The sequence below is a fragment of the Pleurodeles waltl genome, chromosome 4_2, assembly GCF_031143425.1.
Source record: "Pleurodeles waltl isolate 20211129_DDA chromosome 4_2, aPleWal1.hap1.20221129, whole genome shotgun sequence".
NCBI classification, from domain to species: Eukaryota; Metazoa; Chordata; class Amphibia; order Caudata; family Salamandridae; genus Pleurodeles; species Pleurodeles waltl.
Window position 1 is genome coordinate 28392477 of NC_090443.1, and position 288358 is coordinate 28680834.

At 45.3% G+C, this 288358-nt stretch overlaps 1 protein-coding gene across 3 annotated transcripts; it reads left to right on the forward strand.

Moving 5' to 3' along the window:
- The first annotated feature begins 31649 nt into the window (after positions 1–31649).
- TRIP10 (thyroid hormone receptor interactor 10) lies at positions 31650–219319 on the forward strand. 3 transcript variants are annotated; one of them, XM_069230480.1, is made up of 15 exons: positions 31650–31849; positions 80810–80925; positions 82719–82775; positions 127241–127388; positions 128336–128398; positions 129532–129636; positions 130920–131048; positions 134284–134430; positions 134787–134990; positions 136701–136862; positions 138731–138840; positions 204414–204546; positions 212781–212902; positions 215077–215207; positions 216489–219319. In XM_069230480.1, the coding sequence occupies exons 1-15, from the start codon at positions 31826–31828 to the stop codon at positions 216635–216637; spliced, it is 1800 nt and encodes a 599-aa protein (XP_069086581.1). In that variant the 5' UTR covers positions 31650–31825; the 3' UTR covers positions 216638–219319. The 3 variants fall into 3 exon arrangements, with proteins under 3 accessions (XP_069086581.1, XP_069086583.1, XP_069086582.1); XM_069230481.1 differs by lacking the exon at positions 31650–31849 and adding an exon at positions 33370–33476; XM_069230482.1 differs by lacking the exon at positions 136701–136862.
- The last annotated feature ends 69039 nt before the right edge of the window (positions 219320–288358 follow it).

A 288358-nucleotide genomic window follows, 5' to 3' on the forward strand; every position in this document is an offset into this window, starting at 1 on the left:
ACATGGTGCTGATTTCTATTTACCTTGTCTTATCCCCTCTCGTTTTTCTGAACCTACCCCTTTTCTCCTTTTCTTTTGTCTTGGATTTGGAGCAGGCACCTTTCTCCCTTTGGCTCAAGGTTTTCCAACCACCAACTACCACTTGCAAAGATTGTAAGGATGATAAAGAATGAGAACACACGAGGGCAGAGTAGTCTGGGAACACCATACTGTTGTGGCAGAATGCTTTGGTAGGGTAAGTGCCAAGTGCTGTCTATCCACAGTATTTTTCTGATTTGCCTTTTCAGTCTATTATATGTCGGTCCACCAAACAAGAAAGGGCAAGAGACACACAAGGACCTTCTTGGAGGTGAACTGTGAAATGTCTGAGAGGTGCACTTCAACTATAATCCCCTAATACAGGCACAATCCATTTTATTTTGTAGGTGTACTGAACATGCCTCAGGCAGCACAGTATATCTGTTCAAATAGGGCTGTCAGTGTGCACCCAGTGCATCCCTGAAACCAATGAAAATCCACAAATTGCATGCAGCAGGGACAGGATCCCCAGTGCTATACCAGTTTTTTTATGCCTGTGCTTCCAGTCCTATCAACATGGCCCCTGAATAAATGAGATTGATCAGATGTGGAGTTTTTCGCTTAATTATTGTTTTGCCACATTTGCTACATAATCCATCATCTGCTGCATAATCTCCAGATTTTAACCAAAAATTAGTTTCTACCTCAAACAGTTCAAAAGCTACTAAAAATGCAGTGATGTGTTTCTGTGTAGCGGGAGTCCTTATGCAAAGGTTGACTGGTCACCTTTCTGCTGCTTATTGCTATATTTAGGTGCTAAATTCATACCAATGAGGTGCAAATTATGCCCAGAAAGTGTTATGTGTAAAAATGAGAAAATAATAAAATGCTAATACAAAATGTGTTCTATTATGCTGCATAATTTGTATTTTCTTGCTGCATAATTTGGTAAATCCTGCCACATAATTTAGCCCTCCCCTGATGCATAATTCCAGTGACCTTGCCTTTTAAGAAGCTAGTAGAGATATTTAGGTGGGTCTTCCCCTTTTCAATCTTGCCCTTCCTGCTCAAACGGACTCCTCGTTGGGAATAACGGCGTGTTGGTGCCTACACCCAGCACCAAATTCCTGCTTTGCTGCTGCCATAGAGACTCTGAGTTGCCAGCTAAGTAAACCAGCTAAGTAGAACAAAAGTGTTATTTCTCTATGTGTTTGTGTATGTATTTGTTAATGATTGAGAGTGAATATGATTGAGTGAAAATGTGTGTCTTTGAGAGTGTCAATGAGAGTGAAAGTGAGAATCAGAGTTTGGGAGCGTGAATGAATAAGTGAAAGTGAGTACAAGGAGTGAGTGAAGGAGTTTGAGTGTGTCAGGATGTGTTATTGATTGGAGGTTGTGAGAGAAAGTGGAAGCGAACTGTAGGTGCAGCAGGTGTGGTTGCACCAGGGTCCAGAGTTAGTGAGTGTGTTCAATGAGAATGAGTGTGTATGAGTATGCTTGTGCGTGAGTAACAGTGAGTGGGAGTATAAGTGAGAATGAGCAAGTGAGAGAATGTGCGTTAGAGTGAGTGATGGAAAAGCGACTAAGGGCCTCACTACGAGTTTGGGGGGGGCCGGACCACCAGACGGCCATGTTGGCGGTCCCGAAAAGACGGCCATGTTGGTGGTCTTTCAGACAGCCATATTCAGATTTATACAGACAGGACCGCCGACCGCCAATCAAAATGGCAGACCACCAGTGGCGCAGGGGCCTGGAAATAGGTGGTCTGATCTCCAGTGCCAACAGCACCGCGCCCTACCGCTGAGCATATTATAAGCACAGTTGCCGTGGAAGTCCCCCATGGCGTTCAGCCAATGGCAGTCCGAACCACGGCCGTTTGCAGTCAGCAAAGAAATAGACAACTGCACATTGGATGAATTTGAAAACAACACAGCTGACACACTTTGCCACAGTGGACACACCTGCAAAATACACTATAAAACACACCCCTTCACACACCACAATCATTTGCATTCCTAATGAAACACGCAGAATCCAGAGCTACTTTTTTTCACAAACACTCTATAGATTAGGTACACCTTTTATTTTTCATCACAACATAGAACGCCCTACACATACTTTTGTCCATTCACACCATTTTACACTTTCCCTCTTAAGTAAATCACTGTCACCTGTAGATTTTTTCCCCACCAGGTCATGTTCTAAAAATCCATGTTTTTCAGAAGCTAAATTAAGAGTCATGGTGGATGAAATCATAAGAGTGGAGCACAATTGCAGCATACTCCTCTCAGCAGGAAAATGGAAATGTGGGACAGGATTGTCAACCGAGTGAATGCTGTAGGCACCACCCTGTGCACAAAGGAGGACATCAAAAAGAGGTGGAACAACCTCAGGGGCAAACTCCGTTCCCTGGTCTCCAGGATCCAGCTGCAGGCCTAGAAGCCCTCTCAGTGCCCCATTACATCTCTTTCCCTGGGAGGAGAATGACTTAGCCATCCTGCATCCTGAGGGCTTGACAGGAATACCTGAGAGAGTGGAGTCTGGTAAGTCAAAACACTAAAGATGTCACCATAATGCAATGTTATGCATGCTCACAGCTCACCTTTTGCCACTTTTTACTGTTACTCAACTCACCATCCCAGTGTTCACTTGTCTAAAGAACCCTTATTTGGGAACTCCCGATTGAAGTGTACTCACCTGGGGAGATAACATTTGCATAGTGTGTGTAATACAGGGGCTGGCATGCTGGAACTGTTGCTATAACTTCAAACACTAGACCAGTGTTCTCTTCTCCAAATATTCCTGTTTATTATCTCTCAGTTGAAGTGCACTCACCTGGGGTGATACCATGTGTATAGTGTGTGTAATACAGGGACTGACATGACTACAACTCCCAGGAGGCCCTGTTTCTGTAACTCCAAACACCAGCACAGTGGCCTCTTGCCTAAATACACCTGTTTGGTAACTCTTAAATGAAGTGGACTCACCTGGGGAGATAGCATTTGTAAAGTGTGTGTAGTACAGGGAGTGACATACCTGCAAAGGCCAGGAGGCTCTTTTACTTTTACTCCACTCACCAGCCCTGTGTTCTCTTCTCCAAATACCATTGTTTGGTACACCACAAATGACATGCATTCACCTGGGAGCATACCATGTGTATAGTGTGTGTAGTACAGGGACTGATATGACTATAACTCCCAGGAGACCCTGTTCCTGTAACTCCAAGCATCATCACAGTGGTCACTAGCCCAAATACACCTATTTGGTAACTCTTAAATGAAGTGGACTCACTTGGGGAGATAACATTTGTATAGTGTGTGTAGTACAGGGACTGACATGACTACTAAGGCCAGGAGGCCTAGTGTCTGTAACTCAAAACACCAGAGCAGGGTTCACTTGTCTAAATCAAACTGTTAGTGAATGCGCAAGTGAAGTTTACTCATCTGGGAGGATACCATTTGTATAGTGTGTGTAGTGGAGGGAGTGACCTAAATGCAAAGTCCAATAAGCTTCTCTAACACCAACCGCCCGCACTATGTTCAATTTCCAAAATACATCTGTTAGTGAACTCTCCAACGAAGTTTGCTCACCTGGGAGGATACCATTTCTCAAGTGTATGTAGTATAGAGAGTGACCTGACTGCAACTACCGGGAGGCCTTGTGTCTGTAATTCCAACCACCAGGCCAGTGGTCACTTGCCCATATACCGTGTTTGTTAACTTTCAAATGAACTTTACTCACCTGGGACGATAACATTTGTCAAGTGTGTGTAGTATGGAGTGAGACATGACTGCAACTCCCAGGAGGCACTATTTCTCCGACTCCAACCACCAGCACAGTGGCCACATGCTACAATATATCTGTTTGTCAACACTTAAATGAAGTATACTCACCTGGGAGTGATCAAGCACAGATTATGCCCAAATCACAGACGTATCTGTCAATGTAGATCCATCTTGATTTGCTAATCCATGATGAAATATTTGAGGACAGAAATAACACCTTATCCAGCGTGCAGAACAATGATCCTTAAGGCCTCAAGATGCATACCCAGAATGGTATTGGCAGCATACACATTCACACTGAACTGACCACATGATAACTCCGGTCATAAATACAACAAATTCCTGGCCTGCATCACAATCAACCAGGCCTCAAAATAGCCAAAGCCATATCTTGCCTAGCCGTTGTTTTGCCTGCACTGTGGCAAGATTGCATTCCATTCTCAGGCAGATATCAGCAGCTGCTTGACTAAAGCTTGGCAAGCTTCACAAATGTCATAGCAATACAACCAATACCATGTGTACTTGCCAAATAGGATTAACTGCAAATTTGTACAAGGTCTCTGCTTACTGTAACACTAAACTGTTGGAGGCAGATGTCACAATACAACCAGCAACATTGTACGTTTCACATCAACAGGTCGAGCTACCACTGGGCACACGGAGGCCACAGAAGAGACTGCCACTACCCCCCTGGATGAAGCTCTCAGTGAAGAAGACACTACTGGACGTGGAGGACGGTTCTGGCCCATCTGGGCAACGTGGTCAGACACAAACAGTGAGTCTCACTGTAGCCACATCAACACCTTCCAGCCCGGTTGCCTCAACATCACAGGCAACCATTCGGACCCCAACCTGTGTACCTAGCACAGTGTCTATCATCTCGTGCTGCCCAGTCCTGGATTCTGAGTTGAAGTGCAACACTTCCAACAATGAGGTTTAGGAACAAGTTGGAAAGGGCACCTTCTTGCAAGGGCACAGGCCCGTGGGGGGAGGGCATGTGTGAGGGTTGCTGTGGGGCACAGGGTGAGGCCACTAGGGCTGTTCCTAGCCAGGGAACCAACAGCCACATCCTGGGGTCCATCGGGAATCCCAAGGTGTGATGAGCCAGGTCTTGACTGAACTCCAGAAAATTAAGCAGCTACAGAGGGACATGCAAAGAGACATGCGAGAACAGATGGAGACCCACAATACTAAAATGGCCTCCCTAACAGGGGTGTAGAGGGACATACACACCACCCTAAATAGGGCTTTTCAACAACAGTCTACCCCTTCCTTTGGCTCATCAACACTGGGCACATCTAAATTTGGTCCCAGCCACTAGATGGGAGTGTGAGAAAGTAGCCTCTTTCTAGCCGTTACCCCCACTTTGGCCTGTTTGTGAGTGTATGTCAGGGTGTTTTCACTGTCTCACTGGGATCCTGCTAGCCAGGGCCCAGTGTTCATAGTGAAAACCCTATGTTGTAAGTGTGGGTGTTATGTGTCACTGGGATCCTGCTAGCCAGGACCCCAGTGCTCATAAGTTTGTGGCCTATATGTATGTGTTCCCTGTGTGATGCCTAACTGTCTCACTGAGGCTCTGCTAACCAGAAACTCAGTGGTTATGCTCTCTCTGCTTTCCATATTTTTCACTAACAGGCTAGTGACTAAATTTACCAATTCACATTGGCATACTGGTACACCCATATAATTCCCTAGTATATGGTACTGAGGTACCCAGGGTATTGGGGTGCCGGGAGATCCCTATGGGCTGCAGCATTTCTTTTGCCACCCATAGGGAGCTCTGACAATTCTTACACAGGCCTGCCACTGCAGCCTGCGTGAAATAACGTCCACGTTATTTCACAGCCATGTACCACTGCACTTAAGTAACTTATAAGTCACCTATATGTCTAACCTTCACCTGGTGAAAGTTGGGTGCAAAGTTACTTAGTGTGTGGGCACCCTGGCACTAGCTAAGGTGCCCCCACATCGTTCAGGGCAATTTCCCCGGACTTTGTGATTGCGGGGACACCATTACACGCGTGCACTGTACATAGGTCACTACCTATGAACAGCGTCACAATGGTAACTCCGAACATGGCCATGTAACATGTCTAAGATCATGGAATTGTCCCCCCAATGCCATCCTGGCATTGGGGGGACAATTCCATGATCCCCCGGGTCTCTAGCACAGAACCTGGGTACTGCCAAACTGCCTTTTCAGGGTTTGCACTGCAGCTGCTGCTGCTGCTGCCAACCCCTCAGACAGGTTTCTGCCCCCCTGGGGTCCAGGCAGCCCTGGCCCAGGTAGGCAGAACAAAGGATTTCCTCTGAGAGAGGGTGTTACACCCTCTCCCTTTGGAAATAGGTGTGATGGGCTGGGGAGGAGTAGCCTCCCCCAGCCTCTGGAAATGGTTTGATGGGCACAGATGGTGCCCATCTCTGCATAAGCCAGTCTACACCGGTTCAGGGATCCTCCAGCCCTGCTCTGGCGCGAAACTGGACAAAGGAAAGGGGAGTGACCACTGCCCTGACCTGCACCTCCCAGGGGAGGTGCCCAGAGCTCCTCCAGTGTGTCCCAGACCTCTGCCATCTTGGAAACAGAGGTGTCTGTGGCACACTGGACTGCTCTGAGTGGCCAGTGCCAGCAGGTGACATCAGAGGCTCCTTCTGATAGGCTCTTACCTCTCTTGGTAGCCAATCCTCCTTCCTAGGTAGCCAAACCTCCTTTTCTGGCTATTTAGGGTCTCTGCTTTGGGGATCTCACCAGATAACGAATGCAAGAGCTCACCAGAGTTCCTCTGCATTTCCCTCTTCACCTTCTGCCAAAGGATCGACCGCTGACTGCTCAGGACGCCTGCAAAACCGCAACAAAGTAGCAAGCCGACTACTAGCAACCTTGTATCGCTTCATCCTGCTGGCTTTCTCGGCTGTTTCCAGGTGGTGCATGTTCTGGGGGTAGCCTGCCTCCTTTCTGCACCAGGAGCTCTGAAGAAATCTCCCGTGGGTCGACGGAATCTTCCCCCTGCAACTGCAGGCAACAAAAGACTGCATCACCGGTCCTCTGGGTCCTCTCTCAGCGCGACGAGCGTGGTCCCTGGAACTCAGCAACTCTGTCCAAGTGACTCTCACAGTCCAGTGACTCTTCAGTCCAAGTTTGGTGGAGGTAAGTCCTTGCCTCCCCACGCTAGAATGCATTGCTGGGTACCACGTGATTTGCAGCTGCTCAGGCTCCTGTGCACTCTTCCAGGATTTCCTTCATGCACAGCCAAGCCTGGGTCCCCGACACTCTAACCTGCAGTGCACAACCTTCTGAGTTGTCATCCGGCATTGTGGGACTCCTTTTTGTGACTTCGGGTGGACTCCAGTTCACCTTTCTTCTAAGTGCCTGTTCAGGTATTTCTGTGGGTGCTGCCTGCTTCTGTGAGGGCTCCCTATGTTGCTGGGCGCCCCCTCTGTCTCCTCATCCAAGTGGTGACATCCTGGTCCCTCCTGGGCCACAGCAGCATCCAAAAACCCTAACCGCAACCCTTGCAGCTAGCAAGGCTTGTTTGCGATCTTTCTGCGTGGGAACACCTCTGCAAGCTTCTTCACGACGTGGGACATCTATCCTCCAAAGGGGAAGTTCCTAGTCCTCTTCGTTCTTGCAGAACACCAAGCTTCTTCCAACAGGTGGCAGCTTCCTTGCACCCTCAGCTGGCATTTCTTGGGCTCCTGCCCACTCTCTACACTGTCGCGACTCTTGGATTTGGTCCCCTTGTCTTACAGGTACTCAGGTCCGGAAATCCACTGTTGTTGCATTGCTGGTGTTTGTTCTTCCTGCAGAATCCCCCTATCACGACTTCTGTGCTCTCTGGGGGTAGTAGGTGCACTTTACACCTACCTTTCAGGGTCTTGGGGTGGGCTATTTTTCTAACCCTCACTGTTTTCTTACAGTCCCAGTGACCCTCTACAAGCTCACATAGGTTTGGGGTCCATTCGTGGTTTGCATTCCACTTTTGGAGTATATGGTTTTTGTTGCCCCTATACCTATGTGCTCCTATTGTAATCTACTGTAACTTTACATTGCTTGCATTACTTCCTTTTGCTATTTCCTGCATAATTTTGGTTTGTGTACATATATCTTGTGTATATATCTTATCCTCATACTGAGGGTACTCACTGAGATACTTTTGGTATATTGTCATAAAAATAAAGTACCTGTATTTTTAGTATATATGTGTATTGTGTTTTCCTATGATATTGTGCATATGACACCAGTGGTATAGTAGGAGCTTTACATGTCTCCTAGTTCAGCCTAAGCTGCTTTGCCATAGCTACCTTCTATCAGCCTAAGCTGCTAGAAACACCTCTTCTACACTAATAAGGGATAACTGGACCTGGCACAAGGTGTAAGTACCTCTGGTACCCACTACAAGCCAGGCCAGCCTCCTACAGCCTCTGTAGCAGCTGACCCCCCCCCCCCCCAACAAGCAAGCGGGAATCCAGCGAAGAATCCAGGAGGTGTGGATGGCAAAACACCCACCACTGCCAGCAAGTGACCAATCCTAAAGGACCTCCTTTGTGTGTCACACATTCACTCTGGAGTGATCCTGAACCACCTACCAGTTCCAATGGGAGGAGTACTCTGGACTTTGGACTACCAATGGTGTGACATCTACTCCAATGATTTCATTCATCATAACTGACCCCTTCACTTTACTTTTTTTCATTTCCCAAATGTATTTTCTGCATTATCATTGTAATAAATTCACCCATCACAAACTAATTGTCTGTTTGCTTAATTTTCAACTTTTTGCTATGCTGAGATGTGAGACCATGTGAGCCATATGATGAAGACACAAGCTACTTGTACAAACAGGGATATGTTACAGGTACACAGTGTCCAGCTCAGGATTACAACCATTACAAACATATTGGTACAAGTATCTGGTCAAACAAAAAATTGAATTCCGGTGTACAGCACATAGGCTGTCGATATGTCTGGACTTTTAGAAACAAGAATGTGTGACTCATAGTGAGTCAAAGTACAAATTTCAAGGTACAGACCCCAGACCACGAAAGGAAGGGTTTTGTCAGACATTGTCCTGTAGAATAGGCAAACATTACAGGGGTTGATGTCAGCAGTTTGAGCCTTATCACATACCACACCAAAGTAATCCAACATCACAGAATCCAAGATACAGAGAGATGGCAGTCCAAAAGTCCCTGATCACAGGCCCACGATAATCCAGTTACCATGCATCTGGTGGTATGACACAAACACGTGTCAGTGTTGTGGTACAGGCACTGTGGCCTGCAATGATGACACACATCTACAGCTATAAACAGGTCAGAGAAAAGAAGAGTGTTTAGCCAACTTGAAGGTAAAATGACTTGGTCAAATGCTAGCCTATGAATCTTATGACCACATGATGACACAAATGATGCATTAAGCCAACCACAAAACAAGTCCAGTATGCACTTCTGTACCTCCACCCAAACACTGTGCCAAAAATCTCTTGATGCAGATCTCATACATCCAAACTCAGTGACCTACATTATCTCGAACAATCCTTGCCCACTTTGTATGTCAGAACAGCACCAGTTACCTGCCAGTTTCACAACTCTGAAATGCCCACATGAAGATAACATGGTGAAGGTACCTGCACGTATAACAAAACAAGGAGTAGAAGTTTGAAACCATACCTATGGCACAAGTCACATAGCAAGCAAATGGAAAACAAAGTACATTGCAAGGAAACGGGCACAAAGCAACATCATCAAGGAGGTGATGTGTCAAAAGCTATCGAATCAATCAGCCCTTGGATGAATATTGCAGAGTATCAATTCCCTAGCTGTCTTCAAAACACTCAGCTCCACACATTCTCACAATTACAGTTCAATGTACAATCACAGTCATGGCATAAGCTCATTAAAGGTAGCTGTTGATGAGATCTTACCGCTAGTCAGCTCCTTTCTCTTTACCACTGCCATCCTCAGTTGGCAATTCATGAGTCTCACCGAGTGGGACTGAAGGCTCCTTCTCCTCTGGGATGTACGGGACATTCCTTCGCAGGGCAATATAATGGAGCATGCAGCATGCCACAGTGATCTGACACACTTTCCCAGGTGAATAGAGGAGGGCTCCACCAGTCGAGTTAAGTCAGCGAAATCTGCCTTCAGGATCCAAAAAGCCCACTCCACTGGACTCCGTGTTCTTCCATGGGCCTCACTGAAGCGGACTTCCCCTGGTGTAGTTGGATTCCTCTGCGTCATCAACAACCAAGGACGCTTTGGATATGCTGAGTCTACTATTAAGGAATGGAACATAAGTGCAACAATGAGTCCCTCACTTTATGATTGTAGCACCTGACATTGCTCATACACAATCAGGACAGATGTGACTTACCAACTAGCCAGGCCCTCTCTGGGTGCAGTTGTGACATCAGCTGGGGTATGGTGCTGTTCTGCATAATGAAGGAATCATGGGATGAACCTGGATAACGGGCACAGGCGTTTGAAATGTAGATATCCGTCAAACAGGCAACTTGCATATTGATGGAATGGAAGTTCTTTCCACTGTCATAGACTTGTTCAGTGGCCTGCAGTAGCACCAATCCAACATGTGTGCAATCAATGGCCCCCACCACATGTGGGATGCGTCCCAAACCATAGAAGTCAGCCGTCACATTGGCCAAATCCTCACGTCAGGGGAACCTGATATAACTATCAATGTGTTTCACCATTGCTGAGACGAAATCCTTCAATACCAGGCTGAACATGGGTTGGGACATACCAGCAGATAGGGCCAATGTATGTTGGAAGGACCTTGTGGCTAGGAAGTGCAATACTGACATAACTCGTATGATGGGTGGTATGTTGGTTGGATAACTGGCATCTGATCTAGATGTAACTGACGACATGGGTCCACTATTGTTTGCCTATTCAGGCAGTAGTACATGATCATATGGCGTTCTTCCATGTACTGAAGGTCTCGCAGTGGACAGTAGATAAGACGTTTTTGCAACCTCCCTCTCCAAGAGTACCTATGTGTGACAAGACATGAGTTGTGACATTAGTCAGTGTTTCTACAGCAACACACATGATGCATGCCAATGATAGTGACAAAGCATTTCTGACTGGATAGACATGACACAAAGTGCACATCACAGCTGCCAACTACACAAGGGTCACATGTGACCCACATGTTTTTCAACACGTGTCTAAAACATGGATTTAGACAAAACCCATAGATGTGAAACACAATTGCCCCTCAAAATGTGACTGTCTATTCCGACTGCCAAAATGACTGTCGGCGCTGGTGGACCATGCACCGCTGTAAAATGACATCTATGCCCTGAAACATACTACAATGGTGGTTGAGTAGAAGGACCTACATGACAACACATGAGAAAGATGCTTGTGATGCAACACAACATGTAGTGTAAGTATGACGCAGTTTAGAAAGCCCAACACACATTTAAGGCTGCTAAAATGGCGGATGCCTGACATACTCCACTGGACATTAGGAACCGCCGCAACCATTGGTTTAAGTCGTCATGGCGGTAGGCGGTTGCAACTTCAGCAGACACAGCCATAGGCTAACGTTGTTTCCAGTGGCAGTTGCAGCCCAATGGCTGTGTCTGCCAGCAGTGATGACCGCGTACGTGGCAGACGTGACTGACGTATTGTGCAAATTCACTCACTTAACTCCTGACATTGCTGCCAGCAACACCTCCATGACCTCAGCTGCTGTGTGCCGCCTATGGGAGCAATCGTGCCACGTCCAGCTTGGGATAGCGCCACTGCCGTCTCTCCAGAGGAGTTGGAGAGGCTTGTCAAAAAGGTCCTCCTCTTGTATGGACAGATCTATGGCTCACCAGAGGAGCAGGTAAGTTCCTCATGTGCACATTTTTCTCTGTACTTCACCCTCCTTTCCCTCCTCACAGACTACAGTGTGCCCCTTTGTGCCTGTTAGACTTCTTGTTTGCCTGTTGTTGCAGTCTATGTGGCATCAATGGGATGTACGTGGTGCAGGTATTGGTGGCCAGTACCATATGTTAGGTTCAGTCACATTGTGTTGTGGTAGGTTTTTGGGGTCCTAGATCCTCCTTGTGTTGGATGCACATAACAAGGTAAGGAGACTTTACTGCATTTCACTGACTTATCTTTCTTCATAATTGCTGGAAATGTTGGACAACATGTATGTGCATGTATGTGCATGACAGCATGAGCTGTGTATGCATCTTGTATGAGTAATTTTAGGATCTTGTAAGCAATGTGCTTAGAACCACAGGTCTTTTAACCCACATCCGGCAAACTAGTCTGGAAGGCATATCCTGATTCACTCTGCCCTTCAGGTTGCCACACATACCACATGCCAAATTGCTGATGGCGACATGATGTACTGTCATGCATGGAAGTGATGTAAATTGAGTTTCATGTAGGTTCTGTATGCTGGGCTTGCAGAAATCAGGGCCTGTCAAATGTATCTCCCAGTATGGGACCTACTCTAGGCTGTGGGAGAGCAACTGTGGCTAGGCAGCTGTGGCATTGTGTCCACTCCCTGTACACCAGCAGATCCTGGTATGTGGACAACACAACACTCTAGTGGCAAAACTTGGCCTTACTGTCTCAGTCCATTGACTAGAATAGGCATGAGTACTGAGGTAAACCATTAAATTAGTCCATGTGTGTGTTATGCATCTTTGTCAATATGTGTCTTTGACTCACAATAGGTCCCTTACTCCCACAGTTCTGTTCTCACCTTCACACGAGTCACATTTGTCCTGTACTGGCTTATTGCACAAATTACAGTCCCACCGTGCAGGCAGTGTGTGGTTCATGGGAGGCCATGATATGTGAGTCAGTAGCTTGGTCACACAGCAGATATTGTACAATGCATGCCTTTGTATGATGGATGCCATCTCTGTATTTTGGACACATATGTCCAAAGGAGTGTTCTGTGGTACAGGTACATACCACAGAGCCCACACCCTGAAGTGGGATAAGTATGCATTTGTTAGACCACATGTCCACACATGGACAAGGAAGACACTTTTTGTACCCACCATGCCAGCCCCTTGATTGTCACTCAAGTGTAATAAGTACCCAGATCGATTCCAAACCCACCTGGAACTGAGGCAGTGGGGGGGCGGAGCGCGCAAACACCTGTGGGAGTTGTGGGCAGAGGCCGGCAGTGACGCCCGTGGTGAGAGGGAGGTGACACCTCTATGTGGGACCGATTCGGGGCCTGGATGAAGCCCATGCACTGGAGACCCACACAGGGTCCACCACAAACATGACAATGTCTGCTAGGACTCTCCTGCCCACCGCAAACACAAGGGATACCTCAAGCAGTTTTACCTGCACTGACATGCTACAAGGAGAGGGACACCTCAGACTTCTGTGACCAGTGGGGCCTGTCTTTGCCTGCCGTCACCAGCCTGGGGCCTCCCCCTTTCCACAGCTGTCTTAGGAGCGCACCTTGATCCCGCCTTGTTCTAGGCTGAGGTAAGCTCATTTTCTGACTATTTCTTTTTTACTTTGGCACCTAGCGGATGTTTGGAAGACTGGCTGATGGGATTTCATTTGGGCCCCCCTCATGAGCTTAACTAACTGTAAGTGAGTAACACTAAGACATGGGGAAACAAAAGTTAGTGGGCGCCAAAGACTCTGTTCCCAGAGCCTCGAACACCACTACCTTAGACTCTTTCCTGGCTCGAGCAGCCGCAGTGATCTCTAAAGAGATCGATTTGGCAAAGCATCGACTTTCTCTGGAGATAGAGAAAGGTCATGTACCCTTGCTGGTTCCACAATTGGCTTTACAAGGGGAGCCACACCGCTGGCTTATGATAATTTGGATGAGACAAGCACTTCCTGCTGGTTTGATTCCTCTGGGCCAGAATCAGCTACCTGATGGAAATTCACTTGTGGATCATAATGCCAGTTGTTGTCCACCCCAAGCCAAGAGAAAATGCCAACTAAAGCGAATGGGAACCAAAATGAGCCATTCACATTCTAGAAGTGAATTGGCATCTGGCAGTGGGGGCTTTGTTTTCCCAGAAAGGGATTGAGTCGCTGGAAAAATCAGAGACATTATGGCAGAAAGGTTGTCGCCATTGATAGGGAGACTGGTTAAAATAGAGGCTACCATCTCGGCATTATCAAATTCCATCTCCTCTATTTACCCAGGTAACATGGGAAATGGCACCCTTTCTACCATCCCAAATATGCACTGTATTGGATAATGGCCCGAGTACAAGCCAAAGGACCCTTTGTATAGACCATTCGGAGAAATCTGACCAGCAAGCTGAAGTTCCCTCTGGGTCTTGCTCCCAGAAACTGAAACCGTCAGTCACGCACTCTAATATATCAGCCGGGGGGACTCCACAGTTAGTAAACCGTCCCATTGTTCCAGCTGGGGGATCTTCTCATTTAGCAAACCATGCTGCGGCTTGCAAGAATGGAAGGCTGTGGGGTTCTCAGGAGGATCAGCTTCCAAAGAGATTTGGGGGGAGCAACGGGAAGTCGGAGGGGAGGGTAAGTAGCTTCCCGTCCTAAATCTGCCACCCAACTGTGGCCCCTATGTGACAACCTTGACGGGGCTGCCTCGCGGCCCTGATGATTGCTGGGAAATTACTGATCAGTTGGAGAAAAAGTTTTGCCACTGGCTGTGCCAACATACCGATTTCAACCGTGGGGAATATGGGGATGTCCTGTTTGTAAGGAGGGTAGGTTGGGCTGAATCAGCTGTGAAGTTCATAAGTGGAGATTTAATTTTTATAAATTGTAAGACAACCTCACTTGCTAGACAATTGGTTCACAGCTCCAGTGAGCTTCCTCGTAGTGGCTTGGGAGTTAGAATTTACCAGCTTGGCCATTTATATAGTCATTTGCGACTAAGGACTCAAGCCCGGGACTTAGGAAGGGTGTGGCCTATGGAATCCTCTCATTTGTCCTTATTCAAAGATTACTCCCCCTGTCAACTCTAGACTCCAGTGATTGACTACAGACCCTAGATACTGCGGCTGTTTCAGAGACAGGCCTTTATTCCCAAAGGTGACGAAGGAGGGGGGTTGTCCGACCTTCAGATTCAACACTGAAGATTCTTAGTTGGAATGTAGTGGGCATCAGGTTTAAGTCCCAGGACCCAGATTGGTTAGATATGGTTACAAAATATGATCTGGTGATGCTTTAAGAGACTTGGAGTCAGGAAAGGATTATATGGGAAGAATGTAAATGTTTTAATAGAACAGCGACACCCATCAATGGTGGTAAAGCTCGAAGGGGTTTGTCTACAATGGTCAGTATTGCCACAAATCTGCATATTATTTATTTTGCTCTCAATCATGCAGGGATCCAGATCCTTAGTGTGGTAGTAAGCAGGGAGTTTCATTATTTCTTAGTTAACGTTTATAACTCAGTAACGGACCCTACATGTTAGATTGAGGTCCTTTTCCGAGCCATATCAATCCTACAGGCCAGATCCCCTAGTTCACTTGAGTGTTTTAAAGTTAACGTGGGTGGAGATTTTAATGCTAAACTGGGGTTTAATCAAATTAACAGCAACACTTTGTTTGGGGGGGAGAGACGCCGTCTTGTATATTATCCTCAAATCATATGGGGAGAAGGTTACTTGGGCTCTGGGTGAAGCAGGATTACAAAATCTGGTCTCCACAAGGCTTGATTCATTATCTCACCACCCCACTTTTGTGGGAAGGGTTCCACCATAGATTATTTGTTTGCTTCTGGGTCTTTAGTAGATTTTGCTAGGTCGGGACAAGTCCTCCAGATGTGTTACAGTGACCACAATCCAATTGCCGTTAGTTTGGTCATTCTCATTTGTAATAGCCCAGAAGCGGTCCTGTGCCTTAGGGTTTTGTACCCCCAGGATAAGGGTCTGAGGATAAAGTGACGTAGCCTATTGATCCCAAGATTGACAGAAATAGTGGTGAAGTCTAATTCTGCCATTATTCTTGATATCTTACTCTCTATCACTCCATCACCCTTTTTAGTGTTGCAGGCATATTGAGAACTTAACATCCCAGCCAATTAATTTATGAGGGAGATGGCTGGGGAGGAGTCCAAAGCATGCCGGTTGGTTCAACAGAGCCTGCTTGGAGGCGAACAGGCAACTTTGGCAGGAATTAAATTGAAATCCTCGCAATCAGGGGGATATAAAGGTAGCAAGGAAGGACCTTATGGAAACTATCATGACAAGGAAATCAGAGTTAAAAGAAGCATCCTGGGAGCAATTAACAGCTGCCTGCAAACTGGGTGGTTTGTCAGGGTTTTGGCGAATTGTCAACGGGAAGCAGCTTTGTGGGACTGCACCTGGGGACATCGGCACTTCCATTTCTCCTGAGTTGTGGGTTGTTACTGGACATCAGCATTAGCGTGGCAAAAGTGAGTGCTGTCATCTTAGCTAGCCCTTCAAATAAAGCACCTTTTCCTGATGAGATACCTGTATAAAGGGGAGGTTTTCCTCTGGGCCCCTGCCTTAACAAATGTACTAAATGCAGCTGCCCAGGATACAATTCCTCCTTCATGGAAACCAGCGGTTACCGTTCCCGCCGTTAAAAGGGGGATAACATGATCCTACGTGCTACAGGGTTCCCTATATTTAGCTTTTATGGGCCTTCGTTGTACCTCTAACCAGATGGTTAGGTCTAAGCTTTGGCATAATCTTCTGCCTCTAGAGCTGCCTTCTTCCCTGGTTGACCGTTTAAGAGTTGTCCATTGGGAGCAAATGCATCAGTTGGCTATGGCACGGCTGCATATTGGCTCCCGTTCTTTTATATTATATGGTCTTAATCACCACTTGTTTGTAAATGGTAATGATCTGCCTAGAGTAAAATCTACCTTTGTCCCTTCCTTGTTATATGCGGATGACGCAGTTTTAATGCCCTCAAATTACTGGTTGAGTCATTTGTATATTTTATGGAGGAGGTGGGTCAAGACATAAACATCACAAAAACCCATTATGTAGTGTGCAGGAAACTGAATCCTAAAACTAGACCCATAACCATTAAGGGTAAGGCCATTAGTAAGGGTGCATCCTTCCCCTACCTTGGAGTTATATTTGATCAAGGCGGCCCTGTCTCCTAAATCAATGTGCCCGCTTTCGCCAGGCATGTGGCGATTTGTTCAAATTTGTGCTTACTGTGGGGAGCAAACCAGTTTTGCTGCTATTGCAGGTGTTTAAAATGAAGTGCCTACCTGTGCTGATGTATGGTGCTGCCATTTTGGGGTCAGTAACAGCAGAGCCATTCAAATGAAGGAGAACTGTTTTTGCAGAAAACTGCTGGAGCTTGGGTCTTTCCGGCTTGACTTCCTTTGTCCATGAAGAACTGGGCCTAGACAATGTAGAGGACCAGCTGAAATTAGCCCCGTAGTTATTGTGGATGTCGTGTGGAATAGTGACTCCACAGCCCTGAACAGGGAGATAACTGAGGATTGTCTAAGGTGTGTGCATGGGCTTAAGATCCCCTGGTTAAGGTACATCCATTCTGTTACCAAGGTGTTAGGCTGTCCGGAATTGTTTAATAAGCAGGGGATATCAAGAAGGGGGATAGGAAGAAAGTTATGGACATATTCCAGAGACATGCAAGGGAAAATGATGTGGTTGCAAAATCAGCTATTCTCCCTCTTCTGCTTTTGCAAATGACAGCAGGCCCAGAGCCTTATCTTAGTCAGGTTAGGCGTCCCTGGGATTGAACTATGTTTCGGTTGGGCTCAATCCGCACCTTCATATGTTTTCCCCTGGGGCAATATGACCCAAACTCAATTATGATGTGCCCCTCTGATGGCTGTTCACCACAGATCTTAGAACATTTTGTTTTTTTCTCTACCTATTGTAATCTTTTGGGATGCAGGAATTTGCTGCCAATTCTGAAGCCCAGGAGCTTTAGACAGCATAAGCCAGCTCTTTTGTTTTTACAGTTATTAATCACGGAGGTAATAGCAGTGCTTCCCTTCTTGAAGGGTGTGCTGGCCTAGAGTAAAGACACACATTTTTAATATATAGGGTTATTTATATACGTTTTAATCTCATAATTGATTGTTGTTATTTTAGGGAGTTTTATTGTGTGATGGGCTTTTACTGTGCTATTGTTCTCTTTTATGACTATTGTTATATAATCGGATAAAGATTTTTCATTAATTCATAATGGTGAAGTCTACACTATGTCAGTTGCCTGTGAGACTGTATGCAGTGAGTCAATCTCATAGAGTGTGAATGTTTTGGTCCATTCAGGCCCAAAGAGTTTACCATTCAGAAGCCAAATTGATGTGCAGTGTTTCATTGGGGCTCAAAGCATGGGCTACCTGATGTCAGTAAGCTTGCTTAATCATTGTAGGCCCTGAGCAGGGTAGTGTGTTAGTCTGCAGATGGAAATATATATGTCTGTAGTCCTGTCCCTGTATTTATTGGCTTGTCTTTTCACAACTGAAAAGTTCTAGCTTAGTGTTTCTAACATGTATGTGACTCAACCATTTGGGTAAAAACTTGTGATTGTAATCCCTTGATTTGTCTTTAGCATCCATGCAGATTAAAGCCCATGAGAAGGAGCTATGGAGAGCCATTGTCTGGAAGGTGCGGACTCTGGAGTTCCACAGCTGAGGGACCGTCCACTGGCAGAAGAGGTGGGAGGACCCAAGATGCAGGGTCCAGAAGATTGCAGAGGTCCAGCTGGGGCTGTCCTCCCAACGTGGACGGGGTGCATGTCAGACCATGACCCCCACAATGACTCGCAGTCTGGCAGTGGCCCACCCAGACCTTGATGGGCATTTCAGGACAGCACAGCAGCCACAATGAGATGAGTACAGGGAATATTCCTGCTTGTCACATTGCCAAGTGAATGTGTTAGGTCTGACAGCTCCCCTTGGCAATTAGGGATAAGCCACGTGTAACACAGTAGATGAGTGATTGTATGTGTAGACATGTCATGTGGTGCATACTGGTGTGCCTTGCCTATTGGCACAAAGACCTAGGATACAACTGTGTACAATCTATAAACAGTTTGCTCTCCAGGGACAACATATAGCTGTGTACATTGATCAATCAAGTACTGTTTGTTGTTGTAGTGGGTGTAAATCCAGACCACTACTCCTCAGTGTTACAGGCCAAAAGAAAGAAAGTGATGGCTCACTGTCCTCAGCCATGTGTCTGGTAAAATTAGTATATTGGTGTCTGACATCCACAGGCTACTTGGCTTCAGCATGTGACAGGTGCTGGTCCCTCAGTACTGTCTGTAATGTGAACATGTCTATCATACATGTGACAGTGCGGTAAGTGGGGAATCTCCATTGACATGATTTATGTGCCAAGACTGTTGCCAATATTCCTTGTGCCTACATGTCAGCATGGGTCCCCTTCTCTTTTGACAAAATGTGTACACTGCTGTTTCATGCATGGTCTACCTGTGTTGATGGGATGATTCCTGTATTCCCTCACATATATGTGCATGCCAACTTGTGTGTGGAATAGGACATTTTCAATGGGTCTACATTTCATGTGGTGCCACATACAGGAGTGTGTCGCCATTGATTATTGGCTGACACATACCTTCACCCATCATGGCATGTCATTTGGCATGTACAACTGCAGTAGCAATGAGGGACAAGATGTGTATGACTAGATATTGTAGTCACAATGTGCATTTCTATGCTACTGATGTGGCATCATGTTAAAAAGTACACTGCACATGTGTAATGTGGAAGGTCTGTAACCTGACTGTTGACATGCATCAGGGAGTGACTTGCAGTTATGTCGGAATCACATGTTTAGTTACAACCATTTAAATACAGACATCTTGGTTTGCATGACCAAAATGGAGACAGTGATGTATCTTCCCATTGGGCAACATGTTGAAGACTTTTTACAAGTACTTGCAAATCTCCGGGCCTTTCCAACATACAAAGGACTAATGCCGTCTACTGATGCAAACAGGATATGTCATAATAATGAGTGCCAGAAATTCGTGCTGATTTCCCTGAGACTTGTCGAATCATTGTGTTGTGAATTTTAGGGATATAGGGCCAGATGTACAAAAAAAGCAATTTGCGACTTGCAAATTGCGAGTCCCTGCGACTCGCAATTTCAAAGTCGCAAATTGCTATGCAGTACGGTGTCTGAGACACCGACTGCAACTCGCAATGGGGTCGCAATGACCCACCTCATGAATATTCATGAGGTGGGTCGCAAATTGCGGCCCCATTGCGAGTATAGGCACTCGCTAACATGGAGGCCTGCTGACGTCAGCAGGCCTCCATGTTAGCGACCTGCCTTTTAAATAAAGCATTTTTTTTTTTTTGAAGTGCAGCCCGTTTTCCTCACAGGAAAACGAGCTGCATTTCAAAAAAATCCGAAACCTTTAGTTTCGGATTTTTCAGGGCAGGGAGTGGTCCCTTGGACCACTCCCTGCCCTGAAAAATTAATATGGGGTCCAGTCACAAAGGGGAAGGGGTCCCATGGGGACCCCTTCCCGTTTGCGAGTGGGTTACCATCCACTTCAAGTGGATGGTAACTGCGACTCCATTTGCGACCACGTACGCGGTCGCAAATGGAGTTGCATACCACTCCGACTCGCAAATAGGAAGGGAACACCCCTTCCTATTTGCGAGTCGCAAATGCATATTGCGAGTCGGTAACGACTCGCAATATGCATTTGTGCATTGCAAACCCACGTTTGCGAGTCGCAAACGGCGATTTTCGCCGTTTGCGACTCGCAAAAGGGTTGCTACATCTGGCCCATATCTCCCTGACAATTTGCACGATGTCTACAGTGTACATTTCCATGCCAAATGTGTAGCATATCTGAGCAATATTAGTACTACCTTCATGAGTTCATTAGGACAAATTTCACTTGGTGAAGTGTGCAATGTTGATATGTTTCCTGTGAGACATGAGAAATTCCATGTCACGTTCTCCAGGCCATTGTACTGTCAGCAACATAGCATGTTCTGGGAGCATCTTTTCTTATTGTGTTACTGTGTATGTGACAAATAGATGTTTGCATGACCATGTGTGGGATTTGAGGGAATGCAGTTGGCATTGGCCTACTATTGTACGACAACAGGTGAAGTACCCCCCATGAGGCAAAGCATTGTGAAGGTGATGTAGTCTCCTACTTGGCCATGCAAAGTAGTTGTCGGAGATCCTGCTTTTCCTATGGGCAACTGTTGTCAGTTCAGATGGCGTGTATGCATATGGTATGGTACATGTAGGGGCCACTTAGGTGTAGTTTGTTTCTCTGGCCTACTTGACATCATGGCAATGTATGATAATCACAGCTGTTGTTCAAGTGACATCATGGATGTGATGACCCTATTTCTCTTTATATTTGCAGCATCAGCCCATGGAAGCAAAGGAGACAGGGCACAGTCGAGTGGGGAAGCACCTGGCCACAGGACCTCAGGTCAAGACAAGGAGGAGACGGGATCAACATCATTATTGTTAGAAATGGAGTCTCTAGTTGGCAGTCGGTTTGCACCCTGTCCAAGTAGGGACCCTCACTCTAGTCAGGATAGGGAAGATACCCACTCAGATAACCCCTGCCCCCCCCCCATGGTTGCTTGGCACGAGCAGTCAGGCTTATCTCAGATGCAGTGTGGAAAGCATTTGCACATAACACACAGTAATAAGTGAAAACACTATAAAAAGACACCACACCAGTTTTAGAAAAATAGCCAAATATTTATCTGTGCAGAACAAGACCAAAACAATAAAAATCCAACATACAGTGTTAAAAATATGAATTTTGTAAGATTTATCTTAAAAATATAGTTCCTCGAAGTCGATAGCTCCACCTGGGGCTAACACGGCATTTTGATCAACAAAACCAACAGTTCAGGCCGGCTGCGGTGTCGCGGACCAGCTACAGTTTCGGGAAGACCTGCAAACAGTACCTTGGATTTGCAGGGCGTCGTGATCCTCGCGGTGAGCTCCGGAGAGCGGTGTCAGTTCCAAGTCGGTGCGGGAGTCATCGGGCTCTTAAAGTGACAAGCGTGTGGATCAAACTCTGGGCTGATGAAGTCAGAAGCACTTGCGTGAATGGCATTGGGGCTGCAGTGTGAAGTTGGACGATGCGACGTGCGGTGCCCACAGGTAACGGTGCAGGCAGCGGCTCGGTGACGCCGTCCAGCGGTGTGGGTAAGACCAGGGCTGCCTTGTGAAGCGGGTGGTCTGACGTGCAGTGTCACCAGGTCACGGTGCAGGCAGCATTGTCGTCATTGCTAAAGCGCTGTTGTCAGTAGGCCCAAGCCAGTGGTGCGGGACACGACGGTGCTTCGTGACCCTCACAAGCGGTGTCCACAGGCCACGGTGCAGGCAGGATGTCTGGTGATGACACTGGAGTCGATGGACTGGGGCTGTGGTGTGGGACGGGACGGTGCTTAGTGTACCTCACGAGCGGTGTCAACAGGCGACGGTGCAGGCAGCGGCGGCGGTGTCAGCAGGAGCGGAAGCGTAGGGGATGCCCAGGCTGCAGTGTCAGCAGGAAATGTCGGAGTGCGGGGCCCACAGGTCACGGTGCTAGCAGCAGCTTGGTGAAGTCGTCCAATGATGGCGTCGGTAAGACCAGGTTCGCGGTGCAAAGCGGGGCAATGCAACTTCGTGCGGTGCTTGCAGGTTAGGGTGCAGGCCACTGACGACTTTGACGGCTTCGCAGTGGTTTCTCCTCTTGAGCACCTCAAAACACACAGTTCCCAGTGCTGGAGGTCGAGGAAACTGAAGTCGTTGGTGTCCCTGAGACTTCCAACAGGAGGCAAGCTCTACTCCAAGCCCTTGGAGAACTTGCTCAAGCAGGACACACAGCAAAGTTCACCCTTTGCACTCTTTTGAGGCAGAAGCAGCAACTGCAGGCCAGTCCAGCAAAGCAACACAGCAAAGGGACAGTACTCCTCCTCCAGCTCTTCTCCTTGGCAGAGGTTCCTCTTGATTCCAGAAAGATTCTAAAAGTCTGGGGTTTTGGGTCTTCTTATACCCTGTTCTGCCCTTAAAGTTGGCAAACTTCAAAGCAAATTCTCAAGTGTTTGCAAGATCCTTCCTTATCCAAGCCAGGCCCCAGACGCACACCAGGGGATCAGAGACTACATTGTGTGAGGGCAGGCACAGTCCTTTCAGGTGTGAATAACCACTCCTTCCTCCCCTCTAGCTCAGATGGCTCATCAAGATATGCAGGCTACACCCCGTCCCCTTTTGTGTCACTGTCTATAGAGGTGCAAAACAGCCTGTTGGAAATGGCCCTTTTTGCAGGGTTATCCCCAAACATTTTGCCTTCTTCCTCCTATTTTTTTAGGTCTGTTTTTGCTGGTTTATTGTCTCTGCGCACTTTACCACTGCTGATCAGTGCTAAAGTGCAAGTGCTCCCTATAGAAATGGTACTGTTGATAGGTTTATCCATGATTGGCATATTTGATTTACTAGTAAAGTGCACTAGAGGTGCCCAGGGCCTGTAAATCAAATGCTACTAGTGGGCCTGCGGCACTGGTTGTGCCTCTCACATTAGTAGCCCTGTAAACATGACTCAGATCTGCCATTGCAGTGTCTGTGTGTGCAGTTTTAAACTGCCAATTCGACTCGGCAAGTGTACCCACTTGCCAGGCCTCAACCTTCCCTTTTACTACATGTAAGGCACCCCTAAGTTAGGCCCTAGGTAGCCCTATGGGCAGGGTGCAGTGTATGTTTAAGGTAGGACATATACTAGTGTGTTTTATATGTCCTAACAGTGAAATACTGCCAAATTCGGTTTTCACTGTGCAAGGCCTATCTCTCTCATAGGTTACCATGGGGGCTACCTTTAAATATCCTTAAAGCGCAGATTCCCTTTGAGAGTAGATAAAAATGTGGAGTTTAGGGTCTCAAAATTGTCTTTTGAAAATACCACTTTTAGAAAGTATGCATTTACTTGCTTATACCATTATGTGACTCTGCCTGACAGAAATACAGGCTCCACTTGCCTGTTTGTGCTGCCTTGTGACCGCAGCAGTCTGTGCTGCCTGGCGTGGCCGGCAGGACCATGGTTATCTTTGCTCCATAGGCCTGTCTGACTTGTAATACAGTGACCCGACTGCCACAGCTGCCATGGCAGTGCACGGAACGCCAAACTTGTAACGAGGCCCTTAAGGCCAATGGTTACCTAAACTTTCACACAACGCTGCACAGCACCCAAAAGTGCTGTGTTGCATGAGAGGGAGAGAGCAGTAGTGCACCATATCTACAAAGATATGGCACCATCCTACTCTCTCCCTAACACTGGCACAGAATCATGTTGCCTAGCACCATGCAAAGGTGTCTGCATGAGTCTTGCATAGGTTTCGTACTGCAAGGGTGCCATCCTAGTAGAAAATACTATGTTTTGACTAACTTTAAAATGCTTCCTACTTCGGATTTGTGCTTTACAGTCCAGTACACAAGCAAAGTGGTGAACAGTTAGGAGAAATAAAAGCATTTCTCCTTTTTAACTCCTGCTTTCAAGTAGTATTTATTTTTTGACAAATAACACTGTCTACTGTTTTTAGTAGATAAGATTTTATGTCAAAAGCCATTGTTGCTTGCATGGGAACGCCTCTATATGACCCATGCAATGCCCCCTTAACGCAGAGTAATGCAAAGCAGCGATTTGCACTGCTCCGAATTACTTTCAGGCAACGTTCCAGTGCAAATCAGGTTTTAGACTGGAAAATACATTTTTTTTAAAACATTTTGCGCAGGTTTGCCTCACTTTTGTGACACAAACCCAGGTCAAAATTGTTGTTAATCTGGGTCTAAATGTGAGCAGGAATGCGTAGGAGTGAGGCAAATTCTGAAAAACGTGGGTTAAACTCCTGGGAAGTATTACGCTTCAATACTTTCAAAGATCACCAGCCATCACTGATGCCAATACTAACTGACGAGGTGTGGCCTAACGGCCTGAGCTGCAAACTTTTGGACTAGAGAACAAGGTCTGAGTCCCAGCATCAGGTCAACATCCTGTAATCCTGGGCAAATTACGTTAAAAAAAAATAACATTAAAAAAAATATCAGATTTTGTGTAATGAGATCTGGAGCTCCATATAAAACTGCACACATAAAAAAGGAAAGGCGCCAGGAACATTTTACCCAGAGGATTGAGACTGCTGCCCACTGGCTCTCTTTGCTGTCCATCCACCCTAGCCCTATTTTGCCATTTTCATTTTGCGTGTTCTTGTGTTTTAGTCAGTGTTGACACTTTTAGATCTAAACAACACAAATTCCCTCTTTGCTATTGACAGAAAAGTCTGGTCTGTCGGATGATCACTACATTTAAAAAATAATCAGCTCTTTCTGTCCTTTTTAACATTTATTTAGTGCTTATTACCCCTCATATTAGTAGTAAGCACTACATAAATTGAATTTGAAATCAAGACAATTTGGGATTTCTGCCTTGTTTTCTTGCAAGCACAGGAAGATGGCAGAGATTGCCTTTAAAGTGCAGATGTGGTATTACATACCAGTGTCAATAGGCAAGCAAAACAAAGGGTGATCAGTAAAGCACACTGCCTTGCATGATTAGAACCCCCATGTAGGGGTTTTGTCCTTGATACTGTGAATCACCTGTGACAACAATCCCCTCCCCTCTCCCCCCCCTTCTACTTTGGGGACTCTGCAATCAGCAAGATAAACTGTCTGTGAAAAAAAAAGAAAAATGTTTATTCCGACTCACTCCTCCAGGCATACTTCGCGCGGGCTTTCCCTGTGACAGACTCACACAGCTTCTGCCTGGGTTATGGAACATGAGAGGGGCGGGGGGATTTGAGGCTGTAGCCCTTTCAGCCTAATTGACGTTGCGCGCCTACTTTAAGGCTACCATTTCCTCCAGGTTTTGCTTGAATTAGGTTAAGGATGCATGTTTGTTCTTCTTCTGACACACTTTAAGTGAAAGTACGATTCAGTTCCCTTTCTACAATAACTATTCCAGATGTTGATATTACAATGGTGTGTGTATTGGACAAAAGTAGCAGTGATTCCATTTTGCATAGAAACTTGTCGGTTGTAAAGACAAACACATGTAAACCATAATGGACTACGTAGAAAAGATCCGTTGAAAGATAATGGACCGGGCCCAGACCTGCACACTCTGAGCTCAAAAGAATTGGCTTGAATTGCAGACTCGTGAAATGGACCTCCTCCTTTCTCGTGGCCAGATCAATAACCCAACCACATCCATCCCAGATAGCATTAAAGCAGGTGTTCCTCGAGGCGCCATCATCCCCCCACTGCTTTTCAACTTGTACGATCTTACCACTCACGGCACTAACAACTTCCATTCTATATTTAACCTGACACACTAACCTTCCTGTTTGAACAGTGCGAGGCACTGACTGCAACTACCAGCTTACCCTGCACTTGGGGTGGATCATCAAGCAGTGCGTAAGTCTTACGCCCTAAGAGTTTCTTAAGGAGCCCGCAACTAGGGTGACCACCTGGCACTAAGGCAAATTCTGGACAGGACTGTAAAAAATTCAGGACAAAGGGTCAAAATTCAGGACAAAAATTCAGGACAAATGGTCAAAATTCAAGACAAAAATTCAAGAGCAAACATCAGTTTTACAGACACACGCAAGAGAGGCCATGCCTCACTATGTTGTCAGTGCATTTATCTACTCTTTTTTAACTTGGCGCTATTTATTCATTGTGCTCTTTTTGTGACTGCCTTCTGGTATGCTACATTCAGGTGTCACATTACGTCTTTGTTCAGTAGTTCAGTAGTAAATGAATGCCCTTCAGTACTGCGGCAAGGCCATCACCCCTACTAACAGCAACATTTTGATTATGTTTCTGAACATTTTAAAACCCCTGGCAAACAGTTTGGGATACATTAAGGTAATTAACCTTATGCTAGTTTAAACAAATTGAACAAAAACATCTGGCTTACCCCAACCGCCCATGGACTTTCAACTTAAAAACAAAATTTAAGAGGGAGGGCAGATGGTGTGGGCGACAGTCTCACAACTAATGTCAGGATGTGAGGTACCCACAACTTGTCTGTAGTCTCACATCACTAGAGTGTATGTCTGGGATTCTACATTTATCTCAGAAATGGGAGCCCGGACTACCAATCAAAGATAATAAAAGAGGAGGATGAAATCAAGATCAAATGGGAGATCCACGGCAAGTGATTTAAAGGGTTGTTGCTAAGAACTGGATAAATAAGAAAGAGAAGAACAAGGTGGGACAATTCCTAAAATCAGACAAGATGGGTCCAACAAGACTATTGGAAGGTATTGGGTACCTGGGGAGTTGTCTCTGGACACAGGAGTGAAACAGAAGGGGCACTGTCAAGTGGTTGAACAAGCAACACCCATCCACCTTGGCAAACTCTTCTGGTGAATGGTCTGCTGTTCGTGCTTGTGAAGGGTGAGCAGGGGCCAGACCCCTTGCAAGGTTGTGCAAGGCAATTGCCCCCTTTGTCCATGTCTTTAAATGGTTTTGAAATTGAGCAAAAGCCAAACTAGTGATCTGTGTTATCCCTAAGTGTCAAGTATACATAGAATCTTCAAAATATTTGGATGTAAATTGCACAAACAAAATGTAAAAACTTTACAATGTAATCAGTGTTCCTTTAACATATGAATTAGATCTCAGATTGAACTGGGAACCAGTTACCTTTTGAGACCTAGTGATTAATATCTACCATTCTCCCACTGATTTGCAGGATGGAAATCTCAGCAGAGCGTCATGGTCCCTCCAAGCCCAGTTTTATTTTTGGTCTTCTCTTCTGCTTTCTGTAGTGGGCTACGTGGCACTAGTGAAGATGGTGTGCTACCCCAATGATAGTATTATTTTGCAAACCTTCCCCTGGTCGTCCTTCATTCCTTCTTCAGACATGCCACATATCTGATTTGGTCGCTGCGGCACCATCCGGTAGCTCTTTCCACTCTAAAGCTACCCGTGACTGCGGGTGGATTGGGTCTTCTGGACTTAGAATGCTATTATTCAGCTGCACAGGTCCAACGGGTGGCTCGCTGGCTTTCTGCCCACCTCCCTGCATGAAATGGGGTTTACCAGTAAAGACTTTTAAGGAAGGCTTAATGCACTGCTCATTGTTTCCTACTGACCATTCTACAGATCACTATCTGGGGATATCATGCACAGCTTTCTCTTGCCTTGCTAGAACCTGTAAACTCACTGACACGAAGAAACCCTATGCTCCTGCACTACCTTTGCTAAGCCTTCCCACTCGCACACGATGGCTGAGCTCAGAGCAACTCCATCAGTGGCATGCTGCAGGTATCTTAAAATTGGGGGATTTGTTCCTGGATGGCAAGCTACTAAATTTCCAAACCCTTGTGGCAGACTACCATCTTCACCCCGGTCAACTCCTTACTTACAACCACCTTAAATAATCATTAAATGCCCTATTTCATGTCTTTCCTGCAACATGGAAACCACTCCAGGTCTTCTTGTCCTACTACCAGGGTGGTTGATGTGGCCAAACCTCTGCAAAATGTGGACTGGACTGAAATACTGGACTTTCCCCACAAAGTATCCCATGGCTGTCACTTTAAGTACATTCATAGTGCATACTTGTGAATGCATTCCGCCCGTTGCTTGCCATTGGCCTTGTGGTTTGTAACTCACATTTTTTTGCTTTCATTTTGCTGGCTTTATTTGTTTTAGGCTATGCAGCTTGAGTTCATCGTTTCCCTTGCCAAAAACGTATTTACAGTATCCTTCCGAGTGCTACCTTTCTGTAAACAGGCCTGTAAATCTTGTTCTTATCTCATCACATTTGCTGTGCATTCAAAGAACAAAGTCAAATGTCAGGCTCTGTCTTCGGTGGGAACTTAGTGTTTACTTTTCTTTCTCTGACTTTAAAGTGAGAGGATTTATGCGACAATCTTGCTGGATAACAGGGTTAGGAAAGAGTTTTTTCTATCACTTGACAACATTTAAATAAACTTCAGAATATATCAGAATTAGGGGTACAAATGAAGCACATTTTTTTAAATTCTGAACTGTGCTGGAAACAAATACCTTTATATGATTAAAACAAATCATTGCATTAGGTGATGCAATTTCCACACATCATCATCTGTGCACAATGTAGTTTGATTTGAAAAACTGTATATCTGTGCAAATGTAATGGTCATTTCAATCAAAAATGTGTTGTCTGTAATGGCAGTGTGTTACCACACCATATATACTCCACTCCACACCACTGCAACCTACTCTGTATCACTACACTTTACGCCACTCCATGCCACTGCACTGCACTCCATTCTGAACCACTCCACATTATGCCACTGCACTCTATGCTACTTCACGCTATGCCTCTCTACTCTATACCAATGCACTTTATGCCTCTCTACACCACTGCACTCTGCTCCTCTGCAAGCTATACCGCTCCAGTCTAGGCAACACCAATCTAGTCCACACAACTCCACTCTATGCCATTCTGCAACAGTGCACTGTACGCCACTGCACTCTAAGCTAATACACTCTATGCTAGTGAACTTTACTCTGTAACACTCAACTCTATGCCCCTGCACTCTACATCAATACACTGTACGTCACTCTAATCTACTCTGCACTCTATGCCATGGCACTCTACACCACTTTACTCTATGCCATCACACTCTATGCAACTCCACTCTACCCTGCACCTCTCCACTCTAAGCCTCTTCACTCTACTGTGAAACAATCTACTTTATGCCACTGCACTCTGTGCCACTGCATTCTATGCCGCTGCACTCTACCCTGCACCTCTCCAATCTATGCAACTGCACTCTACTCTGAACAGTCTATTCTACGCCGCTGCACTCTATGCCACTCTGACCACTGCACTCTAGTTCAATGCACTCTACACCACTGCATTCTGGCACTCTACTCTGCAACACTGCACTGGCCACCACTATACCCTATATCACTCTACTCTGTACTACTACATTCTGCACCAATACACTCTATTCCACTGCACTCTATGTCACTGCACTCTACACCAGTGCACTCTAAACAACTGCACTGTATGCCACTGCACTTTACTCTGCACCACTGTACTCTACGCCACTGTTCTCTGTACCACTCTAGACCACTGCACTGACACTCTACTCTGCAACACTGCACTCTACACCACTCTACTCTGTACTACTGCATTCTATGCCTCTGCACTGTGCATCACTGCACTCTAGGCACTATACTCTACTCTGCACTGCACCACTCTACAATATTCCACTCTGCACCACTCTACGCCACTGCACTCTATGCCACATGAGTCTACTCTGCACTCTGACACTGCACCACTCTGCATTACTGCACTCTCTGCCACTCTATTGTATGCCACTCTACTCCACTGCACTCTATGCTACTCTACCCCATTCCACTCTATGCCACTGCACTTTGCGTCAATGCACTCTAAACAACTGCATTGTACACCACTGCCCTCTACTCTGCACCACTGTACTCTACGTCACTGCTCTCTGTGCCACTCTACTCCACTCTACCTCATTGCACTGACATTCTACTCTGCAACATTGCACTCTCCGCCACTGTACTGTACACCAATCTACTATGTACTACTGCACTCTATGCCACTCTACTCTGCATCACTCCACTCCACGAGGCTTCACTCTACAGTACTATACTCTACTCTTCACTGCACCACTATACACTATACCACTACACTCTCTGCCATGCGAGTCTACTCTGCACTCTATGCCACTGCACCACTCTACACTACTGCACTCTGTCACTCTATTGTATGCCACTCTACTCCACTGCACTCTATGCCACTCTACTCTGTCCCACGCCACTCCATGCCACTGCACTCTAACCCACTACATTATACGCCAATGCACTCTAAACAACTGCATTGTACCCCTCTGCGCTGTACTCTGCACCACTGGGCTCTACGCCACTGCTCCTATGCCACCCTACTCCACTCAACACCACTATACCACTAACTTTTAGTGATGCTAAACAGCAGCCACTCTGATGTATAACATGGCTAAAACACATTAGCAAAGCCAAAAACTCTTGTGAAGACGAGACCTATTGGCTTTGCCAATGTTTGTTAGTACTGTGAGGTACTGAGGCCCCTGAAAGAACTGTGAATGTGTAAGTCCTTATTTTAAACATGCATTAGACGCCTCGTCAGTGGTAGTAAGCGCTATATAAATACAATTACATCATAATATAGGCTGCTACAAAATGTGCAAATACATTTCAATAAAATTTTAAAAAGTGCTTCTCAAATACAGATTTGAATGATATACAGTTTATACCTAGTACTAACATTTTTTATAACACTCCATTAAAATCACACACTGTACAGCTCACCTTGGAACACCATTACAGTACCTATATAAAAGAAAATATCTTTACTATCAGAAAGCTTCTAGTGACTCATTTGGTTAAAGTCAATACATGTTTTCAAGCCCCTGTGCATTTGCAGATTTACCAGTTGCCCACATTTGCATTTCTTTAGGGAAAGAGACACCCTGCCAAGAAGGCCCTTTCTTATCTGTCTGCCCCTGCCTAGGAGCACAGGAGACTCCCTGCCTTTCCATTTAGCTGGGGAAACTAATCTGCCCTTAATTTCGTCCCTTGTCCTTTTGGTGAAAAGCTAAAATTATGGACAAATGCCTTCCGTTAAGCCGTTCATCACGGACAACGGGCGGCAGGGCGAAATTACGGGCAGTCCGCAACACGAAGGGTACCGGTACGCCTGTGCACAGAGGGTGCCCGTCTCCAGGCTAGGCCCAGCCCATTATCCTTCGTCGAGCGAGGCTAATGGCTGTAGGAGGTGCCTCGGCGGTGGGCGGGGCCCGGCTCTACGAAGCGGTGATTTGACGAATGGGCGAGGTCTGCTCGTCTCTTGTGGGCGTGGCTTGGGGCGGTGGGCCGGGCCTGCTCCTGCTGGCTCTGTGGCTCTTCCCTGGATTCACTTCCTGTCTCCGTGATTTTGTCTGCGATTGTGGTGAGCGGTGAGCTCCCCCCCCCCCACTTGTCACCCCCAGAAGGAGCCGACCCCACCAGAAACAGGCGGTCGGTTATTTTTGAAGCACCCACGCACCCCATTCCCGAGCCAGGAGCGACCATGGACTGGGGCAGCGAGCTGTGGGTGAGTGCGGGGGTGGGCTCTACTGAGGGGAGCGGGGTCACTTCGGGTTATGACACCGTGGGGTGTATGGGAAGTGATGCTGGAACCCTGAGGCTTTGACGGGAGCTGTAACTGTGCAAGTGAGAGTCTTGTTACCGGAGGAGGGGGGTAGGTGCGACTTTTGCGTCACTTGTCAAGGCCGGGAGGCAGACTTTGTGGTTACTTGAGGAATGTTAGTCTACGACCATTGAGGGTATGAGAAGGTAGTATCGGGAGTCAAGTTTTGAATTACTTAGCGATATATTTTGGTGTGTGTCTCGACGGTTGGGGGTGTCTCTAGACGCTGACGAATACTCAAATTCGCATGGAATGCTTTGGACTGTGGCCATACAGGTGTCACAGTGGTGTAAAATAAATCTGTCATTACTTTGGTGGATGAGATTACCACTGATGGTGGTAGACCACTGTCACTTGTCTGTGGGCGAAGGGTAGATACTTTTGTCAGTGGGTGTGAGACATGGTTATTAGAGACTTAGAACTACTAGGGAAAAGTAATGAAATGTGTTCACTGAGGGCTGGGTTTATTGAGTCGCTGCAGGAAGTGAACCAATAGCATCAATCGAGATGAAACTATAGGATCACTGATTGAGAAAATATGAAATATCGACTGGAGAGCAGAGGTGTACATACATCCGTTCTTATTAGCCTGTCACTGTGGGGTATGTGTGTGAGAGTAAGACTCAGCAGTCACTGAGAGTGTTACTTTCGTTACTGGGGAGTGAGACTCTAGTGTGCCAATCTGAGAGCTCAATGGGAGGGGTTACTCTGTGGTCGCTGAATGACAAAAAAGCTTGGCTGTGTTCGGGAAAATGTACTCTTGTCTAAACAGAGAAACTGCTATTTAGTTCGGCTCATGGCATTTTCAAGAAATATCAATAACGCTGTTTTAGCATTGATGGCAAAACAGTGGGCCTTCATCAGGACTGAAGAGACCTAGACCAGTTAAATAGTACAGAATCGCTAGTAATTGTGTCTGGAAGTCGCAGTGCCGAGTAGGGCTACAGATCGGTTACTTTGCATCTTTGTGGAGTTCCTTTGGCTCCCATCGCCATCCTGTTTCCCTCCACAGTACAAGGTCTTGATCAGTGTCATAACAGTTACTCCACTGCGGGGAGCATAAAGACAGGTATGTCTTTCTAGAATAAAAAATAACACACACCTTAAACTTAAGGTAGACAGAGAAATGTTTTCACATTACAATTTTAGAGGTGGTAGATAGAATATCTGGAGAGGTTATTATCAGTAGTTGGTTTATCAGAGAAAGTCCCGAAAGACTTATTCTTGTATTAGGCAACAAGCAAAAAAAAACGAGCGAAGTTGCTAATGCAAGTCTTTATTTATCGAGGGTCCCTTTATTACAAGATTGCCGAATCATACTAACACAAAGCGAATTGTTATTTCCTGAGCAAAAGCAGCTATTTCATGGTTTTAGCTGGAGTGAATTAACAGTTTGCGTTACTTTTTTTAGCTCCGCATGTTGTCTCCAGACCACCCCTCCCCAAATCCTTGAAGCTTACACTTAGTGATTACTTTGACGGTTGTGGCTGTGCACGACGAACGACACCAGTCATCCCAGCAATAGATTATGGTAAATGCAGTGCTTAATTTGTGCTCGTTGTTTTCGGTGCTGAGAGCCGGCACTTGTTTTTGAGGGCCGGGGCTTATTCTTCTGCCTGAAGCATTTGCTGCGAACAAAAGACACACATGGGACAGACGGAGGAAGGGAAAAATAAAAAAGCGTCACAAGGGGAGAAAGTAGAAAACTGCAAGAGTGAGCTGAAGGGGCAGGGAGTGTCTTTAAATAGATTGAAGAGGCCCGAGATGGCTTCAGGATTACGCTGCCTCAGTATTCCGTGTTCTCACATTTAATTGCTTCAGCCCCGTGTTTGAGAGGAGAGCATTGGGCACCGGCACGTTTTCATTTACAAATTAAGCATTGGGCAAATGCTGTGTTTTGTGGCATTTTCACTTGGAAGTTCTTGTGCTGTTTTTAGTTTCAGCGACTGCCCGCACAATTGATCAACCTCATTACATTCTGTTCCCTGGTCAGTGCCAAACATCAGAAGACAATGTTCTTTCAAAGTAGGAGATGTTAGGTTTTTGCTTCATAAGTAGCTGTGTTCTAATAGGTACCGCAGCATAGTGCAAGCTACTGTGTTTCAGTCTACCATCAACAAACATTTTACAAATGTGGCTGCACTTGACATGCAACACCAGTCATCCCAGCAACGCATTATGCTAGATTGCAGGCTTATTTTTATCATTTTCACTTACCCTGCACTTCCAGTACTGTTTTAAGTTTCAGCTGGTGCTTTCACAGTTCAGAAAGCTCCTTTCACATAGCTTCAAGACCATTCACAAACGTCAGTAGAGAATATTCTGTCAAAGTTGGTGGCAGTCTAACACGTTGCCTTCTCAAGTACATAAGGAGCAAAGAACTGTGCAGCGTGTCGCAGATCAACAAGTAAGCGAAAATGCTGCTGGGAATTCAGCCAAATAATTTAGACCCATAGGGCTTAAGCCTCGCTTTCCCTGGTTGTCACTACAAGATTGATTCTGACAACCAGACAGACGAAGAGAGCTTAGCTACCGCTTTTGAATTAACAGGCTTCGCTTTGTATGTAGTGCTCTCCTGTAGACCATTATAACTAGTCTCTGATGCGGTATACTCCAATGAGCCTCGAACGTAAGTCGTGAGAGAGGGGGGGTGAGAAAAGTGTGGCCCTTCAGAAGAAAAGGTGGAACTTGGACCAGAGAGATCTATCGTTGCAGCAGAAAGAGGATCACCACAAGTGTCTTTCAGACACTGCAGTTGGCGGTATGTGTGCCGAAGATCAGCACAGCCATTCATTCCGAACCTCTGCAGCAGTGATCCTGAAATTGAGGACCTGGGGATCTAAAAGTTCCCTCAACCCAGTCTCCACCAGGTTAACTTCCTCCGTAGCCCAGGAAAGACATGTGCGCGAGCTTTGGAAATACCTGTGCCGGTGTTCCAAACTCTGGAGAGCATGAGTCTCCTAATAAACATGGCATTTATATGGGTTATTTCATAGAACAAACCTACCCCAAAGAACACTTCTCGGAGATACAGATTGAGACTGCCGGCTTTGCATCAGCTAAGTAAGCTGATGTGGCTTGCATCTTAATATGCGAGGTGGGTCTCAGAAGGTATCTGTAAAAGGTAAGTGAACTGGGTGCTCACAAAGCCAGTCACCTTAAAGAGTTTCCACAGGCTCTTTCTGGGGTGGTACTGTGAGAATCACTGGATTGACAGGAAATCCTCCTGTTACGCAATGTTTCCATTTTGGATGTGGTTACAGACTGCTTTAGCTGTCCAGAAAACCTCATGTCATCAGTTCTTCAAATAAAGTACAATAAGAAGTACACAGAGGGTGTTGCGCCCCTCAGCCATTGGCATTCATGTGTTCTTCGGGTTTGCCAGTGCTTGGATGGGCTGTTTACCAAGGCCATAACATTTTATGAATGATTGCATTGCTCAATTTATGCTCTAATTAGGTTTTGGTGATGGTGCATTAAGTGGTCGTTTTGTTCAACTTCTGCCAGTGTGTGCTTCTGGATGTGTTTACTTTGGTGACGTGACAGCATTTTATTTGTTGTTTTTATGGCTTATTTGTTTAGGAAGTGCTTGCCAATTGGATACCTTTATGCTGTGGTAAAGATACAGTGCTGCTGTTCACTAAGTACTCTTGAGCATATATTTGTTTTACTTTGGTGCCATATTGACACGTTATTGAGGTTTGTTCTCACAGTACACAGCTTATCCTAAAGTGGCAACATAAATACTAAACCTTTGCCAAAAGGAACTCCTGTACAATATTTAGCTGTGTACGGTTTTTAAGCTCACACATAGGATGCATCTGCTGACTGCTTGCTATTCATAACACTTTTCCTTGAGTATACATCTTAAATCTGACAATGTAGTTGTGTTGATGAAATGGGCCACACTCCCATCTTCCATATTTTTGTCACCTACAATGTTGCTTCATTATGGGATTTCATTTGTAAGACTGCTAGGGGCAACACCGAGTCGCCCACTTCTCCAAACAAATCTACAGACCTAGTAACTTTACCCATGCTTATTATTTACCCCTCCCATTGGATCTCATATTGTCGATCTCAGAAGGATGAAAGACAGGTTCCTCTGATATGGCTGACACTCATGCTGCAGCACCGCACATACTTTCTTTTTGGACAGGGCATGTCCATTATGTGGGATTCTGCTTTTTTTCATTGTTTTACAAAGTTCTAATATTCCCCATTATTGCAGCTGCTGAACACCTTCAGGCATCTTAAGCACCCGGAAGCAGCAGCATGCTCACAGTGATAGATTATACAGTGATCAGTGTACAACACAGGGTGTGGGTTGTTGGGAGATCTAAAGCAGAGGCCTCTAACCTTTTCTGTAAGAAGAGCTACTTATGTTCAATGAAAACCCTCCAGCGCTACTTATGTTATTAGTGTTGGTATAATAACCATATACAACAAGATTACATTAGTGGCCACCTCAGGGCAAGGTTGCCAGCGATGATCAGTTCAGTGCATCAGGCATGGTTGCAAGAAGCAATTTAAACAAGCATTGGCAAAGTCAATAGGTCTTGCCTATGCAAGAGCTATCGACTTTGCCAATGTGTTTTAGCCATGTTGTACACCAGCATAGCTGCTGTTCAGCATGGCTAAAAATTAGTGGCGTAAAGGAGAGTTGCATGGCCTGTCATAGAGTGGAATGGAAAAGAGTAGAGTGTTGTAGACTGGAGTGGCAGAGTGTGTCATATATTGGAGTGGCCTGGTGTGGAGTCGCATAGAGTGGCATACACTGGGGTGGCGAAGAGAGTGGACATTTGTAGAGTGTATTGGTATAGAGTGTTGCAGAGGCATTTCATCCAGTGGAGCATGGTGGAGTGGCACATGGTAGTGTGGCATAGAGTGCATCATTTGTGTTCCTAGTTCTGATATATTCTGAAATACTTACACAGTTCATTTAAATGTGTACTAGGAAAAAGCTCTTTTCTACCCCCAGTATCCAGCAAGATTGTCACATAAATCCTCTCGCTTTGAAATCAAAGAAAGAAAGCTAAACTAGCACCCTCGGAAGACATTGCCTGACATTTGACCTCGGTCTTTGAATGTACAGCAAATGTGACAAGATAAGAACAAGATGTACGGACCTGTTTACAGAAATGGAGCACTGGATGGATACTGTAAATACGTTTGGGCAAGGGAAGGTGCAAACTTAACCTGGATATCCTAACACAAATAAAGCCAGTCAATGGAAAGCAAGAAAATGTGAGTTACAAACCACAAAGCCAATGGCAAGCAACAGACAGAATGCATTCCTAGGTCAGCTTTGACCTGAATGTCCCCAAGATGTCTTCAGCAAACCAGACAGCTGCACTGTGACCTAAAAAGGCTTTGTCAATTTGCAATGCTTTTACATGGGTAATACATACCAGACATAGCTGCAATGCCCTTGGTACCAAGTGAATACTATTAGCATTAATTGTTCTCTAATGTTACATGATTTATCACTTAAATATCAGCTTTAACTGTATTTTGGAAACTCAATTGTTTTGTTTCTCCAAACATCAGCTTATGAAGTCTGAAAACTACACACATGTTCTTCTCAGATGCAAACATTTCAATTTGGTACACATGTATTAATTCAGCAAAGCAAAAGCTTCAAATTGAGTAGACTAGGGTGACACAGGAGAGCTATTCACAGGTATCTGGAGAGCTACCAGCAGCTGATGAGCTGCTTGTGGGAGAGCCTAGGCTAAAGGAATGTATCCTGAGACACTAAAGAACACTTCACATGTGGGAGTTGGACATTCTTTCATGGGTCCCCACAGACTACAGTGCCATCAGCCTGATATCTTGGCACTTTTGAAGTGCTATTTGGAAAATGTTTTTGGAATTTTGTTGGGCACCAAGATTGATTTTCAGTTTGTCAGGTAGCAGTCTCCTGAGGGAAATGTGGACTAATCAGCCCTCTCCAGCCTTCCTTCCTGCGCTGGTATGCTTGCCATCTTGCTGCAAATACCTTATACTAAAAACAAACTTTTTACAATTGTAACTTGCTGAAGATAAACACTCTTAAAATGATCTGGAAACTGTATTTGTTCAAGTACGATCACACATGCAATATATGACTACTAATGTAATTTTTGCGTTTTGGGTTGAGGTAGTTTCTATGGTGTTATGTTAGCGTAGAATAGGGGCAACCAACAAAGGACCTGGATGGAACAGATTAGTGCTAACATTTCAAAATAACCAGTTGCTATGTAAAAGCGTTGTATAACTATCACGTGTTTTAAAATATTTCTTTCTTGAAAAAGAGAATGAAGCAGAAGTTTATGAATATTTATTGGTAGGGTGTGTTGTATTTATTTTATACTATTTGTGAGTGAGTGAATCCGTGAGCCTCGTGGGTAGTATCACTTCTTTCCTGACACCCCTTCTGGGCAGTGAAGGGTTTAGGGAAGATGTTTAAGCTATTCCGTTTGCACTCAAGGTGAGAAAAGCCAGCAAATATGTAGAAATTCTAGTTTGGTTCCTACAAATGCTATTGGATGGAATTCTAAGTGATTGAAGACTGTTTTCTTAGAGGTGTTTATACTACACAGACATGCGTGCAAGGAGCAAAGGCACCCTTCAGAGAGAATATCCCGACAGGCCTGTCTTGACATCGTGAATGGTGGCCCATGTCTCTTGACACATAATGAGGTGCAGTATGATTCTACAAAAGATGAATAGACCGGCCCCAGCTTCAGCAAGCCCGCGACATTATGCACAAGTGACTGCTGGAGATAGAGAGAGAACTGAAAATCAGTGGATGTTGAGGATACAGGACTTATATGAAACCGTCTCCTTTGTGACACAATTCAGCGGAACTCATTTAATTGATCTCAAAGGGACGAAAGGCTGAGTAAGGTGAGCTCTCTTGTGTGGACGATCTTAACTGTTCCCCATGGTAACTACTTCTCAGGTTCTCGATAAACATCCGGATTCCAGAGATATGGAAACACTCATAACTTTAGATACCTCAAAATGCAAAGTTATCAGAAAGTAATAGGTCTTCTATTTTGATCGTTTGATTCCATGAAAGGTGTTCCAAATTCAGGACCAGGTTGTTGCTGACATGTTCATCTGCTTCTGCATTGATACTTTATATTTATGACTGCTGGCAGCACTGTTTTTGCGTGGCCTAGCCGGGTTGTTGCTGTGGTAAATGGTGGGAAATCACTGGCAAAGTCAATAAGTCTCTCCTGACATTTATTTGCTTTGCCAACGCTTGTTTATTCCACCTCTAAGCTGGCTGCTGTGTGTGCGCATGGGTGGTTGCCATCTTGGAATATTTCTTTTGTTTTAAGAAAAATTGTTCAGAGATAGACCCCAACCGTCCACACACAGGGTCGACTGTGCATAATCCATTTAAAGATGTCCACCTGCTGGTGTAGCAGCTTTGATTGCACAAGGGGGCCGGGCGTTTTAATAATTTATAAAGAGAGCAGGGGCCCTCACAAGTGGTGGAGGAGAGAAATAATCCCTGATGCACTGCAACCTTCTGACATTAGCAGTGGAGGATACGTCCCATCCAATCAAAACACTGTGAACTAAACTCAAGAGCAAGGAATGGAGGCGGACAAAAAACTATTGAATCACGAGCAGTGGGCGGACACAAAGTCCACTCCAAGTCTATATTGGATACAATATAACTGTATGCCAGTAGACTGCTAAATCTGTCTGTAGGCGACCAACAAAAATAAAAGGTTGTTTTCAACTGAAGTAGATTCTAGATACAGGTACTGCAGTTGCGTTTCCAGAAACCTCCATTGGTATCTCTGTTGCTATGAAGAATACTGATGCAAAGAAATACTTTAATGGAGAATCCTGTATAAACCACATACAGCCCAGTGTTTAACTACAACAAATCCATTACAAGTAGATATGTGAGGGAAACTTGCATTTCACCCCTCCCTCACCTAAGCTAACCCTAACCCCGACTTAACTCTTAACCCCTACCACCCAAATACTTTCCCCAAACCCTTATCTAGATTTACTTCAACCTTAATTGCAACCCTCTCTCAAACAGTATTTCAACACACCCTTCGCCATTTAAGAATGTTTCCTTCCTCTTACCTGCCTTCTTGGAACATGCTGATTATATAGGAGGGTTTCACTGACCTTTCATTAACCCTTCTCCGTTGGAGTTTGGTGCCCTAAGTTTGGGTGTGCAGTGACCTTGAGGCACTATTTTCAGCATTATGAAGTTTGTTATAGTTTATAGTTGACCCGCTGCAACCCCATCTAAGCATTCTGCTAACCGTGTACACGAGAGACTGTAGAACTACAATTACCTCTGTTTTTCCTGTACTAGGCTTGCCTGTTTTCTTTGACATTTACCAAATCCTCACTTCATGGTAATTCTGGTGTACATACCAGTCAATTATAGAAGGTAGCTCCACGGTATGAAATATTTCCCATAAATGATATTTTTTAACCGTTGTAACACCAGCATTAATGCTCAAACCATGCCCATCATGTTTTACAATAGTTTTCGTTGAACACCTGCGTGCACACTCTGACCTGCTTATCTTTGCAGCACTTTCAGAGTTAATGACATGCTATTTCTCCTTTGAAATGTGACTGACATATCATCAGTGCGGCCATACCCCTAAAAATAAATATTCTGTATACTGACCTTCCATGCAACGTATGCTGCACATTGATTTTTCTTTACATTTTCTAATTATCAAACATAATTATGCAAATTTTATTGACTTTGGGGTGGGAGAATGTGTGTTGGGTTTGCACCATGTGATCTTCAGGTCACAGTTTATAACAAAAACCACACTGACCCCTAGTAACAATACTTTAGATGCAGAGAACCAAATGACAGATACAATGTATCCAAATGTGTGATCCTAAAATTGATCTATATTTCTGGTCCCTGTTAGAGTGCAAAAGGTGATGGATGGATGTGCCGAACTTAGTCATAACCTAGAGAATTTCTCTGGGGCTCATTCAGTTAAATTGTTTTTACTTTGTCACTGATGTCACAGAAGGTGTTGAACCATTTAGGATCATTAGTTGGTCCCCTTCCCCCAATAGTAGCTTTTGGGCTTATGTTGCTTTCAGTCTAAGTTGGAATGCATGGAGCCCCAAATAAAAGTAAGCCTTTTTGTACCTCGTTGGAGAGGTGCAGTTTTAGTTAGCTGTGTATCTTAAGCACATGATCATCTTTGGTCCTCCTATAATGACTGGCAATTTTTATCTTGCTGAATCCTCTCATCCACAATGTATTCTCAGAGCTCTAGAAGTTAAATAGTTCTACAAGGCATGCAGGCCTAGTGTGTCTGTTATTCTCTTATCCTGGCTTGAACTGATATAGAAAACTGTCCATGTGTATCCAAGGCCCACATTACTGTTCTGCTGCTGGATGCATTTACAGGGACAGAAAGAAAGTATGAGACTCTTGAAGACGCTTGCATATGCATCCATAATTCTAAAATCTTATACATCATCAGATCCCATTCTCTATAGATATGGACTTGTTACTCACTACTTTTGAATGTAGTGTCTTTTTGGATGCTTTTCACCCTAAAGCACATACATGAGTTGGCCTGTCCTTCCGATAACACTTTTCTTCCTTCTCCGTTCGGGGTATTTGAGAACTCTGTTGTTGCAGCAACATCAGACAGTTTGTGTGTTTATTCACCACCCAATACTAATACCACCCAAACTGAATGCTTCTTCGTTGATCTCCCGTACGGGGGATGCTGACGATGCCTTTGCCATAAAGTTGGGCTTTTCATTAAAATGACTCTTGAATCTGAATTTGTCCGTCTTAACAGTTTACAACAACTTTCCACGTTACTGACCAGTTTTCCCATAATATCAAGTCATCCCAGCCCCTGTTTCCTGAATTTTAAAGTCTCATTGATGATGCAAGAGCCAAGAAAGCATTCATGTGTGATTAAGGCAGGCTTTTATTCAAAAGGATTAAATATGCTACCCCCCGTGGCACTTGTTTTGGTCATTACAATTTTTATTGCCTCCTTTTTTGGAAATTCTGATTTGTTACCAGTGCCTTTTTCCTGCTTTCATTTTCTAGTTTCTACATCAATGTTCTCAACATCATTTGTGTTTTTCCCCTTTCTTGGAGCACAGTATTCTCTCTGACCTTTTGATGTTAATTGTTTGGTCTCTCTGTTAGTATGTGTTTGTGGCACTGAGTTAAAAACAGAAGACGTACATATTTTCTTTCTGGACTCATTTATGAAGCCAGAAATGTTTGTCCAAGCTCCAGGCAACTTGTTGGCACACGAGTCTAAGATTTGTTTTAACTTACTCTTCCCTTCAAAGAAGTACTTAACCTTATGTTTGTCTGCAAACTTCCGTGGTGTTTTTCACATATGGTCTAGTCTGTCTTCTGCCATACTTCAGTAAGTTTTATTTTAATGTTTTGGCCTATTTTTTTTATCCAGGTTTTAAATTACCTCACTGTGCACATGGCATTAAGTTGTATTTGTTGTTTAAAGGTACAAATGTGTCAAGTCATTTTACGCTGAGCATATCATACAAAAAGTGCATCCTCATTTAGGAGAGTCGTTACTTTGATTTTGATTCATCTTCTCCTTGAAATTTACATTTCATTCAGCATAGAGATAAATAAGGCATGTTTTCTTAATTTGTGTTCAACTACGGCTAGTACCTAAGCTGACTTTGGTGCTACTACTAGCACTATGACTACAACTTTACATACTAGCACCAATGTAAATCCTGCAACTTATACTATTTCTGGTAGTGGTCCTACTATTACTAGTGCAAACACTAATAATCTAGCTGGTACTAAGTCCGTCATGGCTACTGCTGCTGGTACTTCTACTCTGCTTCCTGCTACTGTGGTAGTATCGTAAGAAGAGGTCCTCCTACTGTGTATTCCTCGTGCTGAGTGTCACTGGTACATTAAGTCCTAGTGCATCATCCAGTATGTCTACAACTACCTCTCGGTGAGTAATCACCTTTCATAATTCCAGTCATACTTTATATTGTATGATACTCATTTTAGTCTGTAAACTTGTATGCAGGTGACTCGATGTATAGTGCACTCAGTGAAGTTTGTCCAATACAGTCAACTACTCAGATATAAAACTACAAAGCGTTCAGTTGTAGCGCCTTTCAATAATAATAATAAAAAACACATCACAAATAAATCAAAAGCTGCCACATTACGACTAGGTCCAAACCAAAAGTAATACTTTTTTTTTACCATTCATTTTTTCTTCATATGTCTTGGTACACTCCAAGGTGAGACTCAAACTCACTCTATGGATTTTGTCATAGTGGTGCTTTAGTGCAAACGAAGAAAACATTCAGTTATATTGTGAGATATAGATTGGGCTGTCGAAAGTCGATGTAATCGTCACGTATCTTTGCTTGCATTGCAGTATATACATAGCGAAATATTCATTCTGTGCCACTGTGGGCCGTGATTGCCTTTGTACAAACACGAGTGGTGCTTCAAAGGGGTATGTTGCCAGCCAAGGTTTCACAGCATCAGTAATATGCTTCTTTCACTTTGTTCACACAATGGATGGTACTCTTTACAAGTATTCACTATTTCTAAAATTCTACATTGAGGGTGAGCTTGCTAGTAAGAGTAAGGAGTTAATTGTAATCATAAAGATGAAACCTAACATGCAAAATACACCAATTTAATCATCGCTATCGTTAGTCTGGTACTTTATCTGAGCTCATTTACTCCTGTACCTGTCTAAAAAGCTGTATCAGGTGTGAAGATCACCTATGAACTCTATTGTTTGTTCCATTCAATCACACCAATCTGTTCGTTATTCTCCTTAAATATGAGCCAGTTATTCCGAGATGTGTCGTTAGGCATGGTGACACCCTGTTTGTTTTTGATGTTGTTTAATAGTTCCTGAGTTATACATCTCTTGCCAGTTGCTAAATAATCTCCTACTTGCCCAACAGTTCTCATTTGAGTAATTTTTTATCTTTCTTAGCGCAGACATTAGCTTTTTGTATGTGGATAGCTGTTCTTTCATATTTTGGATCTCTTTGTGGTACCCCAGAGAATATTTTGTTCCTATCTTAATTGCTTCTGCATGTTTTCCTTGGATTTGCTTTAAATAATGTGTGTGTATGTATATGTGTGTGTGTGTGTGTATGTATGTATATGTGTATATATATATATATATATATATATATACATATATATATCAGGGGTGTGGAATTTATTAAAATATCTACTTGCCCAGGGGACAGGTTGCTTCTCAAATCTACTTGTCCTGTAAAAAGATCTACTTGTCCCTCTGGTGCCATGTAGTGTGGCGACAAATTATGGCAGCAATCTCATTATGTAAGAGCTCTGATAATAGCCTCTCTGATTATGCCAGGGCTACTACCATAGTAGGGCTTGAATACTTGCAGTTTCAATCCCTACTGTAGCAATTTCCTTATTTTGCCACCTTTCTGCAGATCTGCATACTGGGGCTGGAGGAAGCAGTAAGCAATAGTTCCAGGGCTGGAATGCCTTTGAGTCTGCAAGCCTACTAACCTGCATGTTTTAAAGATGTTCACCAGCTTCTCTCTAATATTTTCCCATAATGAGAAAGGTTGGAAATTTACTCCTGACAATGGCAGAATTAGAACGTCTTTCAGGGTTGGGAAGAAAGTGGCTGGAGGGAAAATGAACTTGCAAATGCTCAATAGATTTTCACATGAGCAAATCTACACATGCGTATTTACCCATGCTAAAATACAGTTCAGAAATATTTTATAGGGGTACGATTTCCTGGTATACTTCTCTTGAAAGCCACTAATTCAAAGACATATACCATGGATGCACTTTTGTGACTTTCTTTAAGAATTTGGGGCCACATGTAGGTAGGTTCAGATTTGCGACTCGCAAATTGCGAGTCGCAAATCCAAATGTAGGATGGTGTCCGTGACACTATCTGCGATTTGCGAGGGGGTCGCAAATGCCAACCTCATGAACAATCATGAGGTGGGTTGCAATTTGCGACCCCCTTGCGAATGGTGGCCCTCACAGGGATGGTGGCCTGCTGGAGACAGCAGACCACCATGTCTGTGACTGCTTTTCAATAAAGCAGTTTTTTTTTTTGTAATGCAGCCCGTTTTCCTTAAAGGAAAACGAGATGCATTACAAAAACAAAAAATGAAATGTTTTTGTTTCATTTTTTCAGAGCAGGCAGTGGTCCACAGGACCACTGCCTGCTCTGAAAAAATGTTTACAGTGACATTCACAACGGGCCCTTTTGCGAATGGGTTAGCACCCATTTGAAATGGGTTTAAACTGCGATTGGTTTGCGCCCGCGGTCACAAAACAATCCTACATTGCACTGCGAGTCGCAATTAGGAAGGGAACACCCCTTCCTAATTGTGAGTCCCAAACCCGTTTTGCAATTCAGTAACCAGGTTACCGAATCGCAAAACTGGGTTTGTGCATAGCAATGTGCTTTTTGCATGTACCTACATGTGGGTCTTGATCCCTAATTAGGTCTGGTGTTAACAAAGACATTTTGTTTTTATTAAACTTCTATTTCTTTCTCTATCGGCTGGCTTTACTGTGAGTGATCGCATTCTGCTCTTCCATAAGGAGCATATTGGCACACAAAGTAGTTTTGTTCAGTGTCGGGAACTACAGTGGCAATCAGTGATGTAACGAAACTGGAGGGTGCCCCTTTGCAAAGAACATGGAGGAGCCCCCTCTTCAGACTCACTTAGGGCAGGTGCTGTGCTGAAGGGGTCCCCTGGAGGGCGCCTGCGGGGCCTTTGTTATGCCACTGGTGGCAACGTGTGCTTTTAAGGTTCAAAAACTTTTGGGTTTTTTTTGCCAGTGTTTGTTACAATGTTGAAGGCCTGGTAGCTCCCACAGCAACAAAGTGTTACAAAAGCCATGTCAAAACAAGACACGCATTGATGAAACTAAAAGACTTCTAAAAATATGTCGGATCAGTTGACTTTTTCAGTGTTTGTTTATTTTCATGCTTCCCATAATCGTGTTGAAAATGGTTACACTGATTTTCCATTAGAAATATTTTTGGGAAATACTAGCATGCATCAACACATTTTACTAAATGACACTTCAAAGAAATAGCACCTAAAATGTCATGGTAGCGAAACTTTTTCCCTACTTGCATTTCTTCTGAACATTTTATTTTAAAAGCAAAGACTCTTCTCTCTTGCTTACACGCTTCTGCAAACATTTGCATCTAATCAGAGAGCATTCTGGGAGCATTACAGTATACTTAGCCTCATAGCCTAAAGTTTTCAAACGTGTGTACACGGTTTTTGTTTTTTTTGTACTGGAACCAACGTCAGTAGTGAAGAGTGACATTAAAACATTTATTTACAGCACTCACCCTAATAATGAAGGCTTTCAAATAATGAACCATAAATACAAGTTCGAACCGCATTATCTTTTGGAAACACATTACCTCAACTGCAGAGAGTTCCACTCTCTGTAAACTGGCAGCCAAAGGGTTTGTGCTGCAGAGGGTTGGGCCTACTTGCAGGGGTGTGGAATTTATTAAAATATCTACTTGTCCAGGGGACAGGTTGCTTCTCAAATCTACTTGTCCTGTAAAAAGATCTACTTGTCCCTTTGGTGCCATGTAGTGTGGCGACAAATTATGGCAGCAATTAATAGCCTCTCTGATTATGCCAGGGCTACTACCATAGTAGGGCTTTAATACTTGGAGTTTCAATCCCTACTGTAGAAATGTCCTTATTTTGCCACCTTTCTGCAGATCTGCATACTGGGGCTGGAGGAAGCAGTAAGCAATAGTTCCAGGGCTGGAATGCCTTTGAGTCTGCAAACCTACTAACCTGCATGTTTTAAAGATTTTTACCAGCTTCTCTCTAATATTTTCCCATAATAAGAAAGGTTGGACATTTACTCCTGACAATGGCAGAATTAGAACTTCTTCCAGGGTTGGGAAGAAAGTGGCTGGAGGGAAAATGAACTTGCAAATGCTCAATAGATTTTCACATGAGCAAATCTACACATCGTATTTACCCACGCTAAAATACAGTTCACAAATATTTTATAGGGGTACGACATATACCATGGGTGCACTTTTGTGACTTTCTTTAAGAATTTGGGGCCACAAGTAGGTAGGTTCAGATTTGTGACCTGCAAATTGTGAGTCGCAAATCCGAATGTAGGATGGTGTCCTTGACACCATCTGTGATTCGCAAGGGCTTCGCAAATGCCCACATCATGAATAATCATGAGGTGGGTCGCAATTTGCGACCCCCTCACGAATGGTGGCCTGCTGGAGACAGCAGACCACCATGTCTGTGACTGCTTTTCAATAAAGCAGTTTTTTTTGTAATGCAGCCCGTTTTCCTTAAAGGAAAACGAGATGCATAACAAAAACGAAAAATTAAACGTTTTCGTTTCATTTTTTCAGAGCAGGCAGTGGTCCACAGGACACTGCTTGCTCTGAAATTTTTTTTACAGTGACATTCACAATGGGAAAGGGGTCCCATGGGGATCCCTTCCCTTTTGCGAAAGTGTTAGCACCCATTTGAAATGGGTGCAAACTGCGATTGGTTTGCGCCCGCGTTCGCGGTCACAAAACAATCCTACATTGCACTGCGAGTTGCAATTAGGAAGGGAACACCTCTTACTAATTGCGAGTCGCAAACCCGTTTTGTGATTCGGTAACCAGGTTACTGAATCGCAAAACTGGGTTTGTGCATCGCAATGTGCTTTTTGCACGTCGCAAACAGCGAAAGTCGCTGTTTGCGACATGCAAAAAGCTACCTACATGTGGGTCTTGGTCCCTAATTAGGTCTGGTGTTAACAAAGACATTTTGTTTTTATTAAACTTCTATTTCTCTCTCTTTTGGCTGGCTTTACTGTGAGTGATCGCATTCTGCTCTTCCACAAGGAGCATATTGCCACACAAAGTAGTTTTGTTCAGTGTCAGTAACTACAGTGGCAATCAGTGACGTAACGAAACTGGAGGGTGCCCCTTTGCAAAGAACATGGAGGAGCACCCTCTCCAGACTCACTCAGGGCAGGTACTGTGCTGACGGGGCCCCCTGGAGGGCGGCTGCGGGGCCTTTGTTATGCCGCTGGTGGCAACGTGTGCTTTAAGAGTTCAAAAACTTTTTGGGGGGGTTTTGCCAATGTTTGTTACAATGTTGAGGGCCTGGTAGCTGCCACAACAATAAAGTGTTACAAAAGCCATGTCAAAACAAGACACTCATTGATAAAACTAAAAGACTTATAAAAATATGTTAGATCAGTTGGCTTTGTCAGTGTTTGTTTATTTTCATGCTTCCCATAATAGTGTTGAAAATGGTTACACTGATTTTCCATTAGAAATATTTTTGGGAAATACTAGCATGCATCAACACATTTTACTAAATGACACTTCATTTGCATATAATCAGAGAGCATTCTGGGAGCATTATACTTAGCCTAAACTTTTCAAACATGTGTACACACGTTTTATTTTTTTGTACTGGAACCAACGTCAGTAGTGAAGTGTGACCTTAAAACATTTATTTACAGCACGCACCCTAATAATGAAGGCTTTCAAATAATGAACCATAAATACAAGTTCGAACAGCATTATCCTTTGGAAACACATTATCTCAACTGCAGAGAGTTCAACTCTCTGTAAACAGGCAGCCAAAGGGTTTGTGCTGCAGGGGGTTGGGCCTACTTGTCCCAAGGACAAAGTAAACATAAAAACTTGTTGCCCTTGACCCCAAACAAGATGTCCCGGGCGTCGGGCGATAGGAATTCCACATCCCATATATATATATATATATATAGGTATAGGCTTGCTACATCCGTGTTTCTTTGCATTTTAATGTGATTCCTTTTTAGGTTTCGCAGGCAGATAGCTTTTGTCTGTCTCTTGCTGACAGACTTACCCTATTAATATTAATACACAGGCAATTGGCGTTCTCACATCCTTTTCGGTGTCTCTTTATCTGCTATGACATGTATCACAGTTCGTGAGAGACTATTTTCTCTCTCTGTCTCCTTGATCTCCCGGTCACTGGTGCTTTGGCTTCTACCTCCTTCCCCCCGCTGTTTATTTGTGCACTTTCCTGTGCCTTCCTCCTCTCCCCACCCGTCCCTACTAGTGCTGTGGGAAGCCATTTTAAATGTTGATAAAGTATAATAAAAAACATTGAAAGATGGCTGCAATTGTGCATAGATATCTTAGTGTGCTTATTGCTATTAACAATTTAAAAAGCGTGTATTGGCAAAGCCTATAGTTCAGAGCCTTGAAAGCATTAGTGAAGTGAGTAAGCCTCACCTATGGGATACAGGCGAGAATTACTGACTGCCAATGCTCTTTTTAAATCTTATCTTCTCATGCCTACAGTTCTGAGAGCATTTTCTTTTAGATAAATCTTTCGTTTGCAATGGTGATTTTCCTTGTCCCCAGCGCTAATGTCAACTAATGATGTTCACACACCTCATTGAATATGGTTCAAGGCATTTTTGTTAGTCCCCAGTTTAAGAATATTTCTGCTTTTATTCTGATTGCCAAATAGGATATTTAATATTTGCTACTTTTTTTTTGGTTTTTGCCAACCCACTAAGCTAGGATGTATTAGTGATGGTGCATTCAGACAGACAGACATTTCCACAAAGGATACAACTGTTGCGTAAGGTTTTTTTGGTCTGCCTTTTGGTACACCACCTAGTAGTATCATTTTACGCAAGTCATGGGGGTAGCAGAAGTGACAGTACACTACCTCTGAACCCCTTCAGTGACATCAAATGAAGTGACATCACATGATCTTTGACCACTGCTATGGCCTAATGTATGTTTAGTTTTAAAGCACGTTCAAACTCACACTGCACTACGATAATTGACAAAGATTGAAAATGGGAACAAACATCCATGGATTAGCAAATTGAAAATTGTAAATATGTATTTGCTTTCAATAACTCCGTATGATTTATTAAATCACTACCGTTGTAAAGTAGCCCTTAGGGGTTGCAAGCAGCATTGCATGTGTATCGATTGTTAACCCAAATGAAGCTGACAATGCCTCAACTTGGTCTTTGCTCGATGCTGGTTACAGGAGTTAATTTAGAAACGCACCCTTCAAATGCATTGCTCGATCTAATCAGTTGTAATGTGTATCAGGGTTTCCTCCTATGTCTTTCAAAGTCATTTTATTACTTTTGACAGACACTGTTCCTTAAAGTATGTTTTCCACAACTAACTGCAAACCAGTTCACTAGGGACTATCTTAATGTGTTGATATATATGTACAATTTTTATTAATTGTATAATATGTATATCTCCTTAAAAGCCCTGAATCACGTATGCCAAAATGATGGCCCTGAATTGAAGAGACTTTTTTTTTTTAGATGTCATGAGATTATGAAGAGTTTCTTACTTTTTGAATCTCATTGGTAGCACTCCTTTTATTGCCGAGTGTTATGAAAGGAGGGATTCAAAATTGTGTGGGTGACTAACTTGGATAATTGAGCAGGATCATTGCCTAATAAGAAACTGCTTCCTTCTTAACTCATTTTGTGATGATTGGTAGCACTGCACCCTGTTATAATGGCAGCAGTAACACATTTTATTATGATGTTGATACCAGTTTCTTTAATTGTAGTTCTCACTATATAAAAATGTTAATTACGTAATTTCTGATGAGTTACTCTTACCTGCTTCCATTCTCAGAATTTTGCCCTCTTTCTAGTGATTTGAATATACTAAACACGCCAAGGTTGTAAATTTAATCTGATAAAAAGCTCCCTGAAAACTATGAGAAGGACTTTATATCATGAATATGCTATCAAAAAAATATTCTCCATTTATTTTGTGGCTATCCTTAGTGACCACAAAACAAATTTGTGAGTATGCTTATTAAATTATTCAGAGTGGCTTTCTAGCAGAAGACTGATGCAAAACATCTATCTCTTGAAACCAAATTCGCTGCCTCCTGGCATCAGAATTGTTGTAAGACTTCAGTCATGAGTGAGTTATTTGAACAGACTTCCTAAAGTCCAGCTCTGTGAGTTCTTCTGAATTCCAGTGGGCCAGGCACCTGTCTTGATGATCAGGCAAGGTTTTGAGAAATGCAAAAACAAATTGCAAGAAGCCTTGGAATACTTTAATGTATTAGAACTTTAGAGTTTTTGACAGTGTATGGGATATATTGGTTTTAAGACAAGGGCAAGATTATACAGCGTAATCATGTCAAGTCGAATATGTTTACAAAATAACTAATCAGAAGACTGTTAAAGATGCAGTAATGTCTGTCTTTGTCATTTTTGGGTCTGTTTGCTGTCTGAAATCCTTCAGTGCTTGTTGGAGTCCCACTGCAGTCCTCTCTTTATTTAAGAAGTTGACCTATCTTGGAGTTAAAACGTGACCTACTGGTGAATGTGTTTCTGTTCTTGCCCATCTTGTATACTGATGGTTCGGGTTTTGGGTTATTCTCATAAGCACTTTGAATATCGGTTTTGGTGTTTTATTATAGCCTTATAGCCCGCTACCTATACTGACAATTAAAAGCCTGCTCCAGCTTTGAGGGTCCGAGCAGGAGACAGGGGCCTTTATGAAGGGAGCGGGACTTTAATGCTGGTATAGCCCAGCTTTGGAGGGCTATAAGTCTGTTAGAACTTTTTCCCCTAGAGGGCCAAATGTTCTTATAAATAAAACAAAGGCCTCATGGAGCCCGAGGGGATTAAAATCCATTTAGGCTCTGTGAGGCCTTTGTTCATAGCAACAGCCATGAACGAAAACATTGGAATGTTGGAGCGCAGGGTTTTACCGGCCATTAGAAGCAGAGCACTCCATTGTTTTCTAAGGGAGCTCCCAGCATTCCAGTGTTCTAATTACAGCTAACATGTCGTCATTTGTACAGTGTAATTGGCTTGTTAGTCTTGGTGGCTATTTCATTGCTCCTTTTGCTGTCTCTTTTCCATTCTCTTCCTGTTTCCAATATTATGGAGGCACTATCTTTAGGGAGCATGGAGTTATTCAATCACAGTTTACTAGTTGGATTGCCTGTATAACCTGCATCGGTTTTGGGAACTTAATTAAAAATTAAGCACATCGTATAGTCCCTGGAAACATTGTAATAGTTCCAAAAGTTTTGGTGTCTTCAAAATGTCCTACATTACGCAATAGGTTCAGCGTAATCCTGTTATTTAGACTTGGTTGAGATGTTGTTGTTACCCCATTTGATGTATTCATCCCAAAATCGAGGTTGGTCAGCACTGCCTGTTGTGCTACGTTATCATCGCTTATGTAGCACACGTCTGTCAGTATTATGGCCTTGTAACACAATGATTGGTCTAAAATTTCCTTGAATAGGCACATGTTGTTGGGGATATTGTGTTCTGATCCATTCCCAAGTCTGTACTTTGTCTAGTCTATGATACAGTTGTTGAGTACCGTTGCAGAAGGACATCAGTGGTCTCTTTTAGAAGTTTAAATGGCTGTGTCTTGTTCATTGAGCTGGAGTATGGGATTTTAAAATGTATCAAGCGAAATTTACTATTAGCTGGGAGCTGGGTGTGAGGCTTTTAGATTGTTGACTGGCCTGGGAATTAGAGTTCAACAGTGCACAATGACGGCTTGTTTTTGGAAGGGGCTTCTCCATCTTGTGATGGATTTTGTGAGCATTCTAGCTAACGAGTTCTGCTGTATTTGTGTGTGGCTGATTCCAGTTCCCCCAGCTGATAGGATTGTTGTGGATGCCGGTTGTAAATCACACCTTATCTTAGTGAGATATAGATAAGCTGTTGTGGGTAATCTGTTCTGTTGCGTGTTAGTTCTGTCAGAGATTTTGTCTAATGAGTTGTGTATGATATCTACGTGGCTAGTGCAGTTAGCCCATTTACAACTTGCATCTCATGTCTGCACCATCAGTGAAGCGTTAAAGCTTTTACAGAGTTCCTGTTGTGTTGTTCTTTGCAGTCACATGACCATACACTAAGGGTTTTTAATAATCTGCTTCTGCCACTCAGACGTCAAAACAAAGCCCTTTCTAACTTTACAATGTGGCTGTGTCAATATTATATACATTTGTATAATGCGTTGTGTACATTTGCATAATGCCTTAACTCATCTTGTCCTACATGTTTTTATAATGTGGGTTGTTTCATTTACAGTTTTAGCATCCTCATTGGCTAGAGTCAAAGTGGTTTGTGAATCCTGTATTAGGTTGTGTTTCGGATTGGTTACAGGTAGGTCACACCGGAGAGTGATTAATAGGTTGAAGTGGACTGACATATTGTCTAGTTGTGGGTTACATTGGATAGTGGCTGGCTACATCCTGTTGTGCGTCTGCATACCACGTTATTCACATGTATACATGTGGCGATTTACATTGCTGTGTTTCATTTTGCTGGAGTGTGTGATTATCCATTTCTTAGCTTCAGTTGCTTGATATGTTTCATGGAGCTTTGCCACTTATGTGGCTTTGATGCCATTGATGTGTATTTTGGTATGAATTAAAATGCCAGAATAGCTTAAAGGCATGCATTGTTGAGGGAGTAAAGGCTTATTCATCTATACAGCTTTGCAACCACGTTATGTTGATAATGGTGCTAAAGGTAAAGTTTAATGTCTACTGTTGGTGTAGGATGAGCTGAGGGTTCCATATGGATATGATGGTTCCATTGAGGTGGTGTACTCCAAGTCCACTAGATGGCTTGGAGTCATGCTGTTCTCATGATGGTACTTGGAGTTGTGTAATGTTACTTTTGTTGTAGGATGATGTGGAGTTTAGCTTGATCTCGGTGTGCAGTGGAAGTGACATGCTCAAGACACAGATTATACTGAATAGACCAACGTCCTGGAATTGGCTGCTGCCTTCTCTTCTACTGGTCACCGCGCACCCAAGGAAAGAAAACCTTGACATGCTGAACCAACCTGCCTTGCAGGGATGCCCTACCGAAAGCTGATGGTGGGAAATGGACGAACAGCTTGTACCGAAAGCTGCACACCATGATTGAAAGGATCCAAGTCTATGGTTCCTCTACAGCCCCTCCAGAGGTGTGGAATTCCTACAGCCCAACACCTAGGGCATATTGTTTGCGGTCAAGGCCAACAAGTTTTCATTTTTATTTTGTCCTTGGGTCAGTAGGCCCAACCCCCTGCAGCACAAACCCTTTGGCTGCCAGCTTACAGGGAAGGGAACTGTCTGCTGTTGAGGTAATATCTGTGTCTATATGTTAATGCTGTTCTAACTTGTGTTTATGGTTCATAAATGCAAAGCCTTTATTATTTAGGGTGAGCAATCTAAATCGTTGTAAGGTCATACTGCACTACTGACAATGGGTTCTAGTGAAAAATATGTGTACACCAGTTTGAAATGTTTAACAATATAAGGCTACGCATAATGCTCCCAGAATGCTCTCTCAATAGATGCAAATGCTTGCAGAAGCTTGTAAGGAAGGTTGAAGATTCTTTGCTTTCAAAATAAAATGTTCAGAAAAAATGCAAGTAGGAAAAAAATGTGTGCTAAATTAATGTGAAATTTTAGGTACTAATTCTTTGAAGCATCATTTAGTAAACTGTGTTGATGCATCCTAGTATTACCCAAAAAATATTCATTATGGAAAATCAGTGTAATCATTTTCAACAAGATTATGGGAAACGTGAAAATAAACAAGCACTGGCAAAGCCAGCTGATCTGACATTGGTGATCAGTCTTTTGGTTTTGTCAATTTGTGTTTTGACTTGTCTTTTGTAACACTTGATTTTTGTGGGACCTATGTGGCCCTTACTATGGTAACAAACATTGGCAAAAAGCAAGGGAAATGTGGTCTCAAAAAGCACACATTGCCACAGTAGTTCCTAGCACTGGACAAAACTACTTTGTGTCCCAGTATGCATCTTGTGGAAGAGGCGAATGCTATCACTTGCAGTAAAGCCAGCCGATAGAGAAAGAAATTGAATTTTTATAAACACAAAATGTCTTGGTTAATGCCAGACCTAACTGGGGGCCCAATTCTTTAAGAAAGTCACAAAAGTGCACCCATGGTATATGTCTTTGCATTAGTGGCTTTCGTGAATTCACATGAATTTACAGAAGCAGACTAGGAAATCGTACTCCTAGAACATATTTGTGAACTCTGTTTTAGCACAAGCAAATATGGATGTGTGGATTTGCTCATGCAAAAATCTGTTGAGTGTTTACAAGTTCACTTCCCCTCCAGCCACCTTTCTCCCAACTCTAGAAGAACTTCTACTTCTGCCCTTGTCAGAAGTAAATTTCCAGCCTTTCTCAGTAAGGGGAAAAGATTAGAGAAGAGCAGGTGAAACTCTTTAAAACATGCATTTTAGTAGGGTTGCACGGACTCAAATGCATTCCAGCCCTGGGACTATTGGTTACTGCTTCCTGCAGCCCTACTATAGTATTAGCCCTGGCATAATCAGAGAGGATATTATCAGAGCTCTTACGTAATGAGATTGCTGCCATAATTAGTTCCCACACTACATGACACCAAAGGGAGAAGTATATTTTTTTACAGGACATGTAGATTTATGAAGCAACCTGTCCCATGGACAGGTAGATATTTTATTAAATTCCACACCCCTGCCCACTGAGTAGTCTGGGTTGAACAGGCCTCACATACTGGTATGTCAGCACTGCGGAATGGGTGAAGCCCGCTTTTCAAAAGAGTGAAGCAAGCAAGTTTTAAAGTTGGAAAAGTAAAGTCGGATAAACTTTGACTGAGAAAAGAGACAGAGGGCCAGGGTTTCAAGATTGGTATTGGGGTACAAGACTGGTATTGTCAGCCTTAGCATATGTTTATTAACATAAGCAGATAGCCCACGAAACGCAATATTTTAGCCTGTAGTGGTCCGAGTTCGGCTATTGTAGGCCCATATATTCTACCTGTGCTGAGTGCGTTCATTGACTGTATGTCTGTAACAGAATGTGGATGTCAAGGCATTCATGGGCAGTGCTTGCTTATCTGAAAGATTAGTTAGAGGCATATCTGTATTTTGGCAGCGTGCAGTTGGCAGGACTATTATGAAAACACGTGGAGAGGTGAGATATGCATAGCTACATAGCAAAAGTACTAAAGCAGAAATAGCAGAGGCGGTGACGCTCTGGTTTGAGAATGCAGATGGCCCTGGAGTAGGAATACCTGTTCGCCAAGTCATACGCTGCTTACGCTTGTGGCACCCCTGCTATGTGATGAAGTATGTTCCGCGAGCTGTGTGTAACTGTATACATTTGCAGCGCTAGTATTTGTACAGGGGGTTTACGTGCAACAAAATCGGTGGAAGAAGCAGGGCAATGATAATATGTAACATTCCCTTGACTCTGCCTTGCAAATGTCACTGATTTTCATATTGCACATTAACCAGTGTGAGCCAAAACCAGCTCTCGTTTACTTTTCCCACTTAATTTGGGACCGATTGAGACCTCTAGACTAAGTAGACTGCAGTCGTATTTATCTAATCATATTTTACATTTACAGTTGACATCATAGAAAGTGCGAAACGGAATCTCCTTTAAGACTGGCTGTAGCGGTTTGCAAGCCTCGTGTCATCCGAACAATTCATAAATAAAAAAAATTATGTATACCTACATGGGGATGTGGGTTAGCCCACTTCAACAATTTCAAAATGTTGTCAGGCCTTTCCATGCTTTATCCATCTATATTTTGGTAATTCTCTGCATGTTTAGCCAATGCCTATAGGTTTCAGAAATGTAAACCCAATAACATTTTTCGTTGCACAAATAAAAATGTTTTTCCTGTGATGTGCACTCAAAGGAAAAATGATTTATTTACCTATTCTAAGGAAACTTACCTTCCAGGAAGCATTTTCTTTTAAAATTGTACGTGATGATAAGTTTATTTCTAAATATAACTTTGTTATTGAAATATAGCTGCTGTGTATAGGTGATGCTGTGTTTACTTTTTTTATATATATTTTTTTTGTTTATGGAGCTTCTGCTTGCATTAAAATATAAAAAGGAATGTTAACTATTGCACCACATTGCCAAGGCTAGGCATATTTTCTTTGTCAATCTTTGTTTTTAGTCCTGATTCATAAACATTTTTCCAATGAATGTGTCGTACTGTCACCTATATTGACACATGTATTGTTGAGGATTACCTTAAGTGATGTAAGGACTTTCCTGTGACTCCTCCACGCTGGTCAGTCTTTGGGGTGGTGATTGATGGTGCACTTTTGATTGTTGTGGTCAAACACTTATCACATCCACATCTGGTAGTCTGGCTCCTTCCACCCTCGGTTTATATCACCTTGCCCAGTTCTATATTTATATATTCACAAAATGTTTTTAAAATAATAAAGTGACTGCTCAGTTCTCAGAAACAGTTTATACAGTTTATTAAATTTACTGGACAACTTATGTTTCACGATTTGATTGCTAATTCAGTGCCACGCACGTTCATGCCACAACCACAAATTAATATGGGTATACCTATTTCAGTATTATATTGTGTACATCAAACTCTTCTACAGTGCTTTCCAGTTACATAATTAAAATTATTTCTCCGTGACATAATGCGATTGTAAAACATCTTCGATCACTCTAGCATTTAATGCTGTTCTGTGTGTCTCCACATTATCTCTCGAGAGAATTTCTCCTTTCATAATCCCTCTTAGTGTTGAATTCAATAAAGCTGCATTTTGACTTTTAATAAAGATTATGAAACAATGCCGAGAACTGTGCCTTCCCCTTATTTTATTAATCAATTAGATTGTTACTTGGTGGCCAGTTTGTGTGCACTGTCAGTTTGTATAAATGGTTGACCTGAAATTGAGTTCGTTTTTTTAATTCATAGGAGTGTGCCTTAACTGTATAAAACATATATTTTGTTTCCTTAACACAGTTTGTCATATCACTACCTCCCCTTTAATAAGAAAATATAACACCATCTCCACTGTGATAAATTCTTGCTTTCAGTCTTGTTTTAACACCTGCTTTGAAAGGTATGTCACTTTACAGAAATACAGAGGTTGTATAAACGAATTAAGATGTTTCTGCTAGGAGCAAAGGTCCGTGTCTAGCACTCCGTCAGTGTTGCCCAAGTGAATTGCCATGACACAAAATCTGGGGTGCTTGATCATCCTAATCTAAGTAAGATCCCAGAATATATTCGAAGTCTTGAAAAAAGGTTGTGGGTGGTATCAAGCCCTACAGATTGGATTACATATTGTTAGAATAGATTGACAACTAAATAGTGATGGCTGAGCAATTAGAAATTAAGCATATGTATTTCTGTAGAGAAAATGTTTAAATTAATATTTTGCAATAGCGGTTTCTACGGGTAATATTTAACCACATGGTTTATAGTCCTACTACTCATTGGTACAAAACAAAGGAAAGCAATTTTTCGGGAACACAAGAAGTCTTACATGTACGAGTCTTTGGAAGCATCAATTGCTCACATATTGGTTCCTGGTGCAATTAGCAGAAGATAATATTTTCCAGAATATTGGATCTTGTTGGCTTAGTCTTAATCAAGGTCACACCCTGGACTGACCATGCCTCAGTCTGACCAAAAGAAGGTACCATCAAGACTAGCCCTGAGAATGAGTCCTTCCAAAACTAGCCAGAGTTGAGCTCTACCAAGCAAGCGCCCCTTACAGTGGCTGACCTAGCCTTCTCTTGAGCATCACAGGGTCCTCCTAACCAGCTGCTGATCCATTAAATGGAAACTCTGTGCCTGGCCAACACACATACCCTACAAAGACTGACTGACCATAATGGGCCCTGATCAAGCCAGAGTTCCCTCTAAATTCCACATCTGTTTTCAGTCCTCCCTGTCTTGACTGACCATGCCTCAGTTTGCTCAATATAGGATTGCCTCTAACTGGTCACCAGCGTTTTTTGTGGCTCAGCCCATGGCTGAGCAGGTCTTGGTCTCGCCATGTTCTTTTATGGAAGACTAAGCTTTGGTGTGGTTAATGTGGACTTCTGATCTAAAGCCTGGTCAACACAAAAATACACCGCACAGCTGTCTGAGGCCCACGCACCTTTCTAGAGAAGTGAGCTGTCACCCATGCAAGCATACCCTCTATTGTCATGCTCCCTGTGCTGCAAGTGCTTGAGTGGATTTGCCCATGTGGAGCTCTTTTACAGGCTTCTTGGCGCTTGATATCCCAGGGGCGAATGTTGTGTGTGTGCTTGGTGTTCTTGTGTCTCTCTGTGCGTGCAAGTGGAACTCCGAGAGCCTTGTGAGGCCCCGTGTGTTCAGTGACTGAACCTTTCAGGGCCTGTGAGTCTGCGGGCCCCGAACATGGGCTGCTGCCACGCTGACAGGCCATCGGCTGACCCGTCTGTCGGCCAGGAAGTGCAGCTCGGCCTCCCCTGCAAGCCTGGTGGGGGACGGTGGGAGTACAGAGGAAGGAGAAAGAGGGAGGGAGGGAGGGAGGGAATAGAGGAAGGATCTGTCTATTTTTTTCCTGAGAAAGGAGACTCCCTCCCCTTGCCCCCAGGGGGGCTGAGTCTGCCGTGAGAGGAAAACAAATTCCTAGTGCTGGGAGGAGGGCTGACTAAGCACAGTACTCCGAGGCCTCAAAAGGTCTCGAAGGGAGCCTGGCGGCTAGCCGCTAGGTCGTAGACGGGAACACGTACGTGGCCTCGTGCTATCTTGCACCTCGACCCTCCTCCACCCGACTTCTTCGCTTCCTCCCCGATACCCTTAAGAGCTCCCCTGACGTGTGTTTCCTCCATCCTTGTCCGAGCGCAGCCCAAAGCCCAATGTTCCCGCCTGCCAGCCTTAGAATCTTCCTCGCCTTTACCCGCGCAGGCTTTTATGCATCTTCTCTGCACTTCTCTGGTGCCTCCCTGGCGTCATGTTCCCGGTCTTGGGCCTTCATTTAATATTCTGTTGTGTTCTGGGAAATGCAGTCTTCTTTCCCTTCCCTTGATCCAGTGGCGCGTTGATCCAAACAGCCATGACTTGTGCATGCAATTGCCAGGTCTGGAAACCTGGTGGACTTCTGACCAGCGGTAAGGGGTCTACACCCCAGATACCCCTCGTGGGCCTCTCAATCCCCTCTGCTTCTGCACGTTCCCCCTTTTAGGTCTGTAAGACTCCCAGGACACCTTTCAGCCCGGTGAATCCATGTGTAGGTTGAGGTCTTGTCTTTCCAAGTTAGTCTTATTACATTACGTGGAGGTGAACATTTTTTGGGGAGTTTGACAGCAGTTTATGTTTTCACGGAGAGTGATCTAGTTGAAGTGCATAGAAACACTGTTCAGCAGACCCCTACATCTACACAGCGATTAGAATGATGAGGCAGAACCAAAGCTTTGATAAGCGACCGCCAGCAGACACGGGTCAGCTGGAGGGCCGAACGACCCGAATACTGCTCTGTGACCCTTCACTCGTCCTCCATCTCCCCCGTCTGTGTCCCCTTACAGTCCCTCCTGCTCCCAGCCTGCTGGGCCCTCAGGGACTTCTCTTCTCCCACTCCGGGCCATCCCAGTCCTCGCTGCCCCATTCTCTGCCTCCCCGCCGCCGTCTGTCCATGTCCTTCCCATGCCCCCTCCGCTCGCTGCTTCAGTAGCCGGGTCAGGGGCCCTCTCCCGTACAGGCATGACACCAGTGACAGTCAGCTGAGGTCCTGCTCCGATTACAAATGCCAAGCTGCTTCCAGGGTCTTGTGGATGTGGGATGCACCGGTGTTGAGCGTCTGTGAGAGCCCATTCGGTGTAAGGTTTGGCTCGTACCTTCCTCCCTAAGCAACCCTGATTCATTAGAAAAAGAGACCTATTCCTCCTGGAGCGATTCTTGCCATAGGTCAAGGGAACCCTGTCCCTCCTAATCAAAGAGAGCGAAAAAAAACTGCTGCCGTGTGAGAGAGAGGGAGGTCTCCATGTTCGGTCAGTAGTGTGGTATTCAGAAGAGAGGTTCCTGGAATCTTCGACTATTTCCCACTAAGTGTGGAAGATGAGAGTTGTAGGGTTTCTCAGTGTGTGGCCGATGCTGTTCGTGGAGGAATACAATGTGGCTCAGTGAATGTCCCTCGTGGTGTCTGGTTGACATATTCTGGCTGGGGCCTCTTCTATTTACATCCAGTGTGTGGTACTTTGTATAGAGATCCTACGCCGCCCCAGGGTTGGTTGCTTGGTTTTGCATAATTGCACAGTGCAGGTGCCATGTAGACAAGGGTAGGAAAGCACGGGGCACTTTCTGTAGAGTGGTCCAAGGGGAGGTTAATGCTGCGTTTGTATCGAGTCCCCGTAGCCTTGTAACATCAGTTTTGTCTATTCACTGTTTGGAGACCCTTCGGAGTTGTTTTATTGTTGCTATTGTTTGTTGAGAACTATCCTTCTCTGAGTAGTGGACCTGTGTTGGGTATTCCTGGGTATTTAGAGTTGGGTATTCACACTGAGACGGATTCTGGTAATGGTGTTTAGGTTTCTCTGGGTAGAGTCCGTCAGGGTAGATAAGTGTTGGACTGATCTTAGAGATCTATAACCTCAGGTAGACTTTTTTATTACATAATCATTTTATGATATGGTATATGCATTTGTATTGAACATACTAACGTTAGCATAGCATAATAGCACTTTCAGAATCTGGGCGTCTTTTATGGTTCTGGGTGGGTGCATACATGATTTCCTCCTATGCACCTGTCACAGCATTCCTGGAAGTGATTTAAATATTCAAATGTGTAAACACATCCCAGAGAGCAAACTAGCAGGAGGTCTGAAGATTGACTGCACCTCTTCTGAACACAGCGTTGAGACCCCAAAGCCTTGTTCAGGTGTGCACGTTCCCGGCCATCAGATCTTAAGCCTAAACCTTTTTCGTACGAGGGCTGTGCACAAGTCTTCCAGTTAGAGGAACATACAGAATAAACGTAAACGTAATACAGCTGAAAATACTGGAAAGGTAAACCAGGTGTGTACACTTAAAAAAAAAAAAAAAGTAAGATAAATGCAAAATGTATTTAGAAAAATGGACGGAAGGTATGTCATTTGAGAAGATTGGATAGATTTAACGAAAGAACAGTTTAAAGACGTACATTTATGACATACTCGCATAAACTAGTTTTAATTTAGGAAGCTGGCAGTATGTCTTAAGAGCCACCTCTAGAGATCAACAGAAAACCAAGATGCCAGGACATCAACCGACTGGAGATGAAGAAATGCAGGGTAGGAAAAACCCCCCTAAAACAAGTCTCTCCCCAAACCTGCAATTTAGGAAAGAGGCGAAGATGCAGCTCTTCAAGTTGAATCCAGTCCGCTGATAATGACCATCATGACCCACGTCCCCATTGCATTCAGGCCCCCCCCCCCCCCCAAAAAAAAAAGCTATGTACAGAACTTCAGTTTATGCACTACGGTGCCTCTATGCACAACATTCGGTCGCTCTCAGCCAGGTTCAGTATGTGTAAATAACATACATACATGGTGGTCCCTTGTGGTAGGTTCCTTATACCTGTATATGGCAGATGAGTGAATTTTGTTTACAGCTAGTGCTTTTCTGTCGGTTCCTCACTCCACATTGGGGGTTACAGACCCAGTGCACAAGAGCAGATGTCTAAATCTGTTTTTTTGGAGCACCGTGCCCTTTTGAGTCACTGGAAATGGTGACAAGTCTTGGTGTACAACAGGAAGTACCACAGAACGTGGGAGCGTGCACTAATCTTTTCATTTGTACCTTGGTGATTCTTACTATTATCTGTGTCAATGTTCCAAATGGTGGAAAGTTGTAGAAAGACCTCTGCACCCCCAGCAGTGACTAGGGTACGTCCATCGTTATTGATACTACTTGATGTAGCTTGAACCCAACAGAAATGAGCAGCTTTTTGCACAGAGTGTATTTTGGGAGAGTAGCACCTGAATCATGAGTTGATGTGCATTAGAATAGTATTGTGTGTGTCATGTTGAACAATTTAACAAAAAACAGGCCGTGATGAGGCGCATGCAACTGTACCATTACTAAATAAGGCACTTTTTAAATCTGGATTATTTACACGTTGCACCTATTTACATTACTATTTTAAGGCATACAGTGCTAGAGACTTGCCCAGATTCACATCGTTTTAGTCAGGTCCCCAAACATTGAAGGTGAGCACCACTTTTTTTTCTCGACCAAATCAGCTGCACCTTCTTCAAAGGAGGACCTGCTTGCGTCTTTTAGGAACCTCTTATAGGAATAATTGGCTATTGTGCTATAGAGTTACAGCACTGTGGCTAACGGTGGAGCTGTCCAGAATGATGAAATATTTCTATACGGGAACCTTTGAAGGTGCTTCCTTGGTATCTGAAAGTGAAATGAAAGTTAAGAAGTTGCCCTTGGGGCCTGGTACCAAATCTCCTTCCTAACATAACTACTTCATAGTTATTTTCAATGAAACAAGTCAAAATGGTTGAATCAGAGCCAACTCTAAGTTGAATAGAATACAACATACATAATAAAGTCTTACCAATCACAGTTGGCCCAGGGTGCCTGCTTTTTAGCACTGTTAGCCTACATTTATCAGTTGGGGTTGCCAACACTTACCACTCATCAGCTCAAGATTGTCTCGAGCTATTCACTCCATTAGACTTCGTATCCCAATTTTTTTTAGGGTTTACATTTTAATCCACCGAAAGTGGACAAGACAACTCAGTCTGAAGTTTCACATGGGGACCAGAGCAGAAAATGGTACAGGGGAGCATGCTGGCCAGACCACCGCCTCTTGCTCAGGGTGTCTCTCCACCTGACTGGCAAGCTCTCCTCTGCCTCTGGTGAAAGCTGTTGAATGGTTTTTTTTGGTACACTGGGTTGGCTCCTCTGAATAGTATTGGCCTGGGCTCTCCATTTAGCCAAGAAGCAGGAATATAGCTTGATTTTATCTCAACCACTGATATTCGCTGTAGCCTAGGCCAAACTCTGGTCCATTGTTGTTTTGCGTGTCTGTCATTATAAACAGTGACCGACAACATGGAAATTAGCCATGGAAGTACTCTAGGAAGACCAGTCAAGCCTGAACTTCTTGGCAAGATGGGCTAAAAATAGTTGTATGAATGACCCCTGCGTAATCACCTTTTGTTTAGATTAACTCAGTCATTTCCATTAATTACATTTTTGTGGTCTGGGCAAGTTGGCAGAATCAGTCAGTAGGGGCAGGTAGTAGTGACTGGTGTAGTCTTTAGTATGATTCCCAACCAGGTGTACACAAACAAATCTTGGTTCCAGATTTCTAGGAGGTCACCATGCAGGTCCACTAAGTCATGCCAAAGTGAAGGATTTAAATGAGTTGGCGGGCAGCTCTAGATATTATATACAGATGGTGCCTCTGCCAACCAGGTAACAGTGACACATTCAAGTGAAAGTTGTTACTACTCAGAATGGGGGTTAGATTTGAAGGCTGCTTTAATGCTATGTGGAGGAATGGGGGTTTGCCGGGCTGAGCAGGCTTGCCCTTCCTGCTTCCAGCTTATGTATTTATTGTGGAATGGGTACAGAGCAATAAGTGTTACATGATAATGTAGGCAGATTAAGGTAGTGTCGTAGGTTGGGTGGTGCTGTTGAGTGGTTGGATGCCACATTTTTGAAAGCAGCTTTACGATCGGCAGAATATGCTTCTGTTTATACTTGAAATACTACAAGCCAACAGACAGATATGGCTTTAGGGGTTACTGATTTGGCAGACATTTTTTATATTGTGGCTAGACAGCTTCCGTCACGACAATAAGAAAGAAGATAGGATATTTGGGCTTGGCATTTTTCCATCTGGGCTGACCCTTTTATTTTCATTTAGGCAGCATCTATCCTTTATTTTGCCTGAATAATTGCACAAATGTTGCCTAGGCCATCCAGAGGGATCAGCAAAGAGAGTCCCCTTGTTGTGCTTGGGATCATTACTTGACTCGCAGTCATCCCATGTTTGCAATCACTATCATACACTGAATATATATTGTAGGACATTCAGTGAATCAGTGATGGTGTATACCAATGGATGTGGCAGTTGGGAAGAAGGTAAAAAGACTAACTACGCCCAAATGTAAGGAGACAGGCCAGGACTGAATGTGAGGCTCCAGCTGACCATCTCAGTACCTGTGGCAAATGCACCAACCGAAGATTGCTACAAGCATCACCTGGGACCCGCCTAGCGCCTTTGCCTGTAACTGGTCCTCCAATGAGACATAGCTCTTTTAGGCCCAGTACCAGCGCTGTTTGAAAATATTCTCCAAGTCCGCCTTCTTTCCCTCTCTCTTTTTTCTCCTTCACTTTTGTATCACTCTCCTGCTCCCTCTTCCTTGTCTCCAATCTCTCTCTGTCCTATAATCTCCTGTTTTCACCTCTTTTATAGTTTTCTTATCTTTTTCTCTCCACACTCACCCTTTGCTGTCTTCTTGCACTCAGCTTTCCCTCTCTCTGCGCTTTCTACACTGCCATTCCCGATTTTGTGCATTTCCAAGTCACTCTTTGCTAACTTTTGTACATTTCTTACATTTTCTGTTGCCTTTTTCAGACTTTCTCTCACTTGTCCTTTAACTCCTCCTGAGTTCCTTGCAGTCATTCTTTGCTGCTTTCTCAGCAGTCTCTCATTTCTTCTTTTCCCTTTTCCGGGCCTGTTTTTTTTTGCTCTCTTTCCTCAGTGTTTCATTGGACTGGTTTCATTCATCTTTGGTCTCTAACCTCCTCTCCTCCTTCTCTAGCTCTTTTGGTCCCTTTTGTGCCTTCCACCCCTCTTGTGGTGGCATTTCCTGCCTTCTCTCTCATGCTATGCTCCTCTCCAGCTTCCTGACACCTGCTAAGCCCTCGAAGCCACCCCCATCACTGCTTTTTGACCAGCACAGCAGGAATTAGTGCTGCAGACTCAACACTGTTGTGCTGAAGGCAAGGCTGCCTGCACCTTTACACACCAGGACACATGGTTCTCCCCCCTTCCCCTCCCCCCCCGCCCCCAACCACTCAGTGCTACTACTCTTCTGCCTCCCTCCATGTCCCAATCATGGCCGCTTTGCTTCGCACTATAGACCACTTCAACGGAGAACACCATAGTGGCCTCCTCCTGTGCCTCTTGCACCTACTCTTGCACCTTCCCACCCCCTCTGCATGCACCACACACAACATACACAACACTCAAAGCAAACACCATTCACCCAACCACACTCATCCCACCACACCTCAGCCTCATCCCTCCATATCATGCATCATTCTCAACAACCGCTCGCTCCACAAGCATGTCACCGAAATCTGGGACCTGCTTCACAATCGCAAACTGGAGCTACTCTTCCTGACTGAAACCCGGCTGACCACCACGTCGGCCTTCGATATCGCTGTTGCGATCCCAGATATAGGACAATCAGACCTAGAGGTGGAATTGCCATCATCTTTAAGGAGCATATGCAGGGCACCACAACAGCAGCAGACACCAGTGGCATCGTGGAACACTGGTGTCTTAAGCTCCTTATCATCCCCAATTTCACCATGAGTGGCATTCTCACCTGCCAACCTCTAGGACCCCGAAACAACTTTAGAACTTACAAGCATGGATGTTGTTGCACTGCTAATACTCAACTCCAGCACCTTCATACTCCTTGGGGACCTCAACTACCACCCCGAGGTCCCCACCAACCCTAACTCATCTAGCCTTCTGAAGGGCCTGTTTAACCTTGTTCTCGCCCAGAGAGTGGAAGGCCCATCCCACTCCACCAGACACCTTCTGGACAACATCTTTACCCAGTTCAGAAACTTCACAGTGGACACGCCTACACCCATCACCTGGTCCAACCATGCCCTTGTCCACTTTGGCATACCCATCCCTCACCACCAGACAATGCCATCATCACTTCCATTTGTTGTGCCTAGTCAATGTCCTCAATGAATCCTGGCCTTTAGAGCTCCTACACTACCGATCACAACACCTCAACGGCCTCACTAGATCCATCTCCAAGTGCAGTGCCTAGATTCCCTTATGCACAGACATCTTGGCCGCTATCATGATCACCAAAGCTGCCAGAAGCCAAACTCAAGCAAGCTGGTACACAGAAGAGCTCAAACTCACCAAACGCATTGGAAGCGGTGAGAGGTCGTATGTCAACTGAGCCAAGATGACACCGACAAGAACACTTTCAATTCAGCACTCGGGTGATACCACCAACAGATCAGAGCCACCACTTGTACTGCACTCACCGAAAACATTGAGGACAGCACTAACAGAGCCAGGGCAAACTTAATCTTGAAGGACTTCACCTCTCCAGCAGTAAGCTCCATCAGCATCACTCCCTCAAAAGACATCTGCAATCGGCTGTCCCATTTTTTAGCAACAAAATCACCAGCATCTTAAACAACTTTGGGCCCCAACGGGACCCATCAACCCTTGCAGCTTTCCTACTCATCATCTCGGACAGCTAGAAGACCAATCTGATCACCTGACACACCATCACCATCAAAGAAACCACAGCTACCATGCAATCTATACACTCCAGAGCACCATTGGACCCATTTCTCCATGACTTCTTCAACAAAGGACTGGACCCCATTAGCACTACCCTAACCCCATCCGGAATGACTCAACCAACATGATTACCTTCTGGGATGCCTGGAAATATGCCACAGTTCTCCCCCTTCTTAAGAAGCCTTTAGCGAACCCTACTACGCTTGTCAACTACTGTCCCATCTCCCTGTTAACTGTCTCTGCTAAAGGCTTAGAGAAGATCATAAACAAACAACTAGCCGCCCACCTCAGTGGCAACCAGCTCCTCAACGTCACCCAATCTGGTTTCAGATCCAACCACAGCACTGAGATTGCCCTCATCACCTCTGTGGTTGACATCCGGCTGATTATGGACTGAGCTTTCTACTTGGTGGACCGCACCATTCTGTGGGACACGCTTGGCCATATGACTATCCCCCAGTAGCTTACTTGCAATCTTCCGGAATTGCATCGATAAAAATGGGGCCTGAGTAGAACTGGATTTGAACAGGTCTTTGTCCACAAGAATCCTGCTGGATAACAGTCTTAGACAGGGTTGCTTTTTTGGCTCACCTATTGATTTCTTTATTTTTTAGCTGATTTGCCTAATGCCCTGGATAACAGAAAATCCTTCTCACCCAAAATGGGGGGGTAAGCACTTATTGTACCTCCTCTATGCGGATGAGCAGGTAATTTTAGATATGACCCAATAGGGCCTTCAGAGGAAGCTGTAAAGTTTCAATTCATATTGTGTGGCCAATAAGTTAAAGGGTAACTTGGAGAAAACAAAAATAATAATTTTGGGGAAAACAACAAAAGCATACAAGTGGATGCTAGGCAATGACATGGTGGAGGTGGTAACTTCCTACAAATATCTAGGAATGTTGTTTTAATAATGAACTACTGCACCCCACATAAAGAATTGGTGGAGGCACGCGCATTATCTACTATAAAATGCTTAGTATTTTTTTTTTTAAAGTCCCACTTCTGTCCCCAATATTTGCTACTTACAAAGCTATAGTTCCAACTCAATGCCTAAATAGGGCAGAATTGCTGAATTGAATTAAGTACAGAGGCCAACTGAGAGAAATGGGAGGGTAAATACCTGAATAGATTGTTAGGCCTGCCCAAAAGCACAATGTGCCTGGTAATACGCTTGGAAGGTAACTTGCAGGCATGGAATTATTTTGCCTTTAAAACTTCCTTACGCCTCTGGGTAAAGCTCTGGACTTCGGAAGGTCAAAAAGTGTCACGACTTTGCGCTCAGGAAATCTCAAGAAGTGAATTAAAATGGGCTATGCTTGTTAGAAATAGATTAGTGAAAATTGCAGCGAGGTTGAAGGTGGGCATATTTAGAGTAGTAGAGGCATCACACTTATCAGAGGGGGAACTGAGAGAGGCCCGTAAAAGAGAATCTACGATAACAGACCTTAATTATGCTGCAGGGAAACCCTCTGCATATTACATGGTAGAGACTTGGGAGAACTCAAGGTAGTATCAACATTTCCAAAGATCGCCCCCACCCCCAGAACCACATGTTATAAAAAATGTGGGTTGTGTAGAATTCCCGGTATTTAAATGCATTTTTTGGTGCTGCGAATAATTGCTCCTGTAGGTTGCAGGTGATAAATTCAAATGTTAATTTTGTTTTCAGCTGCCTGCACTTTTATAAAATATGATGTCTGATTTTAAAGCCGCTCTTTTTAGAATATGGCATCCGTCATCGAAAAAAGGCATTGGCACTCCTCACAAACATGGAATTCTTTGACGAGGCCTGTGCACTAGCAAATTTTTTGAAAGCAAGCTTGTTGTACATTATAGTAGAGTCTAATATTGGTCAATACGGGTTGAATTTCATGAAGATTTATGGGAGGAGGGGGGCCATTCAGTGATTTTTGGTTGTATTTTTATGAGGGATTAAGTGTAGGGTGCAGGAGCTGGTTGCTTTAAATTATTTTAATGATTGAAAATTGAGATGGGGTGGTCAGGGTTTGGGAGATTTTAGTGTGTGAGTATACTGTTTTATAGACGTGTCTAAACAATAAAGATGTTTTTTTTCTTCTACCCCGAAACTGGTCCCAGGATGCTTGTTTCCCGTCTAGGTAGGACCTGGCCTGGCAGTGTGGGCTGGGCTGTTCCCATGGGGAGCAGGGTCAAGACTGATTTGCATATGGCTGGGTCCAAACTGGAGTGGAGTGATGAGCAACAAAACAATGGATTAACCCAGATCTGTGACTGAGGGGTGAATGTTTGCATTTTTTTGCATTCTGTCCATCATCAGTTCTTTTTTACTCTCCTGGGTGAGTTGTGTGCTTTACAAATAAACATGACAGGACAGGACCCGGCAGTAGACAGTCTGAGGTGAGGGTCCACTCTGGAAAGTTTGTTATGAAATTTATCAAAAACATTTTCAGAAAACAATAAAAACATGAAAAAAAACCACTTAAATTATTGGTGGCTGTGCAATGTAGGTGTTGACTATTGTAGTTTGGGTGAAGGGCATGGCCAGGGGCAAGTCGCTGGGGCCACCTCAACTGGTAGTTGGCCACCTGAACAGGTGGGACACAGAGCCTGGCCAGCGATAGGCTGCGGGGGCGCTTCCACTCCATGAGATTGACATTGATTGACATGAAAAAGACAATTAACTGCATTGAAACAAATCCAGAAACTGTTATGGTTCTGGCTCAAATGTGAAACCACTGAAATTCACCAGTCATGGTGTGCGACGTGCACACCATAACTCACACCATAACTCACAATGCTTGCTATGCACAAAACCACCCATATGCAAATGGCACTGGAAAAAAGTAGAAATTCAAGGATTCAGGGAGAGGAAGCAGGAGAGATTGTTCAGCTGCACTTTTTGATTTTAACTGTGGTCCTTTTATATGAATATATGCATGCATCATTTACGGTAAAAACTAACCGTATGCAGCGTGGTTGAAAGTTTTTCTTATTTTTTTTATTTTATTTAAAGAGAGAAACCCAAAAATGACATGGTCGGCATCATTTTTCTGCTGCTTTGTTATAGCCCCACAAATACATGGAAGCGCACCAGAGGTGTGTGACTCTGGAACACCGAAGTGCAGGGTTTTCGAGTATTGATTGCGGGCAGTGAAGGTGCCAGTAAGAGAACGCAAGCAGAAGAAAGGAAGGATTTCTCCTCCAGCAATTCGGTCTCCAAATAGACAGGAGGCAAACAGCTTGTGTGTTGTTTTTTTGTCGGTGGAACTGGGGTGAGGGTTGAAAGTAGCAATGCAGGATAGAGGAAAGATGAAAGCAGCAATGTGGGAGAGTTGGGGGGGGGGTGTTGTCAAGCAACAACTTTGGGAGGGTTGGATGGGATTTCAGTGGTGGCAAGCAACAATGCCGGACCAGGGGCATAGCTACCATTGGTGCAGCAGATGCAGTGGCACCGGGGCACACACCCGTGAAGGACCGATTGAACTAGCGAATTGCTTTATTTTACTACCCCAAAAGCATATAAAGGGGCCATTTCCCTTCTTGCACCAGGGCCCATGGCATCCTTTCAACGCTACTGTGCAGGACGGAGGGTAGTTAAGCAATGGGGGCAAGCAGCAATGCAGGACAGGGGTGTGAGGGCGAACAAGCAAAATAACGTAGGACTAGATGGTGGACGAGGGAGGCAACACCTCAGTGGTCTGCAAACACAGGCACTCTTATGGGGTGATGCACCTAAAAGTTAAACCAAAAAAGTATCTCCGAAAGCATTAGCAGTGGAAAGGCACTGGGCACATGAGGAGTACTTGTGCCATGCCCTGGAGTGGGACAGACCAAGTGCGAGCTGCCACGCCCTGAGCAAAAAGGAGTAAGGAAATGAGAGTGACGATGAAGCCAACCAGTGGTAAGCAATGGGCGGGCAGGAAGTCCCTTATAAGTAAACAAAATGTGTTGGATGCGGCAGTGTATGTGCTGTCCCAGGTTAAATTTTAAATTAACAGATTATGAGAGCGGATTAGGCCGCAGCTGTCTTCAATGTGATGCAGCATTTTTACGTCTGGTCCAAGCAGTCTCCTGCTGACTGCTGCTGTCTCACTCCTTTCAGGTGCGTTACTCGCTTCCTCACTGCCCAATTATGCTGCTCGTTATTTAACTCCGTCCAGGAGTGCCGCGTGCACCCTCTGCACAGCGCACTACCTCTCACTTTGTTAACCTGTCTGTATTATCGTAGAGCCCTACAGTCATCCCTTGACGGAGGGTGCACCTGCCTGCACGGTTACTTACGATATTCAGGTCTCCTCAGCAGTGTGCCTTCCGTATCTAGGCTGTTGTTGATGTCCGTGTTGTCTGTTTTGGCTGCTGATATTTTGGTGGCTGCTTTGCTGTTTGTGATAGGTCTCGTGGCATGAGGGATGGCTTTTCTTATCCCTGTTCTCGAACAATCCCTGCAATAAGTGGAACTCGACAGCCCCGGATGTCTGTGAGCGGGCGGGGACGCTTCAACACCTTGTGCGGGTCAGCAAGCGCTATATAAATGCAGTTGCAATATAAGTAAGTTTCGTTCAGACACGGGCAGCACTATCCGGGCTCTGGTCGGATCTCTTCCGGCCTGGCTCCGTTTAACTATCCACTCCATAACATATGAGCACCAGAATACCAGATTGTGTGGCTTGTCAGACACCTGTACCGCAGCGCCGCCCCACTTTCACCCACGGGAGTGAGTTACCCTCGTGTGTAAATGAGTGGCTTGCTGCATGCACCCAGCAGTGCCCCCGCCCGAATATGACAACACCAGGGCCTGCGTGGAAGCGCGAGGGCCTTGCCGCAACCTGTCTCCCACCCCAGCCGTACCAGCCCAGGGCCTGGTGTGATAGAGTAGCGGGGGAGGGTGGAGTGCTGCCAGCGTCCACCTTTGCATTGCCAGTGCGTGCAGGGAGCTGTGCGGCCAGCACGCGCCCTCGGGAGATCAGGCCCCGGAGCATGGGCCTGGCGGGGCTGAGCGCATCTTCCTCGGCCCGTGCTAAGGGAGACCGAGTTCAATGGTGGGCCTAGGAGTGGCAACAAGAACTTCCTAGCTCTTCCTCGAGGACTGGGAGAACCTGTCCTGGCACATTCTGCACATTCTGGGCACGAGGAAGCCAGAAATGATTAACTCTTACGAGTGCGAGTCCCTGGATCCGGGGGACTGGCAAACCAAGAGAATTAAGTCTTCGAGGCGCCAGGGCCTCAGGCGCCTCGGGTTTTTTAGCCTGTGAAGGTAGTACGCGAGTCTTCTAGAGATTCAGGACATGAGGCAAACTGGTCTGTGTTAATCACTCATGGTGCGTACCGCCCAGCGCCTGGGCAACTAGCGTTAACCCTTAGAAGCTCAAGCGCCCTTGAACCTAAAGCATAAAGCCACCACTAACTAGCATTAACCCTCGAAGCGCAAGTCCACTACGGCTGTGGCCACGAGACAACCAAGGGCATATCTTTATGGCTTGGTATTTGAAAGTCAAAAGGATACTGGTACATGTTAACCTTGAGCTACACTGACACGAGGCAACTAACCAAGTTCGTAATGACCATTTAGCATTGAATAACCCAGATGCCGAGTCACCCCAACCACATACATTTGTAGTGTGAGACCTCTAGTGTCCAAGGTATGTGGCAGCCTGGCATGCTATAAGGCGTTTTGTTCACCATCTGTTTTAGCCAGTGACCCAGTAACTCTGTTCAACAGGGAATATAACCCTAAGGTCACGAGTTTCCCAGAGTGTATGATGTGTGGCAAACAAGGCATAATAACCTATTGGGACACAAGTCCCACAAGGTCCAGGGCCTGAGGCATTTCTTTCTTAGCTAAGAGCATAAGATGTGGCTAGTGACAGTACCTCTGTTATTTAGCTGCAGTGGGGGCGTTGGCTCGGACTATAACAAAAGCTTAAGGATATTTTTGGATGTCCCCAAAGCCCCCAGCCCGTCTAATATATTCTATACTAAGTTTTCATTAAGAATGTCGACATTTTCTTTAGATTAAAGAGCTCCTTTTTCACACTGTGGTGAAAAGAAAGGTGGAAGGTGAAGGGGGGGCGTGGCTTTCAGCACACTGGATGGAGGTGACTGCTGTGTGCTCCGTGAGGCCACTTGATTGCTGGTCAACACTGAACGTGTGACCTGGAGGAGCAGATATAAATCGTGCCCTGAAGAAGGAAGCACTTCTACCCTCTACGAGGTAGGATTTTTGGTGTAAACCAGACAGGAAAGTTTTTTTAGATTGAACAGCATGGACAAGTCCCTTGTGTCGCAGTTGTGTGGCCGACCAGATGGTATGGTGCACTTCAGAGACTAGTGCTCTGGATGCATTGTAGGATGACTGTGGAGGGGGGCACAGCCCGGAGAAGGAGAGTGCACGAGGTATGATTGCTGCAGCTGGAAAGATCAGATGAAATGGTGCTCTTCAGCTAACAACCGAAGAGAGGTGCAATTCTTTGCCAAGGAAGGTGTGGTGCAAATCCAGGGAAAATAACTCAGCCACAAAAGTGTTGCACACAAAGGTGGAGGTGCTGTCCAGCGTTGAAACCAAAGTGGTAGACAATGGCCAATCAATTGTATAGATGAATGGGAAGAGGATGAGTTGAATGAGAGGGTAACAGTCCTGGAAGGAGGGGCATGTAAGCTGGAAAGATAAATAAGGATGATAGGAGGTCTGAAAGTGGTGGGCAAAAGTCAAGTCGCCAAATGAGGCCCTTTTGAAACTGAATAGATTAAAATATCGAATAGCCTACTGCCCTGCAAGACAGGACTGGTTCTGCTGGACCAGTCAGGATTCATACCGGACAGATCCACACTTGTGTATGTTCTTGTCTATACCTCATCAACGTAACCTTGAGATCAGGACAGATGCGATCTGTCTGATGTAGCTAAAGTATTTGACTTGAACAGATGGGCATACATGCTTGTGGTAGCGGGCAGGATGGGCCATAGGGCTGGGACTGCTTAGATGGAGCAAACTGATTTATGTGATCCCCGTACAAAAGTAGGGGTAAGTCTACTGCTCCAATAACTAAGGGCACTAAAGAAGGATGCACTCGTCACCCAGTTTTATTTGCTCAGTTGGCTGATGGAGTAACACTCTGTCAGCAGATTACGATCTGGAACACATCAAGAATTAGATTAATTACAGGCAACATCACGTTATATCTTAAAACAATTTGACCCTATACCCCCACCCGATCAGGAATTCATTAGCATGAGCAGATTACATGGGCTCACCAGCAGTTGGTCTAAATCTGTGCTGCTACCATTGAAGCCATGCATACAAAAATGTGGAACAGATTTTCCACCAAAGTGGCAGGGACACAGCAGTGCATTACTTTGGTATTCAGGTGCAAAGAGACATAACTCCAATGATGAGGCAATAACCATGGAGTGGTAATAGACTACATTACTAGCATGGTAAACAGATGGAGCTTCCCCGACTATCCATAGCAAGATCCACTGCACTTAGGAAAAAGGTTATTTTGTCCAGATTGCCATATCTGTTCCAGAAGAGGCCAGCTCCTCTTACCCATCTCAACAAAAACGGACAGTGAGAAGAAAAAGACCCCATTCCTCTCCCCCCTTTATGCATGTACCAAACAAAGAGAACAAGCATGCTACTGTCCAAACGTGCCATCAATAACGTCATCCACTCATTTCACCCCCCAAAAAACTTTTTGTTTTCCTAAAAGAACCCTCACCCACCAACCTAGTTGTTGGCATGCTTCATCATCGGGTTCCCACCTCAAATGCCTAATGCATGATTACAACGGACCTGGTATTGTGATAGAATTGTGAGTGAGTTAAAACTATCTCCAGGGAATCCGTCCCTTCGAAAATCTTTACTAATTGACCCGTTGGGCCGGATTAAAAACCAGTGCTAGTGGATGTGCAGTGAGAAACTACTAAACTCACATCCTGTTTGAATCAACAAGTTTCAGCCAAATATGCGTGTGGTATGAGTCACAGTGGCTTTCTTCAGGGCTAAAACCACTAGGGAAAAGCCCTAGATACTCGACACATACACAATAAGGCATGCATATGTGGAGTGCAATTACTTGTGACATGATTTTCTCCACACTTATTTCTGATTCTAAAATAGATAAGAGAGAGACATTATGCATATAATGATAGTAAAATCTTATCATTGACTGTAGTTGTGCAATGGCGGCCTGGGTGCTCATCATGCGTGGTCTTAGTGTTGTTCTCATTCCAGCATGTGTGTAATAATCAAGACGCATGCCATATCCAGTGGTTATTCCTTTCATTCATTCCTAAACACCACCAATATCTCTTATAACACTCATAGTGTGCTCTGTATAATCTTAGCCACGTGTACACACACAAGTGGCACTAACACACCTTTCCATTCCCATACTAGGGGTGGACTCTGCCTCCCATCTCCAACTCTCTTGTGACGGGGTTATATTGTGATACTAGTCGGTCAGAATCACTGCGACACATCCTTCCACCTACATCGCAAACCAAGGCTTAGCATCAATCAGTACATGTCCATATAAAGAGACACAGCCGTATCTAGAACAGCATCTGCTTTTATCGCACCAGATTAGAGCGACACAAATCCGGCGAGGGGGTCGGTGCCTATAGTCACACTCTATGGGGAAAACAACATACCATCATTCTGTATCCCCAGACATTCTGCCTTAAAGCCAGCTAATTACTTGCCTCCCCGATGTAATGTTAACCCTGGGAGAGATGGATAGTCTCTTAAGTGCGGCCCCTTCCTCCCATAAATGTACTTAGTCAAGGCCGCCTATTCTTGTACCCCCTTCAATACTCACCCGGATCTGAATGTTACTGACCCGGTAGCCCGCAAGATCTAAATAGTCATGCTCCCGTCTCTATGTTTAGTGTCCAAGCGTGTGGTCGTGAACCTCCATTGGAACAAGTGTCTCAGCCCTTCCCCAGCACCAGTCATGCCCTCTAAAGACTTAAACCCATAGAGGGCAGGCAAGGCCGTGGTCCTGGTCTGGATTAATGGTGGTACTTTTTTGTGCTGCCAGTTTACTGATCCCTTACTTTTGAATATTCGTTACACTCTGATTAATAATATTTGAACTTAAGGGGAACTGGTGGTTTTGTTTTTCCCAGTTTTCTAAATTTTCAACTTCTGCGCTTGTGGTTATTTAAGTCATAGGCTGATTATCACTGCATAAGTCTCACATTACATTATACACCATGTTGTGATATGTCTGTACAACGTGGGTAAAATGTCTTCCTTTCCCCAGTGTGCTACCTATAACACTCCTGTTTATTACTGGCTACTAATTAGTGCAGTAGGGACGTGGTTGTTTTTTTTCTTTTAAGAAAACCAAAAACTTTTTACTGAAATGAGTGGGTGGCATTACTGATGGCACGTTTGGGTGGTAGCGAGCTTGCCAACTCCCCTTAGCCAAACGTTTTTCGACCGGTTAAGGCTGATAATTACCTGCCTGCAGTGAGGTGTAAAACAGCCTAAAATTGGCTTCCAAGTACCGACATTGCCTTGTAGTGTGACTTGCAAGTACTGACATACTGCTTATAGAGTGGAGGGGGATTTTCCGCTCCTAATTTTGAAAGTACCTGGAGGCACTGGCACAACATGCTTATTATTGATACTACTCCGACCTATATGCCTCACACACACAGCAGTGGAAAAAAGATGTGGCAAAGTCAATACCCCGGGAGGCAACAATTGGGGTGCCTAAGAAGAGGTAAACAGTAGAGTTGGGCTCGGTTGCGTGCACCACCTTAGCTTGGGATAGGCTAGTGAAGCTCAGAAGCATGGATGAGATATATTCGCCTCTGGTGCTGCTGGTGGGACACGCCCCATCCAGCTCACAGCTGAACCAAAATTGACTAACCAGCAAAACAGACTGCAGATAAACACACTTGTGCATTTGTATGAAGAAGGGAAATTCATAACCATAAAGAGGTTTAGGACTAGTGGGAGCTGTTCGCCACCCAACGTACTTCTGTAGGTAGATTAAGCAGCTCACTTCCTAAAGTGAACTAGCGGTTCCCAGTGGAACCAGAGGTAATGCTGCTGCTCCCACAGATTGTGTTGTGGGTATATAACCAAATAATGGAAACTGCACACACTCCATATGGAGGGTGCACGATCAAAGGGAGAATTTTTGGTGTTAACATCACAGATGAACAGTGGTCCTACTGCAGCCTACAAACAATCCTGCTAAAAGGGAAGCACACATCAATACATTATAATTATATACAGACATGCTACTATACACCATAGTGACTAAAGGGCATGAGGTTGAACGTAGAGGCAAAATGCAGCAGTATAGACTCCTTGAGGAGGACTTCTTGTCTCTAGCATGGGATTGTCCATCCATAGAGAAATATCAGACTGATGTACATTGCGTTGTATCAGATATGAAAATGTTGTGCTTAGGCCAGCCCCCTTGGTGTCATGACTGGGTTATGTTAGGAACATTCCAAAGCCACATACATTTACAGCCTTAGGGATTCTTCTAGCTACAAGGAGGGTGGCCATGAGATGGAGATCAGGTTTTGTCCAAAGACAGAGGACTGGGTAAAAGCTTTATTGCAATGTAACAATAAAAAACAGAGATCTATGTGATTCTTCTTCTTGCAACATTCAGGCCCAGGGACATATGAAACCTGTTGCAAACATACCTATCACTACAGGGACAAAACTTCTGTCATCCATATTGATTCTTTTTGGACACCGTACTATGCTGCTGCTAGTGAGGCAAAGCCTAGTACTGTACATGGATGGGATCCCTGATAGACAGGGTGGCTTGGTGGGCGATCACTGTGGTAAGGCAGACCCCACCTCATTCATATTAAGCTAGCTACAGGAGCCCATGGATTCATACAAAGATGACTCTGCTGTTTGTAAAGAAGTGGTTTCACATTAAAGTTGTATGATTACCAAGTGGGAAGACATCACTGTTGGTACTCAGCTTATTTGTCATTGTGCTACTGTTACTTATCAGAGATTTGGTGGTCATCACATTTTATAAAAAATATTTGTATGTATCGAGTTCTGTTTCATACCACACTTCAGCCATTTTAAGTCTGGAATACATCGTTATTCTTACTCATTTTAATGTACTGAATTTACTGACTGTGAAAGTATGGAAAGATGAGGTTGCCTTGCAGAGATTCCAAATTGAGACCCACAGAGACAGCGATATTGATGACAAGTGCTTAATTCACTAAGCCATCGTTTGCTGTATCCTAATTTGGAGTCTGGATGATTTAGCTCTGTGGTATGCTAAGTGGATGAATGTGGTGCAGTCTCTGTAATTGAAAATAAAATAAAAGAAAAACACTCTCTGACCCGGTCACATTCCATTTCCATTGTGCTGCAGAACCTAGATCTCAAAGTTGCAGGGCAGCTACAATTGCATTCTCAAAATGTTTATTAAACATAATCATAATGTTTCAAATGTTTTACCAGGAGGAATCCTGCTGAAGAGTTTGGAACTAAATACTACTAGCCAAAACATGTCAACATTATAGCCGTCAATAGGGAGCAGATTGATGGGATTCTGCTGCAGTGTGTTTTTTTTTAATAACATCGGTGTAAATGCTTCATCTGTTAGATTTCCTTGATATATTGAACAAGCTGTATTGAAACAAGAAAATGTACAGGAATAATGATGTTTTTAGATTTATTTGTAATGAATTTGCCTTTTCATTGATAAAAATGTTTGTATTTGAAGATACAGATGTGAATGTCTTGGTAATTCGGTAACTGTCTTCTTTAGTATTCTTGGACTTGGTGTAGGAGGAGTTACTTTGGGGGGCATGTGACACAACGTTTAGGAAACACACTTTTGAATCAGGGAAATATTAAATTGACCCAGGTCCTGGATAAATTGCAGACTCCTGGGTTCGGCCTAACGGAGAGTCAGTGGGCACCATCTGTTGCTTGAACATTGTAACATTATCTGCTCCTTTTAGCTAATTGAACTTTCCCATGAATTCTTGTAGCCCGCACTGTAGCATGTTAATTCCAACAGGTTAAAGTGATGGACACTGGAAAAGAATGACAGAGCTGCCTCCCATTCTGCAGCACTATTTCTTCTTTGGTGTGCTGACTCGGTCTTGCCCATCTATCGATCTTTCTTCTACTCGTTTTTCCTTTTAAATATCCTTGATGACAAATGCAGGGGGTGATAAGGAGGATCTCCTCTCCAGAAGTTTGGGGTGTTTTATTCTCAACTTTTATCGAAGATAGATTGAAGGGGTTGTAAGACTATAGAACACTCCTCTGGTGAATTGATGCATTACTCCTCTTCTGGGGAGTTACACCAGGAGGGACATTGCCAGAAAAATCCTTAGAGGAAGAGTTTGTTTGCCTGACAACTCCGATGAGGAGAATAGGGTAATTCCCAATAAAATACCAGTACCTACTCTGGGTTACTGTATGAATGAGTGGTTGGTCAAAATGAGTCTTTGGCCCCATTAATGGTGAGAGATAGGGTACAAGTTGAAGGTGAAGGGCTGGAGGGTATCTAGGCACTTCAAGAGTGCTCTGTAGATTGTTTTTCACTGTACTGCAATAGCACTTCATTCTGGGTCCTTCCGAAGTGTCTCAGAAATACAGCAACCAAGCACCGTCTGTCGTGGATGTTTTGTTCCTCGCCAGAGGAAAATAGTATTTGTAATTACCAGACTTTTTATTTCCGGATCAGGAGGAAAGTGCAAATCTCCCGCCTTAAATGGCCTGCTAACAATGTTTTTTTTAAAGACAACTGAACTAAAGTAAACCCTCTTCTTTGCAGAACATATAGAACACTTAAGAATAATCATATGATTTTTTGCGGAATCTGAAAACACAGTTGGACGTTGGGACAGCACCCAATCTTGTCACTTAGACAACAACAATAAAAGGAGATTTTTTTTTTTAACAGAGAAATTATCTTAGGCAGAGGTCTCCCTCATCACCTACCCCATGTGCCCTGGTGTACTTTCTGAATGGCAGTGGAGTTCCACTTTTCTCTCTCGTGAAATCCCCAAACCCTTGTTCTGAAAAAGTAATTTTGAAAATGTCCCACGCTGTAAAGACAATTTCATAGTATTATTCAGCAGCATGTTCCTCTTAACAGAGAGGATTGTGAATCTATGGAAATGTCCATGTGGGAAAGCGAGACCACAGTGGTGGTAACGGCCACAATTAGAGACACCCCACACAGGCATTAAAGGGCCCTATGAAAAGGAAAAAAAGAGGACCATGAGGTTATGCAGGCTCTGCAGTGTGGCGGCTCCTGTTTGCTAGTAATTCCCACACCTAAGAGCAGAAGGTGCACTGTTTCAGATCTTGATGATTTTTTGTGAGGTGTATGAAAATGTTTTTTGGGTAGTGGGAGGGCCTGTTGTCATTTTACCTCTCTCTGATTATGTGAGGAGGGAAGATGTCATTCAGTGCTGTAGGATAAAGGAAAGTGGCTGTGGATTGTTTTGGACCCTTCGCTTGTGACCTCTAGCTGTCTTCCTCTGTTTCTCACAGGACCAGTTTGATGTGATCGAGCGACACACACAGTGGGGGCTGGAGCTCGTGGAGAGATATGTGAAGTTTGTGAGGGAGCGAACCGAGATCGAACAGCAGTATGCCAAGCACCTGAGGTATGAGGGCCCCATGTTGGGGAGGTGGGTGAAGGGGTGGTGGTGGTGGTGGCATGGACATCCTCTCCTGGGGAGTATGTGTTAGATATTGTGATGGCAACTAGTGGGGGAGTTGGTGCTTAGGGATACAAAAGATGAGAGCGCACGCTACTGGGCAGTGAAGTGAGTGGTGGTGAGAGTACTGCCTGGTGAGGGTGAAGATTGTAATGGAACGTTTCAAGAAAAAACTCTCCATGCTGATGAATGAGAAAGCAGGGATAGAGGTGGGAGCATCCTGTGGTGGCAGGAGTTAGGAAGATTAAGGAACCTATAGATGAGAACACACCCTCATGGAGGGAGGGTATTAAGAGGTACCATGGGTATTAGCGCTGCCTGCTGGGGGGGAGTCGTAAAACGCAAGGAGGGGATGGCAGTTGCTAATTGGGATTGAGGTGAAAGGGTTTGAAGGAACATAGTGTTTAATGAACTGCATACTGGGAAGCATAGGTGTGAATATCTTCCGTTGAAAGCGTAGAATGTAAGATGCATGTGAGAGAGTTCACTTCCAATTGGTGAATCATGAGTTGAAGGGGATGGAAGAACAAGCGCTGCTGCAGGGGAATGTGTTGAATGAAAAAAACAAAAAAAAACAGTAAACACACTTTCACTTAAGGAAAGGGGGAGCAGAGACAGTGGTGCTCCTTCGAGGGCCTAAATATTTGAGCTTCCTTTACCAGAAGGGAGGACGTGAGGTAAAGCAGGCATAAGAGTTCTGGTGGTGGGCGAAGGGTTGAAGTGGGGGATCAGAGTGGAAGTCCCTGATAGATGGGACAAAGTAGAGGAGAAGCAGATGTGATGCCCTCCTTTGCTGGTGGACAGCATTGAGCAAAGTGGGAGCTGAGCGTGCCCCTTGGTGGAAGCTCCCCATGCTGGTACGAAGACCGAGAGGAGAAGCAACGGTAACAGTACCACATTTTTTAGCAAAGTTGTTTGGGGAAGTGGAGGTGACAGTTCCTTTCTGATGGAGAGGATGGAACCTGATCTCCAGCATCTCCCTGGTAATTTGTCCTACATGAAGGGATTAGGCGCTTACAGCCCTCACATGGTGGTGCAGGACTCGAATATCAAAAAGTGGAGAGCCACCTGCATCCTGGTGAGGGTTCTTGGGTTCACAGAGTGGATGGAAGCTCAGATTCCAGACAGGGAGGGTGCAAGGGCTCCCAGCAGTAGTGGGGGCACCCAGGTAGCAAGGATATGGTGCGTTGGTCCCCAGCGGGCATGGAGACATCTTGGCATCAGCAGAGGAAATGGGACTCACTCTCAGCAGTGGGTGGGCTGCCTGGGTTCCCCATAGGGAGGAGGAAGAAGGATCCTCATAACCCCATCTCTGTATGGTTCCCCCCGGCCCAGCAGCAGCAGGACTGATCGGATCCCCACTGCGGTTGGGCTAGTTCTGTCTCCAGCAGGGTGTGGACTGCACTTGTTCTTCACAGTTCCAGCATGTGGTGAAGAACCTGGGTTCCAGGTGGATGGGGTATTGGTGGCACCAGCAGTGGGTTGATGGCCAGGCCCCCAGGCAATGATGTATGACTGCATCCTGAGATGGGGCATTAGAGCCAAAGTGGGGATCTGAGGAAGAGATGTTTATGGCTATAGGGGTGAAAGCAAGTTTGTAGCCTTATTGGATGTGGGATGGTCCTCCTTCAGCACTGGCTGGGTGGTTGCTTGGTCACGGTTGCTTCAGTTAATGCTTCTCTCTCTTTCCTTCATTTTGTGTACGACCCTTTCTCATGCACCCCTTCTTTGATATACAGGAATTTGGTTAAGAAGTACCTTCCGAAGCGGATTGCCAAGGATGACCCGGAATGCAAGTAAGAGCTTCTGGTTTCAATTGAAGTAGCACTGATGCCTGGGGTTTAGGGAGAGAGAAGTCGGTTGAACTTGAGGAGTTAAGTGGGTGACGTGTGCAATATAACAGATTAAGACAGATATATTGATGAGCACAGATCACATTAGTTTGATTGCGGAGAAGGCATTCACCCAAAACACCTGCAGTGTGAAACGCCCTACAAGCCACACAACCTGTCAAGATCTACCACAAGGCAAGTGAGGGGGACAATAAATCCCGTGGCCTGCAGTACTCTACAAAGAAAAAAGACAAATTGCCATACAGCACAAAACCAGTATCCTTTAGATGAGAACGGATCAAAGATAACCATAAGCAAGCTTTCTTTCAATAGACCCTAAGTCGTTCGTCACTGTTCAGTGATTGGATATCACTTGAATATACACAGCCCAACAACATATTAGCTGAAACCCACTAAAAGAGAATCCGCAGTAGCAACGAGTTCTTTCTCCATTTGTTTAGGCAGCCGTCTTGCTTTTGAATCCCTCCCATCATCACCCTCAAGATAACCACCATCTTGAATTCATAATCTGTGCATGCACAGTTTGTTTATTTGTTAATGGCTGAACACCCTGGCTTCTGTGTGATTCTCCAGACTAAGGTGTATTTACTTCCCGAAAACGCTGAGGCCATTGTCATACCCCCTTCAGTTATGCTGTAACTGTGGTTGTCGTGCTGGATCCAACGTGGATAATGAGAAACATTTACTAGAATGTGCAGTATCACAAGGACAGGTTTGAGAGTTTCTTCCTAACACGGAAGAATCAAGATGTGAAAAGAGGGTAATGCGTGTGAACTGTGTGAGAAATAAGATGGCGATGTGTGTGAGGCGAGCAGTGAGGTTTGGGAGCCGCGCGTGAAGATTTGGAGTTACCTATGTTGGGGTACAGACTCTGGGTCGGTGGAAGATCGGTGGAGGGCGCGCGGTGCTTCCCCTGAAGATGTTACATTGACGAGATGTCCTTGTCCGTGTGATGGGGACAACTGTGATGAGACCAGGTCGTGGTGGGAGCCCGGTATGGGGAAGGGGGTGCAGTGTTGTCTTTAAAGAAAATGATGCAGAGGTTTGTGTTTTCCCGTGAAATGGGTATAAAAGCTTTGTACTATAATTGAAACAATATAACAGGAGCAAATTGAGAACGGTATCTAGTTTCATTGTTTTCAAATGTATATGACTATTTACTTATTGCAGGTAAACTTATTTACATATTGCCGTTTGATTAGAGACTTGTTTTAACGGTTTGATGTCATATCACTGTTAGAATTATTTGTCTTTTTTTTTTTTTTTTAAATATATTCACATTTTCTTTATCCTCTTGCCACCTAGTGGCTGAATTCGGCATATAAATAAAGTTTTCTTTTGGTGGCCATGATCACAGGAACCAGCATGTCCTGTAGTTCTATGCCAGTAGAATAACGTAGTAACCTTTGCATTTGTTCCACGTATTAAAAGCGAGGAATCGTACCTGAAGGGCAACAGCTGAATAGAGTCCAGTCGAAGAGAACGTATAGAACTGTAGACGGGTAACAGTGAATAACGTGGATGTTTTTCACTGAGGGTTTGTGAGTGACTTCCGAATAGCGAGAGCGAAGCTAGAGTTGTCTGTTGTCTCTTAGAGCCCCGAGGTGAAAAACAGAGGTATCTTAAGCAATGACGCTAGGTAGATAAATAAATGTGTGTGACATGCTGTTTCTTTTATGTTGCTTCTTGGAACGTTCCAGAAGTGCGGTAGTCGGGCACATGGGGGTGGTGGCTCCAATAGAGCTAGGGAACAGGCCCCACCTGGCCCCCTATTTTGCGACACTACTAGTAACAAGCATTTTCAATGCAGTGGGTCTCGCATTTCCTCGAGTTAGAGCTATTAGCGTTGTAAATTCCTAACTGGACTTTTCTTGCCACATAAATTGAAAATGAAAAAGTAAAACAGTTGACAGAAGCAATTCAATTCAAAGCGCCACAGCTGCCGTGAGCGCGAGAGTTATTGAGTCCCAGCATGAATGTCTAGAAAGGATCGTGGCTGGGATGAAAGGCAAACCGAAACTGGAGGAGGGATCCTCATACTTTGTAACAGCAGGAAGCGATGGGCAACAAAAATGTTCACTTAGTGAAATCGCCTGGGAGGGAACTTGGCACACACAGGAGGGACATTTCACAAAATGAAGCATTTAAGACAGGCACAACAAAGAATGAACAGCAAGAGTAGGGGTGGTTAATAACCCACAGAGAGATTACAACAGACCAGAGCGCTTGCATGCTCAATCCTAAAAAAACAATCATGTTTTTCCCTGTTTTGCCTCTTTTATTTTAGGGTGTATACCCAGTGAAATCTTTAGCCGATGCTTTCAATTGCCACACAGCAGCAGAGGAGTAATGGGGGAACCATACATAACTTGGCCTTTGTGGACTGTCCTCCTGCCGCACACCCTCACCACCCTTTGTGTCTTCCTTTGTTCTCAGCACCCCTCTCTAAGCTGTGCTCTGTGCTCTTCATTGGAACAAAGAGCCACCTCTGCACTGACTGGCTCTCAGAGTGCCCTGACTGAGCATCCTGGAGTTGCTTTATGACATAGCAGTAGTGGGAAGCCCCTTTTGCTTCTAATTGTTTCTTGCAACAGCTGTGAATATTCGTAAACGAGATAGTTTTTTTAGGTTTTAATATCTCATGTAGTTAGAATGAGATATTTGTGTTCAATTAAAAAAAAATATTTATTGTTTTAAATAAAATATAAAAAAAAAAAAAAAAAAGAATGTAATGAGTCCAGCTGGACTAGAACCCCTAAACTCAGTGTGAAGGTCTAGCTGCTTTCACACTGTGCTATGGGGGGGGTTGTTTTGCTTTGTAATTTTTTTTTTTTTGCCTTTTATGTGTTTTCTGGGACCGCAAGAGAACCCTCAAGGGCTCCCCCACGGGCCCTCCTTATTTATGTATTTTTATTTTTTATTTTTACTAAAATGCCCTTTAATGGCTACCTGACACTGCAGGGGAAGCCTTATGGCTTCCCCTGCAGTGCCATTGCTTCGGCAAGCACAGAGCTACTTTGACAGCAGCTCCATGCTTGCTGAAGCATTTCATCTCTTTCCCCTGCACGCATGCAGGGGACAGAGATGAAAGCTCTGCTGTTTGACAGCGGGACCTGCTTTAGCAGAGTGTTTGCTGCGGCTTAGCTGCAATTCTTACACCAAGCCACAGCTAACAGCTATGTCCCGGGGACGGAACTCCAAGAACATAGCAGCAGCCGGATCTGTGGGTTTGGTGAGGGGCTGAAGCCGAGCCCCAAGATGGCTGACAAAACTTCTATTGTTGAAGTGTTATTAGCCGATCAGAGCTCTGCATGAGATCGGAAGGGGTCACAAATCCTTCGCGTCTTTTATATATACAAATTTGGATTTCCTTGAATTTCTCAAAAACTACTGAACTTATTTACACCAGATAACAAAAGGGCTCTTTCTGGACCAAGAGCTACCTTTCTTCCAAATTTGGTATAATTCCGTCTGGTGGTTTTTGCGCTATCGCCTTTCAATTTTTCCTACGGGAATTAACATTGGAAAAGCTCTAAACTTCACCTCCCTTTTATCTCTCCCCCCGCTTGATGGATCACCCCCAAATTTTTCCAGGCAGCAGCTCACGTGACACATTTTTTTGGAAAATTTAGTGAAGATTAGGCAAGAGGCGCCAAAGATATAGGCATGCAAAAAACAGCTTTTTCTATGGAAACTAGCTCCAAATATATCTGCGAATCGCAAGCACCAAAAAAACTTGCATTCCAAAGCTCAAACAGATGCAAAAAGTGATTTAATGACATTGTGTTTTGATCTTACAAAGATCTTCCTCAGAGCCTATAGGCATTCCATGAAATCTCTTTTTGAATCTGTTCAAGCTTTGGCGTGCAAGTTTTTTGGTGCTTGCGCGTCACAGCACCTTCCTGTGTTCATTTTAGCGGCTGCTGGCGTTCTTGACTCGCACCGACCTCGCAGTGGTGGATGTGGCCGGGAGATGCCGGAACTTGTGTTTTAGCATATTTACATCCACCCTCTGTGCCGTCTCTCTCCCTCCCTGCCTGAGGCTGTGTTCTCTGCTCTTCGTCACCCATAGAGCCTGCACTGTACTTATGGGCTCTTGATTTTCCACTGTTCTGTTATTGCAGTGAGTAACCCCATTTAGAAACCTGATATTCACGATAGTGGCTCCTAGGGAGAGCCATACATAACTATTTTGTTGATCGTAGCACAAGCATTTCCTCTGGTGGACTTTTCAGTGTTCCAAGACTGTGCAGTGGTTATTTCATTTTTGCCTAAAACACAGGTATGTGTTAAACGACAAGCTAACTTTCAGTGCAAGTTGTACTTCTTTTGCATTTGACAAGCATTGTTGCCCAGGGTGTGATGTTGTCTTGGCCAAATTTCTTGGAAGAGAAGCTAGGTCTGCAAGAAAAGCAAGGAATTGACTTGGAGGTACGTGGTGTCAGCCGGGAAGCTAGGCTCTTGGATCTTAAGAGTCGACGTAGTACTGCAGTGTTAGAGGCTTCTTTTAGAGAAAAAATTGCTTTGTGGTTTGTAAATTGGAAACTGCTATAGGAACGACTGATTCAGAAATGAAATCCTACCTTTCTATCTTCGAGGATCACATCTTACTATATATGAATCTTGACGAGGCTCCAGCCACTGCTACGGCTGACTTTCTTGTCCCCTATATGAACCTCGAAATTAGCAATAAATATTCTCTTGCACCATATAGTAGGTGAGAGGAAAGGAAGCAGCAGTCGTTCTGTTGGCATTCTCTTCCTGCACCTGAACCTTTGGTCCCCAGGTGTTGCAAGCCAAATCGTTTTTGCTAGCTTCCAGTTGGATGCCATTTTTTACCCTTTGGCCCTTGCGGCTAGCATATGAGACTGACACAAGTTAAAAACGGACATAGGTTATGGAGATCTCATTGAAATTCTGTGAGTTAAATCATGGAGGAATGGGTCGGTATTGAGACTGCTTTAAACTTGCCAGATCATCTTTAATGTTATTAATATGTGGGCTCTGCGTCCTGAGAAATCCAGGAGCTCGCCTCTAAATGTTTCCAAGTCTTTATCACACACCAAACTAGAGTACGGAGAAATGACAGACAAATGTGGAGTTAAACAAAGCACTGGCACAGGCGAGTATTTGAAATGTGAACTAAAACAATACAATAGTAAAAGCATGCACTGCGCTCAGTTTATTAGATAGAAATATGCCAATATCCTTTATACCGTTCCCCTGATTAGCCAGGAGGGTACAGTCCTCGTGTGGACAAGTTCTGGTTTAATGGAAAAGACACTTGTAAGTCTTTTAAAGTATTACCTGGCATCTGCTGTTCTTTGCCTGAGCTGTTACAGCCTGGGTTTTTCAATACACTGCTGCAGAGTGCAAAGCATTTTTCTGACTTTCATTTAACCCCTTAGCTGCTGGGCCGCTTCCCCCTCCGAGTGCTGAGCCCTTTTTTGGCTATTTGGGGTAGTTCGCGCTTAGACCTTCATAACTTTTTGTCCACATAAGCTATCCACGCCAAATTTGCGTCCTTTTTTTCCAACATCCTAGGGATTCTAATGGTACCCAGAGTTTGTGGTTTCCCCTGGAGGAGACCAAGAAAATAGCCAAAATACAGTGAAAATTTCGTTTTTTCCAAAAATATGGGAAAAAAGGGCTGCTGAAGAAGGCTTGTGGTTTTTTCCCTGAAAATGCCACCAACAAAGGGTTTCTGGTTCTGAAATCACTATCTTCCCACCTTTCAGGAACGGGCAGACTTGAATCAGAAAACCACATTTTCCAACTCAAATTTGGCATTTTACTGGGACATACCCCATTTTTACTATTTTTGGTGCTTTCAACCTCCTTCCAGTTAGTGACAGGAATGGGTGTGAAACCAATGCTGGATCCCGGAAAGCTAAACATTTTTGAAAACTAGACAAAATTCTGAATTCAGCAAGGGGTCATTTGTGTAGATCCTACAAGGTTTTCCTACAGAAAATAACAGCTGAAATAAAAAAATATTGAAATTGAGCTGAAAACAACAGCCATTTTTCTTTATGTTTTACTCTGTAACTTTTTCCTGCGATGTCAGATTTCTGAAAGCAATATACCGTTTTGTCTGCTGGACTCTTCTGGTTGCGGGGATATAAAGGGCTTGTAGGTTCATCAAGAACCCTAGGTACCCAGAGCCAATAAATGAGCTGCACCCTGCAGTTGGTTTTCATTCTATACTGGGTATACAGCAATTCATTTGCTGAAATATGAAGAGTGAAAAAGAGGTATCAAGAAAACCTTTGCATTTCCAAAATGGGATCAAGATAAGGTTTTGAGGAGCAGTGGTTATTTGCACATCTCTGAATTCCGAGGTGCCCATACTAGCATGTGAATTGCAGGGCATTTCTCAAATAGACGTCTTTTTTACACACTCTCTTATATTTGGAAGGAAAAAATGTAGAGAAAGATAAGGGGCAATAACACTTGTTTTGCTATTCTATGTTCCCCCAAGTCTCCCGATAAAAATGATACCTCACTTGTGTGGGTAGGCCTAGTGCCCGCAACAGGAAATGCCCCAAAACACAACATGGACACATCCCATTTTTTGATAGAAAACACAGCTGTTTTTTCCAAAGTGCCTACCTGTAGATTTTGGCCTCTAGCTCAGCCGGCACATAGTGAAACCTACCAAACCTGTGCATTTTTGAAAACTAGAGACCTAGGGGAATCCAAGATGGGGTGACTTGTGGGGCTCTGACCAGGTTCTGTTACCCAGAATCCTTTGCAAACCTCAAAATTTGGCTAAAAAAACAAGTTTTCCTCACATTTCGGTGACAGAAAGTTCTGGAATCTGAGAGGAGCCACAAATTTCCTTCCACCCAGCATTCCCCCAAGTCTCCCGATAAAAATGATACCTCACTTGTGTGGGTAGGCCTAGCGCCCGCGACAGGAAATGCCCCAAAACACAACGTGGACACATCAGATTTTTTCATAGAAAACAGTGCCTACCAGCGGATTTTGGCCTCTAGCTCAGCCGGCACCTGGGGAAACCTAGCAAACCAGCACATGTTTGAAAACTAGAAACCCAGGGGAATCCAAGATGAGGTGACTTGTGGGGCTCTGACCAGGTTTTGTTACCCAGAATCCTTTGCAAACCTCAAAATGTGGCTAAAATAACACATTTTCCTCACATTTCGGTGACAGAAAGTTCTGGAATCTGAGAGGAGCCACAAATTTCCTTACACCCAGCGTTCCCCCAAGTCTCCCGATAAATATGATACCTCACTTGTGTGGTTAGGCCTGGTGCCCGCGACAGGAATAGATCACACAACGGTCAATGTTGGTCCTTACGTGAGGCAGCTGTTGACCCTGGGGTGATCCATTCCTGACACAGGCACTAGGTGTAGGCACTCAAGTGGGGCAGTGTTTTTATCAGGACAGGTGAGGAGTCACTGGGTGGTAGGAATGTTGTGGATCCCAGCATATACCTGTAGTTTGTGTGACAGAAATGCGAGAAAAATTTAGTTTTTTTTCAACATTTCAGCTTTGCAGGGTAAGAAAACTTTGGGGAATCCACACAAGTCACACCTCTGTGGACTCCCCCGAATGTCTAGTTTCCAGAAATGTTTGGGTTTAGTGTGTTTCTCTATATGGCCGCCGAATCCAGGACCAAAAACACAGGTGCCTGCCTTACAAAACCAGTTTGTTTTGCCATAGATAATTTTGATGTCTCCACAATATGATTTGGGTGGTGGAATTTGGGGCTGAACTAAATTGGGGAGCTCCCAAGAGAGCACTCTCTCTTTCTCTCTCTCTCTCTTTCTCTCTCTCTCTCTCTCTCTCTCTCTGCTTGCCGCCGCATTCACCTGCTCTCTGGGTTGGCCTAACCCACTGTTACCCAGTTGCACGAACAGCTTGCGAAGGGACAGCAGGACTGTCCTCATCACCTCCCTCATAATGTACTGGAAGAGGAGTTATCGAATGGGACTCCTCTGACTGAAAAATCACTCCCAGAGTCTGCGCCATTGTCCTATCCCTCAGATGCTGTCTCAGTATCTGATGTCTCAGTCTCTGATCCTATGTCAGAGCGGTCCTCTATAACCCGAGTGCAGGCAGCAGTCATCCATCAAGATGCCATCTCTGCTATTGGCTAAACTGTTGCTCTGAAACACTAGCCTACGTAGACAGTCACAAAATCGATGGTGTGTGTGAGATACGTGCAACAGTAGAGGCCACCTTACCTGTGCTTCTTCCCTCAATCAGCACGTACTTTCAAGACACTCAAAAAACACCTTGTCACATACCATTCGTCACAGTCTTTAGCACCTCCTGCGCCCAGTCCAACAATCATTATTGGTGCTCCCACTCCCTCCTCCTCGGATTCCCTCATTACCACCCAGCAAAAGTGCCCTTCATCTCTCCATAGCCGCCCTCCACCCGCACATACATTTCATTGGTATTATAGCGCAGGTTATGGCTGACTTTACTAATGTACTCAGCTATTTACATAAAATACAGATTTGCTCTTTGCAGTAGGCATATAAACCTTCTGCGCTTCTTTATGGCACTAAAACTGCCACTAGACAAGTCGGACCCGTTTCCCCCCTCCCCCCCCTCTAAACCGTTGACAAAGGTGATATATATATGACAGCCAACCACCTGAAACTCAACTCAAGCAAAACCGAAATAATCCTCTTTGGCCCACACAAAAACACCTGGGACCCCTCATGGTGGCCCACCACGCTAGGCCCTGCACCCACCCCCGCCAACCACGCACGCAACCTCAGCATCATCCTAGACTCCTCCCTCTCGATGACCCAACAAATCAACGCTCTCACCTCCTCATGCTTCAACACACTCCGTATACTGAAAAACATTTAAGTGGATCCCCACAGAGACCAGAAAAACTGTCACTCACGCACTCATCAGCTGCAGGCTTGATTACGGAAACGCCCTCTACGCCGGCACCACTCTAAAACTCAAGCGCAAACTACACTCATCCAGAACTCAGCAGCACGACTCATCCTCGACCTCCCCCGACACAAACACATCTCTCCACACCTCAAATCCCTCCACTGGCTCCCCATTGACAAAAGGATCACCTTCAAGATCCTCATCCTCGCACACAAATCACTCCACAACACAGGCCCTGTCTACCTGAACGAGAGTCACCTTCCACACCCCCACGCGAAACGTCCGCTCAGCTGACCTCTCTTGCCTCTGTCCCCCGCATCAAACACACAACCACCGGGGGCAGATCCTTCTCCTACCTTGCACCCAAAACCTGGAATGCCCTCACAACCCACCTTCGCAAGACCCAAAACCTACTTCTTTTCAGGAAGGGCCTCAAAACCTGGCTTTTCGAACAGTGAACCTCCCAGCCCCTTTCCCTCCCCGCCCCCAGCGCCTTGAGACCCTCACGGGTGAGTAGCGCGCTTTATAAATCTCTTTGATTGATATATATAGATCTACCTCTATATATATAGATAGATCTATCTACATAGATATATATATATATATAGATCTATTTTTTTTAGTTGTATGGTTTCCTTGGGGGCCACAATGGCCCCCAGGGAAACCCTACAACATCTAAAAAAAAAAATATTGCCCCCACAGGGGGTCACCCTGCCCACGGGTGACCCCCTGTCATTTTTTTATTTTTTTATTTTATTTTTGTGGGGAAAAAAATAATTCCCCTGGGGGGGGGGGGGGGGGCACCTACCTTTTTTTTTTTTTAAATTAAAAAAATGCGGGGGGCGGCCCGTTTTCCGAGGGGGCCGCCCCCCCAAAGTGAAATCCCTGGCATCTAGTGGTGTTTCCTGGCCCCCGATCGCAGCTGTGCTGCAATCGGGGGCCAGGAAACACTTTCAGAAGGCCTCGTAAGAAAGGGGAGACTCTCCCCTTTCTTACGAGGCCTTCTGAAACTGTACAAGGCTGCTTCCTGCTTCGATGGGGAAAACAACTTTGTAACGTCGGCGCGCTGACGTCACAAAGGGGCGGGTGGGTGGCGGAGGGAGACACGGAAGCTTCCGTGTCTCCCGGGAAAAGTAAAAAAATAAATAAGTTGCACCCGAGGATTTATTAACACCCTCCCTGGTGTCGGCCACTGGTCGTGACCCGCACCAGGGAGAGAGTGTGGGCGTTGGCCAGTGGCCGACGCCCGCACCTAAAAGGTTAAGGGTTGCACATAGATAATATACACATACTGAGGTAGGTACATGTCATTGCTAAGCGAGTGTCTTGGCTATAACCACTCACTTGTGTAACTTCTACCAAAGCATAATGTGATCTCCAGAAATGGAGAAAGCGTTCCTACTTTAATAAAACGGTGACATAACACCATATCTTGTTATCCTATTTGAGAGCGAGGATCAAACTCATTGGTGAAAATAATGGATATTTGTGACACAAGACCCCCTTGGCACCAACGATATACTACTAATTGCCTAAGCCTTCAAAGTCGAATACAATTTCAAAGGTTACCAAAAAAAACATTTAACAGCACGATCAATTCCTTTGTTGTCAAAAGATTTTTGGATGATATGTGCCGGTCTGTGACTTTGCTGTGCCTATGTGTATGGTAGTGTCTCCTTGCTACCTTTTGAAGTAATTGACCCAAATAATGTGTACCACAATAGCAGGACAGACTTTCTCTCTGCCCTATCTGCTATCATTTTCAATATTTCAATGTACACATCTTAGATTTGTAGTAATCCATAGTATTGCTGTAACTCATGTCACAATGCCAAACTGTTTTCCAGTAGGGACTTAAGGGCCTGAAAGAATACGACCTCCACAACACCATGCTTGATTTTTTTCCCCTTTTTTTCTTTGTATAACCAGTAAAAGCATTATCTTTAACCAAGTAAGAGTTAAGCAACTGCCTCCAAATGTATATAAAATGTACCCCAGAATCTGCAACACTGTCATGCTAGCAGAAACACTAATGGTCTGATTTAGTGAGAACACTTTTTCCAGCCAGCAGTGACAAATGCATGCTGCATTAGTAAGTGTCTTAAAATCTGATGTGGCCATCTTCTTCCTCTCAGTTTTCTTGCATACCTTTGATGCCCCGGATTGCCTCAGTCTATTTGCCAGTTTGACATGATTATAATTGTCGCAAAGTATTCTAGTTTCTAATAGCCATTGGTGACTGGCATTATCTTTACCATTTGGGCTGTTTATTTGCACGTGTAAGCCATTAGCTTGTACTACTATATCCATTTTGTAACTTTACTTCTAACATTTCCTGTTGTTGGACTACATTGCTTGCAGTACTTCTAAGGTTCTCACTTTAGACATTTTGGCACACCTTTAATAAACACATTTTAAAACAAACATTGGCAAAGCCAATGGATCAGAACTACATTTTAAGTCTAAAAAAATATTGCAACAAAACAGAAACAAGTATATTCTCTACACAATTGATTTATGAGATGAAGAGTTTAACATACGTCAGTTTAGTTGTGTTTGGGTCTTCTTGATGGCATTTTGTTGAACACTGAACATAGCGTACATTCTTCCAAAACTGCCACCACGTTTTTATTTGCCTTAATTGATAAACACCCGGTGTTTGTTTTGTCTTTCAAAACGCCATTCTTCAGGGGACTGGCATCCTTGCCCCATTTTAAAGCTAAACACTTTCAAACAGAGATAAAATGATATGGACTCAATGGGCAGAGATCGAAACTTTGGGAGAGTCAGATCTTTCCAGCCAAAAGAAAGTGTTTTCAGAAGACTAGGATATAGAGGCATCAGAGTTGGCTTAGGGGGTATACTCATCTGATTTAGAGGTTGAGGCAGTATCCCCAGGCAGTGCTGAGCTGCAGGAATCTGTACTAAAAAAAAAATCTGCCAAGTAAACTAACGACTTTAAGGGCCATATGTATGAACACATTTTCTCATTGACACAGAATGGGCAAAACTCTTTGATACATATGGCTCTTAGTCTATAATGCCTTAAGAAAAGTTTGTTTTGGAGCCACAAAATGTGGCAACCATGTCCTTAAGGTTGATGCTCTCTGTGATCAAAGACAAGACAGAAAAACACTCAGTGTCAGTGGAGGATGATTTTGAAAAATCTCATCTTTCCTGGCCCTAACCAAAGGCCACCAGAATGGAGATGCTGAAAGATATCGACCCAACTTTCGAGGATGATCAAAAGGGAAAGGAGAGATTGTTGACCATTAAAGGAAACAATGCAATTTCATAACTACTGAACCAAATTTTTTATCAAGGGTTTAGGGAGACAGAACATAGGAAGAAGCCCCTCGCTGCATGTAGCGGTGAGTAAATTATTAAGAATTCATTTTTCAAGTATGGGATAGTCTCATATGAGAACGTATGTGAGAATCCCAGGGTCTGTCGACTTCTCAGTCTGTCATGTTGTTCTAGAACAGACAACAGATACTTATGGAATTTAATCATGGTTGATAATTAAAGCATTAAGATCAGCACAAAACAGGAGTCATTACCTTCTTATGTTACTGTAGGAAATTACCATCTCAGATTAAAATCCTAGTACTGTATCTTGGAAATGTGGCAAGCTAGAAAAACAATTAAACACACATTTTCAACAATTGTTAACATCTAATTAACTGGTCATATCAGATTTGGATTAAATATTTTAAAAAAAATATTTCAGAAAGTTACATTTTCTCTGCCTGAAGTTCACGAAGGCTAATTTGCCTTTGCTGTTCAACTTTTCCCACCCAGTAATCAGAATTTGAATATTGTAAAAAAAGGTGTGAAATGACCCACTGGAGCAAAAAATAGGCTGATCTGAATGGGCAGAGATGACTCATCTGAACCTCACAGAATATGCAGGGTAGGGGCTGTGGGCATCCTTTTTGACACTACAGTTTCAAACCCTGCTGGAGTGTCAATTCCTGCTTGATAGGTCTGCTGGGTTTACATATAACACGAGGGGCTCACGTAAAAGGACAGGAGGAGGATACAAAGGCGATTCTTGTCAATCCACGGTCTCGTTGCTGGAAAACACAACTTTTGTTCTACCAGACTTATGTTTCTAGATTTATTAGGGGAGCAATGGCTGCTTCCAATTGGATTTTGGTGTTAGATGTGGGAGCACACTAGGATTACTATAATACACTCCCCACACACTCCTAGAGCCCACATTTAGTGTGGCTGAAGACTTTCACCAACTTGACAATGCCCAAAATGGGCAGGGTTAGCCCCAGGAACTTTTACCCCCTTGGTTAGGGTGTGTCCAGGAGTCATTCCCACCCACTAATTTGTGCCCGGCATAAATGTGGCATTCCAGGCACACACTTTAGAATACCTCAGCCTAGTAGAGAAAAATACTACAGAATGAATGGTATTTTGGCATTCCTGACAGGAATTCCGCTTCAGCAGCCAATAGTATAACTTGTAAAAGTAATAGTAAAAATGTATTGGTGGACATCTAGGAGTCATTACCTTATTTTACTGTAGGAAATTACCATCTCAGATTAAAATCCTAGTACTGTATCTTGGAAATGTGGCAAGCTAGAAAAACAATTAAACACCTATTTTCAACAATTATTAAAATCAAATTAACTGGTGAAATCAGATTTTGATGAAATATTAAAAAAAACAATATTTTAGAAAGTTACATTTTCCCTGCCTGAAGTTCACGAAGACTAATTTGCCTTTGCTGTTCAACTTTTCCACAGTATTCACCTCTAAAGAAGATGTGACTGAACAGCTTCATAAAGTCACCTGTACCCGAGGATCTTATAATAATCTAGGTACGAAGGTTATACCACGCAGAACCACAGAGCGTAGAGCTAGTGGCATGGCTCCTGCAATCTTAAAATTTCAGTATCTAGTTTTGCCAGAAATATGTAAGAAATTGAATAAGGAGGCAAGAAGTCTTTCACAACACAATTTTATGGTGCAAAATGGTTGTGCAATCAAACACAATAAGCTATCTTATGTATGTTTAAAAACATGATCTTAGCTGTGCTTCCTTAAGAGTATTAATCCGCTATTGCAGCATACACAAAAGGTGTACAACAAAGAAAGATATTTACACTTCAAGTTATCAAAAGATTCGTGGAGGGTACAAAGGAATTATACCCTCCACCAAAATGGATTCTCAGTATGGTTAGATCAAGATCGATGGAAGTTACTTTTGAGTCTTACCATAAAATGTATAAAACATGTACTTTAGAAAAAAGCTTTCTTAGTTACTATAACCTTTTTGAGAAGGACAGGTGTGTTACAGGCTTTATCGACGAAGGAGCCTTACTTGCTAATGCATAAAGATAAACTGGTCTTGAAACCACATCCAAGGTTTATTTGAAAGATGGGTTCACCTTTCCATAACAAAAGGCACTACAGCTACTGGCTTTCTCCAGCAGGCAAATTCTGCTGGAAACAGAGCTTTACATACCTTAGACGTAAGAAAGGCTGTCATGCACCATACTCAGAAAACATTAGAAAACTGAGCTATTTTTGTGGCACCTCAAACGATAGAACTGCTGGTATTAAGGAAACCGCTGCTAGATAGATAGATCTAACAATTCAGATGTGGTGTTCACTTGAAAACAAAAGCCTCGAGGTAAAACCTAGGGCACATTCTACAACAAAGAAAGGAGCAGCACTGGAATTTAAGGGCAATGTATCTGTAAAAGATAAATGAACAGAAGCTATGTTGTCTTCACAAAACATGTTTCTGAAAACACTACTGTGTACGCACACGGTGTCAAAAGGAAGCTATTGTAGGTGAGACATTACAAAAACACTTATTTAGCACCACACTAATTTCAGGCCTCCTCCACATTGGGGAAATGCTGCTAACTAATTACTTTGCAGTGTGTGAATCTGGAAGAGGTTCACCCTGCATAAGAGACTAATTGCTCATCACAGTGAGTTATGCTTGTTGCATTTCTGGTAGACTTTCAGACTAAAAACATTTACCTTATAAGTAACCTGCCAGATCAGATTACTAGATACCCGGGTAGTGCACAGCATGCAAATCCTGAAGAGTTTCAAGCTTTAAAAAATTACTCTTTCCGGCAAGTAACTAGTTTTTTTTTAATGTTATTTTGGTGATTGTATTAGTGGTTATGCCACAACAGAGTTTGCATCATGACTCAGCTCCTCTGTAGCCTGGGCTTCATGGTTAACCTTATAAACAAACACCCATTTGACCCTCTCACAAAGTATCTATTTTCTAGAAGTGATTATTATAGATATAGAAGGATATTTTAGTTGTGTAGGTCCGGATGTCAGTGTGACTATGAGAACTTTCTAAAGTACTGCTCGGCTTTGTGCACCCAACTAGTGCCATGGGTCACATCAAGTTTTCCTTTTTATTTTGACATGGACCTCTTCCCATGGTTATGGTGCACTTCACCGAGAAGAACAGGTTCCATCAATAGAAATTAGAGCTACAAAACGTGCCAACACATAACAGGCAAACCCCAGAACAGGTACTAACTTTGAAAATGTAACGTAAACAGAAGGTGTTTCAGTTCCTTATCAAAGACCGCTTTAGTTAATTCCTTGCATTTTCCTTTGTAATTTCACTACCCAGGAGTGATGAAGGTATAGGCTCGATTAGCAGCTCTTCTCTACGTCGTTGATTGTACGTCCCGTATCAGGCTTAATTCGCAGGTTCATTTTTTTTTTTTTTTTTTTGCACTATCTACATGGTTATGTTAAACCATAAAAGTTAGTTCATGACCTTGATTACCACTTGGTCAAATATCAGTTTGCATTTAATTTTGACGAGTTATCAATAAAAACACAGTTTACTCTTTCGTGGCAGTCAAGTAAGAGATGAACATTGGTCACTTCTTACTTCAGATGTGACAAGGGCTAAGCAACATTTTGTCTTAGTCCTTCAGTTTATGCTTCTGTGTCACATTTTCATATGTAACTTCAACTTTAAGTGGCCAGGAAGCTTCCGTCTATAATTTACTTGCAATTACGTTTAGTTTTAGCCTGAAGGCACGAGGTTTAGTCTATAATCGGCTCCTAACACGGAGGTTGCTCAATATGGTTCTGCTTGTTTCTCTTTGAAGTTGTCATTCACAATTTATCTGTTTTATGTTTCGAGAGCTGCATGAGAAATGTTGTACTCACTTGTCATTCTGTTTCTGTAAGTGACAGTGGTGAATAAATGCAAATTCTTCCATGGAGCTCTCAAAATAGAAAGTAAAAAAATGTTGAACACATGAAACTAGATAAATTATATCAAACGATAATCTCTGGATTTCAAAAGCGAAAGAAGGTACAATATTAGGGGCCTTTATAGGGAATTCTATAAGCGCTGAATTAGCAAATAATTGTCCAAGCTGAATGAGAAAATGGAATAAGCATTTAGCACTCCAGAAAAGTGTAACCACTGTTGGATTAGCAAAAAGCTCTTCTTGCTTAGGCAACGTAAAATAAGCTGAACCACTCCAGGCAAAGTATATAACTGTTGCTAAAGTGCCAAAATATCATCCTTTTTTAAACATTAATTTCTATTGGCATTTAGTTCTAAATATATATCCCGTACATTGCAAATAGTATAGCTCTGTAGGAAAGTACCCCTTTTTGACATGGTCACCCCCCCCCCCCCCTTGCAGTTTTCACTGAAAGTGCTCCGAGTTCCTGCTAACCAGGTCTCCAGTGTTTGATCTCTTTCCCTGGAACTGTGCTATCGTTACCCAATTGGCTATATCTTTGGCACCCCTATAAGTGCTAATAAATGGAACCCCTGGTACCTAGGGCATGGGTATCAAGGAGGGCCTCCAATGACTGCAGCATGTATTGTGCCACCCTTTGGGACCCCTCACCTAGCACACGCAGATGGCCTTTGCAGGCTGCTTGTCTTGGTGCAGCTAAAAGTGAAATTACGACATGGTACACAACCTGTGTGCCATGTCTCCTAACACATCATGCAAAGAAGCTCACCACCCCTTGATATGTAGATCTGGCTTCCCTCAAAGCAGAGGATACTGACCCCCTTCCCCAGGGTCCATTTGGCACCTGGAGAGGTAGGAAAATGAGTAGTCCGAGAGGAGTGTCCACCTCTCAGGCCAGTCCCTCCCCAAAGGTGAGCAGCCTGATGTGGACACAACTTTCAAAATCTGCCATCTTGGTGATGGCAGAACTAGGGACTCTGGGAGGGGGTCATGCCTGCTTCCTGCAGTAAGTGGTCATGTAGGGGGTTTAGTGACCCCAGGGGTAGGTAGCTATTGGCTACTATCCTACATTCACCTAATGCCCCTAATTTCAGTATTTATGGGAGGCCCTGGCACCAGGAAATGAGATCCCTGCTGACCTGAAGAAGGAAGACACCCCAGAGACGCAAAAGGCAAGAATTGAAGATCAGTGACTGACTCGGCGCCAACCCTGCCAGCCTACCTGCCAACTGTGACACTTGCGAGAAAGACTCCTTGTCCTCCAGCTGCTGAAACTTCTGAAAGCCCAGAAGACTACCATCCTTCAACCCAGCACAAGAAACTCCAGTGGAGCAGCAGAGCTGCTTCCTTGCACCTTTGCAGGTACCCAAGAAACACTGAAGACAACTCTGGATTGGCAAAAACCCAACACCGGACAGCACCATGCACTGTGCCCCCCAGCCCAAATCAAAATGAGCCCACCATGTCTGTGTGGTCCCCAGCCTCTCCAGAGACAAAGTCCAACATAAGTTTCCCCACTGCGACCTTCACACTGACACCTGCAGCCTCTTTGTGCAGGCCCCTCCTCAACCGCGACTGCCTCCAGTGACAGCAGCCCGACTGTCCACTGTACCTCTGCACCTGGATGCCCTATGCGTCTCCCAGGCTCATGAGACTTAAGCCCACCTGCTGGTTTATCCGGACATGCCTGCATCCTGTTTCTGTATGCCCCCTCCACCACGACCCCCACTTGTGACGGACATCTGACGGTCAAGAACCTTCTGCACCTGGACGCCTCAGACCGAAGAGAAGACGACCACTGGTGTCTACGTCCCCGAGCATCGCAAGAATCTAGCCCACTTGGTGGCTCACCCTGACTGGACCCCCAGTTCTAACCTGCAGCCTCTTTGTAACCGGACCGATCCCCGTTGACTAACATTTGGCACCCGAGGCCGTACTACACCTTTGCACTCGGCTGGCTCAGTGACGCCCGGTGTGACCTGTTGGTGTGGCCCTGATGCTTTCCCAGTTCTTACTTTTTTTTTGTTGTGTAAATTGATGTTGATTTCATTGAGTCGTGTGTCTCGGTTTTTGATGTCTCACACTCCTCTCTGATAAGCCTAGGGCTGCCCGAACACACTACCCCTTAAGAGAGCACCTTGGGATTGCTAGAGCAAGCCTCTGTCCACTGGCAAGGAAACTGCTGAACTGTTAGCACGGTATACCTCATTTTGGTATAACATCTAAAGAGCCAGCTTCCTACAAGCACAATGTTCTGTTTACAGACAAGAATGTACAGAAAGTAGGAAATAAGGATAAAACAGCATTGTATAAATGGAGCAGACAATATAGGTAGGTTAACCATGCACAGGTAAAAAGAATAAAAGAAAAACATAATTACATCAGGAATTCGAGGTCAGCTTTGATTTGCAGGAAAAATATCCAACTGTAAATGCAGCTAAACAACAAGAATGCCAATAGGTAAAGAGGAAAAAACCTACTTTTAGAACAGCAAACAAAAGAAAAGCAATAGAAATCCAACGGTTTAGAGGGTGGGGAGGGGGAAAACTGCACTTGTTCCTGAAGGAGGATGTTGCACCACTAAAGTCTCCTAGCCAGGAGAGGGTCGATGGGGGCTGGTGCGGGTGTTACTCAATTAGATGGGGATGGGTGGGTGGTGAGGATAAGAGTTACTTCTGGCATGTTTGGTCCAGGAGAGAGCTGAGTGCTCGGTGCAGTCGCTTGGACCTTGTCTAGAAGGGTGTCCCAAAGGTCCGATATAAGGTATTTACGGAGACCTTTTTTTTTTTTTCCCTGCACAGCAGTGTGCTCTCAGCCTGAGCCCATGCCAGCATGAAGAGCGCTCGTGCAAAAGCCACCAGAGGATCCACCGCCTTCCATTTTCGAGTGATGAGCTGTTTTGCCAAGAGGAGGGTCAGGTCAGCGAACGTCATCACCGCCCTGTGCCTTTTGGTGCGTCTGTGAAGCCCCAGTATGGTTACTTCCCTGGTGTAAGGGAGGGTAGTGCCCATGCAGTGAGCTAAATGAGCTGTACCATACCTCCTATATATGGCCAGTGCAGGACAAGACCTGAGCATGTGTACTATCACCACATCCTAGATTAGGCAGCGAAGGCAGGCAGTGTCCGTAAAGTGAAAATAGTGGTTTATATTGCTGGGGGTTAAATTTGCCCAATGTAAAATGTAACATTGGATTAATTTAAGCATGCATTTCAGAACACTATGTAAGGCTGTCGGAACAGCCTGCCAATCACGGTCAGTACAGGAGCTGCCAAGATCCGTGTCACAGTGGCTCTGCAGTGATGTAAGAGGGAGTGCAGTGTGCATGCGCAAGGCACTGGCAAGCCATCAAGTTTGGTGATCTCCCTTGCCCAATGTCTTTACGTATTGAATGACCATATGCTGCATGGGCTTCTGCTGCATCTCACCCCAAGCCTGAGTCATTGTGGCAATTAAAGAGGCATATAATAGGAATTGACCAGGCGGGAGTTCAGTGCCCGGCGGAAGTTCCTCCAATGGAAGGAGAGAGCCCTCGGTGTACAGGTCCCTTACAATGTGCAAACCTGCCAAATGGCATGGCCTCAGTTCTCGTAGAGTGGTAGTGATGCACCGATGTGGCATACCAAGAAGCAGTAGTACTGGAGCATAGGGTGTAGTCGATCGAATGATAAATAATGTTCTACGAGAACACTGATACGCCACAAGTAAAAGGGGGATAGGCAGCAGTGGATCTTTAGCAAATGGATGGAAAAGGGCAAATGTATGCTCCATATCCCACAGGGGAGAAGTGACGCAGTATTTACAAGTTGCTGGACCTAAAACACCCACTGCAATTGTGATGCTAAGGAGTAATGTTCAAAGTTAGGGCCATTAAGCCCACTGTTCGTTGTACATGGACGGTTAGAGGCTTCGCATGGCCCCTGTGCAGCACCTGCTGTGCCAAAGGAGGGCACCCATCATACATTCTAGGGAACGGAAAAAGGGAACGTCAATAAAGAGTGGAACGTTGGTGAAATAATATGGCAGCCTCAGCAGGGCCACCATCTTTGTCAGGGCCACACGGCCTGCCACTTAGAGTGGTAATGTGTGCCAAAAGGACATCTGTGCACGTATCACTGAGATTGCTTGGGTCAGATTACCATGGAAGAGGTCCTCTGGCGTGTAATATATGCAGATCCCTAGGAATCAAAATGTGACAGTCTGCCTTTCAAGCTCTATGCCGTTTAAAGTGTGTGCGAAATTTAGAGTCTGAGTATTTAAAGGAAACAAGTAAGACTTGGACCAGCTAATCCCAAATCCAGAGATGGAAGCAAAGTCAGTGAGTAATGCTGCAATAGAGGATGGACTGGACATCTTTTAGGTAGAACAACATAACATCCTCATAAAGCAATACTGAATGTATACCATGCCCAGTAGGATTCCCCAGTTCCATCCCTGCACGCTCAGATGATGCGCTGATGGCTCAAGTGCCAGGGAGAATAATAGTGGGGATAGTGGACAATCCTGGCGAGTCCCCTGTTGAAATGTGACATCAGATTTGCACCCTCTGCTATGGGGTTATTGTATAGTAGTGTAATTAGTTGGAGAAAACTGAGTCCCAAGGCCATGGCGCCTCAGCACCTCATACAAGAAAGGCCATTCCAGTGAGTCAAATGCCTTATGGAGGTCTAGGACCATACATGCCGATTGAGGATAACGTTGCAGCGCGTATTTGAATACCCTGAATAAGTGGCAGATGTTTAAGGGGGTGCTTCTGGCAGGCACAAAGCCATTTAGATTGGAATGGACTAAGTGCGGATATCAGAGGGGCTAGGTGATCCGCCAGTATCTTTTAAAGTATTTTATAATGCCAGTGGAAGGTAGGATTCTATATCAAGAGAGCATTGACCTGGCTTGGGCAGTGAAATAAGGACCGCATCGCTGCATGTGGGTGGTAATGATGCAGCAGTAAGCATGGCATCATCTAACGTTTTTAGTCGAGGTGCCAGTTGTGGAGCATATACCTTATGAAATTCGTCTGGCAAGCTGTCTAGTCCTGGGATTTTACTAGTGACTAGCACACTCATTGCTTCCTGCACGTCAAAAAGAGTACTCTCGCCACTGAGCCCTAGAGTCCGGCGAGATCTGCGGGAGCTCACTGCCAGATAGGAAGGCAGCAATAGTGTCAGGATGGACTGCAGCCAAAGATGGGTATAAGTACGTATAATGGTGAGTCGGCGTGTGTGCGCCTAGTATATTTTGTATAATTTAGGCAGCAGAGGCGTTCCAGCAGGGCAGGGCAAGGCAGTCATGCTGAGATTGGAACAACTGTCTCTTAACAGTGGTAGAAGAGCGGGCTAGATCTTCAAGATTTAATAATTGACCCTCTAGGCAGGTGATATGTGATGAGGCAGCAGTGCATATCAAACATATTGCCCAAACAGTGACTCTGAATGGACACTTCAAAAGCGTCCCATTCTGCCAGGGTCTGAGCCTGCGTTAAAATCAAAATATTCCTCTATACTGGTAGCAATGGATGCGCAGAATGAAGGGTCCTCCAAAGCGGAGGCCTGTAGCCGGCAGCTATGTATAGGTGGTAGTAGTAGTTTCTCCCAGCGGAACTGCAACAGGAAAAGATTATGCTCTGAATGCGTGCGGCAAAGGTAGTCAGTGTTGTTGATGTGTGGGATGATGTCTTGGGTACAGACAAATATTTCAGTGCGGACATGGAGATCGTTTGCATGTGAATAGTGAGAGTAGACTTTGATAGAGGAGTTGCGGACGCACCAAGCGTTTAGGAGAGCCCAGTGGCTTAACCAGGTGGAAAGAGTGCATGCATTATGTATGGCCACTGTGCGGAGCAGGGGCGGGAAGGAGTGGTCAAGGTGCACACCCAAAACACTATTAAGGTCTCCGCCTAGAATCCAGGGGATACACGTCCAGTGGGCCAACAGTGTAGTCAGTGAATGTAAAAATGGAGCTTGGTCTACATTTGGGGCATAGATTGCTGGAGAAGCACCGAGTGACCTTCCAAACATCCCTCTACAAATACATACCTCCCCTCCAGGTCCACAATTGTGTGGGTGGTAGCAAAGGGGACTCCTGCCCGGACCGAGATTAGCACCCCACGGCATGCAAAGAATATTTGGTGGAAAATACTTGCCCCCACCATCTCCTCTGGCTCATGGAAGCTTCCAGGCATGCCATAAGGGACTCTTGAATGTATGATATGTGTGTGTGTGTCTGCGGATGCCCGAAGAGGAGTCAGCAATGGCTAATCTGTTGCACACTTTCCAGGCCCAGACTTCGCCGGGTCAGTAAAGAATGACGCCTTGTCATTATAGTGGACGCAAAAACAGGCTGGGGAAGAGGAGTGCTTACTGAATGTGGTGCTCCTACAGCTTGCGTTTCACCTCTAGGAATGTGTGATGCTGGCATTGAATGGCCAAGATGTAGTCTGGGAACCCCAGAATCCGAGCAGTGTCAGTCTTCACCTTTTCATTCCTCTATGCTTCTTTCAGGACAGTGTCCCTGTCTCAGTAGTTCAGGAGATGTGCAACCAGTGGATGAGGTGGGTCACCCGGCAGAGGTCTCCGTGCAGGGACGCAGTGGGCCCCCTCAACAGATAAAAAGGGGAATAACAGATCAGTGTGAACAAAGCTGCGGATCCAGGTATCTAAGTAGGACTCCACATCAATGCCTTCTGTACCCTTGTGAAGGCCCGCCACACAAATGCCTGGAACTCCTCTGGGGCATCCTACGCCTGGTGGGGTGGATTAAGGGCCTGGGGTGGTTGGGCATTTCAGGGCAGGGGGGTTACGCAATTTTTTTAGGTTTTAGAGGTGGGGGTGGATTAAGGGCTTGGGTTGGGTGGGGGTTGGGCTAATTTATTTTTATGGGGCAGGGGATTGGGTATTTTAGGGTAGGGGATCGTGCTATTATTGTTTTTTAGGTTTTAGGGGTGGGGTGGAATAAGGGCTTGGAGTGAGTGGGGGGGGGTGGGGGTTGGTCTAATTTTTCTTTCTGTTGGATACACCTACCTGTGGATTCCTCACCTAAAGAATTCTCCCCTCGCGCCAGCTTCAACAGAAATTTCTTCTAGCTCTGCACGTTGGCGATGATGTCACAATAGCCCGACTCCACGCGTTGCCGTAAGACGTCATCTAGGCAATAAGAAGCCCTCGTCGACGTGCAGACGTCAGTTCCCTTTTTTCCGTCCCTTCGAATAACGTTTTTTCTTCGAGGCTAACCGGGAGCTACAGTTGCGCATCTGTAGTTACAATGTCGCAGCCAAGAAAATCTGGCTTTAAGCCTTGTAACCAGTATGGGGGTCAGATGTCGGTCACTGACCCCCAGGAAAATTGTATCTGGTGCCTTAGCTCCAACCATGAGGTCAAGTCTTGCGGTTCCTGCCAGCGCATGAACCCTAAGGCGCTTAAGGAAAGAGAGGCTAAATTGTTCCTGGCCCGTTCCAAGAAGAGGAAGGAAAGGCGGCATTGGAGAGAGTCCTCTTCGAAATATTCTAGGACTCATCGTCGTCATGGAGACTCTCGGCGCTGTCACGACTCCCGTCGCCTATCGAGTAGAGGTCGGTCCAGGTCCAGATCTGCATCTCCATCCGCTCAGCGCCGTCCGACGTGAGAGATAAGCCCGACCGTCACTCCTCCGCCTCCTACGGCTCCGACTTCACCTTTGTCGGTGATTGAAGTCGAGCCTCTTCAGGAACCGGCGGCTTCTCCGGAACAGGAGTTGCATGGCCCATCATCGGCTTCTATGCTGGCGCCGACACCGCAAACATACCCAGCTTTGCCGGCGCCGGGTACGGATCCTGCAGCATTTTTAAATGCCATGTTCAATATCTTTTCCACCATGGCGCCTGGCGGAGGGCATGCGGGTCCGTCGGGCCCTTTAGCTTTTAATTTGGGTGCTCCGGCTCCTTACAAGCCGACGCCCTTCATGCCATTTTTTCCATCTAGAGCCGCTGCGACGCCAATGCCCTTGGCGTTGCCAAGGAGACCAGTGACGCCTACAACGTCCGCGACTCCGGCGGATTCTCCACGGATCCAGTCTGTCAAGGTGCCTGTGGCGCCAGAGGGTCCAGCGTCCGATGGATCCGAAGAACGGCGCCGGAGCCGATCTTTGGCAACGGCCGACGCCTTATCGACGCCGGGTCTCGAGTCCAGACTCCGGTCCAGACGTCTAGCTTTGTGCCTCCTGGAGGAAGAGGAATATAGCAGGCAACATCTGGAGGAGGGCGAAATGTTGGAGCCTTCGGGTGATTTTCAGGGTCTGGACACTGCAAGCGGTATTGATACTGCCCCTGAATGGGATTTGGCTTCCCCTGGGGAGTATACCGAAGAGGCTGCATCTTTTCATGCAGTAATACGGAAGGCTGCAGACTTTTTAGATCTTCCTCTTCCGGCTGCTGAGGTGAAAAGTAACCTTTTGACGGAAGTGCTGCATCCGGCCTCGGTTGTGGCGGAGCCTCTCTTGCCCTTCAATGAGGCTCTCCTGGACCCCATCAAGGACATTTGGAGGAAACCTGTGACTTCTACAGCTGTCAACAGGGCGGTAGCAAGGTGCTATTGTGCGGCTGCAGGTGACCCGGACTTCCTCTCCAAACATCCAACTCCGGAGAGTTTGGTTGTTTAGGCTTCGTGCTCTTCCCGGTCATCCCCTGGTTCGTTCCCCGGGACCCCTGCGGACAGGGAGTCAAAGAAAATGGACCACGCTGCAAAGAAGGCCTTTTCGTCATGCAGTATGGCCTTGAAGTCGACCAATGCAACCTGCATTTTGGGACGTTATATTCATGCCCTTATGGAGGAAGCAAAAGGTCATCCAAACTTGCCACAAGAGGTGTTGCATTTGCTAGTGGACGCTCAGGCGGCAGCGACCCAGGTGATCCAGTCTGGGTTGGACACCTCTGTGGCAAGGGCTATGGACACATCCATAGTATCGAGGCGTGAGGCTTGGCTGTGCTCATCAGGTTTTTCTATGGATGTGCAGGCGACTCTCCTGGATCTGCCTTTTGATGGAGAAAAACTCCTTGGGACAAAGGCAGATTCTGCTCTTGAACGTTTGAAAGAGAGCAGAGCCACAGCGAGGTCGTTAGGACTTCAGGCAGCTACTTCCTCTTTCTTTAGGTCATATAGGAAGTTTAGGGGTTTTGGACGTGGCTCCTCCTTTCATGGCAGATTCCAGGCACCACAACAGTCTGCAAGCTCCCAGCCTTACAGATCCTTCAGAGGCAGGGGCAGAGTACGTACAAGAGGAGCAACCCAGCAGTACTCTGCCTCTTCCCCTTCCTCGGGAGGGTTGCAGCAGGGAAAGCAGCCTTAGTCCTCCACCACTCCCTGTTCACTTGTCTCCGGTAGGGGGGAGACTTGCCCAATTTCTTCCAATGTGGGAGTTTATAACATCAGACTCCTCAAATCGCACAGGAAGTATCTCCAGTTTGTGGTGGGTTTGCAGCATTATCAGTTTGCGGTCCTCCCATTTGGTCTTACTTCAGCACCTCGAGTCTTCACAAAGGGGATGGCGGTGATAGCGGCAGAGCTCAGAAGAAGAGGGATAGTGGTGTTTCCCTATCTGGACGATTGGTTGATCAAAGCCAAGACTCCGGAGCTCGTGCGGCGTCACCTGCAGTCGACAACTCAGTTGTTGTGCGACCTGGGTTTTTCAGTCAATGTGCCCAAATCTCACCTGGAGCCCTCTCAGCTCCTCCTGTTCATAGGTGCAGTACTGGACACGACATTGAATCGGGCCTTTCCTCCGCCCCAGCGGGTTCAGGACATTCAGGCGTTGATTCCGATGTTTTGAAATGGAGCGGTATTTCCAGTCCTCAAGGTCCTTTTTCTGCTCGGTCTGTTTGCTTCTTGCATACTGCTGGTCACTCATGCACGCTGGCACATGAGGGCTCTTCAGTGGTGCGTCCGCAGGCAGTGGTTTCAGCACAAAGGGGATCTTGAGGATTCGATCACGATCTCCAGAGACACTGCGGAGGATCTTCAGTGGTGGGCTGCGATCAGCAACCTGTCGCAAGGAAGGCTGTTCTCAGTGCCTCCGCCGGTGGCCACAGTTGTAACGGATGCTTCCACTGTAGGGTGGGGAGCTCATCTGGGGGACCTGGAGGTTAAAGGCCTTTGGTCTCCAGTGGAACAGAGGTTTCACATTAATCTGTTGGAATTGCTGGCAGTACGTCTGGGTCTCAAGGCCTTTCTCCCTTCCATTCACGGTCAGTCAGTCCAGGTCCTGACGGACAACACTACGGCGATGTGGTATATAAACAAGCAGGGAGGAGTGGGGTCATACCTTCTTTGCAGAGAAGCTCTTCGACTCTGGTCGTGGCTTCAGGACCACAAGGCTTGCTTGGTAGCAAATCATTTGGCCGGAGTTCCGAATGTACATGCGGATGTTCTCAGTCGACGCAGCTCGGTCGACCACGAGTGGCGTCTTCATCCGGGTCTGGTTCTTTACATCTTCCAGATGTGGGGGTGTCCGCAGATAGATCTGTTTGCTACTCAGGAGAACGCGCAGTGCCCATTATTTTGCAGCCTCCAGTATCCGGTGCAAGGAGCTTTGGGGGACGCGTTTCAGATGTCCTGGAAGGGTCAGTTGCTTTACGTGTTTCCTCCCATACCCCTGATTCCTCGAGTTCTGAGGAAGATCCGCCAAGACCGGGCGCAGGTCATCTTGATAGCCCCGGATTGGCCAAGAAGGGTATGGTACACAGACCTTCTTCAACTCTCTCTGTGCCCTCCACTCCGTCTCCCTTACAGGGTGGACCTCCTCTCGCAGGGGCAGATCCTACACCCCCACCTCCACTGGCAGGGACCAGGCCTGCGGCCGGTTCGGGGTTTGCGGGGGCTCGCTTCCCTCCTCTGATCATCTGAGTCTCTGACATGCTGGACCGCAGTTGACTAGGCATAGGTAAGCCTCTGGGAACCTGGAGAGGGTGAAGACCCGAGCATGCTGGAGTGGTTGCGAGTCGCACAGACATGAGAGCTGTCACTGTTTCTGCCATAGTGGAGGGGTGGTTGGCCTCGAACTGAGGGAGTAGGCCGGGCGCTCTGCTTGGAGATACCGAGGACTGAACTGACAGGCCAGGATGAGCAAGATTGGAGAGCTGGTACAAACGAGCCCTCAAGAACATAGCAGGAAGTGGTTGGAGAGACAATGGTAAGGTGAACGCCCAGAATTCCTCTCCGTCCATAAATCCACACCCCCCTTGCAGTGCTGGCTACTTATCGACCAGAGGGCACGGTAGACTGGTGCTCCTAGTGTCTGGGAGACTCCCGGGGACTGGCAGACTTTGGTGTTTGCGGCAGTGGGTCCAAGAGGCAGGTACCGTGGCAGTGCACTAGTGACGAGCACTGGAAAGTTCCATGCTGGGTAGCGCACACTAACAAGTTCAGGGCATACAACAAGACCAGCAAAGTACAGTGGTGTATTTGGTGGTGACCAGGACCATACTTGCAGCCCTCAGGCAACTGAGAAACCTCTTAGCATGCAGTGCCCCAGACCTAGACACCCCAGTATTGAGCCTGTGTTCTGATAAACGGAGGTTGGCTGAGGTAGCTCTATAGCGGGGCTTAAATGACCCAGGTATAAGTCAAACTGGAAATACTTGCCCCAGTGAACTGGGACTTTCCTAACACACCAGCGTATAGGATTGCAACATGGGGAAGGACCGGGCACAGCAACAGCCCCATGGCAACACTACCACCCAGTGTACTCCCCGGAGGCAGGCGAGGCAGCGCCTTACTAGGCAGGCTCGGGACTTCCCGGAGCGGTCCCCAGTTGATCAAGAGGAGCCCCCGAGGGCCGCGCTGCTTGCGGCTATACAAGGCTCAAGAGGGGCATTGGAAGGACAAATAGCTGGAGTCTCAGTGGAAGTTAACCTACTGAGAGTAGACTTGGGTAAGGTAGCGGTCAAGGTGCCTGATGTGGGGGCCACTATCACAGCTCTGCAGATGGAAGTGCGTCAAATCAAACAACAAATGACGCGCATGACCACACTCACCTCTGCCCTTGAATAGCGAGTAGAAGATGCTGAGGGATGCTCATGCATGATGGCAAAATGCACTTTTTTGAGCAACCAGAGGAGGTGTGGTCGTGGCTCGACATGGCTGATGTCCCCTGGGGGCACACTCGAGTACAGAAGGAAACACAGCAAGCCAAAGAAGGGTGGAGGTGCTCGCAGAGCTACCGCTTGGCTAGAGGGTCCCAATCTATTGAGGGAGGGCTCGGTTGGATTGTGACCTGCGAGGATGGTACAATGGCCACTATACTGAAATAGCATGCAACACAACGGAAGCCTCTGGAAAAGCTTCCATGCTGGAGGCTGAACTCTGTGCTCCACCCTCTGATCAAGAGGAGGTAGATCCAGACACGGATATTGAAACACTGGCTGACACTTGTGACAGGGTCTTGGAGATTGTCGCATAGCCCCTACCTTCTCCATAGGGTTTGATATGTAAAGACTTGCAGTAGGCGGCATGCAATACTGGAGAAATGTGTTCTAGCAAGAAGGGGTGGGCTGTTAGTGACAGTATGTTTGGATGAAGACAAGTGTTGTGTGAGGATCACTTCAGAGAGAGGGAGAGAAGTGATTATTGGGTCTAAACTGACATCATATGACTAATTAGAGCTCAACTGCTTGAGAGGGGTTTTTGAGTGAGTCTGGTAGGTGTACTGTTTGACTATACTAAGGCCATGCACAGAGTCAAACACTTAATTATGGCAGAGCTGGGAATCCGATAGAGTTGCTTGGTAACCTAAATGTGAGATTACCAGTACTTGATGTAAGCACAGTCGCTCTTAACCTATGTTGGTGGTGACTCTGAAGTTGAAATAGAGGGACATATTTTCTGATAGTGCCAACTAGCACTCACAGGGTATAACCTACATACTACTTTAAAACTCAATTGTTTGATGAGTTAACTTTAAGGAAATGGAGGGGGGGATACGTTTCTAGTAGGTTGAACAGGTTGAAACACCTACGAGTTTATTCAAGTAAGAGATGATGGTGATGTATGTCCTGGCTCATCAGGAATTGTGGGCGAGAACAAGGTATTGTTTAACTGTTGCTTGTCCATGGTGGGAGGGTGGGGGAGATTTAATGCTGAAATGTTATTTAGGTTATTGTTCTGGAGACACTGCAGAAACACCAAGGGGAGGACCTGATATGGGGCCATGCTGCAATTGTTAACATGTGGTTACAACACGTAAATTGAAACTCCTCACCTGGAATGTGCGGGGGTTTGGATCCTACCAAAAACGATGCAGATTCCTCAACCTACTTATGAGGAGAGGAGCGAGTATAACATGTCTGCAGGAGACCCATCTCACTGATCAGGAACCTGCTAAATTGGCTAAGAAATGGAGAGGTCAGGTATATTATGCTAATTACTCCTCTTATTCTCGGAGGGTGGTGATCTGGCTTGTCCCAGGAGTACCGTACGCACTGACCTACATGGAGGCAGATGTGGAAGGTAGATACTTGTTCCTACAGGGCAGACTGGATGGGATAGATGTCTCCTTTCTAAACTTGTACGGACCAAACATTGATGATGGAGAATTCTATGCCAGGATATTAGATATAACAGCCCCAGTGGTAGATACAAAATTATTCTGGGCAGGAGACTTCAATTGCATATTAGATGGGGAGCTAGACCACCACCCACCTAGACAGAACACTAAACCACATATGACCGCGAAACTAAGGGAGATCATGACACATTTATCGCTTTGAGATATGTGGAAGGAAACGCGTGCAGAGAATATACAAGCCACGTCAACACACAGCATATTTTGCTGATTGGATAGAATACTGATATCAGATGGGTTAGCCCCAGAGGTGCTTGTGGTGGAACATCTCTCACGTTACTCTCGGATCATGCACCAGTAGTTGCATCATTCGAATGGGGAGTGGATACAAGGTCACACCATTCACGGCGTTTTTCCATGACATATTGCAAGACATGCATGTGTGGGAGGTACTGGCTGAAGCCCTACTGCACTTCTTTACAGATAATTAGTAAGGCACACGTAGTCGTGCCATGGAGTGGGGAGGCAGTGAAGGGTGTTTTTTAGAGGTCGGTGTTTGGGCCTCACGTGTGGGGGTTCGTAAGATCCTCTAGACGGAACTTTTACAAAAAGAGAAAACACTGGCGGCTATACTGAGGTTACCCCCGTGTAGGACACTCAGGACAGGAGGATGAAAACACCTTGCGGAAACAGGTGCTGGAGGTGAGACAGGTGAGAACACTATACGTTAAAGTCCTACCGCCAATTATTACATAGGGAGGGGGATAGTTTGGTGCACCTGCTTGCTTGGATCTTGCGCAGAGAATTACCACACCCTACCATCATGCACCTTAGGAAGCCACTGGGTGGCGATGCCTATACACAGTCCACCATACTGACCACATTCAGAAACCCCTTGCAACAGGTCTGTACTAGAGCATCCGGACAACACATAGTACTGGCAATGGAATTTCTCACAAGTATCACCATCCCACAACTAGGGGAGGTGACAGCACAGGAATTAGAGGCGGACCTCACGCTAGAGGCGATACAGTTGGCGCTGACTAATCTCCTGGGGGGGAAATCCCCTGGAGGCAATGCTTTCCCTGCAGAGTTTTACTGCACCTATGCAGCGGACATTACCCAACGTTTGCTGGAGGTTTACTTAGAAGCTAGGGAGTGTGGGATCCCACCCCCTTCCATGAGGGAAGGATGCATAACTATGGTACTAAAGCCAGGAACAGATTCTGTGAACCCATCCTCGTACCAACCGCTTTCAATGATCAAGATACTTTGTAAACTGCTGGTGCTTCATTTGCGACAAGTGATTGCGGGATTGGTCCACATGGACCAATGTGGTTTTGTACCCAGTAGAAACACAATCATGCACCTATGGCAGCTCATGCATGTGATGCACGAGACAGCAGATTCACAGGATGATTTAATAGTGGTTTCTGTACATATAGCAAAGGCGTTTGATACAGTCGACTGGCAGTATCTCCAGAGCGTCTTGAGGGCAATGGGCTTTGGGCCCCGGTTTCAATCTTCGCCCCAACTGCTGTATACCAAACCCTCGATTAGGTTTGGCCGATTGTGCTTGGAACCATTGGTGGTGGGCAGGGGGACAAGACATGGATGCTCGTTGTCACTGCTGCTTTTTGCATAGGCGATGGAACCTGTTGCGATACAACTTAGCGGATGAGGAAGTGGGGGGATTGTAGTGGGAGACATGACACATCTGGTGTCCCTCTATGCGGATGGCACACTTTTATACCTGAGATCGCCCGGGGAGTTGTTGTCTATGTTGCTCCATTATCTACATAACTTCAGGGACATAACAGGACTCCGAATTAACCATACCAAATCCTTGGTGTTCCCGCTAGGAAGACTGGTGAGGGCGAATCCCATAACTCTGCACCTCCCATTGCGGTGGGAGACTGATAGGTTCAAGTACCTGGGTGTTACCATAGCATTTACCTCTCAGCGGGGAACACAAAACAATATGGATAAAATGACTGATGTCCTTTGGGCCTCAGTGCAATTCTGTAACATGCTCCCACTCTCCTTAATTAGACAAGTGGCAGTTGCGAAGATGGTGTTCCTGCCCAGCTATCTTTACACTCTAAAACACTCCTCTGATACTCTGCCTCAGGCAGTATTCCGATGACCACACCACCTTCTCACATCACTAATCTGGAAGGGCGGGAGATCTAGAGTGGCCCTGAAACACCTGCGCTTTTAAACACTCTGGGGGGGGGGGTGTTAGTGTTGCTGGCAGTTCCCCACATGGAGCTGTACTATCTTGTTTCCCAGAGCCAGCATGCAGTGCACTGGCTCGCGGACGGGGAGAAGGTACTATTATCAGATGTGCCTTGGAGTTGCCACTCCTCTTGCATTCAGATGGTCGGTCCACAGAAAGGGTCCCGTACCTCATCACGCATATGGCAGATTTGTGGGAGAGGACTGTAAAAGTGATACTAGGAAGATCCTCATTTGCCAGAGAGCTCAATTACAGGGATTTGCTAGCCTTTTGTACTCTGATTAGCACAGTGAACACAATGGCCTGGAGAAAAGGAGGGTGTGTTAACATTAGGAGTCCTCTACCCCGCAGACAAATTTCTCTCGTTTGAGGCTGCGAGGGAGACATTCGATCTGGAAGAGGGACAGTTTTTGGTGTATGCTAGTATAGCTAACATAGCTAGGGACCTATGACCATCCTGTCCGACTGCCCCATCCTCCTCCCTGTTGTTTTGGGCACCGTTGGCACTTGGGGGAACATTTAAATCGAACTTGTACAAAGCTGCAATAGCTGATAAACTAAGAACTCAATTTCTGGCCAAGGCAGCAAGGGAAGCAGACTTGGGGGTACAAATTGAGGCGGAGCGGTGGAACATGTGTGCACACAGTGTCTTACAATGCCAGATTTAAGTTGGCCATTTTAACTACTTACATCGCACATACTTTACCCCGATCCTACTTCCTGAGATGGACCCTGTGTGAGAAAGTAGCCTCTTTCTAGCATTGTTAGCCTCACTTTTGGCCTGTTTGTGAGTGTATGTCAGTTTGTTTTTACTGTGTCACTGGGATCCTGCTAGCCAGGACCCCAGTGATCATAGATAAAAACCTATATGTCAGTGTGTTTTGCCTGTCTCACTGGGATCCTGCTAGCCAGGACCCCAGTGCTCATAGTTTATGGCCTAATATGTATGCCTGTGTAGTGCCTAACTGTGTCACTGAGGCTCCGCTAACCAGAACCTCCGTGCTTATGCTCTCTCTGCTTTTTAATTTGTCACTGTAGGCCAGTGACTTCATGTACCAATTTCAATTGGCATACTGGACCCCCCATATAAGTCCCTTGTATATGATACCTAGGTACCCAGGGCATTGGGGTTCCAGGAGATCCAAATGGGCTGAAGCATTTCTTTTGCCACTCATAGGGAGCTCAGACAAACACTTGCACAGGCCTGCCATTGCAGCCTGCGTGAAATAACGCACACGCTATTTCACAGCCATTTGCACTGCACTTAAGTAACTTATAAGTCACCTATATGTCTAACCTTCACTTGCTGAAGGTTAGGTGCAAAGTTACTAAGTGTGAAGGCAACCTTGCACTAGCAAAGGTGCCCCCACATAGTTCAGGGCCGTTTCCCCGGACTTTGTGAGTGCGGGGACACCAATACACGCGTGCACTACATATAGGTCAATACCTATATGTAGCTTCACAATGGTAACTCCGAATATGGCCATGTAACATGTCTAAGATCATGGAATTGTCCCCCTATTCCAAATCTGCCTTCCAGTCCCAGGAAGGCAGAACAAAGCATTTCCTCTGAGAGCAGGGTGTTACACCCTGTCCCTTCGGAAATAGGTGTTACAGGCTGGGCATGGGTAGCCTCCTTCAGCCTCTGGAAATGCTTTGAAGGGCACAGATGGTGCCCTCCTTGCATAAACCAGTCTACACTGGTTCAGGGACCCCTTCTCCCCTGCTCTGGTGCGAAACTGGACAAAGGAAAGGGGAGTGACCACTCCCCTGTCCATCCCCACCCCAGGGGTGGTGCCCAGAGCTCCTTCAGTGTGTCCCAGACTTCAGCCATCTTGCATTGCAAGGTGTGGGGGCACTCTGGAGGCCTCTGAATGGCCAGTGCCAGCAGGTGATGTCAGAGACCACTCCTGATAGGTCCTTAGCTGATAAGGTAGCCAATCCCCCTCTCAGGGCTATTTAGGGTCTCTCCTGTGGGCTCTCTTCAGATTCTGCTTGCAAGTTTCCTTCAGGAATCCTCTGCAACAACTTTGAGTCTTCTGACCTCGGATCAACCGCAGCCTGCTCCAAGAAACGCTGTAACTGCAACAAAGTGTCTACAAGAGACACTTTTCTTCAGCAACCTCAGCTCCAAGTCAGCAACTGCAACAGTTTTCACGGTGTGCACGCTGTGGGGACTCCCTGTCTTTATCCTGCTCCAGAAGGACTGAAGAAATCTCCCGTGGAGTGACGGAGTCACTCCTCTGCTCCAAGAAGGCACCTTCCAAGACAACGACCGGTACCCTGGGACGCCTCTCACAGCAACGAGCTCCTAAGGACACAGAGGGTGGACATCATCGACATAGACCGTCCTGAGGTCCTGCTGACGCAATTTGGAGGAGGTAAGACCTTGCCTTCCCCAAGAGCGACAGTACCCCTGTGTACTGCGTCTTCTTTGCCTCCTGAGGCCTCTGTGCACTCTTTGCAAAATTCCTGTGTGCACAGCCTGGCTTAGGTCCCCAGCACTCCATCCTGCGACACACAACTCGCTGAGTTGTTCTCCGGTGGTGTGGGACCTTCTTTTGTTGTGCTGTATCAACCGCGTTTTGCACCTCCTTTGAACCCAGATCCTGCGACTCCCGGGGGTGCTGGCTGGCATCTTGGGGGCTCTCTAAAGTGCTGAGAGCCCCCTCTTCCTCCTTGCACAGAGTTGATGCCCCCAGGTCCCTCCTGGGTCCATCCAGCACCATTTTGATGCAAAACGCACTTTTGTTGTAGCCAAGGCTTGTTGGCAACTTCCAACACGAAATCTCGTCTGCAACGATCTTCACGCTATGGGACATCTTTTGCATCACTCAGGAACCCGCTGGCATCTTCCTAGGGTGCATTTCTGCAGTCTTCGACCAACTGTGGACTCTTCTTTTGCACCCTTTTCTGGGTTGGCAGGGGCTCCTGTCCTTCCTGGAACGTCTTTAGACTTCTGGACTTGGTCCCCTTCCTTTGCAGGTCTTAAGTTCCAATAATCCAACAGTTGTTCTTTGCAGACTTGATTGGCTGCTGCAAAATCCCAAAAACGAGGTGTAGTGTGTCCTAAGGAAACTTGCAGTACTTTACTCCTGCTTTTCTGGGCTCTGTGGTGGGGTAATTTACTTACCTTTACTGTATTCTTACTCTCCCACCGATTCTGCGCACACTACACTTGTCTAGGGGGGAATTTGTGATTCGCATTTTACTTTTTTAGTATATGCTTTGTGTTGCCCCAGACCTATTTTCTCCCATTGCAATCTGTAGCATTTCCTATTGCTTGCATTGTTCTATGACTATTTACTTGTCTAATTTTGGTGTCTAGTGTATATATTGTGTATAATACTTACCTCCAGAAGGAGTATTGTCTCTCAGATATTTTTGGTACTGTCACCCAAATAAATACCTTTATTTTTGGTAACACTGAGTATTGTCTTTACTTGTGTATAAGTACTGTGTAACTATAAGTGGTATTGCAGGAGCTTTGCATGTCTCCTAGTTCAGCCTAAGCTGCTCTGCTATAGCTACCTCTATCAGCCTAAGCTGCTAGAACACCACTACATTTCGCTAATAAGGGATAACTGGACCTGGTATAAGGTGTAAGTACCCAAGGTACCCACTACAAACAAGGCCAGCCTCCTACACCCTGCCAAGTCGACAAATTGCTCCCGCTGCCTGGCAAGCACTTCATCCTTTATACATCTTGGTTGGTACTGCCCACTGGTAAGAGCATACTGGGAGGCTTTGGTCCATTGTGTAGGATGGTACCTTATGGTGGGCTTGCTGGAGGACGTAAAATTGCGCAAGGGGAAGAGGATGGAGTATAAGTTCATGTTTCACCCATAGCAGCTTTAGTGGAGTAGAGTGACAATCAAAGCAATTGCACCAGGAGACCTGTGATCTCAGGAGCTGGAACCCTCAAGCATCACATTGGATGGCTAGCATCATCATTGGGAAATGCTCCTCACCAGGCTGGCGCTGCAATGCCTAGTGGGCACCCCAGTATAGGGGGCTCTCAGCCAAACTGTCATGATAGTGACTGGTACGTTCAACTATCCAATCGTAATGCTAAAAGTCACCACCAAAATGTGATTGAGAGGTTTAAAATTGGTTATTCATCCACTAAACACCATCATTTAATCAATCTGAAATAACAAGGATGAGGACCAAGGTTAAAAATAGGAAAGCTTGAAAGAAAAATTGAGGATTATGCTCAAGGTCTTTCAAAGGTGATAAATCTAGTAGAGAGTCCTTAACATTAAAAGGACCTCTATTCTCTGGTCGACATGTTTTGCGTCTATTGGTCCAGCCGGATCCATTGACGCTTCATCAGGACCTATACAACTCAATAGTAGGAATGGGTATCACAGACGAGGATACATAAATACCAGTCACTTACATTAAAGTTAACTGGTTAACACAGGTACCCGACCCCTAGTCGAGATCCGGTTCCTTTGGTGGTACGTTTCAGGGACTCAAGGTGACAAGAGTCATCCCCGGTCCAGCTTGTTGGACCTATCCTCGGAAACGAACGACCCGGAAAACGTTTCCGAGGATAGGATACCCATTCCTACTATTGAGTTGTATAGGTCCTGATGAAGCGTCAATGGATCCGGCTGGACCAATAGACGCGAAACATGTCGACCAGAGAATAGAGCATATCAGAGAACAGAGAATATCTTGTAGTTGTTTGAGATGTTTATGCTCTTGTAGCCTAACCCAAGTCTGTTGTTTGTTCTCTGGGGGACCCTAGGAGTTTCGAGTACTTAATGTGGTTCCGGGATCAGAAAAAAAATCAAAGGAAGGGAGCATGGTTCTTGCAGGAGTCAAATTGTCTGTCCCAAGATTAAATGCATGTGTGATGCCCACCATCACAGGTTATCCAAACTTCAGTTCAAATTTAGTTAAGTTACTACAAGTGTTACTAGTTTGCTTTGTTTTTGGTTTATCTGGTTTTCACATCAGGGCAGTATATTTTTGCAGAGTTATTTGTGTAGCTAGTAATTTGTGACACAAGTTAAATTGAGGATCACCTTCCTTTAGGGGTTGGGTTTTTAGATCTCTTGAATTATGTTTTTTCCAAAAGAGACCTCATTCAGGTTCTTATTCACACATGTTTTTTTGTTGTGAGTAGGTGTGTGTTACCTCTGGTTTAGGTATGGCCACATCATACAGTTCTAGGAGCAAAATATATTTGTGGGAAACAAACTGTGTGAGAAGTATTTGCTTTCCTAAGTTTGGTCTCTCAGCACGTTATGCAGATATCCTTTTCCCTCCATTAAATACTTTTTTGGGGGGGATTTTCAATGGCTAGTAGGTCTCTGTGGGTTGAGTACTTCTCTGTTATTCTTCAAGGTAGATTTCCTCCGTACATGTCTTCTTTGGTTAACCAGACAGCAAGTGACCATGGTAGCCATCAAACTTTGGTCTTACCCACAATATTAGTTGGATAGGCAAAAACATACATTCCATGTCACAATTTCACTTGATGCTATTTTGGTACTGGTTGTTTTATACTGTATTAACATTGACAATATCACCTTATAATAATATTGCATCCACTACTTCTTTTGTCACTATGGGGGTCATTCTGACCCCGGCGGTCAGAGACTGCCGGGGCCAGGGTCAGCGGGAGCACCGCCGACAGGCCGGCGGTGCCCCGCAGGGCATTCTGACCGCGGCGGTTCGGCCGCGGTCAGATGCGGAAAACCGGCGGTCTCCCGCCGGTTTTCCGCTGCCCTTGTGAATCCCCCATGGCGGCGGAGCGCGCTCCGCCGCCATGGGGATTCTGACACCCCCTACCGCCATCCTATTCCTGGCGGGTCTCCCGCCAGGAACAGGATGGCGGTAGGGGGTGCCGCGGGGCCCCTGGGGGCCCCTGCAGTGCCCATGCCAATGACATGGGCACTGCAGGGGCCCCCATAAGAGGGCCCCACTTTGTATTTCAGTGTCTGCTTTGCAGACACTGAAATACGCGACGGGTGCCACTGCACCCGTCGCACCTTCCCACTCCGCCGGCTCAATTCTGAGCCGGCGTCCTCGTGGGAAGGTTGATTTGCCCTGGGCTGGCGGGCGGCCTTTTGGCGGTCGCCCGCCAGCCCAGGGCAAATCCCAAAATACCCTCAGCGGTCTTTTGGTGGGGGAAGTCTGGCGGGCGGCGGAGACTCAGAATCACCCCCTATATTTTTTTAAGTGAATATATTACCAATATTCTTACCTCCTTTATGCTTATCGTGCAAAACAGTGATTGACATGTGATATAATGCACGCACTATGATGGTGTTATAACTTTGGCTGCCCCTCCTCAGTGTAGATTGAATTGTCACTGCAGAGAACAGCATATGTTTGGACAGGCTGTAGGCTCAGATTCATCATAGATGGGCATCTACATGGTGGTAGCTGAAAACAGTCATTATTGGGTGAGAAGTTTAAATTCTGTTCACAGTCATAGTAAGCAATAACAAGTAGAAATAGCTTCAGGAAGCACAAAGTCATTGTAAGAAATTACCAGTGGAATTGAAAGTAGAAATAGCGTCAAGAAGCACAAAGCACCAATTATAGCCAGTAGTTGCTGTAGATCGGGACGAGCCACAATTAAACACCAACCACGATAGAACGCGGATCGGATAAACCAATTTGGTTCGTCAAGGTCAAGAATTTCACCTTCTGACTTAGGGCCTGATTTAGATATTGTCAGACAGGTTACTCCGTTACAACGTCAACAAAATCTAAATCCCATAGGAATTAATCGGATTTAGATTTCAGAGGACGGGAGTAACCCATCTGCCAATATCTAAATCAGGCCCTTAGTCTTTTAATTCCCAACCAACCACACAAGTACACTTTGAAGGCCCCCAAGGCTTCTGGGGAGGCATTCAGATACTCACAGGGTGTCAAACAGAGGCGGACAGTGGGGTCCTGTCAAAGTCCAGTTGCCACTGGTCTGATGGTTACTTCCAGGAAAAGGCTTCTCATAGCTTGGTATCTCCCTTTAGCCATACAGTGGTCATCTAACTGACCTTGGAGTCCACTCCTTTGTCCTGGAGTAGAAGGCTCCTCAGAATTACAGACAGCAGGACCGGTCATGTTCTGATTTTCTGCGAGTCCAGAAAGTGTTCTGAAGAGGTTGCCTGGGGGAGCCACATGTGTGCCTGGCACTAGCCAGTGGGTGGGGGTGATGCCTGGCTCCTCAATAACCAATGGGCTGTTTTAAGGGTAACCTTTCTTCTTTTTGCAGTAGTTCCTGTTTGCCTTACTGCAGGCAGGCCCAAAATCCCATGTGTCGGGTATTTTCAAGATGGCAAAAACCACACTCAGCATGGGCTCTAAGGGTTGGGGTGTGTGTGGTGTACTATAGAAATCCTAGTGTCCTACCACACGCAACACTAAAATCCATTTTGAGGCAGGCACTGTACCCACAACAAATCCAGAGACAGGAGTCCTAGAGGAACCAGAATGCAGATTTAGAAGAATTGTCTGGGCATCCTATGCTCTCCTTTTCGCTGTATTGCAATTTGTTCTTGGGTTTACTGTGGGCGGTCTCAAAAACATTACAGATAGCATACAGAAGAAAGCAATATAGTGAACAGCGACATAATGAGAACCTCAGGTTAAATGGCATATCATGCCCCTCTATTGGTGCCAGTGACAATAAGAGGTAGACTAATAAATAACAAGGTGTGGACCTCAGATAACAGGAGTGGAAGGTAGAGGAAAAAACATCAAATAAGAGGAGAAGAGAAAACCTGAAGAGGGGAACACTAGCGGGGATGGGGACATACCCTCTTAGAATTACCCAAGGACTTGTCAGATTTGAGTTGCGGGTGTGTGTGGATAGGCACATCAGTAAGTCTTGTATCCTGTGGGACAGTCCATGTGGATTACCTATCTTGGGACTTGGGGTGCAAGACCCTTGGTCCGTTACAGGAGGACAGTGGTGCAGGTTGACAACTAGAGGGCCACTATGGGGACCAGGATAATTTGGGGAGAATCACCCGGGGGAGTAGCAGTATAATGAGAGATGTAAGGTGTATGGGCATCAGCCCCATACTGCAGATCTCTTCAAAGGTCTCTAACTTATCATTTATTTTTTAATTTATAGATGATTCCCTCAAAATGTGCCATATCATACATGCTGTCTTGCCAGGATTAGGAGGAGGGGGTTTAGGATGTTTTCCAGTGACACAATATTGCCAATTTGGCCACTCCTATGGCTCTGGAGAGCCATCTGTTAACATGTTGTGTTGTGGAAGAAAGGTCACAGGTGCCTTGCAGGAGGGCTAATGGAGTGACCAGAGACTGAGCCACCTGTAGTTCTCTCATCAGGAGGTTCCATATCTGTGTCCAAAAGGCACTCACTTTGGTGCATTCCCACTGTCAACCAGGATTTGAGTCTGTGCAGTTAAACGGAGGCCCACAGTCTCTAGCCTGTATGTTCTGCAAAGTTCAGAGGAGTCATCTCTGTCTATTCAGGCCAGCCTATTATATGCTCTTTTAAGGTAATTTACACATCTTTTCAAGGCTGAGAACAGAATGAAAGCTGGCAGAGGCTTATGCTAATTAGTCTTTCGACAGTTCATATAGGTAAAAGATACTTCTCTTTAATATTTTATTTTTTTATCTGACTTCACAATTGAATACAAATTAAACAATGTGGTTTAATTATTTGTCTTGCTAGCCCCATTCTGGAGATGCAGTGTTAGTATTTTAATCTTTACTCTAATTTTCTACATAGGAGTGACTTACTAATATTTTAAAGTGTTATTTTTATCTATCTAAGAGAGTTATTTTAACAGGTAGTAATGCAGATTTAAACTGCAGCAGTCAGGCAACAATGGTAGGCCTGAAGCCATGTTTTGCTTGTCATACTAGTGATGGCACAGTAAGTGCTAGAGTCCACGAGTGACATTAAACTACCAGACCCTGGGTGCATTTTTACACTATGTACTGGGGACTTGCAGGTGACCTTAATGTACCAATTAGGAATAGACCAATTCAACTGTGTTTAAACGAGTGGCACGGGCACTTTACTTCTGTTTAGCAGTGGTGAGGCACACAGAGTTCTAATACAAGCCAACAAAATAGGGTCCATCAGATGTGAAAAATCTGGGGTGACCATGCAAAAAAGGCAAATATCCTAGAAAAAGGATTAACAGTAAGTAAGGAAGCCTTCCAAGTGAGGACCCTAGTCGATCAAGGGTGTTTGCTCTAGCCTTTTCTCTTCCTGCTTGCAATAGACTGGAACATGAAGACATTCATAGCAAGGCGAAGAAATGAGATCCAGTAAACACCTTGGACACAGCTCGACGATTTGAACTTTACAGATGACGTGGCCATATTCTCCCATACTCATCTACAGATGCAAGAGAAGACAGAGAATGTGGCATCCACATCAGCACAACTTTGCCTCAGTATCCACAGGGGAAAAAAACAAGATCATGAATGCTAACACGGCCAGCACAACTGCAGTCACTGTTGCAGGCGATGTGCTGGAATAGTTTGGGGACTTCACATTCCTGGGCAGTGTCTTAGACGAGCAGGAAAGCACAGACATCAAGGCAAGAATTGGCAAAGCAAGGGCTACTTTCATTCAACTAAAGAAATTCTGGAGCGCCAAGAACCTAACACGGCAATCCAAGATCAAACTTTTTAACTGCAACGCAACATTGGTCCTTCTGTAAGGAGCAGAAACTTGAAGGACAACACTGACCGTCACCAACAAAGTCTAAACCTTTTTCAAAACCTGTCTGAGGAAAATCCTCTAACTCTGCTGGCCAAACATCATCAGCAACAACAACAACTTACGACAGCAGACTTTCCAACTCCCTGCTCATGAGGAAATCATGAAGACGCTGGGGCTGGATATGTCACACCCTCTACAAACCTGCATCAAACACCACAAGGCAGGCCCTATGCTGGAACTAGTAAGAGAACAGGTAAAGAGGAAGACCAAGAAACACCCGTCACGAGGCCTCAAGGCTGACCGCAAGGAGAAGGGTTAGCCCTGGAGTCAGATTGAAAAAAAAGCCCAAACAGAGATGCCTGGAGAGTCCTTGTTGATGACTTATACTCCAGGAGGGGTATTAGCCATATGTAAGTTAGTTGGATAGAGTGGGCACATTGCGCCCTTCTCTGATGGACATTTTATATGATGCACAGTATTGCACTGTTGTGCATCTGGAATGTCTGGAGGAATTTAAGAAAAGATTTGAGATAAAAAGAAGCAAGTACTTAGGACCAAGAGTCTCAGTAGGTTGAAACTCTAATGATTTTTTTGGGGGGCAGGGATGTTTGTAGTTGGAAATTTCAGTGCGGAAAATGTTCTCATATATGGGATCTTGTTAACCAGGCATGCATGGTAAACAACAAAACCAGCTTTTCTTCCTGTTCTGTGTATTCTGACACACTTGCACTGATACTCGCTGTCTTTCTCTGTGTCTCGTCCTCTTTCTACTCTCTTCTTTTGTATAGTGTTTCTGTAGTTATGACTGAGTTGCACTTCAATAGAAAACATGTGTTTTTGGTGTCTAATAGCTTTACCCCCAGTTCAGCACAAACCAAGGTTTGCATTAGTCTGCGATTGATTTTAATGTTTTGTTCTTTTAATCAAATTCATGGATTAAAGCCACAGCCTTAAGGAGGACCATAAACGTTGCTTCTCATTCTAACTCCCTTGGACTTTTCTCTCAAGAGCACAGCAAAATACATAAGTACATTTTAACATGTACATTAATTAATCATACCCCCTACAGTATAATCCTGTGATTCGTGCCACAGGTGTCTGTGTGTTCCCAATGCATCTCACCCCCGCCCCATTTTCTCTTACTGTATTCTCTCATCTGTAGGGAAATTACATTTTATGAAGCAGAGAAGCTTTGGAATGATCACTTAATGTTGCGCTGTGTGCAGCTTTAAGTGTACATACTAACCGGCATCATGCTTCTATAAAAAGATGGTTGGAGGGGCAGTGAGAGAGATGAAAAAATGAGCCCAAAAAGAAGAGTGAGACCAGAAAAGCAAGTTAGAAAGGCAGATATGTGGGAGTCATAAAGTGAGATCCCTAACTGTCAGTGAAGCCTCACCCCATTGACTACTCAGAGTAGAGACGTGCTGCACAAATTGTGTGTCACATGCATCAGAGCTGCTGGTGATGCCACAACCTTGGTGCTACGGTGAGGACTGCCCTTCTGTTTGAAACCAAATAATAACTGCTCTGCCAAGGCTATGATGTTGTGGCACTGAAAGAGGAGTGGTATCTTAACTGAATTGCCACGTAGACACCAGTATCACTTACTGTTCGGATGAGATCTAGCCACCAGTAGTATGCGATAGACTATCTGTGAATGATGGTGCTACATGTGCCCCCAGAAAGAAGGACAAAGCCTGTGCCTTTGCTCATCACTTCCGGGGCTGCTGCCAAAGGTCATGAAAACCCATTTAAGAGAGAGAGCTTTATATGGTGTGTAGTTGTTTTAATTTAACTCTTGTTCCTCACCTTCTGTGCTGTCTTTCCTTGTGATATTTTAAGTCCCTATCTTTATTTCTGCTATTGCTGTGGTTGGATTAGCCCACATTGTGCCTGTTATACTTGTGAAATCTAGGGTTGCTTCTGCGTATGACTTAAAATGGCAGGAGTTGGGCATGCAGGGAGACTGATCTGCCATAGTAGGTATGTGAATGCGTAATTGCAGGAGTGGCCATGAAGACTGGAATTGCCCAAGAATAGAGAGAACACACAGCTGCTTATAGTGCCTGAAAACCCCAAGGTTCATGTCGCACTGGAAAGAAGTTTTTGCCCTGTGACTTGTTACGTTTTACTGGGGCTTCTGAAGCTCGTAGTCCTGAACCCCGTAGCATCAGCAGAGGCTGTGATGGGGAACGGTGGGGAGGTCTCGTGGTGAAAGCAAATCTATCCAGTACAGGTCATATTGAGTGTATTAATATTTAAACTGGAGGAAGCGGCGTCAGAACACTGCCACCCTTGGGTTACCAAGGGAAAAGTAAGCCCCCTCAAGATAATGTTTGAGAAAACCTTGGTCTATAAAGTTTTCTTCTGCATGTGCATTGGTCTCTGTTGCAACTCAAGTAATTAACGGTCTCTCTCTCCCTCTTCTCTTTTGATCATCACTGTTCCTCCCTTTATTTCTCCCCATCTTGTCCCCTTCCGCCACATCTATACTTTCTCCTCCCTTCCCCTTATCTTTCCACTCCATGTGTTGACCTTTCTTTCCTGCCTTCTTACCCATCTGAAATAACACCACCCCTCTGACTTTCTGTCCTCTTTTCTGCCCCACTCCCTCCCTCCTGTCCCCTATTAATTCCACCCTTCCGTCCTTACCTTCTACCATTCATATGCTTCTCAACTTCCTGCTGCTTCCCTCTTCTCTTGTCCTCTCAATCAACCCACAACCTCTTGTCTCCATCCTACTTCTCTCTCCTTCTTCTCTCTTGCTTCTTCTCACTCTGCTTTTTCTGTCCTGTCCTGTGTCCCCCCCCCCCCCCCCCTAATGCCCTGTGTCACCTACCCCACAGGTTCTCCCAGTACGTCTCCTTCCAGCAGGTGGTCAAGGAGCTTAATGACTTTGCTGGCCAGCGGGAGGTGGTGGCTGAAACGTTAATGGCTCGGATTTGCCTGGACCTTGTCAAGTTTTCACAAGAGATCAAGCAGGAGAGAAAGATGGTAATACTCGCGTTGTGTGCTGGGTCTGCAGTGTGCTGAATCACACAGCTCCATGCTGTATAGGCTGGCATGTGCCCCACTGTTAGGGGTATTACGTGCCTCAGACAACCTGCAGAGTGTTTGCATGTCATAACCGGTAAGTGTCCCCTTGCCTGACTTGTAGAGCTGCCATGTTCCCTACATCCTTCTTCCAGGACTGACATGCCCAACTGCCACGAGTAATGGATCTGCATCTTCCTACCTTGACCACCTTGTGCCACGCCCCACCACTATAATTGTCCTGTACTATGCCAGAGTCCCTGCATTGCCATGTCCTCCACTGCCATTGGACACCCATGTTGTGTTGTGTGCATGTACCTGGATCTTGCATTTGTTCCACAATTGTGTCAGGACTTTCATTTTCTCCGTACCCCTGCCAGGATCTGTTGTGCCATGCCCCTGTAACGTCCATGTCTTACACCCCCGTAAGGAGGTGTTTTCACTGTATATTGGAACTGGCATAAGGTCGTCTCTGTTTTCTTGGGAACTCCTCTCAGATCACCCCACTATCCCATCGCTTCCCTATTGACTGCAGTGTGTGTCCTCCTGCGCCCCTGCTCTTTTTGTCTGACACAGTGATGTGCCGGTTTCGTGTCTGCAACCAGCCCCAGAGACTCTCAATGTAGAGTCTTCTGGCATGAGTATGTTTCACAATTCACATCATTTGGAGGGGGCACAATTTCTTTTACTTTTCAAGGCCATCTAGGGAGACCTGCTGTGGGTCAATGCTTGTGCTGTTTTCAGGAAGCTGCTGCGCAGGAGTTTGAATTCAGTTCATCTCCTCTTTATAGTCGTCTCCTCCTTTTCTGTGCATATGTTTCTCCCGGCTACCCTTTCTTGTGGGCAAAGTCATGCTCTTCTTTGCGTAAATTACAGACTTGTTAGTTAACTCTCCGTTTCATTTTCAGTATCTTCAGGAGGGAAGAAGAGCACAGCAGCAGTTGGAGAATAGCTTTAAACAGCTCGAAGCAGTGAGTCTCATCTCAAGCATTTGTGTGTTTTTGTGTTTGTGTGTGAGAGGCCTATGGCCTCTATGTGTAAATAACTTGTTTTGGGTCTAGTTTGACATCTGTTGGAGAACAACTAAACCTCTGAAGGAAGGCTACCAGATCACAGAACTCTTTTCTCGCTCCATCCTGAGTGGTGGAGGTCATCCCCGAGATGGACTAGTTCACTTAAACTGGCAGTTTTGGAAGGCGATATGAAAGTACAAAACCTTAATAGGCAGTTGGATGCGGTGTACAGTTAGTTTATTTTGATGTCATTTGATTGATTGTTTTTGGCAACTGATACCGGTCTGGAGATTTCATAATGTTTTCCCTGCAGATTGTACCTGTTTTACTGCAGAAATATAAAAATGTTTGCTCAGATTTTACATTTTATAAGGATTTTAGCTGCCTTGTGTGATTGGTTGATACCTGTGCTGGAGTGGGCTTACCTATTTCTTTAAGGTACTGAAATATAAAGCAGGAAATGAAGATGAATAATGAGGTAAAACAGGCTGATCGGTAATGGGAATAGCACAATCGAGAACTTCTGAGACATGTACTGCCGCACTCTGTGTTGTTACAGATTCCGGATGCCCACCTTCCTGTGTTAACCGTTCCAACACCCTTAATATTCAGACAGTTTCTACACAAGATGGGAGAAGCACACCGAGAACGTAGTGGTCCCCCATTTATTTCAAGTTTCAAATAGGCTATCATAATCCAGTTTTCAAAACGCAGGTCCACGTGTATTGAATAATGTACTTATGTAGTGCAAAGACACGAATACAGTTTATTGAAAAAATAATAGTCTTTATTTAATTCCTGTGACATCAGTATAGAATACATCGCAGAAACAACAAGCTCTTCTTCTAGGATCTAAGTCCTAATCAAATCATAGCCCTATTCCTTATTTTAGCACATCTTTCTAATGTTTTAAATGTTACATCTCTTGTGGATGTTATGATTTGATTAGGGCTTACTGCCCTGAGGACGTTGGGTTATGTTTGCTGTATGATAAGATGCCAATGGGCGTGCAGTGGTGTAATATGGTTATGAGCATCCATCCATCCATCCATCCATACAGAGTCCGAGTAAACCTCCTCTCTCTTCCACAGAGCAAACGAAAGTTTGAGCGAGATTGCCGGGAGGCAGAAAAAGCAGTACTGCTGGCCGAAAGGCTCGATCAAGACCTCAATGCAACCAAAGCTGACGTGGAAAAGGTGAGGCCTGTTCACTGCCCTTTGTCCTCTCTTCCCTTCCCTTTAGTACTTTCACCTGCTAAAAAGATCTAAAGCATCCCTGGGCAGCTGGGCTACTCCTTAGGTTACACACAGCTCACAAAAAACTGCGATACACAGATTATACCTCAGGTTACATAGAGCTCACTGTTATCCCTAGAGCAAGTGATCTATTTTTAAGCTCATGTGTATCTCTTTTCCAGGAGGGCCATCCTTCTCTTTACAGAGACCTTACAAGCACCCCTAAGACAGCAGCACTACACATCAGGTTCAAGAGATCGTGCATGCATCCGTGGGATAGCAAGAATATTTCCCTGGTTACAGAGCTCTCACAAGCATCCCTGAGAGAGGAAGGGCTCACCTCGAGTCACACTGATCTATCCCTGGTAAAGCAGAGCTTTACCTTAAGAAACACTGATCCCTTAGGCACAGGTCAGCCAAGATGTCCGTAGTCGGAAACCTCAGATATCAGGCTTGGGTATTAGAAGGGTTGTACCCCCACTTAAATGCATCTCACGTTATCAGGCTTCGTACACTAGTTCCTTCCTTTCAGTTAGACCTTGCAAGCTCACTAATTTGACAGCTCTGACATCTCTTCAGGTTACAGAGATGTCACAGGCTCTGATGTTGGACACAGGAATTATCCCTTTAGTCACAAAGAACACACAGGCTCAGAAAGCAAAGCTTTCCATGTAAGTGTGAGGTCTTACAGCTTAGGCTTCATGCAGTGCCATCACTTGCTTTGACAAGAACTTTCAGGCTCTGACAGCAGGGTATTCATTCGGTTACGCAGTGGTTACTGGCTCAGCCGTTGGACAGCAGAATGATCTATCTGGACCGGATTCCATGGTTTCCCAGGTTTAAGGATACTGCCCTCTCAGCCCTTGACCACCTGCAAGTCTCATCTCTCTTCCCTTCTCCGTACAGGTGTGGATGCTAAATATATCTTGCTGCTGTGTACAGTGCAGATGCAGGGTACCACTCTATTCTTTGCTAGTACCCATTGATGCCTCTTGAGTCCCCTCTCTGCCTGATATTACATTTACAAGATAGCCTTTGGTGCGGTCCGCAGAAGTGACCCATGTTTTGCTGCCCTCCTCTTAAATAAGTTAGGTTGTAGGTATCACTCTGTCCTGTACTGGTCTCAAGGACACTCCATGCCTCACCTCTCCCTTCACATGCCCGACATAGATGCAGGGCATCGATTTGTCCTGTGGTAGTGACAGCGGGCCCTCGTTTCTCATCTCTTCCTTCTCTTCCTCTAGGCACGGGTGCTGTCTCACCAGCGGATGCAGATGGCAGAAGAAAGTAAAAACGAGTATGCCTTGTACCTGCAGAAGTACAACCAGGACCAAGGACACTTCTACTTCTCTGACATGCCACAGATCTTCAGCGTATGTTAGCAAATTACTGATGGCCCTACTCTGAGGGTCAAACCTTACTTTGTAGCTGGTGAGGTCTGGATAATCGCCAGCAGAAGGCACTCAGAAAAATGGCCCTCGTTTATAGACCCTATTGCCTCTAGTATTTAATGGACCTTTGTGATTGACACAGGGATATAGATCCTGTCCGTCCCTGTGACTCGGTGGGCTCTTATGACTAATGGGGCGCGTCCGTTCTGTTCCCCTGGCTCAATGCCATTGAGATGATTATATATAAATAAATGTATATATAGGGACAGAGACTTAGCTGAAAGGCTGTAGCATGTGCTGGGTTCCAGTCCAGAGCTTTTATTTAATTGAGTTAATTAATATCCGAGCTATGCCTACAGCCAAGAGTGTGAGGTCTGTTTAGCTTTTCCTATGAAAGGTCACAAAGTATATCCCGTTAATGCCTTTTTCAGGGTTAATTTGGTGCCCTTCCTCTCTTTCTCACTCCTATTTATTCTCTTCCTTGCTTGTAGGCACATCCTTAATTTTGCTGTCTGTTTAACATGGCGCATTTCTCGGTCTTATTTTATCTGGTTGTATTCTACCACTTTCGTTTTCTCTCTATATCTGTTTAGGCTCTTTCTTATCACCATTCTGTCAGCCCCTTTTTGTCTGTGTTGTTCAAGTTCTCTCTTCTCTGCATTTGTCTCTTTTTACCCCCTTCACCCCTAATGTCCCTCTGTCTGTCTTTTCAGGCATTTCTTTTGCTCTGTGTGGCTCCTCCTTTTACGGCCTTGCTCTCTGTTTATGCCGGTTACTCTCTCTTTTTCTCTGCTAATACCTTCATTCTGTTGTTCTTCCTCTCTTTAGCTCTCCCCTTCTCTTGCTCCATCTTTCTATCTCTCCCTTTATTTCTTTCACAATTTGTCACTCTCACTCTCACTGTGGAAACTCAGAATTTTGCCTGTGTTTTTGCTGTATGGTCTCAGGAGCTGTCGTTTTCCCTCACTGGTAATCTGTGCCATCAAGGATGAGTATTATTTTAGGAGTGCTTGCTTTGAAGTTTACATTCTCCTAGACGTGCATAACAACAAAAAACAGGACTGCTTCGCTAAACTTTGGGTATTGGCTTTGTGGGCTTCCTTGTATCTGATGGTGACATTCGTCACTGTCGGACGTGATTGCTGTTACTCGAATGTGTCAGATTAAAATCAAGGAAACAACTCTTACATGGATTACTCACTTTATCATAGCAGATGTTTCACAACCACATGATCTACACCTCTGCTACAGATAAGATTTGATGTAGAGTTTCACAGGGTGTTGCATTACCATTTATTACTTTGATGTTGATCTCCAATCAGATGCTTTTCTTTGCTTTTACAGTTATCATGCAAATCATGCCAGAGGTGATACCTTGAACATCTTCTGGCTCTGGACCACCTCTTAGTCAAAGCATGAGTGGTGGGTTGGTTGTTTGATAGGTAGGTTGTCACAAATTAAATCAAACAAAGTCACAGCTGTTGGTGATTGGTAACTCAAGTTCTGAGATAGTAGATTATAATGCCCTAGTTCATTGAGTTTCTCCCTTCTACCCATCACTCTTTTATAGACTCAGTCCTGAACTTGATGCCCTACTTTGTAGTGATGGGAATTGTTCCCATCTTAATGCTCTTTAGAAGATCTTCCTTTATGTAGAGCAAGATCAGAAAATTCAAACTTTAATTGCACTGGTAACTTTGTGACTTAAGTATGCTAATGGGATTTTTTGTGGCCTGTCAGCATTCTTGATTAGGCATACTCAGTGGCGTCAGAGTGCCGTTGCAGGTGCAGGTTCTGTAAGTTCTCTGAGAGGCATTATTGCTCCTATCCTGCATGGTCTTAAGCTGCACTTGATCCCTTTGCCTTTGGCCACTGCTCAGATTTTCTTAATTAAAAACCCAATTTATTACATCTTCCAGCACTTAATGAACCTCCCACGCAGGTCTAACTAAGGGTTCATGCTCCTACTGCTGTAAAGTGGCGTTGATTCCATTTCAGCCAACGACCCACGACTGTGGAAAGCATCACTCTCTTCACAATACACATGTATATGTTTGATGTCATACCATGACAATAGTAAAATCTAGTCATGCACTGAAGAAAGTCAATCCAGCACTGATCTCAGCCAATTATTGATGTGATCCATCAGTGCCACGAGAATTCCAAGTGACTGCTGTGCTGCAAATGTTTCAAAGTTCCATTCTCTACAATTTAGAAATCTGAATTGGCTAGTTGAACAAAAATATACAGAACCTGTGTACACCTCAATGTAGACAGAGATTAAGCAACTAAGCATTTGCCCTGTCTCTCTCTTCTTTCCTCACACCCAACTCCCATCTTTTTTTCCTTCCTTCTTTTTATCTTCCCCTTTCCTAAAGACGTAAGGATATTTGTCAGGTTCGTAGAGCAATGTTGATGGGTCCTCCTTTTAATGATAACTGCAAGCAGAGTCAGCATTGTAGTTGAATACATTTACACCAGTGGAACATCAAACTTCATAATTCTCTAGATCTCTAATTTATCAAGCATTTGCAATGCAGTGGGTCTCGCATTTGCTCGAGTTAGCGTTATTAGCGCTCTAAACTCCTAACTGGACTTTTCTTGCCATATAAATTGAAAATGAAAAGTAAAACAGTTTCACACAAGCGAGCCGATTCAAAGCACCACAGCCGCCATGAGTGTGAAGGAGACACACAAAAGGAAAATAAGTTTGCATGCAGTCAAAGATATTGACAAAAGTGCAATTATCTATGTAACAGGTTTTATGTCCAAGGCGGTAACCAAACCACCCCAAGGGGGGACAATTGTAAAGCATTTACCATTGATAACAAAGGAGTTTTGAAGGGCAAGCCCATTGGCGAGCGATAGAGACGGGTGCGCGGTGCACGTGGTTAAAAGCCCAAATAGGTAAAAACACATTGGAAAAGCAGGGCTTGCGCGCTGCTATGCTCAACCTAAAAAGGGAATGATTCTCTGAGTTCAGACTTCTTCTTAGGCCATCATGCCAAGGCAGCTAGTAATTCTGAATCGTACACAAATTAGAGTTTTCTGTTGGGTAGAACGACAAAAAATAAGCTACAATTTGTTTTTTAAAATCTCTTCAGAATAGTAATTCTCCCTACCGCCCCTGCCAAAGTATCTCTTGAGCAGGGCCTTTTTTACAGTTCACTTACTCTCCACTTCTCTCACATTCACACCTCTTGTGTGTTTCTTACAGAAGCTGCAGGCTATGGATGAGAGACGGACTCTGAGGCTGAAGGACGGCTATCGCAGCTTTGCAGACACAGATCGGCAGGTGCTTCCAATCATTGGCAAATGCCTGGATGGAATGAGTTCAGCAGCAGACTCTATTGACGAAAAGCAGGTGAGGTTCAGTGTACCGTGTGAAAACCCAAGATAAGGAAGTTAGTTAAACCAAGCTACAAGATGGTGTGCTGTACGGGTTTGGTTATACTGGCGATAATAAATTGATCATAACAGATGGTACCTCATTTGGACTTGGAAAGAGCTGACAGCACCAGGGTGTAAAAGGAGAACACATGGTTTGAGAATGAGCCCTGGCCCATGAGCATGGTCTGGTTTGCTCTAGCATCCTGGAGCGCTTACAAGAGGACCTTTGACTGCTAATACTGTCTCCGTCAAGTAGTTCTCTTTCAGCTTTCGGCCTGTCCTCTTGCTGAGAATCGTTGTCATTTCTGTTGTCATTTTTGTTCTTAACAGGACTCCTTGGCCCTCATTGAGGCTCATAAATCTGGTTTTGAGCGTCCTGGCGATGTAGAGTTTGAGGACCTGAGTCAGCCGATGAATCGCACATCTTCTGAAGGAAGTCTGGGAACCCCCAGAGGTACTATGGACCCCAGAGGAGATGCATGGCAGATAGGAAGACATAAGGGCAAGCGGTGGCTGTTCAGCAAGAAGAACAAGGTAAGATGTATTCATGGAGCAGGACGGTGAATCAGTCTTGCAGAGATGTGACATCACCAACCCAAGGATTCATATTTAGCCTCAGCATATGTCACCCTGAGGTTCTTGCTTCAAACATGCCACCTACACTTTGAGCTCCTGTCTGTGACAATCCAAACTAATTTACGACTCCCTTCCTCTAATTTTCCATTGTCCTGGATGGTTGGCCTACGTTTTTTGGTATGTCCTTCCCCTGAACCCAGTCTTCTTTTCTGCCTTAAGGTGGCATTTAGGTGCATATTCATATAATCCCACCTCTCTTCACCCGCTCTCATCTGGTTTTTGGTGGTGGTTGTTCTTAGCCAGTATGGCCCCACATAGTCCCCATGTCTTTTGAAGTGGTTTCATGTTGCCCATTCCCATGTCCCTTGTCTCGTCTTCCATCAGCTAGTTGTTGTTTCTTTTTTTAATTATATGGACAATGAACATGGATATGGATATGGACTTTTATGATTGTGGTATGCTGATTTGCAGCCTTGCCTCTTCTTCCATCTCCTCTGATCTCTAGTGGTGAATTGCTGGTTTCCATTTTGAAGTTTCCCCCACTTTCACAGTCTTAGGTTGTCTCAGGCAGTGGTTTGCTGTCTATTGTAAGGCTCCCTCACAGTGTACCCTTGACATGGTGATAGTTTGATGGTTTCTCCATTCTTGAGGTAAGTCCTTCCTGATGGTGAATTGTGGTCTTAGTACCTTTTTATGTCCAGACCCCTTGTCTTTTGTGTTAGTCTGTTGGCCTCTATTTTATGGGTTCCCAGCCAATCTGTGTAGCTTGTTTGCTAAAGTAAGTTCCTGCAAACACTTAATGTCACATTTGGTAGATTGTTGATTTCTCCATTCTTGGCAGCAGTCCCTCAGCCTTCCTTGGTCAAAGGTGGTGGTTTGCAGGGCCTCTTTTTTTAAGGTGATTAGTTTCACACGGTCTCTGGTTTTGGATTATTAACCCTTCTTTTTGGTGTCCTTCAGGCAGCACTTGACCTTAGTGGTGGCTTGTTTGGGTACACTGTTGCTCCCTCCCCAAATTCTCCCCCAAACACTAGTCATGTGCTGGTCTGTGCATTTTCAGAATTCCTTCAGTTTCTCAGCTTGCAGTTTGCTAATGTTCTTTCTTGAATACCTTCTTAATGATTGTCATTTCTGAGTCCCCTATTCTCCTAGTCTCTGTGGTTTGATATTCTCCATTCTTCGCTCCCCCTATGCCCACTTGACCTGGTTGTGGTATCCTGATCTCCCCAGTTCTGGACTCCCTCCCCCACTCTCCTTTAACCTCTAGGTTTGGTTTGCTGGTCTGTTTCCAGGGTCCCCTAGTCTTTCGCAGTCTAGTTTGGGGATTTACTGATTTACTCATTCTTATGGCCCTTCTATCAATTCCCTGTAAACCCCCTTCCCCCTCCCAACCTCCTGCCCCCTTTACCTTTTGGTATGGTTTGCTGGTCCTTTGGGCATATATTTATTATTCTGTTTTTTTCTGGAACTGTCTCCCCATTTTTTTTTCTCTGGTCTCTATTTTTGGTTTTCCTTGTCTTTGGTGGTCGTTTACTTATATCTTCATACACTCATGGGTTCTCTTCCTTCTTCAGGCCCTCTGTCTCAACTTATTTGTGTTGGTGTGCCTATTCTTCTCTTATCTGAGCTTCCACTTGTTTTTTTTTCTTTTCTCCTCCCTGTCCTCAGCTTCCACCCCCTCCCCTTCTACCCTCAAGTTCTCCCCTTCCGTCTGCTGCTAATGGACCCCTCTCGACCAGGTTCAGCCGGGATCCCCTGTCCTACTGTCTGAGTGAAATCACTCGGACGGTGAAACCCCGAATCCCATCATTCCGCACCCTGAAGAGGGGGGTAAGTGTGCCTTTAATGTTCAGCAGAGGTTTATTCAATTTGGTGTGATGAAGGGAGTTTTCGTGCAAATATTTACATGTAGTGCATGAACTCTGTAATTTTGTGTGTGTGTGTATTTATCAAATACTTAGTTGGAAGGGGCTACTTCAAGTGCCTATTGTCTTGAGCAGTTGTGGGATGGAGGATGGTCCCCTCTATAAGTGTTGGTCTGAGAGACAAAGTTGAAATGGAGGTCTGACTTGCGCTACAAATTAAATCCACAAAGCAGTTTAGGGGAATAAAGTAGCACATAACACAACTTAAAGCTCTGAAGGTTGCAGTGAGCATGAATTGAAACTAATGTAGGTGTCTTTTTTGATTTGCTGAATCCTTGAGATTTTCTAGGCATCTCAAAAGAATGGTCTCCTTCACACCTTTGACAATTCCTATCCACTTTGAAGTAAGCCAGATTTGCTAAAGTTTGAAGTTGGGTGCCACAGTTAAGGGATCACGGGTACAATACTCTTCTTTTACTTTAACCAGGTTTTCATTAAAGGATGACATCAATTATTTTATTATGAAAAAGGCTCAGTAAGCACCTCACTGAAAGCTACTACCAAAAACCATACTAGGCTGTAGGATATACATTGTGATATGTAGGAGGGGCACAAAGTGTGAATGACCTTTGAGTGAGGTGCCCAATTAATACTGAACAGTCTATAGTTGTATTTTCCAAAAAAGTCATTCATTTCACTTACAAAACATTGTAATAAGATCTCCCCAGAAATGTGATGCCGTTCATGCTTCTCCTCATTTGTGCTAGATTCCAATAGTGGTCTACACCTTTAGACCAATTTTTCTTTGTGTCAGAGTGTCACTCGTTTCTGTTATTTTATTCCACTTTAACTGCAAATAAACGCCTGATTTGTCACAGAATGTCTTCTGTTTTTTAATTATTTATTTGGCAACATACACCCGTTACCCCATGGCAAGATCTTTTACCAAATGCCAATCGTCTGTCACTGGTCTAAATAATCTTATGCATCATGAGGGGTTTGCTGGCTTTTTTTTTACAACACTGATTTTGGGTCATTAGAGTGATGGTTAAAAATCTTTTTTGGGAGAAGTGAAAAACCTGCTCTTCAGCCCAGAGCAGTGCATAAGAACTCTTATTCTATGAGCGCCCCTCATCATTTTTTTTTCTTATATGAAGTTTGAGTGAATCGCTACACGGACCTGAGGTTCTTTCATTTTATAAGCCCTGTGGCATCGTAGATTCCCTGGGTGTAGCATCCTTCTACTCCTGCCTACCATGATAAATGTGAAGGTCACACAGTTTCTCCAGTGCCATGGTACTAGGCATTTCTTACTTCTAAACCTATGGTACATCAAAATGCAGGAAAGACAAACACATGGAATAAGAATGAAGCCTGCCTGACACTTTAGCTTGATTGTTCTTGCTCTGACACAGGGGAATGGGTGGAGGCAGTCTTATGATTCCAGAAGCGAGTTGGAGGCCAGGATTCTGGGCAAGTTAAAATAATGAGAGTCACAGATATAACTGAGCAATCAGTTGGGTTTTGCCAATCTCCCAGGTGATCGGTATTCCCTTGCTACCAGAAAACCTTGGTAAAAGACCAACATTACCTCAGAACACTACCTCACAAAGGGTGCATTGTAGCAGGGCCATAAACCTTCTCCATTGTAAAAAATGATCTAGGCGTGTGCTGTTCAAAAGAGGTGAAGTGATTGAGAGACGGTTGTGAGACTTGCAAAGAGTGTGTGTGAGGAGTGTTGAAGATATATGCTGTAATACTGTTGCATGTGTGGGTAGTGCATGTGTGCAGAACAATATGTGACATGTCACTACCTGTGTTTCTGGATGATAGGCGGTTATAAGTGAGGACTTCAGCCATTTACCTCCAGAACAGAGGAGGAAAAAACTGCAGCAGAAACTCGATGAGTGGAACCGGGAACTACAGAAAGAAAATGATCAAAGGTGAGGAGAGTGTTGCCCAAGGTGTAGTGGATGCTTGTGGGGGTGGAAGGGTATTTCATGTTGTGAGGAAGGATTGTGAAGGGCGTTCACATTGAATGGGGTGGTATGGGCAGTGGAAGGGGCTATTACTTTCATGATTTGTATGAGGATTTCACACTGAGCGGGAGGGTCTGCAGGTTTGTGTGAGGAAATAGCACATGGATTGCAAATGGTAGGGATCATGTGCAGATTGAGCATTAAAAGCAGCCCTGAAACATGTTTAAATGGCAGACCCACCTTGCACCGAGAAAACATAGCGAACAAGTCAGAGTATGTGTGTTATTGTGCAGATGGGTTCTTTCCATAAGTTGTCATATATTTAATCCATAATATCAATTTTACACTATTTTCTAAATATGATTCTGAAAATGTAATAGGTTTTACATGCATTTCTGAAGATGTTTGTAAAATATTTCAGTGTTTCATAATTTTGCACAATGCCCAAGAGCATAATTTCTGATGGGAATCTGATCATGTATATCCTGATAACATAAGGGGGTATGCTGCTCTTTCATGAACCTGCTTTCAAGACATGCAGCATCTGAGGAATCATTAACCCTTACAGCCCTTAAAACAGCCCTCAGTCCACTGATGGATTTCCCTGTAAAATGCCATTCCAGCCTTCATGTGGACAGTGCAATGAGATTTAACATCCGCTGGAATGGTGTAAGGAAATGGCTCCCTGTTGCAATTACCCCCCACTTTTTGCCTGATACTGATGCTGACTTGACTGAGAAGTGTGCTGGGACCCTGCTAACCAGGCCCCAGCACCAGTGTTCTTTCACCTAAAATGTACCATTGTTTCCACAATTGGCACAACCCTGGCACCCAGGTAAGTCCCTTGTAACTGGTACCAAGGGCCCTGATGCCAGGGAAGGTCACTAAGGGCTGCAGCATGTCTTATGCCACCCTAGGGACCCCTCACTCAGCACAGACACACTGCTTGCCAGCTTGTGTGTGCTGGTGGGGAGAAAATGACTAAGTCGACATGGCACTCCCCTCAGGGTGCCATGCCAACCTCACACTGCCTATGGCATAGGTAAGTCACCCCTCTAACAGGCCTTACAGCCCTAAGGCAGGATGCACTATACCACAGGTGAGGGCATAGGTGCATGAGCACTATGCCCCTACAGTGTCTATGCAAAACCTTAGACATTGTAAGTGCATGGTAGCCATAAGAGTATATGGTCTGGGAGTCTGTCAAAAACGAACTCCACAGCTCCATAATGGCTACACTGAATACTGGGAAATTTGGTATCAAACTTCTCAGAATAATAAACCCACACTGATGCCAGTGTTGGATTTATTAAAAAATGCCCACAGAGGGCATCTTAGAGATGCCCCCTGTATTTTACCCAGTCCTTCAGAGCAGGACTGACTGGTCTGTGCCAGCCTGCTGCTGAGAGACGAGTTTCTGACCCCATGTGGTGAGGGCCTTTGTGCTCTCTGAGGACAGAAACAAAAGCCTGCTCTGGGTGGAGGTGCTTCACACCTCCCCCCTGCAGGAACTGTAGCACCTAGCAGTGAGCCCGAAAGGCTCAGGCTTCGTGTTACAATGCCCCAGGGCACTCCAGCTAGTGGAGATGCCCGCCCCCTGGACCCAACCCCCACTTTTGGTGGCAAGTCCAGGAGAGATAATGAGAAAAACAAGGAGGAGTCACTGGCCAGTCAGGACAGACCCTACGGTGTCCTGAGCTGAGGTGACTCTGACTTTTAGAAATCCTTCATCTTGCAGATGGAGGATTCCCCCAATAGGATTAGGGATGTGCCCCCCTCCCCTAAGGGAGGAGGCACAAAGAGGGTGTAGGCACCCTCAGGGCTAGTAGAAAATATATTTTTCTATACAAAAACCTATTGGCCTGGAATTGTCTCTGAGTGTGTGTTCCTCATTTATTGTCTGTGTGTGTACAACAAATGCTTAACGCTACCCTCTGATAAGCCTACTGCTCGACTACACTACCACAAAATAGAGCATTAGAATTATCTCTTTTTGCCACTATCTTACCTCTAAGGGGAACCCTTGGACTCTGTGCATACTATTCCTTACTTTGAAATGGTGCATACAGAGCCAACTTCCTACAAATGGGGACATGGGTGATAGAACAGAGGGGGTCATTCTGACCCTGGCGGCCGGTGGCCGCCAGGGCCACCGACCACGGGAGCACCGCCAACAGGCTGGCGGTGCTCCCACGAGCATTCTGACCGCGGCGGTTCAGCCGCGGTCAGAAGCGGCAAGTCGGCGGGCTCCCGCCGACTTACCGCTGCTCGGGGGAATCCTTCATGGTGGCGGAGCGCGCTCCGCCGCCATGAGGATTCTGACAGCCCCTACCGCCATCCTGTTCATGGCGGGAAACCCGCCATGAACAGGATGGCGGTAGGGGGTGCCGCGGGGCCCCTGGGGGCCCCTGCCGTGCCCATGCCAATGGCATGGGCACGGCAGGGGCCCCCGTAAGAGGGCCCGCAAAGTATTTCAGTGTCTGCCTTGCAGACACTGAAATACGCGACGGGTGCAACTGCACCCGTCGCACCCCTGCAACTACGCCGGCTCAATTCTGAGCCGGCGTCCTCGTTGCAGGGGCATTTCCTCTGGGCCGGCGGGCGCTCTTTTGGAGAGCGCCCGCCGGCCCAGAGGAAATGTCTGAATGGCCGCCGCGGTCATTTGGCGGCGGTACTATGGCGGACGGCCTCCGCCGTCCGCCATAGTCAGAATCACCCCCAGAGTCTCTTGAAGGGTTTTTCAAATTGAGCGGAGGAGGTGGAAGCCAAGTCATGGGAGTTCCACATGGAGTGTGGTATTGAAATGCAATATGAGGGAATTTCTCCTGAAGCTGGGAAAGTTGAACTTAGTTGCACAATAACTGTTAGAAATTCGAACCTCGGCACTGAAAGATACATAGTGTGTGAATGTGCAGGCAGGTTATCCTAGCATGGCATTTGAATGCCTCAGTCTTTTATAGATTGACATTTTTGCACACTTCAACCATTTACTGATTTGGTTTGAAATACTTTGATAAGATTGCCTGTTGGCGGTGTGTGTTGATTATCAGATGCCATCAAAACCAGCAGGAAGCCCTCATGTGGTAACCTTGAACCAGATGAGTGATAGGATCAATCCCAGAAATTACCTTAAAGTCTTTGACTGAATATTGTTTGCAGTGAATTTTTGAGGTTTTATTTTTCAGGCCTTTTTCAAGACTAGAGAGTATGCTGGTTTAGTTCTGTCAAGCATGATATAATGAGTAACATGAATGGTTAGAAATGGCAAACAAGATGACTGCCTTCTGTTGATCATGATGAGAATTGCGCAAGCCTAAAAGTCTTCCAAAATGAAGAGAGGATCGCCTGGCTTTGAAGGAAATAGCAGTAAAATAACTGTATCATGGTGTGACACTTAGTAATTTTAGGAACATTGTGACTACACGGTTTAAACCTATTGGAAAGAGTTGTGGTTTGCATTCCCATTTTGGGATGGCAAGAGCGTTTGATCTTGACCCTAAAGTGGAGGAAATGATCAAAGTGAACTTCTCTCCTTTGAACCTACTTTGTCAGTATTCAGATTCCACTATTGTTTGCCATCAGTCCTGATGCTAACAATTTAGATGCAAATCATTTTTAAAGTGGAAAAAACATACACATTCTAAATGTCCAGGTTTCAATTCAAAGTGATGCATAGAGATGAGGCAGAAACTTTTGAACTTTGTAAGGTGTTTGAAAATGGTGTGACTCAGTATGGTGTGAATTTTATGAGAAGGAAGGCTGGATGAGAAATTCAATTGCCTTGTCTACAGTTGCTTTTTTGCAGGATTTTGTATTATACATATTATTTATTGTAGTCTTGTGCATACAAGTCTTCTACGCTTTGATGGTCACATTTCCCTTCAACAGTGAGACATCACACTACCATGATGTCTTGAATGCCGTTTGTGTGTTTTACATTCCATCTATGGAGTTCCAAGGTTAGCATTTGGTGCAGCTAGGCAATGAAGTAACACATATGTCTTGTGTACCACAATAAATATTCCTGTTTGGGCTTATGTGTGACAGGAATTTGGTGACAAGGTGCCTGTTAGCAGTGTCACAAGCTTGCTACACGTTTAGGGACCCAGTAGTGTCTTAGGGCAGGAACACTTACCTGAACAGAGGTCTGGGAGGTTGAAGCCCTCACTCAGAACCAGTTCTTTTGCTCTGGAGATAATGTATGTTGTGCTCTGTTTTGTGTGAGAGAAGGGGAGGTCTAATCATTTGACTAAGCCACCATCACTGAATTTGGCCCAAACTCACAACAGTGGCTTTCTTAGTTGATATACAAGATCTGTGTGTGTGGAGTGACCATAGATCTGCTAGGTGTGCACGAGTCTTCCAGGAAAATCCAGGCACGTCTTCACTGCCCAGCCATACACATAATCATATAAACCAAAATGGACTTTGTGTATACTAGCTATAATTTCTATTAGTGGCCTGCTGAGCTGTTGCTTGTGCACTCTGGTCCACTATTTCTAGAGACGGCCATCATGTATTGAGATAGATGGTCTTTGTATGTGGGGAGGTGAAGCAGACATGTGACCCTGCTTCAGGGAATATGAGGATATGCATGAGAACAACGTGAATGTTAACTGTTTAATCAATCATTAGCCCCGTCCACTCCCTAATAGTGTCTCCAACTGCTAAATTGTGGTTATTGGTCTATGGTGAATTAGAGTACTGCTGTTGGTGGTTCTTCATCTCATTATACCACTTTATAGCTACCACATCGAAATTAATGGTTTATGATAAAGTAGGGTGCAAATTCATTCATTCCCATCGCTCAGATCATCACACATTTCCTTACCATTTGTTTTTTCCACCTTAACTGTTGAACTTAAACAAAGTGAAACTTCATTGAGTTATATTACTCCTTTGCCATGCAGCCTTTCAAGTCTCTGCAGCTGATACCTCCAAAGCAAAAGGAGCTTATTTGACTCTGTGCGCTATAGATGTGACTTTTAGTTTTAGTCTAATATTGAGTGAACCTCTTCAACACTTTAACTTATCACTAAATACTTATGTAAATTTTCTCATCCGCTGCTCTGCATAACCACTGTGTCAATAAAACTTACTCAGGGTGATTGAGATCTAAAACCATTCCCATATTCTTTGCTTTGTAGTGGATCCTATTTCGTTTTAATGGGAATCAGGAGTTTAGCTTAGCCTTCTGGCTTGCAGACCTGTGCCCCTGTCACCTAGTGACTTTTAACCTACTTAGCTTGCTCTGTCTTAGCCTATTTATTACATTATTTCTTTCAAAATGGCTGCTATGTTTATAGTTAGTGAAATGCTTTGATTTTACTTTATCAGTACCACTCTGTGAAGGCGTCACTATCCGCGTCAAAGTTAAGTGAGATACGTAGGTATTCAGATCATAACCCTTCCCCACTTACAGGAACATAATGTACTTTTGGAGGGAATCGTTTATTTATAAAATTGCTGCCCCAAGCATGCATCCTTATCTGTTGTTTGGTAACATACCTGCATTAGGGGGTCCTACAAGATCTGTATAAATACTTCTCACGCAGACAAGGTTATCAGAGGTATTCCTACTAGATGCTGTCGATGCCATCTATGCTGCACGTCGCTTTGATGCAGGCCCACCCTTTGTTTCCCCACGCAGTCTGATCTAGAGGCCTCATTCCAAGGTAACAGGGGCTGGAGGGCGCTTCTCATGGACCTGGTACTGGCAGATTAGCTTTATCACACCTTGCCTTTGTTAGGTTAGAGATTAGGATCTCCGTGCTAGGGTTTGAGGGGCTTTACATTTTCCTGTTTATTGCAAGATGGTGGAGGTCTTTGTATTCACAACTCTCATCTTCACAGTTCTGTTTCTTACATTGTTAATTATTCTAATCATTGCAACTCATGATTGCAGTATTTTTAATAAACCTGTTAAAAAAACTTTCTTGCATCTCTTTTATTGCTAGCATGAGAAAAGGGTAATCTCCGTTCCACCACAACTCCCCTGGGATGTCTCATCCTAGAGTCCATGCGTAAAGGCTGCCAAAAATTACTTTTAACTGTTTGGGTTTTTACTGCTTATGAGCCAGGAGGGTTGGGCCGACAGTTGCAACTTGTTATAGGATTGGCCTAGTTGCCTACAAACAAAAGTGCTGTCATCCCTAAACCAACAGTGTCGCCTAGGAGTGAGAGTCCAATTACGACATGGCGACCCCAACAATGGTGTTTTGCCACTAATTTACGGATGCCCTGAATATATGTCTCACACACAACAGGTACCCTAAGTATCATTATATGGAGACGTCTATGGTCTTGGGGTTAATCCTCCACAGCTGAACATGGAGCACCTAACTAGGCTGTTGGTTGTTCAAGCTTGAACTCTGAAAAGGACTTTCTCCCCATTTGGTGTTCTTTCTCTTTACCCATTATCCAACATGGCTTACACCATAGACATTCCAGAAAATGCTAGACATGCATTACCACTACATCTAATAGTGCATGGCTTGAAATATGAGGGCCAGGATGTTACCTTCACAGTGAAGGTTACCAAACAGAAACATTCTATTCCTGGCTCACCTTTCCTGAGGAAACAATACAACATACACATTCAACACATATGAAATGGCGAACATACCACAACAATACCCAGCATACCAGTATCTTAAAATACCTAGTTCGATGGCATCTGTCGCTGTAGATACGCATGTTCTGCAATAGCTCGCCATCTGGTGTTGGGCCGGAGTGTTACAAGTTGTTTTTCTTCGAAGAAGTCTTTCGAGTCACGGGACCGAGTGACTCCTCCTTTTGTCTCCATTGCGCATGGGCGTCGACTCCATCTTCGATTGTTTTTTTTCCGCCATCGGGTTCGGACGTGTTCCTGTCGTTCCGAGTTTCGGAACGGAAAATTAGCTAATTTCGGAAGATTTTCGTCGGTATTGTTGCGTTCGGGATCGGCGTACTTAGATTCCACACCGCATCGAAGATCGAAGAGCTCCGGTGCCCTTCGGGGTAGTTTTTCGATCCTCCGTCGGGGCCTGGTCGGCCCGACCGCGTGCTGAAGAACGCCGATGGAACGGACCCCGTTTCGTTTCTGCCCCAAATGCCACAATAAATACCCCTACACAGACCAACACTTGGTCTGCAACCTGTGCCTGTCACCTGAGCACAGCGAAGACACCTGCGAGGCCTGTCGTGCGTTCCGGTCCCGAAAAACACTCCGAGACCGTCGAGCCAGAAGACTTCAAATGGCGTCCGCACCGACAGCCCAACGGGAGTTCGAGGAACAGGAAGAAGAAGGTACCTTCTCGATCCAAGACTCAGACTCCGAAGGATTCGACGATACACAAACCGTGAGTAAGACGTCGAAAACCACACAGAGAAACATTTACAAGGCCCAGGGGACGCCACTGCCACCAGGCCATGGCTCGACCCATAAATTCGGTGACCGACCGTCGGCACCGAAAAAGGCCAAAACAGTGCCGAGATCGTCCGACTCCGGTCGAGACACCGGCACGCAGCCTTCTCGGGACCGAGAAAGTGCTGGAGACAAGCCTCGACACCGAGATGCCGGTGTGGACACGGCTCGACGCCGAGACAGCGGCACCGAAACAGATCGACGCCGAGAGGTTTCGGCCCCGAAAAGGAAAAAAGTCACCTCGGAGCCGAAAAAACACGCAGACAAAGTTTCAACGCCGAAACAAACTGCAAGCGACCCAGCTTCAGGCTCTTATACAGAAGAGCACTCGCTAACCTCCCAAATGCAAAAGCATAGGTTTGAGGAAGAGCTACAAGCAACTGATGTGGACCATACGCAAAAGCGTATCTTCATTCAGCAGGGGACAGGAAAAATAAGCACCCTTCCCCCCATTAGGAGAAAGAGAAGGTTGGAGTTCCAGACGGAACAAGCACCACAACCAAAAGTGGTTAAAAGAATTACACCACCACCCTCTCCTCCGCCCGTGATTAACGTTTCACCAGCACAAACTCCATCTCACTCCCCAGCTCACACCACCATGAGCCAGGGTGACCAAGATCAGGACGCATGGGACCTATACGACGCCCCAGTGTCAGATAACAGCCCGGAGGCCTACCCTACAAAGCCATCTCCACCAGAAGACAGCACCGCGTACTCTCAGGTGGTGGCTAGAGCAGCACAATTTCATAACGTAAGCCTCCACTCAGAACAGGTCGAGGATGATTTCTTGTTCAACACACTCTCCTCCACCCACAGCTCCTACCAAAGCCTGCCTATGCTCCCTGGTATGCTCCGGCACGCAAAAGACATATTTAAGGAGCCGGTCAAAAGTAGGGCAATCACACCAAGGGTGGAAAAGAAGTATAAGCCGCCTCCTACGGACCCGGTTTTCATCACTACACAGCTGCCACCAGACTCTGTTGTTGTAGGAGCAGCTAGGAAAAGGGCCAACTCTCACACATCTGGAGATGCACCACCCCCAGATAAAGAAAGCCGCAAGTTCGATGCAGCTGGTAAAAGAGTCGCAGCACAAGCTGCAAACCAGTGGCGCATCGCGAACTCCCAGGCACTACTTGCGCGCTATGACAGAGCCCACTGGGACGAGATGCAACATCTCATTGAACATCTGCCCAAGGACTTCCAAAATAGGGCGAAACAAGTGGTTGAGGAGGGACAGACCATCTCCAACAACCAGATACGTTCCTCCATGGACGCTGCAGATACAGCTGCACGGACAATTAATACATCTGTAACTATCAGACGGCATGCATGGCTCCGAACGTCTGGATTTAAACCAGAGATTCAACAAGCAGTTCTCAATATGCCTTTTAATGAAAAAGAACTGTTCGGTCCAGAAGTGGACACAGCGATTGAGAAACTCAAAAAAGATACGGACACTGCCAAAGCCATGGGCGCACTCTACTCCCCGCAGAGCAGAGGGAATTACAGCACATTCCGTAAAACGCCCTTTCGAGGGGGGTTTCGGGGTCAAAGCACACAAGCCAGCACCTCACAAGCAACACCGTCCACTTACCAGGGACAGTATAGAGGAGGTTTTCGGGGACAATATAGAGGAGGGCAATTCCCTAGAAATAGAGGGAGATTTCAAAGCCCCAAAACCCCTACTACTAAACAATGACTCACATGTCACTCACCCCCTCCACACAACACCAGTGGGGGGAAGAATAGGTCATTATTACAAAGCATGGGAGGAAATCACTACAGACACTTGGGTTCTAGCAATTATCCAACATGGTTATTGCATAGAATTTCTACAATTCCCTCCAAACATACCACCAAAAGCACAAAATTTAACAACACACCATTCCAATCTCCTGGAGATAGAAGTGCAGGCACTATTGCAAAAGAATGCAATCGAATTAGTGCCAAACACACAAATAAACACAGGAGTTTACTCACTGTACTTTCTGATACCAAAGAAGGACAAAACGCTGAGACCAATCCTAGACCTCAGAGTAGTGAACACTTTCATCAAATCAGACCACTTCCACATGGTCACACTACAAGAAGTATTGCCATTGCTAAAACTACACGACTACATGGCAACTTTAGACCTCAAGGATGCTTATTTCCATATACCAATACACCCATCTCACAGGAAATACCTAAGGTTTGTATTCAAAGGAATACATTACCAATTCAAGGTACTGCCTTTCGGATTAACAACCGCACCAAGAGTCTTTACCAAATGTCTAGCGGTAGTCGCTGCACACATAAGAAGGCAGCAAATACATGTGTTCCCATATTTGGACGACTGGCTAATCAAGGCCCATTCGTTCATACAGTGCTCAAATCACACAAATCAGATCATACAAACCCTCTTCAAACTCGGGTTCACCGTCAATTTCACAAAATCCAAAATTCTGCCACGCAAGGTACAACAATACCTGGGAGCCATAATAGACACATCAAAGGGAGTAGCCACTCCAAGTCCACAAAGAATTCAAAATTTCAACACCATCATACAACGCATGTATCCAACACAAAAGATACAGGCAAAGATGGTATTACAACTCCTAGGCATGATGTCATCATGCATAGCCATTGTCCCAAACGCAAGACTGCACATGAGGCCCTTACAACAATGCCTAGCATCACAGTGGTCTCAAGCACAGGGTCACCTTCTAGATCTGGTGTTAATAGACCGCCAAACTTACCTCTCGCTTCTGTGGTGGAACAACATAAATTTAAACAAGGGGCGGCCTTTCCAAGACCCAGTGCCACAATACGTAATAACAACAGATGCTTCCATGACAGGGTGGGGAGCACACCTCGATCAACACAGCATACAAGGACAATGGAACGTACATCAAACAAAACTGCATATCAATCACCTAGAACTTCTAGCAGTTTTTCAAGCACTAAAAGCTTTCCAACCAATAATAGTTCACAAATACATTCTCGTCAAAACAGACAACATGACAACAATGTATTATCTAAACAAGCAGGGAGGGACGCACTCCACGCAGTTAAGCCTGCTAGCACAAAAAATTTGGCATTGGGCAATTCACAACCAAATTCGCCTAATTGCACAGTTTATACCAGGGATACAAAATCAACTCGCAGACAATCTCTCTCGAGATCACCAACAGGTCCACGAATGGGAAATTCACCCCCAAATTCTGAACACTTATTTCAAACTCTGGGGAACACCTCAGATAGACTTGTTTGCGACAAGGGAGAACGCAAAATGCCAAAACTTCGCATCCAGGTACCCACACAAACAATCCCAAGGCAATGCCCTATGGATGAACTGGTCAGGGATATTTGCTTACGCTTTTCCTCCTCTCCCTCTCCTTCCTTACCTGGTAAACAAACTCAGTCAAAGCAAACTCAAACTCATATTGATAGCACCAACTTGGGCAAGGCAACCCTGGTACACAACGCTGCTAGACCTATCAGTGGTACCCTGCATCAAATTGCCCAACAGGCCAGATCTGTTGACACAGCACAACCAAAAGATCAGACACCCAGATCCAGCATCGCTGAATCTAGCAATCTGGCTCCTGAAATCCTAGAATTCGGGCACTTACAACTTACCCAAGAATGTATGGAAGTCATAAAACAAGCAAGAAGGCCATCCACCAGGCACTGCTATGCAAGTAAATGGAAGAGGTTTGTTTGCTACTGCCATATTAATCAAATACAACCATTACACACAACTCCAGAACATGTAGTGGGTTACTTGCTTCACTTACAAAAATCTAACCTAGCTTTCTCTTCCATTAAGATTCACCTTGCAGCAATATCTGCATACCTGCAGACTACCTATTCAACTTCCCTATATAAAATACCAGTCATTAAAGCATTCATGGAGGGCCTTAGGAGAATTATACCACCAAGAACACCACCTGTTCCTTCATGGAACCTAAATGTTGGCCTAACTAGACTTATGGGTCCACCTTTTGAACCCATGCACTCCTGCGACATACAGTTCCTAACCTGGAAGGTGGCATTTCTCATCGCCATTACTTCCCTGAGAAGAGTAAGCGAGATTCAGGCGTTTACTATACAGGAACCTTTTATACAACTACACAAAAATAAAGTCGTCCTAAGGACCAATCCTAAATTTTTGCCAAAGGTTATTTCACCGTTCCATCTAAATCAAACAGTGGAACTTCCAGTGTTCTTTCCACAGCCAGATACCGTAGCTGAAAGAGCACTACATACATTAGACATCAAAAGAGCACTAATGTACTACATTGACAGAACGAAACTAATTAGAAAAACAAAACAACTATTTATTGCCTTTCAAAAACCTCATACAGGAAATCCAATTTCAAAACAAGGCATTGCTAGGTGGATAGTTAAGTGTATTCAAACCTGCTATCTTAAAGCAAAAAGAGAGCTGCCTATTACACCAAAGGCACACTCAACCAGAAAGAAAGGGGCTACCATGGCCTTTCTAGGAAATATTCCAATGAACGAAATATGTAAGGCAGCAACATGGTCTACGCCTCATACATTTACCAAGCACTACTGTGTAGATGTGTTAACTGCACAACAAGCCACAGTAGGTCAGGCTGTACTAAGAACATTATTTCAAACTACTTCAACTCCTACAGGCTGAACCACCGCTTTTGGGGAGATAACTGCTTACTAGTCGGTGCACAGCATGTGTATCTGCAGCTACACATGCCATCGAACGGAAAATGTCACTTACCCAGTGTACATCTGTTCGTGGCATGAGTCGCTGCAGATTCACATGCGCCCACCCGCCTCCCCGGGAGCCTGTAGCCGTTTAGAAGTAGATCTTGAACATTTGTACATTTGTAAATATATTACTTTAACCTTTATTATGTACATACGTATTCATTCCATTGCATGGGCACTATTACTAATATACACAACTCCTACCTCACCCTCTGCGGGGAAAACAATCTAAGATGGAGTCGACGCCCATGCGCAATGGAATCGAAGTAGGAGGAGTCCCTCGGTCTCGTGACTCGAAAAGACTTCTTCGAAGAAAAACAACTTGTAACACTCCGAGCCCAACACCAGACGGCGGACTGTGCACAGCATGTGAATCTGCAGCGACTCATGCCACGAACAGATGTACACTGGGTAAGTGACATTTTCCATATATATGTGTGTGTGTGTGTGTGTGTGTGTGTGTGTGTGTGTGTGTGTATATATATATATATATATATGTTCGATTACATGTGTAGCTGCAGATACACATGCGGTGCATATCCCGCCATCTAGTGTTGGGCTCAGAGTGTTACGAGTTGTTTTTCTTTGAAGAAGTCTTTTCGAGTCACAAGACCGAGGGACTCCTCCCTTTCGGCTCCATTGCGCATGGGCGTCGACTCCATCTTAGATTGTTTTCTTTCTGCCATCGGGTTCAGACGTGTTCCTCTTCGCTCCGTATTTCGAATCGAGAAAGTCAGCTAAATATCGAAAATTCTACGGTATTGTTCACGCTCGGTACCGGTTTAGTGTTAGCGTATCGACACCGACAGTAGAAGCGCTCCGGCGGCCCTTCGGGGCTTCCGCTCTTCAGCAGGGCCTGGCCGGCCCAACTGCGTCCATCGATGAAACTAATGGACCGGACCCCCTTCCGCTTCTGTCCGAAGTGCCACTCGAAGTATCCTTATACAGACCAACACTTGGTCTGTAATCTGTGTCTATCACCAGAACACAGGGAGGATACTTGTGAGGCCTGTCGGGCATTTAGATCGAACAAGACCCTATGCGATCGAAGAGCCAGAAGACTACAGATGGCGTTGACACCGAGGGAACAACTCTATGTCGAAGAGGAGGAAAGAATTTCCATCCTGGGAACGGACTCCGATGATTCCGAAAGTGAGCGACCCGCGACGACGCAGAAAACAGTGAATAAAACTGCCCCGTCCAAGACTCTCACAAAGATCGTAAAGGCCAAGGGGATGCCACCGCCAGCAGGCCATGGCTTAACCCATCGAAAAGACGGTGACCAAACATCGGCACCGAAAAAGGCCAAAGAACTGCTGAAGACATCCAACTCCGGTCGAGATTCAGGCTCCGAACAATCTCGGCACCGAGAGTTCGACTCACCCAAGGTGAGAAAAGTTACGTCGGAACCGAAAAAGACTTTCACGGAAGCTTCGGTACCGAAAAAAGCAGCTTCGGAGCCAAAAAGAAGCTCTTACACGGAAGAGCAAGGACTTTCCAGCCAAATGCAAAAACACAGGTTTGAGCAGGAAATAGGTATGGGGGAACCAGACCATACCCAAAGGAGGTTGCATATCCAGAAAGAGACTGGGAAAATACAAACTCTTCCTCCAATTAAAACCAAAAGAAAGCTGGCATTTCATGAGTCAGAAATGCAGCCAAAGGCAAAGGTGGCAAGAGATAAAAAAACACCACCACTAAGGTTTCGCCACAACCTTCGCCACTGCATTCACCACAGCTGTCCCCGGTAACAACACCCCCAATGCAGTCACCGACCCATACAGGGATGACACAGGATGATCCGGATGCATGGGACTTATATGATGCTCCGGTATCAGACAACAGCACAGATTGCTACCCAACAAGGCCGTCACCTCCAGAGGACAGTACAGCATATACGCAGGTACTATCAAGGGCAGCTACATTCCATAATATAGCAATGCATTCGGAGCCAATAGAGGATGATTTCCTATTCAACACCTTGGCGTCCATCCACACTTTCTACCAGAGTCTGCCAATGCTCCCAGGCATGCTTAAGCACGCAAAGCAGGTCTTCCAAGAGCCAGTGAAAGGAAGGGCTATCACACCTAGGGTGGAGAAAAAATACAGACCTCCCCCAACGGACCCTGTGTTTATAACACAGCAGCTTACACCAGGCTCAGTAGTTGTAGGAGCAGCAAGAAAGAGGGAAAACTCTCAATCATCAGGAGACGCTCCACCGCCTGAGCAGGAGAATAGAAAGTTTGATGCGGCGGGCAAACGGGTGGCAGCACAGGCAGCCAATCAATGGCGGATAGCAAACTCACAAGCATTACTGGCTCGCTACGACAGGGCACACTGGGACGGGTGCAACACATTATACAGCACTTGCCCAAAGAACACCTGAAACGTGCCCAACAGGTTGTTGAGGAAGGACAAGCAATATCCAACAACCAAATAAGGTCCACATTAGACTCGGCAGACACAGCAGCACGGACAGTCAACACTGCGGTAACCATTCGCAGGCATGCATGGTTACGAAGCTCAGGATTCAAGCCAGAAATCCAACAAGCTGTGTTAAACATGCCTTTCAACCAGGAACAATTGTTTGGGCCGGAGGTGGACACAGCAATTGAAAAATTAAAAAAGGACACAGACACGGCTAAAGCCATGGGCGCTCTCTACTCCCCACAAAGCAGAGCCACAGTTTAGAGGGGGGTTTCGTATGCAAACACCAGAACCTTCCACCTCTCAAACCAGACCCACCTATCAGGGACAATACCAGAGAGGAGGGTTTCGAGGCTTATATAGGGGTGGACAATTCCCAAGAGCAAGGGGAAAATTCCAAACCCCTAAAACAAGTCAAACCAAACAGTGACTTCAATGTCACAAAACCCCAACACTTAACACCAGTGGGGGGGAGACTTACTGCATTCTACAAAAACTGGACACACATAACTACGGACGCATGGGTCCTAGCCATTATCCAACATGGTTATTGCATAGAATTCGTAAATTTCCCACCAGATGTGCCCCCAAGAGCACACAATATGTCCAAACAACACTTACACCTGTTACAAATAGAAGTCCAAGCATTGTTACAAAAACAAGCAATAGAGTTAGTACCCAACCATCAAAAAGGAACAGGCGTCTACTCTCTTTTATTCCTAATTCCAAAGAAAGACAAAACGTTAAGACCCATATTAGTCCTCAGAACGCTGAATCTCTTCATCAAATCGGATCACTTCCACATGGTAACACTTCAAGACGTGGTTCCCTTACTCAAAAAAGAGGACTAGATGTCAACATTAGATCTCAAGGATGCCTAGTTTCACATCCTTCCCACAGAAAATACTTAAGGTTTGTAATACACGACGTGCACTATCAATTCAAAGTGTTACCGTTCGGGATATCAACAGCCCCAAGGGTATTCACCAAATGCCTTGCAGTAGTAGCCGCTCACATAAGGAGACAGCACATGCACGTATTCCCATACTTAGACGACTGGCTAATAAAAACCAGCACTCAACAACTGTGTCGTCTTCACACGCAATACGTTATAGAAACTATACACAAACTAGGGTTTTCTATAAATTACCAAAAATCACATCTGCAGCCATCCCAAGTACAACAATACTTGGGAGCAACACTCAACACACAAAAAGCGATTCCCACTCCAAGTCCACAAAGGGTACAAGCGTTCCAAAATATAACATTAAACATACAGCCAAACCAACACTACCAAGTGTGGTTTGTAATTAAACTTCTAGGCATGATGTCTTCATGCATAGCCATTGTCCCAAACGCAAGATTACACATACAGCCCTTACAACAGTGCCTAGCAAAACAATGGACACAAGCACAGGGTCAACTCCAAAATCTAGTGTTGGTAGACCGCCAGACACACTTCTCGCTTCAATGGTGGAACCCTATAAATTTAAACCAAGGGCGGCCATTCCAAGACCCAGTGCCTCAAGACGTGATCACAACAGATGCTTCCATGATGGAGTGGGGAGCACACCTCAACCAGCACAGCATACAGGGACAATGGGACAATCAACAAAAACAACTACACATAAATCATTTAGAACTGTTGGCAGTGTTTCTAGCATTAAAAGCATTTCAACCACTGATAGCCCACAAACACATTCTTGTCAAAACCGACAACATGACAACAATGTATTACCTCAACAAACAAGGATGGACACACTTGTCACAACTGTGTCTCTTAGCCCAAAAAATTTGGCATTGGGCAATTCACAATCACATTCGCCTAATAGCACAATACATCCCAGGCATTCAGAACCAGTTGGCCGACAATCTCAGTCGAGATCACCAGCAAACACACGAATGGGAAATTCATCCCCAGATCCTACAGGATTACTTCCTACGCTGGGGGACACCAAAAATAGACCTATTTGCAACAAAAGAAAATGCAAAATGACAAAACTTCGCGTCCAGGTAGGTACCCACACCCTCAATCCAAGGGCAATGCGTTATGGATCAGTTGAGCAGGGATATTTGCTTACACTTTTCCCCCTCTCCCACTCATTCCTTATCTGGTAAACAAACTAAGTCAAAACAGACTCAAACTAATTCTCATAGCACCAACCTGGGCTCGAAAACCGTGGTACACAACACTGCTGGACCCATCTGTAGTACCTCACATCAAATTACCAAACAGGCCAGATCTGTTAACTCAACACAAACAACAGATCAGACACCCGAATCCAGCATCGCTCAATCTAGCGATCTGGCTCCTGAAGTCTTAGAATTTGGACACTTGAACCTTACACAAGAATGTATGGAGGTCATTAAACAAGCTAGAAAACCTACTACAAGACATTGTTATGCAAACAAATGGAAAAGATTTGTTTATTACTGCCACGATAATCAAATTCAACCACTACATGCTTCCGCAAAGGACATTGTAAGCTACTTATTACACTTACAAAAGTCTAAGCTAGCATTCTCTTCAATTAAAATACATCTCTGCCTATCTGCAGATTACACATTCAACATCCCTTTTTAGAATACCAGTCATCAAAGCATTTATGGAGGGATTAAAAAGAATCCTACCCCCCGAGAACACCGCCAGTACCTTCGTGGAACCTTAATATTGTATTAACACGACTCATGGGACCACCATTTGAACCCATGCACTCTTGTGAAATGCAATACTTAACTTGGAAAGTAGCCTTTCTAATAGCTATCGCATCACTTAGAAGAGTAAGGGCCAGGTGTACGAAGCCTTTTGCATGTCACAAACTGCGAAAAACGCAGTTTGCGGCATGCAAAAGGCCGAACGCGATGCTCATCCCCAAATTGCGAGTCGGTACCGACTCTCAATTTGGGAATGCGACTCGCAAATAGGAAGGGGTGTTTCCTTCCTATTTGCGACCGCATCGCCATTCAGAGATGCTTTGTGACCACGAATGCGGTCACAAACCAACTCTCAGTTACCACCAGTGTCACACTGGTGGTAACTCATTCACAAAAGGGAAGGGGTCCCCATGGGACCCCTTCCCCTTTGTGAATGCCGGAAAAAATATTTTTTCAGAGCAGGCAGTGGTCACTGCCTACTCTGAAAAAAACTAAACCAAATGGTTTCGGTTTAGTTTTCATTTTGCAGCTTGTTTTCCTTTAAGGAAAACGGGCTGCAAAATGAAAAAAAAAACTGCTTTATTTACAAAGCAGTCACAGACATGGAGGTCTGCTGACTGTAGCAGGCCACCATTCCTTTGAGTGCAGGGACTCGCTATGGGGTCGCAAACTGCGACCCAGCTCATGAATATTGATGAGGTGGGTCTTTGCAACCCCATAGCGAGTCGCAGAAGGTGTCTGAGACACCTTTCTGCATCCAATTTTGCGAGTTGCAAATTGTGAGTCGGTCAGACTCGCAATTTGCAAGTAGCAAAATTGAAGTTTCCTACATCTGGCCCTAAGTGAGATACAAACTTTTACTATACAAGAACCCTTCATACAAATACATAAACATAAAGTGGTTCTTCGTACAAATCCCAAATTCCTACCAAAGGTTATATCACCATTCCACCTAAACCAAACAGTGGAACTCCCAGTCTTCTTTCCACAACCAGACTCAGTAGCCGAAAGAGCCTTACATACATTAGACATAAAAAGAGCACTAATGTATTACATTGACAGAACAAAACAATTTTGTAAAACAAAACAATTGTTCGTAGCCTTCCAAAACCTCATGCAGGTAATCCTATATCCAAACAAGGCATTGCCAGATGGATAGTTAAATGTATTCAAACTTGCTATATTAAAGCAAAAAGAGATCTACCTATTACACCAAGAGCGCATTCCACTAGGAAAAAAGGAGCCACAATGGCTTTTCTGGGGAATATACCTATGACAGAAATTTGTAAGGCAGCCACCTGGTCTACGCCTCATACATTCACGAAGCATTACTGTGTAGATGTGTTAACAACACAACAAGCCACAGTAGGACAGGCTGTAGTAAGAACATTATTTCAGACAACTTCAACTCCTACAGGCTAAGCCAACGCTTTTTGTGGAGATTACTGCTTATTAGTCTATGCACAGCATGTGTATCTGCAGCTACACATGCCACCGAACGGAAAATGTCACTTACCCAGTGTACATCTGTTCATGGCATGAGACGCTGCAGATTCACATGCGCCCTCCCACCTCCCCGGGAGCCTGTAGCCGTTATGAGTTGGATGAAAATTGTAAATTTGTAAATAAATATCATTTTAATACACATTATGTACATACATATCTACTCCTTAGCATGGGCACATTTAGTATATCCACAACTCCTACCACCCTCTGCGGGGAAAAGAATCTAAGATGGAGTCGACGCCCATGCGCAATGGAGCCGAAAGGGAGGAGTCCCTCGGCCTTGTGACTCGAAAAGACTTCTTCGAAGAAAAACAACTTGTAATACTCCGAGCCCAACACTAGATGGCAGGGTAATGCACAGCATGTGAATCTGCAGCGTCTCGTGCCACGAACAGATGTACTCTGGGTAAGTGACATTTTCCATATATATATATCTATATAGTTACATTCATATATAAACTGTTCACCTTGGAAACAAACATCGTAACAGAGTCTGATTCTCTAGAGACAGCGATTGAGAATTCCTGAACTTTGAGAAGGAGGTTTCTATTTCAGTAAAAGTAAATTGTACATTTTGGAACTTTTGAACTGTTTCTTCAGAGAACCTTGGATTTAGCCCCTGACTTCTGCAAAAAAGAAGATTCTGAGATAATATTGTTCTTTTGAGAGAGGATAGTCTCTCAGAGATCCAGGTTAGGAGAGCGATTGAATTGGGTGAATGAGAATGACTGAACAGTCGAATGCGCAGTTGGAATGTACTCATTTTATGCTCTTATCACCGGACTGCAGGTCCTTCCCTAAAGGCAATCCCCAAAAGAAGAAAGGTGCTAGTTTACAGACGCACACACAGAATATCCTATCTTCAAGTGGGAAAACACATGAAGGAACTGGATCTAGAGTCGGTCTCTCTTTTTCTGTTCCCATTCCCCTTTTCCCCCTAGTGAATGTGAGGTTCAGATAACCGGTTAAGGTCTGAACACACATCTGTTGGAGGGAGTTGGGTAAAAGGCATCTGCTCCTGTGGAAGTTTGTTTCTAATTGGTAATATTCCGACACTCTGCCCTGGAACGTTTTAAAGAAAGCATGGCCACAGCACGTTCCTTGGGTCGGTCTGCTCCATCCAGACAGTTCCATAAACAACTGCACCTCTTTGAAGGCTACAGTACAGGTTTCCAATGCTGCCAATGTCAGACTCTGCTACCAGCCTAACAGGGCTCTAAGCACTTTCACAACTGTAGCTTAAAAAGGCAACGCGCAGGGCATCCAGGGCAGCAGGCAGCTAAATCCCTCACCCATCAAGCTGTTGCGTCACTAAACCTATTTAGTGTATTCTTTGCGGCACACAGTTACCCGTTGAGGGCAGGATGGGGCATTTCCTCCAAGGGAGACAAGCCAATACGTCAGACAAGTGGGTCCTCCAAATTGTCCGTTGGGGCTGTGCCCTCCGATTTTTTTGGTTCAACACCGCACCTTCTACCTCCATCAGGGTGGCTGATGGAGGTCTACAAGTCCGTTCTGTAGCAAAAAGTGCAGGTCTTTTTGGCCAAAGGAGCCATTGAAAAGGCTCCCGCCTCGGAAGTAGGAAATGGGTGTTACTCCTGCTACTTCCTTGTACCAAAGGACAGAGATCTTCTTCCTACCATAGATCTTCACCCTCTCACTGCCTCCTTGCTGAAGGACAAATTAAGGATACTCACATTAACCAAGGTCCTGTTTACCCTAGACTCCGGGGACTGGATGGTGGTGTTGGACTGCTGGTATGCTTATTTTCATATCCCCTTCCTGTGCGCCTGGAGCATTTTCAGTTTGTGGTGCTCCCTTTTGATCTCCCCAGTGCTCCTTGGATGTTCACAAGAGTGATGACATGATGGCAATTAACTTTCAGAGGTCAGATGTACCACATTTTCTGTACCTCTATGGCTGGCTATTGAAGGTGGGCTCACTCCAAGCAGTCTTAGACCACCTATAGATGACTATGAATCTTCTAAAACTGTTGGGGTTCACAATCAACATGCCGTTGTCACATCTGACCCCTTCACAGAGATTCTTGTTCATGGGAGCCATTCTGAATACACTACAGTTTTGTGCTTTTCCCCTGGAGTGGAGAGTCCAGGATATTCAGGCTATGAACCTGATGTTTGAGCCTCTGTCCTGGTTCTCAGTGCGGATTGCTGGCTTTCTGCAGCCTACTGATGGCATTCGCAAGTTCTGCAGTGGCATCTAAAGTCCTAGTTAGGGCAGCACTAAGGCAATGTGTCAGATTGTACCCAGGGTTCAGAGTAGGATGCAGATCTGCAGAGGTGGCTGCTGAACTGCGATTGGGTTAGTATCAGACCCCTCTCTTTACCCACCCAGATCTGACAGTAGTGACAGATGTTTCGCTTCTGGGTTGGAGATTCCACCTGGGGGAGGTGGAGATCATATGCACATGGTCTCTAGCAGAAGCAAGACTCTACATCAATATGTTGGATAACTCCCTTGGCGTTGAAGGCCTTCCTGCCCACAGTTAGAGAAAGGTTGGTGTAGATGTTGATGGCAACACCACCACCATGTGGTACTGAAACAAGCACAGCGGAGTGTTTTAAGAAATTGGGTTATTGGCTGTGAAGGATATGAGACCTTCAGAAGTAGTAGGTCTTATTGCTGGTAATCAAGCACCTCATACTAGCACTTGACTCTCTCAGGATAAGAAGCAGAGCAGTCCAAGGCCTCCTCTGGGGATGTGGTGCTGGCTACTAATCTCTATTTGCTGGCCCTCAACAACAGCACTCAATAAATTATTTTCCAGTCAGTGTTGTTTTCTTTTAAAAAGGAAAAGTACATTTATTACATACACACTACTAAATAGTATGTAATAAATCACAAAACTGAACATCAGGTAGATGGAAATGACTTTGCTGAACCTCATAATCTTAATGCTTCCTACCTATACCAGATGTAGCATCACACTGTAGGAGGGTGTCAGTGTTCATAAAGCATGCCTATTGGCTTTGTCAGGAAGTCACTACATTACAAACAATAACCACATGTTGTACTTCAACAAGATACCACCATTATAATCGATAAGAACATTACTTAAATGCAGTCATTAAAAAATGCATTGCAGTGTCAATAAATCCGCCAATACAACATTAATGTGCAAACATAATGACAAACACTTGTCATATATATTTTTTTTTTTTACACTCTTTGTCACATTATGTAGCCATAGGACCAACCACTAGGGTTCCCTGCACTCCACAGCCCAAGAGCAAAAGCTCCAGCTCTGTGACTGCTTGAAAAAAGGGACACACTCCTCGGAGGCATGCATCATGCCTCTTGAGACTTGGGGTCAAGTTGCTGTAAGTTGATTATGGGATGTGGTGGGGGCTGCTGCACCTCTGCAGCCACCTCAAAATACTTAATGATAAACTTTGGTGGTGTCAGTGTCCATTTTGGGGTACCATAGACAAAATAACATGCAAATAAGCCCTTGCAGAGTTTTAGAGGAAGCACCTGCCTGAGCACATGCATATTTAAACACCGTGTCTCCTGCTGCTTTGTTTTTAGGTGCTGCATGAGTTTATTTTTCCTTTGTTTACGCACTTGTTAAAGGCTACTTGTTATCTCTGTCTGCTTTTTCGGAATGTCTATGCCAGCCATCATTGTTTAAATCACCCATTGTGATGAGATTTTTGAAGGGTTTCCAACATTTATTTCCCTCAAAGCCATTTGTGATGCCCCAGTGGTATTTACATTTGGTTTTTACTATTGTTTGATGCATAATTATTTTGAGCCATTGCACAGTTATCCATTACGTCTTCTGACCCTCGAAATGGTCTTCCTGCCATACCATCAGCTTGGTGTGTGAGTGAGTGTCATACTTTTTCGGTCCAACCATCCTATACCACATTCTTCCTAAATAACATGTTCCTGACCCAGGATTCTTTTCTGCCAAAAGTGGTAACACCATTTCACTTCGGACAGGTTGCCTTGCTTCTGGGATTCTTTGCTCCATCTTATGCCTTGGAAAGTAAGAGTGACTCCCCAAGAGAGCACTCTGTTTTTACTGTGATTGCACCTTGGAACATCTGTTGGGCGATGAGCTCTGGGATTTGCTAGGGTAAAGAAGGGCAAGGCAGTGCGGAAGTGGACCATCTCTCGATGGATTGTGTTCTGCATCATAATCTGCTACACATTGGGTATGGAGCAGCCTCTGAAAGCCCTGCGGGCTTATTCCACCAGAGTCAAAGCTGCTACCACTGAATTGGCACATGTAGTATCTGTCGTGGATATTTGTCAGATGACTAAATGGGCGATGATGCACACGTTCATGAAGCACTACAGCCACTACAATCAGGGTCGTTGACATGGGCCCTTTGTCTGCTTGGTCCAACATGAATTCTTAGTATGAGCCCGTTCCAGACCTCCGAACCCCAGGGGGTATTGCTATGGTATCTTTTCACTAGCTGAGGTATCTGGAGTTAGACGTATCCACCAGAAGAGCAGGTTACTTACAAATGATAACACTTTTTGACAGTCTTGAGGGTGAGCTTCCCTAACGCTGAACAGCTTTGTTTAAAATAGGCATAAAACGTTCAATGAGGCGCTTAGTCTGTGGCCAAAAATGTGTGCTCTTTTGATGCTTCACGTTTAGCTGATTGAGAAAGTCTGTGAATTCTTTTACATAAAAGCTGGGCCATTGTCAGTTTTCAGAATTGTAGGAATGCCCCATATCACAAAGATGCCATCTAATCTTTCAATGACTCTGTCCTGAATGATAAACAAGAGGTCACCAACCAGTGACAACCATCAGGTGATGTCCATTGTCAAGTGGACCGAAAAAGTCAACAGCAATCCCTTCCCAGGCATGCTGGCACAACTCTGACATGTTCAAGGGGTGTGGAGTAGTTTTCGAGGACTGGCAGTTACTTAGATGAGTTTTTTTCAACTTGTTCATCGAGATGAGGAAACCAGACTCGATCTCAGAGAGCTCGTTTACTGGCAATGATTCCACAGTGTCCTTTATGAGCCACTTCAATCACTTGCTTTTGTACACTCTCATAAATGGCAGTTTTTGAACCCCTCAGGATAATTCCTTCTTGTGTCGCTGACAGTTCATCTTTGAAATGTTTGTGTTTCTGATACTCACTGTCAAGAGGTCGAGTATGTTGATTCCATGACTGATGCCTAATACTATCTTTAATTAATATCAACATGTCACTATCTTGACTTATGGCAGTGACAATTTGTTACAATTAAATGGCAGCTGATGTGTTTGATTTCATAAGGGACCTTATGTAGGCTTCAGTAGTCTTATATGGGGTACCTTGAAATTGTATAGGCACTCTTAAGAATTAATCGGCAGTGTTTTGATCTTTCCCTGGAGGATGCACAGTTCTGAAGCTGTACTCTTGCAATCAGAGACCCCACCGTTCAATTCGTGGAGGCATCTTGGCTTTTGGGTTGCCAGAGATAGTTAGCAATGCTTAATGATCTGATGCAAGTGTAAAAGGTTTTCCAAACAGGAATACATGGAAATCTTCACAAGCCCACACCATTGCTAAACTTTCTTTTTCTGGTTGTGAATAAGTATGTTCAGTCTGGGACAAACTTTTACCTGCACAGGCCACAACATGTCTTCGAGCATTTGGCAGTATGCTGTGTTTTGCAAGGATAGCGCCTAACCCGACTGGGCTACTGTCAACAGCAACTTCAGAATGTATCTTTGGATTAAAATATGCCATTTCATTGGCATTTTCAATAGCTTGTTTAATTCTTTTTACACTCTGCTTGCATTCATGTGGCCATGAAATTAAAAATTATTTTTCGTGAACTCTCTCAGTGGAGCTCTCACTGTGGCAAAGTCTTGTATTTATTGTGAACGAACACTAACTGGCCAAGCCAAGGAATGAACACAACTTGGAAACATCTTGTGAGGGACTGGCAGTTGACAGCACTTGTACCTTTGCTAAATCGGGTGTCATGCCCCCATCAAAAAAGATATTGCCAAAGAACTTTAGCTTTGTCTTATTGAATTCACATTCCTTAGCATTTAGCGTTACACTGGCATCAACAAGTAAGTGACAAACTTGTTGTAAAGCTTTCTCATGTTCCTTCTCTGTAGCTTCGAAAACCAGTATGTCATCGCTTTGGTTGAAAGCATTTACAACAGGTTGTAAGATGTCTAATGGCATCTTGAAAAATGTAGCCTTTTGTATTGAAACAGACCAATATGTGTTGAAAAGGTTGGAATGTATCTGCAATTCTCCTTGAGTTCCAACTGATGATATCCTTTGTTCAACTCGAGGTGAGGGAAGACTTTTGCACCTTTCCATTGTGTTATCATATCAGCAATGTGCAGACAGTGCACAGACCTGAATGTCATTCTCTTTCAGTGGCCTTGTTCACTTGACACATATCCATGCAGATGCATACAGCTCCTCCACTGTCCTTTTTGGGCACTACCACAATGGGAGAAACCCATGGCGTCGGACCAGTAGACCGCTCAATTATGCCATGATTATGAAATGATTCAAGTTTCTTTTTAGCAGCTTCTTGTAAATGAAATGCAATTCATATGTGTCTCTGAGCAACCAATGAAATTTTTTAATTCATATGTAATTGCACTTTCATAGTTTTCCTAACCAATGAAATAGTGAAGGGAACTGACTTAATATTTTGTGATGAGCATTCATATTGTAATTCACGAATATCAGTCTCAAATCAGCAGCTGTGCTGAAACTAAGTGGACAGGCACTTGACACTTATCCTTGAAGTACATTACTGAGCAACTGTGTTTTCTTGTGCTGCATAGTCACCACAAATGAACCTTTACTTTTCCGAGGCGTCAATGCAACCCATGTGTACACTTTCATTTTCGATGGCTTCAGTCCCGGTAATGTAGATAGTTTATTGTATTTCTCCTTAGACATAATATTTATTGACACACCACGTTGATGATAAAAGGTATTGTATTGCACAGCCATTTATTTATAGTGTAATCTTTGGACAGTGTTTGAATGATTTGGGTGTCTTTTCGTGTCAACTCTTCTTTGACAGGTATTTTTTTTTTACACATGCAGCCAGTCCAACATGTGCACGTTTCTCCGAGGTAAACATTGACATTGCACTGACATCTTCTTCACTTTCACTCGATACTAACACTGACAAACCTTTTGACAATGATTTAGATGACAATCGACTTCGTTTGGTGTCAGTTTGTCTGAACTGGTGTTGTCACTTGGCCTTTTGAGTGTGTGCCAAATGCCACTTTTTGGATGTTTAGTCAGCCTTTTTGTCTTCTCGCCGTGGCACACTTACTTTTTCCTTCACCTTGCAAACCGTCACAAGATGGTTCTCTTTACCACAGCCTTTGCATATCGGTCTGATGGCGGGACATTTACCTCTGTGTGGAATCAACAATCCATGTCTAAAACATAATCTTCTTTTTCCATGGAGACATCAACTTGTGTTCTCCAGCTTTGTGTTTCTACTTATTTTTCATATGCACAGCTGATTCCTTTTGGGCACCTCCGGCCTCCATGTCAGCAGCTTGTCGATCAGCACACACTTCACCTCTGGCAGCCATAAGAGCTTGCTTCAGAACAAGTTTCCCTCAGCATTCGTCGTCTGAAAGAATCTGATGGGCGTCAATCAATAGCTCTGAGCCGTACTGCTTTTTCATCATTAAACTCATTGAATTTGCAGTGTTTTATGAAGGTATATAGTCTCTCAACAAATTCATCTTTGGTTTCACCAACTCTATGCCATTCTTTATTGAAAATGTACCTTTCGTAATCTACATTCGGCATTGGATTGAACTTGAGATTCAAGGCTTCTTTGATTTGACAGTATGTAACTTTGTCAGTTTGCGGCATTCTCTTTATGACTTCTTTTACACCATCACCAGCAAGATTTTTGAGGCACTTGATAATCTTTTTGGTATCGGTTTCTTCTAGCACATCAATGAAATCATCAAATGTCTCTATCCAAGAAGACCTTCTATCACCAGTATTTTTCTTTTTGGTGGTATCGAAAGGTGGTGGTGGTTTCAAGAAAGCACCATCATTCTAACTGTCCAGAAGATTGGCTGGCGCTGCAACTAGAAGTCTCGCCAGCTCCCTTTGCCAGAAATGATGATCTGTTCCATTCATGCATTTGCCGTGGCCCTACAGTGTGCTGGCCTCAGGGTCATCTTCTATGCTCGCCATTGACAGAATGGCATTCTACTGGTCCTCTTGTCTGTAGGTATGGATGGCTCCATAAGCACAGCCCCAAGTATTTCTGTTGGAGTCACTTTCAGCAACAGTATAACTCTTTAGTTCAGGTAAGCAGACAACTCTATCATGCACCTGAATGGTTGTGCTTTCAGTCTTTCTTTTTCATCTTTTAACACCTGGTTGATCTCTGCTTTGCAGCGCTTCTGATAGCCGCATTATTGGGTATACTGTAGTTGCTAATTGCTGCACTTTGAGAACATTGCTGTATTCGCCTTCAGTAGTAGTGCTCCATAAACTGTATAGCTCTATTTTGCGTAGTAGCCTGGTACCTTCCTGAATGACCTTGACCATAGTTTCTTGACCAATGGCGCATAGATTTCTCATTAAAGCTTTCTTTATCTTCAAATGCTTTACATGGGTTGGAGTTGCACTTTGACTCCACATACGTCAGTTGTCAATTCGACACTTCGACAAAGGCACATGTGGCACGCACAAGCAGTTTGCTTGCACCACGACAAACTCTCCAGGAGAGCACTGTCGATATTCAGGTTACTTATCCCCTATCCTGATTGCCAGTTGTAGCATCCTCCCCAGCCTGGGTACCCGCAATGAACATGCCACACATCTTTATTCTTCAGCGTGTATCTGTGAATTCAACATTTTAAATCTGCATTCACTTCACCACGTTTTAACTTTGTCATCATGCTACGAAGTCCTTCAAGATCCAAAAACGTTCCATCATATATACTCACAAGACATAACAGAAGCCAATTGACTCCACCCTTTCTGTGCTTAGTGGAGTATTGAAACAAAGGTAATGCTAAAAAGATGTAATATTCACACAAACTTCAGCCTTATGGACCTCTGTCTGTAGAACTAGCTTGAGTGGGCACAGATCTTTGAGATGAGAACAAACCGCTTCCTTAGGTCAACCGTGAATGAATGATCAGCCTTAAGCCAAAACGCGGACTTGCTCTGAGAGTAGAAGTTGTTTGTTTGTAGTCATGGACCAAAGTCTGGGGCCTGGGAGGACAATACATAGATAGAATGCCAGCCTCTTCTCAATGACAGGAAATATAGGAATAATAGTGAACTTAGTGCTCGCCGTATTACAGCTGCTTCCTTATCTTGCCATGGCTGTACAATTTGCTCTTGTACAATCTTCTTTAGTCTGCTCATTATGTCCCTGTTTTCCACTTCTGTGTATTATTTTATGATTCTCCCTCATCTGGGCTCTTTTCTGACTCGTACAAATTTGCAATTGCTGCCTCCTTTGTTTAAAAAAAAAAAAAGAACCTTTCTCTTGACCTTTTTGATCTTTGCGAACTCTTTCATATTTCTTTTTTTCATACCTATCTACATTTTTTGAATCTGTTGCCTTTCCCCTGTTATTCTCTGCTCTTCAATCACTTAAGCTTCCCCATACATGCCTGCTTTTTTTGATAAAAACTACTCTGTTATAGGTTTCTAACTCTCTTCTTTAAAAGTAATAGCAAACCTTGTTTGATTATTTTATAAGAGTCTTTCTTCAGCTTTTGATCCTGTGGATCAACCTACTCTTCTAAATTCTTTCTCTGCACTTGTTAGTTCTGGTTTTGTCTGGAAATTGCTTTTCTTCTGTTAAACTAACTGCACTTTTGCAGTATTTTGGTAGGGCTCTAGGCCACCTTCTTTTCTTGTTCACTTCGATATTCGAAAGGGTAATCTTACAGAGTTTTTAATTTTTCTTTGTATACTCTCCCGATATCTTTTATCATTTCTTATTTTGGGTTTAAGTTCTACTTTAATGCAGGTGATTCACATTTTCTTTACTTTTTCCTATTTTCCGAATTCCAAGCCTGTCTGATATAGAAGTGCGACTCTCCACTCATTTTGTTAAATGTAATCCTAAATACATTGAACCCCTTTTCTTCCTTTTTCCATTGAGTATCCCTCTTTCTCCTACTTTCTTCCTTTCACCCTAGCTGCTTTTCTGTACAGCTGCTCGCAATTTTGGATTGGATTTGAATTCAATGCATTGCTTAAGGTATTTTCTAAATTCACATTTATTTCCAAAACCTTCAATTTCGATCTCTGCCGTATTCACAAAATCTAATTGCCCCTTGCTTTATCTACTTTGAAACTGTATTACAAACTCTTGTTTTGTCCCTTCTTAATTATTTTGGTTCTGTTCATGTCTCTTCAGATGCTTCAGGATTATTTGATCTGGGTTTTTTTCTAATTCCACTTCATGCGTGTATTGCTTTAAACCTTGACTAATTTAGTTAACTTCTTATCCTTCAGTTTAGGTTTCATTTTTATGCCTTGTTTTAAGTGTGTTCACATTCTCCTCTTTTTAGTTTCCCTTTATATTCCTGTCGAAGCTATATGCTGCTTCAGTTTTTCCATATGGGATCCTCCCTGCTTTGTCCCTATTTTTGTTTATCTTGCTTGCACCAAAATTGTGGAGTGATCGTCCACATCGGGCATACTTTCCTTGTGTTAAAGATTTTATTTGAAGTTCATCTTTTTTAGTTAGCTAACCGCCATCTTTCCTGATTGTACGCTGTTTTTTTGTTTTCTCATGTTCTTTGTGCCATGTTTTTTCATGTACATCACATTGGATAAATGTGCTGCAATGAATGCCAAAATAACAGCCACCATGCTTTCTCAGCTCTCAAAATGCCCTCCTGTTCAAACACCATCTCTTCACTCTGCCAATCTTTTTCCATTTAGAAGCACACAAATATACCAGAAACTGCCCTTTCTGGGCTAGTAACTTCCCTTGCATCACATGCAGGATAGGGAGTAAACCAAGAAAAGAAAAGCTACAGGGTTCATGTAAGCAGAAAGCGTCTTCTCATGCATACATCTGGCTAAGGACGAATAAACATTATGATGTAGATCAAGAAGGTAATGGGAAGAGCAGCAACATTTCACAATGTAACAATGCACTAAGAACCACTGGAAGACGACTTCCTGTTTAACACTCTGGCATCCACGCATGCATCGTATCAAAGCCTGCCAATGTTACCGGGCATGCTTAAACATGCACAACAGGTTTTCCAGGAACCAGTGAAAGGGAGAGCAATCATGCCAAGGGTCGAGAAGAAATATAAACCGCCCCCGTCAGACCCTGTGTTTATTACACAACAGCTCCCTCCGGACTCAGTGGTTGTGGGGGCTGCAAGAAAACTGGCTAATTTGCAGTCATCAGGGGATGCGCCACCCCCTGATAAGGAAAGTCGTAAATTTGACGTGGCTGGGAAAAGAGTGGCATCGCAAGCAGCCAGTCAGTGGCGAATTGCCAACTCACAAGCCCTCCTTGCCCGCTACGACCGAGCACACTGGGCCGAGATGCAAGACATCATCCAGCACCTCCCCAAAGAGCATCAAAAACGTGCCCAACAAGTGGTTGAAGAGGGACAGGCCATATCAAATAACCAAATCCGCTCTGCAATACACTCTGCTGATACAGCGGCACAAACTGTAAATACAGCAGTAACAATTGGAAGGCATGCATGGCTGCGAAGTTCTGGGTTGAAACCAGAGATACAGCAAGAGGTATTGAATATGCTGTTTAATCAACATCAACTATTCGGCCCGGAAGTGGATACCGCAATAGAAAAAATGAAGAAAGACACGGACACGGCCAAAGCCATGGGCGCGCTCTACTCCTCTCAATACAGGGGAACATTTAGGAAACCACAATTTAGGGGAGGGTTTAGACAGCAACCCTCAGAACCATCCACCTCCCAAACAAAACCCACTTACCAATCTCCATACCAGAGAGGGGGGGTTTCGTGGTTCCTACAGAGGACAGTTCCCAAGAGGAAGAGGGAAATTCCAGCCTACCAAGCAGACCCCTGGTGGCAAGCAGTGACTTCAGTGTCAAACTTCCCCAACACACATCACCAGTGGGGGGGAGATTAACAAAATAACACCACAGTTGGACACACATTACCACAGACACGTGGGTTCTATCAATTATCCAACATGGTTCCTGCATAGAGTTCACAAGATTCCCTCCAGATGTTCCCCCAAGAACGCACAGAATGTCAATATAACACTTAGACCTATTACAAATAGAAGTCCAAGCACTACTAGCAAAAGAAGCCATAGAGCTAGTACCTTATCATCAGAGAGGAACAGGGGTTTACTCCCTGTATTTCCTCATCCCAAAGAAAGACAAAACGTTAAGGCCTATTTTAGATCTCAGAACACTGAATCTCTTCATGAGATCAGATCATTTGTAACACTACAGGATGTAGTCCCTTTACTAAAACAAGGGGAATACATGACAACACTGGATCTAAAGGATGCATATTTTCACATACCCATCCATCCATCTCACAGGAAATACCTCAGGTTTGTAATACAAGGCAAACATTACCAATTCAAAGTGTTGCCACTCGGAATAACAACAGCCCCCAGATTATTTACAAAATGCCTAGCCGCAGTAACAGCTCATATAAGGAGAAATCACATGCACGTATTCCCGTATCTAGACGATTGGCTAATAAAAGCCAACACTCAACAACAATGTCAAAATCACACGCAATATGTAATAGATACTCTGCACAAACTAGGGTTTTCTATAAATTACCAAAAATCACATTTACAACCATCCCAAATACAACAATACTTGGGAGCAACACTCAACACGCAAAAAAGCAATTGCCACTCCAAGTCCACAAAGAGTCCGGTCATTTCAAAATATAAAATCAAGCATGCAGTCAAACCAACAATACACGGTCAGGTTTGTGATGAAACTACTAGGCATGATGTCCTCATGCATAGCTATTGTCCCAAATGCAAGACTACACATGCGGCCCTTACAACAGTGCCTAGCAAAACAGTGGACGCAGGCACAGGGTCAACTCCAAGATCTAGTGATGATAGACCGCCAAACACACTCTTCGCTTCAATGGTGGAACCCTGTAAATTTAAACAAAGGGCGGCCTTTTCAAGACCCAGTACCTCACGCCATTATCACAACAGACGCCTCCGTGATTGGGTGGGGAGCACACCTCAACAATCACAGCATACAAGGTCAATGGGACAATCAGCAAAAACAGCTTCACATAAATCATTTAGAACTGCTAGCAGTCTTTCTAGCACTAAAAGCCTTTCAGCCCCTTCTAGCCCACAAACATATCCTTGTCAAGACAGACAATATGACAACAATGTATTATTTAAACAAACAAGGGGGGACGCACTCGTCACAACCGTGTATCCTAGCGCAACAAATTTGGCACTGGGCAATTCACAACAGCATTCACCTGATAGCACAATATATACCAGGCATTCACAATCAGCTAGCCGACAATCTCAGTCGAGATCACCAACAGTCTCACAAATGGAAAATACATCCCCAAATTCTAAAAGACCACTTCTACCACTGGGGGACTCCAAACATAGATCTGTTTGCAACAAAAGAAAACTCAAGATGCCAAAACTTCGCGTACAGATACCCACACCCTCAGTCCAGGGGCAATGCTCTATGGATCAGCTGGTCAGGGATATTTGTTTACGCTTTTCCCCCTCTCCCACTCATTCCTTTTCTGGTCAACAAACTGAGTCAAAACAAACTCAAACTAATACTCATAGCGCCAACGTGGGCTTGCCAACCGTGGTACACCACACTGTTGGACTTCTCAGTAGTACCGTACATCAAACTACCAAACAGACCAGATCTGTTAACACAACACAAACAACAGATCAGGCACCCGAATCCAGCATCGCTCAACCTAGCAATCTGTGTCCTGAAATCTTAGAATTCGGATATCTAAACCTCTCAAAAGAGTGTATGGAGGTCATTAAACAAGCAAGAAAACCCACAACAAGGCATTGTTATGCTAATAAATGGAAAAGGTTTGTTTTCTACTGCCAGGCTAATCAAATTACGCCGCTAAACGCCTCCATACAAAACATTGTAGGTTATTTACTACACTTACAAAAAGCAAATCTTGCTTTTTCTTCCATTTAAATCCATCTCACTGCAATATCTGCTTATTTGCAGATTACACTTACAAAATCGTGGAATCTTAATATTGTACTAACAGGACTCATGGGTCCACCATTTGAAACCATGCATTCTTGTCAAATCCAATTCTTGACTTGGAAAGTTGCCTTTCTAATAGCCATCACTTCTCTACGAAGAGTTAGCGAAATACAGGCATTTACTATCCAAGAACCCTTTATACAGATACATAAACATAAAATGGTTCTCCGTACAAATCCACAATTTTTACCAAAAGTCATATCACCGTTTCATCTAAACCAAACTGTGGAACTCCCAGTCTTCTTTCCACAACCAGAATCAGTAGCAGAAAGGGCACTGCATACATTAGACATTAAAAGAGCGCTAATGTATTACATTGACAGAACAAAACAATTTAGAAAAACAAAACAATTATTCGTAGCTTTCCAAAAACCTCACGCAGGTAACTCTATATCCAAACAAGGCATTGCCAGATGGATAGTCAAATGTATTCAGACCTGTTACCTTAAAGCTAAGAGAGAATTACCCATTATTCGAAGGGCACATTCCAGTAGGAAAAAAGGCGCCACAATGGCTTTTCTTGGAAATATACCAATCACAGAGATTTGTAAGGCAGCCACCTGGTCTACGCCCTAAACATTCACTAAGCATTACTGTGTAGATGTGTTAGCAACACAAACAAGCCACAGTAAGACAGGCTGTACTGAGAACATTATTTCAGACAACTTCAACTCCTACAGGCTGACCACCGCTTTTGGGGAGATTACTGCTTTGTAGTCTATGCACAGCATGTGTATCTGCTGCTACACATGCCATTGAACGGAAAATGTCACTTACCCAGTGTACATCTGTTCGTGGCATGTTGCGCTGCAGATTCACATGCACCCTCCCACCTCCCCGGGAGCCTGTAGCCATTTTAGTTGCATGTAAATTGTAAATATGTAAATAAACATTCTTTTGATACACAATATGTACTTACATTTCTACTCCATTGCATGGGCACCTCTAGTATCCTTACTTTACCAACTCCTACCTCACCCTTTGTGGGGAAAACAATCTAAGATGGAGTCGACGCCCATGCGCAATGGAGCCGAAAGGGAGGAGCCACTCGGTCCCGTGACTCGAAAAGACTTCTTCGAAGGAAAACAACTTGTAACACTCCGAGCCCAACACTAGATGGCAGGATAATGCACAGCATGTGAATCTGCAGCGCAACATGCCACGAACAGATGTACACTGGGTAAGTGACATTTTCCATATATATGTATGTATGTATGTGTATATGTTGTTTCTGTGCTTGGCATGTTCGTGGGTCATTGCATGGCTCCTGGGTGGGTTGTTATACTAGATATCTATGAATTCTTGCTCTCATCTTATCACACTTATCTACCCATCATCATATGTCATGTCTCTATCAAACTATCCTCCGTTCTCACTCGGACTCATCCCAAATACTTTCTACTACTTTCATCTCCTAAATAACTCTGACTAAGCTCCTTCCTCCGCTTCCACATCTAACTCACCAAACCTCACTCTACTACCATGACCTCCCACACAACCCTACTAAATTCTCCTGCATTTATCTCACCCTGCTGCTATGCTCTCACTAACCCTTCCACATACTCTTCCCTCATCCATCCCCCTTTACTCATCCCAAGCCTTTGGGTTGAGTAAATGAAGGATATACTCCCAATTAACACTTCTGGATTTCTTTCCTCCTCCACCCCTCCATTACTCCAGTCAGTCTAATTAACAAACTCTCATATCCGCGGCCCAAATTAACTCCTAATAATACTAAAACTGTACTCATTATTTCCCGATACTTGTTGGGTTCCAGAGTCGCGTGCTACTCACCGAAAAGCGCTTCGTCGCCTCATCAGGGGTAGTAAGCGCTATATAAATACGATTACAATACAATACTAGAACAGAAAAGCTCATCAGTTGATTCCCCAGGTTGAAGGCTGTTTAAAAGCTGGTTATGACAGTGGGAATGACCCGTGAACAACGGCACACAGCACTTTAGGCGATAAAGGGTCGTATTAAGGTTGATTCCAAGATGGTGCACACCTCACCTAAATGGTCTTTATATCTAGCAGCAGCTGATCAGTGACCACTGGATACTGAACGTCTTTGCCTGATGACCACAGGATAGAAAGTGGCTATAAGCATGGCAGTGGCTTGGCATGTAACTAACTTTCTAGCTCGTCTTAATCTGTATGACCGTTTTCAGAGAAAATAGGTGTAGGTATTTCAAACATGTGCTAGATGCTCTTGGGAAGACACAGGAGAGAGGTCATGTAGAAGGGCCAGCTGAAATGCTAACATTAGGACAGCTCTGCATAAAGGCTAAAACTGTTGACTTCAGGCATCCACAAGTCTATTGTTATTTTGCCATGTGTGGCTACATGTCTCTGGATTTCGACCAGTGGTACAATATATGTGGTGAACTTACATTTTGATGTCCATCACTCAGTTGGTCCAAAGGTAGATGAGGTTTTAAAAAAGATTAAAAAGGACCCTGAAAGGGGATACCATTCAGAGGTCCTTGCAACAACAACATATATTTGTGTCAGATCATGTATCACTCTTGTTGAAAGAGATAACAGACTTACAAGTCTATTCAAGGAGAGGAAGTTTCATTGGCAGAAAGTGACCAAGACATATACACTCTCTATACTTCCCTAATCCCCAGGATGCATGGCACCTTGGGACCCATCCTAGACCCGAGAATGCTCAACCACTATGTGCGGATGCTGCACTTTAAGATGATAACTCTTTTAGAGAATACCTTTAAAAAGTGGATGGAAACTATAAAACTGCACAATGTCAATGATACTTTCTTTTTCATCCCTGTGTATCTACCACTCAAAGTTCCAGAGATTTGTGGTAAATGGCAAACTCAATCCAGTTTACTGTCCCACCATTTCACATATGTCCTAATCTAAGTCCTGCCCTTGTGTATCATTGGTGTCAGCACATTGGAGCCACCAGTCCATCCCAATTTGGACGGGTCGCTAAAAAAGGGAGAAGACTTTCTGGTTAATCCAAGAACCAAACCAAGAAGACCATTTTGTTACTGCTTAATTGGAATTTTAGTATCAATGTACTAAAACCACACCACCAAAGATGCAAGGATTTACAAAGGTGACTTAAGATTTACTTACAACAAAAGTCTATCCAACCAAAGAGAGAATACAGATATTTAAGAAAACCATTGCATTTTAGCATATGTCAAAATCTCTGACAGCCTGGATGGTGATGTGCCATTTTGGGAGAATGTGGCATAAATCATTGGTTTCTGATGAATGCATCTACTTGTGGATTACTCACTTTTTGAATATCCCCAATGCACCAGCATTCCACAGAAATGTTTCTTCATAGCGCTCTACAATGACAAGAACTTCATAATGCCTCAGCTCCAGACACAACTCTGTCTGATGTCGTCAGAGCCATGAAAAGCCCTCGTTGGCATGCTGACATCAGTTCCCTTTTTCCGCGCCTTCGATGTGTAACAGTTTTCTGGTAGCTCTTAGTTACATTGTAGGTTTTTGTTCGATACTTTGTCTCCAGAGTTGCAACTTTGTTGCTGGAAGAAATATGTCTCCTCTTAGGAAGTTGAGATCTAAACCATTTAGGGAATGCGAAGGTCAGATGTCCAATACTGACCCACACGATTGCCTTTGGTGTTTGAGTTTGGATCATGATGTTGAGACCTGTTTGTTATGTCAACAAATCAACCCAAAGGCATTAAAGTAATGAGAGGTGAAGCTGTATATTACCAAGGCCAAACAAGAAAAAAGAGGTAGTTGAAAGTATCTGCCTCAGTCAGTCACCAAAGCCCTACTCTTGGAAGTCATCGAAGAGAAAGCACAAGAAGAAGCGGCGTTATTCCTCTCAATTCTCTGATGTCAGGATCTCCAAAGCGACAGAGAGTAGAAAGATGTGCGGTGTTTCTCTCTCCTGCGATGCCGACTCTGACGTCGTCTGCAAGCCTGACTCTGACTTCGCCTGGCGTCCTAATCCGGGGCGTGAAGAACAGCCTGTGCCTGCTTCAGTACCTACTTCTCCAGCACAGGAGCAGAGTTATCCAGCATTTCCAGCTCCAGGGATGGATCCCTCCAGGTTTATAAATGCTATGTATGGCATCTTTTAAAGGGTGTTGACTCCATATGGTGCACTTGCAGGCCCCCAGGGCCTGCTGTCATATTGGTTTGGTGGATTCCTGAAGCCGTACCAGCAAGGTTAGGTTCCTTTGTGCCTTTTGCACCTATCCCTCAGGTGTCCTGGCCTCATCCAGCGCCAAGGCGGTCGACTTTGCAGATCAAAATGATAGCTGCAATGTTGCTTCATTCGACTTCAGCACCCTCTGTTCCTTCAGCCAGGGGTTCTAAATCACCAGCGCCTTTGTTGAAATTACCAGCACTGTTACCAACACCGATGATTAAGTCAAGGCTGAGGTCTAGAAGAGAGGCTCAGAGACTCCTAGAGGAGGAATTTCGCTTGAGGTGATCTTGAAGAGGGGGATATAAATCACCTCAGGCTTGATTTTGAGGGGTTAAACTTAGCAAGTGGGCTGGGCATTTCACCGGAATGGGAGCTGGTATCTCTAAAGGGTATCACTTCACCTGAAATAATGTTGTATCCCCCTTTTATTAATAAGGCCAGATGAATTGTTTGATTTGTCTTTACCCACAACTGAACTTAAGTTACATTTATTGACAGAGGTGTTACATTCATCCTCTTCTTCTTCTTAACCAGTTTTACCTTTTAATGATGCATTGACGGAGCCCATCCTGGAGATCCTGAGAAGCCCATGACTTCCGCTGCTGTGTCTCGGACGATTGCAAGGAGGTACAATCCAGCTCCAGGAGACCCCCTTGTTTTCGACTTTAAATTCCATGCCTGAGAGGTTGGTTGTGCAAGCGTTGTGTTCTTTTAGGTTGACTCCTGGGTCATTTCCTACTTCCCCTGCTGATAGAGAGTCAAAAAGAATGGAACAGTCAGCCAAGAAGGTGTTCTCTTCTTGTGTTATGGCGTTAAAATCTACTAACGCAATATGTTTGTTGGGTCGTTACCTGCATGTTCTGATTTACTTGGCTAAAGCGGTAGTTCCAAAATTGCCAGAAGATGTCCAAAACCATTTTGCTGAACTCCTGATTAATGATCAGACTGCTGCAGGCCAAGCCAGTCAGATTTGGATACTGCTGACTCTGTGGCACGAGCAGTGGGGACCTCAGTTGCTTCAAGGAAGCATGCTTGGTTAAGGGGGTCTGGTGTTTCTCCTGACACAAACAACCTTGTTAGACCTTCCATTTGGTGCGTCAAAATTGTTTGGTGCTAAAGCTGATTCGGCTTTGGAAAACTTAAGAGAGTAAAGCAAGGGCAAGATCTTTGGGCCTGAAAAAGCAACCCAAGGATTATAGACAGTTTTGGAAGTTTTGAGGATTTGGAAGATCCTTTTCCTTTCAAGGAAGACAACAATATTGGCAGCAGCTGCACCAGCAATTGAATCCACAGAGGGCGGAGCCATGGAGGGCAGCGTGGAGAAGCCCATCAGCCTTCCTCCTCCTCTTCCTCCCCAGCCAGTTTCTCAGGAAAGCAGCCCTAGTGCCACCATCTTGGAGCATGCTTTACCCGTGGGAGGTTGATTCGTTTTCAACAGCAGTGGAGGTCCATAACATCATACAATTGGATGTTGAGTATTGTAAAATGGGTATGCCCCACCCTTCCAGGAGTTTCCTTCTCTTCCTCCCCAACAAAGTTTTTGTTTGGAAGAACATGTTCTGCTTCTTCCAACAGGAGGTCCAAACCCTACTTTTAAAGGGCGCAGTTAAATTGGTTCTGGAGCAGGAATGGGATCAGGGTTGTTACCTTATTTCCTGATTCCAAAAAAGGACGATCGTTCACGTCCAATCCTAGACCTCAGGGTTTTGAAAAGAAGTGCTTGTTGTGCTGGACAAAGAAGACTGGGTGGTTTCAATCGATTTGAGGATGCTTAATTTCACATTCCCATTCTGCAACCGCACAGGAAGTATCTCCGATTCATGGTGGGGTTGCAGCATTACCAGCTTGCAGTCCTTCCGTTTGGTCTTACTTCCATACCTCAAGTCTTCACAAAGGTGATGGCAGTGGCCGCAGGGCACCTTAGAAGGTGGGGAATATCAGTATTCCCTTACCTGGGCGATTGGCTGCTCAAAGCCAGGTTTCCAGAGTTGGTGCAGCATCAGTTGCAGTTGACAGCTCAGTTGTACAACCTGGTCTTTTCCATAAACACGTCCTAGTCTCACCTGGAGCCTCCTCAGTGTGCCCTGTACATAGGGGCAGTGCTGGACACCACAGTGAATAGTGCCTACCCTCCTCCTCGGAGGATTCAAGACATTTAGGCTGTGATTCTGATGTTTCAGAGTGGAGCGATGGTTCCAGTCCTGAAGGTCTTACACCTGCTCTGTCTGATTGCTTCCTGTATTCTGTTGGTCATCCATACATACTGGCACATGAGGGCCCTTCAGTGGTGACTCCGCAGCGAAGATCAACACAGCAAAGATCTCAGAGAGTCAGTCAGTCAGTCAATCTCCAGAGATGCAGTATCTGCTCTTCGATGGGGTGTGGGCGGCAGTCTATTCCAGGGGAAGCTGTTTTGTCCTCCACCGGGGTTGACACGGTGATAAGGATGCCTCCACTCTAGGGAGGAGAGCATATCTGGGGGATCTGGAGATCAAGGGAAATTGGCCTCCAGAGTAACAGTTGTTTCACATCACTCTGATGGAATTGCGGGCAATATGTCTGGCTCTCAAGGCCTTCCTTCCTTCGATTTGCTGTCAGTTAGTGCAGGTCTTGACAGACAGCACTACTGCAATGTTGTACATAAACGGGGAGGTGTAGGATTGTATCTTCTCTGCAGAGAGGCTCTATGACTCTGGTCCAGTACATAGGACCATTGGATTTGCATTATAGCAAATCTCTTGGCCAGAGTTCTGAATGTATGTGCGGCAGTCTCGGACGGCATTTTTCAGCCAAACACAAGTGGCATCTCCACCTGGAGATGGTGCTTCACATCTTCTGGCAATGGGAGACCGCTCTGTTTGCCACTCAAGAGAATGCACACTGCCTGTCAGTCGGCAGCCTCCAGTATGTGATGAAGGGGGTATTGACGGATGCATTTCGATTGGACTGGGGTTCCCAGTTGCTTTACACGTTTCCCCCATACCTGTGCTTCTTCAGGAAGATTCGCCAAGACTGGCCCCTAGTTATAGTAATAGCCCTGGACTGGCCTCAAAGGTAGTGGTACGCAGGCCTTCTTCACCTCTCTCTGTGCCCTCCACTCCATCTTTCTCACAGGGAAGACCTCCTCTCGCAGTCGCAGAGGCAGGTTCTTCACCCCCACCTCCAGAGCCTGCACCTACATGCCTGGAGATTGAACGGGGCAACTTGAGTTCTCCACCCTCCCCTCTCCCCCACCATGATGTGGTGGATGTTATTTCATTGGCCAGGCAGCACTCCACCAAGTCAGTGTACGCTGGCAAATGAGCTAAATTTGTAAAGTGGTCTGAAGAAAATTATATTGACTCCTTTAAAGACTTTATCTGACATTTTACATTTTGTGGCTTCTCTGGCCCTGCAAGGTTGGACAGGTGCAACAGTTAAGGGATATTTGTCAGACCTTTCAATTTTTCTTTGTTTACCTGACCAACCTTACCTGTTTAAGTCTCCTATAGTGGTAAGGTTTATTAACGGTCCTACTAGTACATTTTCTCCCACCCAGTTTATAATGCCTCAGTGGGATCTTAATTTGGGACTCACTTACCTTATGGGTCCACCATTTGAACCATTACATAGTTGTCATTTAAGGTTACTTATGTTCAAAACTGTTCTTGTAGCTGCTATGAAGTCAGCTAGACATGTAAGTAAAGTGCAGGAATTAAGTGTGAAGCCCCCCTTCACTTACTTCTATGCAGATAAGTAGGTGTTGAGAACCAAGGCTTCTTTTCTACTGAAGATGGTTGCTCCCTTCCACTTGGACCAGTCGTCACCCTTCCTACTTTCTGTCCTCTTCCCCATCCATCTGAGGAAGAGGAAAGGCTTCATCAATTGGACCTTAAAAGTCCTATTAGATTTTATATAAACAGGACCCGTGATCTCCGGCTGAATGATCAGCTGTTTTTTTACTATGTGGGCAAGATGAAAGGAAAGCTGTGCATAAAGGAACATTGTCCAGATGGATCATCATGTGCCTAAAGATCTGCTACGCCATGGCTAACAAAGAACCACCAGAAGGTATTAGAAGCTCATTCCACTAGACCCAAGTCATCTACTTCTGCTTTAACTAGTGATGTCCCTGTGATTAACATTTGTAAAGCGGCAACTTTGGCCTTCCTCCACACTATTGCTTGGACTCCAAAGTGAGAAGAGACAGTAATTTTGCCTATTCTGCAAGATTTTTTTTGGTATAAGCAGGCAGGCACCCACCTCTGAGACCGGATCAGTCAGTATGTTCAGGTGTTGGAAGATCCCTGCAGGTGCTACGATTGGTAAATTCAGAAAGTGGTATAAAAGGCACAGTAACATCACCATTTTGGCAAGGCATAGCTGCCCACCCTGCTTCTGACAGGGGTAACGTAACCCAAAAGGATTTCTGTGATTTGAGCGCTGTAATCGTGCATAAAAGATTGCCTTCCAGTAAGGCCAGTTCTATATATTTGGACCCTGAGGTATCGGAAGGTGAAAGGAGCCACCAGTATCACGTAATCACTGAAGCGCAGGGCGGGCTCTGCATACGTGTCTATGAAGGAGTATGCACAGGATTTGCTTACAAAATCATGTCATCTACATAGAGTGGGATAGTATGGACTGCATTGCCCAAAGGAATCCTCTTATGACCAGCCTCTTGACTTCAGGGATACTTAATCACACTTCATTCTCAACCTTTTTAGTAGAAGTAGAAAGGTTTCGTAAAGCTACCAGATTGAATTGCTAAAAGCAATTTCAGAACAGGAAAATCAGAAGGGGAAAAGCAGCAATAAGTCAGCTATCAAATGAAGGAGTGGTCACCAGATCAGGGGCTCAAAATCAGAAGAAATAATTCCTTCTCCTTGCACGGCCAATACTACTCCCACAGAGAAGGATGATAAAGCCAACACCAATGACATCTCAATAGTAAATATTTCACACTATGTTTCAAGTCAGGAATAGACCATGGTACTATGTAGACAGCTTGGATCCTACCCCACACCAAGACCTGATTTTACTCAAATACAGACACTTACAAATGTGTGCACAAATTGAAACTTAAAAAAATATTTGCAAGCAAACCTCATTCCAGTGATACTTAGACAACCACACACCGTGAGGTTTGTCATAGGAGTATTAAAGATATGCAAGATTTACAAATATTGCTGTCACTTGATGACACTGAACTATTAACACCATCCATAACAGACATCCTGACTCACCTCGGTATTACCCCTAATCTGAATCTGGACAGTGGTCTAAGAACCAAATCCCCTTTCGTTCCAAGAATGCAACCATATAATGTCATCAGCACATTCTATAAGCTGGTGAATTAACTTTTCTCTTGACAGGAATACATGGAATTGCTCCTAATATATTAAACCTGCACTATGGACTAATGGGACTATGCTCTTATTTCTCTTATATAGGAACTTTCACGTTTTTGTTTTCAACATGATGGACTCTGATTGATTACTACAACTTTGTGTACCTTGCCTTTCCGTGTGCCCCAGTATTCATATATATGTTTGGCGTCTTTGTGAGGCTTCCCTCACAACCACAATACACTATTTAGATAATGTAGTGTAGAATACAGAGTGAGCCCCTTTTGTACTTATTTGCGCCCAATTATTAGTAAAACGACTTGGGGATTTTCGGGCAAAGACCGAGAGGGGCTTGCAGTACAGGATTAATGGACCTCGGGTGAGGCACAGCTGCATATCCTCATGATAGAACTCCAGTCAGTGATGGTAGCCCATAATGCAGTCCAAACATGCCTAGCAGGCTACGTGGTCTTGATTCGAGCAAACAGCTCAGTAGCAATATATTATTGTTCCAGAACAGTGCAGTATTTATGGCATTGGGCAGTCATAATGTGCAGCATCTTTCGTCAGAACTCTGGGACTGGAATCAAACACTCTTACAGATGGACATCCAACAATGGTACACACCGGACCTAAATCAGGTTTGTTATAGGAAACCACAAAGTCTTAAGCCTATTTGTCATAATAACTCCAATCCAGAAGAAATGCGCTGTGGATTGTTGGGTCCAGGATATTTGCAAGAGCAATTGATCCTCTGGCTTCTTTTGTATGTAGTACATTAGATATGTCACTCTACTTTTAAGGAAAATCCTGTTTGCTCTTACGTGTGTGCCCAACTATAGTTCACTCATTTGAGGGCACCCACATCAAGTCTCCATTTTAATACAGTCTCCTCATTTAACAAGATGGGAAGATTTTGCTTCTCAATACCACATCATCCAACTGAGCAGAAAGGAACTTGTAATTTAAGTGTTGTCTCTAGAGTGTACCAACCACAACATAGTGGAAACAATCTGTGCATCTTTGTCCTGCCACACAAAACAATTCAAGTTATTACAAAGTTTTTACAGACAGTTAAGTAATCTGGTCTTGGACACACATTGAGGTAGTCATTAGCAGCCATTGTGGCCTATTTACTAAACAGGGAACACCACTTCATGTTCCGACCTTTATCGGAGGCGTGAATTTGAAATGGTTTTGATTAGACTTATAGAAGATCCTTTAGAACAAGTGTGTTTGTATGAGCTTAAGGAATTGACATGGAATACAGTCTTTTTAGTGTCCATCACGTAATTGAGAGTCATTAATGAGTAATATTCAGCCTCAATATGATGCTGCAATACCTGTAATTCGAAAATTAAAAATGGCAACTAACTGTTGTGTTTTGATGCTCATACATTGACTGTTGTCTAAAAAGACTGGCACTTGAAACATGTATAACAAATGCCCTCACAGAAACATGGCATCTCTAATCGGTCATTGAGACCTTTTGGGTATAAAGCATCCAATATTAATATCCAAAACAAATCTCTTTGGAGCAACATCTTATTTATGTCCACGTCAGACATGATATTAATGATCTCAAGAATTTGAAAACACAATTGAGAAGCATTGTGCTAAAAAAAAAAAAAAAATGCTTAACCAATATTGATTTTCTGTTGTACGTCCGTAATACTTTCATGCTCTGAGATGCATAGTTACATTTTCCTTTTGGTTTTACCGATATCCAAAACTCTACAAGGGCTTTCAATGAACAGATGCAGTTTCTTGAGCAGTTACTTCTATATCTCAGTTGTATAGTTTTACCTTTACAGGGATGTCACCCAGCTGATCCTGGAATCACATTGTCACAGTCAACACAATTGTTACATTATACTGTTCCTATTAGGCCTTTGACAGCACCTCCTCCAGTTTGTAGTCTTGTCATCATTTCCTTTAAATTGTTTGACCGTCAGTATGCAAACAATGGACGCTCAACAAAAATCCTCTACCTACTTCAGAAACTCCCATCTGTTAATTATCATTCTTTTTATAGTCATACTGCTAGTAGAAAATTTTGAAACAAAAGCGAACCGTGATTGAGATGATTTAAAAGTTTTAGTTAACAATTTTTCTCTGTCTTATTGTTTAGTGCGATCAGTTGCCTCTGATGGCACCTGTGTGGGATATCCTTTAGTTAAGAATCTTTCTTTGTGTTTGAGTTCAATCTGGTCATATTTCTCCTGTTCAGATGTTATTATTTTGAGACGCATGAACTGAGAAAACTTTAAGCAGTTTTGAATGCCATATGGTGAAACCTATGAAAATGGGCCATAATGTTTTTGCCAATAGTCTTCCAAAACACTTCAGTACTACAAAAAGGAACACTTTCATGACTTTAAGGATGTGGCTAAATTTGATATGTTCACTTTTCTTTTTCAAGTCTGTAATGCTTTTCAGTAAGTTTTCAATTGTGTCATTCCGTTTATGAAAAAATGTCATGGAAATAGGACCAAACCCTGAATCCAGTTCTTATTGCCATAAATGTGGGCCTCTTCAAATTTGGCCATAAAAATATTCTTAAAGCTGGGTGCTCCAAAATGCAAATAGAAAAAATTCTTCCATTGAAAACAACTGAAATAATGCAAAATGTAACAGTTTGATAAGAAAGATTTTATTGGCTCCAGTATCGTTAGACTGTAGTAGAGACCATCCCACTGCTTCAGTTCCTTCCATATGAGGGAGGGATGGAGGTATGTAGTCCATTCATGTTAATCGTGCATAACCAAACTACATCAAATGCTTCCAATTTCACTGTGCCGATTTCATTAAAGAAATCAGTAATGTCTTTCAAGTATGCTTTCATACCCTGCCCGCTGGGCTGTAGAAATTCATCATAATATCTACCTAATAGCTTATGTATTGATCCACATCCTCTTGAGTCTGGTCCTTAGCTTCCACTGCTATCAATGACTATGATACCTTAGTGTAATTATTCTGCTATTGAGACTAGCTATAACTAAACAGTAACTTCTCTCCCTCCCTCCCCCTGTGTATCACATTTTGAGTGCATCCCCATTCTACCCTTCGGACCGTTGTAGTGAAACATCTAAACTCTGTTGAATATTACTAACAATCATTCCTATCCGATTTGTCTCGTGTATAATCAAAGAGGAAATGCGCTCTGTACATCCCCCAGCCCAATCTTCAGTTTGGCAGCTGACGCTCAGAGCAGTCACCCCAGCCTCTCTAATCCAATTAGAAGTTGACAATACCCTCAAAGGCAGTGTGACTAAATGCAAATGGTCAGCATTGTGTTATCTCCTGGATTGTATACAGCTTTACTGGAGGAAAGTAACACACGTTTCAAGGTTCTCAGCTCTAAGGTTTCGCTTGACGGGCAAAGAATTTCCTCAGTTTTCATATTTTGTGCATATAGTCCGGAAATATTAACTTGTTATTTGGGGCCTCCGTATTTCCTGGTATGCTTAAGAATAATATTGCTGTCCCTAGACTTGGGTATTCTGGCTGTGATGTCCCTTAGTTGGGCCTCCCGTTGAGGCGAAGGGAATAGGTCTATGTGCTATCTTTCTACTATGAAGCATGTTGATAGGCTATCTGAGTGTAGAGGGTCAACAATCTACCGTTCCAGGAAAGTCTCTGGTGAGGTCCCTCAAGCTTATTTTTGAGAACCCTATAAAACTGAAGGTTACTTCATCTCTCCCTACCTTCTGCATACTCCACTCGGAAGTCCAAGTGATTAACCAGGTCTGACAAGGAACTATCTTTTGTCTTGAAGCATGCTATTTCACTTGTTAATTCTTTCATGGTCTTTCTGTTTCTTGGGTATCTATTGCTCACCTTATGAATATCTGCTCACAGCACGTTTATCTCCAGGAAATTGGATTCAATTTTGTGTTCTAGAGTTTGTCTTGATTTCTCAGGTGCAGCCACCATCTGAGTCCTGTTAGATTTGCACTTCCCTGTGCATCCTGAGAGTCTCCACTGCTTCCACCAAGGGGCTACCTTCTGCTACAGCTGTCTATTGATCCATTTTTGTTTGTTGCATATTTGTGGACAATCTATCCCTTCCCAAAGTGACCAGCTTTAGGTCTAGGTGTCAGAAGGTATCTGTCTAGGGTCTACCTTTGCTCCCTGTTTTAGCTCGCTCTCAGGGCAATTACTGCTCTTAGGAGGTTCACCAAGAATCTTTTGTCCTTGTGTCATGTCTCCTTTCAAGGCCTTTGGTCGTAGTGGTGGTGATGTTAGGTGATCGGGGGAGGAGGTGTCAGGCGGTGTTAATGCTAGTGGAGGGCTCAGTGGCAAATTTCCCAGGTTACAATATTATTATATCTGTTCGATGGCATCTGTCGCTGTAGATACGCATGTTCTGCAATAGCTCGCCATCTGGTGTTGGGCCGGAGTGTTACAAGTTGTTTTTCTTTGAAGAAGTCTTTCGAGTCACGGGACCGAGTGACTCCTCCTTTTGTCTCCATTGCGCATGGGCGTCGACTCCATCTTCGATTGTTTTTTTTCCGCCATCGGGTTCGGACGTGTTCCTGTCGCTCCGAGTTTCGGAACGGAAAATTAGCTAATTTCGGAAGATTTTCGTCGATATTGTTGCGTTCGGGATCGGCGTACTTAGATTCCACACCGCATCGAAGATCGAAGAGCTCCGGTGCCCTTCGGGGTAGTTTTTCGATCCTCCGTCAGGGCCTGGTCGGCCCGACCGCGTGCTGAAGAACGCCGATGGAACGGACCCCGTTTCGCTTCTGCCCCAAATGCCACAATAAATACCCCTACACAGACCAACACTTGGTCTGCAACCTGTGCCTGTCACCTGAGCACAGCGAAGACACCTGCGAGGCCTGTCGTGCGTTCCGGTCCCGAAAAACACTCCGAGACCGTCGAGCCAGAAGACTTCAGATGGCGTCCGCACCGACAGCCCAACGGGAGTTCGAGGAACAGGAAGAGGAAGGTACCTTCTCGATCCAAGACTCAGACTCCGAAGGATTCGACGATACACAAACCGTGAGTAAGACGTCGAAAACCACACAGAGAAACATTTACAAGGCCCAGGGGACGCCACTGCCACCAGGCCATGGCTCGACCCATAAATTCGTTGACCGACCGTCGGCACCGAAAAAGGCCCAAACAGTGCCGAGATCGTCCGACTCCGGTCGAGACACCGGCACGCAGCCTTCTCGGGACCGAGAAAGTGCTGGAGACAAGCCTCGACACCGAGATGCCGGTGTGGACACGGCTCGACGCCGAGACAGCGGCACCGAAACAGATCGACGCCGAGAGGTTTCGGCCCCGAAAAGGAAAAAAGTCACCTCGGAGCCGAAAAAACACGCAGACAAAGTTTCGATGCCGAAACAAACTGCAAGCGACCCAGCTTCAGGCTCTTATACAGAAGAGCACTCGCTAACCTCCCAAATGCAGAAGCATAGGTTTGAGGAAGAGCTACAAGCAACTGATGTGGACCATACGCAAAAGCGTATCTTCATTCAGCAGGGGACAGGAAAAATAAGCACCCTTCCCCCCATTAGGAGAAAGAGGAGGTTGGAGTTCCAGACGGAACAAACACCACAACCAAAAGTGGTGAAAAGAGTTACACCGCCACCCTCTCCTCCGCCCGTGATTAACGTTTCACCAGCACAAACTCCATCACACTCCCCAGCTCACACCACCATGAGCCAGGGTGACCAAGATCAGGACGCATGGGACCTATACGACGCCCCAGTGTCAGATAACAGCCCGGAGGCATACCCTACAAAGCCATCTCCACCAGAAGACAGCACCGCGTACTCTCAGGTGGTGGCTAGAGCAGCACAATTTCACAACGTAAGCCTCCACTCAGAACAGGTCGAGGATGATTTCTTGTTCAACACACTCTCCTCCACCCACAGCTCATACCAAAGCCTGCCTATGCTCCCTGGTATGCTCCGGCACGCAAAAGACATATTTAAGGAGCCGGTCAAAAGTAGGGCAATCACACCAAGGGTGGAAAAAAAGTATAAGCCGCCTCCTACGGACCCGGTTTTCATCACTACACAGCTGCCACCAGACTCTGTTGTTGTAGGAGCAGCTAGGAAAAGGGCCAACTCTCACACATCTGGAGATGCACCACCCCCAGATAAAGAAAGCCGCAAGTTCGATGCCGCTGGTAAAAGAGTCGCAGCACAAGCTGCAAACCAGTGGCGCATCGCGAACTCCCAGGCACTACTTGCGCGCTATGACAGAGCCCACTGGGACGAGATGCAACATCTCATTGAACATCTGCCCAAGGACTTACAAAATAGGGCAAAGCAAGTGGTCGAGGAAGGACAGACCATTTCCAACAACCAGATCCGCTCCTCCATGGACGCTGCAGATACAGCTGCACGGACAATTAATACATCTGTAACTATCAGAAGGCATGCATGGCTCCGAACGTCTGGATTTAAACCAGAGATTCAACAAGCAGTTCTCAATATGCCTTTTAATGAAAAAGAACTGTTCGGTCCAGAAGTGGACACAGCGATTGAGAAACTCAAAAAAGATACGGACACTGCCAAAGCCATGGGCGCACTCTACTCCCCGCAGAGCAGAGGGAATTACAGCACATTCCGTAAAACGCCCTTTCGAGGGGGGTTTCGAGGTCAAAGCACACAAGCCAGCACCTCACAAGCCACACCGTCCAGTTACCAGGGACAGTATAGAGGAGGTTTTCGGGGACAATATAGAGGAGGGCAATTCCCTAGAAATAGAGGAAGATTTCAAAGCCCCAAAGCCCCTACTACTAAACAGTGACTCACAGGTCACTCACCCCCTCCACACAACACCAGTGGGGGGAAGAATAGGTCATTATTACAAAGCATGGGAGGAAATCACTACAGACACTTGGGTTCTAGCAATTATCCAACATGGTTATTGCATAGAATTTCTACAATTCCCTCCAAACATACCACCAAAAGCACAAAATTTAACAACACACCATTCCAATCTCCTGGAGATAGAAGTGCAGGCACTATTGCAAAAGAATGCAATCGAATTAGTGCCAAACACACAAATAAACACAGGAGTTTACTCACTGTACTTTCTGATACCAAAAAAGGACAAAACACTGAGACCAATCCTAGACCTCAGAGTAGTGAACACTTTCATCAAATCAGACCACTTCCACATGGTCACACTACAAGAAGTATTGCCATTGCTAAAACTACACGACTACATGGCAACTTTAGACCTCAAGGATGCTTATTTCCATATACCAATACACCCATCGCACAGGAAATACCTAAGGTTTGTATTCAAAGGAATACATTACCAATTCAAGGTACTGCCTTTCGGATTAACAACCGCACCAAGAGTCTTTACCAAATGTCTAGCGGTAGTCGCAGCACACATAAGAAGGCAGCAAATACATGTGTTCCCATATCTAGACGACTGGCTAATCAAGGCCCATTCGTTAATAGAGTGCTCAAATCACACAAATCATATCATACAAACCCTCTTCAAACTAGGGTTCACCGTCAATTTCACAAAATCCAAAATTCTGCCACGCAAGGTACAACAATACCTGGGAGCCATAATAGACACATCAAAAGGAGTAGCCACTCCAAGTCCACAAAGAATTCAAAATTTCAACACCATCATACAACGCATGTATCCAACACAAAAGATACAGGCAAAGATGGTATTACAACTCCTAGGCATGATGTCATCATGCATAGCCATTGTCCCAAACGCAAGACTGCACATGAGGCCCTTACAACAATGCCTAGCATCACAGTGGTCTCAAGCACAGGGTCACCTTCTAAATCTGGTGTTAATAGACCGCCAAACTTACCTCTCGCTTCTGTGGTGGAACAACATAAATTTAAACAAGGGGCGGCCTTTCCAAGACCCAGTGCCACAATACGTAATAACAACAGATGCTTCCATGACAGGGTGGGGAGCACACCTCGATCAACACAGCATACAAGGACAATGGAACGTACATCAAACAAAACTGCATATCAATCACCTAGAACTTCTAGCAGTTTTTCAAGCACTAAAAGCTTTCCAACCAATAATAGTTCACAAATACATTCTCGTCAAAACAGACAACATGACAACAATGTATTATCTAAACAAGCAGGGGGGGACGCACTCCACGCAGTTAAGCCTGCTAGCACAAAAAATTTGGCATTGGGCAATTCACAACCAAATTCGCCTAATTGCACAGTTTATACCAGGGATACAAAATCAACTCGCAGACAATCTCTCTCGAGATCACCAACAGGTCCACGAATGGGAAATTCACCCCCAAATTCTGAACACTTATTTCAAACTCTGGGGAACACCTCAGATAGACTTGTTTGCGACAAGGGAGAACGCAAAATGCCAAAACTTCGCATCCAGATACCCACACAAACAATCCCAAGGCAATGCCCTATGGATGAACTGGTCAGGGATATTTGCTTACGCTTTTCCTCCGCTCCCTCTCCTTCCTTACCTGGTAAACAAACTCAGTCAAAGCAAACTCAAACTCATATTGATAGCACCAACTTGGGCAAGGCAACCCTGGTACACAACGCTGCTAGACCTATCAGTGGTACCCTGCATCAAATTGCCCAACAGGCCAGATCTGTTGACACAGCACAACCAAAAGATCAGACACCCAGATCCAGCATCGCTGAATCTAGCAATCTGGCTCCTGAAATCCTAGAATTCGGGCACTTACAACTTACCCAAGAATGTATGGAAGTCATAAAACAAGCAAGAAGGCCATCCACCAGGCACTGCTATGCAAGTAAATGGAAGAGATTTGTTTGCTACTGCCATATTAATCAAATACAACCATTACACACAACTCCAGAACATGTAGTGGGTTACTTGCTTCACTTACAAAAATCTAACCTAGCTTTCTCTTCCATTAAGATTCACCTTGCAGCAATATCTGCATACCTGCAAACTACCTATTCAACTTCCCTATATAAAATACCAGTCATTAAAGCATTCATGGAGGGCCTTAGGAGAATTATACCACCAAGAACACTACCTGTTCCTTCATGGAACCTAAATGTTGTCCTAACTAGACTTATGGGTCCACCTTTTGAACCCATGCACTCCTGCGACATACAGTTCCTAACCTGGAAGGTGGCATTTCTCATCGCCATTACTTCCCTGAGAAGAGTAAGCGAGATTCAGGCGTTTACTATACAGGAACCTTTTATACAACTACACAAAAATAAAGTCGTCCTAAGGACCAATCCTAAATTTTTGCCAAAGGTTATTTCACCGTTCCATCTAAATCAAACAGTGGAACTTCCAGTGTTCTTTCCACAGCCAGATACCGTAGCTGAAAGGGCACTACATACATTAGATGTCAAAAGAGCATTGATGTATTACATTGACAGAACAAAAAACATCAGAAAGACTAAACAACTCTTTATTGCATTTCAAAAACCTCACGCAGGAAACCCAATTTCAAAACAAGGTATAGCCAGATGGATAGTTAAATGCATCCAAATCTGCTACCTTAAAGCTAAACGACAGCTGCCCATTACACCAAGGGCACACTCAACCAGAAAGAAAGGTGCTACCATGGCCTTTCTAGGAAACATCCCAATGCAAGAAATATGTAAGGCAGCCACATGGTCTACGCCTCACACATTCACCAAGCACTACTGTGTAGACGTGTTATCCGCACAACAAGCCACAGTAGGTCAAGCCGTATTAAGGACATTATTTCAGACTACTTCCACTCCTACAGGCTGATCCACCGCTTTTGGGGAAATAACTGCTTACTAGTCTATGCAGAACATGCGTATCTACAGCGACAGATGCCATTGAACTGAAAATATCACTTACCCAGTGTACATCTGTTCGTGGCATCAGTCGCAGTAGATTCGCATGTGCCCACCCGCCTCCCCGGGAGCCTGTAGCAGTTTGGAAGTTACCTTCAATTATTTATATATGTATCATCTCAACCTTAAATAGGTGCATACTTAGTCACTCCATTGCATGGGCACTATTACTACAATTCAACTCCTACCTCACCCTCTGCGGGGAAAAACAATCGAAGATGGAGTCGACGCCCATGCGCAATGGAGACAAAAGGAGGAGTCACTCGGTCCCGTGACTCGAAAGACTTCTTCGAAGAAAAACAACTTGTAACACTCCGGCCCAACACCAGATGGCGAGCTATTGCAGAACATGCGAATCTACTGCGACTGATGCCACAAACAGATTTACACTGGGTAAGTGACATTTTCATTATGTCCGGTGGCATGTATAGCTGCAGATACACATGCTGTGCATAGTCCGCCGTCTGGTGTTGGGTCGGAGTGTTACAAGTTGTTTTTCTTCGAAGAAGTCTTTTCGAGTCACGAGACCGAGGGACTCCTCCTACTTTGGTTCCATTGCGCATGGGCGTCGACTCCATGTTAGATTGTTTTTTTTTTCCGCCATCGGGTTCAGACGTGTTCCTTTTCGCTCTGTGTTTCGGGTCGGAAAGTTAGTCAGAATCAACGGAAAATTCGTTGGTATTGTTTCGTTCGGTATCGGGCTAGATTAGAATCGACAACGAATCTTGAAGAGCTCCGGTAGCCCTTCGGGGTAATTTCGATCCCCCGTCGGGGCCTGGTCGGCCCGACCGCGTGCAACATCGAGACTGATGGAACGGACCCCGTTCCGATTCTATCCTAAATGCCACAGTAAATATCCCTATACAGACCAACATTTGGTCTGTAACTTGTGCCTGTCACCCGAGCACAAAGAAGAAACGTGTGAGGCCTGTCGAGCGTTTCGGTCGAGAAAAACGCTCCGAGACCGAAGAGTCAGAAGGTTGCAGATGGCGTCCACGCCGACAGGACAACAACGGTTCGAGGAAGAGGGAGAAGAAGAAACATTCTCCATCCATGAATCGGATTCCGAAGAATTCAACGTCGAAGAAACCGTGAGTAAGATGTCGAAACAAGCATCACACAGAAAAACAGACAAAGCCCAGGGGACGCCACTGCCGACAGACCATGGCTCAACCCATAAAGTAGGTGACTGCCCATCGGCACCGAAAAAGGGCGAGCTGGTGCCAAGATCGTCCGACTCAGGTCGAGACACAGGCACGCAGCAATCTCGGGACCGAGATACTGCCGCAGAAAAGGGTCGACACCGAGACAGCGGCACCGAAGCTGCTCGGCACAGAGATAGCAGCACCGAAGATGGTCGACGCCAAGAAGGTACGACACCGAAAAAGAGGAAAATCTCTTCGGAGCCGAAAACAACAAAAGACACGGTTTCGGTGCCAAAACGCCCAGCAACCGAACCGAAAGCCAGTTCCTACTCAGAGGAACAATCACTGTCCTCCCAACTTCAAAAACACAGATTTGAGGAGGAATTACAAACAACAGCTGTAGATCACACGCAAAAGCGGATCTTTATACAAAGTGGTACAGGGAAGATCAGCACCCTTCCCCCAATCAGAAGAAAAAGGAAACTAGATTTCCAACAACAAGAAAAAACACCACAAGCAAAAGTGGTGAAGAAGGTAACTCCACCACCCTCTCCACCACCGGCAACTCCTATATCACCGGCACAGACTCCGTCACAATCACCAGCTCATACCACCATGAGCCAAGTTGACCAGGACGCATGGGATCTCTATGACGCCCCAGTATCGGACAATAGCCCTGAGTCGTACCCCACTAAGCCCTCACCACCTGAGGACAGTACAGCGTATGCTCAGGTGGTAGCTAGGGCAGCAGAGTTTCAAAACGTATCGCTACATTCAGAGCCTATCGAGGATGACTTCCTTTTTAACACCCTGTCCTCCACCCATAGCAATTATCAAAGCCTTCCTATGCTCCCTGGAATGCTAAGGCACGCTAAACAAATCTTTAAGGAGCCAGTTAAAAGCAGAGCAATAACCCCAAGGGTGGAGAAGAAATACAAGGCACCACCCACAGACCCTGCTTTTATTACATCACAACTGACACCAGATTCAGTTGTCGTAGGAGCAGCTCGTAAAAGAGCCAACTCGCACACATCAGGCGACGCACCACCTCCAGACAAGGAGAGCCGAAAGTTTGATGCAGCCGGGAAAATGGTTGCAGGACAAGCTGCAAATCAGTGGCGCATCGCCAACTCGCAGGCACTCCTAGCGCGATATGACAGAGCCCATTGGGACGAGATGCAGCATCTCATCGAGCACCTCCCCAAAGAATTCCAAAAACGGGCAAAACAAGTGGTTGAAGAGGGACAAAACCTATCCAACAACCAAATCCGTTCTTCTATGGATGCAGCAGATACAGCTGCAAGAACTATAAATACTGCTGTAACGATAAGGAGGCACGCATGGCTGCGCACATCCGGCTTCAAACCTGAGATACAACAGGCAGTGCTCAATATGCCGTTCAATGAACAACAATTGTTTGGACCAGAAGTGGACACTGCAATTGAAAAATTAAAGAAAGACACTGACACAGCTAAAGCCATGGGCGCACTCTATTCCCCGCAGGACAGAGGCACATTTGGCACATTTCGCAAAACTACTTTAAGAGGAGGGTTTCGAGGTCAAGCCACACAAGCCAGCACCTCACAAACAACACCGTCTACCTACCAGGGACAGTATCAAAGGGGAGGCTTTCGGGGCCAATACAGAGGGGGCCAATTCCCAAGAAACCGGGGAAAATTTCAAGGGCCCAAAACCCCTCAAAACAAGCAGTGACTCACAAGTCACTCAACCCCTTCACACAACACCAGTGGGGGGGAAGACTAAGCCAGTTCTACAAATCTTGGGAGGAGATAACAACAGACACTTGGGTCTTAGCAATTATCCAACATGGTTATTGCATAGAATTTCTCCAACTCCCTCCAAACGTCCCACCGAAAAAACACAAGATGTCCAAACAGCATATAGACCTTCTAGGACTAGAAGTTCAAGCATTACTGCAAAAAGACGCAATAGAATTAGTACCAAAAACACAAAAGAACACAGGAGTTTACTCACTGTACTTTCTAATACCGAAAAAGGACAAAAGTCTGAGACCAATATTGGATCTCAGAACACTAAACACCTACATCAAATCAGAACACTTTCACATGGTCACGTTACAAGACGTAATACCACTACTGAAACAGCAAGACTACATGACAACGTTAGATCTAAAAGACTCGTATTTCCATATACCGATACATCCCTCGCACAGGAAATACCTAAGGTTCGTATTCAAAGGAATACATTACCAATTCAAAGTGTTGCCATTCGGAATAACGACAGCACCAAGAGTCTTTACAAAATGTCTAGCAGTAGTAGCTGCACATATCAGGACGCAGCAAATACACATGTTCCCGTACCTAGACGATTGGTTAATCAAAACCAACTCTCTAACAAAGTGTTTACACCACACAGATTATGTTATACAAACCCTTTACAAACTGGGTTTCTCCATCAACTATGCAAAGTCACACCTTTTGCCGGGTCAAACACAGCAATACTTAGGAGCGACAATCAACACAACAAAAGGGATAGCCACTCCAAGTCCACAAAGGGTTCAAAATTTTCACAAGGTGATACAAGCTATGTATCCAACACAAAAGATACACGCAAAGATGGTCTTAAAACGCCTAGGCATGATGTCCTCATGCATAGCCATTGTCCCAAACGCAAGATTGCACATGCGGCCCTTACAACAGTGCCTAGCATCACAATGGTCACATGCACAGGGTCACCTTCTAGATCTGGTGTTGATAAACCGCCAAACATACATCTCGCTTCTATGGTGGAACAGTACAAATTTAAACAAAGGGCGGCCTTTCCAAGACCCAGTGCCACAATTCGTGATAACAACAGATGCTTCCATGACAGGGTGGGGAGCACACCTCAATCAACACAGCATCCAAGGACAATGGGACGTACATCAAAGAAAGTTTCATATAAATCACCTAGAATTGTTAGCAGTATTTCTAGCATTGAAAGCATTCCAACCAATGATAACCCACAAATACATTCTTGTCAAAACAGACAACATGACGACAATGTATTATTTAAACAAACAGGGGGGAACACACTCGACACAGTTGTGTCTCCTCACACAAAAAATATGGCATTGGGCAATTCACAACCACATTCGCCTAATAGCACAGTTTATTCCAGGGATCCAATACCAGCTAGCAGACAATCTCTCTCGGGATCACCAACAGGTCCACGAATGGGAAATTCACCCCCAAATCCTGAACACTTACTTCCAAATTTGGGGAACACCTCAAATAGATCTATTTGCAACAAAAGAAAACGCAAAATGCCAAAACTTCGCATCCAGGTACCCACACCGGCAATCTCAAGGCAATGCTCTATGGATGAATTGGTCAGGGATATTTGCGTACGCTTTTCCCCCTCTCCCTCTCCTTCCATATCTAGTAAACAGATTAAGTCAAAACAAACTCAAACTCATACTAATAGCACCAACATGGGCAAGACAACCTTGGTATACCACACTACTAGACCTGTCAGTAGTACCTCATGTCAAACTACCCAACAGGCCAGATCTGTTAACACAACACAAACAACAGATCAGGCATCCAAACCCAGCATCGCTGAATCTAGCAATTTGGCTCCTGAAATCCTAGAATTTGGACACTTGAACCTCACACAAGAATGTATGGAGGTCATAAAACAAGCTAGAAGGCCATCCACTAGACACTGCTATGCAAGTAAATGGAAAAGATTTGTTTGTTACTGCCATAATAATCAAGTCCAACCATTGCATGCATCTCCAAAAGATGTAGTAGGATATTTACTACATCTACAAAAATCAAATCTAGCTTTTAATTCCATAAAAATACATCTCGCAGCAATATCTGGTTACCTGCAGATTACTCATTCAACTTCCCTATTTAGAATACCGTCAATAAAGCGTTTATGGAGGGCCTAAAGAGAATAATACCACCAAGGACACCACCTGTTCCTTCATGGAACCTCAACATTGTCTTGACAAGGCTCATGGGTCCACCTTTCGAACCCATGCATTCTTGTGAAATGCAATACTTAACGTGGAAAGTTGCATTTCTCATTGCCATTACATCTCTAAGAAGAGTAAGTGAAATTCAGGCATTTACTATACAAGAACCATTTATTCAAATACACAAAAATAAGGTAGTTCTAAGAACCAACCCAAAATTCTTACCAAAGGTCATCTCACCGTTCCACTTAAATCAAACAGTAGAATTGCCAGTGTTCTTTCCACAGCCAGACTCAATAGCTGAAAGAGCACTACATACATTAGACATCAAAAGAGCACTAATGTACTACATTGACAGAACAAAACTAATTAGGAAAACAAAACAACTATTTATTGCATTTCAAAAACCTCATACAGGAAATCCAATATCAAAACAAGGTATAGCTAGATGGATAGTTAGGTGCATCCAAACCTGCTATCTTAAAGCAAAGAGACAGCTGCCTATTACACCAAAGGCACACTCAACCAGAAAGAAAGGTGCTACCATGGCCTTTCTAGGAAATATTCCAATGAACGAAATATGTAAGGCAGCAACATGGTCTACGCCTCACACATTTACTAAGCACTACTGTGTAGACGTGTTATCTTCACAACAAGCCACAGTAGGTCAAGCTGTACTAAGAACTTTATTTCAAACTACTTCCACTCCTACAGGCTGAACCACCGCTTTTGGGGAGATAACTGCTTACTAGTCTATGCACAGCATGTGTATCTGCAACTACACATGCCACCGAACGGAAAATGTCACTTACCCAGTGTACATCTGTTCGTGGCATTAGTCGCTGCAGATTCACATGCGCCCACCCACCTCCCCGGGAGCCTGTAGCCGCTTGGAAGTAATCTTCAACATTTGTACATTTGTAAATATATTACTTTAACCTTCATTTTGTACATACTTATTCATTCCATTGCATGGGCACTATTACTAACATACACAACTCCTACCTCACCCTCTGCGGGGAAAACAATCTAACATGGAGTCGACGCCCATGCGCAATGGAACCAAAGTAGGAGGAGTCCCTCGGTCTCGTGACTCAAAAAGACTTCTTCGAAGAAAAACAACTTGTAACACTCCGACCCAACACCAGACGGCGGACTATGCACAGCATGTGAATCTGCAGCGACTAATGCCACGAACAGATGTACACTGGGTAAGTGACATTTTCCATCTATCTCTTGCCACATCATATCCCTCCAGGCGGTCCTAGAGATGTGGGGTGCTGCTATAGTTCTTTTCAATGCAGGCCAAGCATGAGACTATGGTTGATGTTTTGGTCCCTGGATCTGGAACTTCTCCAACACTGAAAGTGACCATGTCGCTCCGTTGCACCAGTGTAAAATGTCATGGACCCCATCTTCCACTTAAAATCCACTAAATCAGTGCTGTCAGCATCTATTTTTACATCTTGGCACTCGCACATCAGAGCCTCGGCATTGTGCCCAGTCTTCCTCACTAAGGGGATGCAGGGCTTGATCTGTTCCCCAGACATTGGTCCGTAGGGGAGCTCTGGGGGAGGGCCGCTAACTCCCCCACACCTCTGCATTTCAGGGAAAGACTCAGTGTGGAAGTCCAGAGGTATATAAAGAGTTGAAGGCATGCCTTTCTCTGACAGTCTTTTAGTACTTTTGGGTGGACTTGCTTCTACTCACTCACTGTGTGGTACTGTTCTGATGGAGACTTCAAGCAGCAGATTTCTCACCTTTGAAATATTTTTTAGGCGCCAGACTGGATCCTGAAACTTTTCAGAAGTACCTCCACATGCCTTCATGTGGCACCATACGGCTCTGTACTGTGGCCGTTCTGCTCTGAAACTGACGGCGGGGCCAACATTCGCACCACACCTGTGCACTGATGAGAGTTTCTTTCTTTCTGCGCCACCAGATGCAGCTCCAGAGCTCCCTGCATTTTCCTCAAAATTTCTCTTTAATGTGCAAGGGATGTAACTGCAAAAAACTACAGGTTTTAATACCTGTAGGGACTGTCACAAACAAATATCTGTGACAGACCCCCACCAGGTGTATCAATAGTGTCTGGGGTCAGCGAAAGACTCCAAGCCTGCAGTGACTGCACGTTGATGAACCCAGAGACCATCAAGGACCGCAAAGTAAAGGTTTCCACCGCAAAGCATAAAAAGATTCCTTGTCGAGACTGCTGCAAGTCACAGTCCTTGACCAAAGCTTGGTCCCTTTCTGGGTATTGATGAAGCTACCCTAGAGACCATTCTTTGTCATGGTCCTAATTGTCAGGTAGGTCAAATAAGAATTACAAGAAATCAAAGTGGGATTCCACCCCCTTCCAGTCGCCTGAACAAGCACAGTTCAACCCGAGTTTCCTGGGCCAACAGCCATGCAACATAAAATCAAAGAGTTCCACAAGGCTATTCTCCAGATCTTCGGATCCCTACTGACTCCCTCTGGCTCACCTCTTGGGACCCACGGAGCAGAGAGGCCCTCCATTTGTAGTACCATTGGCAGGCTTTCCCTTAACTCCAGTTGGGTTCTCCGCCCACTTTCAGCACCACAAACTACACCAGCCATGGGCACTTTCATTCCGATTCTGACTCCATGGGCACCCAAGGAGTAGGTCCCAGTAGTTCTCTGTGACACCAAATTGATGCCGGTCCGATCTTGACCAAAGTCCTGCCTGAGGCATCACTTCCCTGACTTGAATTACCACCTTCACAAATGAGAACACATTCTGCCTACATTCTGGTATGGACTCGGACAATGAATATAACCTGGGTGGTGAGTTTGCTTACTCCTACCAAGTTTATAATTGGAAGGATGACTTACAGGAGGATAGTGGTCTCTATACTTTCCCACAAATCGGTGCACTCTCTTCCCTTGGACCAGCCACAGAGGAATCTGCTTCCTATTCCATTGTAATGTGTATAGCGGTCGAGGTAATTGACCTCCATCTTCCCTTCTTGAAGGTTAAGACCGGTGTCCTATGCTATTGTAATGTGTATAGCGGCCAAGGTAATTGACCTCCAGCTTCCTATCTTGAAGGTTAAGACCAGTGTCCTGACAGAAGTTCTCCGACTGGGGCAAACATCTTCTGAGCCCCTTCTTCCATTCAATAAGGTCCTGGCGGATACCTTGTTGGGGGCTTGGGCTGAACATTCTCCAGTCAGTCAACAAATTGGCAGGCACCATTGCTTTGCTTCTGATGACCCTACTTTCGTCTTGCAGCACCATTCCCCCGAATTCCTTGTGGTGCAAGCCTTCAGAAGCAGGTATTACCCAAACACCTTCTATAACACGTCCCACAATAGGAAATTTAAGCAGATAGAAATATTTGGGGAACAAGTATTTCTCTGCCAGTCTGGCACTCCAATTAGAAAACCCAAGCTTCTTCTTGGGTGCTATTCCTATGCCCTTTGGGAAGTGGTGGCACTTCCCTGCCTGGTGTGCCTGAAGATCACCGACCTGATCACCGACCTGTTCTCACTCAAGCGTCTCAGGACAACGTGATGTGGACAAGTGCATGATTCATTATGGCTTGGACGACACTGGTTCCATCTGGTAGGCCATCAAAACCAGTGTTGCCATTCATCGCCATGCATGGCTACAATTGACTAAGTTCTCATACAATGTCCATTCCTTCTAATGGACATATCCTTCAATGAGACTCACCTGTTTGACAGCAAGGCTGATTCCGCTCTAGAGTGTTTTAAAGAGAGCAGAGCTTCCACACTCTCTCCAGGCGTGTCTCCCCCACCTCACCATCAGCAGTAGGTCTACGGCGCTTTTTTGCGGATTTGGCCAAGGTGCCTCGTACCACCAGCCTTCAGAAGGAATCCAGCAGTTTTGCTGTTGAGGCCATAGTGCCCACCACGCTCGCAGCCAAGGTCAACTGGCTGCTCAGTATAGCCCTCCCCCTGCAACCCAACATGCCAACCTTATTTAGCATGCCTTTATATAAGCACAGCCACCCGGTGGGAGGCACAATCCACCCATTCTTCCTTGGTTGGCAGGCAATAACACTGGATAAGTAGGTTCTACAGATATTTATCAGGGGATACTTTTTACCCTTGCTTTCGTCCCTGCTGCATGTTCCACCATCCCCCAGCGACTGTTGAAGGACCACTCCCTGCAAGCCCTTTTGGCTACAAGGACTATTGAGAGGGTGTCTGCACCAGATGTAGGTCGTGTCTGTTATTCCTGCAATTTTCTGGTGCCCAAGAAAGATGAAAGCCTGCGGCCTATTTTAGACCTGTGACCTCTCAACGCCTTTCTCCAGAAGAAGAAATTCAAAATGTTCACTCTAACCCAGGTTATAAGCCCTCGACCCTAGGGACTGGATGGTGATGTTGGACAGTTATTTGCACTTACCCGTGCTGCTGGCCTAGCTGTGCTATCTGCAGTTTGTAGTGGGACAGGAGCATTTTCAGTTTGTGGTCCTCCACTTTGGTATCCTTTCGTTTTACCAGTACCCATTGGTTTGGTGACAGCACACCTTAGAAAGTCAGGGTTGCTAGTCTTCGCTCACCTCAACAGCTGGCTGTTAAGGCAAGGTCGCCCCAGGCAGTAGTCCACCAACTCCAAGGTATGGCTAACCTGTGACCCTTGGGGTTCACTATCAACATGCCAGACTCATACCAGACTCCATCTCATACACACCCTTTCCTAGGAGCCATTCAGGACACAACTCTGATTTGTGATTTTCTCCTGGGAGAGAGACATTCAGGCTATGATCCCATCCTTTAGCCTCAGTCCTGGATTTTAGCGAAGTCAACTCTAAGGCTCCTGGGACTGATGGATTCCTGCAGGTCCAGCATGCCAGGTGACTTATGTGGGCTCCACAGTGGGATTTGAAGTCCCAGTTGGACCAACATCATCAGGATCTCTCAAACTACATTCAGATCTAGTTTTGCGAAAGACCTAAAATGGTGGTTGCTGGACCACGATTGGGTTAGTAGAAATCCCACCTCACTACCCCACCCTGTACTGACAGTGTTGACTAATGCATCACTTCTGAGTTGGAGGGGTAGGGGGCATCTGCCTCCTGGCACAGAGTCTGAGACCCCAGGCCTCCCTCTTTGTTGCAATACCACAGGACAGTAGTGTTGCCCTTGAGCATATGGACCATCCTAGATGGATGGAAGGAATGTTTTCAGTGGCAAATGGGTAGCCTTTAGGCCCACAAGGTTGATATGTAGCTGACACTTCATCAGAGACCAGATGTCTCTGATCTCAACCTCTCACGAGCATCATTTGTACCAAAAGTTGTGACACTGTGCCACGTTGGTCAAACTATCACGCTACTGGATTTCTATACTCCACCTCAACTCTCTAAAGTGCAGGAGATCTTAAAGGAGTCCTCTGCTTTTACATTGATCATACAAAGGACCAACGGTTGGACGATCCACTCTTTGTGAGGCACTTTGGAGCAAAAAATGCAGGCTCTGCAGAAGAGGGCCATCTCCCACTGTATTGTATGCTGCTTTAAGATCTACTACATGTTGGCTAAAAAGTAGTCCCCTGAAGGACAACATGCTCGTTCTATTAGGTCCAAAGCTTCTACCACTGCATTAGCATGCAGAGTCTCTGTCCTAGACAGATGCTACGTAGCTACATGGATGTCTGCCATACGATCATGGAGAACTATTGTTTGGACAGACAGGTTTGCTAGGAGGGCCATTTTGCCTTCTTGGTCCTGTAGGGCTTACTTGTTTGAGTCCATTCATAGATCTTTTTCCAAAAAGATGCTGCTTTGGTATCTCTGCAAAAGGTGAGAAATCTGCAGTTAAAGGTCTCTATCAGAAGAACAAGTTAATTACCTTCCGTAATGCTGTTTCTGGTAGAAAGGCAGTCTAGCTGCAGATCCCTCACTGGCATGCCTGTCCTCCCCGTTCTGTGATTGGACTCTGTCCTAAGATCCCAGGTCTAGGAATCCGCACACTGGTCGCAACCAATTTGTTCTTGGGGCTCTGCATCTGGGTGCACTGACAAACTCTATAGCAACTGACAGCACACAGGATTGGCACCTATATAGGCTCCACATGTCATTTGTAGAGCAGCATGATGCTACCGGACAGCAGCCCGAGGTACTGCTGAAAGGATTCCGGATCCAGTCTAACACCTGGTGAATACTCGAAAGATGAGGAATCTGCAGATAGATAGAGACTATCAGGACAAGCGTTCCCAAAGATAAGTAATTTGCTCTGCAGGGCGTACAGCCCTTTAAAGCCTTCCTTGTGTTTCATTGCAGCCCTGTCGTTTTATGTTAGGTTGAGCTTGTGGGCTGCAATCTTTGCCAGGGGCCACATACAAGATGCTCCAGTGTTCCTTGGGCCCAGGTCAACCTCTGGAACAAGGGGGCCCACAGGTACTGCAGAGCATCAGTCCGGCCCAGTCAGTGTGTGTAAGGATTCCCTTGTCTATCCCCTTCAACCGCTTGTGTCCACTCGTCAGTCTGCCGCCCTCCAATACTCATTGGCATGCCACACTAGCCTAGGTGCCTCAGGCAGTAAGGTGGAAGGAACAGGGCAGTATCCTCTGCCACCGAGCAGTCAGGCTCTGGTCTTTGTTGCCCCACTAGCTGTACATCCCTCCCTAAGCCAAGTATGATCCTTAACTCAGCAAGACCGGCCTCTTAACCAACATGTCCTTCCTCCCGCACCAGTTCATCTTCGTCAACAGAGGCTTCAGTCTGCTTCCCCTGGCCAAAGGGCAAGTCAGCCACAAGAAATGTGGCCGCCCATGCTTCCATAGCTAACCTCTGATGCAGCTCAGGAGCATTTTACAAAATATTCCTTCTAGGGAGACAGGATTATGCAGGATTCTAAGGGGACCGACAAAGGGGCCCAGGGCTAACTCTTGTTGTTGGCCATGTTGCTTAACAGAATCATTTCATTTTTAAGACATGGCTAAGAGAGGTGGGAAGGACCTTTGTCAGTCTGTGATCTTATGATAATTTTGATCATGCAGACATGCTTTGCAATTTCTCAGTCTCATCGCTGTCCCCTGTGCTTTTGAATGTGTTTGTAAAGCTGTTGGCTTACTTAGTGGATCATTTAGTAGCTATGACCTGACTTAAACAGTTGGTACGTAGTTAATTGTTTATGTTCATCAGAGTCAATTTCCTACCTTAGGAAATTGTTCTCTTCTATTTTGAGATGCCGAGTAGCAACTTGAATTGGAGCAAAATAGACCTACTGCACATCTGAGTAGCAAACATAATTGAAAAGATTACATCTGGCCCCAGTTGTTATGCTTTCCATGTTTGCCAACTGACAAATCTAAAGGTATTTGTCTAAAACTGCATGAGAATCGCAGATTAATGATTGTCAGCATCATGTTTTCACACACAACATCACCTGTACAAAATACTGCCTTTCTTACCAACATCATCCCATGCAAAATTATCTGAGCGCATGTGTTGTCTGGGTTTAAATATTTTACCAGCCCCTTCCTTGGTCTCCCCAAAAAAAGCAGCTTCAACCGGTCAAGAATGTAGCAATAAGGAAGTCAGTTGGGCCAAAGAAAACTGACCATTTTTGGCTGCCAAGCAGAAACTTTATTGCCTGTGTCATAAAACAGATTACCTGTTTCACAAACGCAGTTTTTTCCATAAAGTGTTTTCAGAGATTGGTAGCTCATGTCTGAATGATGGATCCTTCATGTACGTTCTTAGTAGGGCCTTACTCTGCTATTCTGACTCACATTTCACATCATTGGATTAGTCTATCGGGAGTAGGCGGCAGTGCCCTCATTTATTGTGGACCAATGCTGTGGAATTATCTTTGTATCCACTTACAAACTATAGCATATTGTCTTTAAAGACATTACATTCTACTGATTTAATTTTCTAGTCTTTGGGGTTTTGTTAGTTCACTTCTATTTATTTGTAGTAGTACTAACAAATACAAAAAATGTAACTAAAATAAAGTCGTAGGGCATTCTTGAGATCCAAGCGACTCCACAGGGGATACTTTTTGAGACTCAAGCAAATCAATGGTAGGGATCTTTTCTTCATGTGGGTAAACTGTGTAATCTGGCCACCTAGTGGTTTAATTCAGAAGAGATTGACGTTTTAAAAAATGAATTATGCTGCTAAAGTATTCGGTAATTGCTATTAGTACTTTGTTTTTTTTATCTCTTCAGGGAGGCTCTAGATAAAATGAAAGATGTTTATGAGAAGAACCCACAGATGGGAAATCCAAACATCTTAATGCCTAAATACACAGAAACCCTGAACAACATCCAGAGGCTACAGCTTGAGGTGCAGAAGTATGAGGTGAGTGGATGAAAGGGGGGTTTAAGAGCACAGTACCATGAAAATTGGGGAACAGAGTTATGTGGCTGGTGCCAGCGATGGTGTGCTGTAGTGGGTGAGAGGGCTGGAGCAGGTAAGGTAACAAATGTTGCATATTACTTCAATATATTCAAAGAAAGTACTATGCAGCTTGGAGTATTAGAGGATCATTCTCCCTGAATCAGTCTGTGGTTAGCCCTGAGTGAGTCTATTAATAGTCAATCATAGGTATTCAGAGCCTTTCCTAATGTAATCTGTAAAGCCAAGTCTGCCAATATTTCTAAAGAGCTGTCCCTGTTGTAGGCCAACCTTTATGTGAACTTGTTTTGTCCTTTTCGCTCTATAGTTCTGCAGGGCAATTTCCAGCAGCGGATCTGTGGGCGAAAACATCTACTGCAGGTTTGTGTGTGGAATCTTCTAGTGTAGGTCTGTAAGTATAGTCTTTCAGGGTCGAAATGTAGGAACATTCTTTTGCATATGTTTATGAGAACAGGGGGGCGTGGCAAACATGGTGTCCGGAGCAGTCACATAGTTCGCAGCTCCGCTCTCGGCCCTTGTAAAACATCCTGTACGAGAAGCCTCCGTCCTTCTACACGGAAGGCATCGTTTGCGCAGCCATCGGGGTTCTCTGGCGCACTGCAGCACGACCCAGGGACCACTGAAACCACAGTGCCGTGGCCTCAGGGACGGGCACCCTGCACCAAGCTCCGGAGAGAGCTCCTCGCCGGTGCGCGGCGGGAGGCCAAGCGGCTGCTGCGTGTCGCCCAGAGGGGGAGCGGCGGTGGGGCTGAAGAGTCCACGTAGAATCGAGGACCAAGAGAGGTGGCGCTGGGCCCGGGACCGGAGCCCCATGTGAGGACTCATTGGGAGGCGGCGGCCCCGGAGGCCCTTCAGCAGTTGGGCCGCTGGACATAGCAGGCCCAGCTGCACGGGCCGCGGCGCTGCACCGACGGGCTCTCAGGTGATAGGCCGCTGGGCCTGCAGGACTTTGCCCCCTCCCCTCTGGGCGCGCGCGGCCCCGGGTAATAAACACAGCGCGAGGCGGTGGACTATCTCTGAGGCGGGCGGCGAGCTCCGGCTGCGGGGGACTCAAGCCTTCCGCGGCACAGGAGGGTGCAACCATTTAGTTCCTCTGGTGGGCATGGAGCAGCCCAATAACCGTGGACCCTCCACACCCCACAGTGACCTACATCGCGCCCGTTCGGCGATGCGCACCGAGTCGTGGGGCCCCCCGGACATATGCTAGGCCCCACATGGGTACTTGGAGGCCGTAAAGGCAGTGGATTAGTGCCGCGCAGCCCATAGAGGGGCTGCGCGCAGTGCTTACCCACAACAGATTTACCTCACAACCACTGTCTGCTCCAATACAAATTACTAAACCAGAGTGAACATCACCTAAATATATCAAACCAGCTCCTCCGGAACCCGGTCTGCGCCTAAGCATATCTCGTGCCAACATATAGGGAATAAGATTCCTGAAAAGCAGTGGGCTAAAACTACAATCCACCGAGGGGGCAACACTTGCTTGGAACTCATGGTCCTATGAACTAAGATTCTACCCTCACTTGACCAAAACTAACTGCTCGCAAACTCAGGTTAAATCTGCACTGCAACCTCCAACTAGTTCCATTCAGGGTGCAGCTGAGCTGAACATCGGAAAACATAATTAATAAAACCTCTAGAACGCCTGGAGCACATCACGTTGGCCCCGATAAACCAAGCCACATCAAGATCACCGATGGGCAAACCAAAGACCCCACGTGTGCCACCTGGAAACATGGACTTGGATGAGCCAGCTCCACCATCGGAGCCGTCGGTAACACACCAGGCACTAAAGAAGTTGGAGGCTACTCTCCAAACTCATACAACGCAATTTGAGAAAATCCTACAGGCAATCCTAGACACCAAAACCACGCTAGAAGCAAGAATAGGATCAGTTGATGAAGATGTCAACTTCCTTCGCATGGATCAACAAGCCCTAGCGGAAAGGGTAACAATGCTTGAAGTGGATGCGAAACAGACAACACCATTGATAAGAGACCTCCAACTACAACTAACGACAATATCATCCGAGGTCGAAGCCCTGAAGCGCAAGACCGTAGACGCCGAGGGCAGATCACAACGGAACAACATTCGCTTTGTGGGATTTCCAGAACGGGCAGAAGGCCCCAGCACAGAATTATTCATTGAACAATGGCTAACGGGCACAAAATAATATCCCGAAATTCTTCTCTGTAGAGCGTGAACACAGGGTCCCTGGAAGACCCTCCCCCCACCCCCCCAGGCGCCCGGCCACGCCCGTTCATAGCAAGACTACTTAATTATCGGGACAGAAACCTCATCCTGCAATTATTCTGAAAATCAGGCCCTGTTAAGTACGAAAATGCAGAAATTACAGCTTACCCAGACTTTACAGCGGAAGTACAGAAGAAACGCAACTCCTTCTTCAGGGTCAAAGAAAGACTGCAGGAGCATGACATTAAGTACGCTTTAATGTTTCCCGCCAAACTGCGCATACAGGATAACACTCGCATTCTCTTTTTTTTGCGACCCCAGAGTATGCCTGGACCTGGCTGCACGCCAAAGGACTAGCTGACCCGATAAGCCCAAATACCCCAACTGAGAAATGGTTATCCCCAAAGAACAGGCGTAAACCTCGCAGGAAACCAGATACTAAACTCTCACTGGAACAGTCTCAAGCGGATCGTACTTCATTACTGCAGGCCACAGCACACTTTAGCAAAGCATCTGCAACTTCTCTCTCCACTCAAGATGAAGCTGAACTTGAGCCAGATGTACAATATGACTCCACAGACTCTAACCGAGGCCCTACCCTCACGCTGCGCACAGCGGATGATATCTGCTAACCAAGCAGGACCGGGATACCTCCACAACTTGAGACATGCCCTACTTCCATAAACACCTGACTACCTTGCCTAGCTGATTGGACCTGAATTGTGCACATTCAGTCCCTATCACTTACCTAAACTACAGACCAGTGATCGTCGGAGGCCCCCATGCAGACGCACCAGAAACAAGAGCGATATGGGCCGGTAAACTTACTGACTCGAAAGCATGAACCCGAAGTACCCCCTGTTCCATATGGACTGGTTCACCAAGCTGGCAGACACTGGCTCACCTCTAGCCGTGTTGCATGCACAGTTAATGTTTTACATAGTTATTGTTCTTTATGTTATTAGATGGAACCCACTCGGGGTACATAATGTAGATCATGATCATAGTAATAGGCGTCACAATTGCGCTCCCAATACAAACATAGCAAATGTTACCAAAGATGGTAAGCACCTACACACAAGGCACACTGGGTATATCAAGGCTGCACACAGCACAAGGAAGTCATGCCCACCAGCACCAATAAATCAGCACATATATCATGGCCCCTCTATCTCCACATAACACCCCACAATACAAAATAATCACATGGAACGTCGGGGGAATGGCATCCACATGCAAACGCCAACGGATTTATACATACCTTAAGCGTCACCAGATACATATAGCTATGCTACAGGAGACTCACCTAAACGGGCCCTCACTAAAGAGCACAAGCACAAAATGGCGAGGACAATTATACGGCACTACCTTCTGGGTAGCAACAGGGGTCCCATTTGTAAGGTCCCGAACACAAAACGATCCAAACGGGCGTTATGTGATATTAGAGGGAGTATTGGATGGAGTATTGGATGGTTATCCCTTAGCATTAATCGCTCTGTATACCCCTAACACAGGCCACCATGAATTCTTGTGGACACTTAATACTAGCAAACTTAGACACCCAGCGGAAGCTAGCATATGGGGTGGGGACTTTAATTCAGTGTTAGGCATAGATATGGATCGCTCATTTCCTCCTCTCAACACTGCCCCGCCAAGCGAACTTCCACCGATCTAGCAGAGTGGGCCTCCAATAATGGTCTGAAGGAAATCTAGAGAACGGAGCACCCCACACAACGAGAATACTCCTACTATTCATCAGTACATAAACTACACACCAGAATAGACATGATATTTGCAACACCCAACATAATCCATAAAATTAACACGTCAGGATACCTAGCCCGTACCATCTCAGACCACAACCCGCTATATACTACACTATGTTGGGGCCGCACGCACACTCGTATTCCAACCTGGCGCCTACAACCGGAGGCCCTCACAGACCCCCCTTCCAAGCAGAGATATCCAATTGCCTATCAAACTACTTTACACTAAATAAGGATTCTGCTTCAATGCACGCTATTGAATGGGATGCTCACAAAGTTGTGGTTCTTGGCCACTGCCTGGCGGCCACTGTGGGAGTCAAAAGAATACTTACTAAAGAATTGCAAGAACTAGAAATTAAACTATGCAAGGCAGAAGTAGAGGTTTCCACAAATATATCCTCTCTGGAGGCACTGAGCCCGCTCAGAACCAGTTATAGCGAAACAGACACCAGGCTGTGCAAGCATGATTACAGACATTATCAGGCACGACAGCTCGCAGAAGGGGATAGATCCGGTAAAATGTTATCCTGGCTGGTCGTCCAACCAGCGCAGTCATTACCTATAGGCACGATTAAACTACACACAGGCCTCGTAGTTAACACCCAGGTCGAAATTAACACAGCCTTTCATACGTATTATCGCACCCTATATCAACCCTCCTCCCCCCCACTGAACAGCAACTGACTGAATTACTAACAATGATCCCCCAAAATCCGCATATAATAAACAATACAGACATGTTGGACGACCCTATAGCAATAGAAGAACTAAGATTAGCTCTTTCACAAATGGCAAGTAATAAAGCCCCAGGTCCAGACGGATTGCCAGCGGAATACTATAAATCACAACCCAATCATCTTTTACAACCCCTCCTAGAGGTGTTCAACGAAGCACACAACAGTAAACAACTCCCAGACTTAATGCGCGAAGCACTAATAGTCGTGCTCCCAAAACTAGGCCGAGACCCCTTGGATGTCAGATCATACAGACCTCTCTCTCTACTCAACTCTGACTGCAAACTTTTAGGGAAGATTCTAGCAAACAGATTACTCCCCTATTTACCAAACTTAATACACCCAGACCAATCAGGATTTATACAAGGTAGGAACACTTTTTTAAACATTAGAAGATTAATCCGTTTAATGCATAGTAACACCACAGAGGAAGCAGTGGCCATGTCCTTGGACATAGAAAAAGCTTTTGATACACTAAGCTGGAACTACCTTTACCGCACACTGAAGGCATTTGGTTTTCAACCCGGCTTCATAAACTGGATCAGGACACTATACCATAAACCCATTGCCCGAGTTAAAACAGGGTAAATTATCTCCGAAATATTTCCCATTGGTAGGGGCACCCGACAGGGCTGCCCGCTCTCTCCCTTATTATTCGCTGTCGCAATGGAACCGCTAGCAATCAAACTTCGAAGTAACGCTCATAAGTGGGGCATCCCAGAATTCAACTTATATCACATTGTGTCTTTAAATGCTGATGATGCCCCAATATATCTGCGCAAACACTCTACATCTGTTACAGAGATAATGCACATACTAGACAACTTTGCACTGGCCTCAGGATTACACATAAACTGGTCTAAATCATGTATCTTCCCCCTCACTCCTATATCACAAGAACACCAAAGGATATTACCTCAATATCAACTCCCCTGGTCCCTCTCAACTTTTAAATACATAGGTATACAGGTCTATCACTCAATGACGGACCTAAAGGAGGGTAATCTGGACCGACTGATTAGATCTACCCGCGGCTCGTTGTCATTCTGGAGCTCGCTCCCACTACCCCCTATGGGCAGGACCGCCATAGCTAAAATGTTAATTCTGCCACGCTTCCTATACTGTTTTACCGCCCTCCCGATATCACTACCACATTCATTCTTTCACATACTACACTCCCTTTTGACCGACCTACTCTGGGGCAGAGACAGACGGAGGGTGGCACTATCTATTACACAACACTCACAAGAGGAGGGCGGCTTAGGCATGCCAAACCTAGAATTATATTATGCAGCGGCACAGCTACATTGGATAGCACTATGGCTTAATAACTCAACCACCCCAGAATACGTAGCGCTGAATACATACACAGCACTACAAACAATCCTAACAACACTATTGCCTGGCCCCCCTTATCCTCCGAATAGATCCCCATTACTAGATGCAGCTAGATTTTGCTGTAAAAGATACGCACAGGGCAAAACTGACTCCCCCCTTACTCTCCTTTGATACCACTATCCCAAATACCAATGGTACATGACTTGTCATCCCATCATGATATACGAGATACTGAAAAGTTAAATGTGGGAGACTTATATTCTAACTCCCATATAACCACTTTTGATGAACAGGTGTCTGCTAGGACAATGCAAACTGGAGCTTTCTTAATATATGGCGCCCTCACTAAATGTTTACGTAACTTTTGGGGTAGTAGACACACCGAACCCAATGAATCCCCCTTACTTACAGCCCTTCTAACTATAGGCAATACTAAAGGTATTATCAAAACACTACACAAAATACTTATAACAGGCGCTCTCACCAGTTTATCCCCGGCTAAATCCCTAGTGGACATCACCCTAATAGCACCAATCCCCCCCAAAAACCTGGGAAGGCGCACTTACCACGATTAAAACGGTGTCACGTAACACCAGACTACGATACACGCAATTTAACTATATCCATCAAGCCTATTTATCTCCAGCCCGTATCAATAGAATCTACCCCAGCGCCAAGTCAGAGTGCCCCAGATGTGCCACACCCTCAGCTAATTTTTATCACATGGTCTGGGAATGCCACACTATAAATGCAAGCTGGCAGCGCATTACAGAAATTACATCAGAATTCGCTGACCACACGCTCATCCTCTCCCCTGAATCGTGCCTACTGGGAATACGCTGGCGTTCCAATGGAGATAAGCATCAGCACAGATTCATAGATCTGGCATTTGTGATATACAAGCGTCTGATCGCTAAACACTGGAAGGCCCCCAAGGCCCCTCCTTATTCCGCCTGGCTCCGCGACCTACACAGTCACACACAAGCAGAAGCCCACACATTAAGACAACTACAACAAAAGGGCATACTACAGGAAGGAGTCGAAATCTGGGATGGATTTGTGATAAAAATAGAAACTAGAGATGACATGTACCCCCCATAACTCCCTACTCTCCCTCTGGCAAAAGAGGTGTCACTGTCATATTCTATCATTATACAAACTGTGCAAACAATAGCATCACCACCAGCGGGGATATCCGGTCAATGCATCAAATTAGTACATATAAGTTAGAATAATCTCATCCCAGCCACTGATACCCAGACCCACACTAAATGCACATCTTTCGTTTTCTTGCGCTCCAACGCTGCCCTGACTATTTAAAAAGCCATTACGTACGCACACACAAACGCTATAATCAGAGTGACTACAGTTATATATTACATAGTTTTTCCCCTTTTCTTTTCTGTTTTCCCTCCCCTTGTTAATGCATATCAGCAAAGTGTTTTTTGTTCGCGCAACACCAAGTACATAAAAACTAGTGAATATATATATATAAGCGAAGAAACTGCATAATTCTTTTCTCTGTAATAAATGTAGTGCATTGTTTAGTTTTTTGCAACTTGTATAATAAACAGATTTTTTTTAAAAATGTTTATGAGAACATCCCTCAGTATTGGTTTGCAGGATGTATCCTTTGCACAGGGCGCAGGGGAGTTCCCCAGATAAGACACAAGCCATTCCATGGTTTACAGATGGTAGGTGACCCATCGGGCAGTTGCGTTAATTTCTTCTGTATGTTTCCTAATCCCTTGTCGTCCTATGCATAGTAGGTGTGCTTAGAAATTGTGCAGTTCCTTCACCTCCCCATCTCTTAGAAGGTGTGTATATCTGCTACTCTGGTATATATATGGATTCTGGAGGCATGTGGTCTGCTGAAATAAACCTACAGACTGTTCCCCAGGGCACGTGTGTGGATTGTTTTCCGACACAGACCTCTAGGGTTGTCTATCTAGAGATGTTGCAATGGTGCCTCCTCTATTCCCTCTAAGTGAAGTATTAAGAGCTCCTCTCTTCTTGAGAAGGTGTGGCGTTAGGTGTGTGGGGCTACATTTTTTATAGTTTGGAGGAGCTAATTTGATTGTTTTTATAGCATGATTCTAAAGTGGATGATTTTTGACCTCCGATACCATTTCTTCCTCGTCAGGCCTGGCTGGCTAATGCTGATGGACAAAGGTTCAGTCGTGGCGATACCATCATGAGGTACAACAACCAATTGGAACGTCCCACGAACGTGAACAACAATGATAGCTCCCTAGAGAAAGACAGGTAATGTCTGGTTTGAGGTATAACTTCGGCTTCTTTTTAAGCCACCTTCTGTATCTCGGGCAACCTTCTTCTCCAGCTCCTGCTCAACCTCAATGATCCCTGCCCCCCTCCTACTTCACAACTTAAGCGTAAAGTCTTCATGGTTAAGGTTGTGCATGCTTCTCCTGCAGCTTTTCCACTCTTACTTCTCTGCCGGAATGGTGTGTAGAATTGAGGCTAAGCCAATTGCCACTTCAAATTAACCTTTCTCCACAGTGGGCACCTAACTACTGTCCTTTGTCTCGTAACCCTTTTCAATTGAGAATATACTACCAAGACCAGCCTGTGGCTCAATGTTGGTGTCTTCCTACTTGTCATAACCACATCCCCAACTTCCCTGGTGACTCGCCTCAACTCCCTTTTACAAGCTGAGGTTGCTGAAGAATCGGTCTCCTGTGCCACTGTCATTAGGAGAGCAGCTGAGATGCTAGACCTCAGATTGCCTACCACTGAGGTCAAAACAAATGTCCTCACAGAAGTGCTTCATCCAGGACAGACTAAGCAGGGGCCTCTTCTCCCTTTTAATGAGGCCTTCCCACACACACTGCTGAACACCTGGGCAAAGCCGGGATCTTATCCTCCAGTAAACAGGCAGATTAAAAAGTGGCAGAGGCCTGCTCCGGAGGACCCTGCCTTCCTCTCCCACGCCCCACTCTGGAGAACCTGAGGATGCAGGGCTCCAAAAGTTGCCTCAGACAAAATTTATTTCCAACTACTCCACCAGACAGAGTCGAAATGCATGGAGGCATACGCTAAACAAATGTTCCCAAGTCAGTGAACACAAGCTTTCTCCTGTGGAGATACTTGCATGTGTTATGGGTTATGCCAGGAGTTAGAGGACAGAGATGGTACTTAAATTATTCTATGAGTCTTATACCCCAATGGGTTACTTTTCCAGAAGACTCAGTCTTAGTCCTTGGTACTGCGACTTACAGGACAGAGTGTGGTCATGGGTCCTGTGCCAGGAAGTGGTTGAATCCATAGGGCATCTCCTGGTCATACTGCACATAATTGATCTTGAAACAGCAGGGCTTACAAGCTCAGCTGACATTGCCTAGCAGATCACAAATGGTGGCTGCGCTAAGTGGTGGCCCACAGCATCCCTCCAGCAATTGGGAAAAAACCTTGGTTTCATCTTTTCACCACCTTCAGACATGCAGTGTCCAAGCTTTTATGCATTGGAGTTCCCAAGGCATCTTTTGCTCAAAGGCAACTTTCTTTTCTGTTAGACCTGGGGACTCCTGTACACCTTCCCTCCTCAGCCTCTTCTACCCAGAGTTCTGAAGATGTTCAGAAAGGAGTGGGCCCAAACGATCCTAGTAGCTCCTGACTGGGGGAGGAGAGTGTGGTACCTGGAACTTCTAGTCATGAGAATCTGTCCCCTGATCTGGGTTCCCTTTCAGGAGGACCTCCTAATGCTGAAGCAAGGCAGGGTCCTGTACCAGAGTCTACACGACCTGCCCCTCCATGCTTAGAGACTGAGCTGCGACAGTGGATGGCTTTTGATCTTCCTCCAGAAGTTGTGATTGTCATGTTGGCCGCTAGACGTCCATCTACCAAAACTGTTTATGGGGGACACAAGGAGAAGTTTGTAGTATGGTGTTCCTTCTGCAACATCCAGCCCCTACAGGCACAGTTTCTTAGCCCCTCGAGGCCTTGTTTTTGCAGCCATTAAGGTTTACATTCAGCCTTCTTATGTCTACCTGATCAGCCATCATCATTATTTAGATCACTTTTTTGTGATGCGTTTTTTTAAAGAATTTACTTGTGTATCTGCCAACACCTTTTTTGATGCCTTAGTGGGACTTAACTTGGTTCTCACCTAACCGCGTGCATCTCTTTTGAACTGATGTGCAGCTGTTCGCTCCCTCGTCTCAGGTTGAAGACAATTTTTGCTCAGCATGCCAGCTTGTCAGGTGAGTGAACTACAAGTTCTGTAGAGCATCCAACAGAAAGAGTTTTACCTAAGTAACTTTTTTATTTGTCCAAAACTCCGCCCAAGCATGCACCTTCGCTGCTAAGCTGGTCTCTACCACTCCATGGAGCATGCACACCTAGCTGAAAGCTTCTCTCTTGCTCTCTTTCTCTCTCTCGCGCTCTCTCACACACAGTCTTTTTTTCCTTACTTACAACAGTACTGATGCTTCACACTCTGACGACAGCCAGGACCCTTCGAACCAGCCCATCTACACTGAATTTGAGGAGGACTTTGATGATGATGTGCCATCTCCAATCGGACAGTGCACAGCTGCCTATCCATTTGATGGTATGTAAAATCATCAGCAACTTACATTTAGGCAGCTACTTGGCCCAGTGGTATTTTCTACTTAACCTGACAAGTGATGAACAAGTAATGGTGGTCTCTACTAGGACATCCTTGTTGGGGGTGTGGAGTTGCAAGCGACCATAAGGTTGCTGTTCATTGATCTGTTGGTGGCTCTGAATTTGTTTTTCTTGCTGAGCAGTCACAGGCACTTCAGTTTAAAGGAGGATGGCCCTTGGTTTGTGGCAGGTAGTCCTATATTGTTGGTTAGAGTTGCCAGTCTCATATATCTTGAAATGGAAGGTCCTTTTATTTGTGTGACAAGGGTTTACAGCGGTTGGATGGATGACAGATTGATACTTTGCAGTTCCAGGACTTTTGATACTGGGGGAGCTAGGGAATTGGTCCTTTGTCAATAACAATCACATTATGTAAGGGGTAAGGTGAGTGTATTAAGATTCATCTCTGTCTGCAGAATGTGGCTAACTCTTTCGGTGCTGCTTGGTGGGGAGTGGCTGCAGGTGTGAGCCTTCCAAGGTATATTTGATCTTCAAACAACTCTGAGAGGCTGTAAATAATTTTTGGATGAATGTTAGTATAGTAGTGGGCAGGGTCCTGGTGGCATAACAGTGTGGGCAGTGGTCCTGGTCTGCCAGTTGCAGCTTAAGTGGCCGCTAGTCCCTTGTTAAGTGGTGATCAGTCACAGGCTTCAGAGTGTACTGGTACCTGGTTTCTGTCGGCAGTCCCTTCTGGTTTGGATGGGTTTGTTTTGTTGGCTATTATTGATAGATTTCAAAGGTTATGTGGTCTTTTTCAGTTCTAGGGGTTCCACTGCTTGGGCGGTGGCAGGTGCCTTCAGTGTGATAGCTGAAGTGACTAAGGCTCAATCTTTTACTGCAATCTCCCTGGTTTGCTTTGTTACTTTTTAGTGGGTTGTTAGACTGTAGGAACTCAAGGTGGGTTCCTGGCCTTTGTTTTGTGTCCCATGTATTTTCTTTGGGCATGTAATGGTTGTAGAACACCAGCAAGGCAATGCCCCCTACTTTGTAGTTATTGAATTATAGTGGTTGGGTGACTTCGATTATAATCCCTATTAAGTGACTAGTGTTTCTTTCTTGTGGTGTACAATTGGTAGATTTCTGGGGGCGTTTTGTCCTCCTGGCTCATGAAGGTGTCTACTGCTTCTCCGTCTGGGGAATATGCAGCCCCATTAGCTGGAAAAGTGACTTGAACAGTATATCCAGGATCTGCTTATGGTGTGAGTTTTGCATTTTTGTTTTCCAGGCTCCAGTGAGGGTACAATTGCCATGATCGAGGGAGAGGAGCTCAGCCTCATGGAGGAAGATAAAGGTGACGGCTGGACCCGTGTGCGAAAACTGAAAGGTGGTGAAGGTTATGTGCCAACCTCCTATCTGCGCATCAACCAGAACTAACGGAATACCCCAGGGTTCTGGACAGTGACTCATTAAAAGGGGATAACCACCCAGATATTGGCATGGACATGAGGGGAGACCACCCAAGTGCCTACTATAGACTCGCATAGAGAAGGAAAAAAAACACTCATGCCTGCCATCAATTTGTGTCAAAGGGGAGACCACCCAGATATGGCATGGAGAGGAGCAAAGACTACCCAGTGCCCCATCACTGATTCTTTTAAAATATGGGCAGAAGTAGTGCGGGACAAGCATATTGCACTGTATGCAAGTGACATGTTAGGTTATCTTTGCTTTCTGCAAGGATGAGGTTGACGGATTTTGTCCTGGAATGAAAGAAGGCTTGCCCATGACTGCAATATATCCAGATGGGTGTATCCGGGGTTGTTCTTGGAGTACTATATGGGAACAACGTCCTTCACACTCCTCACTTGGATAGCCTGCTACTCTCACACTGTGCAAGTGATACCCTTTCTTCTCCACGTTGGCAAAGTGCATGTCCTGCCTCGTTTACATTACCTAAATGGCGGTCCAAACTCCTTTTCAGTGTGTGAGTGATATCCTACCTCCTGTGCTTTACATACATTGATGTTCTGTTTTCCTCGTGCTTTACAAGTTGACACTACCCATCTCTTTACGATGCCAAAGTGAAACCTGTTTGTCTGTACTAGGGATAATATCCATTTGGTGCCCCATCTCTGGCTTAGTTTTGGGTTAATGTCTCAGCGAAGCACAATCACACGCCTTTATCAAGTAATTTCTCTTCAATGCACTTCCTCCTTTGTGGATAATGTTTCTTCAGTGCACAGTCTCTCTCCGCTATAGGATATTTCTTTGGTGCACTATATCTTGCTCTTTTGGAGGGACGTCTGTTAAGGACAGTCTCTTGCTCTGTTAGTGGGAAGATCACTGTTAAAGGAAAAAATCTTTTACACAGTCTCTTGTATGATTACTGTTTTGTCATTGTGCCATCTCTCGCTCCCTAAGAGGTTGATGTGCCTGCCTCTGTTTTGGAGCGATTCCTCTTTGTTGACTTCTGTTATGGAGTAATATTTCTTTAATACAGAGCCCCTCGCTCTGCTACCAGTTGATGTCTCTTCTATGCACAGTCTTTTGTTACACTATAGGAGTAATGCCTCATGGGTGCACACTGTCTCACTTCCTAATTGGGACAGCATCTCTACAATGCGGTAATATTCTCGGAGTATTTTCCTACTTTGCTTTTGGGGAATGCCTCTTCAATGGTCAACCTCTCATTAATTGATGGGATTATGGGTCTTTCACCCAGTTACGAGGACAGTCTCTCTGCTAAGGGGTAAAGTATTTTCAGAGTGCATGTTTTTAGCTCTGTAACGGGAATGTCTCTTTATTTTCCATTGCTTTCTCCATTATTAAGTTGATAATATGCAGTGCCTTGCTTGGTTATAGGTTAAAGCCTCTTTGATGCACATTCTCTCTTAGTTATAGTGTAGTGGTTATGTTAAACCTCCTTCCATTTGCAGCCTCATATTCTGTAATGGAATTAAGGTTGACTTCATGGACAGTCTCTTGCTGCTTTGTGAGATCCATATGTCTGATATGCAGTGCCTCGCTCATTTATTGGGTTAACGTCTCAAATGTACATTTTCTTACTCCCTTACGGGGTAGTGTCTTTTCAGTGCGTAATCTCTCTTTCATAAGGACGTTCTTTTCATTTGGGTCTTCTTTCTATGATGCATGTTAATCCAAATCCTGGTTCTGAGATGTTTGTGGATCGCCACCCAGTAAGTGTCATATTCACCTTTGGTGCCTTAATTCTCATTCTGTAAATAGCATTTTGTAACTATATGTTTTACATAAAGGTTTATATGTCTCACACAGTGAAGCACATGAGTCTCTAGGTGAAAGATTCACAAGTTTCGACGGTGGGGGAAAAGGAGATCAAAAAGATGGGGGTGTAGAGATTTCTGCACACGCTCCCTACCTAGACATTGAATGCTGAGAGAGTTTGGAGCTCCTGCACTTACTCCTCTCACTCAGCCTATCCCCCATAGCATTCTTATCACACTAACCCCACCCCTCCTTTTTACTTTGTTTGCCTTTTTCACTGTCTCCCATCAGCCCCATATCCTTCCTCATGGTTTCTGTACTTCATTTCTAACCACCCTGTTTCTCTGCAGTTTTTTTTTTACCATGTTTCTCTTTTGACTCTTTAATACTCCCAATGGTTTCCTCTCTCTGTCTTTTTCCTGCTTCTTTGTCGCTCTTCTCTTGTTTTTCTCTGCCCTCTGTTTATCTCTCTCTCCCTTTTAACCCAGCCTTTCCAGCTTTTCATTGCTGTGTCTCAGCTCCTCTTCACTTTGTCCCAGCTGTTCACTCGTCTTCCTAGCATCTCACTTCCTCCCCTGCTTTCTGCCTTCCAGTGCTTCCCTTATTCTTTGTCTTTTCTTCTCGAATCCTCTCCCTCAAAGTCACGTTCCAGCCTTTAATGCATGTCCCTGTTGGTGAGTCGGGGGTTCATACAGCTGAAATGATTTGTATTAAGAGATTGGGTGTTGCCCCCACCCGCACCTCTCCTCTAAGGAAGATCCAGGGTGCCAAATGACAACTGTCAGTTGCCTGTTACTTTAACTTGGGCTCTAGAGACTTTGCTGTATATTTAAGTTCATTTTAAATAAAGGAAATATTTTATCATTACTTAGATATGGAGTTATTACTTGTGTTTTGCTATTTCCATTTTATTGGAGAGTTGGCTTGTGGTGTGAAGAGCCATCCTGCTAGTGTCTAAATCAAATTTTCGGGAACCTCCCTACAATCAATCCTATTTATGTTTTTCTAAAAGAAAGGAGGCATGGAAGGGATGTCATTCATTCATGACCTAAGACAAATGGGTAGCTTTTATTGATCTACTCTAGATGTAACTGTGGCTTGTAGATGTCATAATGCCACTCTGTTTTGGTGGCACACTAAGCAAAATACTTTTTAGAAAGCGTATAGTGCAGCAGTAATGCACATAATACAGTCCCAGCATAATAGAATGTGAAACTAGAGTTTTATAAATTAACACAACAAGCATTGGCAAGGCCAAAGAGTCAGGCTTGCATTGTATTGATGTCACATGAGCTCTCATAGCAGACAGCTAAACCTGCATGTTGATTAAAATGAAATTTATGGCTATGGTACAAAAGGTGTTCCCATTATTCCTTGCATGTGAAATAATGAACTAGAGCTGCGGTTCTCAACCTGTGGTCCGCGGATCCCCGGAGGTCCGTGACACATTCCCAGGGGGTCCGTAGGCCTGGGCTGGCAGGAAGGCACCTTTCCATCTGTGGCCTCTCGCTGAATGTTTTTATATTTACTACTTGATTTGTGTAGCATTTTTAAAAGCACTGCACAGTTCCTTGTACACCCAGCAGCTTTCGTGCAAAAATAAAAGTGCCAAGATAACTCTGGTGATTAATGTACCTTCTGAAGAAATGAGACTTTTGTCTAGTGGTAGTTTTCACTCATCTAAGGACAACGAAGATGGTTAATATGTCTGCTGCAAAGAACGTGTATCATGCAAAGAGCAGTATGTTCGATGGCATGTGTAGCTGTGGATACACATGCTTTTTACATAAATCCACCATCTAGTGTTGGGCTCGGAGAGTTACAAGTTGTTTTTCTTCTAAGAATATTTTCGGGTCATGAGATCCAGTGACTCCTCCTCTCAGTGATAGTGTGCATGAGCATCAGGCCCTTTGTTAGATTGTTTTGTTTCCGCTGTCGGGTTCGGACGTGTTTCCTCTCGCTCCAGTGAATCTTGGTACGGAACCTTCTGAACTTTATTTCCATCTTTATATCAACGTCGGTATAGTTTTTGATCGCATATTTTATACTCTTTAATAGTCGATCTGAATTTTATCATCGGGTTGGTTTCACGCCCTCAGAGTTTCCACGCCCTTTTTGGGCCTACTGAGACAACTCTAGTTGGAGAATGATAGGCGGATGGAATGTACTCCATTTCGGTTCTGTCCTCTGTCACTCAAGTTTTCCTACACAGGTCACCACTTGGTGTGTAACTTGTGTCTATCCCTGGAACACAAAGAAGAGACCTGTGACGCCTGTAGGTCTTTCTGAACAAAGAAGACCCTCTGGGACTGAAGAGCACATCGGCTAGAAATGGTGTTGAATGCAACAGACGACACAGCTGACATCTTTGGAGAATAGCATGCACAAGACTGGAAGAAATCGGACACCAGACAGCCTTCTCCATTTGAGATTCTGAGTCAGATCAAGATTCAGATGTCGAGAGTCCGTGCATCCCAGGGGCACAGTATGTGAGTAGACCAGTACCACTGCAACAAAGAAAGACTTTTAAAAAGACTTCTGAATTAGTTGTCGGTCCTCCACAGCCCTCAGGTCATGGTAGGAGCCGAAAAATGCATTTGGATGCCCCACCTTCTGGTTCGGCACCAAAATTAACAAAGACTAAAATGCCTTGGGCACCAACCAAAGAGGCATTTTCATCCCAATCTGTTTTGAGATCGAGCTGAAAATCAGACACATCGTCTTTGGAGCCAAAGAAAATACCTTCCACTTCGGAGCCTACATTTTCAGTTCAAGTAAAACATTCTGTCTCAAAAGATTCAGAGCTGAAAACTGTAGTGAGCAAACAGTCTACAGTTCCCTCAGAGTAGTCACCTACTGTGGAGTCTATCCTTGAAGAAATGGACGCTAAACAGCACAAAATTCATTCACAAAAAGGAACAGGAAGAGTTATAACTTCTCCTCCTATTCCAATTAAAAGGAGACTTACATTCCAAGACCAAAAAAGTCTCCAAAGAAAAAGACAAGGCTGCAAAACAACCTCCGCCTTCACCACCTCATTCTCCTGTACTTCCTTCTACTTCACCACCACCAACATCACCTGTATTCTATTCACCCTCAATTTTCTCCACAAGCATCATCATCACCCCATAGGGATGATTTAAGTGATGTTCTGCAAGATACAGGCCCATGGGATCTATATGATCCAGATCCCATTCTACCCAATGACCCTGACATATATGCAGCAAGGCCTTCTCCCCCTGAGGATACCACTGTATATAACCAAATTATAGATAGAGCAGCAGCGTATGATAATGTGCAACTGCATACAGACCCAAAAGAAGAAGACTTTCTATTCAACACATTAACAAGTACACACAAAGCGTCACAATTTCTACACATGCTTCCAGGCATGCTTAGACATGCTAATGACATATATTTAAAGGACCTATTAAAGCAAGAATTATTACACAAAGGGTAGATAAGAAATTTAAAGCTGCACCCTCAGATCCAACTTTTATAAAGACACAGCTACCACCAGACTCTATAGTGGGAAGCGCAGCATGAAAGCATGCTAATAATCAATCCACAGGGGATGCTCCTTCTCCAGATAAGGAGAGCAAAAAACTAAATGCAGCGGGCAAAAGAGTGGCTGCTCAAGCTGCTAATCATTGGAGAACTGCGAATTCTGAAGCACTCCTAGTGAGGTATGGCAGGTGCTCACTGGGACGAAATGGAAAAATTATTAGAATATCTTCCACAAGAACACCAAAACAGAGGACATGAGACAGTAGCAGAGGGACAGACCATCTCCAGTAATTCAATCAGATGTCATTGATGCAGCTGACACAGCAGCACGTGGGGTTAACACTAGTGTTATCATAAGAAGGTACGCATGGTTAAGGTGTTCAGGATTTAAGCAAGAGATACCACAGGCAATCTTAAACATGCTTTTTGACAAAGAGCATCTATTGGGCCCAGAATTAGATAACCACTATAGAAAAAATAAAAAAGGACTCTGAGACATCTAAAGCTATGGGCGCCTTATACACTACACCCAGCAGGGGTACTTTTCATAGGCCACAATTTAGAGGTGGTTTTAAAACATCGGCCACAGAGCCTTCTACCGCACAACAAAAACAAGGAACATATTTCTACAATAAAGGTTCCTTTAAAGGATCATATAGAGGCACAAATAAAAGAGGAAGAGGCAAAACATCTGCTTCCAGAGGATCTTCCTCTAACACAAAACAGTGACTTTCTACAAATCCCCACAGCACATACATCTCCTGTGGGAGGAAGACTGGCAAATCTTTATCCACAATGGTACAACATCACCACAGACCAGTGGGTTCTATCAATTATCCAACATGGTTATTGTCTAGAACTCCTCTTCCATCCACCAAACATTACTCCTCGTTTTCACAAACTTTCTCACAACCATCTTTTTCTATTAAAAGAAGAGGTACGGTCCCTTCTTCTCAAGGGGGCTTTACAACAAATTCCTCTATCCCAACAAGGGTTAGGAGTGTAGTCACTGTACTTCCTCATACCCAAGAAAGACGGTTCCTTAAGATCAATTCTCGATCTCAGGCCTCTCAACCTACACATACTTTCAGAGCATTTCCACATGGTCATCCTGCAAGATATTATCCCTCTATTACAACAAGGAGATTACATGACAGCATTAGATCTCAAAGATGCTAATTTCCACACTCCCATACATCCTGCACACCGCAAATATCTATTGTTTGTCATTGCGGGAAAGCATTATCTTTTCAAAATACTACCATTCTGGGTAACAACAGCCCCAAAAGTATTCTCAAAATGCGTGGCGGTAGTAGCTGCATTTCTCAGAAGACAACATATACGTATTTTCCCATACCTAGACGATTGGCTCATAAAAGCCAATACTATTCAAACATGCCAGCAACACACTCAGTACACAGTAAATCTTCTACACAATTTGGGATTCACAGTAAACTATCTCAAATCTCATCTTCAACCCTCACAAATACAGCCTTATCTGGAAGCAATTCTGAACACTCAGCATTGGCATATCCAAACCCAGTAAGGATTCAAGCTTTTCAAAATCTCCTCGCTCAATTACAAGAGAATTCTACTTACACAGTAAAACTAGTGATGCAACTGTTGGGGATGATGGCCTCTTGCATTGCCGTGATTCCCCATGCAAGACTAAACATGCGTCCACTGCAGCAGTGCCTTTCTCATCAGTGGTCTCAGCCACAGGGTCATCGCCAGGATCTGGTGTTGTTGGACCACCAGACTCACCGCTCTCTGCAATGGTGAAATTCCACCAAGTTTTCAAAAGGGCAACCCTTTCAGGACCCTGTGCCTCAGATCACTCTAACAACAGATGCATCACAGATAGGTTGAGGAGCTCACCTCAACAACGTGACCATACAAGGGAAATGGGATTCTATTCACCAGACTTACCATATCAGTTATTTGAAGTTGCTAGCAGTCTTTCTAGCAATCAAGGCATTTTTACACAGATCTCACACAGTGGTGTTAGTCCGTACAGACAATATAAAAATGTATTATCAGCAAAAACAGGGTGGGGACACACTCATCTTAATTGTCTCATTTAGCTCAGACAATTTGGAAGCGGGTGATTCACAATCACATTCAATTACTGGCAGAATATCTCCCAGGAATGGACAATGAGTTAGCGGACCTATTAAGCAGGACACAGCAACAAGTCCACGAAGGGGAAATTCACCCACAAGTACTTCACCAATACTTTCAGCTATGGGGAGCACCAGAAATAGATCTCTTCGCCACCACAGAAAACTCAAAGTGCCAAAACTTTGTGTCCAGATAACCACACCGTCAGTTGAAGGGCAGTACTCAATGGATGAATTGGGCAGGGATATTTGCTTACGCTTTCCTGCTTCTCCCACTCATTCCATTGCTAGTATGCAAATTGAAACAAACATCACTCACCATGATTCTTGTAGCCCCCTCATGGGCGCGTCAGCCTTGGTACACAGCACTGCGGGATCTGTCTGTAGTTCCCCATCACAAACTTCCCAACAGACCCAACCTTTTGATTCAAAAGAGAGGTCAAATCAGACATCCAAACCCCAAAACACTCAATCTTGCGATGTGGCTCCTGAAGTCATAGAGTTTGGGTATTTACAACTTCCTTCTGATTGTATGGACATTCTTGAACAAGCACACAGACCTACAACTAGACAGTGTGATGCTGCTAAATGGAAACGTTTTATATATTACTGTCAGCCTAAAAATGTTTATCCACTTAAAGCCTCTGTACAAGACATTGTGTGTTACTTGCTACATTTAAAAATAGCAAACTTAGCATACTCTTCTATTAGACTTCACTTAGCAGCGATAGCTGCTTCTCTCCAAAACAAACAACATATTTCTTTGTTTAGAATTCCTGTTATAAGGCATTTATGGAAGGGCTTAAAATAGTTATTCCACCTAGAGTTCCTCCAGCTCCAGTATGTAACATCATACTTACTAGACTTATGGGTCCACCATTTGAAACCATGCATTCCTGCTCTTTGCAATTTCTTTCATTTAATGTTGTTTTTTTGGTAGCTATAGCTTCACTAAGAAGAGCAACTGAAATACAAGTGTTTACTTTACAGCAACCATTTTTTCAAGTACATAAAGATAAACCCTAAATTCCTACCTAAAGTAGTTTCACCATTTCACATTAATCAATCAGTTGAATTGCCAGTCTGTCTTTTTCCCACAGCCAGACTCAGTTGCTTAAAGAGCTCTCCATACACTGGATAATAAAAGAGCTCTTATGGTATACATTGACAGGACAAAACGCTTTATAAAATGAAAACAACTGTTCGATGGCATCTGTCGCTGTAGATACGCATGTTCTGCAATAGCTCGCCATCTGGTGTTGGGCCGGAGTGTTACAAGTTGTTTTTCTTCGAAGAAGTCTTTCGAGTCACGGGACCGAGTGACTCCTCCTTTTGTCTCCATTGCGCATGGGCGTCGACTCCATCTTCGATTGTTTTTTTTCCGCCATCGGGTTCGGACGTGTTCCTGTCGCTCCGAGTTTCGGAACGGAAAATTAGCTAATTTCGGAAGATTTTCGTCGGGATTGTTGCGTTCGGGATCGGCGTACTTAGATTTCACACCGCATCGAAGATCGAAGAGCTCCGGTGCCCTTCGGGGTAGTTTTTCGATCCTCCGTCGGGGGCCTGGTCGGCCCGACCGCGTGCTGAAGAACGCCGATGGAACGGACCCCGTTTCGTTTCTGCCCCAAATGCCACAATAAATACCCCTACACAGACCAACACTTGGTCTGCAACCTGTGCCTGTCACCTGAGCACAGCGAAAACACCTGCGAGGCCTGTCGTGCGTTCCGGTCCCGAAAAACACTCCGAGACCGTCGAGCCAGAAGACTTCAAATGGCGTCCGCACCGACAGCCCAACGGGAGTTCGAGGAACAGGAAGAAGAAGGTACCTTCTCGATCCAAGACTCAGACTCCGAAGGATTCGACGACACACAAACCGTGAGTAAGACGTCGAAAACCACACAAAGAAACATTTACAAGGCCCAGGGGACGCCACTGCCACCAGGCCATGGCTCCACCCATAAATTCGGTGACCGACCGTCGGCACCGAAAAAGGCCAAAACAGTGCCGAGATCGTCCGACTCCGGTCGAGACACCGGCACGCAGCCTTCTCGGGACCGAGAAAGTGCTGGAGACAAGCCTCGACACCGAGATGCCGGTGTGGACACGGCTCGACGCCGAGACAGCGGCACCGAAACAGATCGACGCCGAGAGGTTTCGGCCCCGAAAAGGAAAAAAGTCACCTCGGAGCCGAAAAAACACGCAGACAAAGTTTCGACGCCGAAACAAACTGCAAGCGACCCAGCTTCAGGCTCTTATACAGAAGAGCACTCGCTAACCTCCCAAATGCAAAAGCATAGGTTTGAGGAAGAGCTACAAGCAACTGATGTGGACCATACGCAAAAGCGTATCTTCATTCAGCAGGGGACAGGAAAAATAAGCACCCTTCCCCCCATTAGGAGAAAGAGAAGGTTGGAGTTCCAGACGGAACAAGCACCACAACCAAAAGTGGTTAAAAGAATTACACCACCACCCTCTCCTCCGCCCGTGATTAACGTTTCACCAGCACAAACTCCATCTCACTCCCCAGCTCACACCACCATGAGCCAGGGTGACCAAGATCAGGACGCCTGGGACCTATACGACGCCCCAGTGTCAGATAACAGCCCGGAGGCCTACCCTACAAAGCCATCTCCACCAGAAGACAGCACCGCGTACTCTCAGGTGGTGGCTAGAGCAGCACAATTTCATAACGTAAGCCTCCACTCAGAACAGGTCGAGGATGATTTCTTGTTCAACACACTCTCCTCCACCCACAGCTCCTACCAAAGCCTGCCTATGCTCCCTGGTATGCTCCGGCACGCAAAAGACATATTTAAGGAGCCGGTCAAAAGTAGGGCAATCACACCAAGGGTGGAAAAGAAGTATAAGCCGCCTCCTACGGACCCGGCTTTCATCACTACACAGCTGCCACCAGACTCTGTTGTTGTAGGAGCAGCTAGGAAAAGGGCCAACTCTCACACATCTGGAGATGCACCACCCCCAGATAAAGAAAGCCGCAAGTTCGATGCAGCTGGTAAAAGAGTCGCAGCACAAGCTGCAAACCAGTGGCGCATCGCGAACTCCCAGGCACTACTTGCGCGCTATGACAGAGCCCACTGGGACGAGATGCAACATCTCATTGAACATCTGCCCAAGGACTTCCAAAATAGGGCGAAACAAGTGGTTGAGGAGGGACAGACCATCTCCAACAACCAGATACGTTCCTCCATGGACGCTGCAGATACAGCTGCACGGACAATTAATACATCTGTAACTATCAGACGGCATGCATGGCTCCGAACGTCTGGATTTAAACCAGAGATTCAACAAGCAGTTCTCAATATGCCTTTTAATGAAAAAGAACTGTTCGGTCCAGAAGTGGACACAGCGATTGAGAAACTCAAAAAAGATACGGACACTGCCAAAGCCATGGGCGCACTCTACTCCCCGCAGAGCAGAGGGAATTACAGCACATTCCGTAAAACGCCCTTTCGAGGGGGGTTTCGGGGTCAAAGCACACAAGCCAGCACCTCACAAGCAACACCGTCCACTTACCAGGGACAGTATAGAGGAGGTTTTCGGGGACAATATAGAGGAGGGCAATTCCCTAGAAATAGAGGGAGATTTCAAAGCCCCAAAACCCCTACTACTAAACAATGACTCACATGTCACTCACCCCCTCCACACAACACCAGTAGGGGGAAGAATAGGTCATTATTACAAAGCATGGGAGGAAATCACTACAGACACTTGGGTTCTAGCAATTATCCAACATGGTTATTGCATAGAATTTCTACAATTCCCTCCAAACATACCACCAAAAGCACAAAATTTAACAACACACCATTCCAATCTCCTGGAGATAGAAGTGCAGGCACTATTGCAAAAGAATGCAATCGAATTAGTGCCAAACACGCAAATAAACACAGGAGTTTACTCACTGTACTTTCTGATACCAAAGAAGGACAAAACGCTGAGACCAATCCTAGACCTCAGAGTAGTGAACACTTTCATCAAATCAGACCACTTCCACATGGTCACACTACAAGAAGTATTGCCATTGCTAAAACTACACGACTACATGGCAACTTTAGACCTCAAGGATGCTTATTTCCATATACCAATACACCCATCGCACAGGAAATACCTAAGGTTTGTATTCAAAGGAATACATTACCAATTCAAGGTACTGCCTTTCGGATTAACAACCGCACCAAGAGTCTTTACCAAATGTCTAGCGGTAGTCGCTGCACACATAAGAAGGCAGCAAATACATGTGTTCCCATATTTGGACGACTGGCTAATCAAGGCCCATTCGTTCATACAGTGCTCAAATCACACAAATCAGATCATACAAACCCTCTTCAAACTCGGGTTCACCGTCAATTTCACAAAATCCAAAATTCTGCCACGCAAGGTACAACAATACCTGGGAGCCATAATAGACACATCAAAGGGAGTAGCCACTCCAAGTCCACAAAGAATTCAAAATTTCAACACCATCATACAACGCATGTATCCAACACAAAAAATACAGGCAAAGATGGTATTACAACTCCTAGGCATGATGTCATCATGCATAGCCATTGTCCCAAACGCAAGACTGCACATGAGGCCCTTACAACAGTGCCTAGCATCACAGTGGTCTCAAGCACAGGGTCACCTTCTAGATCTGGTGTTAATAGACCGCCAAACTTACCTCTCGCTTCTGTGGTGGAACAACATAAATTTAAACAAGGGGCGGCCTTTCCAAGACCCAGTGCCACAATACGTAATAACAACAGATGCTTCCATGACAGGGTGGGGAGCACACCTCGATCAACACAGCATACAAGGACAATGGAACGTACATCAAACAAAACTGCATATCAATCACCTAGAACTTCTAGCAGTTTTTCAAGCACTAAAAGCTTTCCAACCAATAATAGTTCACAAATACATTCTCGTCAAAACAGACAACATGACAACAATGTATTATCTAAACAAGCAGGGAGGGACGCACTCCACGCAGTTAAGCCTGCTAGCACAAAAAATTTGGCATTGGGCAATTCACAACCAAATTCGCCTAATTGCACAGTTTATACCAGGGATACAAAATCAACTCGCAGACAATCTCTCTCGAGATCACCAACAGGTCCACGAATGGGAAATTCACCCCCAAATTCTGAACACTTATTTCCAACTCTGGGGAACACCTCAGATAGACTTGTTTGCGACAAGGGAGAACGCAAAATGCCAAAACTTCGCATCCAGGTACCCACACAAACAATCCCAAGGCAATGCCCTATGGATGAACTGGTCAGGGATATTTGCTTACGCTTTTCCTCCTCTCCCTCTCCTTCCTTACCTGGTAAACAAACTCAGTCAAAGCAAACTCAAACTCATATTGATAGCACCAACTTGGGCAAGGCAACCCTGGTACACAACGCTGCTAGACCTATCAGTGGTACCCTGCATCAAATTGCCCAACAGGCCAGATCTGTTGACACAGCACAACCAAAAGATCAGACACCCAGATCCAGCATCGCTCAATCTAGCAATCTGGCTCCTGAAATCCTAGAATTCGGGCACTTACAACTTACCCAAGAATGTATGGAAGTCATAAAACAAGCAAGAAGGCCATCCACCAGGCACTGCTATGCAAGTAAATGGAAGAGGTTTGTTTGCTACTGCCATATTAATCAAATACAACCATTACACACAACTCCAGAACATGTAGTGGGTTACTTGCTTCACTTACAAAAATCTAACCTAGCTTTCTCTTCCATTAAGATTCACCTTGCAGCAATATCTGCATACCTGCAGACTACCTATTCAACTTCCCTATATAAAATACCAGTCATTAAAGCATTCATGGAGGGCCTTAGGAGAATTATACCACCAAGAACACCACCTGTTCCTTCATGGAACCTAAATGTTGTCCTAACTAGACTTATGGGTCCACCTTTTGAACCCATGCACTCCTGCGACATACAGTTCCTAACCTGGAAGGTGGCATTTCTCATCGCCATTACTTCCCTGAGAAGAGTAAGCGAGATTCAGGCGTTTACTATACAGGAACCTTTTATACAACTACACAAAAATAAAGTCCTCCTAAGGACCAATCCTAAATTTTTGCCAAAGGTTATTTCACCGTTCCATCTAAATCAAACAGTGGAACTTCCAGTGTTCTTTCCACAGCCAGATACCGTAGCTGAAAGGGCACTACATACATTAGATGTCAAAAGAGCATTAATGTATTACATTGACAGAACAAAAAACATCAGAAAGACTAAACAACTCTTTATTGCATTTCAAAAACCTCATGCAGGAAACCCAATTTCAAAACAAGGTATAGCCAGATGGATAGTTAAATGCATCCAAATCTGCTACCTTAAAGCTAAACGACAGCTGCCCATTACACCAAGGGCACACTCAACCAGAAAGAAAGGTGCTACCATGGCCTTTCTAGGAAACATCCCAATGCAAGAAATATGTAAGGCAGCCACATGGTCTACGCCTCACACATTCACCAAGCACTACTGTGTAGACGTGTTATCCGCACAACAAGCCACAGTAGGTCAAGCCGTATTAAGAACATTATTTCAGACTACTTCCACTCCTACAGGCTGATCCACCGCTTTTGGGGAAATAACTGCTTACTAGTCTATGCAGAACATGCGTATCTACAGCGACAGATGCCATCGAACTGAAAATGTCACTTACCCAGTGTACATCTGTTCGTGGCATCAGTCGCAGTAGATTCGCATGTGCCCACCCGCCTCCCCGGGAGCCTGTAGCAGTTTGGAAGTTACCTTCAATTATTTATATATGTATCATCTCAACCTTAAATAGGTGCATACTTAGTCACTCCATTGCATGGGCACTATTACTACAATTCAACTCCTACCTCACCCTCTGCGGGGAAAAACAATCGAAGATGGAGTCGACGCCCATGCGCAATGGAGACAAAAGGAGGAGTCACTCGGTCCCGTGACTCGAAAGACTTCTTCGAAGAAAAACAACTTGTAACACTCCGGCCCAACACCAGATGGCGAGCTATTGCAGAACATGCGAATCTACTGCGACTGATGCCACGAACAGATGTACACTGGGTAAGTGACATTTTCATTTTGTAGCTTTTTCAATGCCTCACAAAGGTAATCCAGTTTCAAAGAATGGATTAGCTAGATGAATAGTCAAGTGTATTGAAACTTGTTATCTTAAAGCCAAAAGACAACTACCAACAACTCCTAAAGCACACTCTACCAGAAAAAAAGGTGCTTTTATGGCCTTTTTAGGAAACATTCCAATAGCAGATATTTGTAATGCTGCTACTTGGTCTACACCACACACATTTAGTAAACACTATTATGTAGATGTTCTAGCTCGTCAACAGGCAAATGTTGGTCAAGCATTCCTTATGGCACTTTTTCAAACTACTCCAACTCCTACAGGCTACCCACCACTTATTTGGAGGGGGCTGCTTTAATATCTATGCAAAGCATGTGTATCTACAGCTACGCATACCATTGAACGGAAAATGTTACTTACCCAGTCGACATCTATTCATGTCATGTAGTGCTGTAGATTCACATGCGCCTTCCCTCCTCCCCAGAAGCGTATAGTCATTGTAGTACAACATATTGTAAATATGTACATACAGTGCATGGACATGTCTTTTTATTTAATATAAATGTATATATATGTGTGTGTGTGTGTGTGTGTGTGTGTGTGTATATACACACACTCTTTACTTCACCTGCCTGCAGGAAAACAACCTAACAAAGGACTCAATGCCCATGTGCACTATCCCCGAGAGGAGTCACTCGATCTCGTGACTCGAAAATATTCTTCAAAGAAAAACAACTTGTAACACTCTGAGCCCAGCACTAGATGGTGTATTTATGCAAAATATGTGAATCTACAGTACTACATGCCACAAACAGATGTCTACATTTTCCTTTATGTGAATAGCACAGTGGGTTACTGCTTTGGTCACAGAGATCCTTTTGTTACTATGCAGTTCATAAGTTACAATAATATTCTAGCACTGTAAGCTATGAACTGCCATAAAAGAGCTGCATGCAAACTGCATGGCACAAATTGGAAAGTTACGTTTTTCTCCCAAGTCTTTCATTATCCTTATTTTGCTAAAAAAAGGTTTGCTTGTGTAGAAATACATTCTTATTATCAAAGTCAATGCTAACCACTGTGTTGTGTTCTGAATCCTGAGTTTGTGCTTCTCCAGACCAAGCACTCTTAGAAAATGCCTGCCAGTGTGGATGGCATGTGAATCCTACACCTTGTACTACCCTTTAAAGTGCTCCGACACCCTACACTGGTATGAGAGTTGCTATAAAAAAAATGAATTACATATGACAGAGAGGCTACGGAGAGATGAGGCCCTTTTGGTTTTACCTCCTTTCCCCACCACATATTTATGTGAAAAGACTTTCTCAGATCTTATGTACCTAAAAAATAAAAACAAGTCTTTAGGGAAACTAGAATTTGACCTGAGGATCCAACTTTCCTGAATAAAACCAAATATTGAAAAGTTAGTAGGCGAGATGCAGTGCTAACGTTCCCGTTAAAAGATTTTGATTTTTGCATATTTTTTCAAATAAAATAATTATATCTTTAGTAATTAGAGTATTTGTTTGATGTGTACTTGTTTGTGTATTTTTTTGAAAATTTCTGTTCTAATGTTTGACATTTAAATTGTACAAATTGCTTGGGGGTCCCGGCTTCCAGTAGTGATTCAGTGGGTGTCAAAAGGTTGAGAACCACTGAACTAGAGAATTGTTCTGTAGGAACTACAGGCCAGATAAACTAAAATGCAATTTTGCATTTCCTAAACAGCGACTCCATAGAAATTACTATCTAGGAAATGCAAAATGCTATGTACAAATCACCAAGTTCCTAATAGTGAGTCCTACAATGTAGGATTCGCTATTAGGAAATCAGAAATAAGAAATCCCTTGCCATTTGAGACAATGGGCCTGTTTTCCATTTCCCAAATAGGGATTTTCTATTTGGGAAATGCAAAACCAAGGATGGCTATGGGCAAAAGGCCCCTCCTAGTGCACCCCAAAAACAGTGATGCACGTGTAGAGCACACATATGCCCAAAGGGTTGATTAACAAAAGGATAATTAATAAGCAGTGTATCAACTCTTTGAAACTTTACTGGCCTTGATTTGACAGCATTGTACTGAACACAAATAGCTACATAATGTGTGAGGCTGTTCTGAATCCGACGATCATTACTTGTCTGGCCTCAGAGCCAATACTGAAACAACTGGGTCCCTCTAAAAGCTATCTGTGTGTTCCTTATTCAGCACTGGTTTGCATGTAACCATATTTATTCAGTTAAGGAGTGTGTGAGCACCACCCATGAGAGTCTGTTCAGCGTTGAATGTTTCAACTCACATATAGTGTACCTTTAATTGTGTTAATTTATTAATGTGTTAGTGTTAGAAGTATATAAAAATTACTAATTGTATAATAAATTGCATACCGTTGATTGATACTATTCCAGCAGTGACTAAACATCATAAACTGTGTTCATGAGGTGTCTTCATCCATAGTTATGGAAGCGTCTTTCAATAACCTTATTTTAAAAGGGTGCTATAGTCCATCAATTATCGTGTCAACTTTACTGGGTCTTTCTTATACTAGGAGACATAGGTCGATCAGTCTCTGAATTCCATGTAAACGATTGTCTAGATCCAAGTGCAGAAAGAAATGGCTTTATCATTGTTTGATCAAGCTTTCTTTGTGATTAATAATTCTACCCGCAGATTCCTCACCTCCTTGAATACCCCAGGTGCCGGACTAAATTCAGAAACTTCTTGCATAGCTTTACCTTGTTGACAGCGGGCATCATCTTCATCTTGACGCAGAAAGCGGAGTTGGGGTGATATCACTAGACCTGCTTACTAATGAGCAGATGCCAGCATCTTTTCATGAGAATGTGATTAGACCTTGACAAACTGATATTGAAGGCACAGTCAAGCCTTGACCCCACTATTTTCTAAAATGTTTGCCTTGTGGTGCCAATCCTCAGAACGAGGCTGCCCTCACTACATAGTACAGAAAATGTGCATTTGTACACTCCCAAATAAAATGGCTGTGTAACATTCGAAAAGTATGTAACTTAACAAGCATATTCGAACTTTAGTGGTCTTTAAGTTGGTATAACAATGACGTAGCAATTCAGAAATAAAATGTAACCGTACATGTAAAGCAAACATGAGCATTCACATTTGTGCTACACCTTAATCTATTTTCTCAGGCCCTCCTTTTTCACTGTGAGGCAAAACCTTTTGCAACAATTCAATTGTATATATTCGATTTATTCCAGTCTTAAGTTCTTCATTATCTCTGCCTTAATCATCTTCAGAAGTAGCAAGCAGATAAGCATGGGTTGACACTTTATTAGCACAAGGGTGACGGCTGATGCACATCATTAGTTTTTAGTAGAACATATAAGGTGACCATAGTCATAATTACTGGAATCTGTATTTCAAAGATCTTTATCCCCAGTTCCCGAATATCCCTGACAACCAAGACCCGATGCCACCTAGGTTAAAATCTCACCCCTCTTGCATGTCATGTAGTGTTTTAACACCATCCTTAATGTGGTCTCTTTGTTCATGAATGCTAAGTGAGGTGTTGGGTGTATGTACAATACTTGGTACCTAGCTCTGTGCAGATGCCTCCCTTGAGTGCCATAGGGTAATCTAAAGCCATGCTATTCTGTAAGAGCATGGTTTTCTGGGCAGCTAACTAATCAGTAACCAACCCCTAAGCAATAGAGTTGCCTTTGCGGCTCTTTTCATATCTCATCCTTGCAGCTAGTTTGTCAACTAGCAGGCCCTACACCGTACAAGTTAAAGAGGATGTAAAAGAATCTGTTAGTGGATGACATTGTACGCAGAGTGGCACATCCCAGCCTACTAATGGGTCAACCAGGAATAACTGAGTCCTTCAGAGGAAATGAACGTATTCTTTTTGATATCAACGTTTGTGAAACATCATACCATTTTGAGTTCAGTATTCATATGGCAGTGATTCAAAGAATATCGGGCCATATATCCATTTTTGCAGTTGGAAACGACCATGTGAGCCATTTCTGACTGCAAAAGTGCTTTTACATATGACAAAACACAAATTGGGATTCAGTAACACATTACCGAATCTCAATTTGTGTTTGCGATTCGGTATTTGGAAGCGGCGTGTTTAGGGCATCCCTTTCAAATACCGAATCTGAATGGGATAATTTGCAGCCAAAATACAATCGCAAAACATTCATATTTTACCAACTCCTTGAAGGCGCTGGTAACCCATTTGCATATGGGTGGGTCCTCAAGGGACCCCTTCCCCTTTGAGAAAAGAAAACAATTTTTTTTTAAGAGCAGCAACACTTAAAATGAAACTTCAAAGTTTAATTTTCTTTTTTTTAAACACATCCTGTTTTCCTTTAAGGAAAAAAAAAAAATTGGTTTATTAAAAAGGAATCACTGACATGGTGGTCTGTTGACCTCGCTAGGCCATCATCCCTGTGATGGCTGCGATTCCTAAAGGGTCTCAAATTGCGACCTACCTCAGTAATATGCATGAGGTAGGTCTGTTTGTGACCCACTAGGAATCACTACTGAAACTCGAATGCCTATTTCCTAAATGCGATTCAACAAGAATTGCAATTAGAAAAACGGTATTTCTAATGTTAGTACGTCTGGCCCATGGTCTCTACAACAGTGTCACTCTCACTTCAGCCCACAAAGACCGTCTGGCGCTTTCTTTGCGATGCTCACAAATCGTCTCCCGCTCTGACACGGCAAGATCAGTAACATCGGGTCTGTAACAGCCAAAGAGATTGGTGTACCTTTCAAGACCTTGGAAAGGCCAGGAAAATGATGCTAGTACATTCTGGCAGTCCGTACCCATGATACAAGAAATCAAGGCAAATTTAGTTTTCATCGAAGGGCACTCCAATCAAAGGCATATCCGCCCCCTCCCCTGCATCGACCAGCAAGAAGAGAGATCTATAGTTGCCAAATTTCTCCAGCAACAGTACATATGAAGTCTTCACAAACACTAAGCAGCGGCCTCACCCGAGGACAGGCTTAATAGAATTGGGTCTTTTGGTAACTCCCCATTCGACAGCAAGAATATAGCCAACCAACAGCCAGGTATTATTAAGGATAGCAACAAAGACAGCAGCCCAGACGCGCAGAAGGATCCAGTATCCTGGAGGTGATCACTTACTTGGGCAGAGGTGGTAAATATCAGGTGTGATGGCGCAGTATTGTATAGCTGTGGAGTGGCAGACAACAGTGGGCACCAGTGGTCTGTCCCACTGACAAGCAGCAATAGGAACAGCTGTGACAGAGGCCTGAGGCTGGCCTGGAATTAGGCATCGGTAATTAAGCATCCTGGAGCTGTGCAGCACGTTTACACTGGAAGGAGTGCAGCCATGTCACCAGACCATGACACGTAAAGGCTGTTGTGAGGAGGCAGATGATGTGACGCCTTCCCCTCAGCCTCTCACTATAGCACAGGATGTTTGTCTTCTCTCCCCACAGGATAGAGGGTATTAACCCTTTAAACCAGACTGCCTGGAACAGGAAGGGGCATCGTCCCGTAGGGACCTTTATGAGCAAAATCCCTCTGTTTACCTGGCTCATGACTCGGAAGTGGAGCACGCAAGAGGAGAGCTGGGTTCATCCTGGGAGACGCCGCGAGAGGAGGACGAACCCAGAGGAGAACGGCTGCAGGAGATCATTGAGAAGCAATTGCCTAGGAAAACCACCACACATCAAGACCCAGCCAGATGGAAGACCACGAAGTTGGAAGAATCCAGTAGTGGAGAGGGGGTCGGAGCAACCCGCTGAGATGCCCAGACTCCCTGCCATGCTCCAACAGGGATGCGACTTAGGCAGATGCGTGCAAAACTTCAAGCCTGGGGTTTGCGGAGAGGGTCCCAACATACAAACCTGTAACACATTGAAAAGGAGAGGTTGGACAGGATACATTTTTTTTCCTTATAAGGTTCCCTCTGTACTCACACTGCCTTTTCACAGTTGGGCCTAATAGCGAGGAAGCTTCACGGAACAGCCATAACCAAGACCAGAAGGTTATTGGTACTAAGGCATATATCGCATAAGTATATTGTCATTTCTTGTGTTTTATTTCACAAAGTGTTCCTCCTCGACCTTTCTACCCCACATGCATACATGGGTGAATGTTAACAGGTTTATTAATAATAGAAAAGAAGAGACACTTACCTATCTTACACTCATTTCTTACAAACTGTTGAGTTGCGTCCACAGGGACGTAACTGTGGTGCGGACTATCCAAAATGTTTCAGTGTAACTGAGGGGAGTGCTGCTTTTCCCCCCCATCATCTTGAGGTGCCTCTGGACTTAACCAAGTGACGTTGTCAAACAAATAAAAAGGGGTAGGCTGCGTGCGAGAGAAAAGGAAGGAACGAAGCGTCAGCAGCACACCTTATTGAAATTGCCGTTTGCTGTCATAGTGTTTTATTTGAAGTGTAGGCATTCTGTGTGGCCTGTTTTTAATGCATTTCACATGTCACGCTAGCAATATACACTGGCGACGAAGGTTTGTACGCTGGACCCTTCCTGCATCCTGAGAGACACCGTATGTGGCCCCCGATCTCATCGCAGCTCCGTCTCGCTCGGTGGCCCCGCCCCCACGAAGCGACCTTCTAAAAGTAGAAAAAGAAGCAGCAGATCATCAGACGGCCTGCAGACACTCTAAGAAGCGACTGTCTCAGTTCCTAGGAGGAACCACGCCCACCAACGAGGTCACTCACCCAGGGGGGCCCAGTTCAAGCAGCTGCCACTCCTCATGCTGCCCACAGTGTAAGAGATGGTCCATTCACATCCCCAACAAAAATGAGACTAACGCCCTGAGTCCACGTGCAACAGAGGAGGCACCTCTACCTACTGGATTGCAAGTAGTCCTAGGTGTATGAGCACACCCCAGTGTGTAGCAAAAAAAAAAAATGAAAAAAATAAAATAGACAAAAGAAGATCGAACTACAAGGGATCTGCCTCCAGAACCTGTCTATAACCACAGAGGGTGCAGCAACGCGCGTTCAAGTGCAGAACAAATCCCAAGACTTCGAGTCACCATGGCAAACATTCCACTAATCAAACGGTTTTTCATAGAAGGTGCGCTGTCAGCCTAAGCCTTGAGATGGAAAGACTGGGTGGAGAGGGTTTTCCCCTTTTTCAAAGCTACAAAAGTAGAGAATGCGCAAAAGCACGCAATGATCCTTCACCTGGGTGGGAAAGACATTCATAGAATTTACAAAACTGTCAACGAGGCCACCCCAAAAACACAACTGACCCTCATTGCGGCCCTCAATGAACATTTCGAACCTATGATAAATACAGACTATGAGCGATTCGTGTTCCGTCGGGTGAGACAGCACACTGACGAATCCATTGACACTTTCTATATGAGGTTAAAAGAGCTTGCCCGCACGTGCCATTTTGATAATGAAAGTGAGGAAATCAGGGGGAAAATAATTCAGGGTTGTGCATCAGCGAAGTTGAGAGAGAGGATTCTAGAAGAGTTCGGTCCCTCGCTAGCGGACATCCTAACAATGGGAATGACAAAAGAGTTGTCCAGAGCCAGGGCATCCCATATGGAAGCGGCGCTGCAAGGTATGGTGAAGGCAGAACCAGTTAACGCTGTCACGCAGGCGACTAGCAAATCAAGACCGATGAGCGCGTCCAAAGATTACAGATACTGTGGGGGGCCCATACATCGCCCAGTAGAATGCCCATCGAAAGGAAAAAGGTGTGTTGGGTGTGGAAATTTTAATCACTTCCTCAAAGTCTGCACACCAGGAGTCAATCACTGAAATGCTAGAAGAGTTTCCAGGCCTATTCGATGGCATTGGATGCCTAAAAGGCAGAGAGATCAAATTGCACATTGACAAGTCGGTCCAACCAGTGGCACCATGACATCGTCGCATCGCTTCTCATCTGAGACCGCAAGTAGGGCGAGAACTCAACAAACTGGAGGCCTCAAGCATAATTGAAAAGGTGAGGGGGCCCACACTCTGTGTCTCTCCAATTGTGTTCAGCGAGAAACCCAAGCAGCCGGGAGAGGTGTGCATCTGTGTGGACATGAGGCTGCCCAACGCGGTCATAAAAAGAGAAAGACACCTCACACACACAATAGACGACCTGATTGGAGAGTTGAGTGGGGCTCGCTGTTTTTCAAAGTTAGACCTCAGATCGGGATACCATCAGCTTGTACTTCATGAACAGTCGAGATACATCACCACTTTTTCGGCCCATGTGGGGCTGCGAAGGTACTGGAGGCTGAGTTTCAGAATATCCAGTGCTGCAGAGGTATTTCAAAATGTTATCCACAAACTACTTGCTGATTTTCCAGGTGTCATAAATGTCAGTGATGACATTCTTGTTCATGCCCCCACTGTGCCACAACACCATGCTCAGCTGAGAAACGTCCTCCAACGGATGCAAAACTCAGGCCTGACTCTGCACTGAGACAAGTGCAAATTTTTAAAAGACACGTTGAATTTCTTTAGGCATGTCTTCTCGGCAGCTGGCGTGGCTCCCGACCCTGCAAAAGTCAGGGACAGCCAAGAAACTCCACTACCCACAACAGCAATGGAAGTCCGCAGTTTCCTACGAATAGTGAACTACTGTCACCAATTCATTAAGGACCTCACCCTATTGACCCAACCGCTGAGGGATCTCACCAAAACTGCCACTCCACAGGCATGGGGCCCTAAACAGGAAACTGCATTTCAGGGAACAAAAAAGGCACTGTCTGCAGACTCCACTCGCCGATTTTGTGACCTCAGAAAAGATACTACCATTGCGGTCGACGCTGGTCCTAAAGGACTAGGGGCTGGGTTACTCCAAAGGAAAAATTAGGATGATTGGGCTCCAGCCACCTATGCCAGCAGGTCTCTCACCCCTACGGAACCGCGATATTCGCAAACCAAAAAAGAAGCGATTGCTATCCATTGGGGGTGCTGGCATTTCCATCTCTATGTTTATAGACACCCTTTTACAGTTGTGACTAACCACAAGCCTTTGATTTCTCTTTTTAAAGGGACTGCCACCAAGCCTCCGCCCTGCTTTGAGAAATGGATGCTACTGCTACAGGAATACAACTGTCAAATTTTCTACAAACCGGGGTCCAATAATCCAGCTGACTACTTATCTCGACACCCCAAGTCAGCCACTGAACAGGAAGAGGCCAATGATGTTGAGGAATATGTCTAATGTGTGGCTGAACGATCTAGATCCCTCCCTCTTTTCACTGACGTCATCCGCCAGGCCACTGATCAAGATGAACGTCTGCAGAAGGCGAAAAGTGCCATTCAAAGAAACCAGTGGCATGTTGTAAAGAAACAATGGTCGATTCTTGATCCAGAGTCTCAACGCATCATGGAAAGTCTGCACCACGTACGTGATGAACTGTCTATAGACCCCAAGGGGTGTCCCCTTCGTGGGCAATGTTGATCATCCCCTCCAGCCTCACAGACCCAAGCGGTCAACCTAATGCATGCTGGCCACCAAGGCATGGTTATAACCAAGAGCTGTCTTAGGACCAAAGTGTGGTTTCCCTTAATGGACAAAAAGGTAGAGGCCCTAGTGAGATTGTGCGGCTGATGTCAAGCTGCTGGCAGTCCTCGCCCGCTAGCTCCGATAGAAATCGAGTTGGGACCCCAACAACCGTGGGCTTCGACCAGTTTTGACTTTGGCAGTCTGCCAGATGGTTGACACATGTTAGTGCTGGTGGTTGATTATTCCAAGTATCCCGAAGTTGAAATCATTCCGGCGCTGACTGCTCGTGAGGTCATTCCCAAGTGCGAAAACATTGTAGCCACTCATGGCATCATGAAGGAGATAAAGACTGACAACGGCCCACCCTTTTTAGGCCAGGAAATCACCTCTTATCTGACATCTATGGAGATAGGACATTGGCGGACAACTCCCCGATGGCTTCAAGCCAATGAAGAAGTAGAGAGATTTATGCAAACTTTGAACAAGACCATTCGCATGGAGGCTGCCTGTCATAACAGTTTGGAAATGGCCATTTGTTTATGAGAAACTATCGGCTCACGCCACACACCACCACTGGATGTGCAACAGGACATCTTTTGATGGGAACGATTGTTTGAAACTCCACACCTCATCCCTCTAGTTGGGTTCCCCAGCCCCTGTATCAAGCACGAACATTTGAGCACCGCAAATCGGCAAATGACAAAATAAGCAGATGAAGGAGAGCTCAATTTTCGGATGTCCAAGTGGGAGATTTTGTTCTACTGAAAGATCGAAACCCAGGGAGTAAATTAAGGATGTCTTTTGATCCCCTGCCATGGACTGTGGTGAAGAGGCAAGGCACGTTGATTGTCGCCCGCCGTGGATCTGATGAAGTCACCCGAAACATATTGGCTTTTAAAAAGCACTACCCCCCCTGTCCCTTTCCCGAAGGTGCTGCCCCTCGCCGATGCCTGTCAGAGTGAACCTGCGGACTATGAAAATTGAGTGCTTCGTTGCCCTATGCCAGCAGAAGAGCTAGTAACTACCGACTGAAGCAGTTCTTCTGATGGCAACGCTCCTGCCAAAATCACTGCCAGTCTGCCTCCACCTCCTGGCAACCGAGCCTCTCGTGCACAGTACAATCTTCACCAAAACGAGAGGTCCTCGGCTGTGAGACTATGATGCTTGAACTCCCTGTTCTATTGTTTGAAGTGTTGCACAAATACTTTACACATCGCCTCTTAAAGCCTGCCTGCTGTGTGCCAAGCTAGCACACCGTGAGCACTGGTTAATTTATGGTGTGTATCTGACTTACCCTGACTAGGTTTGTGGTTCCTGCTTGGACAGTATGCATACCTTTGCCAACCATAAACCCAATTTCTAACATTGGTGATGAGCGGCGAGGATAGGAGTTGTTTGTGCAGTACCATACAGTAATTTGGTGTGCACTACCAATCCACAAAATGACAAATTTTAACTTTTTTCAATTCTCCATAATTGGCATTTTTACTTTTTTCTAAAATCATGTTTCTGACTGGAGGTTCTACATCTGCACCTGCAAAGTTGGACTGTGAGCTGGCCAACCTGGAGGGTTATAGTGTGGTCCAGCTTACGGATTTCTGTAAGAGAATATTGGGCTTCCTGAAAGAAGGTCTGCCAGGAAGGTGGGGCTCCAAAATGCACTGAGGACCTGGGCAGAAGCTCATGCTGCTTTGAATGTAGACCCAGAGGAGAATGAGAAGCTAGATGAAGAGGAATTGAACCAAGACTCACAGGAAAGTCTGGAACTGCCACCAGAGGAGGTGCGGGGCAACATCCTACCGGGATTGGCAATTTCACCCCAGCCTGGGAGCAGTGTTATCCAAGGGCCTGTCCCCAGAGGAGCTGGAGGACAAGAGGGAGGAGAGAAAATTGAAGCTGGAGCTTGCCAAGCTCAAATTGGAGTAAGAAAGTCCTTTAGAGGAGAAAAGGCTGGCCATTGAAGAAGAGGAAAAGAAAAGGGCCTTGGAAAGGGCCCTGGAGGTAAATAAATTGGCCATAGAGGAAAGGAAACTCATGCTGGCTCATGAACTGAGCCTGAAGGAGCTGGACATTAAGGTCAGAGAGGCTGATTCCAGCAATGATGGTGGCAGTGTTACCTCAGTGCCCTGTGGAGACAGGAGGGTCCACATACCCAAGGATCTGGTGTCTGACTTTGTGGTGGGAGATTACATAGATGGTTTGAGGCTTATGAGACTGTTCTGCAGATGCAAGGGGGTCCTGAACTGGGGGGCTAGTCTTTGGAGGCACATCCCTAGTGATAGGTGGAACACTCTACTGGTCCTAGATGCGGGTGACAGGATGGGGTATTCCCCTATGAAAAAAAAGCCCTGATCAGGAAATTTGGTTGGACTCCAAAGAAGTACAGGCAGACGTTCAGGGACAGTCAGAAGCTGTCCCAACAGACCTGGGAGGAGAACGCCTCCTCAGTTCCTCTGGCCTCGCACTCGCTTCCGTCCCTCGCATCCGCCGCTCCACGGCGGGTGGGAGATCTTTCTCCTTCCTGGCGGCCAGGACCTGGAACTCCCTCCCCACCAGCCTCAGGACCACCCAGGACCACTCCGCTTTCCGGAGACTCCTAAAGACCTGGCTTTTCAAGCAGCAGTAACCCCCTCTTTCCCCTAGCGCCTTGAGACCCGCACGGGTGAGTAGCGCGCTTTATAAATGTTAATGATTTGATTTGATTTGATTTGGTTCCTTGTACGAGGCACTGGATAGTTGGGTGAAGGGCAGTGAAGTAAAAGATTATCAAGGGCTGTATAACTTAATTGTCCAGGACCCCATGCTCAGTCTTTTTTTCTAGACCTGCCCCAACACCTTGTTGACAGTAAATTCAGTAACCCCAGAAAGCTTGCTAAGGAGACAGACTGTTGGTTTAGAACCAGAGTCCACAAGAAGGTATCTGGGGGGTTGGGGGGAATCGCTACAAGGGTGGATAGGGTTCTCACCAGAAGAAGGAGGGGTGAATGAAAACAAAAGCAAGAAGTTCTCTAAAGGCCCCCAAAATAGTTCTTCCGGTCAGGACACCTACCTCCTTACTGACAAGAAAAATAAATGGTTCCCTGACAGTAGGTCTGCCAGGAAGGCATCTCCCAAATGCAATGCTATGAGTGCCAGCAGGAAAGGATCTGCAAGGGAGATGGCAAGTGTCCCTAGTGGGCACAGCCCCTCACCGGTGGGCAGTCAAGGGGGGTTGGCTGTGTAACACTTGGGGTGGAGATTGTCCCAGAGATTGTGGGGGACTGCATTGAGGTTACCCTAGTTTCCCTGGGTGATGGAGAAATGGTGCAGAGAACCTACATGCCTAGCAATACTAGGAAGTACAGGCAGTGGGTCCCCATCAATGGGGAGGGGGTGGACACTCTGAGAGACACTGGAGCCAGCATGACAACCATCAGGTGTCATCTGGCATCCTCAGTGCAGGTCGCCCCTGTGTTTCACCAAATTGTTGCTGCTGACGACAGTGAGAGCCACTACACAGTGGCTCTGGTTCCCTTTCAGTGTGGGGGTGGGCGGGGGGGTCTCAGGTTCCTTGAGCGACTTGAGACCAGAATGGGTGATTAACCGTGCTATACAAGAACCCTGATTGATTGATTGAGAGTAGCTGTGAGTCCGTCCACGCCTGTGGATTGTCTGCTTGAAAGTGACTTGGAGCATATCGCCTGGAAGGAGGTTGGTCTCAGGTATCACTTGGAGATGTTAGGGTTGCCTGAGTGGGTGTGCCTGACCACATGATCCATGGCAGCCCAAGAAAGAGCCCAGAAGGTCCTGGAGCTGGGAATACTGGCTCAGGTTCCTGCCAAAAAGAGGAAGGATAAAATACACAGGAAACCCACTCCTGAAACTCCCACGGTCTGGGAGGAGGCTGACCCTGAGAGGGACACCCCGAAACCTACTAGGGAGGATGTGGCTGATCTGGGGAACCTGCCTGAGCTGTCCAGCTGGCAGCGGGAAGTGGGTCCCACCAGGGAGTTCTACAAAGTGCAGAGGAAATGCTCTACTCTTTTGGGTCTGCTGCAGCTGGCTGAGACCCAGCCAGCTGGTAGCACTCCTGGCAAACACCTGATTTGCTGGGAGAATGGTCTCTTGTATAGTGAGCCTAACACTACTGAGCCTAATGCAGCCCGTGTGTTGGTGGCCCAAGTGCTACAGGACCTTCCATCTAGGGTTTGCTCATGATATTCCCTTGACAGGTCATTTGGGGCAGGCAAGAACTTTGACAGTCTTGCCATCCACTTTTACTGGTCTCAAATGAGGAAGGCCTCAGATGCGTTCTTTAGGTCCTGTCCTACAGGCCAGGTGAGTGGCAAAAGGCCCTCCTACAACTTTTTCCTGTTGTTAGCAGCCCCTTTGAAAGGGTGGGCATCAACATCATTGGTCCTCTGGATCCCAAGACAGCCATGGGCAACAGATTAATTCTGGTCTTGGTGGACCATGCCACCCAGGGGCTATCCCTATAAGGATGGTGGCTGTGCCCTCAGTGGCTAGGGCACTGATATGGATATTTACCCTCATGAGTTTCCCCAAAGAGGTTGTATCTGACCGGGATACCAACTTCATGTCCGGGTACATGAAGGCTATGTTGAAGGAGTCTGGGTTAATCTACAAGTTGTCCACTCCTTACTACCCCAAACCAATTTGATTGTTGAAAGGTTCAACATGACCATAAAAGGTATGATTATGGGTTTGTCAGAACCTATAAGGCTTAAGTGGGATGTCTTCCTGCCAGGTCTTTTGATTGCGTACAGGGAGGTACCGGAGAAGGGGGTGACTACAGCTCCTTTGAACTACTGAATAGGCACCCTGTGAGAGGACCTCTAAGTCTAGTGAAGGAGGGTTGGGAACAAGCTCCCCATAAGGCACCTCAAGACCTGGTCAGCTATATGTTGAAACTCCGCAACCAGACAGCACGCTTCTGGAAACTCGCCCAGTAGAATCTGGAAGCCCACCAGAAGGACATGAAATGCAGGTATGACCAGAATGACTCTCTGGTTGGGTTTCAGCCTGGTCACAAATTGTGGGTGATAGTGCCCTTGGAGCCCAGGGTCCTGCAAGACTGCTGGTCTGAGCCTTATGATGTGAAGAAGGACAAGAGTTATATCACCTCCCTAGTGGACCTCAAGACTCCCAGGAACCCTTAGAGGTTCCTGCATGTCAATCACCTCAAATCCGACTGCGAGAGGTCTGAACTTACCATACTCCTGGTTACTGATGATAGGGGTGGAAGAGGAGAGTGAACGTCTACCCGACCTCCTATCCTCTAAGGAGTAGGATGGGTCAGTGGAGGATGTCAGCCTCTCTCCTACCCTGACCCTAGACCAACAAAGAGACTGTTGCCAATTGCTGGGGCAGTTTGCCTATCTATTCTCACTTACCCCAGGGCTCACTACATGATGTACCCATGATATTGACACTGGGGACAGCACATCAGAATGTACAGGTTGTCTGGCAAAGTGAAGGCCATCATTAAGGAGGACATCCACAAAATCCTGATGTTAGGTGTTATTGAGCCCTCAAACAGCCCTTGGTCCAGCCCTGTGGTATTGGTCCCAAAGGCTGCCCCCCAGGTGTCCCACCTGAACGTAGGTTCTGCGTGGACTACTGTAGGCTCAATGTAGTCACTAAAACTGATGCCCACCCATCCCTCAAGCTGATGAGCTTATAAATCGGCTTAGAGCTGCCAAGCTCCTCAGCACGTTTGACTTAACGTCTGGGCACTGGCAGATTGCCTTGACTGAGGGGGCCAAAGAGTGGTCTGCATTTTCTACCCCTGAAGGGCACTTCCATTTCCGGGTTATGCACTTTGGGTTGAAGAATGCCCCTGACACCTTCCAGAGGTTGGTTACCAGGTCCTGGCTGGGTTGGAGAACTTCAGTGCTGCTTACCTAAACAACATTGCAATCTTCAATTCTATTTGGGAGGACTAACTGTGTCACCTCAAGGAAGTGCTTCAGGCTCTGCAGAGTGCCAGCCTGACTATCAATGCCAGTAAGTACCAAATAGGGCAGGTTCCAGTGGTGTACTTGGATCACCAAGTGGGAGGTGACAAGGTGCAGCCCTTCCAGGCCAAAATTGAAACCATTCTGGCTTGGTAACCCTCATGACCCAGACAGAGGTGAGGGCCTTCGTAGGCCTCACTGATCATTACAGGAGATTTGTCAAGGGATATAGAACCATTGTTGCCCACTTGACAAAGCCGACTTCCAGGTAGCAGCCATGCCAGGTGATCTGGAGAGAGGCATGCCAGAAAGCATTTGACACAGTGAAGGAGGCCAAGGGCACAGCACCTGTGCTCAAGGCCCCTGACTTCTCTCAATTATCTGTTGCAGGGCGAATCAAATTAAAAAAAATAAAAGAAAGACAATTTCTTTGGCAATGTAAAGACAGCCCTTTAGTGTAGCAACAGGGAAATTTACACCTCTCACACGAACAGGTAGCCAGTCTCAAGTTGCTGTAGCACAGGCAGCATGTTATGTACAGAATGACACAATGCTTAATTACAAAACAGTAAATAATGATTGACTGGCATGTCATAGATTGAAACCGACAAATATTTGAATGCCTGTGACCTGTAACCCCTTTAATCTAATCTTCTACACATTTTTCACTTGTGACTTTAACAAGGCTCAACAAACTAACCATTCTTCACTCTAGAATACATACATTTTATAGTAAATACCATGTGTGCCTTATCATTGTAACCATAAGACCTCCGTGTAGTTTGAACGGATTAGATGTCCTGCACTCATTGCCTGATCAGGTTACAATCTATTTTGAAACATGAAGTACGTGCCAGTGAGCCTGTGTGCCTAGAGTTGTAAATACCTACATGTTCGCTAAATATGAATTAGCTTTTAACTGCAATCCTTCAAGTTACTAATTTCAGTGTGTTCTCAAGTGAAATCTTCACCTTATTCTGGCCAGTATTGGATTTGAGCCTGCAGTGTTCTTTTATTACATACATCTGCGTAGCGCTTTCTGCCGGTCTGTTTTCCCATTAATTTTCTACATTTCCTGTAACATATCCATTGTCCAGACAGATGCCTCAGAACATGTGTCAGAAATGGGGTCTTTGGTTGGCAGTCAGGTTACCCTCTGTCCAAGCAAGGACCCTCACTCTAGTCAGGGTAAGTCACATACAATCCAAATTATCCTGTGCCCACCCTCTGGTAGCTTGGCACTGAGCAATCAGGCTTAACTTAGAAGGCAATGTGTAAAGTATTTGTGCAATAAATCATACAATAACACAATATAGCACCACAAAAATACACCACACAGTGTTTAGAAAAATATATAACATTTATCTGGATGTTTGCAGGTCAAAACGATAAAAGATGCAATAAGAACTTGTAGAGATATCACTGAAAGTGATATGAAGTGTCTTAAGTCTTTAAAAAGCAAACAAAGTCTCTTTCAAGCACAAAGTACCTGGTTTGGAGTGAAAAAGCTCTGCAAAGGGCCGCAGAGGAGGAAATGCGTGGAAAATGGTCTGTGCGTCGGTTTCGCCCCTTCACACACGGACTTGCGTTGTTATTTTTCACGCGGGGAAGACGTTGCGTCGATATCCGGCACGCGGACAGTCTCCTCTGTGGGTCACAGGGTTTTCAGACGCCCCGGGGTCTGTGCGTGGAATCCTGGGCTGCACGTCGTTCCGGTGGGCTGTGCGTGGAATTTCCTTCCTCACGACAGGCGCTGCGTCGATTTCCTCTTTGGGAGTCAGGCGGCGTTGTCCAGGTGGGCCGTGCGTCGAAGTTCCGGTCGCACCGCATGCGTCACTTCGATCTTTTCCTCGCGGGGTCGAGCAGCGTTTTTCCTGTTCGGCGTACAGTTAATTTTTCACCGCGGAGCAAGCTGTGCATCTAATTTGTCGGTGCACAAGGAGTCCAGTTGAAAGATAGAAGTCTTTTTGGTCCTGAGACTTCAGCGAACAGGAGGCAAGCTCTATCCAAGTCCTTGGAGAGCACTTCTGCAGCAGGGCAAGAGTTCAGCAAGACAGCAGGGCAACAGCAAGGCAGCAGTCCTTTGTAGAAAGCAGTCAGGTGAGTCCTTTAGGCAGCCAGGCAGTTCTTCTTGTCAGGGTGCAGGTTCTGGTTCTGGTTTCTTCTCCAGCAAGTGTCTGAGGTGGTAGGGCAGAGGCTCTGTTTTATACCCAAATGTGCCTTTGAAGTGGGGGAGACTTCAAAGAGTGGCTTAGAAGTGCACCAGGTCCCCTTTCGGTTCAATCCTGTTTGCCGGGGTCCCAGTATGGGGTGTGGCAGTCCTTTGTGGCAGAGCAGGCCCTCCACCCTCCCAGCCCAGGAAGACCCATTCAAAATCCAGATGTATGCAAGTGAGGCTGAGTACCCTGTGTTTGGGGTGTGTCTGAGTGAATGCACAAGGAGCTGTCAACTAAACCCAGCCAGACGTGGATTGTAAGGCACAGAAAGTTTTAAGTGCAAAGAAATGCTCATTTCTAAAAGTGGCATTTCTAGAATAGTAATATTAAATCCAACTTCACCAGTCAGCAGGATTTTGTATTACCATTCTGGACATACTAAATATGACCTTCCTACTCCTTCCAGATCTGCAGCTACCACTTCAATAATGTATGAGGGCAGCCCCAATGTTAGCCTATGAAGGGAGCAGGCCTCACAGTAGTGTAAAAACAAATTCAGTGGTTTTACACTACCAGGACATGTAAACTACACAGGTACATGTCCTGCCTTTTACCCACACAGCACCCTGCTCGAGGGGTTACCTAGGGCACACATTAGGGGTGACTTATATGTGGAAAAAGGGGAGTTTTAGGCTTGGCAAGTACTTTTAAATGCCAAGTTGAAGTGACAGTGAAACTGCACACACAGGCCTTGCAATGGCAGGCCTGAGACAAGGTAAAGGAGCTACTAAAGTGGGTGGCACAACCAGTGCTGCAGGCCCACTAGTAGCATTTAATCTACAGGCCCTGGGCACATATAGTGTACTCTACTAGGGACTTACAAGTAAATCAAATAGTCCAATTGGGTGTGGTCCAAGGTTACCATGTTTAAAGGGAGAGAGCATATGCACTTTAGCACTGGTTAGCAGTGGTAACGTGCGTGGAGTCTAAAAGCCAGCAAAAACAGTGTCCAAAAAGTGGAGGGAGGCAGACAAAAAGTTAGGGGTGACCACCCTAAGGCTGTCAGGTCTAACAACATGGCATAGGGGCCATGCTCTTACAGCTAAACAAAGAGGGTCTGGATCAGCCTATAGCCTTCATTAGCAGGAAGGTACTTCCCAGGGGACAGAGGTGGAGTGCAATAGATGGGGAAGCCTTTGTTGTGGTCTGGACTCTGAAGATGTTGAGACCATACCTGTTTTGTACTCGTGGCCGGGTTCAGACAGGCCACAGGCCCGTCAGATGGTTAATGCAGATGAGGGGTGAAATTCTGAAACTGTTGAGGTAGTCTATCTCCCTACAGGGAATTGACTTTACGGTGGAAAACTGTCCTGGAACATACCATGTCAATGCTGATGGTTTCTCTAGGTTCTTCTGCCTTAGTGGAGAGAATTCCCAAAGGATTGGATAGCTAGCACCACTTTCATCTGGGGGGCATGTGTTAGACCTGGCATCATTGGCATGGTCTCCCCTAATTTGTTTGCCTTCTGACCTCCTGTTTTGCTGACCTCATTTTTGCTGGCTTTAGGACTCTGGGCACTCTACCACTGCTACCCAGTGCTAAATTGCATGTGCTCTCTGCTTAAAACATGGTAACATTGGCTTATCCACAATTGGCATATTTAATGTACTTATAGCTCTCTAATAAAGCGCAGGACATGTGCCAAGGCCTGTAAATTAAATGCTACTAGTGGGCCTGCAGCACTGATTGTGCCACCTACTTCAGTAGCCCTTCGAACATATCTCAGGCCTGCCATTTCAGAACTTGTGTATGTAGTTTTAAACTGCCATGTCAACCTGGCAAGTTAACCCTCTTGCCTGGCCCAAACCTTCTTTTGTAATACATATGTCACCCGAAGGTAGGCCCCAGACAGCACAAGGGCAGGGTTCAGTGTATTTAAAAAGTAGGACATATACTTTCTGTAGGTGTCTCTGGAATCACAATTTAAAATCACAACTTTTGGTGAAGGTGGATTTTAAATTGTAATTCTGAAAATGGCACTTTTAGAAAGTTGGCATTGTATTACTATAACCATCTGGTGCCTTCTGTCTGTCTCTTAATGCACGTCTGGGTGGGTGACAGCTGGTCTCTTGTGCATTCCCTCCAGACAACCACTCATAAAGGGAGTTTAGGTGTGACTGATGGGTAATCCACAGCCTGATGGGCCATCCTGGGCAGGATGGGAGGGAGGAGCTGACACACCTGAATGGGCTGGGTCCTGATCCCACGCAAAGCACTTCATAACCCCCTGTAGTGAGTCTGGAGCCAAGCCAGGAAGGACAGGGACTCTGTGTACTTCAAAGGCCTCTCTTTGAATTCTCCCCCACTTCAAAGGCCTCACTGGCTATAGGAAATGGACCTCAGACACCACCAACTCAGTACACCTCTGGACCTGTGGATACTCTGCCAGGATGAAGGATTGCTCAGCTTCTGAAAGGACTGTCACTCTGCTAGACTCCTGCTCTGATGGCCTGCTGCCTGCTGCCCTCCTTGCCTGGTAGGGAGAAGGACTGGATCTGAATCTCTCCAACCCAGAACCAGAGTGACTCTAAGGGCTTGCTTCCTATTTTTCTGAATTCTCAGGGACCCAAAAGACTTCCAACGCACCTGCTACAGCTCCTGGAACCGTCTTCGGCCAGCTCCTGACCTCCAAGAGGAGCCCCTTCAGTCCTGGGTTCTTTAAAATAGTTTACTGGCTCCTCAAATCACGTTTTTGGGCTCTTCGCGACCGCAAACAGGCCAGCTTGCATAGGAATCTTTCTGCTCACCCAAAGAATCAGCACGAGCCGCTGCAAGTTTGTCTCTTCACACAGCAAGCATTGTCACTCATGACCGCGAGGCTCCTCTCGACCAGTCTGTGAGGCCCGGTCAACTCTTTGTGTCCGCAGACCGCTCCAGCGACGCTCTCCTTGCTTCCAGCGAACTCCTTTCCCGCAAACAGGATTTTTGCTCAATTCTGAGAAGGTAAAACTTCAGTGGGATTTGTCTGGGACTGTATCCCACCCGCACACTCATCACGAGCAGCCTGAACTTATGGATTTCACAAGGGCTAGCATGACCAGATATCCCCAGTTGGGTCTTCATGTTTTTCAGCACTACAACTAAGTTTATTTTTAAAAATTCAAATTTCGAATTATACTTATTTCCTTTTTGTCATTTTTGTTTTGTTTTACTCATAAAATTAAGCTCTATTTTTCTAACCAGGTATGGTGTCTTTTGTGTGGTGTTTTCACTGTTTTATTGTTTGAAGTGTTGCACAAATACTGTACATATTGCCTCTTAAATTAAGCCTGCCTGCTCTGTGCCAAACTACCATAGGGTGAGCACAGGTACATTTCTGGTGTGCATGTGACTAACCCTGAATAGGATTGTGGTCTATACTTGGACAGGGTGCATACCTCTGCCAACAAGAGACCCAATTTCTAATATTGGTGATTGGTGGTGAGGACAGGACTTGTGTTTGTGCAATACCATATAGTAATTCAATGTACACTACTACTCACACCTAGGCCAATTTGAATCAATTGTCTCCGATCTCCATTGCCATTTTTTTCTACTATTTTCAATAGGCATTTTCAATTTTTCAATTCTCCTTGATTGGCATTGTTTCTCTTTACTCTAAATCATGTCTCTGGTTGGAGGTTCTGCATCTGCACTTGCAAGAACGGAGTTTGAGCTGGCCAAACTTGAGGGCTACACTGTGGCTCAGCTCAAGGATTTCTGCAAGGATGTTGGGCTTCCTGTAAAGAGCAGCACCAAGAAGGTAGAATTACAAAAGGCACTGAGAGCCTATTCAGAAGCCGATGCTGCATTGAATGAGAACTCAGAGAAAAAAAGGCTCAGGAAGTGCTGGATGTGGTGGATGATTTGGACCAGGGTCTAGGAGGAAGCCTTGGTCTGCTGTTTGTGGAGGAGGATAGCAACACACTTCCAGGAATGATGGCCCCTTCCAGGGCAGGAAGCAACATGTCATTCGAAGGCTTGTCACAGAAGGAGCTGGAGGACATGAGGGAGAACAGGAAATTAAAATTGGAACTGGCTAAGCTCAAATTAGAGAAGGAAAGAGTCTTGGAGGAGAAAAGACTAGCTATAGAGATGGAGGAGAGAAAATTGGCTATGGAGGAAGAGAAAATGATGTTGGCTCAGGAGCTGAACCTGAGGGAGCAGGACATCAGAGCCAGAAGGGTTGAGTCCAGCAGTTATGGTGGCAGCATACTTGCAGTGGCCCCGAATGAGTCCAGATGTCATATCCCCAAAAATATGGTGCCCAGTTGTGGAGTGGGAGGTGACATAGATAAATTGTAGTCAGCCTATGAAGTGGCTTTAAAAGTGCACAGGGTCCCTGAAGAGTTTGGGGGTGGGGTGGTAGTCTTTGGAAGTACATGCCCACAGTGGGGAGGGACACACTCCTTACATTAGAGGCGGGAAATACCCAACCAAATACACTGCCAAGAAAACCATTCTAGTCTGTAAGTTTGGAATGACACCAGAGAAGTACAGGAAACGGTTCAGGGCTAGTCACAAACTCTCTACGCAAATATGGGTGGTTTTCTTGGACTATGCTGGTAAGATAATGAAGGGTTGGGTGAGGGTCAGCAAAGTTGATGATTTTGAAGAATTTTACAACTTATTCTTGAAGTAGCACATTCTTGATAATTGTTTTCCAGAGCAGTGTCAGCACCTGGTGGAGAGCAAGCTGACTGATTCCAAGAAGCTTGCTGAGGAGGCGGATATTTGCGTCAGCACCAGTGTCCAGAAAGAAACCTAGGAGTGAGCCCAGGAGGGGTGGTTCAGGTTCTCCCCAAGAGAGTGGGTGGTGGCCCAGGGCACCCCATCCCCAACCCCACTGCTTTGATTGTTCCCAGCTAAGACACAAGCAGCGGGACCCTGTTTGTCCCAAGAGACCACCCACTGGTAGAAACTCTATAGGAGTGGCCAATGTGGCCTTAGGGGAAAGTAGTCCCCAGGGGCAGGTCTTAGAACGTGCCTTGAACTCCCTCAGCTGGGAGATAGACTCAGATGGTGAGCTGGTGATCCCTGAGTGTGGGAATCGTTGCTTCCATCTGGTGGGAGTGATTAAGGTCCCAACCACTGCTCTGAGCTGAGGGATACTGGGGCTAGCAGGGTCATTGTTGTGGAACAGCTAGTCCCCCCAGAGCAGTATACCGGAAAAGTGTATATGGTGACTCTGGCCCATGGGGAGGACTTTTTCAACCTTATAGCCCTGGTGTCCCTAGAGTGTGGGATGAGGAGCTGGCCTAGAGAAAAGTCATAGTTAGTCCGCAGATGCCCATTAACTGCATTCTGGGGAATGAGTTGCCCACTGTGTCAGGAGAACTGGGAGGGTTGTCTGCCACTGGTCCCGACTGTTCAGTTTTCTGGGGGTACTAATCCCCAACGGAGCATACAGAACCGCCAGAGTAGGGGCAGGGGGAGGAAGGACTAACCCCTGACTCCTGTATAGCCCAAAGGTACAGACCCTAGCTTGGAGGGCCAGTTGTAGGATACCACCCTTGAACTGGTGGGAAGGGGAGTGGAGAAAGGATGCAGTGTACCTGGGGCTACTGTCCTCCACTTGGAGAAACCAGAGAGGACAGAGACCCTTGAATGGCCTGTGGCTTGGTTTCTGACACTGACAGCTACCAGTTGACTCTGTTGGTAGCTGTCCCTGTGGAAAGAGTTTTGTTTATCTTAGGCTGGGGACACAAGTTGGACCCAAGGGGTGGAATGGGCCATACCACTTTATGGGCCTTGGTGGTACTGTCTACTTACTGGGATGTATCTGTGAGCAGATTAAAGTTAAGTACTCCACAGATGGGGATCCACAGATTAGGAGCCAAGTTCCCCATGGGTCAATTCAGTGGCCCAAAATAATATTGACAGAGGGATCCAACTGAGCTCAGCGAGGCTTAGAATTGGCAAGTACCCCTGCAGTAGTGGCCCATTGTCCATGTTCTATCGCTCTAAGAAGGAACGTCTATCAAGGTATTGGTTAGTCTCTCCTGGTTTTAGGTTGGAGGCAGGTTGTGTTGGAAACGGCCCTTTTTGGCAGCTACCCCAACCTTTTTGCTTTCCTTCTCCTCTTTTTTTGACCTTGTTTTTGTTGGCTTAGAACTCTGAGCACTTTACCACTGCTGACCAGGGCTACCGTGTGTGTGCTTCTTCCTTATACATGGTGACATTAGTCCCCTGTAAAGTGGTATACCATATACTCAGGGCTTGTAAATTAAATTCTACTAGAGGGCATGCAGGACTGATTGTGCTACCCACAGAAATAGCCTTTCAGATTTGTTTCAGGCCTGCCATTGCAGAGCCTGTGTGTTCAGTTTCACTGCCACTTCGACTTGGCATTAAAAACCTCTTGCCAAGACTTAAACTCCCCTTTTATTATAAGGTAGGCCCTAAGTAGCCCATAAGGCACAGTTCCACGAAAGTAAAACGCAGGACATGTACTTTTAAGTTTTACATGTCCTGGTAATAAACAAATCCCAAAGTTGTTTTTCACTACTATGGGACCTACTCTTCTCATACGCCAGCATTGGGAATTCCTTTATATACTTTTAAGCTGTAATTCCTGATCAGAAAGGAGTAGCGTAATCATGGTTCATATCATTGGAATGGTATTGATAAATCCCTTTTATTGGTAAAGTTGAATTTAACATTGCTATTTTAGAAATGGCACTTTTTGAAAGTGGGCAGTTCTCTGCTCTTACTGCTCTGCATCTCTCTAGTACACGTCTGGGCTAGGTGAGAGTTACACTTTGTGCATTCCCTCTAGACAGACAAAAATACTGGAAAGGAAGGTTTGACAAAGGACTCATCTGCATTCAGATGGGCCTTCCTGGGCTGGAAGGGTGGAGGGGAGCCAACACTTAAACTTCAATAGGGAAGTGCCTGTCTCCACATAAAGGGCTGATTACCCTCTACTAGTAGTCTGGAGCCAGGGCTAGAAGAAAGGATCTCTGTGCATTTTTAAGGAGCTGCTTTGAAGTTACCGCCACATCAAAGGCACATTTGAGTATACTTACTGGGTCTCTGACCCTACTAAATCAGTACACTCCTGGACTTGTGAAGAACTTTGCTGGAGTAAAGACCATGGCCCTCATTATGACATTGGCAGTAAATTCTGAATACCGCTGTGGTGACTGCAACCAACATACTGCCACGGAGGCGAACATCCATCTGCCAGATTATGACACACAAACACAAAACCCACAGAAACCAGCCACAACCACAAATCCGCCAGATGAAGGCGAAAAACTGTTGGAACTAGCACCCATACCATTATGCCACCAAAACAATGACCTTCAAATAATGACCCACGAAACACCACAGTGGACATTTAACGGCGGTAAACCATTGGTGGTGCACACCGCCAAGACGAAAATGGCCACCCAAAATAAAACCAAGACAACTTTGGCCAAAACAAAAATCCACACTTGACACAAATACACACACCCCACACACCCACCAACAACACTATAAAACACACACACACAGCACCCGCAATCCTTTGCAAACATGAGAAGATGGCTACATCTTGCCACGCCAATCCCAGAGATAAGTGCACACACATATCACAAGTACCTATTCATCCGTCACGCAGAGGTGGAGCGACCTACGGGGAAAGATGCGTTCCATTGCAGCAAGGCACCAGCTCGCCATCAGGAGGACTGGCGGTGGACCCCCACCTACTCCCCCACAGCTGACAGCATGGGAGGAGCAAGTCTTGGCAGTACTCCATCCTGAGGGACTCACTGGAGTATCCGGAGGACTGGACACTGGTGAGTCACCATTTACAACCTCCCATCCTCCCATACCTGCATGCCAACCCACCCCCTTACCATGACTCCATTCACCCCACTCCATGTCACGCACTGCACTACCCCAATTACCACACCTATATGTCCTCTCCTGCATGCCATACCCACTGCAAGCAAATCCCACCCAGCTTTGCATGCACACCCACCACCAATGCATGGACAGCATGGAGAACTACCAATCCCACAATACATCACCATACACCAACAAAGGTGGGAGGACAACACCAATAACATTGGGAAAGCTAGAAATGCAGAATATGTCACAGACAATTACCCTAACAAAGCACTTTCATTCCCACAGGTGCCCCAGCCAATGTCAGTGGCGAGGTGGTGCCATGGCAACCCAGTCCCCCATCAGAAGATGCCCTCAGTGATGACAGCAACTCTGGAGGTCTTGATCTGGATGAACTCCCTGGCCGATCTGGGACCACTGGTCATTCGGCTTCCACATCCCATTGCCAGTCCACCACAGGGCCCTCCTCAGACTCAAACACCACAGCAGCCAACCAACGCCCCCAAACCTCTGTCCCCAGGACACGTCAATCAGTAGTGTGCCCACCTGTACAGGGACCCGAGTCGACACCACACAGGTAAGACGATGAGGGTCCTGGTGTAAGTGGGAGTGGGCACACCATTCAGGGAACACAAGCACAGGGGGCCAGGGACAGTCGGAGGACAGCTGTGCACCAGAGGGAGGACAGGCCCAGGGAAACGACTGCCCAGGAGGCACTCTCACAAATGTCCCGGGGGCATACCAACAATCCCAGGACAGGATGGGTCAGGTGTTAAACATCATGTAGGAGAGCCAGCGGCTGCAGGGGGAATACCACCTGGAGGTCATGCAACAATTGAAGTCCTTGAAAACCACCATGGCCTCCATTGCAGAGGTGCTGAGTGACATGGCAAACATCATGCAGGAGTACACAGCACACCAGCGGGCCCATACCACTAGCCAGTGTATTGACCAGCCCTCCGCAACTGCTGCAGCTAGTGGACAGGAGGCCTTGCCACAGGACCCACAAGCCACCAGCACCCCTTCCCCTGCAGAAGGTGAACCACCCCGCAAACGTTCCCTGCGACCCAGACAGACACCAGAGACAGTTGCCAAGACCACCGCCAGGACATGAGCCCCTTCAGAATGTCCCCCGGGTGTCACACGGTGTCACCTTGTTTACTTTGGACTGCCATTGTTCCTCTACCTATGGCCCCTTGGACACTGGACCTGTGCTACAAACAGACTGGCCCACTACACTGGACTATTCCCAACCATCACCCCACTCCTTTGCACTATCCATTGTTATTTTTGTTATTCAAATAAACACCCTTGAACACAATTTGAGTAATAGTGCTTTATCAGAAAGAAATGTGCAATGTAGTGAACTGTATAGAACTGCATGATCCTGTGCAAATGTCCGGTAATGTGTTTATCCATCCAACAAATGTGTCTCATCAGTCTGTATCCTCACATCACATCAGTACACTGTTGTAACCAAACCACACCAACATCTGCAATAAGGGAAGGCATAGGTGACAGTCACTTGGGATGCAAAGGTAGTGACTGGCATAATACTACATCCACACAGCACATTACTTTAATGAAGACATGTATAGATAACAGTCTTACCTGAGTGTCATTGGAAGTACTGCTGAATGATATGTGTCCTGTTGTCCACATCCTCCTCCTCTTCCTCCTCCTCAATGTCCTCAGTGTCCACTGCTGCCACAGGTGCATTGTCACCCCCACCCTCCTGCAGATAGGGCACATGACGTCTGAGGGCCAAATTGTACAGCATGCAGCACACCACCACAATCTGGCAGGCCTTCTCAGTAGAGTAGGATAGGGATCCATCTGTCAAATGGAGGCCCCTGAACCTTGCTTTCAGGAGACCGAATGTGCGTTCCACAACCCTCCTGGTACACCCATGAGCATCATTGTATCGATTCTCAAACCCTGTTCCCGGATTGCTAACAGGGGTCAACAACCAGGCCAGGTTTGGGTAGCCAAAGTCACCTGGAAGAAGTGAGAGACACACATTAGCCATGCACAATGGCATGGGGTATGACTCCAGTAGGCATACATTGGGTGGGGACTCAAGCTCACCTATGAGCCACTCTGTGCATCTGTAATCGTGCCATCACCTGTGGGACGCTGCTATTCCTCAAGACAAAGGCATCAAGTACAGATCCAGGATATTTGGTAGTGACGTGGGAGATTTACTGGTCAGCAAGGCACACCATCTGGATATTAAGAGAGTGGAAACTCTTCCTATTCCTGTACACCTGTTCATTCGCCCTGGGAGGGACTAAGGCAATATGGGTCCAGTCAATGGCCCGATCACATGTGGTATGTGTCCCATTGCGTAGAATCCAGCCTTCACAGTGGGCAAATCATCGACCTGGGGGAATGCGATGTAGCTGCACAAGGCAGCCAAAACCCTTGCAAGCACAATCGAGAACATTGGCTGTGACATTCCTGCAGCCAAGCCCACAGTCACCTGGAAATAACCAGTTGTCAGGAAGTGGAGCACTGACAGTACCTGCACAAGAGGGGGGATTACTGTTGTGCAACGGATAGCAGGTAGCAGATCAGGCTGCAATTGAGCCACAGCTCTGTAATTGTGGCCCTGTCCAGACGATAGGTGAGTATGATGTGCCTGTCCTCCAGGGCTCTGTACACGGGTGCATGCCTCCTCCTCCTATTCCTCCACAGTGGTTGGTACCTAAGTGAGCTGGAAGTAAATAAGTAAAATGGGTGTGAGGACAGGACCTATGGACACACAATATCAGAGTACACAGAGTATGTATGTAGGACACTAGAATTGTCACTCCGCCAGCGTTAGGCGTCATGGCGGAAGGCGGTCTGCACCGCCGTGAAATTCCTCATTGGCTAACACGGGGCTCTATGGAGTGCCGGAACCAATGATGATCAACGCCGGCGGCGACGGTGTCATCTGCCGCAGCCGTGACTGCCATTTTCTTTCTACCACTTCACTTGATTCCTCACTTTTCACAGTGATACATCTCCACTGCGTGTGCTGCTGTGACCTGTGTCTGGAACCTGCAATGGCCCGTGCAACAGGGAAAAAGGGCCCCAGCCTTCACGTTGGAGGAGTTGGAGAGGCTTGTGGATGGGGTCCTACCCCTGTATGGGCAGTTGGATGGGCCTCCAGACCAACAGGTGAGTACATCTTGGGTATGTTGCATGCAACATGGCTGCATGTAGATTAATGTGTGTGCTGGCAGTGTGTCATTTGGGGGTATGGCTACAGGCAATGTGAATGCAGAGGTACGGGTTGTGTGTGCTTGAGGAGGGGCAAATGAGGTATGCAAGCCATTCGTGTGGCACGCTGGATTGTATGGTCTAGGGGGTCCTTCTGTCTGTGTTTCCTCTGCAGGTCAGCGCCCATCAGAAGAAGGGGTTGTAGTGTGCCATCACCAAGGAGGTGCAGACCCTGGGGGTCCATAGCAGGTGGAGCACCCACTGCAGGAAACGGTGGGAGGACCTGAGACGCTGGGCCTGGAACACCATGGAGGCCCAGCTGGGGACGGCCTCCCAATGAGGAAGGGGTGCCCGTCAGAGCCTGACCAAACCTAATGGCCCGCATACTGGCAGTGCCAATCCTGAGTTGGATGGGGGCTTGAGGGCAGTACAGCAGCCACAAGGGGGTGAGTACAGTGTGTGTGTGTGTGGCAAGGGTGCAGGGTTCTAGTCAGTGGATGCCCCAGTATGCCGGTTTGGCCATTCCTGCGTGGTCCTGCTTAGCTATATAGGGTGGTAAGCATTTCTGGTATTGCTAGGTAGCTACCTTGCCAGGGCTGACAGTGCTTAGTTGTTCCCAGTAGATGTGCAGATAGTAGTGTTTGGGTTGCTGCCTGCTGTAGTGCCTAGGCAATGATTTCTCATTGTGGCCCATACTGCCCAATCTCAGTCCCAGGGAGTGATTGTGATGTGTATGCCATCTGTGCAGTTGGTGCTGTGATTGACCTGGTGCTCCGTTTTCTTTCTCGCTCACCCTCTCTCCTTCTATCATCCTGTCCATGTGTGCTGTAGCATCATCTGGCGAAGGAGCAGGGGCACTGGCGAGTGAGGGTGCTGCAGCCCACCGGACCCAGGAGGCATAATCCACCGACGCCGAGGGGACCAGTGGGTTGGAGGGCGAGGGGAGCACCACAGGGGAGACTGGAGCTGAAACAACTGACTCTGATTCCTTCTCTGATGGAAGCTCCCTGGTGGTGGCAGACCCCTCTGGGACCACCCCAGCTACATCATATTCCACCTCCACCCGTACCAGTACCGCCCTCCCAGTAGCCCCCAACCCAGTTGCACGTGCCCGCTCACCCAGGAGGGTGGGTGTCTCCTTCGCCCCAGGCACCTCAGCCCCCGCCCCAGTCAGCCCTGCTGCCCACAGTGAGGAGGCTATTGACCTCCTGAGATCCATCTATGTAGGGCAGTCAACTATAGCGAATGCCATCCAGGGGCTGGCATCTAAGATGCAGCAATGCAATGCCTTCCTGGAGGGCATTCACGGTGGCTTGGCGGCCCTACAGAGATCGTTTCAGGCTCTGGCCTCCTCTCTGACAGCAGTCAGTGTCCCTATTTCTTCCGTCCCCCCTCCAACTACCTCCTCCCAGTCCCTATCTCCTCTCCCCCATCCCATCCCAAGCTCACATTCTGACAAGCATGCACCCAAAACAACAGACAGGACTCGGACAGACAAACACAGGCACCACACTTCAGTCCACAAGCACACACATAGTCAACACACAGATGCACACCCAACAACAATAGCCACTGTCTCCCCCTCCTCCTCCTCCCATCCGGTCACATCAGCACTCACACCTGCATGCACGACATCAACAGTCCCAGATCCTGCCACCTGTTTAGCCTTGCCCACAGTCACCACAACAGCTGACCTACAGACATGCACCCCACACACCACATGCGCAGTCACCACCACCACTTTCAACACCTCATGCAGCACACCCACCTCACTTGCAGACACCACCACAACATCCATCCACACATCCTGTTTGTCCTCCCCTCCCTGTCTGCCCCCTCCAAAGACACACAAACACTCCCACTCAGACCCCCAACAGCCATCTACCTCACACATGCACACTGTCCATGCACCTGCACCCAAGTCCAGCACTCCTCCTCCTCCTGCAACCACTCCCTCTACCTCCACTCCCATACCTCCTCCCACACCCCGCCCCATTGGTCCTAAGAAGCTTTTCCTTTACCGCTTTGACCTCTTCCCTCCTCCCTGTCCTGCCCTTAAGAGAACAGTCCCACCCACCCAGCCCAGTACCTCCAGCACCAAATCGAGCCCTGTTCCTCCCCCCTAAAACTTCAGCTGCCACTAATTGGCCCAAGAGTGGCACTCTGGCCTCCCACCCCAAGACCACTCCTCTGCCCCCTAAACGGAAAGGTAAAGACCCTCCCCCTCCCAAACCCAAGCCCAAGGACCCCCCTCCCAAGAAGAAGCACCCCCACCACCCCCACCCACCCCCTGCCCCCTGAGGTGCCTTTCCTATTTCTGACATGTTGCACCTGCCCAGTGGAGTGCCGATGTTGTCAGGAGTCAAGTTGGTCCTTGGACGTTGCCCTATGGCCATTTACAAACTTTGGACTGGCCAATGGCCCTGCCTGTAAATATGTATAATTGATTTATTTGGATTTGAGTTCTTCATCCAACATGATTACAGTGGTTGGACCAGAGGTATTTGTCCTAGCTTTCTTTGATCCTGGGTTCTGTTACTGTTGATTTACTCATCAGATAGTTCTGGGTGTGTGGTGTGTGTGTGTATGGTGTGTGTTGTGCGTGGGTTTGTCACTCTCCCCTCCCTCCCTTGTGTGCTAGGCGGCTGTACTCACCATTGGTGCTCCTGGATGGCCATGGCCTGGTACAGCATCTGGAAGACTTTCAGTTCTGGTTCCATCGCGGCTGCGGACTCCTCTGTGTCCCTGGAGGTGAATGTCTCATTTTATATGATGTGTTTCTGCCAGGCTTTTGGTGGCGTTGCTACTGCCCCAGAAATCCTGGCAGTCTGCTATGTCATAATATGGTGGGTGGATCCTTGTCTTCTGCCTGCCTGAAGATGTCTACCGCTGTGTTCAATGGCCCTACCGCACTGGCAGTTGGGGCGGTACATTGGCTGTCTATGGGAGGGATTACCCCCATGGTCATAATTTGGCGGTCATTACCGCCAGCCTCGCAGCGGTACTACCACCATCGCTGGCATGGTGGTCAGATGCCCGCCAATGTCATAATGACCACCTATGTGCTGCAAGGATTACCTCGTTGCCATGGCCAGTGCTCAGCAGGCTGGCAATAAAGCAACTGGCTTGCCTTGTAGCCAGGGTGTCTGCTGAGAATGTGTTCAGTGCAGCTGGCGTGGTTGTCACAGTGAGAAGGACCAGTCTCTCGCCCCAAAATATTGAGAGATTGACCATGATCAAAATGGATCAGCACTTTAAACCCCCGATTTACAGCATACCTGAAGTACAACAGGAGGTGGATGAGGGTGATTGGTTAGACTCAGGTCATGGTAGTGGGTTAGGTGACCAACCTCTGGGCGAACCACCTGAGTTTGAGGATGAACTCTACTTCCCTGACTAGACCTGAGGCACCACAGAACTTTCTACTTTCTTCTACTGATGAGCTGCTTTGAGAAACAAAAAGGATATAGCTAGCTGGGGGAACATTATTATTTTATATTGTTTGTTTCTGTCTAAATGACTAGTGAACCGCCACCGTTTTAGGCACATGTATTTCGGATTGGAGTTGGACCAGTGTGCAGTGAAGAAGCCCCACACCACCCCAAAATCACTTCAAGAATATTTGAGATACAATGCCTGCCTCCATTCTGTGCCTCTCCTTCCTTTTTGTCTCCTAGCAGAACTGCCCCAGATCTGATTTACAACTTACTGGCCAATGTGTGTTTTGTTTCGTGAATAAAGGAAGATCAGTAATGTATCACTATGCTTGATTGGAACAGGTAAGTAATCTTTACCCCAGTGAGTGGTATGAGGGATTCTTGTTTTAATGTTGAGACGGTTCATGTGACTCATGTCTAGTGGTGGCAGATAGTGAGAGAGGGTGTTTGCTTAGCTATATTAGTATACTTGCTTGTATTTGTGTTGTGATTGCTTTACAATGTCGGTGGCCTTATAATGAGTGATCATTTTTTTCCTGAAGGTGATTTTTTTTCCTTCCCCTTTGACACTTAGCAAGCTTTATTTGCCGGTGGTTTCACACTGCGTTGTTTTCTGGGTCTTTGTTTTCTGGTTCACTTTTTTCAAATAAGACCCGACCAGTCCATTTAGCTAACAAACACAAAGCTAGTCTAGACAAAAAACACTACTCAATGTTTCTCTTGTTGTTAAACACAGCTCTGTGCTACAAGTCGCTCTATCTCAATTGGGTGGAGACTGTGACTCTCTGGAGCAGTTGATATGGAGCTGGATATAATCTTTAATCAAAGTCTGGAGGGTGGTGGAATGACTCAGAGCGTGAATTGACAACTTAAACAACTGCCAGATGAAGGAAGTTATCAACTTCATGGAAATCAACATGGTTGATGATGAGTCTAAGAGGCCTACTCCAATCAGCGGACTGGTGGTGAGAGGCACATCGATTACTTGTTTTGGGAAATGCAAATGTGTGTGTGCTGGCTGGCTTGAACTTGAAACTATATGGTTGGGTGGTGGGCCTGTTTTAGGTAACTGGAGGAGACAGACATGTGATGGATGATGTCACATTATGCACATGTTGTAGGCTAAATGTTATGATGATCATGACAGTTGCGAGTTTGATCATCCCGATACATGCAGCCACCTGTCTGTGATTGTTGGTTGTTGTAACTGCTCTCACTTAATTGATCACACATCAGTCATAAAATGAATGATTGCAAAGGACTTTGCTCTTGCTCTGCCACTTCTGAGTCTTCTTGGTACACTAGTCCTCATGAAGCGTACCTTCCATTCTATCCTTCTTGATTCTACAATAGCATGATAATCATTTCTGTTTTACAATCCGCAGGCCTTCTCTTCTCCTGCTTACCTTACCGGACCGCTTCATGCAGGCAACAAAAAGATTGACAGGGCAATCCAAGAAAAATGCAGATGCACCACCCAATTTGGCAATACACACTAGTATCATTTTTTTCAAGAATCTTTTTTTAGAACTGTGTGTGTTAGCTTCACCACAACATTAATTATATTTTCTATTTTGCAAACGTAGATGACTGAACATTTTTAGATATATAACAACTTGGGTCTCACTGGGGCTGACGAAATGTAAAGTTAGCTGTGTCATACAAACTAATTTTTTCTATTCCTCCCACAACAGGGTGCTGATCATTTCCCAGATGAATGTTTTGTTTGTGAAGCGTTTGTCTTTTTGTCACACCTTTCCCTAAATACTTTTCCCATCCATTCATCAAATCCCTAACCCTTTTCCCCCGGGCTGTGTAATTTATTGAGTTAATAATTTACACCACTGATTAATCACACATTTGGTGGGACAGATGCGTTAGAAGCAACGCCAACTCAGTGTGCAGGATCTTCATTTGAGTTCACCAAGGTGGAGTGGGACCTCACTTCCGATGTCTTCACTTTTAGTTTGCTAGCATGCAACTACTACACCACCATGGTACCTTGAGAAAATATGCAGCCCTCGCTTCATCTATTCAGGTAAGAGAACTATGGAGAATTGTGGTACTTTGTTTAGGCAATACAACTGGGAATGGCATATCTCTCTGCCCCACTCCTTATGGGTCAAATATGATTGCAGAATGCAATGCAGAGACTAGGAGAGTAGTAGGACTAGGGTACCTAACCGCATAATTAATTGTTATACACTATCAACAGATTTTAAAGCATGTTGCTCTAAAAAGAATACACTATCAGCAGATGAAAAAAAAAAAAAAAGCTGTGTAAAGGCAGCAGTGTGAAGTAAAACAACCCAAAAAAGATTTTAGGCATAAACAACTATAAAGAAATATTTATTGTCCCCTGTCCCTAACAAAAAGAATAGAAATCCACCTCTTTCACCTACAACTCGCCTATCCCTATCCCCAAACAAATCTCCCTTTCCCCAACCAATGTAAAAAAAAAAACTGTCCTATTGTCCATTATAAAAGGAAACAAAATAGAAAAGTCCAGATCCCAAAAAACCATTCACACCCTCTCCACCCACAAGTCCCACCCACCATAGTAGAAGGTTAAAAAAGGGGCAGGAGAGGGCACTCAAGGCGGGTCACGACTCGTTTGAGGAGCTCCTCTATGCATGCCTGGCTTCTATTTGCACCAGCGTTCTAAGGGTGCAGCATTGGAAAGCGGTGTCCGAGGAGAAGGGGTCAGCAGTGATGGTATGGGGGTGGGAGGCTGCCCTGGAACTGCGACTGTGGTGTTGTTGAGCCTGGGCTGGAGGTGCTGGCTTGGGCCCTGAGCACTGGCGGTGACTGCTGCTACCGCCTCCTCCTCAAGGACTACCAGCCTCCGATACTCTGCCCTGATGGCCTCCAGCTTCTGCTGTCACAGCCGGGCTGCTATTTCCTGCCATGATGACAAACCAGCAGGAATAGCTATATCAAAAAATAAAAAAGAGAAATTGTACACAATGCTCTGAGCAAAACACTTGTTTAAAATCATGTATTGGCACAGTAGCAGTACATTTGCTGGTCACCTCAGGCCATATGATTTTAAGGTGATTCGAGTCACAGCCCTTATGCACTATGGAATACAATTATTCTTCTCTCTCCTGTTGTGCTCAATTAATGGTGGCATTGCTAGCTCAGCTGGCGCCTTAGTCGTACTTATTACTGTCTGCAGCTGGAGCAGCTGTACTAGAAAATTATCTTATTCCATTGGCTCTGTTCTTCTCCTAAATAAATGCCTTTCAATTGTACCCGGACTACAAGGCTGATAATTACTAAGAATGAAACACGCCACATAGTATGATAAAATCGATCATGCAGACATCCTGTCTGCCATAAGTAGATGGTAGGAAAAGTGATGTAATGCAGTACAGTGAAAATATTAAGGAATTGGATATACAGTATGTATATATATATATTTTATTTGGCGTGTTCGTCACAGACTAGGCCATTCAGGAAAATCAAGGCACTTACTTAGTAACACTTTACCTACTGTCCTCATCACCCTCTTCCATCAAACTTTGTAATTACTTTTTTCCAAAAAAATATACCTTTGCTTTGCAGTAAGGAAAGGAATCTTCTTAGCTTACTCAACTACAGGGTAAGGTAGAGGGAATTAGGCTGGGTAGACACTTTACTGATTAATTCCTCATCATCATCATCAGGTGCCTAAGGTTTGGCTAGTAGTGTGAATTACTGTGGTTAGCAAATGTTGAAAGGGAAAAATGTGAACAGAAGTAAATTGGTTATGGAGGCCATAATGAATTATATTTATATATCACTTGGCTAGAAAAATGTGGTGCAACCAAAGAATGGATTTTTCAAATTATTTGAAAGGCTTGGACAGAACTTAAGAAAGATTAAAGTAGTGAAGTACTAGGAAATGACTGACCCAGTGGGCACTGGGAGGGATGGCAAACACACCTTGTTTTTGCATTGAAAGCTGTTTGACACATTAACTTAACTTTAGCAAACAAACACACATTGCCCAGCCGACATTGCAGTGCTGATTCTGCCGAATTGAACCATGCAGTTGTTAGGTCATCATGGTGGCACCGGTGAAAGGCCATAGCGAGGGAGGGAGGTGATTGTTAATGGATACTGAGATACATATTACCTGCCTCGCTTGAAAAATACTGTGAGTCAAGGGAATAGTCAGAAATACCACCCAACCCTTTGAATCAAACCTTTGATAAAAAACCTTTCCAAGCAAGTAAAGTAGGTGAGAAGAACACCCCTATCAAGAAGGGCTCCTTTGTTTCTTCATTCCAAGCTTTCATCTATTCATCATTGCAAATTTGTTCTTCTAGTACTCTTATTCTTCACCCTTGGCTTTGATACACACCATTTAAGCTTTACATTCTCTCACCCATATCTTTGCCATTTAGAACCATCCAAATTCCAAACATGGCTCTCAACTAACCTTTCACCAACATCCATTTACCCAATACCTACCTTTGCATCCTTTCAACCATTCACCCATCCAAGAGATCCAACCCACCTGAGGATCCCGTTCACCCATCCACGCATAGAATCCTTTCACCCATACCCTTTCACCCACCTGGGCAGGCATCCTTTCACCCGTACACTCTTTCATCCATCCTTCACCCACCCATGCATCCTATCATTATCACCCACCTATATGATTATTATGCACCCTTTCGCCAACACATTCTTTCACTCATATTATTTCACCCATCCTTTCTCCTTCCATCCTTCTTTCAATTTCTGAAAAAGCATCATAGTTCAAGTTTATTTTATGAACCTTAGTCTGCTGAGTTGCAGATAGAAGAGGCCATTAACACTTAACTCCTGCTGTATCTGCTAAAACAGGGTGTTGACGAGTAAATCAACAACACTAGTACACCCTTATAGTGACTTCTGCTGTCGAGACTCCCCTTTCATCCACTCCCGCAGTCACGTCTGTGCTGGCACTGTCGCTGCTGGCCTAGGCACTGGTGGTCGGTGCAGCTAGAAAAAAAGCATTACACAATTTAGACGCCAGTTACTCCTAGCCCCTTATTGCTTTTTTTTATAGCAAAATACAACCACAATACAACACTATCTTTCGGTTACAACTTATCTTCTATCAAAATATCAGGTGGGCATTTGTTGGTTGGAAATTTTTTAAAAGCCAGATAGTCAAGTAAAAAAAAAAACCTTGTGGTAATGGAGGGGCAAAACTAGTTATTGGTGAATCTGAGTTTTTCAAGAGAAATAAAAGGGCGCAAGAATTGGTCAATGAATGACATATGGTCTTGGTTGGCTAATACAATGGGGCCATCCTCCTCATACTTCCAACCATGGTGCACGGTCATCAACTACTAGTATACTATAATAATACTTACATAACACTGGAGGTTACAAATAATTACATTACCATGTTCAAAAACACCCCCCGCTTTTTTTAATGATTGAGCTGGAGCAAGAAAAAGAAAGCCTTCTCAAGAAACATGCGTAGAATAACTTACATGGGCATGCAATCTTCAGTACATGGGTTCTCTGAGACTTACCATCAGTCCACAAGATATATAAGGTGAGAGGGAAAGCTCACTGACAAAGCAGAAGAAAAGAAGTTACAGACAAACAAGTACAGCCAGACAGTTTGAAGTAAAGAAACTTGAAATATAGAAAATAAGTAAATAGGATAATGCAGGGATAAGAAGAATTTACGAAGCAGATAAATCGAAGTGGAGTTCGAAACAAATTAAGAGACAGGCACAGCAAAAAGGTAAAATATAATTCTAAATGTGGAGCAGTAAAAGTTAAGGAAATAAATATTAATATTTACAACAACAGGAGGACGTACTTGGGCCAGCAGAGCCATCTGCCCCAGCACTTGTGGAGGGGGCACCTTCAGCTCCCTCACCTGCCTCACCAGCCCTCTTCTTGCCCCGGATGATGTAAGAAAAAAATAGAAAAGATTAGTGGTACTGTTATTAAATAATCTCTCCAAGAATATTTTTTTTTTTAAGGAAAAGGCAAACGCAGTAACATTTCTACATCAGGTTCAGAGCGCCTTTATAATAATGCTAGTATCATGGACCATCCTATTCCAAATTTCCTAACCCTATTCCAAATTTCCTAAACTACATTTCGGCATTTCTGATAAATTGCAATGAATGATTTCTACAGGTCCTCTGTCATTCTCAATCTCTCAATGCATAGTTGGATGCATGCATGCAAAACTACTACACATCACTGGGAAATTGCTTGGCAGTTTGCACTGTACGTGCTACAAAAAATAAAGGCACAGAGAACTGAGCGAACATGCTGACTCACTAATACTAATATTGACTATCACGATCTTAGACAGGACAGGGCACGGGAGGAGTCTCTACATTACTTCTTAATCAGCCCAAGCAAGTGCCAAAACCAAGTACAATTAGGTAGCGCCGAGCACCTGTCTAGATGACAAGACGATCACATAATATTATATTTGTAACATAAATTTAACTTACCTACCTGTGAGCAGCATGCTTGCTATTTGGGAAGAAACTTCAAACTATTAGCATAGAACACAACTAATAATTAATTATTACTTACCGAGCCCCGCAACCTCTATGCCTAGCAGGTCCAGCAGGTCTGTTTCACGGTTCAGGATATCGGCCAAGCGGTGCGTTAGCTGTTGCTAGGTGCGCCAGATCCCACAGCTGCTGTGCACCTTCTCCCAGTGTTGCTGGTGCTCCGGGAGGCCGTACCCAGACCCGGGTCTTCTGCCTGCTGCCAAGGTGGAGGGGACGTGGTGCTGAACATAAAACACCAATGCAGCCACCTCCACCTTGGAAAAAAAGCTGAGAGGCTGCACCCCTTTAGGGTGGCACCACCCGCAAGGAATGCGGCTGACGGTGGTGGTTGGGGGGTGTGGCGCTGCCAATCCCCTGCTTTGACCTGGCGCTCAGGACTTGGGGTAAGAGATAAGAAAGGAAAAAGAGAAAGGAAGGAAAGAAAAAGAAAGTAAAGCAAAAAATTAAAAAGTCACAAAAAACACACAAAACTTAGGAAAAAAATTAAAATATAAAAACACATAGAGAAAAGGTATTATAACAAACAAAAATTGGAGGGAAATAAGTTTTAAAAGTTTGGGATGGAACAGATAGAAGAGGGATAAAACTAGGCACCAGCACCATAACAAAACAAAAAACAAGATAGCGCGTCCATGTGAACTGCGTGGTTCTGTTCACACGAGAATTCCAATTCGAGGATGTACTTCGCGTTGCCAGTGGCGTTAAACATCACAAGAGCGGATGTGGCAAGAAACTCCACCTGCTAGCGGAATTCCGCGTAGTGCACTAGAGTTTTTTAACGACTTCACATAATTCTTAGCTTAGCTCTGCGAAAACTGCCCAGGCCTACATAATATAACAAATGAGTCACAATGGGTGACTTCAACAGAGAAAGTTTGTCCGGCAACCACAAGAAAGTAAAATGGCTGAAAGGTAACCTTTTACAGAGCCCAAGGCAAAGACTTGCTCTGCCTGGGAAAGAATGAACAGCAGAACCTGTGACAAGGCTGTGGAAAGGGGATCAGTATCTTTGAAGGCACACCAAACTACAATGTATACTGTCTTGGTTGAGGGACACTTGGCTGCCAGAATGCCATCACGAACTTCGGGAGGAAAGTCAAAAACTGTGCAATGCTGCCACTCAATCTCCAAGCATGAAGGCGGATCATGCGAAGGTTCGGGTGCCGGATCCTGCTCTATTCCTGTGACAGTAGATCCTCCCTAAGGAGCATCCTAATCAGAGGGTAATGCTCAGGTTCATGTGTTATAGATACCAGACTCTCCATGCCCAATTCGACGCCACCAGAATGACTTGGGCCTGGTAATTTCTAATCTTCTTGAGAACTCTGAGGAGGAGTAGTATTGGTGGAAAAGTAGCACAGGAGGCCTGAGCTCCACTCGAGAAGGAAAGCTAGAGTTGCCTTGGAAACATCAGCGTGCATAAGGGCTGACATTGTGCGTTCTTGCTGATGGTGAGATCTAACCAAAGTTCTAACCAATCTCTGAAAAGACCTTGCCCAACTTCCGTGAGCTGCTAGGCATCGACAGCTGAGTTTGTCCCCTCTGGCATTCAGAGTGATCACCATCTGTTGCGCCACCAGGGAAAGGCGCTGATGTTCCAGCCAGGTCCGGAGACATAGGGCCTCTTGACAGAGGGTCCATGACCCTACCCCACCCTGTTTGTTCAAGTACCACTTGGCAGTAGCATTAATCAATGCCAGTTGGGTTGCCCTCAGCACCAACAAGTTGATGTTGATCTGTGACTCTGCTGGAAACCAAATTCCTCTGATCTCCATCTCTCCCAGATTGGACCCCTAGCTAGGACTGGCTAGGTCGCCCCATCATTGCTGAGGGGACCCAGGCGAGAGTGTTGTAATGCATGTGGAAGGGTGCCTTGGAACCATTTTTGATGTTCCTGAAATGTTAATGATATTTCTAAATGGTGATATGGTCTGTATTGATAAAGTGCTGCCCCCTCAGTGTATGTATGAAATGTTTGTGTGTTAGCTTCTACTGCAAGAAAATCGACCCATGAATAGAAAACTTCACATTTATAAGCTTTATGGGCAGGTCACCTCCCGTGTTAGGGAGTGCCTGTTGTGCCAAATACATTGTGCTGTTTACAGTTAACCGGACAGCTTACTGCATTTGCCATATTAAGAATGAGATTCAGAGAGGGAACACTATAGTGGGGTATCCTTTTAAAGGTTCAAGCTTGAACAACCTACAGACTAAAATAGGGGTTCCCTGTTAAGCTGAGGAAGATGGATCCCTACCACCATGGACAGATTTGTATAACATGAGAAGACAACACTAGGGTACTTAACAACTACTCAGGAGACCCATTAAATAAGTACTTGACCTGGAAGGTTGGTGAACCATGTTATATGGTTACTACAAACCAAGTAGGACTGTGTATCTGGTCAACATAAATGTCAGAGTACAGGGACTCAGTCCACAAATACCATAGAGAAATGTAGATACTGCTCCTGGCTAGCTCACAGTGCCCTCCCTGTCTGAACCCTTAAACACACCAGGATACCAGAAGGGTTTTGCGACCTCAAACGTGACTACTCAGATTCCCAAGGAAATTGCGGAAACAGATTTAGCCTTTTGTTGTCAGAGTATCCAAGATGAGACACAAGAAAAATGTGGAAATGTCTTTTAGAACATTTATTGCAAATGTCTTATTCTTGTATAGAAAACATGAACTGTCATTATTGGGCAAAGGAGACCATGCATAGTAACCAGCATACGACGATGTTGAAAAGGATAAACAATTCAGCCATGGTTTGTCCTGTGTATAGTATATGTCAGAATTTAGACCCAGCATCAGTCAGCCAAGCTGCATCTTGAGCAGTGCGTGTCACAGTCCAAGATCGTCCTAGAGGAAGTGCTCCTCTGTCACATATGGCGCAGATTCATTTTTATAACATATGCACCATTCGTGTCACACTGTGTAAGAGGTGCAAGCTCAGCGCTGTGATATATCCACAAACGCGAAGCTGTCTCCACTGGCAATCAGAATGTTTAGGCATTATGTTCTATGTGCTTAGCCTTGGACAGAGCATACAGACTAGATGACATCAATGCTTATTAGTAACAAGCAACATGTACAATGATTTCTCAGTACATTATCACATAAACAAAAAGCCATATAGAAGGTTACCGACAGAAAAAGAATGGTAAGTTAAAAGTGTGCATTTTAAAATGGAGGCTCTAAGCAGGCTCAAACATGCTTTACTGCACCAGGAGTGACTGCAGTCAGCTCTGGCTGGGTTTGCCACTGATCCACCCGTGGATTGGCAGACACCACTGCAGCTTTTTTGTGGTTCCCTCTGAGATCTGGGCCAGGTCGGAGAGATTTCCTTTACGCTGCACCCACTAGTACTTCAGGTCCCCCTAAGAGCCTGCGTATGCCAACAGGCATGCATCCCCAGCAAGATGGGGGAGGCCATGAGACCCAACAGACTCAGTCTCTCTCATCGAAATCCAGTGTAGAGGCTGAAATATCAGAATCATACCCCGACTTGTCATTCCGGACAATAGGCCCCAAACTACACTGAGTACAGAACAGCTCAGAAGAAAGGGAGTGCCTGGAACAGGGTGACCAGAGTTTCAGAATGAAAAACTGGGATGAAAAGACGTTTTTTGACTTGCCTATATCTTTGGCACTCTTTGATGAACCTTTACAAAATTTGCCTAAAAAAGTGTGCCAAATAATCTTGTTGTGCGTGGAAAATTTCTGGGTGATCCATCAAGTGGGGTCTGAGGAAAAAGGGGCGGGGCAAACAAAGTGCATTTCGTATGTTAATTCCCATAAGAGTTTTGAACACAACTACAGCCCAAACCACTACACGGAATTACACCAAATTTGGCAGAAAGGTAGTTTTCGGTACGCAGATTACACTTTTTGCTATTTGGTGTAAATCCATTCAGTAGTGTAAAAGAAATTAAAGGAAAACTAAATTTGCAGACCTGTAGTTGCAGAGGCCTTGCAAATCCTCCCGATCTTATGCAGAGATCTGATTGGCTGCCAACACTTCAACCAGGAAGTGTTAGCAGCCCTTTTGAGACTAGGCATAAGCAGAGTCTAAAAAAAAAATATGAAAAAATGACAACAAAAATAAAAAAGGGGCAGGGTACAGTTATCCTAACCCTTTAGTCTGGGTCCAGGAGTCCCCCAGGGCTAAAAACATGTTTTTTTTAAAATCACGGCAAAATGTGCGTATGTTAGTGGATTTCGCTGAGATTTTGAGAAAAAAAAGCATGTGCGTTCTCCCGCTCTTGCTTTTAATTGTGACTCCGGGTGGAGCAGGTCCCAGGGGCATTTTTAATCTATAGATGGGGGCACAGGGTCTCCCCTCCTAGAACTTATTAAAGCCCCAGGGACCACCATGTACCCGGGGCAAGCTAAGGCAGAGTTCAGACACTCGACCTGCACGGACGCCGAGGACAGGTTTGTCTAATGGTTCAAGGTGAAAGTGTTTAGTGGAAGTGCTGAAACGTGATGTTGTCTTGAAAAGGTAATGCTGAACTGCACCTGCCGTACCTTTCTGGATGTGTTCCAAGCAAACGGGGCTGTTAACGATGCACATAAATGGACATTCATCGCAAATAAATTCTTTTGTATTTTGTGATAGTTCACTGCCACAGCTCTAAATATTTATTTACTTACAATTAATTATTTGTTTGCTTATTGCTCTGAGAATAGCGGCAATGAGTGAAAAATGTTGTAAAAATGTTGTTTCTTAACCTACGCCCACAGAAGGCTGTGCCTCACGCAATGAGGCATCATGAAAGAGAAGCCAGCAAAATAAAATGTTTCTTCTCTAACTGGTGGTTAATTCACATACTGCATGAGGGAGCTTGAAACGAAAGCACAGGGATTAGGGCTCTTTAGAGGAGGGGGAGGGGAAGACTGACGATCATTTTCCTTATTTGCAAACGGTTGCATGCAGAGCGCGGGGGGGGGGGGGGGGGGGGTCGGAAGATAGCAACAAGCATTGTCATAGCCAATAGGTCTCGCCTTTAAGACCTTATAAGTGTTTAGCCATGCAACACATTATCAGACTACTCAATGTATCACAAACGTAATACTGTGTGTGGCTGTAGATGAAGATAAGCATACTTTGTTGGATTGCCTATGTAGTGGTCAGGTGACCAGGGTAATAAAGGTTGGAGGGCCAGGGTGTGGCAGCCGTGAGGCAGCGGCGAACATGAGAGTCAATCGTGTCGGCGTGCCTTAGCTGTGCACATGTGCAGGCCCTGTCCAAGCTAAAACTCACCAGCGTGTCTGCAGTCATTATTTCACCAGTAGTGCTGGCCGTCGCTGACACTACAATTTGGCGACGAGGGTTCTCAGCCCTCACCGCGTGTGTTGCCCCGTGGTGGCCGCAGCGTCTGCGTTGCTCGTGCCGCGTGGGCCCAACAGTCACGCCGGATCGTGTTGCTTGGCCACAGCGTCACCGCCGCCTCGCCGCTCGGAACTGATGAGCGTCCAGGCCGGCAGGCTGACAGCTGGCTGCCACCGACAGGCGTCGTAAGGAAGGAACAACGGCTCCGAGTGTGGTGCGCATTGCGTGGCTGTCGGTTTTGTTCCAGTGGCCACGCCCATGAAGAAGGACCACGCCCCAGAGCCCCCTGGTGCTGCTCAATCAAGCAGTTTCTCGCCCCAATCAGTAACAGTGAATCGAATCTGTGCCATGTCAGCAAAGAAGGGCCCATAGAAAGGAGTGCTGCCCCAACTGGTCGGAGTTCTCTCTCCAGGTGAGACTGCAAAGGACAGTACACTGCCACACAAACTGCACCTAGGTACTATCACAGATCCACTGTAGTCAGACTATCACATCCACTGTCGTCCATCATGTCTGTTATTCCGCCCATAGAACTGTTTGTGGAGGAAGGAGCTCCTTCAGCACAAGCTCCAAAGTGGAGACTGGGTGGCAAGGGTCATGTTGTTTTTCTAGGCAACTAAAGTAGAGGACGATCAGAAAAGGGCGATGATTATCCATCTAGGAGGAAAGGATATTTACAAAATATCAAAGAACCTTCCAGAAGACACCCCCAAAACGCATCACACCCTGATAGCGGCTCTGAACAAACATTTTGAACCAATGGCTAACACCGATTATGAACGCTTTGTCTTCAGACAAGCACGACAGCAACCGGAGGAATCCATTGACTCGTTCCACTTGCGGCTGCGCGGTCTGGCCAGTACCTGTCGATTGGCATATGAAGCGGAAGAGATACGAGGGCAGGTAATACAGGGGGGCGTGTCAATAAAGCTATGTGAACGAATCCTTGAGGAGTCAGGGAGGTCTCTAGCTGACAACCTCATGATGGGACGCACCAAGGAACTGTCAAAGGCACGAGCGTCTCACATGGAGGCAGCGTTGCAGAGACCCATCAAGGCGGAATCTCTAAACATGGTAGCTGCACCCATGACCAAGACAAAGCCGTGCACGCAAAGACAGCAGCAGAAACAATGTGGATACTGCGGTGGCCCACCACACCGAGCGATGGAATGCCCGGCAAAAAGAAGGAAGTGTGCAGGATGTGGGAAGTTAAATCATTTTGCGAGAGTGTGTTGATCAGGTAAATCACGTGCTGGCACCGCGGCAGTCAACATCAAGACAGGGAAATCGGAACATGGGAGTGACATGAGCAGAGGAGCATGTCATTCATTCGTTATTTACCATTGGAAACACAGCCCAGTCATCAAAGAGACTACCCAGATGCCCAGTAACGGTGGACACTCATGACATCGTAGCTGTTGTTGACACCGGAGCGTCTATAAACATTCTCGCTGCCAGCGAATATCAGAAAATGAGCCTGCTACCTGTGCTAACTAAGACCAAAATCAGAGTGTATGCATATGCACAGAACACCCTGCTTGCATTAAAAGGTATGTTCCAAGCCACAGTAGCGCTCGAGTCCAACACAGTTGGCGCTAAAGTATATGTAGCTGAAGACGGACACGGAATGCTCTTAGGCTGCCAGACGGCGGAGAACCTGGGGGTAGTCACGTTTACATTTGGCATACACCAGGAGACAGTGGCAGAACTCATGAACCAGTATCACAAGGTGTTCGAGGGAATTGGGTGTTTAAAGAACAAGGAGGTGAGGTTACACATTGATGAGACTGTTCAACCTGTGGCACTCAGGAACAGAAGGTAAGCATTCCACCTCTGGCCCCCAAGTGGAAAAGGCTGGCATAATTGAGAGGGTGACGGGACCAACGCCGTGGGTATCGCCCATAGTGGTGGCGCGCAAGCCAAAACAACCAGGAAAAGTCCGCATATGGTGGACAGGGGCCTCCCCAACACCGCTATCAAACGCGAGAGACATCTAACACCCACAATAGATTACCTAATAGCGGAGCTCAGTGGGTCATGTTGGTTCTCCAAACTGGATCTACGCTCAGGATACCACCAATTGGTTCTGTCCAGGGAGTCAAGGTACATAACAACATTCTCCACCCATGTTGGTTTGATGCATTATAAATGTTTGAGCTTTGGGATATCGAGTGCCGCAGGAGTGTTTCAAAACACCATACAGGAAGTGCTGAGAGATCTGCCCAGCACAATTAATGTCAGTGATGACATTTTGATTCATGCCCCCACAATTGCGGAGCACCACTCTCGGCTCCGCAATGTACTACGCCGGATTCAAGAATCAGGTCTTACACTCCATCGCCGAAAATGTGAATTCTGACCACATAACTGACCACATAAAATTCTTTGGCTATGTATTCTCCACTGCTGGTGTAGCTCCCGACCCTGCTAAGGTACGAGACGTCAAGGAGGCCCCTCCCCCGACCTCTGTGACTGAGATCCGAAGTTTTTTAGGGATGGTCAACTATTGTGGCCGATTTATCCAAGATTTGGCGTCATTAACACAACTGATTCGAACCCTGACTAAGTCGTCTGAACCTTGGATCTGGGGCTCGGGTCAGCAGGAAGCATTTGAAGCAATCAAAAATGCCCTTTTAAGTGACACCACGTTAAGGTATTTTGACCCAAAGAAGGAAACCAAGGTAGCGGTGGATGCGGGCCCAAAGGCGTTGGGTGCGGTGCTGTTCCAAAAGCAGAGCAGTGAAGACTGGTCCCAGGTGGCGTTCGCAAGCAGGTCTCTAACTGAGACAGAACAGAGGTACTCCCAAATAGAGAAGGAGGCCATTGCAGTGCACTGGGGCTGCAAACACTTTCATATATACGTGTATGGTAGCCCATTCTTAGTCACTACCGACCATAAGCCTCTCATACCTCTGTTCAATGGTACTGCCTCAAAGCCTCCGCCAAGGATTGAAAAATGGATGCTCCAGTTGCAGGACTACCGGTGCCAGCTTGAGTATCGTCTGGGATCAGACAATCCTGCGGACTACCTTTCCAGACACCCCCGAGCCGCCTCAGACAACGAGATCAGTGACGCAGAGGAAACCGAAGAATACGTCTGTTTGATCTCCGACCAGTCCCGGCCAAGACCTCTGTCAGTAAGTGAAGTTGTTCCAGACACGGCCAATGATTAATGCCTCCAAAAGGTCTTAAGAGCCGTCCAAGACAATCAGTGGTTTTTGATAAAGAAACAGATTCCCACTTTGACACCCTCGTCCCAAAGGGTCCTGGGGAGTTTGTATAATGTTAGAGATTAATTGACGGTCGATGCTGAGGGCTGTCTCCTCAGAGGATGCCGATTGGTGATCCCGTCGTCTCTCACCTCCAGAGTGGTACAATTGGCTCACAATGGACACCAAGGAATGGTGAAAACAAAGAGCCGGCTAAGATCCAAGGTATGGTTCCCATTCATGGATGAACAGGTGCAAGGGGTAGTGAAAACCTGTGAATGGTGTCAAGCGTCGGGAGAGCCGAGCCGCCCCACTCCGGTAGAAACTGAACCCGGCCCAACATCCCCTTGGACATCTGCTAGCCTGGATTTCGGGAGCCTCCCCGATGGACGACGCACTTTGGTTCTGGTGGATGATTTTTCCAAATATCCGGAAATCGAAGTAATCTCATATCTTGCTGCGGAAGTGGTGATTCCGCGCCTGGAAAAAATAATGGCGACTCATGGCCTCATAGCTGAGATCAAGACTGACAATGGTCCCACGTTCCAGAGCAAGGAACTATGTGAATACTTTGAAAGATCTGGTGTTCGCCACCGAAGGATCACCCCAAGGTGGCCTCAGGCAAATGGTGAAGTTGAACATTTCATGCGAACCTTAAACAAGGTGTTACGCATTGCTCATGCCAGCTGTCAGCCCAGCGAATATGCGATATATTAGTTTCTGAGAAATTACTGTCAGACTCCCCATTCCACAAGTGGTAGGGCTCCAGGGCATGTCGTGTTTGGGAGACCCGTGATGGACTCGATACCTCATCACCAGACATGGGTTCCTAGTCCTGTTGATCCTGTTCAAGTCCAGGAATACCGGTCTGCCACCAATAGGCTCGTCAACTGCAGCCGGAGAGGCAGGCCGTCTGATCTGAAAGTGGGGGATCAGGTATTACTCAAGATCACAGCTCCAGGGAGCAAGTTCCACATGCCTTTCGATCCCTCTCCATTAGTGATTGTTAGGTGATGTGGGTCGTTGGTGGTGGCTCGAAGAGGTGTGGACGTAGTGACTCAGAATGTGTCGTTGTTCAAGAGATTCAACCGTTCAGAAGATCTCAGGTGGATTCTGAAGTCAACGCATCCAGTGATGACCTATCTTCAGTTCACAATGGCGAGGACAATGAAGGGTGTTGTCCCGAGATCAGGATTGGTGTCCCGCCAGTGTCCCGGTCGGACGAGGTGTCTCCCCCTGATTTGAACCCCTCTGTGAGCACAGGGTGAGCCAAGAGTACTAGGTACCAATAATGCAAGGCAACTCGTTAAAAGAAGATATTGGGAGAAAATTAATGAAGATTCCTTGCACCACAAGGGGGCGGGTAGGCTAACAATGGATTTTCTTCAACTTAAGCATGAGCCTTGGCCTGAGAACCTTTTGAACGTTTTTATGCCTCCGTATGCTTGTGTCTTATATCTCCAGCTAAGATATGGTACCTTGCCTATCAATAGTTATACGGCCCACTGGTCACCTAATAATCCTTCAACTGATAGATGTAATCTTTGCCAACATTGTAAAGAAACAATAGAGCACATACTATTCTTCTGCCCTTTGTACAAGATTCCCAGAGGGAGGTGGATCATTCCCCTCTGTAAAAATTTATTACTGCAGGATAGAGCTAATGCCACCAGAATCTGTACATATGATACATCTTCACTGGTAGCTACTTCAGTTTCTAAATATTTATCGGAGGCTTGGTTCATCCGCCGTAGGTTTATCGCAGCCAAGGGCATCTGAGTCGGTTAGGCAATAGTCTATAGAGGGAGATTTAATAAGACATAATTGACATTGAAGCCTTTTTCCCTCATTTTTTATGTGGCTTTTTCAGGAATTCCATTAGAAACCAGCGGCCCTTTATATGAGCAGTAGAGATTTTATAAGTTTACAGAGACATTTTTGCACCTGAAATTTGCCATGTTACTGGACAAAATATTTTATATATGGAAACTAATTTTATTTGTTTTTCACTGGCTAAGGCCAGGTTTTATGAAAGGAAATAGCTGCACATACTGGTATGATAGACATAAGTTTTTATCACAGCTTTTTCTCTTTTTATTATCTTACCTATGTTTTATCTATTGTATTTTAACTATGTTTAAAAGCTCAGTCTTGAGGATTTCACTGTTATATTTCTTCGATTGTGGGTTACTGGTCCTATCAGCACTTAGGGGCATATTTATACTCCGTTTGCGCCGGAATTGCGTCGTTTTTTTTTACGCAATTCCGACGCAAAACTAACTCCATATTTATACTTTGGCGTTAGACGCGTCTAGCGCCAAAGACCATGGATTTTGCGTCATTTTTTAGCGTGGACACCTACTTTGCGTTAATGATATGCAAGGTAGGCGTTCCCGTCCAAAAAATTGACTCCGAGGCATGTGCGCCGTATTTACACTCCCGGGCAAAATTCACGCCCGGGAGTGGGCGGGTCAAAAAAAATGACGTACGGCCGCTTTTGCGCCGTTTTTTAGCGCCTGGAAAAGGCAGGCGTTAAGGGACCTGTGGGCTCTGAAGGAGCCCAGAGGTGCCCTCCCATGCCCCCAGGGACACCCCCTGTCACCCTTGCCCACCCCAGGAGGACACCCAAGGCTGGAGGGACCCATCCCAGGGACATTAAGGTAAGTTCAGGTAAGTCATTTTTTTTTTTTTTTTTGTGGCATAGGGGGGCCTGATTTGTGCCCCCCTACATGCCACTATGCCCAATGACCATGCCCAGGGGACAGAAGTCCCCTGGGCATGGCCATTGGGCAAGGGGGCATGACTCCTGTCTTTGCTAAGACAGTAGTCATTTCAATGGGGGTTGGGAGTTGAAAAAAATGGCGCAAATCGGGTTGAGGCGAAAAATTTGCCTCAGCCTGACTTGCCCCATTTTTTGACGCCCAAGCTCCATATCCCCCTACGCCGGCGCTGCCTGGTGTACGTCGTTTTTTTCCACGCACACCAGGCAGCGCCGGCGGCTAACGCCGGCTAACGTCATTGATTAAATACGGCGCCCGCATGGTGCTTCAGAATGGCGTTAGCCGGCGCTAATTGTTTTGACGCAAAACTGCGTTAGCGCAGTTTTGCGTCAAAAAGTATAAATATTGCCCTAAGTATGATTGTAATTATGAATTTTAATATTTTCAATTTATTATGTAAGATTGCTATTTTTGAAATTTTAAATGGTCCAGAATTCTAGACCGAATGAACCTAAATAAAAAAATACTAGGTACAATTTGCGCAGTAATCCTGCCCCATCTGTGAGACTCCGTGACCATGTTGTGGATGTTTAATATGTTTTGATCTGCATTTTTGTGTAATTGTTGTTTTTCAATTTTTAGGAGAAATATAGTGTCGCGCCAGTGACGTAACTGGACGCTGGGCACTACACATTTGTGTGGTGCTCGAGGGGTGTGTCAGAAGACCAGGGAAATAAAGGTTGGAGGGCCAGGGCTTGGTAGCAGTGAGGCAGCGGCGAACACGAGAGTCGATCGTGTCGGCGTGCCGTAGCTGTGCACATGTGCAGGCCCTGTCCAAGCTAAAACTCACCAGCGTATCTGCAGTCATTATTTCACCTTTAGTGCAGACCGGACAACCCCTGCACTAAACTGTGAAAGCATTTGAATAGCACGTACTATTCTTATGTGGGGCGCAGAAGCTTTTATTCACATAGATAGCAAGGTACATGTGTGTGGAAGAGGCCAACATTAGCGCTCCGCATGGCGTATACTCAGAGCTTAATTTGTAAATAAAAAGGTGCCGGTGCGCAAAGCCCTCCTCTTAAACACACGGCTGCTGTATTTAAATGTGCGAACACGGAATACTGAGGTGGCGTAATCCTGAAGCCATCACGGGCCTCTTCAATCCATTTACAGCCACTCGCTGCCCCTTCAGCTCACTCTGACAGCTTTGTACTTTCTCCCTTTGAGACGATTTTTCGTTTTTCTCTTCCTCCGTCTTTCCCATAGGTGTCTTTTGCTTGCAGCAAATGCTTGAGGCTGAAGAATAAGCCCCGTCCCTCAAAAAAACAGTGCCGTACTCAGCAGCGGAAGCAACAAGCACAAATTAAGCACTGCGTATACTTAAGTTCTGCCAAAGCTTTGCGGGTTGAGTCTTATATTTTTAAACATTAGTATTAGTAAGTGGTTGTTAAACTGTGTTATAAAGCATGCCTATGAATAAAGCTAACAGCACCACTGAGTCACTTCATATTGCCTTTGGGTCATTTGTCTTGCAAAACCAAAATGAAATAAAAAATACAAATACCACGGTAAAGTGACACAGAAAGGGTGTGTGTGTAAGTGCCTTGATGTGAAAAAACCGCCATTTGTCGAGGAGCAGGTGGCCTCACGGGAAATAGCCAGACTGGTGTGTGTGGGGGGCTGCTGGCGTGTAGACAAAGTGTGAATGGCTGGGGCTCGAGTCCCCCTTTTGTTACTCCTAGCTACTGGTGGGCAAGAGACTACTGCAGTCTCCCCGAGCAGCACTTAAGTTCTAGAGAGGGCCCCTAAGGGCTTCTCCGCCATGACAGTACGGGAAGCAGCCGTAAATAGCAGTAATGTTAGGCTGTGTGCCCTGTGTAAATAAAAGTAAAGCTAGGAGTACGGGCCTTATGCAAGTAAAGCAATCGCCCACGAAACCCCAGGCCCTCAAACATATTTAGCTTTTTAACCAATTAGTGACTGTTTACTTGTTTTTTTTTTCTTCATTATCTGCACATCTACGAAAATGGCAGGCAGAAACAGGCAAGGTAAACTTTTGGATTGTGTAATGTGCACACCTATGAAAAAAGACATTTAGGGCCAGATGTACAAAGCTTTCTTCTTCATGCAAACGGCCTGATTCGCAAAAGCAGGCCGTTTGCGCATAGATAAAAGCATTTTGGTATGTACAAATGCTACTTTGCGATTCAGTAATCTATGAATCAAATATCAAAATAGGTTTGCGACTCGCAATTAGAAAGGGGCGTGTCAAGGGCGTCTCTTCCTAATTGCGAGTTGCAGTGGTATTTATGATTGTTTTGTGACAGTGAATGCAGTTACAAACCAATCGCAGTTAACACCAATTGGTGTTAACCCATTCGCAAATGGGAAGGGGTCCCCAAACACAAACAACGACAACCAAAGAAACAAGGACTTACCTGGGACTTCCTGGGGGTCCTCCTCTCCTTGTCGTCAGACAGCGACGACAAGTCCTCCTCTCCAGCGGCTGCCTCCCTCCTCTGCTCTGGTGCGCGCTGCAGCCCAGCTATGGCCTGCAGAGCGCACTGGGTGAGCACCGCTCCGCTGGCGGGGCTAATGGAGTTTTTTTAGATAACTCTGCACTCCAAGTGGAGCACAGCGTTCCAAAAACTCTGTTAGCTCCGCCAGTTGAGCGGAGCACACCGCACAGGACTAAGGGCCAGATGTAGCAAAGGGTTTTTCCCATTTTCTGTCAATGGGAAAATGTGTTCGTACATATGGCCCTAATTGTTGGTCTACTGGAAGGCAATCTCTTCTGTAGTGACTGTGACGTGTGTGACTTTTCCTGTCGTCTTCTGGTGAGAGCAAAGTCCATCCTTCATTCCTTTAATTACTATGAGTATGCAAATGCTTAAAATGACTTTGAAGCATCGCCCTTTTGGCCCCGTCCTGTATACGTTAGTGGAATGCAGCAGTCTTACGGCCTTTTTCCAGCTTGATTTCCAGCTTACCAAAAGGCCCCCCAAGTGTTCAAGATGCAGAGGAATATGAGCACATCTCTACCAAAGAAGCACTTTCATTATATAAATAGGAGGAAGCACCTTTGTTTGGCGGAGATTCAACTCTTTGTAGTCTTGCAGTCTTCTATACACGAGGATTCATGCTGGCACAGTTTTCAGTGTGAAGATGCTCAAGGAACAACCATGTTGCCAAAATTACACCATTCAAGGTCACTGGAGACATTAACTTGTGGTCCTTTATACAGCCATAGTGTAGAATATGCACAATACATTTACCCAATGATGTAGCACTTACTAACTAGCCAGTAGAAAGTACTCCGGTTGGGTCAACGTTTTGCGCATAACTGTGTACTCTTCTTGGATAAATAAGCAGGTATGGATCCATTTTGGCACTGATGTTCATTTCACAAAAATTAAACCTCAATGGGAAGCACTTGCTAACGCGTCCCTTTCTAGTTAATTTATTCACTCGGGGATTCGTTTTAGGCCAATTAATCTTTTGACCCTGATTGAAGACACCTTAGGACAAGATAACTGATCAACATGTCAATTAATATGTCAATATCGTCATCAATAAGACTCAAAGACCACCATGACCTTTCAGTCATAAATAACCACACCAGTTTAGTACGATTTTATGATATTTATTCCCTATTGATTACAATGCTAATAGCAAGTTTATTAGTCTCAAACCCAAGAAACACATCAATATTGTCGTAATTTGGCAACTCGGATATGATTTCATCAAAGCAAAGATCACAAACATTAGAACATAGCACGACGTCAACATGAATTAACTCCAGCAGAATATTATTATCACGTTATTCAACAAAGCATAAATTCAGTCATTTGTCTATTTGGGTCTGTGAAGTGAACTCCTTAACTAACCTTGAATTAGCATTGGCATGTTGGGCTTCATGCAAAACAATTTGGCAACATCAATTTGGAAAAATCCTCTAACTAAGGTCTCTGTCAAAGGAAGCAGTTGGTACCTAGAAAGGAAAAGCAAATAGACAAATACATTTCGTCATAATATAGTTACCCTCCGTAATGAGTCAGCATACAGAGTCAGTCTTTGTCCTCAGGACATCAGTTGATTCGCCATCAGCCAGGAAACACGGCAAAGTTTGGTAAGACAGGATGAAAGGGTACTTCCCTCATAAGGAGGAAGAGTATATAATGGGCAAAATAAGAGCGAAGATGGTTTGAAGAACCAAACAACAAAGTCTCTAGGCAGAGTGACAAAGGCCCTCATTCTGACCCTGGCGGTCTTTGACCGCCAGGGCGGAGGACCGCGGGAGCACCGCCGACAGGCCGGCGGTGCTCCAATGGGGATTCCGACCGCGGCGGTAAAGCCGCGGTCGGACCGGCACCACTGGCGGGGTCTCGCCAGTGTACCGCGGCCCCATTGAATCCTCCGCGGCGGCGCAGCTTGCTGCACCGCCGCGGGGATTCCGACCCCCACTACCGCCATCCAGATCCCGGCGGTCGGACCGCCGAGATCCGGATGGCGGTAGGGGGGGTCGCGGGGCCCCTGGGGGCCCCTGCAGTGCCCATGCCACTGGCATGGGCATTGCAGGGCCCCCCGTAAGAGGGCCCCTACATGTATTTCACTGTCTGCTGCGCAGACAGTGAAATACGCGACGGGTGCAACTGCACCCGTCGCACAGCTTCCACTCCGCCGGCTCGATTCCGAGCCGGCTTCATCGTGGAAGCCTCTTTCCCGCTGGGCTGGCTGGCGGTCTGAAGGCGACCGCCCGCCAGCCCAGCGGGAAAGTCAGAATTACCGCCGCGGTCTTTCGACCGCGGAACGGTAACCTGACGGCGGGACTTTGGCGGGCGGCCTCCGCCGCCCGCCAAGGTCAGAATGAGGGCCAAAGTGTCTAGGTAACGGCAAGAATGGCTTCTCCGGAACTCTCCATCCCCTTGTGGCAAAGGTTTTTATCCCTTTTCTGTTGTACAGTTCCCTAATTTCTAATTGGGTAGGGTTGGCACCCCACTATCTTCATCCAATAGGTTTCCAGTGATTTCATCCAAATTGTCACCCCATAACAGTTCTCACGTAGTTTATTGGTTCTTGTGATTGACGTCTCCAACGGGTAGAATGTCCGGTATGATTTCATACTCTCGTGGTCCTTTTCGCATCCCTAGTCAGTGGTTCCATTGTCTGTACCGGTTCAGGCGACCTTGTACCTGTAACTAGTCTACACTGTTGCATTCAGCAAGAATGTTTCCTTGAGCAAGTCGAATTTCATGAGAACGGATCTACTACGGTTACACTCACCTTCTAACTTTTGGAAAAGTACGAGTTCATGTCTTTTAGCAAGTCAGCACACTGTACATTAGAAAAACACATTTAATATGAAGCCAGGCAGCTAGGCCTCGACTCATGCTAACTAAGGCCTAATGACTTATTAGCAAATCTTTTACATGTACCCCTTAATATTAGTATAAAATCATTCATTAACTTCTCATTAGTTCATTATTTATCAATTTCATTAGTTATCGTATACATTTGTGGCCACTCCCTGTAGGCACATTTCAAGCGCACGTTTAACAAAAGTACATTAATACATTTTCTATGTGGCATTATTATGTATTAGTTCATAAACATTGCATGTTAATTTTGAGTATAAGAGCTACGCTCCCTGACACTTACAAATATATACATAGCAGGTGCCCCAGTTGAAGTTCCGCTTCTGTAAAGGAAACATTTTTCCAACTTCTTGAACTTATCCAAGGCATACCAAGTGTGTTTCCTCTGCAATTCCATGTTGAAAAAACATCTGAAAAACTTGATGTAGGTGAGTGCATTGTTGCTCATCTGGATCACAATCTCTTTTGTAGTGACTGTGACACATGGGGTCTTTCCTGTCATCTCCTGTTTAGAGCAAAGTCTAGCCTTCATTCTTTTAGTTACTGTGAGTATGCAAATGCACAGAATGATCTCAAACAATCGCCTATTTTGCCCCGCCCCATATACGTTATTGATATGCAACAGTCTTCCTGCCTGGACTGCTTACCTGAAGGTCCCCTGGGCATGCGTGATGCAGAGTTACATCAGCACATCTCCACCAAATAAACACATAGGCCCTGATTTATACTTTTTGGTGCAAAACTTCACTAACGCAGTTTTGCACCAAAAAGTTTAGCACCGGCTTGCACAATTTCTGTGCACCAGCCAGGCACCATATTTATGGAATGGTGCAAGCCTGTGCAAAGGGTGGGCTAGCGTAAAAAAAAAAATGACGTTAGTCGGGTGGGGCTGGCGCTATGGAGGAAGGGGGTTTTGCACCACAAATGGCATTAGGCAGGTTAGAGTAAAAAAAAATGACTCTAACCTGCCTAGAGTCATTTTGTGACGCAAAACCATCCATACCACATAAATCCTGTCTTAGAAAAGGCAGGAGTCATGCCCACCACCCTAATGGCCAGCACAGGGGACCAGGGTCCCCTGCGCATGGCCATTGCACCCAGTGGCATTATTATGTATTAGTTCATAAACATTGCATGTTAATTTTGAGTATAAGAGCTACACTCCCTCACACTTACAAATATAAACATAGCAGGTGCCCCAGTTGAAGTTCCGCTTCTGTAAAGGAAACATTTTTCCAACTTCTTGAACTTATCCAAGGCATACCAAGTGTGTTTCCACTGCAATTCCATGTTGAAAAAACATCTGAAAAACTTGATGTAGGTGAGTGCATTGTTGCTCATCTGGATCACAATCTCTTTTGTAGTGACTGTGACACATGGGGTCTTTCCTGTCATCTCCTGTTTAGAGCAAAGTCTAGCCTTCATTCTTTTAGTTACTGTGAGTGTGCAAATGCACAGAATGATCTCAAACCATCGCCTATTTTGCCCCGCCCCATATACGTTATTGATATGCAACAGTCTTCCTGCCTGGACTGCTTACCTGAAGGTCCCCTGGGCATGCGTGATGCAGAGTTACATCAGCACATCTCCACCAAATAAACACATAGGCCCTGATTTATACTTTTTGGTGCAAAACTTCACTAACGCAGTTTTGCACCAAAAAGTTTAGCACCGTCTTGCACAATTTCTGTGCACCAGCCAGGCACCATATTTATGGAATGGTGCAAGCCTGTGCAAAGGGTGGGCTAGCGTAAAAAAAAAAATGACGTTAGTCGGGTGGGGCTGGCGCTATGGAGGAAGGGGGTTTTGCACCACAAATGGCATTAGGCAGGTTAGAGTAAAAAAAATGACTCTAACCTGCCTAGAGTCATTTTGTGACGCAAAACCATCCATACCACATAAATCCTGTCTTAGAAAAGGCAGGAGTCAT

Excerpts from the sequence above, each read along its gene's own strand:
- TRIP10 (XM_069230480.1), top strand. The coding sequence starts at position 31,826 with ATGGACTGGGGCAGCGAGCTGTGG. Across the intron at positions 31,850-80,809 it reads ACTGGGGCAGCGAGCTGTGG|GACCAGTTTGATGTGATCGA; the intron begins GTGAGTGCGGGG and ends TGTTTCTCACAG. Across the intron at positions 131,049-134,283 it reads ACATGCCACAGATCTTCAGC|AAGCTGCAGGCTATGGATGA; the intron begins GTATGTTAGCAA and ends TGTTTCTTACAG.